Here is a 288,358-nt window from a genome sequence, read left to right as displayed (position 1 = left end):
CCCTATATTAGTGAGCTGATATAGACTGGTATTGGCCATTCTGAGTCAGACAGTCATATATGGTCTACTATGCTGGGAATGACAAACTGAAGAATGGCATCACATTCATCATCAAAAAGAACATTTCAAGATCTGTCCTGAAGTACAGCACTGTCAGTGATATGATAATATACATACATCTACAAGGAAGACTGTTTAATACGACTGTTATTCAAATTTATGCACCAACCACTAAGGCCAAAGATGAAGAAATTGAAGATTTTTAGCAGCTTCTGCAGTCTGAAATTGATCAAACATGCAGGCTGAATGGGTTGATAATTACTGGCAATTTGAATATGAAAGCTGGAAACAAAGAAGAAGGATTGGTAGCTGGAAAATATGGCCCTGGTGATAGAAATGATGCCTGAGATCACGTGATAGAGTTTTTCAAAACGTATGACTTGCAAATACCTTTTTTCAACAACATAAACAATGACTGTACATGTGGACTTTGCCAGATGGAATGCATAGGAATCAAATCAACTACATTGGAACGAGATGATGGAAAAGCTCAATATCATCAGTCAGAAGAAGGCCAGGGGCTGATTGTGGAACAGACCATCAATAGCTCACATGCAAGTTCCAATTGAAATAGAAGAAAATTAGAATAAGTCCACGAGTGCCAAAGTATGACCTTGACTATACCCCACCTGAATTTAGAGACCATCTTAAGAATAGATTTGATGTATTGAACACTATGACCTAAGATGAGATGAGTTGTGAAATGCTACTAAGAACATCATATAAAAAGAAAGCAAGAAGTCATTAAAAAGACAGGAAAGAAAAGACCAAACTTGATGTCAGAAGAGATTCTGAAAGTTGCTGAAGTGAAAGGAAGAAATGATGAAGTAAAAGAGCTGAACAGAAGATTTCAAGGGGTGGCTTGAGAAGACAAAGCTGAGTATTAAAAAGACCTGGAAATAGAAAAACAAAAGGGAAGAACACACTTGACATATTTCAAGCTGAAAGAACTGAAGAAAAAACTTAAGCCTCAAATTGTGATATTGAAGGATTCTGCAGGGAAAATACTAAATGAAGCAAGAAACATCAAAAGAACATGGAAGGAACACACAGAGTCACTGTACCAATAAGAATTGGTCAACATTCAACCATTTCAAGAAGTAGCATATGGTCAAGAACCAATGGTACTTGAAGAGGTCCAAGCTGCACTGAAAGCACTGGTGAAAAGCAACGCTCTGGGAATTGATGGAATACCAATTGAGATGTTTCAACAAATGGATACAAGACTGAAAGGGCTCACTCGTCTATGCCAAGAAATTTGGAAGACAAGTACCTGACCAGCCAACTGGAAGTGATCCGTATTTGTACCAAAGAATGGTGATCCAACTGAATGCAGAAATTATCGAACAGTATCATTAATATCACACACAAGTAAAATTTTGCTGAAGGTTATTCAAAAGTGGTTGCAGTAGTACATCAACAGGGAACTGCTAGAAATTCAAGCCAGTGTGCATCAGGGTTGTATCCTTTTATCATACTGATTCAATCTGTATGCTGAGCAAATAATCCAAGAAGCTGGGCTATGTGAAGAACAGGGCATCAGGATTGGAGGAAGAGTCATCAACAACCCACTGTATGTAGATGACACAGCCATGCTTGCTGAAAGTGAAGTGGACTTGAAGCAGTTACTAATGAGGGTCAAAGACTACATCCTTCAGTAGGAATTACACATCAACAAAAAGAAAACAAAAATCATCACAGCTAGGCCAATAAACAACATTATGGTAAACAAAAAAAAATACTGAAGTTTTAAAGGATTTCATTTTACTTGGATCCACAATCAATGCCTATGGAAGCAGCAGTCAAGAAATCAAAATTCACATTGCGTTGGGCAAATCTGCTGCAAAAGACCTCTTTAAAGTGTTAAAAAGCAAAGGTGTCACTTTGAGGACTAGTGCACCTGACCCAAGCCATGATGTTTTCAGTCACCTCATATGGAGGTGAAAACTGGACAATGAATAAAGAAGACTGAAGAAGAATGCCTTTGAATTATGGTGTTGTTGAAGAATATTGAATATACTATGGACTGCCAGAAGAATGAAAGAATCTGTCTTGGAAGAAGTACAGCCAGAGTGCTTCTTGGAAGCGAGGATGGTGAGACTTCATCTCACATACTTAGGATGTTATCAGGAGGGACCAGCCTCTGGAGAAGGATGACATGCTTGGTACAGTAGAGGATCAGTGAAAGAGAGGAAGACTGTTAATGAGATGGACTGACACAGTGACTGCAACAATGGGCTCAAGCATAGCAGGGATTGGGAGGATGGTGCAGGACCGAGCAGTGTTTCATTCTATTGTGCATAGGGTCGCTATGAGTCGGAACTGACTCGACAGCTCCTAATGACAACAGCAATACATGCATAAATTTTAAAATGACTTAGCACAGAACTCATTCAACTGGCAAAATAAAGCTATAATGTTATTAAGTGAAATAGTTACAAAAGTAGACCCACAGTGAGTAAGGTTGAGCCAAAGGTAGCAGGGTGAATAATGAAGGTAATTATTAATAGATAATGATTTTGGAAAAGTGAAATTATTTGTGTTTTGGGGTGATTGTGGAAATACACGTGAAGAGGAATAGATTGTCCATGAAATGACTTAGCTAATTGTGTATGTAGATTATTTTTAAGCAAATATTAAGAATTTTAAAATTAAAGAGAAAAATTAAATAAAAGGAATAAGAACTTAGGGTTTCCAATTGTACACTCATAGAGGAGGGGAAAGTAAGAGAATTCTGCTGCATCAAATATTTCAATCTAAGAAATTCAGTAGATTTGAAAATCCTGGAAAGAGTTACTTTGAGACTTGATAAATGCTAGTAGGCAGCAGTTTTGATATTACCCTGGAATGTGATATGCCATTAAAAAAGGCCGGTGGTATTTTGGGCTATATATGTCAATATTAAGAGTATAAAGGGGTCCTGGCGAAGAGTACTGAATATATCATGGACTACCAGAAGAACCAATAAACCTGCCTTGGAAGAAGTACAACCAGAATGCTCCTTAGAAGCAAGGATGGTTAGACTATGTCTCACATACTTTGGACATGTTATCAGGAGGGACCAGTTCCTGGAAGACAGTCATCATGCTTGGTAAAGTAGAGGGTCAGCGAAAAAGAGGAAAACCCTCAACGAGATGGATTGACACAGTAGCTACAACAGTGGACTCAAGCATAATAATTGTGAAGATGGCACAGGACCAGGCAGTGTTTTGGGTCATAACCAACTTGATGGCACCTAACAACAACAACAAAGGGGTTCTGAGACCATAAATTTATAACATGACGAGGATGAATTTGATATTATCAGAGTCTATGACGTATTAACCTCTGTTACACTGTAGACATTCATTAGTTGGAATTATAATAACGTAGGCAATTGAGTCCCTTGAAGTTATGCTGGATAGAGAAAATATTTTCTCACATGATACAAGTTAGCAAATCACCCAGGTGATTGTTAAATTGTGTGTCAACTTGGCTGGGCCATGATTCTCAGTGATTTGGAAGTCAGTCATATGATGTTGTGATCACTTCCATGATGAGATTTGATATAATATGATCAACTCCATGATGGGATCTCCTGTGAATAGCCAGTCAATTTGAAATGAGTTTCCTTGGGCTCTGGATCCTGCTCCTGGGTCCTGTTCGTTTGACCTCTGGTTTTTGGGCCTTGAGCTAGCAGTTTACCTTTAATCTTGCCTGTTGATCTTGGGATTTGTCAGTTTTCGCAGCCTGTGAAGAAGAGCCCTTCTCTCTGACCTGCCAATCTTGTGTTTGCCAGCCCCTGCAGCTACTTGAATCAGGACAAGCCTCTATCCTGACCCATGGGATTGGGACGTTTTGACCTCTACAACCGTGTGAGCCATTTCTTTGATATACACCTCTGTATACCTACATTTTTGACGATTTCCAATTTTCCTAGATTCATACTTCGTACGTTCCAGGTTCTGATTATTAATGGATGTTTGCAGCTATTTCTTCTCATTTTGAGTCCTGCCACATCAGCAAATGAAGGTCCCGAAAGGTTTACTCCATCCCAAATGAAGGTCCCGAAAGGTTTACTCCATCCACGTCATTAAGGTCGACTCTACTTGGAGGGGGCGGCTCTTCCCCAGTCATCTTTTGAGTGCCTTCCAACCTGGGGGGCTCATTCTCGAGCACTATATCAGACAATGTTCCGCTGCTATTCATAAGGTTTTCACTGGCTAATGCTTTTCAGAAGTAGACTTCCGAGTCCTTCTTCCTAGTCTGTCTTAGTCTGGAAGCTCAGCTGAAACCTGTCCTCCATGGGTGACCCTGCTGGTATCTGAATACCAGTGGCATAGCTTCCAACATCACAGCAACACACAAGCCCCCATACTACGACAAACTAGAACGCATAAACATCGATATCCTAGGCATTAGTGAGCTGAAATGGACTGGTATTGGCCATTTTGATTCAGACAATTGTATAGTCTACTACTGGGAATGACAACTCGAAGAGGAATGGTGTTGCATTCATCATCAAAAAGAACGTTTCAGGATCTATCCTGAAGTACAACGCTGTCAGTGATAGGATAATATCCATACACCTACAAGGAAGACCAGTTAATACAACTATTATTCAAATTTATGCACCAACCGCTAGGGCCAAAGATGAAGAAAAAGAAGATTTTTATCAGCTGCTGCAGTCTGAAATTGATCGAACATGCATCAAGATACATTGATAATTACTGACGATTGGAATGCGAAAGTTGGAATCAAAGAAGAAGGATCAGTAGTTGGAAAATATGGTCTTGGTGATAGAAACAATGCTGGAGATGGAATGATAGAATTTTGCAAGACCAGCGACTTCTTCATTGCAAATAGCTTCCTTTACCAACATAAACGGCGACTATACACATGGACCTCGCCAGATGGAACACACAGAAATCAAACTGACTACATCTGTGGAAAGAGACGATGGAAAAGCTCAGTATCATCAGTCAAAACATGGCCAGGGGCCAACTGTGGAACAGACCATCAATTGCTCATATGCAAGTTCAAGCTGAAACTGAAGAAAATCAGAGCAAGTCCACGAGAGCCTAAATATGACCTTGAGTATATCCCATCTGAATTTAGAAACCATCTCAAGAATAGATTTGATGCATCAAACATTAGTGACCAAAGACCAGACGAGTTGTGGAATGACATCAAGGAACATCATCCATGAAAGAAAGCAAGAGGTCACTGAAAAGATAGGAAAGAAAGAAAAGGCCAAGATGGATGTCAGAGGAGACTCTGAAACTTGCTCTTGAGCGTTGAGCAGCTAAAGCAAAAGAAAGAATTGATGAAGTAAAAGAACTGAACAGAAGAGTTCAAAGGGCCTCTCGAGAAGACAAAGTAAAGTATTATAATGACATGTGCAAAGAGCTGGAGATGGAAAACCAAAAGGGAAGAACATGCTCGGCATTTCTCAAGCTGAAAGAACTGAAGAAAAAATTCAAGCCTCGAGTTGCAATAGTGAAGGATTCCATGGGGAAAATATTAAATGATGCAAGAAGCATCAAAAGAAGATGGAAGGAATACACAGAGTATTACACCAAAAAGAATTAGTCGATGTTCAACCATTTCGAGAGGTGGCATATGATCAGGAACCGATGGTACTGAAGGAAGAAGTCCAAGCTGCTCCGAAGGCATTGGCGAAAAACAAGGCTCCAGGAATTGATGGAATATCAATTGAGATTTTTCAACAAACAGATGCAGCGCTGGAGGTGCTCATTCGTCTATGCCAAGAAATATGGAAGACAGCTTCCTGGCCAACTGACTGGAAGATATCCATGTTTATGCCTATTACCAAGAAAGATGATCCAACCGAATGTGGAAATTATAGAACAATATCATTAATATCACACACAAGCAAAATTTTGCTGAAGATCATTCAAAAACTGCTGCAGCAGTATATTGACAGGAAACTTCCAGAAATTCAGGCTGGTTTCAGAGGAGAGCGTGGAACCAGGGTTGTCATTGCTGATGTCAAATGGATCCTGGCTGAAAGCAGAGAATACCAAAGGATGTTTACCTTCGTTTTATTGACTATGCAAAGGCATTCGACTGTGTGGATCATAACAAATTATGGATAACATTCTGAAGAATGGGAATTCCAGAACACTTAATTGTGCTCATGAGGAAACTTTACGTAGATCAAGAGGCAGTTGTTCGGACAGAACAAGGGGATACTGATTGGTTTAAAGTTAGGAAAGGTGTGTGTCAATGTTGTATTCTTTCACCATACCTATTTAATCTGTATGCTGAACAAATAATACAAGAAGTTGGACTATATGAAGAAGAACGGGGCATGGGGATTGGAGGAAGACTCATTAACAACCTGCGTTATGCAGATGACACAACTTTGCTTGCTGAAAGTGAAGAGGACTTGAAGCACTTATTAATGAAGATCAAAGACCACAGCCTTCAGTATGGATTACACCTCAACATAAGGAAAACAAAAATCCTCACAACTGGACCGATGAGCAATATCGTGATAAACGAAGGAAAGATTGAAGTTGTCAAGGATTTCATTTTACTTGGATCCACAATCAACAGCCATGGAAGCAGCAGTCAAGAAATCAAAAGACGCATTGCATTGAGCAGATCTGCTGCCAAGGACCTCTTCAAAGTGTTGAAGAGCAAAGATGTCTCCTTGAAGATTAAGGAGCGCCTGACCCAAGCCATGGTATTTTCAATTACATCATATGCATGTGAAAGCTGGACAATGAATAAGGAAGACCTAAGAAGAGTTGACACCTTTGAATTGTGGTGTTGGTGGAGAATATTGAATATACCACGGACTGCCAAAAGAACGAACAAATCTGTCTTGGAAGAAGTGCGGTCAGAATGCTCCTTAGAGGCAAGGATGGCGAGACTGTGTCTTACATACTTTGGACATGTTGTCAGGAAGGATCAGTCTCCGGAGAAGGACATCATACTTGGCAGAGTACAGGGTCAGCGGAAAAGGGAAAGACCCTCAACGAGGTGGACTGACACAGTGGCAGCAACAGTGAGCTCAAGCATAACAACGATTGTAAGGATGGCGCAGGACCGGGCAGTGTTTCATTCTGTTGTTCATAGAGTCGCTATGAGTCGGAACGGACTCGACGGCACCTAAGAACAACAATACATATATTTACACGTTGTATTGGTTTTGCTTCTCTAGAAAACCCAGCCTAAGACAACCCACCACTATAATATGAATTATACATGTTCATTTATTTCAGTGAGTTCCAGTAAAAGTGCATACAAAATGTTGCAAAGCAAATGAGAAAACTGTAAATAATAAAAGATTCAATACTCTCATTGTTTGGACTTCCATCATCCCGCAACTGAACCAATTTGAGTTTTCTATTGGTCTGTTTCCAAACGCCCCCCGTTTAGAATCTGCCTTCCACATTGTCACTAGTAGCCTTGCTGACAAGCATGTCAAATCTCCATTGTCTAAAACCTAAAAGTGATGTCCTGGGGTAAAGCCCAATTTCTTTAAGATGGCTGGCCTCCACGAGCTGGCTAGGTTTATCTCTTATCCTGTGGCCTAGCTACCCTACCATTTGTCTTGCAGAACTAATTGCTTTTCTGAATATTCCAGGCTGCTCCTGTCTCCAGTCCTTTGCTACTACTCCCTTCTCTGCCTGAAAAACCTCTCCTTCCCCCAATATGATTAATTTCCTTTTTTTTTTTTTGCTATGGCTATGCCAGTATAGACTTCTGTCATAGTCCCAGGTACACTGTATTGTGCTTATTCCCATCTCCCGCTGCTATACTGTACCTTCTTTGCAATATGGTGCAGTCTATTGTCTCATGTGACAAGTATCATCACTACTGCCTAATTTAGTTTTGGAAATGTGTGTTTTTTTTTTAAATACTGTACTTTAAAGGATGTTTTTGAAAGTGCCATTTTTGTAAAAATATACTTAAGAAACATAAAATAATTATAGTGATTCTTTTATTTTTTTATTTGTATTCCAAAATCCTGTCATTAGGCACATATATACTATGGTTAAACAGTGATTCTGATTAAACAAGCAATCCTGAATATGTTTTTTTCCCCTTATTATTATCTTTAGCTGTTATGACTTGATTCAATATCTGAGAACTTGATTACTTCTCTTTTTATCACTGAGTCATGCTCTGGTTTTTACTTTAGTCGATTATCTAAGACTTATCAAAGTACTATCTTTGTTATAAAATTTAAAAATAGTTATTATAGGAAACAGAAAAGTATAAAAAAACACGAACCAAATCCATTGCTGTCAAGTCAATTCTGATTTATAGAAAAAAATATTCACAATACCACATTCTGCTATATTGTTTTTCCTACAAGAACAATAATAATATATTGCTTGGATCTCTGTTAGCACAGTGATTAAGAGCTTCGGCTGATGACAAAAAGCTTGGCAGTTCAAATCCACCAGGTGCTCCTTGGAAGCCCTGTGGGGCAGTTTTATTCTATCCTAAAAAAAAAAAAAAAATTTTTTTTTTTTAATAGGGTAGCTATGAATCAGAATTGACTTGATAGTAATGGTTTTTTTTTTTTTTAATATTTTCCTCTAAACCAAATTTTTATCAAGTCCAATTTATAAAATTTTTCTTTGACTGCTTGCACTTTTGTTATATTTAAAAAACCATTGTCTCATCTATAGTCATGAAGATTCACTCTTATTTTAAGGGTTTTATATAGGCATACTTTGGGGATATCGTGGGTTTGGCTCCAGACGACCGCAATAAAGTGAATATTGTAATAAAGTGAATCGTGAATTTTTTGGTTTCCCAGTGCATATAAAAGTTATGTTTATACTGTAGTTTATTAAGTGTGCAGTAGCATTATGTCTAAAAAAAAGTACATGCCTTAATTTAAAAATAACTTTATTGCTAAAAGATGCTAACCATTATCTGAGCTTTCAGCGATTCATAATCTTATTGCTGATGGTCTTGTCTTGATGTTGATGGTTGCTGACTGATCAGGTGGTGGTTGCTGAAGGTTGGGGTGGCTACGGCAATTTCTTAAAAAAAGACAACAATGAAGTTTGCTCCTGCGATTGACTCTTCCTTGCACAGAAGATTTCTCTGTAGCAGCAATGCCGTTTGATAGCATTTTATCCACAGTAGAACTTTCTTCAGAACTGGAGTCAATCCTCTGAAACCACTGCTTTATCAACTAAGTTTATGTAATACTGAAAGTCCTTTGTTGTAATTTCAGCAACATTGACAACATCTTCACTAGTAGTAGCTTCCATCTCAAGAAACCACTTCCTTTGCCCATCCGTAAGAAGCAACTCCTTCTCTGTTAAAGTTTCATCATGAGATTGTAGCAATTCAGTCACATCTTCAGGTTCTGCTTCTATTCCTCTTGCTATCTCTACCACATCTGCAGTTAACTTCCTCCACTGAAGTCTTGATCCCCTCAAAGTCATCCATGAGGGTTGGAATCGACTTCTTCCAAACTCCTGCTACGATATTTTGACCTCCTCCCATGAATCACAAATGTTCTTAATGGCATCTAGAATAATGAATCCTTTCTGGAAGGTTTTCAATTTATTTTGCCCAGATCCACCAGAGGAATCACTGTGTATGGCAGCTATCGCCTTACAAAATACATTTCTTAAATAATAAGACCTGAAAGTCGAAATTACTCCTTGATCCATTGGCTGCAGAATGGATGTTGTGGTAGCAGGCATGAAAACAACATTAAGCTCTCCATCAGAGCTCTTGGGTGACCAGGCACATTGTCAAGAGCAGTAATATTTTGAAAGGAGTCTTTTTTTGTGAGTAGTAGGTCACAATAGTGGGCTTAAAATATTCAGTAAACCACGTTATAAACAGATATGCAGTCATCCAGGCTTTGTTGTTCCATTTACAGTGCACAGGCAGAGTAGCTTTAGCTTAATTCTTAAGGGCCCTAGGATTTTCAGAGTGGTAAGTGAGCATTGGCTTCAGCTTAAAGTCACCAGCTGCATTAGCCCCTAACAAGAGAGTCAGCCTGTCCTTTGAAGCTTTAAAGCCAGAATTGACTTCTCTTCTCTTGCTATGAAAGCCTAGATGGCATATTCTTCCAATATAAGGCTGTTTCATCTACCTTGAAAATCTGTTGTTTAGTGGAGCCACCTTCATCATTTATCTTTACTAGATCTCCTGGCTTCTTTCCTTAAATCTCATGATCAGTCTCTGCTGGCTTCAAATTTTTCTTCCGAAGCTTCCTCACCTCTCTCAGCCTTCATAGAATTGGAGAGAGTTAGGACCTTCCTCTGGATTTAGGCTTTGGTTTAAGGGAATGTTGTGGCTGGTTTGATATTTGATCCAGACCACTAAAACCTTCTCCACATCAGCAATAAGCCTGTTTCACTGTCTTATCATTTGTGTGTTCACTGGATTAACACTTTTAATTTCCTTGAAGAACTTTTCCTCTGCATTCACAACTTGACTGTTTGGTAAAAGAGGCCTAGCTTTCGGCCTGTCTAGGCTTTCAACATGCCTTCCGCACTAAGCTTAATAATTTCTAGCATTTGATTTAAAGTGAGAGACATGTGACTCTTCCTTTCGCTTGAACACTCAGAGGCCATTGTAGGGTTATTAATTGGCGTAAATTCAATATTGTGTCTCAGGGAATAGGGAGGCCGAAGGAGAGGGGAATGGCCGGTCGGTGGAGCAGTCAGAACACACACATTTATTAAGTTCACTATCTTATATGGGCGCTGTTCGTGGTGCCCCAAAAGAATTACAATAATAACATCAAAGACTACTGATTACGGATCACCAAAACAGATATAATAATAACGAAAAAGTTGGAAATATTGCGAGAATTACCAAAATGTGACACATGCTGTTGTAAAAATAGTACCAGTTTTTTAGAGACTTGTTCAATACAGGGTTGCCACAAAACTAAAGTTTGTTAAAAAAAATGCAGTAAAGCGAAGTGCAATAAAACGAGGTATGCCTGTAGTTTTAACTCTTACATTTATGCCTGTGTTGCAACCATTTTGAGTTATTTTTTTTGTATGGTGTGATGTAGTGGTCCAAATTCTCCCTTTTTCATGTGAACTGCAATTTTCCCAGCACAGTTGTTGGAAAGATTATTCTTTCCCCATTGAATTATTTTGGAACCATTGTCAGAAATCAATTGACCATAATGTCCTATTAGCTTTTAAACAAAAACTGAAGAGGTCTAAATATTTGGTCACTAAAAAATTGAGACCTTCCAATAAATGATCAGTTTCACCATACTGTGCCTCTTACTGGAAAATATTCTGTGTTTTAGATTTTGATTTTTGTTAAAGCTGTTGTATCTTGAACTATTTAGCTTTGCACCTCTCACTTTTGGAAGATGGTATAGTTATCCCAATTATTTTATTAATTCAGCAATTAGTTATTGTGTAAAACACTTTGCGTGTCACAGTGAACAATGGAAAGATGGATGCTGTTCTCAAGGTGCTTACAGACTAAGACAGAAAACAAGACATATTCACCAGTAAAGGTGATCCGAGGTAGGAGTCGGTAAGCGATACAGGAGTTGCAGAAAAAACTCTTATGGGAATTTAAAGGAGGGAAAGATGACTTGCTGTTTGTTTTGAAGAAGTGGCAGTATATTAAAGAGTTAACTATGTATATGATGGCAAATTTGGCTCCGCATTAGCCTATAGAAGTAGCTAAGGGAATCAATTAAGAATAAGCAATAAGTATCTGATTGATTAATATACATGAAATATATGTAATTATTAAGCAGTAGGGCCCGTGATCAAAATAATTAGGAAGAATAATATTAACTGTACAAAACATGGCAGTCACCATTTTACTGCCTCTCAACTCCACGTTGCTTGGTACCTAGCCTGCAATGACAGATTGGGTTATTTAAACATCTCTCTTTTACAGTGAGCATGATGCTAAGCTTTGTCAGTAGAGGGCACTGGAAGGACATTGCAGGAAGAAGGAACTTCTCATCTGGCTTCAAGGATAATATTTTGATTTTTCTTGCAACTGTTGCATGGCCCATCATCGATGTGTGCATGTGTATGGTGACATTTGTTGTGTCCTTCCTCAGCCCCATACCCAGATGAAGCAGCCCCTTGGTGACGTCACAGCCCAGGCAAGGGCCCAGTGACCACCTTGCTGACACAGATGTCAAACATTCCAGGACTTGTGTCTCCAGTGGTGTCCTGCTCCTTCTGAATGCTCACCCACCAACCTTGGCTCACCTGTGCCCTAGAGTATTGTTCCTATTTGCCTGACAACTGTGGGCCAGCTCTGGGCTGACCACTCCAGTGAACTATTTTGCTGAGGTTTGATCCCCAGCAAACCCTTGGGAAGGGAAACCCTTCCATGTATGTTCATCTTTGGGTACTCTACCCTCTCAGCTGTAGGGTACCCTTTAGCCTTCTCTTACATCTCTGCTATCATAACCTAATATTCATTATATTAAACTTTTCCTCTTAAATTATTATGTGGTTTCTGTCTCCTGATTGGGCCCCAGACTGACACCTGTTTGCCAGATTTCTTTTGCCCAGTTAATGTTATTGATTTTCAAGCTCTTAAGTTTATAGGTGGTAAAGACTTAATTTCATGTTGCTACCTCTGAATACATCTGTCAGTTTGTTATACTGTAGTGGATAGTGTGTTGCTGTGATGCTGGAAGGTATGCCACTGGTATTTAGATACCCAGCAGGGTCACCCATGGGGACAGGTGTCAGTGGAGCTTTCAGACTAAGACTTGGAAGAAAGACCTGACAATTCTACTTCTGAAAATCAGCCAGTGAAAATTTTATGGATGACAGAATATTGTCCGATGTGGAAGACGGCACACGACCAGACAGTGTTTTCATTCTGTTATATGTAAGGTCGCCGTGAGTTGGAGCTAACTATCAACTGTCAGTGGCAACTATCAACAACAACATCTCCGAAAAAGAGTCAGACAGGAATGACTTATATCATGTCACTTAGGTTCATGAAAGATGAATTTTCTAACAAATATTGCATATAGTCTAGCATTCCCATTCAGACATCCATCAACCAAATGAAGTGGGGTTGATCCCATTGCCAGTTCAAACAGTTGTTTAATGTTGAGTTATCCATATGATAGATTTTCCAGAATTGCTTGTTTTAGGCCCAGAGTGCTAAGAACACTAAAAATATTACCTTAAAACCAAATGAGGTAAATTAAAAATTTTTTTTCATAGGTCATATGTATGATGATTATTTTCATATGAGTTTCAATAAAGCGTAAGAGGATATGCAGAAGTTTTAAGATAGTTATATGAAGGCTGTAGTTCACAAAATTATTGCTTAATTCTGACTTTGTTTTTATATCTATTGCCAGGGCTAAACAGATTTGATTTACATTCTGGCTTGGTAGTAGAGATGTTAAAAACTAAATTCAGTCCTCTCTTTTTAATCTTATGAGCCTGTAACAAAAAAATTCTGGATCAAATAGTTTTTGAAATTTTATACTTAATGGTTTTAACCCATAAATGGCAATTTTACCTCAAAGATTAAAGAAGAAACAACTGACAATAACAGCAAGGCTATGAGTTTTTAACTCTGGGACCTTTAAAAAGTGAAAATATTTACCATTTTCTAGAGAATGGACATTGAGTGGGCACCAGATACGCAGAAGGACTACATTAAGAACATTTCACGTTCTTTCTCCTATAGCAAAAATTCTAAAAAGTCGAATACAAGCTATTACCCTTAGAACTTAACTGAGGTTATTTGAAACATATCAGAAATAAACTGAGGAATTACTCATTTCTTTCTAGAAGTGCTCAGCCTTAAAGTGTTTTCTGTTATTTTTACTCCCTGAGGAAATTCTCTTAGGACCATGATGTTAATTGTTTCCTTTCTTACAAACAGCTCTGTGCTTTCTTACAAACAATACCCTGGCAAGACAAAGAGGCCACTTCGAAGATAAGGAAACTTTTCTGTTAAGAGCTGTTGGCCACGGAATGAATGTACTTTGAAGATTGCAAACATAAAATACAACTTAGTTTACATTTTTTTGTGTGCCATCTCTACAATGTCTACATGTACAATTCAGTGGCATTGATTACATTCTTCAAGTTGTACAGCGGTTGTTTTTTTTAATTGTGCTCTAAGTGAAAGTTTACAAATCAAGTCAGACTTTTATACAAAAATTTATATATACCTTGCTATGTACTCATAGTTGCTCTCCCGCTAATGAAACAGCACACTCCTTTCTACCCTGTATTCCCTGTGTCCATTCAGCCAGCTTCTGTCCCCCTCTGCCTTCTCATCTCCCCTCCAGATGGGAGCTGTCCACACACTCTCATGTGTCTACTTGAGCCGAGAAGGTTACTCCTCACCAGTATCATTTTTTATCTTATAGTCCAGTCCAATCCCTATCTGAAGATTTGGCTTTGGGAATGGTTCCTGTCTTGGGGTAACAGAAGGTCTGAGGACCATGACCTCAGGGGTCCTTCTGTTCTCTGTCAGACCATTAAGTCTGGTCTTTTTATGAGAATTTGAGGTCTGCATCCCACTACTCTCCTCCATCAGGGATTCTCTGTCGTGTTCCCTGTCAGGACAGTCATCAGTTGTAGCTGGGCACCATCTAGTCTTCTGGTCTCAGGCTGATGTAGTCTCTGATTTATGTGGCCCTTTCTCTCTCGGGCTCATAATTACCTTTTGTCTTTGGTGTTCTTCATTCTCCTTTGCTCCGGGGGGGTTGAGACCAATTGATGCATCTTAGATGGCCGCTTGCTAGCATTTAAGACCCCAGATGCCACTCTCCAAAGTGGGATGCAGAATGTTTTCTTAATAGGTTTTATTATGCCAATTTACCTAAATGTACCCTGAAACCATGGTCCCCAGACCCCCACCCCTGCTACTCTGGCCTTTAGCGTTTAGTTTATTCAGGAAACTTCTTTGCTTTTGGTTTAGTCTAGTTGTGATGACATTTCCTGTGTTGTGTGTTGTCTTTTCCTTCACCTAAAATAGTTGTCTACTATCTAATTAATGAGTGCCCCTCCCTCCCTCCCTCCCTCCCCGCCTCGTAACCATCAAAGAATATTTTCTTCTCTGTTTAAACTATTTTTCGAGTTCTTATAATAGTGGTCTCGTACAGTATTTGTCCTTCTGCAACTGACTAATTTCACTCAGCATAATGCCTTCCAGATTCCTCCATATTATGAAATGTTTCATGGATTCACCATTATTCTTTATTGGTATGTATTCCATTGTGTGAATATACCATAATTTATCCATTCATCGGTTGATGGGCACCTTGGTTGCTTCCATCGTTTTGCTATTGTGAACAGTGCTGCAGTGAACATTGGTTTGCATATATCTGTTCACGTAAAGGCTCTTATTTCTCTAGGATATATTCCAAGGGGCAGGATTGCTGGATCGTATGCTAGTTCTATTTGTAGCTTCTGAAGGAAGCACCAAATTGATTTCCAAAGTGGTTGTACCATTTTACATTCCCACCGGCAGTGTATAAGTGTTCCAGCCTTTCCACACCCTCTCCAACATTTATTATTTTGTGTTTTTTGCATTAATGCCAGCCTTGTTGGAGTGAGATAGTATCTCATTGTAGTTTTAATTTTCATTTCTCTAATGGCTAATGATTGTGAGCATTTCCTCATGTATCTCTTAGCTGCCTGAATGTCTTCTTTGGTGAAGTGCCTATTCATATCCTTTGCCCATTTTTTAGTTAGGTTATTTGTCTTTTGTACAATCATTCTTGCTATCCTTTTCCAAATCATTCCACCACCATTAATGCAAACTTAAGTCCCTCAAAGCAAAAATTCCCCCTTTCCTGCTCCTCCCACCCCTGGTGACCACCAATAATCTTTGGTTTCTATATATTTGCTTATTTCATGTCAGTGAGATCATGCAATGTTTGCTGTTTTGAAACTGACTTATTTCACTCAGCATGATGTTTTCAAGGTTCATCCATGTAGTGGTTACCCATTTAGCTGTTCTTGGACATTTCGGTTGTTTCCACCTTTTGGGTATTGTGAAAAGTGCTGCAGTAAACATTGGTGTATAATTTACTCTTAAGAGGCATTATTCTGAGGGGAAGAAATATAAAATGTTAAGGGGATATAGGTGCTATAGGTGCTAAATGTCCTCTGTAGCTCACTACACATTTCATAGATGAAGAAACAGTTCACCATTTTTTCTCCTTTTTACATAAACCTCCCAGTTTCTCCCCAATTCCATACCCACCTTCTTCTCAGGAACCTTGTTCCTCTACTTAGCTTTTTTTCCCCAGCATATAATAAGATGTCTTTCCCTTCTAAGTAAAACCTCCCTCTCCCTGTTGCTACAATGATACCTCTTTGTTCTATTCACAGTCAACCTTCTTCTTTTTCTTTGAATGTTTTATTGTGCTTTAGGTGACTTTTACACAGCAAATTGGTTCCCATTTAACAATTTTTGTACAAATTGTTCCATGACATTGGTTACAATTTTTGCAATGTATCAGCATTCTTTTTTTTTTTTTTTTTATCAGCATTCTTACTATTTCCATTCTGTTTGCTCTGTTCCCATTTATCCAGCTTTTCTGCCTCACCTTGCTTTCTGATGTTTGGTTTTAGGTACATGTTGACCATTTGGTCTCATACAGTTGATTGTTTAAGGGAGCATATTCCTCAAGGGCGTTGTAATGGATTGAATTATGTTTCCCCCAGAAATGTGTATATCAACTTGGTTAGGCCATGATTCCCAGTATTGTGTGGTTGTCCTCCATTTTGTGATTGTAATTTTATATTAAGAGGATTAGGGTGGGATTGTAACACCACCCTTACTCAGGTCACCTCCCTGATCCAAGGTAAAGAGAGTTTCCCTGGAGAGTGGCCTGTACCACCTTTTATCTCTCAAGAGATGAAAGGAAAGGGAAGCAAGCAGAGAGTTGGGGACCTCATACCACCAAGACAGCAGCACCAGGAGCAGAGTATGGGGTCCCTGCGCCTGAGAAGCTCCTCGACCAGGGGAAGATTGAGGACAAGGACCTTCCTCCAGAGACGACAGAGAGAGAAAGCCTTCCCCTGGAGCCAACGCCATGAATTTGGACTTGTAACTTACTAGACTGTGAGAAAATAAATTTCACTTTGTTAATGCCATCCACTTGTGGTATTTCTGCTATGGCAGCACTAGATAACTAAAACAGATGTATTGGTTATTTCATAAGCCAATCTATTATTTGGCTGAAAAGAGACCCCCCCCCCCCGCCCCTGCAGGAGTGGCTTCAGCTCCAAATTAAAAGGGTGTCTTAGAGTGGTAGTCTCAGGGGTTCCACTAATCTCTGTCAGTGCACTATGGCTGGACTTTTTGAGGAATCCGAGTTTTGTTCTACATTTTTTTCTCCCAAAACAGTCAGCCTTCTTGAACAGTCTCACTCAGTGTCTCTATTGGATTGCCCATCTATTTTTTAAACCGTAGCAATCATTTTTACATTTCTGGCACTCTATATTCACTAAGGTGACTAAGGACCAACATGTTGATAATTCAGTGGATTCTTTTCTGTTCTTATTTTACTAGATTACTGTAATATCAGACGATATTGATCATTATCTCTTTCTTACTGTCTTACCCAGTTGCCTCATCTAGAAAATAGAGGTTACTTTTATTTTCTACAGTGATTTTCAGTTGAGTTTTAAGAATGAAAACTTTCTCATTTGACTGTTCAGTTTTTTCATTTTCCTTAGGAAGTTAGAGCAAATCTGTTCATCTCTCTCCTCTTTCTTCTTTTCTCTATTATCTGTAAATACCACCAATAAAATTAAAGCTAACTAAATTGAGTTTTATTTCAAATCATTCATTCATTCCTTCATTTAGCAGATATTTATAGGGCGTCAGGCACTGTGCCACAATCAGAGGTACATATCCACTAAACATGATATGGTCTGTACTAGTTTTCTAGGATTGCTGTAACAAGTTGCCACAAACTGAGTAGCTTAAAACAACAGAAATTTATAGTGTCACAGTTCAGCAGGCCAGAACTCTGAAATCAAGTTGTCAGCAGAGTTGATTCCTCCTGGAGATTCTGAGGGAGAAACCCTTCCACTACTCTCTCCTAGCTTCTGGTAGTAACCAGCAACCCTTGGTGTCCCTTGGTTTGTCGCTGCATCACTCCAATCTCTGCCTCTGTCTTCACATGGTCTTCTTTCCTATGTGTGTCTTTACACGGCCTTCTTATGGGAACACCAGTCATTCTACTTAGGATCCAGCCCAATCCAATATGGCCTCATCTTAATGTAACTAATCACATCTGCAAAGACCCTAATTCCAAATGAAGTCACATTCTGAAGTTCCAGTGGACATGAATATTGGGGGAACACTATTCAAACCAGTACATAGTAGAAGGAATCTATGACTGGAGTCAATCAAATCAACGTTCGTATCCCAGCTGTAGCCCTTTGCATGCTGTATCCCTTTGATTAAGGTATTTTTTTTCCCTCAGCTATTGTTTTCGCATCTGTAAATTAGTGATAAACTCATAAACCCGTTGCTGTCGAGTCAATTCCAACTCATAGCCACCCTCTAGGACAAAGCAGAACTGCCCCATAGAGTCTCCAAGGAGTGGCTGGTGGATTCAGACTGCTGACCTTTTGGTTAGTAGCAGAGCTCTTAACCACAGCGTCGGCCACAAATTAATGATAATAATGTATATTTGCAGCTTTTATGGTAAAGTCTATAAAATTAATATTTGTCAAGTATGTAACGCAGTGTTTGGCACCGAGTAGATGCCTTTAAACACTATTTACATTGTGTTTTGATATTATTTCTAAGTGACCCAAAAATCATATTAATTTTTCATGCCTTATATGTCCTCGCCCTTTCCTTTGTCTTCCTGGCAAATTTCCTTTCATTTTATAAAACCCATTTCAGCTCTCGCCTACTTGGGAAGCTTCTCTTAGCAACATTTCTACCCCTCCCCCATCCTGAGAGAATTGATCTTATCCTCTTCTGGCCTCCTCTGTGTCTCACAGATAACTTACTCTTATATTCCCACAACATTATAATCTATTGATATTCAAATATGTCTCTCTTAATAGACTATCAGAACAGAACAGAAGCCTTGTCTTCACTTGGTTTGCAGGTCAATAATTATTATTTCTTAAACAGAATTGAACTACACCTTAAGGTACAAAAGGCTTGCATTATACACAAAATAGACAGCATCGGAAATTACTAAAAACTGTATTTGTGGAATGACATTTTCTCATTAGCTACATTATTTCTAAATAACAATGAGATTTATTTCTAGAGAATTTCTACATTATCTAATAATTCTGCATGTACTCAGAGAACAAAATCTGTTTCTTTAGTTCAGTAGCTTTGAATGCTAACATACGCGTCTTTCATTATGAGTGATAAATGTTTTACATACTTTTCCTAGAGATATCTAATTAAAATGTTCAAACTTCATCTTTAAATTACTAAAGATATACCCAGGTATAACATAGCTCTTCAGTCTTAAAGTGAGGTTTTGTTTTTTTTTTTTATATGCATTGATTGAGGTAAACACAATGAGATTATTTTATCATTTTTTATCCTTTTAAAAACTCAGATTTTTTAAATTTATGTCATTGTTTTAATTCTCATGCAATACTTTGTTAGCTTTGTATTGTTAGCTTTGAATAAGGTGAGGCAGATTAAGAATTGGTCAGCTAGATGGCTGTTTAGACAGGTAGTCATTCTCATTTTGGACATTAGCATAATTTTTTTTGTTATTTTGTTATTATTTCATGGAATATGCCAATATATAACTTTTGAAGCACCAAGAACCTAAAATATGGAGATGAAAAAGATGTTTGTTGGAAAATTGTTTTAATATTCAAATATACAAGTTTACTTATTGGCTCTTGTAACTGTAAGTGAAAACATAAAATAAGATTTATCTTTCATATAATGTTAATGAATAAAGACCTTAGAAATCCCACATTCATACTTCTAACTCAAAGGATATAATTCTCTAATATTAACCTCAGCACATACACACACATGTGTGTGTATACACACTGTTGTTGTTTTGTTAGTTGCCCTAAAGTCGAAAAGTTGGCTCTAGCTCATGGAGAATTTATGCACAACAGAAGGAATCATTGCCCAGTCCTATGCCATTGTCATGATCATTGGTATGTTTGACTCCATTGCTGTGGCTAATTTTGTCAATCCATGTATTTGAGGGATTCCTCATTTTTGCTGACCCTCTACTTTATCAAACATGATTCCTTTTCTGGTGAATGGTCTTACTTGATGATGTGTAAGTAAGTAATTATAATTACAAAGTAATTGAGCCAAAGTCTCACCATCTTCCCTTTTAAGGAGCTTCCTGGTTGTATTTCTTTTAAGACTGATTTGTTCATTTTTTTGGTAGTCCACAGTATATTCAGTATTTTTTGCTAACATCACAGTTGGAATGCATCAATTTTTTTCTGTCTTTTTCACTATCAGAGTTTCACATGCATATGAGGCTACTGAAAAACCATGGCTTGGGTTAGGTGCACCTTAGTCATGAAAGTGATATTTTGCTTCTTAAAACCTTAAAGAGGTCTTTTGAAGATTTGCCCAATGCAATATGTCCTTTGATTTCTTGACTGCTGCTTCCATGGACATTGATTGTTGATCTAAATAGAATGAACTCATTGGCAACTTCAATTTCTTCACCATTTATTATGATGTTGTTTATCAGTCAAATATATATATTTAAGTTGAATTTGTAGCTAAGTTGGAACAGGTACATAGGGTTTTTAGTTTGTCCATAGTATATATTTTACCTTTCTGTTCATATATATAAAGCACATAAAAACACTGCATAAACATTACAAAGTAGCACAGTGCTTTTGTTATTACAAACCATTGTATTTAACTCAAATTTTTAATACATTAGGATTTATGGCAGTCTATTTTTAAGTATGAGTTGTCCATAAGTCACCTGTTCTTAACCCAGGGATTTACACACACATACTTGGTTGCAAATTGTTGTAATTAAGCAGGAAAAAAATAACAATCCAGATAATGCAGATCACATACAAAAATTCAATACAATGAATCCCATTTATCAGGATATAAGTTTTCTAATACTCCAAGCCTCTAAACACAACCCCAAATCAAAAATTGAATATAAAGACTTTCGAGCATCCCAAATAGCTTTTCATATGCCTTGCTGTATATTGAAGTCTAGGTGATCTCACACATAGATTTTTTAATAGACTCCTTTTTAAAACAGTTCTCCACAGATGCCATTTATCTGATTTTTCAAACCATGGCAAATTAGGAAGAACAAATTAATACGGATTAGCAGATGAGGTGGAGATGGAGATTTCTAGAAGTAAGCATCCCTTCTAGGAAGAATAAAAGAATTTAAAAGTAGAAAAAAGTACACACAAAGTATAATTGCAGCATGTTTGTTAACTATTATATAAGAAGACAGAAAAAGTATTAAATATTTTTTAGAGATTTCTGTAATTAATGGTGAATACATAGAATAATTTAGTGTTAGTGGTAAACGGCATGAAGGTTTGGATTTGAGGGAACCTTGTCTTTGAGAAACGTATTAATGAAAGTAAGGCCCTTCATCTGATCTCAAAATCATGAAATATCTAAAAATTGAAAAAAGAAAATTAAACAACAAAAATCATACAGAAAAACCGGAATTGATAATCACCTAGGAGAGCACAGAATAAAAACTACTATGTCCTTATAAATAGAAGTTGCATCAGACCAATTTTGTGTGTGTGTCTGTGTGTGTGTGTGTGAGACAAAGTAAAAAGTCATGTTTATCAAGACAAAAAATGATAGATGTCACTTGCCTGTGCCTCAGTGAGGGTTTTGCATATCTATACAGATATGTTGTTAGTTACCGTGGAGTTGATTCCAACTCATGAGAACACCACTGTATGCAGAGGACAGGATTTTTTTTTTTTTTAATAATTTTTATTGTGCTTTAAGTGAAAGTTTAGAAATGAAGTCAGTCTCTCACACAAAAACCCATATACACCTTGCTACACCCTCCCAATTACTTTCTCCCTAATGAGACAGCCTGCTCTCTCCCTCCACTCTCTCTTTTCGTGTCCTTTTCACCAGCTTCTAGCCCCCTGCAACCTCTCATCTCCCCTCCAAGCAGGAGATGTCAACATAGTCTCAAGTGTCCACCTGATCCAAGAAGCTCACTCCTCACCAGCATCCCTCTCCAACCCATTGTCCAGTCCAATCCATGTCTGAAGAGTTGGCTTCGGGAATAGTTCCTGTCCTGGGCCAACAGAAGGTCTGGGGACCATGACCATTGGGGTCCTTCCAGTCTCAGACCATTAAGTCTGGTCTTATGAGAATTTGGAGTCTGCATCCCACTGCTCTCCTGCTCCCTCAGGGGTTCTCTGTTGTGTTCCCTGTAAGGGAGGTCATTGGTTGTAGCCGGGCACCATCTAGTTCTTCTGGTCTCAGGATGATGTAGTCACCGGTTCATGTGGCCCTTTCTGTCTCTTGGGCTAGTAATCACCTTGTGTCCTTGGCATTCTTCATTCTCCTTTGATCCAAGTGGGTTGAGACCAATTGATGCATCTTAGATGGCTGCTTGCTAGCGTTTAAGACCCCAGACACCACTCTTCAAAGTGGGATGCAGAATGTTTTGTTACTAGATTTTATTATGCCAGTTGACTTAGATGTCCCCTGAAACCATGGTCCCCAGACCCCTGCCTTCGAAACATTCAGTTTGTTTTGGAAACTGCTTTTGGTTTAGTCCAATTGTGCTGACCTCCCCTGTATTGTGTGCTGTCTTTCCCTTCACCTAAAGTAGTTCTTATCTACTATCTAATTAGTAAATACCCCTCTCCCACCCTCCCTCCCTCCCCTCTCTCGTAACCACAAAAGAATGTTTCCTTCTCAGTTTAGACTATTTCTCAAGTTCTTATAATAGTGGTCTGATACAATATTTAGAGGACAGGTTTTTAAGGCTGTAACCTTTCAGAAGCAGATTGCCAGACCTATCTTCCAGGGTGGCTCTGGGTGGGTTCAAACCACCAACCTTTTGGCTTAACTGTTTATGCCACCCTGACTCCTGTACGTGTGTGTGTGTATTCTTATAAAAAGATATGATCTTTTATCATTGATTCTCAACTCAGTGTCAAAAACATGAAGGACTGCTACATGAAAGAAGTTGAACTTTCAGTGTCTGTCATTGATGGTAAAAATACATACTGTCAGAAAAGCTTCTATGATGTCAGTGATTCTTTTAAAGTACTTTTATTTATTAATTTTTTAAATTCACTACTGTATCTCTGGAAACCCTGGTGGAGTAGTGGGTAAGAGCTATAGCTGCTAACCAAAAGTCAGCAGTTTGAATTCTCCAGGTGCTCCTTGGAAACCCTATGGGACAGTTCTACTCTGTCCTACAGGGTCACTATGAGTCGGCATCAACCTGATGGCAGCTAACAGCCACCGCAGAGTGACTAAGCAGATCCACAAAGACCCTTGCAAATCATCATCTAGTGTCTAAGTTATGGGGTTAAGAGATTGAAAATATTTCAGCTTGGAAAAGAGAAAGCTGAAAGAAGACTTAATAACTGCCTTTGAGTATTTGTCACCAAGAAGGTGTAAGATTGGATTTTTCATCTCTATGGAGACATAAAACAGTAGGGAAGGTCATAAACTGTAACGAGGGAGAACTTATTTATTTCATATCCTCTTCTGTGCCTCCTGTGTCTTATAGATAGCTTAGTCTTATGCTTCCGCAACATTATAATCTTTGAAATGAGCAATTCAGACCCTGGAGAACATCTGCCAGATAGAAGTTTTTGTGTAGCTGACACTAAGCTGTGCCAGAATATTAAATTGAGCCAAATTTACTTTCTACATAAAGTCACAGTTTCATACTTTATATCTTTTGGCAGATACAACGAATAACATTCAGAATGTTGCACTTCAAAATTCAAACAATCTTAGTATAAACAAGTAAGTGTAAAAATACTGCTTTAAATGTTTACAGGTAGATCTAAAGGCAGAATATAAATTGAATATAATAAAAAATGGCAGAAATTTCTATTCAATTGGCATATTGCTAGCGATTTCAGTCTCTAATAATTTAGTTGCTCGGTATATGGAATTCACAGAAATGATCATGAAATATCAATCAGTCACCAAAGAAACCATTAAGCCACAACAATACTCAATTACATGCTAGGAGATTGGGGTAGGACACTTTCAACCACTCAGCTCATTAAGGGACTCAGGGATTTAGTTTGCAGGTTTTTTTTTTTTTTTAAATGATCAAGGTATAGTAATAATGGTTGCCTTTTGTTTTTGTTTTTCCTGGCCAGACTCTTTAGCCATCCTTTATAATACAGAGCTCTGACATCCCAACTATGTACTGGTACAAGTGCTTAAAATTGTTTAAAGGTCTTTCTGGAGAATAATTTTGGCCTGTGTCATGGATTGAATTGTGTCCACAAAAGATATATGCATCAATTTGGCTACGCCATGGTTCTCAGTATCCTGTGATTGTCCACCATTTTGTCATCTGATGTGGTTTTCCTATATGTTGTAAGTCTTTTATCTCTATGATGTTAATGAGATGGGATTAGTGGCAGTTGTGTTAATGAGGCAGGACTCAATCTACAAGATTAGATTGTGTTTTAAGCCAATCTGTTTTTGAGATATAAAAGAGAGAAGCCAGCAGAGAGACATGGGGACCTCATACCACCAAGAAAGAAGCACTGGGAGCAGAGCGTGTTCTTTGGACCTGGCGTCCCCGCACAGAGAAGCTCCTAGTCCAGGGGAAGAGTGATGACAAGGATTTTCCTTCAGAGCCGACAGAGAGAGAAAGCCTTTTCCTGGAGCTAATGCTCTGAATTTGGACTTCTAGCCTACCAGACTGTGAGAGAATAAATTTCTGTTTGTTGAAGCCCTCCACTTGTGGTATTTTTGTTATAGCAGCACTAGATCACCAGGACAGCTTGTAAAGATTCTTTTAGTCCTCTTCTCTGAAGAAGTCAGATGGCTCAATTTCTCAGTGAAAAAACATGCCAGGATCATAAATGTTTCTAAGAAAATAACAGTCCTGCAGCCTGCGTTTCTAGTTTTAAAATAAGAGCTTTGAACTATAGAGCATTAGGCCCAGATTAACATTTCAAACTTCCTACAAACTATCTGACCAGGGTTAATAATTCCATCCTATGTGATATTAAACTTTGTTGAACTTCAGTTTTCTCCTCTATCAGTTACCAAAACCTTGTTGCCATCAAATAGATTCAGACCCATAGCGACCCTATCAATTAGGCAGTTAAAATTTTACACACCTGTTAAGTGCAAAGTGTTTTTATATTGTGTTCTTGTCAGGGAACAGTTGTTTTCGAGGAATAAAAACACATTCAAGCTGGTATATATGAAACAGGTTATTTATTGCAAGAGTACACTTACGTGGAAATCCCATAAGCCAGAACACAAAACCAAAAAACCCTTTGCTGTCAAGTCAGTTCTGACTCAGTGACTTTATAGGACAGAGTAGAACTGCCCCCATAAGGTTTCCAAGGAGGTGGATTTGAACTGCCAACCTTTAGGTTAGCAGCCATAGTTCTTAACCACTATACCACCAGGGAAAACATGGCTAAACTGTAAAGAGACTAGAACTGGAATTGAGAAATTAGAGACGAAATCAAAATAGATCACCCTCTTTTTCAGTTATGGTTATAAAACCCAAAAAAATGGGTACTCTTATTTCTGCTGTTTTGTTGTTTTAGCTGGCGCCTTCTCCTTGCTCATAGCTAGGCAGAGGTACCCCAACCTCAAATCTAGATCACTCAGTTTATTTTCCTACAACACTCTGACTCACTCAGTCTCACCCCAATTCACATGTTCCCAAAACGAGAACCCTTTTTTCTCAGCTAAGCTGATAGACTGGCTATGGCCATAGGAAAGGGGTGGGAGAGTCAAGTGGTACAAACGTAGTTGTCAAGGTTCATTTTTCAGCATGGGGGGATAATTTCAAAAGAGTAGTGAGGGCTAGGTAGGCACATAAAGTGTTTCTAAACATTTAGTTACCTTTTTTAGATGATGGAATTGAAGCTGAGGGAGGTCAAGAAACTCTTCTATTGTCATGATTTTATTAATGAACGGAACTGAATTTTGAACCCAGATATTCTCATGCTGTGTCCAGTGAATGATCTCACCATGAAGCTTCCATGGTTGACAAAGTAAATCACCAAATCAAAACTCATCCCTTTGAATGTTTAAATTAATCGGATCATGGATTCATCTGTAACTAACAAACCAATTCCTGAATGAATTGACTCAGTCCCTTTAAGCACCAAAAGCTTATTTTTGATATTTGTTAAGGACACTTTACCTAGTCCATTCCTCTGTATCAGTGTTTCTCAAAACTTGACCAGTTGTTCACAGACAAGCCCTACATCTTTCATCACCTGGACAGGTGGTTAAAATACAGATTCTGGGCCCAATCTCTGCTCTCTGAAACTCAATCTCTGGATGGAACCTTGGACTTTGTGTTCTCAAAAAGCTCCCCGGAGGATTCTTACGAATGTAAGCGTTTATATCCTCAAAGTTCAGTCTCTATTAGCTACAAAAAAAGCAATACGGTGCATTATTTTAGCTCTCAACAAAAATGCCTTCACTTAATTAAAATTTAATGTTACATTCTTGGCTTTCATAGAAGGGTACAATTGCTATCTGAATGAAGTCCTGAAAATTTTTATTATGGCCGTGTGTTCGAGTTGCCTTAGTTTGGTGGTAACATGGATGTGAGAATGAGATGGAGGAGAAGGACAGTGGCCTTGTCCTTCTTATGACCTGTGCCCAAACAGATGACTTAGGGTAAGTCAGTCATTATGAATTCATTCATTTATTCATTCTTTCCAAAAACATTTCCTGAGTACAGTTTGACACACATTTTTGATTCTTTAATATGTCAGATAGAGTGATAATGCTTATGTTTCTAGGAGAGTCAGGGAGGGGAGCGGAACAAAGGGATTTAGTTATTGTTGGATATTTGCCCTATTTGCCTTTTTCTCCAATGCTGAAGTTGTCTTTTCTGCCTTCCTCCTTGTGGAAAGGAAGAAAAAAAAAAAAAAATACCCACAAACAATTGAGCAGCAGCAAAAGAGGTCATGTTTTGCCTATGTAACCAGCAAGATTTATGAGTTTATGAAAATGTCCAGAGTGCTGAGTAATGCCTGCAAATGTAACAAGGCGGTCAGCCCCTTTTCTGCAGCTCGATTAATGCCTTCTACCAGTGTTATTTTATCCCTGATGCTTTTATAACCTTGTTTCTAAGCTCAAAAGGAACCTCAAGCTAAATAAAGCATGCAGTAAATTCACCAGTGTTTTCTTTATTCACATCAGTAGCCTCTAATTCTCTCTTGTAAGAACGCTCTGCCTTGGCGATTAGGTAGGGAAAAATATTTGAAGTGGTTCAACCTTTAGTTCCTGAAAATTGTTAAACAATTTCCTGAAGTAAATCCCTTTCTTGTGTCCATTGCTCAAAGGTTTTGAAGTTAGATTAGTTTTGTGAGTTTCCTACAGGAACCAGAAAAAAAAAAAAAAGGAAACCTCTTTTTGGTCTCAGCTGAGAGCAAGCAGTGTGGCTCTGGGAAGAGGTGGTTTTCTTTCCAGGCTCCCTACAGCACCCTCATACCGCAATAGTACATTGCTGCAAAGCGGACTGTTGTGTAACTTTCTCCATCCGTCAGTCAGCTGTTCGGCTCTCTTCCCTGTAAAAAATTACTTTTAGTGAGGAAGCAAAAACAAAACAAAAAAATAATGAAGGTTACTTCATGCTCTCCTCACATTTGTTTCACGCTGATTGTGGTGCTATAAAATGCTAGTGATTGAAATAGAATGTAATTGTGATTAGAATTAATTTCGGTAAATTGTGTTATTTTAAGAAATTAATCTTAGGAAAATCAAATTTAAAAGTGAGTTATTTGGTTAGGATTAGTAAATCACAATATTAGATATTGGAATTTAGAGTGTATAAGAGGATTTGGCTTTTAAATTCGAGCTTTTCAGCACTGTGCCACCAGGGCTCCAATATGAGTCTTAATTAACAATTATTTAACTAAACAAAAATTCTTGAGGACCTAATAAGTACATATCACTTTGCTGGGTGTTATGCAAGGTAGCTAAGATAACTAAGGTAAATGTATAATAGTTACATTTTATGATAAAATATCTGTCTCCGGCTCAATGAATGTTAAAGACAGTATAGGCTGTGGACTGTGGTGACTAGGGAAGACTCGGACTCTGTTTAAGAAGAGCTAAATGATGTCAAATTCCCATTCATCCTTTCACTTCTACTAGGAAGACATTGCATCACCTCTAGGATTGAAGGGAAAATATTATTGGTTTATCTTTCAAAAGTGTGTAGTTCTGTGACTCACACAAATGTTTAAGAGCACTTTTCCTCTGTCGTTATGGCTATTCAGTTGTAGCAGTTCCATCCTTAGCAGTCTGAATCACCTTAGCTTTCTTCTTCGTCGAGTTTGCATGTTTAGGGCCTGCTGTGTCAAGAGTGAAGTGGTAAAATCAATAAAGGAGGAAAGTTATTAGTGTGGAAAGATGCAGTCCCCAAAACGTCCAGGATTCTCTCACACAGACACTCTTATCAATGATCAAGTCAAGGAGAAATGATTATAGCATGTGAGGAAAACAAATATTTTCCATTCCAAGAGCTGTAGTTTTGGAACCTTCTATTTGAGATTTCTGTTAAAAATAGAAGTCAGTGTTATTAAAAATAGCATTGTTAACTAATAATGACATTGTGTGTTGTTATTTGCTGTCGAGTCGATTCAATTCATGGCAACCTGTTAGCAGCTCTGGGTGGGTTGGAACTTCTAACCTTTTGGCTCTTTGTTGAGCACTTAATCATTTGTGCCACCCAGGACTCCATAATGAAATTGGCTAACTTGATTTGTCCTATAATTTTATTTTTTGAAATTTTGTCGGGTGGAAACCCCAGGATGGCGCAACTCATTACAGCCAATAAACAAGAGGCCAGGGTAGGAGAGTAGAAAAGCGCCTTTATTTCGGGTAGGAGAGTAGAAAAGCGCCTTTATTTTGTCGCACGAAGAAAAACGCAGCAGTCGGGCTGCTGCCTCCAAGACTGCTTGCGAGCAACTTGAGGAGGTAGGCTTTTATAGAGCGCAGACAAAGAAATACAAATTCATCATGAATATTCAGGATTGACCTTCACACAGGTGCCCAGAAATTGGGGATGACTATGCATTCCCCTTCCCTTTCCTCCCCCTCATGGAGGAAAAGGTTGATTTTCCTTCATTAGCATGCTAAGTCTCCACCCAGAGGCAAAGTATTTACATGTATTTTGTTCTTAATGAGTTAAGAGGTCACTTAAAGTGTTAAGATGGCATAGAAAACCTGCTAAAACTGGTTGAGGCCAGCTGTGGGTCCCCTGTGGTCGTCTTGCCAAGGAATGTTTCTGGCCCCATTCTGTGATTAACTTGTCAAGGACAATTTCAGAAGAACGTGCAGCCTATTCTTCTTGGAGTAGGAGGATAAGCTGGAGCATATGTCTCCTAGAAGGACTGAGCTCTGAGGATGCCTGTCTTACTTCTTTCCACATATACCATTAACAGTTGCTTTAGTGATTTTTGGAGCCCTGGTGGCACAGAGGTTAAGAGCTTGGCTGCTAACCAAAAGGTCAGCAGTTCAAATCCACCAGCTGTTCTTTGGAAACCCAATGAGGCAGTTCTTCTGTCCTGTAGAGTTGCTGAGTTGGAATCGACTTGATGGCAAAGAGTTTGGTTTTTTACATAGTATTGTAACTAATCATTTAGTAGATTCAGATTCAGCAAGTTAAACATATATCCTAAGTAGCTTTGTCCGTCCATCCATCTGTCCATCTTTTCAACTAACATTTATTGTTTCTGTTGGGCCAGGAACTGTGCTGAGTGTTTTGACATAGAACTAGGAAATCATAGCTGTTTACTTGACTGCAGCAGTGGGCTTACTGCATTTTAAGAGGTTTATTGTATCTTCTAGGAAGCAGAAAGGCAGAGTTTTAAATGCTAAAAGAACTTCCAAATTTTGTCTGAGAATAACTGCTTCAGTTATACATTGAAGCTCATCAAAAATAATATTATCAGCAAGTTGTTGTAACAATAAGTAAATGTTATATATCTGTATATGGAGTGCCTGGGTGGTGCAGATGGTCAAGAGCCTATTAGCCAAAAGGTTGGCAGTTCAAATCCACCTGGAGGCGTCTTGGAAGATGGGCCTGGTGATCTGCTTCTGAAAGGTCACAGCCTTGAAAACCCTGTGGAGTGCAGGTGTGCTCCACACACATGGGGTTGCCATGAGTTCGAATTGACTAAATGGCAATTAACAGTAACGTGATCTCCCTAATCTATCAAACATGATACTGAGGAAGCCAAAGGTAGGGGGTTTGGTTTGCCCCATAGTAACAGACTAAATTCATAGCAACAGGCATTCATCTGATAAGGTGTGCGTTTGTCAGTGAAAAATGTATCTTCATTACCTGGTAAGACAACAAAAAACCCTTTTAACAGCTGTGCGGCCCACAGTCACATGACACACAAACACATACGCCATACACGTTGGCCCCTCTTATTAATGGAATCCTTTAATGGAAACCCTGGTGGCATAGCGGTTAAGAGTTATAGCTGCTAACCAAAAGGTCGGCAGTTCGAATCTACTGGGCGCTCCTTGGAAACCCTACAGGGCAGTTCTACTCTGTCCTACAGGGTCACTATGAGTCGAAAGTGACTTGACGACAATGGGTTTGGTTCTGTTTTTTTTTTTCTATAATAAATGAAAAATAGTTGTAATTATTTTTATTGACACCAGTAACAATAGTTACCTGCTCCCTAAAGACAATTATTCTCTTTTGAAAATTAAAATAAAAAGTGAATTACATTCTTTCACTCAATGTGATGTCTCCACCATTTGTGAGGGTCTGCTAAGCACTGATTTTAACTTTTACCACTACCTGCTATTGAAAAATAAAGCCCACCACTAATTCCCCTCATGAGTCAAGAATTGTCTGCAAGAAAAATTATAGAATTAGTGAGTTTTCTCTGGCACTACCACCTGATACTCTCTATCCTCATTCCACGTTTTTATACACTTTTTTCCCTGATGCCTTCATAATTTTATGAGAAAATCCATGCCCAAAGTACTTCATCCATAAGTATCCTTCCTTTCAAATTTACTATTCCCCAACTCAACTCCACACTCTATCTCTTCACACCAAAAAAGAACTCCTACACCCTTAGTCTAATTGACTGACCCAGTTCGATACTATGTGAATTAAACATTGAGAAGTAAGCAATCTCTTTAATTCTCACATTGATGCAAGAACGACTCACATTACTTCCCAGAGATACTTGCTTTCTAAAAGGGAATGCTTATTAACCAAACTGAAAATGTTAATTTCAGCGTGAAGAGAAGAATTTTTTAACAGAGAAGCTTCTTTCAGATTGAGGGCTGCCAGTTTTTGCAAATAAAAATACAAGAAGGCTCAGGTAAATTTGAATTTCAGGCAATGAATCATTTTTTAGTATAAGTATGCTCCAGATATTATACTAAAAAATTATCTATTATTTATCTAAAATTCATATTCTGCTAGGTATCATGTATTTTATCTTGTAACCGTATTTCACATTCTTTAAATCATAATGGTGGTTACTGGTATCCTCCATGGAATAAAGCCAGCTCTGGCTCTCCTACCTCCCATCCAGCAGCCCAGCTCCTGCTGATGACTTGACTCTTGGATACCAGGATGTTTTCCACGCCCAGAACTCTACCTGAGAAAGCAGAAGAGTTGTCACAGTAAATCTAAGCACTGTTCTAAACCGACTCTGTAACATTTAAAAAACTAAAACACTAATGCCTTGTCTAGCCCAAGGGACTTTGGGACTTTAGTCGGGGAGATGGAAGGTGGAAAACATTTGAAAATTTAAGCAGAAGGAAAAATAATTTGAAGGTAAGCTTTAGTTGAAGGCAACAATAGTATTTAAATTATTTACAAGGTTTTAACAAAACATATAATTGAACGAGTTCAGCTGCCACCTGCTACTAAGGATAACAAGGAGAATTTTTTCAGTACTTAAGAAACGTTAGAAAACATTGAGAGGAAGAACAGAAACGGGTCCAACAATCATGTGTTTTCTCTTCAGGAATTAACCGCATCTTTTTCCAGTTCTCTGCTGACACAGGAAAAAGAGGCATTGGCTCCACAAAAATGACAGCTGGAAAGGATGCACGGGACGTATTGAACTTTCTGTTTTGTCATCTCGCAAGTTTATTAACATTTAGTTTGATGTATCAAAAACACCTGTAAATGAGATGAGCATTAAAGTGTGCATCTAGAGTAGAGAAAGTTCCTCCAGCCTGGTGAGATACTATGAATATTGTTGGCACAGTGGTTGCCAACTTATTAAATGTGGTTTACTGAATGGTGTTGTACCTCACTGCCCTTACACACACACACACACACACACACAAACACACAAATACACAGAGACTTGTGGAGTTGAGAGAGATGTCCAGTTTTCAATATAAATGGTTCATTGTCCAATCTCCATTTCTCTCCCCTCTGGGACTCAAAAAATGAAACAGTTAAAATCAATCAGAAATACTTAAATCTCAAGTCTCAGTCCAAGTGGCATGAAGCCTAAATTCTGTGTCATAAAGCAGTTTACAAAAGAAATTCACATATTTTATAGGATGCCCAGTGTTATTTGGTTACATTTGCTGATTTTGTATTTTTCATAGCCTTGCCCAGTGCCTCGTACGTGGTATGCATTCAGTAAATATTTAAGGAATGAGCAAAATTGGTTGCACTGAGACAGGAATAGACGTGGATAAGGCTTTGCTGTGGCAGATGTGCTGGGCATCTGATAGCGTCCTGCTGTACAAATCTGGCAATAATCATTAGCTGGCAGACACTCAATCTGGATAAAACAGGAACATACCTAAAGGATCTCTTTAATCCAGACCACGATACCACAAAAGGAATATAGTGAGAATGACCAAATTCACATTACAGACTGAAAGATAAATGGCTAACTTAAGTAGAATTTTATATCATAAATGATAAATAACATATACAGAAAATTTAATACATCAGTAGTTTTTGAATCAGGAAATTATTTCTGCCTTTCATCTTTCAAGATTTTTTTCTGTAAGTTCTTTGAACTTAACCTGTACTATTATGGTTCTTCTTTGAATAAGAGCCCAAGATAATAATGGCAGATAATATTGAATATAGATCTATAACTGTTCACTGTTCAGACTGTATACATACAGAATCTCTATCAGGTGAGTTGTTGTAATCCTGATACCGCTGGTCTCAGTTTTCGGTAACTCAAGAGGTTCTCTTTGTCTTCAGATCTTTCTGAAAAGTGAGTGTCAAACACCACATACTCATTCCCCAAGCCCCACTCCATCTCTCTCTGTCTTTCTCCTGTAGTTCCATCCTTCATAGGTCTACCCTCTGCCTCTGTGTTCTCTCTGTATCTCTCCATATATCATCTGTGCTCCAAGTGGTTGTGCTTTGTGATGAGGTGATTTTGTACTAGTCCCTTTGAGCAGGAAGAGTAAGCTCAAATTGAGTTTATGCTAAAGAGGAGTCCCAGCAGAATTCCACACACCAGAACACTTCCTGCATGTCATCATTTAAACACCCTTCTGACCGCAGGAGCCCAAGGACTTCCTTTGAACCATTTCACACCCTCAGTTGTCCAGGTAACACGCAACACCCCAAGGGTGAAGGGTGAAAACCAAGGGGGAAAAAAGTAAGAGTTCTTAAGAGCACTAATACCTAGAAATTCAGTAAAGTGCTTACCAATGGGGTGTACTATATTTCTTTCAAGAACGGAGTCTAATCATGACAAGGCATGAATCCCAAAGGATTTGCATTCTGACTAAAAATACTGCATTATTTAACTGAAACTGTTACTCAGGATAGATATCTGAAAAGAGAAAAACATAACAATTTTTTTTCCAGCATATTTTGTTAAAATGCTACTGCTGGCTTTTTTTTTTTCCTTCAAAAGGAATTGTACCAAGAAAGCTTGATTTTTTTTTCCCCCTCTCATTATTGTCCCGCAGCAATAAAAGGGCAAATGCTGACTTTGGCACTTTTTCCCCTGGCACATAACTCCCACCTTTTCCAGCGCCATCGGCAAAAATGACCTGCATTGCCTGAAAGACAGCAGCAAGAATAATGGCATTCATTCTGCTTGTACCTTTGTGGGGTTTATATTAAATTACTGTCTAAAAGACAGTGATTTTCATATAAAATTTAATGGACTCCTGACATTTTGACAAAGGAGAGGGAGAGAGGGGTAGAGATGAGCAGTCAGAATGAGATGCCAAAACACATTGTCATTGAGTTTATTCTGACTCATGGTGACCTCGTGTTACATGGTACAGCCACTCCATAGGGTTTTCTTGACTGTAATCTTTATGGAAGCAGATGGCCAGGTGCTGCTGGGTGGGTTCGAACTGTCAACCTTTAGGTTAGGAGTTGAGCACAAACCATTTGCGTCACCCAGGGGACCTGGAGTGAGATGGGGGCTGAGGACAAGAAAGGAAATGGAGAACGAGGGAGAGTTAGAAGAGCAAAGAAGAGAAATGAGAAAGGAAGGGTGGGCAGATAAACAAGGCTGGCCGCTGCACTTTTCCTTTCCAGGTAAAGTTGGCTATGGCTTCCACCTTGCTCAAAACCTGCCACACACAACCTCATTCCCAGTTAAACAGGCCCCGGATGATCCACACTGGGCTTTTAGTGCCTGTCACTCCACTTGGCATCTCAAAATCTGCAACCCTACACACGGTCTACTCTGTATATCCTCCCAAATCTCTGTGACCAGCCTATTTATCCACCAAAATAAGATTATTTGTTTTCTAACATGTTTACTAAAAGAACTTCATTTAAGTAATTTGTTTATAATTAGGGTCATTACTATAATCTTAATGCAAACTAATCGCAGCTGTTAAAAAGAACTTCAGTATGATTGTGAAGAAGAGATTTTGAATTTCACAAGTTGGACAACCTGGCCTATCCACAGCCTTACTTTTTATGTCTGTTTTCTCTGTAAGGAAAAGGTCATCTGATGATAATTATGTTTTTCATAACAGAATTACAGGCAGAAGTTAGTACAAAAAAAAAAAAACCAAAAACCATTGCAGTCTAGTCAGCTCCTACACATACCGACCCTATGGGACAGAGTAGAACTGCCCCACAGGGTTTCTAAACCTGTAAATCTTTACAGAAGTAGATTGCAACATCTTTCTCCCTTGGAGTGGCTGGTGGGTTTGAACCACCAATCTTTTGGTTAGCGGCAAGCGCTTAACTGCTGCACCACCAGGGCTCATTTAATATAGCAAGTTTGAACCTCAGTCTAAAAACTGTGTGCAAGAGATACTTCTTGTTATGTACCACTGAGTCAATTCCAACTTATAGTGACTCAATGTGACAGAGTAGGACTGCCACATAGAGTTTCCTAGGCTATATTCTTTACAGGAGCAGATTTCTCAGTCTCTTCTCTTGCAGCCACTGGTTCCAGCCCCCCACCTTTTTACCAGCAGCCTAGGCTTAACCATTGCACCACCAGGTCTCCTATTCTTCTTTATTTTTTGTTTAATCAACTTAGCAGTATCTTTGGCCATTGGTGAGTAATTTACACTGACTTACTAGTTAACTTTGCTGTGTTAAACAACCCTGTAATCTCAGTGATTTACAAACGTGTAGTAGCCGGTTGTGGTGGCTCTGTTTCAAGTTTCTTCTTATTCCAGGACCCAGACTGAGAGAGCAGCCCCTATGTGAGGCATGCCATTCTCAGGGCAGAGGGAAAAGAACACGAGGACAAATGGAACCACAACATCGCATTTAAAACTTGGCTTGATTGAAGATTTTCTTTACCGGCTTCTATTCCTTTGGCCAAAGCAAGTCACATTGTGAAATTGAAAATGGGGCAAGGAAGAACATTCTGGGAACAGGAACGCCACCTACTGGGAGGCTCTGTAAGTCACGTAGCAATTGTTGGAGATGATAATCCCTTACCTAGAAAGAGCAAAGGGCTGGGAATCTATCACAGTGGAATATCACTGAGGTGCCCATTTCACCCCTTAAGTCCATGTGATCCGTTGCTCCTGTGTTGCTCTGAGTGTACAGGACTCTTTGGAAAGACTAGGATCTGCCGTGTCGAGATCTAGCCTCCCAGTGTCCCCTCTGAGATTTTGCCATCTGCCCAGAATACTGCCATCCTCTTACCTTTCTAGAGACTCTCCCTGCCCGCCTGTATAACTCTCTGCCTACCTCTTCTCTGTTCTGGGGCTTCTCATGTCATACCTATAATGCATTTCAGATTTTACAAAGCGATAAAAAAGAACACTGACTTCCAGAAGCTTCTGTTTTTAGCTCTGTAAAACTCTTGAGATACTAAAGACCTCATAGTTTGCTTGAAGTAACAGACGAAGGAAACTAGGTAAGCAGAATACAGGCAAATTTATATTTCAATAAACTATCCCACCACAAATGAATATTACGGTGACTAAGGCTCTCAGTCCATGTCCAGGACTTATACATTTCAGCCCTTAGTATTGTCAAAGTAACTCTCTGCGTGTTCAGGAATGCGTAAGTGCAAGATGTGCGTTGCATTGGTTTGTGGTTGAGTGGTTTCTGAAATCCAGAAAAACAGTTGATGGTGTAGTTAAAGACATAGTCTGGAGTAGTAATTGCTCCTAAAACTGGACCCGACAAGTTATTCTGGTAAATAAAATTTACCGTGGGGCAACGAAAAATATGAATAAGATAGGCGAATATCTATTAAAGCTATGTTTTGGTAGGAAAGTTCTCCGTGGTATGGGAACTGACTGAATGAGTCTATATAAAAAAAAAAAAAAAATCATATTCTTCATATACCGCCCCAAACATATTGCCAAACTGGCATTACATTGAATGTTAATGGCAACTGGTGAAATTGGAATATTAGATCCTGTTTTTATTTTCTAAGCATTGTATTTCATAATTATACAAAGTGAGGCAAAAGATGACCGATAATTGCACAATTTTATTAATAAAAATAGAAGTATGATATATTTCTTTATTCCAAACATGCCTAAGATGTAGTGTTTCATTTAATTCAACATACAGCAATTTTAATTGCACTGCTTGTATTAGCTGCATTAGCATCCAGAGTAAATACAGACCATCTACTTGACAGAACAGTAAATGATATGGTGAATTTGAACAAAGTAGTTTTTTGGTATTGAATCTATAAAATCACTAGTAAATTGATTGAATTTTATACTTCTTAGTTTATTATTCTGATGATGTCCTGAAAAACATCCTTGAAATTGGGTATGTAGACACGTTAGATATGTGACCTGATTCTGAATGTAATGCATATGGTGTGCAAATACAGGAGTGGATAATAAAGTTTTTAGAAAATGTAGATGTTTCAAGCTCATGGATGAAATACGTTGTTTTAGTTAATCCCAGTCGTAATATCAAAAACAGGTTTTATTAAAAACCAAATGAAATGAAGACTTTTGCTTTAAATATACCAAAACAAGTTATTTCTGCAAAAGAAATTTACAAAACAAAATTTCCTAAGCTTGAGAAATTCTATGTAAAAAGCAATTTCTTTGGTGTTAAAAAAGTTATGTGAGATCACAACTGTAAGAATAACATTTTACCTAGTTATTTTTATTATTATTGGCAGTAACGTTGTTTTGTAAAGTGGGTGGCAGGAACACCATAAAATGAACTGAAATATTTCCTCACGAATTGCTGTGCCCAGATGGTCTATAAGGATCTGGCAGTCATTTTGGCAGGAATCTATTTGGCTTTTTCTTAGCATTAACATCAAACCACTTAAGGGACAGAATGGCAGACATGGTTTTCCCCACATCAAATCATATAGTATAAGGCAGACAAGATACATAAATATTGTATAAGTATTTTGTAACTTTGGTGGTAGGGAACCTTTGTGGAGATTACAGGGAGGCAGAAGAAATATACATTACTGTTTAGGAAGATTACATAAAGTGATCTGCTTAGTTGATAACTAGAAATAACTAGGTTTAGCAAAGCAAAATTATAGAACTAAAATATAAACCGACTATGGATAGACTTCATCAGATTTTGTTGTTTTTGGTGTACCATCGAGTCAATTCTGACTCATAGTGACCCTATAGGACAGAGTAGAACTGCCCTATAAAGTTTCCTAGGCTGAAATCCTTACAGGAGCAGATCGCCAGGTCTTTTCTCCCACAGAGCTGCAGGATTTGAACCACCTACCTTTCAGTTAGCAGCTGATCACTTTAACCATTATGCCACTAGGGATCCATCCATTAGGTTTGAAACCTGTATAATATGATTTTTAAAATGGTCCCTAGGTGGCCCAAATGGTTTGCACTCCTCTGCTAACTTAAAGGTTGATGATTCAAACCTATCCAATGGTACCGGGGATGATAGGCCTGATGATGTACTTCCATTAAGATTACCCAAAAAAAAAAAAAAAACCCAAAACCCATTAAAATTATAGCCAAGAAAATCTTATGGTGCAGTTCTAGTCTGTAATACATGAGGTCACCATGAGTCGAAATTGATTCCAGAGAACTAACAACAGCATCACCTGTTTTGGTGTCTTCCATTTTTCAAATTTTTGAAGATAGTCTTCATTTCTACCAAAATGCTTTAATTACTAGATTTATTTTGGGTTTCTCTAAGGAATATAATTTCATTGAATGAATAATAATTTAACTTGGCTACTTGTATTGTACTTGCATACCTTTTAATTAAGTTTAAAATCATAAAAAATCAGATTGGAAGGCACTCAAAATACGACTGGAGAAGAGCTGCCTCCTCAAGGTAGAGTCAACTTTAATGATGGAGTCAAGCTTTCGGAACCTTCATTTGTTGCTGTGACACGACTCAATATGAGAAGAAACAGCTGCAAATATCAATTAAAATAATCGGAATGTGGTATGTACAACTATAAATCTAGGAAAACTGGAAGTTGTCAAAAATGAAATGAAATGCATAAACATTGATATCCTAGGCATTAATGAGCTGAAACGGACTAGTATTGGCCATTTTGAATCAGACAGTCAAATGGTCTACTATGTCAGGAATGGCAACGTGAAGAGGAATGGCATTGCATTCATTGTCAAAGAGAACATGTCAGGATCTATCCTGAAGTACAGTGCTGTCAGTGATAGGATAATATCCATATGCCTATAAGGAAAACCAGTTAATACGACGACTGTTGTTCAAATTTACACACCAACCACTAAGGCCAAAGATGAAGAAAGTGAAGATTTTTACGAATTTCTGCAGTCTGAAATTGATCAAACATGCAATCAAGATGCATTAATAATAACTGGAGATTGAAATTCAAAAGTTGGATACAAAGAAGAAGGATTGGTAGTTGAAAAATACGGTCTTGGTGATAGAAATGATGCCCGAGATTGCATGATAGAATTTTGCAAGACCAACAATTTCTTCATTGCAAATATCTTTTATCACCAACATAAACAGCGACTATACACATGGACCTTGCCAGATGGAATACACAGGAAGCATCAAATTGACTACACCTGTGGGAAGAGACAATGGAAAAGATCATCAGTCAGAACAAGGTCAGGGGCCGACTGTGGAAGAGATCATCAATTGCTTACATGTAAGTTCAAGTTGAAACTGAAGAAAATTAGAACAAGTTGACGAGAACCAAAGTACGATCTTGAGTATATCCCACCTGAATTTAGAGACCATCTCAAGAATAGATTTGGTGCATTGAACACTAATGACCGAAGACCAGACGAGGTGTGGAATGACATTGAGGACATCATACATGAAGAAAGCAAGAGATTGTTAAAAAGACAGGAAAGAAAGAAAAGACCAGAATGGATGTTAGAAGATACTTTGAAACTTGCTCTTCAATGTTGAGTACCTAAAGAAAAGGAAGAAAGGATGAAGTAAAAGAGTTGAACACAAGATTTCAAAGGGTGGCTCGAGAAGACAAAGTATTATAATGACATGTGCAAAGACCTAGAGATGGAGAGCAAAAGGGAAGAACACACTCTGCATTTCTCAGGCTGAAAGAACTGAAAAAAAAATTCAAGCCTCATGTTGTAATATTGAAGGATTCTATGGAGGAAATGAAAACCCTGGTGGCGTAGTAGTTAAGAGCTACAGCTGCTAAACAAAAGGTTGGTAGTTCGAATCCTCCAGGCGCTCCTTGGAAACTCTAGGAGCAGTTCTACTCTGTCCTATAGGGTTGCTATGAGTCGGAATCGACTTGACGGCAGGGGGTTTGGTTTTTGGCTTTTGGTATGGGGGAAATATTAAACGACTCAGGAGGCATCAAAAGAAGTTGCAAGGAATACCCAGAGTCACTCTACCAAAAAGAATCAGTTGACATTCAACCATTCCAGGAGGTACCATATGAGCAGGAACCAGTGGTACTGAAGGAAGGAGTCCAAGCTGCACTGAAGGCACTGGGGAAAAACACGGCTCCCGGAATTGATGGCATACGAATTGAAATGTTTTAACAAACCAGTGCAGTGCTGGTAGTACTCGCTTGTCTACGCCAAGAAATTTGGAAGACAGCAGCTACCTGGCCAACACACTAGAAGAGATCTATATTTATGACTATTCCCAAGAAAGGTGATCCCGCCAAATGTGGAAATTATCAAACAATATCATTAATATAACATGCAAGTAAAATTTTGCGGAAGATCTTTCAAAAGTGGTTGCAGCAGTATATCGACAGGGAACTGCCAGAAATTCAAGCCTGATTCAGAAGAGGAGGTGGAACCAGCGATATAATTCCTGATGTCACATGGATCCTGGGTGAAAGCCGAGAAGCACAGAAAAGATGTTTACCTGTGTTTTATCGACTATGCAAAGGCATTCAACTGTGTGGATCATAACAAATCATGGATAACACTGCAAAAAATGAGAATTCCAGAACACTTAATTGTGCTCATGAGGAACCTGTACATAGATCAAGAGGCAGTCATTCGAACAAAACAAGGGGATACTGCATGGTATAAAGTCAGGAAAGATGTGCGTCAGGGTTGTTATCTTTTCACCATACCTATTCAATCTGTATGCTGAGCAAATAAGCCAAGAAACTGAACTATATGAAGAACGGGGCATGGGGATTGGAGGAAGACTTATTAACAGCCTGCGTTATGCAGATGACACAACCTAGCTTGCTGAAAGTGAAGAGGACTTGAAGCAGTTACTGATGAAGATCAAAGACCACAGCCTTCAGTATGGATTACACCTCAACACAAAGAAAACAAAAATCCTCATAACTGGACCAATAAGCAACATCATGATAAATGGGGAAAAGACTGAAGTTGTCAAAGATTTCATTTTATAGGATCCACAATCAACACCCGTGGAAGCAGCAGTAAAGAAATCAAAAGAAAGATTGCATTGGGCAAATCTGCTGCAAAAGACTTCTTTAAAGTATTGAAAAGCAAAAATGTCACCTTGAAGACCAAGATGTGCCAGACCCAAGCCCGTAGCCTTGTCATTCATCTCATATGCCTGTGAAAGCTGGACGATGGATAAAGAAGATTTAAGAAGAATTGATGCCTTTGAATCATGTGTTGGTGAAGAATATTGAATATACCATGGACCGCCAAAACAACGAACAAAATCTGTCTTGGAAGAAGTACAACCAGAATGCTCCTTAGAAGCAAGGACGGCGATACTACATCTCACATACTTTGGACAGGTTGCCAGGAGGGATCAGTCCCTGGAGAAGGACACCATGCTTGGTAAAGTAGAGGGTCATTGAAAAAAAGGAAGACCCTCAATGAGATGGGTTGACACAGTGGCTGCAATAGTTGGCTTACACGTAACAATAGTGAGGATGGCACAGGACCAGCCAGTGTTTTGTTCTGTTGTACATGGGGTTGTTCTGAGTACTGGATGGCACCTAACAACAGACAACAACATATGTATGCAGAAAATGTATTGTGGATAAGGAAGACTGAAGAAGTATTGATGCTTTTAATTATGGCGTTGGGAAGAATATTGAATATACCATGGACTTCCAGAAGAATGAACCCATCTGTCTTGCAAGAAGTACAGCCAGAGTGCTCCTTGGAAGCCAGGATGGCAAGGCTTCATTTCAAGTACTTGGACATGCTATCGGGAAGGATCAGTCCCTATAGAAGGACATCATGCTTGGTAAGGTAGAAGGTCAGCAAAGAAGAAGAAGACCTTTGACAAGAGGGATTGACACAGTGCTTGCAACAATTGACTCAAACATAGCAACTTCCAAGGATGACTCAGGATCGGGCAGTGTTTCATTCTGTTATACACAGGATCACTATGAGTCAGAACTGACTCAATGACACCTAACAACAACAACAAACTCATAAGAGTACTTTAAAATTGTTTTATACCTGTTAGGAACTGCCATGCATTAGTTTGGTAGTTACAAGATAAGTTCTTATTGCAGTTCTACCATTAGCAATCTGTGTGACCCTGGACCAGGGTGGATTTCCAATAAGCAGTAAATATGTGGTCTGTCCAGGGCAGTGGGAAATTATTCAATAAGCAAGGTAAGCATGAGCTTACTTGTACTTACTTACTAAGCTCATGCTTACCTTGCTTATTGGATAATTTGCCCCTGCCCTGGACAGAACAGATACTTATTTTGGAAGTAGGAAGCACATAAATTCTAAACAAAGGTCAACATTTCTTTCATTCAGTTTGCTTTCAGTTAAATGAGAGGGGTGGATTACATGCTTTTTAGCTTTTTTTCAACTTTTCCCATTTCTTGATTTTATGACTTAACTTACATTTGATTCTCTTAAAATAACTTAATCTTGCAGCAGTTCAGAGGTTGAGGCAAACTAAATCTTTGCCTGAAAATCTGTCTTGTAGACTCTATTGATCTCTTCTACACCAGCATCAAAATACTACTACATTAAAGACTATTTATATACTCTTTTCTGTAAAGAAAAACATAAAGCTGCAACTTGAAAAAACATAAAACTGTATATTTAGTTCCCATAGCAATTGATCAATTAATTTTTTCCCTGTAAATCTCTTCCAGGGTCAGACAAGGCATAAAATAATAGTAATTATTCTAATAGATCACGAGTAGTAGCAATGGAAGCTTGGAGAAAATGAGGGAATTATCTAAACAAGCTGGGAGAGGGACAAGGGAATTAGTAGGGTAATTACTTTTAGGCTTTAAAAAACAACATGAAATTTTAGGATGTAGTTGAACTAAAAAAAATCTCATGAGAACTTATCTCTATTATACTGTTCTTCTCCTCAATCCACGATGGCATCAGAATGCAAAGCTGTGGATGTTAGGGGTCTTTGTGTGTTTGCGTGTGGGGAGAGGGGTTACCATTAAATAGCATCCTTCTTTCTTACACTGGTCTGGAACCCATAGAAAAATGAATCAGAGGATTAAGACAGAAGAGTAACAACGTATCACCTTTGTACTAAGCAGAGATTCCTTAGGAGGGTGTAGGTTTGAATGAAAGCCCAAGAGCCTGCTAACCAAATTCCGAAGTTAGGCAGGTCTACCCACCTAGGCCTGAATAGTCATGGACAGAGGTGCTCCCCAAAGGAAGAAGGGCAGAGCTGCATTGGACCTGCCTAGTTTTTCTTCCCAAATTTATCAATAACTATTCCATCGTTCCAGGAAAGATGAGTAAATAAGTGGAGAGAAGTCAGAAATGCTATAGAATGGAGATCCTTCTACCTGGAAGGAAAGATCAGAAGTGAGGAAAAGAATATTCTTCCAAATAATGAATAATTTTGGCGGGAAAATGAGTAAATACATTTCAGGTTTCAGGCATATTTAGTTATATCACTTAACACTGGATGTAATGTTGACAAAGATTGAAAAATTGGTCCTAAAGGCTATCATAGCCAACTTGTCTGATTTTGATACTGAAAACACTGGGGTTGTGAGTTAGTTTTGCTCACGAAGTAGTTTCGTTTAGCTTTTTTATTATTGTTGTTATTATTACAGCCAGGTTGCAACTTCTTGCACAGAATTATGGCAAGAAAATAATCAGATCTGTACCTTGAACCCATTTCCAAATTGTCTTTGTCCATGGTGGAAAACAAGATTGTGTGAGTTTGCATAGCTAATTGAGCCAATCTTTTCTCCAAACTAGCGGAGGGCTTCTTTCCAAGAGTTGTGCAAAACTTTCTATTGTTCATAGTGACAAAGAAAACATGTTACAGTGTTTGGAACAGAGGCCTATCTCTTTTCTCTGATATTCATTAAATGGGTTAATATGTTAAAGCACTTAGAACAGTGTCTGCATGTAATAAATGCTCATCGAAGATTTTATTAGTATCCATTTAACTTCCATATCATTCTTTTTCCCTTGAATTGACATGTTATATTTTTTTGTAACGCCACACTGGTTTTTGTATGCCGTTGATATCCGCAGCACAGTGGACAGACTCTAGGCTGTAAATTAACCTATCTGGGTTCTGTTCCCTTGCTCCAGCACTAATTCAGGTGCAAATTTGGACAAGTTGGGTATCCATTTTGCTTCTTTGTCTAGTGAAGGCATTGGCCTTTAATTTTGAGATCTCTGGTTATTATAATATCCTTTACTTTTAGAAGAACCTCTTTATTTTGAAACTAAAGTTTTTCTCTACCAAGTACAACATATTATTTCAGAGGAATTTTATATTCTTTGTTCTTCATTTTTAAAACAGAAATACTTTTATTTCTTATATGTTTAAAAAAAATTAAGCTGTTGTTTTAGGTTCTTTATTGTCTTTTTTTTTTTTTTTGTCAGTGGCCTTTAATAGAAAAAGAAGTAATGTTCCCTGAATTAAAATAACCTATTTATATTTTTATTTGAACAGTGATTAACTTATAAAAGACCAAATTTCTTCAAATACAAAATATTTCCAAGATTGCCTTCTTGTTTAAGACTTTTGTGTGAAATGCCACATTGAAAGTGAAATGCTTCATTCTGAGCTATTATAGATATTTCTATTTGGATGGAGAAATTCAGATGGCCAAAGAAGTCCGAACTTCGAGACTTTATGAGTTAAGATTACTTTAAATGCGGTTCCTCCATCCAAACTACAAAGGTAGCCACAACCATACGGTTTACTGGTCCTAGCCAGCTCACTGCACAAACCTTTTGGCAGGGATCAATGCTTACTGTCAAGTCCAATACAAGCATAATCTTCTGTGGGAAAGAGAAGATATAAAATGTCCAGAAGCAAAAACTTCATTCAATAGTGGAACATTTATTATAATAAGAAGAATATTATCATTATTTTCCTTCTGATTTTACAAAGCTCCCCACCTAAAGAATGTTTATTACTAAAATGTAATTTTAATGCTGTGAATTTATTTCACTTCTTTTCCTGTCAGTTGGATATCATCGAGGATGTATCATTTCTTTTCGTTTATTATTTTTACATTTTAATAATTTCCCCATGTATTCTTCATTAGTACACATTAACTAGTAGTGGTTATGCTGTTGTTACTACTTTACTGTTTCTTTCTACTCACAGATTCTATTTTGTTATCTTACAGCCTATTTTTCACTGTCTCTCTCTTCCACTTCATTTTCTTTTGGATTTTTTAAAAATCTCTTTTAGATTTTCTTATCTAATTGACTTCTATTTTTAATTTGTTTTGCTTCTTTTCCTAAAGAATCATTCTTTTTCCATTTTTCTATTGCCTGCATCACTATTTCCAACATTGTTTTTATTCATTCAGATTTGGTGTTAACATACATTTTCAGTTACTTTTTCTTCATAGCTACTGTTACTTAGATCTCTTTTTAATTAAGTCTAAATGTATATTCAAATTCACCAAGAAAAGTTGTCTTTTTGAAGTCTTTTCTGCCTGAGGAAGTTATGTTGTCTTACCTTTTTTGCAAGGAGCAAGGGCACCTCTGACAATTCAAAGACATATTTAAACGCTAGTTCTCCTGTAAAGAGAAAAGCTGTAAGATTATATGAGGTTCCTGCCCCACCATATCATCTAATAAGGTATAGTTCATAAATTAGGGCCAGCTAGAGTCTTCAGTTTTAAGTGTTTAGGATAAAGAAGTGAAATTACCTTCCCAGTTTAAATGAAAAACTTGTGAATTTTTTCTCTATTTGTTAGAGTATATGAAGATTACAATACCATAATATAGAATTTCTATATTTTTATTGGAAACTCTGGTGGCATAGTGGTTAAGTGCTACTGCTACTAACCAAGAGGTTGGTAGTTCGAATCCGCCAGGTGCTCCTTGGAAACTCTATCGGGTAGTTCTACTCTGTCCTATAGGGTCGCTATAAGTCGGAATCAACTCGACGGCAGTGGGTTTTTGGGTTTTATATTTTTATTATCAAAATATTGATCTTTAGTTGTGTTTGACAAGCTTTTTTTTATATTCTTTAAAGTAACCCGATGGGAGATGTTGTAATCAATAAAATGTTTTTTATTCTTATAATTAATGTAACACAAGGTATATTTTTAGGTGGTATTTAAATATGAGATCTACTTAGAGTTGAAAAAACACTTTGCGTAGCCTCACTATGATGTCATTATAATATGGATTATATTGTTCACACGTAACAGTAATTCCAGCATTTGAACTAGTTTGTATAATAACTGGGCTTGTAATACCTTTGAAGTGATCATATGCCTTGGTATAAATGATTGTCTTCTACCTTCCTGGTTGTTTACTTCTCCATTTGGCACTGACAGCCAATGACTAGGGAGATTTTCCTGCAGGCTTTTTCTCAAAGGGACTATTCCTGGGACTGTGGGAAAGCTTCTAGTAACTGTTCCTGGCCCACCCAAGCAGCTTCATGGATAATGAGCCCCAATGAGACACAGTCTTTGAAAGGCAGTGATCGGTTGCAATGTCCTATACATTTTAAATATACCTAAAATTAAATCTAAATGTATACATATTAAAGGAAGTACTTAAACAGTGAAATGGAAAGGTTGATACCATATGGATGGACAGAGACATATCAGATAAGTACAAGCAAGAACAAAGTAGGAGTTATATGATGTCAGACAAAATTGTCTACAGAGGAAAAGAAATTAAAGTGAAACAAAAAAGGGCTGTTTAAGGTAGTAAAGGTTTCAGTCCCCTCCAAAGATCTCCTCATAAACAATATCTAGATACCAAATAACACAGCATCAGAATTCATAGTACAAAAGTTATAGCAATTGCAAGAATAGACAAAATGAATTGATGATAGACTTTAATTTACCTCTCTCAACTTACAGCAGATCAAGTAGAACAAAAATATGTACAGATATGGAAGACCTAAATAAGAAAAATTATTTATTCTATAATTTTAAAATGAAAAAATGAGCTACTTTGCAGCATTCTTGGGAAAGTCATTAAAAAACAAACTTTATTAGGATAAAAAGGAAATAATAAATTCCAAGAAACACAATAATACAGACTATATTACCGGATCATAATTCTATTAAACGAAACATAAATATCTATATTAGGGGAAGAAAACCTCTATCATGGGAAATTTTAGGCACTGTCTCTTAAATAGCTTTTATATCAAAGAGAAAATTTTCTTTAAGGATTTTTCTGATTATTTTTGTTTGCTTAAACTTTGTATATGAAGCTACAAGTTTGTCTAGTTCTAAATACTTATTTTTATTTTTGTAGGAGCTAATTTATTAATTGATTGAGGGAGAGCTGATATATTTATGATATTGCATTTCTATCCAAGAAAAGGCTATGCCTTTCCATTTGTTTATTTTTCTTTTCAGGTTTAGTCAAAGCTTTTTTTTAGTTCTTGCTTAGTATTTAGGAAATTATCTTCCATTATATTCTTTAACTAGTTGTTGTTCATACAAAGGAAATATATTGCTTATATATGTTAATTTTGAACCTAGACACCTAATTTTCTTACTGCTTGTGGGAATTTTTCAGAAGTTCCTATTGAAGTTTCTAGGTATACAATCATATAATACGCAAATAAACTTAGTCTTACTTCATTGATATTTTTATATGGCATAATTATTTTTCATATCTAATTAGATTGGTTTGTAAATCCAGAAAAATGTTAAATAATTGTGTTGAGTTTTTTTCTTCACCTTAATGAAAATATATATAGGATAACTTTAAGTATGTTTCTGGCTTTTGGGTTCATATGAATTTTTATATATATATGTAATCATAATATTTTAATATACTACAAAACTGGCACTGTGTATTAGTGGGGAAAGTTAACTTATTCAGTGATTGGTGCTGAAACAACGAAGTAGCCACCAAAAAAAAAAATTGTATCTTTACTCCTTATAGAAAACAAATTTCAGGTAGATCAAATATTTAAATGTATATAGTTAAGCCATAAAATTGCTAGAAGAAAATATATTCCTCACCTCCTTACAGATTTCCTAAGCACGGTATAAAACTTAGAAGCCAAAAAAGTCAGATAAACACTTATTTTTTTTTAATTTTACTAAAAATGTTTTAAAATCTGAAGCAAAAAAAAAAAAAAAAGATTTTTTTAAAAAAGGAAACACAGCAGAATGAAATGGTTACCATGATACATAAACGTTGTTGTTGTTGTGTGCGTTGAGTGGATTCCGACTCATAGCGACCCAGTAGGACAGAGTAAAACTACCCCATAGGGTTTACTAGACTGTTTATAGGAGCAGGTTGCCAGGTCTTTAATCCTTTGGAGCACCTGCTGGGTTCCAACGGTAGCCAAGTGCTTTAACCATTTCACCAACAGGGCCCGTCATATATAAATAGATGCTATCAGTAGTGGGGCGGGGGGAACCCTCGTGGCCTAGAGGTTAAGAGCTATGGCTGCTAACCAAAAGGTTAGCGGTTCGAATTTCAGAAGCTCCTCGGAAACTCTATGGGACGACAGTTCTACCCTGTCCTATAGGGTCGCTATGAGTCAGAATTGACTTGACAGCAATGAGTTTGGGTTTGGATCAATAGTGGCTGCAACAATGGGCTCCAGCATAGCCACCGTTGTGTGGGTGGCACAGGACTGGGGCAGTGTGTCATTCTGTCGTACATAAGGTCACTATGAGTCAGAATCGACTCGACAGCACCTAACAACACAGACACATCAATTAAAAAGAAAAGCAAAATGAAAAACGAGTAGTTCTTTAAATAGGCAGTCACAGAAAAGGAAATAAAAAATAGCTCTTAAAAATATGGAAAAAATGCCCAACTTTTTATATGGTAATGCAAATACAAACTGAAACTATAATATGACCTAATTTTTTTCCATCCGGTTGGAAAGATTGAAATATAATAATACACTGTGTTGGTGAGGGTGTGGATAAAGAGGCACTGTCATATATTGCTGTCAGGAGAATAAATAGGTACCAAATCCACAGAGGGTAATATTTCAATATCTATCAAAATTAGAGATTTACTTATCCTTTGATACAGTCAAGTCCACCTTTAGAAATTAATCCTGTAGACATAGCTGTGTATATGGGAAATTATGTGTGTAAAACTATATTAATTGCAGCTTCATTTACAATACCAAAATATTAAAAACAACCTGAATACCATACCGGGAAATTGGCTCAATAAATTACGGTACATAGAAACAATAGAAAACCATGTTGCCATAAAAAGAATCACTTGAATCTATTAAAAAAGTTGAATCTCTAAACATTGAGATGGAATGAACTTTATATTTTTAAGTGGAAAAAGCAAGGAGCAGAACAATTTTATAGTAAGAAAGATACTGTTTGTGTGTGTGCATTTAAAACAGACAACATAGACCTATTTTGAATACACGAGAAAAATTAAAAAAAAAAAAACCATTGCCGTTGAATCAATTCTAACTCATATCAACTGTGCAGGACAGAGTATAACTGCCCCATAATTTTTCCAAGGCCTTAATCTTTTGGTGGGGGAGCCCTGGTGGTGCAGTGGTTAAGAGATACTACTGCTAATCAAAAGATCGGCAGTTCAAATCTACCAGCTGCTCCTTGGAAATCCTATAGGGCAGTTCTGCTCAATCCTATTGGGTCTCAATGAGTCAGAATCAACTCAGGGGCAGTGGATTACTTTAAACAGAATATTGTTGTTGTTAGATGCCATCAAGTCAGTTCCAACTCAATGACACTATGTGCAACAGAATGAAACATTTCCCAATCCTGCATCATTCTCAAATGCTATGCTTGAGCCCATCATCGCAACCACTGTGTCAACCCATCTCCTTGAGGGTCTTTCTCTCTTTCACTGACCCTCTATTTTACCCAGCATGATGTTCTTCTCCAGGAACTGATTCTTCCTGATAACATTTCAAAGTACCTGAGACGAAGTCTTGCCATTCTTGCCACTAAGGAGCATTCTGGTTGTACTTCTTCCAAGACAGGCTTGCTTTGTCTTCTGGCAGTGCATGGTATATTCAGTATTCTTCACCAGCACCATAATTCAAAGGCATGAATTCTTCTTCGGTCTTCCTTATTCATTGTCCAGCTTTTGCATGCATGTGAGGCGACTGAAAATACTTTAGTCCTCACAGTGATGTCTGCTTCTTAACACTTTAAATAGGTCTTTTGCAGCAAATTTGCCCAATGCAATGTGTTGTTTGATTTTTTGACTGCTGCTTCCATGGGAGCTGATTGCAGGTCCAGTAAAATGAAACCTTTGACAACTTCAGTCTTTTCTCCGTTTATCATCATGTTGCTTATTGATCCAGTTGTGAGGATTTTTGTTTTCTTTATGTTGAGGTGCGGTCCATACTGAAGGCTGCAGTCTTTGATCTTCATCAGTAAGTGCTTCAAGTTCTCTTCGTTTTCAGCAAGCAAGTTTATGTCATCTGTGTATCACAGGTTGTTAATGAGTCTCCCTCCTATTCTGATGTCATGTTCTTCTTCATGTAGTCCAGCTTCTCAAATTATTTGCTCAGCATACAGATTGAATTAAGTATGGTGAAAGGATACAACCCTGATGCATACCTTTCCTGATTTTAAACCACGCAGTATCCCTTGTTCTGTTAGAACTTTTGCTTCTTGGTCTATGTAGAAGTTCCTCATAAGCACAATTAAGTGTTCTGGAATTTGTTTTGATCCACAACATCAAATGCCTTAGCGTAATCAATAAAATACAGGTAAACATCTTTCTGGTATTCTCCGCTTTCAGCCAGGATCCATCTGACATCAGCAATAATATCCCTGGTTCCACACCCTCTTCTGAATCCGGCCTGAATTTCTGGCAGTTCCCTGTCGATATACTGCTGCAGCTGCTTGTGAATGATCTTCAGCAAAATTTTGCTTGCATGTGATACTAATGATATTGTTAGATAATTTCTGCATTCTATTGGATCCCCTCTCTTTAGAATGGGCACAAATAGGGATCTCATCCAGTTGGTTGGCCAGGTAGCTGTCTTCCAAATTTCTTGGCACAAATGAATGAGCCCTTCCAGCAGTGCATCTATTTGTTAAAACGTTTCAACTGATATTCCATGAATTCCTGGAGTCTTGTTTTTCTCCAGTGCCTTCAGTGCAGCTTGGACTTCTTCCTTCAGTACCACTGGTTCTTCATCATATGCTACCTCTGGAAATAGTTGAATCTTGACCAGTTCTTTTTGGTACAGTGGCTCTATGTATTCCTTCCCTCTTTTTTTCATGCTTACTGTATCGTTCAACATATTGCCCATAGAATCCTTCAAAATTGCAACTTAAGGCTTGAATTTTTTCTTCGGTTCTTGCAGCTTGAGAAATGCCAAGTGTGTTCCTCCCTTTTGGTTTTCTAACTCCAGATCTTTTCACATTTCATTATAATACTTAATGGTATAATAGGTAGCTTAGGCCTGTGAAAGTTTGGCTCAGTAATATCTGTGAAATTGAAGCACATATTAAATATGCTTTGAAATAGCACATTTGGGATTTGGCCCCCAACATCAGATCTGGTTGACTCTGCTGGAGTTGACAGTTTTGCCCCAGGTCCTCATAATATGTTTGGTGCTATAGGACAATAAAATCAGCAAGAATATCATTATTTTGTGAAGAAAAAAAACACACCTTGTTCCCATTGAGCTTCCTGTGTTCTTTCTGATGATTTTTCTTGAAATATGAGAATCCTAGTTCTCATGAACCTACAGCTTTCATCTCGTTATCCCGGAATGTACAGATCGTTTCCAACCTAACCTTTATCTCCTTCTTAGTCGCATAAGTGGCATTTGCTCAACCTTCGACCGTCTTCTTTATGTGCTCAAGTAAGCATACCCTTGCATGGCTATTCTAGTGAGCAAGTCACAGTTACAGTCATCTCAAATCTCAGAATAGATAAAACCCAGTCAGTACAGCCGTGAGTATTTGATTGATCATTAAGGTTGGCTACAGCAAATTCTTTTGACTAGCTTGTCCAGGAGCCACTTGTTAGGACTAGTTGTTGTTAGGCGTCGTCGAGTCGGTTCCAACTCATAGTTACCCTGTGCACAACAGAATGAAACATTGCCCAGTCCTGTGCCATCCTTACAGTCGTTGTTATGCATGAGCTCATTGTTGCAGCCACTGTGTCAGTCCACCTCGCTGAGGGTCTTCCTCTTTTCCACTGACCCTGTTCTTTGCCAAGCGTGATGTCCTTCTCCAGGGACTGATACCTCCTGACAACATGTTCAAAGCATGCAAGACACAGCCTCGCCATCCTTGCTTCTAAGGAGCATTCTGGCTGTACTTCTAAGACAGATTTGTTCATTCTTCTGGCAGTCAGTGGTATAATCAATATTCTTCGCCAACACCACAATTCAAAGACGTCAATTCTTCTTTGGTCTTCCTTATTCATTGTCCAGCTTTCACATGCATATGATGCAATTGAAAATACCATGGCTTGGTCCAGGCGCACCTTAGTCTTCAGGGTGACGTCTTTGCTCTTCAACACTTTAAAGAGGTCCTTTGCAGCAGATTTACCAAATGCAATGTGTCTTTTGATTTCTTGACTACTGCTTCCGTGGCTGTTGATTGTGGATCCAAGTAAAATGAAACCCTTGACAACTTCAATCTTATCTCTGTTTATCATGATGTTGCTCATTGGTCCAGTTGTGAGGATTTTTGTTTTCTTTATGTTGAGGTGCAATCCAAACTGAAGGCTGTGGTCTTTGATCTTCATTAGCAAGTGCTTCAGGTCCTCTTCACTTCCAGCAAGAAGGTTGTGTCATCTGTATAATGCAGGTTGTTAATGAGTCTTCCTCCAATCCTGATGCCCTGTTCTTCTTCATATAGTCCAGCTTCTCGGATTACTTTCTTGGCGTACAGACTGAATATGTATGGTGAAAGATCTATGCTGAAGTACAATGCTGTCAGTGATACAATAATATCCATGTGCCTACAAGGAAGACCAGTTAATATGACTATTATTCAAATTTACTCACCAACCACTAAAGGCCAAAGATGAAGAAATAGAGGATTTTTATCAGCTGCTGCAGTCTGAAATTGATCAAATATGCAATCAACATGCATTGATAATTATTGGTGATTGGAATGTGAAAGTTGGAAACAAAGGAGAAGGATCAGTAGTTGGAAAATATGGCCTTGGTGATAGAAACGATGCTGGAGATTGAAAGATAGAATTTTGCCAGACCAATGACTTCTTCATTGCAAAACCTTTTTCACCAACATAAACGGTGACTATACACATGGACCTCTCCAGAGAGAACACACAGAAATCAAATTGACTACATCTGTGGAAAGAGACAATGGAAAAGCTCAATATCATCAGTCAGAACAAGGCCGAGGGCTGACTGTGGAGCAGACCATCAATTGCTCATATGCAAGTTCAAGCTGAAACTGAAGAAAATCAGAGCAAGTCCACGAGAGCCAAAATATGACCTTGAGCATATCCCACCTGAATTTAGAGACCATCTGAAGAATAGATTTGACACATTGAGCACTAGTGACCGAAGACTAGACAAGTTGTGGAATGAGTTAAAGGACATCATACATGAAGAAAGCAAGAAGCCATTGAAAAGACAGGAAAGAAAGAAAAGACCAAGAAGGGTGTCAGAGAAGACTCTAAAACTTGCTCTCAAATGTGGAGCATCTAAAGCAAAAGGAAGAATTGCTGAAGTAAAAGAACTGAACAGAAGAGTTCAAAGGGCCTCTCGAGAAGACAAAGTAAAGTATTATAATGACATGTGCAAAGAGCTGGAGATGGAAAACCAAGAGAGGAGAACACGCTCGGCATTTCTCAAGCTGAAAGAACTGAAGAAAAAATTCAAGCCTCGAGTTGCAATAGTGAAGGATTCCATGGGGAAAATACTAAACAACACAGGAAGCATCAAAAGAAGATGGAAGAAATACACAGAGTCATTATACCAAAAAGAATTAGTCGATGTTCAACCATTTCAAGAGGTGGCATATGATCAGGAACTGATGGTACTGAAGGAAGAAGTCCAAGCTTCTCTGAAGGCACTGGCGAAAAACAAGGCTCCAGGAATTGATGGAATATCAATTGAGATGTTTCAACAAACAGATGCAGCGCTGGAGGTGCTCATTCGTCTATGCCAAGGAATATGGAAGACAGCTTCCTGGCCAACTGACTGGAAGAGATCCATATTTATGCCTATTCCCAAGAAAGGTGATCCAGCCGAATGTGGAAATTATAGAACAATATCATTAATATCACATGAAAGCAAAATTTTGCTGAAGATCATTCAAAAACAGCTGCAGCATAATATCGACAGGAACTGCCAGAAATTCAGGCCGGTTTCAGAAGAGGACGTGGAACCAGGGATATCATTGCTGATGTCAGATGGATCCTGGCTGAAAAGCAGAGAATATCAGAAGGATGTTTACCTGTGTTTTATTGATTATGCAAAGGCATTTGACTTTATGGATAACATTGTGAAGAATGGGAATTCCAGAACACTGAATTTTGCTCATGAGGAAACTTTACATAGATCAAGAGACAGTTGTTCGGATAGAACAGGGGGATACTGATTAAAGTCAGGAAAGGTGTGAGCCAGGGTTGTATTCTTTCACTATACCTATTCAGTTTGTTAGGCCTAGAGGCTTGAATTTTATATCCTCTCAGAGATAACTCCTTTTCCACTTCATCCTTGTTAACTGCGGTAATCTCTGCCTCTATGGATATGCAGTCATCTTCTGCTAGGTCACAGTATAAGCAGTCCATTAGTGGCATGATGTTAATCAGCCTGATGTACTTTAATTAAGACTATACTTCAGCCTCTCTTCTTAACTCACTGCATAGTTTCTCTTTGCAAAGCACAAGAACTGATAAACATGGGAAACTTAATAAAACCTAAGAGATAAAATATGTTCGTTGAAAGATGTAAAGAAGCTAAGTGCCCTTCAACAGATGTATGGATAAACAAACTTGGGTACATATACACAATGGAATACTACACAACAATAAAGAACAATGATGAATCTGCTAAACATCTCACAACATGGATGAACCTGGAGGGTATTATGCCAAATGAAAGAAGTCAATCGCAAAAGTACAAGTACTATATAACACCACTATTATAAAAACTCATGAAAAGGTTTACACACAGCGGAGGGGGGGCGGCGGGCGGGGAGAGAAAAACAGTAACGACAATAGATAAGTGGTAACTTTGGTGAAGGGTAAGACAGTAGACAATAATGGGGAAGTCAGCACAGCTTGACCAAAATAAAGTCATGGAAGCGTTATATACACATCCAAACTCCCATAAAAACTGGGTTACTGGGCTGAGGGCTGGGGGCCATGGTTTCAGGGGGACATCTAGCTCAATTGGCATCATATAGTTTGTAAAGAAGTTGTTCAACATCCTACTTTCGTGAGTAGTGTCTGGGGTCTTAAAAGGTTGGGAGTGGCCATCTAAGATATGTCTACTGGTCCCTCCCCATCTGGACCAAGGGAGAGTGAAGAAAACCAGAAACACAACGGAAAGATTAGTCCAAAGGACTAATGGATCACAAGTACTGCAGCCTCCACCAGACTGAGTCCAGCACAACTTGATGGTGCCCAGCTACCACCATTAATTGCTTTGACAGGGATCACAATAGAGGGTCCAGGGCAGAGCTGGAGAAAAATATGGAATAAAATTCAAAACTCATAAAAAAAGAAAAAAGACTTACAGGTTTGACAGAGACAGGAGGAATCCCAAGAGTGTGGTCCTTAGAAGCCCTTTCACCTCTGTACTGAAGTCACCTCTGAGGTTCACCCTTCAGCCAAAGATTAGACAGGCCCATAAAATACACAGTAATACCCATAGCTCAACTATGTATATGAGACTAAATGGGCACACCAGCCCAGGGGAAGGACAAGAAGGCAGGAGGAGGAAACTGGACGAATGGAATTGGGGAACCAAAGGTCGAGAAGGGGACAGTATTGACACATCACAGGGATGGCATCTGATGTCACAGAGCAATATGTGTATGAATTGTTCAATGAGAAATTAATTTGTTGTGTAAAACTTCATCTAAAGCACAATAAAACAAAAACACGTTTGTTAAAATTTTATATTTAGTAATTAGATTTAAATTTAAGGTAAAAACAAAAATCTAAATCCTCTACTTCATATTTCATAAAAAGAATTTATACATATTAAAATTTCTTAATCTCCTAAATATCTTTTAATTTGCTTTTTTTTTTTTCTTTTTTAGCACTTTTATATGCAGAGTAAATGGTAATTAAAATGTGCAGGATGACAAGATGGAGCAAACAGTACTTGTACCACCAGGACCTGACAGCTTCACCTTCTTCACCAGAGAATCTCTTGCGGCTATTGAAAGACGCATTGCAGAAGAAAAGGCTAAGAATCCCAAACCAGACAAGAAAGATGATGATGAAAATGGTCCAAAGCCAAATAGTGACTTGGAAGCTGGAAAGAACCTTCCATTTATTTATGGAGACATTCCTCCAGGGATGGTGTCAGAGCCCTTGGAGGACCTGGACCCATACTATATCAATAAAAAAGTGAGTGTTTTCTGTCAGGCATATTTTGCTGTTTATTGCCTACTGCATACCTTGGACTGTTACATCACTAACACATGGTGAATCAGTAGTCTTAAGTACTCATCTGTTTAAGAAGTGACACATATTTGCATATATTTCATGCATATATATGAGAAATAAATTGATTAAGCATAAGAGATTGAACTGCCCTGAACGTACCTGATACCAAAACCAAACCCATTGCCGACTCATGGTGACCATATAGGACAGAGTAGAATTGCCCCATAGAATTTCCAAGGAGCAGCTGGTGGATTTGAACTGCTGACCATTTGAAGAGCAGCTGAGCTCTTCAACTACTGCACCACCAGGTTTCCATCTACCTGATAGATACCTAAAAGATAAACGTAAATTGTAGGCAGCTAATTTAACAAATTAAAAAGTCCTCCCCCAAAATTATGGACTTTCTGCACTTGGAAATTCTGAAATCATCAAACTTATAAAGACTTCGTGAAATTTTGGTATTTCTCAGAGAATAAAATACAGTCCTATAGGGTTTTCAATTTCAAGTCACGTTGCAAATAATAAATCAGTTATTATCCTGAAGCACCTTTTTTCACTTGAAAAAGAACATTCCTATATGAAATACCATTTTTAGAAAAAATTCGCCTTTTGGTAGAAATGTATTGATATTGATAAGAATTTTAATTAAAAATGTCATTTAAAGAGCCCATAAATGATATTTGAGTGCATGCATTTTTCTCTATCCATGCTTAAAATTTAATGCCTTGTATAAACACTTAATCTTTCATTATAATAACTGTGATTTCACTAAATCAGAAAGAAAAGCATAGAAAAAGATAAAATGATTATTATACTGATTCCAGGTAAAATTTGATTTAATTTCAACATTTTATTGTTTCACCTGACACAGAACACGCTTTTTAGCTCTGGGTAGAAGTGTAAGGCACAAAATTTTTATTATATATGCATATACCCATTGCCGTCCAGTTGATTCCGACTCATAGAGACCCTATAGGATAGAGTAGAACTGCCCATAGAGTTTCCAAGGAGCACCTGATGGATTCGAACTGCCAATTTTTTGGTTAGCAGCCATAGTATTAACGACTATGCCACCAGGGTTTCCAAAATTGACCTTAAGCAATTGAAATTTTTTAGTTGGACATGGGCCTTAAATAACCTCAGAAACTTTTAGGGACTATTTTTGTAGAAAGTTAGTCCTCATCAAATATATAATTTTGGTAGTTTTAACAGAAAGCATTTGAGACCATTTTGTAAATCATATTCTCATTGGCTGCTGCCAGTCTCACAAAAGGATGAGCAGGACTATGTTCAAAAAATTTTCTTTTAACTTTTCAGGGTATAGCCAGTTTAAGTATAATCTACTTTCTCTTTTTAAAAACTGGCTTGTTCGTTTTACAGTAAAGAGATAAGACCAGTTTTCCATAAATTTCATTTTCTTTAATTTAACTTTTCTTTTTAGCACCCTGTTGTCAAATCCTAGTAGGAAAAAGAATAGCCATTTCATAACTGCCATTTAGGTTATGAGAAGTTATTTAATGCACTTTTTCATTAAATCAGTCCTTTGGAAATTAATGTGGTATCTGAAAAGCCAAAGCCCAAATCTGTTGAAGTAGACTACAAGAGTTTTATTTGTGTAAAGAAAGAAAAAGTGCATAAATTCCAATTCTTCAAGCATTTTAGCTTATTTAAAATTACTTTGTTATTGATGTGTTCCACACAGTAACTCATTCCCACCACTGAGGGTGTTAACTTTATTTAAAGCCATTGGACACATCCAGACAATTCAGTCTGCTCCCTCTATACACTTTTTTATATTTAACAACATATTTAATATTTACATTTATATATATATAATATTTAGCAATATCATGCAGGCATTTTTCTAAGTGCTTAACGCATATTAACTCATTTAATCCTTTCATTAGGCTGTTAGATAGATCCTGTTACACATTAGGCTATTAGACAGACCCTATTATCATTCCTGATTTCAGAGGAGGAAACTGGGGTATGAAGAGGTTTATTGACTTGTCTGAGGGCTGGGCTAGTGGGCTCCATCCTCAGAGACACTTCACTACCACCAGATATTAGCCCCCACCTCGCTCATGCAGTAACCACCATCTAGAAATGATTAAAGCCACCCCAGAGTCTACCCTTTCAACAAACAGGGATGCAATTTAGCATCCCAGCTCTTGTGCTGTGTCCTTGTTTGTAGAACAATAAATGAATGTTTTGAGAAGGACCAAATCAATGCATGTAGACAAGGACACTGATTCTTCACATAGAAACCAGCATTCAATCAATGTTTTCTTTTAAATTAAAGACCTTTCAGACTGATGAAAGTTATTGTCTTGAGAGATTGTCCCCAATTAAAACAATCCACAGTTGGTTTATAATGAGCGCCACGTAACAAAGACGATACAAAAGCAGTGAAAAATAAATTATATATACCCTTTCAAAATGTTAAAAGGAAGACCTTAAAACTGAGATTGAAAGACCAACTCTGCTGGAATGACTAACCAGCCAAATTCTTGTGCTGAAGTAAACCTTATATATTTTGCTAGGTTCATATCCAAACTTACCTTTAGCATCTTCTGTCCTTATCTTCAAATGCACATTGTGTGATGCAGGAGAAATGTTTTGGAAGAAGTCACAATGTGCAAGTAGAACAACCTGATAAGAGAAATATTTTGTTATTAGGAAGTTTTTTCCCAAGGTAAGGCACATCCTTCTCTTTGACATTGAGCTAACGTCAGACAAGTCTTCAAGTGTAAGTCACTCAACAGCAATTCAAATGAAACTTTTTATAGGACCGAAATACTTAAAAACGAATATGGCATGCTTAGAACACTACTACGTGCTTGCAGTTCCCTTCTTTTGTATTTTTATGTTAAAACTTTCTTCAAGTTCCATGTGGATTTTTTTCAATCTTAGTTTTCATTCAGAGTTGGATTATTTTGGTATTGAGTAATACCCTTAAATTGTGAATTAATTTGTTCTGACTGAAGTTGGGACATTTAGCAAATTCTCAGTCTTTTAAAAATAGTGAATATTTCTTCCAATTTTTTTTGATGAGTAATTTTCTTTTAGTGACTTCACTGTCTGAGATTGGCAGGGTGATCATAATTAAAACAATGCTGTAGACACACACAATACTCCCGGTGTAGCTAAAGGGTCTAGAATAGTGGAACTGTCACTTGTGGAAATGTTTCTTGGGATGAGACATCCCACTATGCTGATATGGGGGAGGGGGTGAATTTGTTTGGCGGAGTGAGTTAGAATATGTAGACATTAGTTAAACCAAGGTCTTTCCTAAAGTTTAACTCAAGTACAATAATTAATTTGTCATTTTAATCAATATACAAAGTCTCTAGTTTCTTAATAATACATAGAATTAAAAAAGTAGGCAGACTATAAAAATAGTTGCAGAATCGATCCTTTATATTGCGCTTTACAATAAAGTGTAGTGATATACATACAAGAAATTAGCATGAATAGAAACAACACAAAACCACACTGAAGCTCTCCTTGATCTTTTACAGAGACAATGTCAGTGAGCTTATGGAAATGTACATCACTGCTGATCATGGCATGTGCCCACCTATTTTTATCCTTTTTGACCCAGTTTAAAATGTGCAAATTATAGAATGTTCAAATATTCTATCTAGTAAAATTGTTAAAGTAGTTTAAGCTATGATCAATGATATTGTAGTAGTACCAAACCAAAATCCATTGCCGTCAAGTCAATTCTGACCCATAATGACCCTATAGGACAGACTAGAACTGCTGCCATAGGGTTTCCAAGGAGCAGCTGGTGGATTTGAACTGCCGACCTTTTGGTTAGCAGCCAAGCTCTTAACCACTGTTCCACCGGGGCTTGAAGAAATATTAGCAACCGCCTCATGAACATTCCTGGCACATGAAAGCATGAGAACATGATTCCAGGTTGCTTCCTTTTGTTTGTTTATTCTAGCTGTGTACCAAGGCACATTTTAGCTTGTGAACACACGTTTTTTTTCCGTTTGGGATTTTTTTTTTCACAGTTTCCTTTCATAGCTTGGTTTGATTTTGTACCATTTGACTATACATTCAGATTCTTCACCCACTCTTTGTTACAGAACACGTCCCCCTTCTCGTTCTTCTCAAAATTACAGATGTCTCATTAGTTTCCATGGAAGGAAATATCCTTTTGACAATGTTGCATTTTACTGGAAACAGGGTGAGGTATTTTAGGTCTGTAGTAGAAATAGGTAAGTCTATTAGCTATGAAATGTAAAAAATATTCATTACTTGATTGTCTCATGGACCATTTAAAAATGACTTATACCTTTGCATCAGCTGCTCTAAAGAGATGGTTATCCTCTCTTTAATTGGAATCCATGAGAATAATACATGAACTTGTGATTTCCAATTCATTCCTGGAATGCAATAGCTACAGAAATTTTTATAGTTGTTATATTGGGTAGAGAGAGTTGTTTGTTTTGCTTTTGATTGAGATTAGGGAATTTTTCTTACAAAAGTAATTTAATAAAAAATGGGAAAAGTAGATGATAGTTAAAAGCTTATGACTCCATAGATTGTCATATGGACAGTCCCCAGTTTACAAAGATTTTTCTTTCATGTCATTAGCTCTTCTAGAACTACCAGTTACCCAGGCTGATTCCATCTGAAGCACCAGAGTTTGCCTTCAGAATCTTTCTCCACGCCATACGGGTTCTATTATTACTTGATATTTCTTCCTTATGCCCTTTTCTCCCTCTTCACTACCATTCTCTGTCTCAGAAATGATCCCAAAAAGATGATGTTGGTGGTAAAATAATTGTTAGAATTTATCGAGTAGCTGCTCTATTGGTTTGAGATAATTCAATAGGAAGTGATGAAACCCCAACTGAAACTAGTTTTAGCAAAAAAAAAAAAAAAAATTGTGGGGCAAATTTGGTTTCAATATTGATGGATCCAATAATGTTGTCAAGATCCAGTCCTTTCTCATTTTTGGCTTAACTTTCTCCTTTGCTGGCTTCATTCTCATTCTTCATTCTCAGGCAGAGATAGCTCCCAATAGCACTAAGCAAGCATTCTGCAACCTAGTAACCTCAAGAGAAAGGGCTTGCTGCTTCTTCAAAAGTAAACAGCAACAACAGAAATAAAATAAATTATAAACATATATGTGTGTGTATAAGCCATTGCCCACTAGTCAATTCTAACCCATAGTGACCCTAGAGGACATAATAGAACTGCCCCATAGAATTTTAAAGGAGAGGCTAGTGGATTTGAACTACCAACCTTTTGGGTAGCAGCTGTACCACTTAACCACTGTGCCACCAGGGCTCCGAATATGTGTGTGTGGGTGTGTGGGTGTATTTGTTATTGTTAGATGCTATCAAATTGGTTCCAACTCATAGCGACCCTATGTACAACAGAACAAAACACTGCTCGGTCTCGTACCATCCTTCCAATCTTTGCTATGCTTGAGCCCATTTTTGCAGCCACTGGTCAGTCCATCTCATTGATGGTCTTCCTCTCTTTTGCTGACCCTCTACTCTACTAAACATGAAGTCCTTCTCCAGGAACTGGTCCCTCTTGATAACATGCCCTAAATATGTGAGACGAAGTCTTGCCATCCTTGCTTCTAATGAGCATTCTTGCTGTACTTCTTCCAAGACAGATTTGTTCCTCGTTCTGGCAGTTCATGGTATATTCAATATTCTTTGCCATAGTTCAAAGGCATGAATTCTTCAGTCTTCCTTATTCATAGTCCCCCTTCACATACATATGAGGCTATTGAAAATACCACGGCTTGAGTCAGGCACACCTTAGTTCTCAAAGTGCTTTTTAACACTTTAAAGAGGTCTTTTGCAGGAAATTTGCCCAATTCAACGTGTCATTTGATTTCTTGACTGTTGCTTCCATGGGTGTTGATTGTGGGCTCAAGTAAAGTGAAATCCTTGACCACTTCAGTATTTTCTCCATGAATCATGATGTTGCTTATTGGTCCAGTTGCAAGAATTTTTGTTTCCTTTATGTTGAGGTATAATCCATACTGAAGGCTGTAATATTTAATCTGCATCAGTGCTTCAAGTCCTCTTCCCTTTCAGCAAGCAATGATGTGTCATCTGCATATCGAAAGTTGTTAATGAATCCTCTTCCAATCCTGATGCCATGTTCTTCTTCATATAGTTCAGCTTCTCGGATTGAATAAGTAAGGTGAAAGGATGTAACCCGGATGCATACTTTTCCTGATTTTAAGCCATGCAGTATCCTCTTGCCTCTTGGTCTATGTACAGGTTCCACATGAGCACAATTAAGTGTTCTGGAATTCTCATTCTTCCCAATGTTATCCATAATTTGTTATGATCCCCACAGTCAAATGCCTTTGCATAGTCAATAAAACATACTAGACATCTTTCTGGTATTCTCTGTTTTCAGCCAAGATCCATGTGACGTCAGCAGTGATGTCCCTTGTTCCATGTCCTCTTCTGAATCCAGCTTGAAGTCTGGCATTTCCCAGTCAATGTACTGCTGCAACCATTTTTGAATGATTTTCAGCAAAATTTCACTTGTATGTGATATTAATGATATTGTTTAATAATTTCTGCATTCTGTTGGATCCCCCTTCTTTGGAATTGACACAAATGTGGATCTATTCCTGTCAGTTGGTCGGGTAGCTGTCTTCACAATTTCTTGGCATAGATGTGAACACCTCTAGTGCCGCATGATTTGTTCAAACATCTCAACTGATGTCCCATCAATTCTTGGAGCCTTATTTTTCTCCAGTGCCTTCAGTGAAGCTTGGGCTTCTTCCTTCAATATCATCGGTTCTTGATCATGTGCTACGTCCTGAAATGGCTGAACTTTGACCAAGTCTTTTTGGTACAGCGACTCTGTATACTCTTTCCATCTTCTTTTGATGTTTCCTGCGTCGTTCAGTATTTTGCCTATTAACACATTGCCATCGAGTCGATTCTGACTCATAGTGACCCTAAAGGACGGAGTAGTACTGCCATAGAGGCTTTCCAAGGAGTGGCTGGTGGATTCCAACTGCCGACCTTTTGGTTAGCAGCCAAGCTCTTAACCACTGCACCACCAGGGCTCCATTTTGCCCGTAGAATCATTCAAAACTGTAACACGAGGCTGGGATTTCTAATTCAGTTCTGTCAGCTTGAGAAATACCAAGCGTGTTCTTCCCTTTTGGTTTCCTAATTGCAGGTCTTTGCCCATTTCATTATAATACTTTCTTTATCTGAGGTATAGCCTTGGCTGATGAGAGCCCAGCTGGGTTCCTCCTTTGGGAATATCTCCTCCACTGTCTCTACTCCCACCATCCCCCCCCCGCCGCCTTTCACCCTGCTAAAGCCTATAGATACAAAGTACTGGCTTTCAAAGTTCGTTTTTTAATTCTTCTTTGAGCTTAAAGCAGAGATAAAAAACTGCGAGGCATTGAGCCCACACATAGTTTGTTTGATGTATGCAATGTTTAAATTTTTGATTTAGCTTCTGACACTTATAAATCAGGAGATCACACACACACACAGCCCACATCAGTGCAGACTTATGACTTCTCTTGAATGATCAGATCTGGCATCACTGACTCATATCCCAAAAATTGCCAGGTACCAAGCGACAGGCCTGGCTTTGGTGGGCATTTTAGTCTGTTATCTCTGACTTAACGGCCACACGTGTAAGGAGGTGAAGGCTGGGCCACAGGCAGATAAGTGTGCCAGGTTGTTCTTTAGGCTGCTTATACCTAGTCTAAGGGAAAGTAGAGTAAGATTTGGAGAAGAAACATTTTTTTATGTTGTGTGCTTACTTCAGAGTCAGAGAACCTGCAGAAAGGCTTTTCATCACTCAGTGAGCCAGAAATGGAGGGAAATGGACAGAATCCACAGGTTATAGCAAATGGAGAAGTAGGTGAGGCCATCTAGAGAGACCTGAGAAAAAAATGGAATATCTGCCATAGGACTGACCCAGAATAAGAAATGTCCTTAAAACCCACTGCTGTCAAGTTGATTCCAACTCATTATGACCCTAAAGGACAGGGTAGAACTACCCATAGGGTTTCCAAGGCTGTACATCTTTATGGAAGCAGACTGCCACATCTTTATCCCGGTGACCTTTTGTTTTGCAGCCCAGCACTTTAACCACTGCATCCCAAGGCTGTTAAATATGTCCCTAGAAGTGTGCAATAATAGGAATCTCTTGACCTTCTATGCAGTTTTTCACACTCACACCTTTGAAGCTTCTCTCCTGTTGTCTCATGGCTTTCATTCTATCCTTCCTCGCCCTTCCCAGTAGCTTGGAGCTGGAAAAGGTTGATCCTACTTCTGAATAGGACATAAACCAAACTTGTTACCAATGAGTTGATTCTGGCACATAGTGACCTCATAGGACAGAGTAGAATTGTCCCATAGGATTTCCAAATAGCACCTGGTGAATTCGAACTGCCAACCTTTTCATTAGCAGCTGAGCTCTTAACCACTGTGCCACCAGGGCTCCTAAATAAGATATAACAAAACCCAGTGCCGTCGAGTCGATTCCGACTCAAAGCGACCCTATAAAAAAAAAAAAAATAGGATATAGGGGCAGGAAATTTTCCTAGTCCTACTCTCTGGCCTACACCAAAAGGGGAGTTGTGGATCTGACAGCCCAACTTAGAACTCTGTTACCATTTTCATAGTGACACTTTCTTATACGTGGTGATAAAGTTCCACAGCACTATTAATACAGAAGTGTATTTCATTAAGTTACATAGGTTTATTTTGGATCTGGCTAGATGTAGATAAAGAGATATAACAATATAGTGATACAGAGATAGATACAACTCTTTCTGTGTGAAAATGTGTTCCATGTTCCAATAGTTAACTTCCACATACATTTTTGAAACACATCTCATGTATGAGTTGGAAATTACCTTTGTTTTAAACTTTAAGACAAAGGCATAAATTTTATCAACCAATACTATACACTACACTTTTTATGTTCATGTTCATTGCTAACCTTTGTGTATTACTTCTTACCTTTGACAGTAGATTTACTTTAAGAGCAGGCAAGTGCAGTAAACTCAGAATTTGTCCCGTTATTTGACAATTTTTTGATGTTTAGATGAAACACAAAGATAAGGTTTATGTTTAAATTATGTATTTCAAGGCACATGGTACCCAGGTTGAAATAAATTCAAAGGAAATGGCTACGTTTAGAAAAAGAATCTGGAAAGCTGTGGCTTTTTATATTCAGTGTTCATTTTGGGAAAAAATTATAAACAAATCACTTTCTATATAGATTTTTAAGTAGTAATTTCTACCAAAGTGTTGATAATAAAATTATTTCCTTATTGACTCTACAGAAAGGATTTTAATCCTTGTGTACAGCATGATCATTGATAGTTTGGTTAGCGTTTAAAATCACTAATAAAAAACAAGATTCACAGCCCTGCTATTGCAGAATCTTCTGAGATATTTATTAACAGTACAGATTTCTAGGCATCAGAATCTGACCTACAGAGTTGGAATCGTAATACCTCTATGAGCTAAGTGTATTTACTCTCTTTTTTCAAATGAGGCAATTGAGTCAAAAAAAAGTTAAATGTCTTGGCCAGGATCTCATAGCTAAAAGGCAGCAGAGCCAATTTTTGAACCCAGGAATCCAACTCCACAATATGCACTCTTAACAACTCCACAAGATGAAACAAATCCTACTTATATTTTCCTAATGCTGCTTTCCATATCATTAAGCTGTTGTTTCTATGTAACTATCTTCTTGGTTTGTCTTTAACCAGGAAATACTTTTACTTAGTAAGGGCTGTCGAGAGAGAGAGAGAGAATGACCTAGCTGAATAAAGAATGATTTAAATCTAGGTCTGGGTTATCCAATACAGTAGACATAAACTTATCTGGCTATGGTATTCATGAAATATGACAATTCCAGATTTCAAGAATTTAGACTTAGTATAATAAAAAGGACGTAAATATCATAATAATCGTTCATGTTGATTTCATCCTGAAATGATAATATTTTGGATATATTGGGTTAAAGGAAAAATAACTAAAACTAATTTCACCTGCTTTTTACTTTTTTAAAATATGGCTATTAGAAAATTTAAAATCGTATGTGTGGCTAAGATCTGTAGCTCACATCATGTATCTGATGGAGATTGCTGGTCCAGGTAAACCTGCACTAACCCTTCTAAATTTTCTTCTACTGGTATAGGTAGTTGACTGAACAGTTACTTGTTTCTAAGTTTCTTGGGGGTCATGACATACATCTTTGATTTCTCTACAGACTGTAGCACAGAGCTATGTAAATACTGTACCAAATATTTGATATATGCCTTTCAAATTGAAAATAACAATCGGACCTAGAACTAGGTCTACCCTGCTTTCCATGTGCCTGCAATGCACACATATATTTAAAAAGTATCATAAAGGCACTCAATGAATATTACTTAATACTGGTAACTATCTATGAAAAGGTAAGTGACAAGGTGGGCCAACACCTAATATATGAGGATTTACTTTCTTTGGTAAAGATATCTGTAAAGTGGTATTTCCTATATAGAATCTAGTCTCTGATTCAGTCACAATGCCATGTTGGAAATTTGTTCTGAGGCAAAAATTTCTTCCCATGTTAGAATTATTTCATGAATTTCTTACATTCTTTTGCACATTTGCACTTAAGGCATTTATTATTTGGCTCTGTAACAAATTAACTTATGGACAGATTTTAAGAATAATCATAGATGCGGCTGAATTCTACCAAAACACAAATTCTTGGCACTGGCAGTTGGAACCACTCATACCCTATGCATGTCCAGATCAACACTGGGCTGTCAAGAGTAGCCTATTTCAAACTGGATGCTACTTTATCAGCTGTATCTGCTCTACCATCAATTTTCAAGTTTTTGTTTTGTATTGAAGTGACTTAATACAATAAAAATTATCCCCAGGAGTAGGGTTAATCAAATTTTTGTTGAACTAATTAGATTTTCTTTTTTTTTTTTTTACTATAAACCCTGGTGGCGTAGTGGTTAAGTGCTATGGCTGAAAACCAAAGGGTCGGCAGTTGGAATCCGCCAGGCACTCTTTGGAAACTCTATGGCACAGTTCTACTCTGTCCTATGGGGTTGCTATGAGTCGGAATCGACTCAACGGCACTGGGTTTGTTTTTTTGTTTTTAAGATACTATAATAAGCCATCTAAAAGTTTTTTTTTAAGTCAAAACTGATTCTCAGTTGAACAGTTTATAAAATGTTATTTGCTTAAAGCTACATCATATTTAAGGAGCACTTGTCTGCTAACTGAAAAGTCTGCAATTCCAACCTACCAGCTGCTCTATGGAAGAAAGATGTGGCAATCTATTTCCATAAAGATTCCAAAAACCGAAGTCCATCGCCTTCAAGTCAGACACATCACGACCCTATAGGACAGAGTAGAACACCCCCACAGGGTTTCCAAAGCTGTAATCTTTCCTGTAGAGCAGCTGGTGGGTTCAAACTACAGACCTTTTGGTTAGCAGCTAAGCACTTAACCACTGCTCCACCAAGGCTCTTTTTGCATAAAGATGGTTGTTTTTGTTAGGTGCCATCAGTCAGTTCCAGCTCATAGAGACTTATGTACGACAGAAGGAAACGTCACCTGCTTTTGCATCATCCTCACAATTGTCGCTATGTTTGAGCCCATTGTGGCAGCCACTGTGTCAGTCCATCTTGTTGAGATCCATTGCCATTGAGTCGATTCCGACTCCCAGCGACCCGATAGAACAGAGTGGAACTTCCCCATACGGTTTCCAAGGAGCGCCTGGTGGATTTGAACTGCCGACCGTTTGGTTAGCACCCAAGCTCTTAACCACTGTGCCACCAGGGCTACTCATCTTGTTGACAGTCTTCCTTATTTTCAGCGACCCTTTACTTTACCAAGTATAATGTACTTCTCCACGGATTGTTCCCTCCTGATGACATGTTCAAGGTGAGACGAAGTCTCACCATCTTCTCTTCTAAGGAGCATCCTGGCTGGACCTCCTCCAGGACAGATTTGTTCTTTCTTCTGGCAGTCCATGGTATATTCAGTATTCTTCACCAACACCATAGTTCAAAGGCATCAGTTCTTCTTAGGTCTTCCTTATTCATTGTCCAGCTTTCACATGTGTATGAGGCAATTGAAAAAATTGTGGCTTGGATCTGGCATGCCTTCGTCCTCAAGGTGACATCTTTGCTTTTTAACACTGTAAAGAGGTCTTTTTAAGCAGATTTTCCAAGTGCAATACATCGTTTGATTTCTTGTCTGCTGCTTCCATGGGTGTTGATTGTGGATCCAGGTAAAATGAAATCCTTGACAACTTTGATAGTTTCTCCAGGTATCATGATGTTACTTATTGGTCCAGCTGCAAGGATTTTTGCTTTCTTTATGTTAAGGTATAATCCACATTGAGGGCTGTAGCTTTTGATCTTCATCAGTAAGTGCTTCAAGCCCTCTTCACTTTCAGCAAGCCAGATTGTGTCATCTTCATATCACAGGTTGCTGTGAGTCTTCCTCCAACCCTGTTGTTGCATTCTTCATATTGTCCAGCTCCTCGGGCTATTTGCCAAGCGTGTGGGTTGAATAAGTATGGTGAAAGAATTCAACCCTAATGCACGCCTCTTCAGATTTAAAGAAAAATATTTTTTTTTTCTGGGACAGTTCTACTCTGTCCTATAGGGCCACTATGTGTGGGAATCAATTCTCCCCGGTAACGGGTACATCATATTTGTTTATGCAGTTGAAGATGTATTAACATCTTGGCTAGTCTTCCCTTTTAAAGCCCTTTCTTTGCTTTAAAATGGGAAAGACAAATGTTTATGTTTGAAAATTCTGGAGTCACTTCACTATTTGTTGTAAGTAAACAGTGTTCCATTCTGACTCATCAATACTATCAATACTATTATTTGGTGAAACATGTATCTGAGTTTCCTTGGAACAGGTATCCTTTTATCAATTCTTAACAAATAAATTGAATATTTGGCTTCTTGGCTATGTAAGCAAATATAAGGAGGATGGGTACAGATAGATGAGGAAATAGGCACTAGATCAATTGCAAAATATAAATTTGAAGTTCCAAATGGGACTCATTCACTGACATAAAAACGGGAACATATTTAAGATTCTACATATTGGGTTACTATATAAAACTGGATACTTCTGCTTTATCGTAAGGCTGTTTAAAGTAAACTCACAAACTCTTTAAAGTGACATGTATGAAGTTTGTAGATAAACATGTATTCTTCAACTGGACAAAAGCAGAGCCCTCACAGAAGACGTTCTATGGAAATGGCCACCTGATGTTGGCCTTACAGCTGGCCCCTAGGCTAGCTCTCTAAGCAAGGATACCTTGCCCTTCTGTATGTCTTATGAAAAATTAAAGCAGAGCAAACATGGTTTCACAATAAAACCTCTTTAATTCCATTTCTAAATTGAAATTGCAAGCATTTCCACATCAGACACATGAATCCCATAAATATGAAGTTCAAAATATTGATCTTCAACGAATTTTTAGAATTTTTCAAATGAATAAAGGGAAAAAAAACTATAAATGAGTGAAGGGTACAATCTAAGGCTTGAACAGTTGAGAAGTATGTCCATTTGCCATAATTTTTGTCTCAAAGTATTTATTCCTCTATGTGAAAGGGAATTTTAGGCTAGAATTACTTAGGATTATCAGAGGATGCAGTGGTTTTTCATCAAAGTCACCTTGCTGAGTTCCAGCTCTTTGCACTCTTTCTTTGGGCCCCTATCTGTTCAGTTTCTGAATCTTGCGTCTTGTTCACTTTAGTCCTCAGAGCAGAATTTTCCTTCTTTCTCCCATCCCTTCTTTTGGCCTCCAATGCCTTGTTATTTGCTTTACCACCCCTTCCTTGATCTTTTCTATTGTCTTCTTCTTTTATTACCTCTGTTTCTGGTTTGGGCTGGAGGGGGACCCAAGGGGCCAGAACCACAGGTTGTCTTTTCTGAGTGTGGCCCAATCTCCTAAGGATGAGCCTATTTTCATTGTCCACTGTGCTACAGTCAGTATCGTATTGACCAGCCCCCACCCTACTTGCCCCTGAGCCATGATTAGGTCACCTATGGATTGGAACTTCTTTTTTCTCTTATCCATCTCAAAATTAGCTTGTAATCTTATTTGAAATGCTATGTTAGATTTTTACTGGCTGTCCCACCCCTTGCTGTTAGCATCAAGCTGATTTCGACTCAGTAATCCTAGCAGATTTTACTTAGCATATTTTTGAGGAAAGGAAGCAGTATGCAGTAGGTTTGAAAGGTGGGCCATATTCAGTCCTGTGTAAGCTCACTTTCACCTTTGTGCCCTTATGTGCTCATATACCCTAGGGCAAAGGTATTGGCGTTGCACAAGTTTCTTCACGTTTTGTGATGATCTCACAATGTCATTCAGGGACAGAAACACTGAATGAATCAGAGAAAAAGGGGGCTGAGTGCCCTAGACGTAGGTGATTGCTTCTCTCAGAAGCCCCTGTGAAAGTCCCCCTTCCTACAAATGGACTTGGTAGTTAAAAGTTTTCTTCATATTCTAGATTTCCCTGCCTTCAAAAGATGAAAAAGTAAATGTAGAGTTTTAGAGCAGTGTCTCTAAAACTCTCTGTAGAGAAGGTGAGGCCCCTATTCTTCCATAAAATGCAATTAAAATTAATTTCTAGAGGATTGTAATGACAAAGACACACAAAATACAATCTACCATCTTTTTATTATTATTAGATCCAACAGACATACAATCAGTTTGTCAGATTGCCATACAAGTTTCTCAGCTGTTCCCATCAGTACCTGTGCCTGTCACGTCACAGACCAAGAACAGCTTGCAGACCAGCACTGGTTGGAGGGCCACAGTTCTGCAGCACCGATTTAGGACACTCCTGCACATACCAAAAGATCGGAAGCGCTATTTTCAAATGGCAATGCAGTCAAAGTTTTTGGGTCATTACGTGAATTTAGAAAACCCTAAAGGTAGGAGGAAACCTCTTTAAAATGATCTGCAGCCTAAATGTAGAGAATAAATGCTTATCAAGGGTTCTTCATAGAAAATAAGCATAAAGTTAATACTTTCTGTGTCATAATGTGATCTAGGCAGATATGCATCCTACTGCCTAAAACGCAGAGCTTTTGAAGAATGGGTAAATATAAATTTAAAAAAGCTTTAAAATTCCCTTCCCCAAATATCAGAGAGTCCTTGATACACTGTTACGTGCTGCTGCTTTCTTTTTTTGTTTGTACACTGCCAATTGCTCTCAAGTAAGTCTAATTTTTGGAATGAAATTCCATTCCTAGTCACAGATTCTGGGTTCTTCAGGGGCTTTGAGCTTTTTTTCTATGCTAAGGAAGGATTACATGAGATAGGCAGTCAGTTGGGATTACGATTCAATGTGTCAGCTAACTCAGAAATCCCAATACAGAGTTTAGCACTCCTGGTCAACGGATACTCTCTGGGGAATTTGGCCTGCAGAAATCAATTCTTGGATCACATCCATCTAAACCAGGAGTGGGTTTGATGGTAACTGTTTTTATCTTCTATTACAGAGTTATAATGTATATTTTATAAGCATAGATGATGAAAGAATATTTATTTCAAAAATGGTATTAGTTTTATTGGATGATTTTGCATTTCATGGGATTAATTTTACAGACATTTGAATTAGGAAAGCTGAAATCAGGGAAAGGACTGTAGTAGCTTAAGATTTCTAGAATAAAATGAAATATACACCCATATAAGACTTTTTCTTTAAAATATTAAGAAAATAAATAAATTCTCTTGATCAAAATGTCTTATGTACAATAAAATCACAGGTAAGTAGCAGATAAAAGGTAAGTGATATTACTGAATTCCCCTTCTAGTTAAGAAGAAATCTAATTACAGTTTATCTTTAGGGTGCACATCAAAAGTTCTGATTGTGCTGGTTTCTCATGCAACATTGAAATAATTCATTATGGCAAATACAGAAAGTAGACAATAGAATTTAAATGGCGTATACTTTTATACTTCTATGTTGTGTTCCTATCTTACAGACTTTTATAGTATTGAATAAAGGGAAGGCCATCTTCCGGTTCAGTGCCACCTCTGCCCTGTACATTTTAACTCCCTTCAACCCTCTTAGGAAAATAGCTATTAAGATTTTGGTACATTCATATCCTTTTTCAAGTGGTTAATACTAGCTATTTGTTGATAATCTGTAAGTGCTCTGATGCTAAATGTAAAATTAGGTTCGGAAGTGTCCATATTTTATGGCTTTTATCACTTTTTTAAAATCTTTTTTTGTCACATAAACCTTAAAGTTGATTAATCACAAAAATGTCACAGAAACTTATGAAGTTGTTAACGATATATATACATGCCTATGTATGTATATACGTATATATGTCTGTATACTTGATATCTCCTAAAAACATTTGCATGTATTGAATTCTACAAAGCTAATGCAAGTTAGTTATTTTTATTTTTACCATGTTAGTACAAAGTTTGTGACTGTGTAGAATTTTACAGTGAATTATGATATAGTAACAAATAAGTTTACTTCCGGAGCTAAATTTAGACATATCTATGATATAAATATAAAAAACACTTTAATGCACCTTTGAGTAAACATTTAAGCATATTTTTTTATTGAAGGATATCAGATTTTAGCCTATACTTAGCTATTTCTTGAACTTTTCTAATGAAATCTATACTGAAATATTGGCCGAATTTCAAACTTAAGTCATTGAGTTATGACTGTGTCATGCAAAACTTACTGCGTCATAAAGACCCTGGAAGTAAATGAAGGAAGCTGAGATTTATTTCAAAATTGTCTGTAGGGATTTACTTTTGTGATTTCCGTTGGTGTTAAAAAGAGAACTCTACAACTAAATGCATCTATGTCATGTTATGTTCGTTAGTGAAAAACAGCTTCTTCATTTCTGACTGTATCTTATTTGGTGGCTTTGACAAAAATAAACATAAAAATATTATTGAAATTATCACAGCTCATACTACTTAATTTTTAAAAAGGAAGAATTCTATAAATGGGAAGGCCATTTAATTTTTAATCTGAAAACAAGAAATTCCTTAGGGGTATAAATAAACTAATGGTAAAAGATTTGAAACGTAAAAATGATGTGTTCGGAGTTTTTGCATTTGTATGGAAGTTTCCTTCTCCTGTTTTGTGTTCCTAGTGCCATCATGTGGTCATCTGATAAAAAAAATTTCTTTTTCACTTACAGAAAATTTTTGTTTTGGCAGTAAACTGTAGTGGAAAGAATATTGGATCTGAAGGCAGGAAACCTCTGTTTTGGTCCTTGGTCAAGCTACCTAAATTCTCTAGAGCTTCGTCCTTATTTACCTAATCTCTAAAACTTAGTAATTAAACTAGGTTCCTTTCAGCTCTACAATTTTGTTTTATTCATTTGTTTTAGCTAATGCTTAGATAATATTTAGTAATTCACAGGCACTCCTCCAGGCACTTCACATGTATTAACTCATTTAATCTTTACCTCAAATGGCAGAGGTCTTTACTTTATTAGTGCCATTGTATAGAAGTAAATTGAGACACACACTGTTTAAGTGACAGAGAGGCTGAGCGACTTGCCCAAGATTACTTCGCTATGTTGAATTTTTTATGTCTGTTTAAATCCTGGCCTTCAAGAATATTCATCTTTAATCTTACCTAGTGCTGTGGCATGAGTGCCTAAGCCCAGTCAAAATAGGGCAACCCAGTACTTAGCATCTTGCTGTACTTTAACTGCAAGTTATTTTCATTCACTGAACCAAATTGTATAATATCTATTTAAGAAATTACAGTATTGGAGGTATATGCCCTTCCTCAACAATTTACTATTTTAATCACCTGAATTTGTTCACGACAATGCTTTCTGTCCCAAAACTCTTAAAGTCCAAGTTGCACACAATTTTTTACACCGAAGTTGTCAGGGAGGTAAATATATTGATTTAATAAGAGTAGAAAGAGCATCAACGTTTACTGATGTAACACTTTCCCATAGGTTATCTCATACATACATTTTCACATACATTATCTCTTCTATACAATTAGTTACATTTTAAAGCTGCAGAAGCTAAAGTTTAAAGAGATTAAATAATGCCTTGCCCACAGTGTTTATGTCACAGAATCTGGCTGAACTGCAGTTCGCGCTTTTCAATGTTAGTTTTCTCTAATATAATACTTGGGTCTGGATTTTCTTTTGTGCATTCCTTAACAATAACCTACATTATTCAGCATGCTAATTATGTGCACTATTTTGACGAACTGCGTGTTTATGACAATGAGTAATCCTCCCGACTGGACAAAGAATGTAGAGTAAGTTTATGTTATTTTAAATTGCCTAATATACATATATAGACATACATAGATGTACTTGTTTGGGATCTTGAAACTGTGTCTGAATGCAGCCACTAAATAAAACCGAAGAGCATTTTTACTACAGCCGTTTTCTAGACACAATTACACGGTGGGAAGACAGTAGTCATTGCCCCTCAGGTCTGCTGATACCTCTCCTTCCCCTGTACCTGGTGGGGGGAAGAGTCTGTCATTCTTGGACACTCATCATCTTTCCTTTAGGACCCGTAGTGGCCAAAGCAAACACTATAAAAGAGCCAATATGGTGGACCTTGGTTTCTGAATCCAGTGAGTTAAGAATTAAAAAGGGCAGACCACAAATTCCATGAGAAGTCGATACTGAGTCACACAAAATTTTCATTTCCATCAGGCACATCCACTTCATTTCAGGCTGATACCAGCGTCAAGTGACGTCACCAAGGAATTGGTGGGGGAAAAATTTCAAAATTAGGGATTTTAGAACTCATAATTTCAGTAGACAGAGTATAAAACTAACTGACGTGAAAGTTAAGGTAGCATTTTCAGAAATTAGAAGCATTGCCAAATACTCTCAACTCTGGGTGTACCTTTGAGAGCAGAGGCCGGCTTCGTGCTGATCACTGCTGCAGCTGCTCTAATTGTGGTTGCTTCTGTTTTGGGGATCCCCTCTCTGCTCACATTGCCTATGATGTAATCCCTGTTACTCTAAGGTTGCAGACCCTTAAAACCACCACAGTGGGATTCCTCCAGAGCGCTTCCAGACACTTCTGGCTGGAGCCAGTCAGAAACAAAGATGCACAAGGAAATAATAAAATTAACATACAAAGAATTCCTAAGTATTGGCGTTAACATGTGAGGCCCTCTAGGTGTTCATTCCCCCTTCTGTGATTTTATGCAGTGCACTCCCCACTGCAGTTCTGAGTAAGCCAAAAACCTAACCCAGTGCCGATGAGTAGATTCCAACTTATAGTGACCCTATAAATTTTCTTTTTTTATAAGACAGAGTAGAACTGCCCCATAGAGTTTCCAAGGAGCACCTGGCAGATGCGAACTGCCGACCCTTTGGCTGGCAGCCATAGCTCTTAACCACTATGCAACCAGGGCTTCCTCCAGTTCTGAGTAGAACATTTAAACCGTGGAAACATCCAAGTTTCTGAATGAGCACGTTTTCCCCCTAAATTAAATTTCCGCTTTTTATGACCCTAAAATGAGCCACCTTGATTTTAATGAAGTCTTTTTTTCCAGGCAAGTTAACCTATGGTGTTAGAAAACTTGCTGATTTGTCAATGTTCTATCTTTCTTAAAACATAATTGAGACTGAATTGGATTTTTTTTCTTCTAAAAGAAGACCATTTTATGCTTCTGCAGTATTGTTGGTTGGCTGCCTCATCATGTGGATGGACTGGATGATTCTCAGGAGGCTCTGTTCATTTATATGTTATATACCAAGATATTTCCAGTAGTAGCTAGATAGACTATATTCAGCATGTATTTCTTATACTGCTGTTGGGACACCTTAAACAACTCTTCATTTGTTAAGGGGTTGAATTTAAGTTTAGGACCATGTCTTATTTCTATGAAAATAAACTCAAATGGCTTAAATTACTTTTTAGTATTCATCTATTCCACGGGTAGAGTGATAAAAAATTGATATGGTATGAAAGAAAAATATTACTTTATCAATTCCTTTGGATACTTATCTCCAGGTACACCTTCACAGGAATATATACATTTGAATCACTCATAAAAATTATTGCAAGGGGCTTCTGTTTAGAAGATTTTACTTTCCTTCGGGACCCATGGAACTGGCTCGATTTCACTGTCATTACATTTGCGTAAGTGCCTTTTCTGAAACATAATGTTTGTTTTTTGTAAGTGCTTATGCTTTTAAAGAATACTTTGGTATGAAATTTAAGCTCTGGATTTTAATTTAGCACGGCAGAGGTCAAAGTGGCTTTTCACTTTGGCATGGAGTTGTAGCAGTAGTTGAAATGATTTGTGCTAACTACATTTTTTCAGAAAATTTCGTACATATGTTTCCAACACACATACACCCTAATGTGAAAGAATGGGTATGTTCATAGTATGTCTGTGAAAATGGCTTTTAAAAACTATAGCCAAAACTATTCTGCTGGCCCCACAAATTTGCATTGACCTTACTTGTATTACTCACCCTCCCCAGCTTCTTTTGTTACTTTGGTAAAAAAAAAAAGAACAGAAGCATCTACTAGCATCAGACTACGCTTACAAAGAAACGAAAAGAAGGTAGAACAGAATGTATTCAATGCTTATTTCATCAACAAAATGATTTTTTAAGACATAAAAACACACTCTTTCTGCTCTATTTGTCCCCCGATCCCTTTTCTTACTTCCTTTCTTCTTTCTCTTTACCAATTTTTTCATCTCTTTCTTAAAGCTCCATATAAATAAACCTTCTTATCCTTATCTCTGGTCCAGATCCAAAAAACCAAAACCAAACCAGTTGCCATGGAGTCGATTCTGACTCATAGTGATCCCTTGTATACACAGTAGAACTGCACTCCACAAGGTTTTCAAAGCTGTGACCTTTTGGAAGCAGATCGCCAGGCCTTTCTTTAAGGCGCTTCTAGGTGGGTTCAAACTTCCAAACTTTCAGTGAGTAGTCCAGTGCTTAACTGTTTGTGTCTCTCAGAGACTCCTGCCTGTCTAGATACACTTAGCACAATTTCTGCAGACCAGAAAATTTCCTCAATGAAGAAGAGAGTCAGAAAACGAATGGGAGACCAGTTGGAAGTAGGTGAAAGTAGAATGTGGAAGAAGGTGGACCAATGCCACAAACTTTGTCCTTCCTACAGAAGAGATGACTTTCTTGGCTTCCTGCAGGTGGCAGACAGGAGGAAAAGTGGATGCCCTGATACATTCAGAGTTACAAGTGTTGCCAGGCTCTAAATTCCGTATCTGGTCAAGATGAGCCAATTTTTCACCACTCCCTCTGGCCACAACTCAAAAGAAGGCATATTGGGGCCTCTGTTCCTTGAGAATATACTAGCAGCAATGGCAGAGCAGCATTCCAAAGACCAAACCCACTGCTGTCCACTTGATTCTGATTCATAGCGACCCGATAGGACAGGGTAGAACTGCTCCATAGTGTTTCCAAGGCTGTCAATCCTTACTGAAGCAGACTGCCACATCTTTCTCCCAGGGAGTGGCTGGTGGGTTCGAACCGCCGACCTTTCGGTTTGCAGCCTAGCGCTTAACCACTGTACCACCAGGGCTCCTAGAGCAGCATTACCCAAATCCAAACCAAGTGCTGTCAAGTCGATTCCGACTCAGAGCGACCCTATGGGACGGAGTAGAACTGCCCCATAGAGTTTCCAAGGAGCAGCTGGCGGATTCGAACTGCTGACCCTTTGGTTGGCAGCCGTAGTACTTAACCACTATGCCACCAGGGTGTCCAGAGCAGCATTGGACCCCCCTAAAACATTGCTCTTAATATGACTAACTTTCACTCAAAAGTTACACTATGAAAAACTTAATATGTACAGAAAGGCTATTAAGCAATCTGCCTTTTTCCTGCCTAAATTTCTGTTAGGTGATTTCATGTATTTTTCTTCTAACTGAAACCACAGCCTAGATTTTTATTTTTTCTGTTTTTACTTAATTCTCCTAAGTAAATGCTGATGTTGATTATATTGCTTTCTAAAGTGGCAACAGGAATGCATACTCTATGAAGTTTACATCTAGATAACGGCTCTTCGCACTTTCAGAGTCTTGAGAGCTTTGAAAACTCTCTTTGTAATCCCAGGTAAGAAGTGATTAAAGCATAAGGTTCCTTGAACCTACAGCTCTTTCTTTGTAACCTGTTATTGTGTTTGTGTGTGAACTCCCTATTACAGATACGTGACAGAGTTTGTGGACCTGGGCAATGTCTCAGCCTTGAGAACGTTCAGAGTTCTCCGAGCGTTGAAAACCATTTCAGTCATTCCAGGTGAGAGCGAAGTTAAACACTGAGGCCGACCCTATGTCTTTTCACCACCAACATCTTTGCTTGACTTTCAGTATTACAGAAATTAGGGAATCATTACATAAAGTGTTATGAGAAACTGATCCTTACTGTCTGGACCTAGGTTTTTGTTCTTTCACATTTTTTCATCAGGCTTGGAGTTTAATAGTTTCTTGCATGAGACACTAATACACGGTCTGTTATCTGCACATAAAGATGCTGTGTTGTTGGGTTTTTTTTCTTTTTCTTCACTTCACTTGAACCAAGAATTTGTTCCCTGTTGAATATACCAATATATAACTTCTTATTTATTATAGGCATTGACAGCTATGTAAATCCTAATTTTGCTAACAAAAGATAATAAAGAGCGGCATGAAACTGAATGGAGGATCTGTTACCTTAAAGTGCAGCTATACATCAGACTGTCTCCAGTTTTAGAGCAAAATCTTTTCTACTTTAAATAGAAACTTTTAAATATATATTCAATTTGTTATAATACTGACAACTGACCCTAATGGAAGTGTGGGACAAATTTCATTAGCAAAAAGGAGAAACACAAGATCCTTATCTTAATATAGGCTCCCTGGAGATCATGAACCATTTCATTGTTTGAGGGATTGTTACATCTTTGTTCATCTCCATCAGCTCTTCAGCCTTCCATGAACTATTGCTCTTCCACTAGCGTTGCAATGATATTTGGACGTAGGCATGGATTCTATGCTTTCAAGAAAATTGTGTGATGCTTTTATTATTTCAGATATGTTAAAATTTCATTGTGATCTCCTTTCTTTCAGGCCTGAAGACCATTGTGGGGGCCCTGATCCAGTCAGTGAAGAAGCTCTCAGATGTCATGATCCTGACTGTGTTCTGTCTGAGTGTGTTTGCTCTAATTGGGCTGCAGCTATTCATGGGCAACCTGAGGAATAAATGTGTACAATGGCCTCCCACCAATGCTTCCCTGGAGGAACATAGTATAGAGAGGAATGTAACTGTGGATTACAACGGCACACTTGTAAATGAAACTGTTGTTGAGTTTGACTGGAAATCGTATATTCAAGATTCACGTAAGCATTGTTGTCGTTGTTAGTTGTCATCAGAATAGAACTACTCACTCCATAGTGTTTTCTTGACGGTAATCTTAATGGGAGCAGATCACCAGGACTTTTCTTCTGTAGTACTGCTGGGTGGGTTCAAACCACCAACCTTTAGATTAGCAGTCAAGTGCAAACTAAATTATTTAACGGAAATGTAAAAAAAAAAAAAAAAAAATGATCCCATAATAGGTTGTGGTCTATTAAAAAAAAATTACCTAATTAGTCTATTTTAAAGTATTTAAAATTACGTTTTTATTTCACCTTTCTTTCCCCTAGATTTTGAATAATAGAACATTTATATTTCTGCAACTAATTTTAGAGCTCTGATAATCACTTTATTGATGGTTTACACATACATTTAATTCTTTTATTGATAGCTATTCTAGTTTTGACTCTTAAATGCAACTTTCTGTTGTATCATCATGTAGGAGGCTGAAGAATTTAGCTAGAAAGAAATATTCTTAGGAACGTTGCTGAAAATTCTTCTCATGATGATTGAGACAATCAAATGAGATAAAATATGTGAAAGAGCTTTGGAAATTCTAAAGTGCTGTACAAATATAATCCATTAAATGATAATTACAGAATGCCTTTTATGTACCAAAATCGTACAAGATGCTGGGGGAGATAATGATGACAGCCCATGGCTTCATGATACTTTGAGTTTAGTGGATTATTGTTACTGTCATTTTAGAGAAGCCAAATGAGACCTGAAGATAAACATTATTCTTATAGTTGAAAAGTAGTACTATATCAAAAAAGGGAATTATAATTAATTAAGCTTTAGAAGAGAATAATAGAAAATATTTTAGTAGCTAATGCTATATAAAAAAAAAAAAAAGGCACCTTTTATTGTAAGCTGCCTGTAATATATCCGGGGAGTTGGTAGAATGTATAAGTAATTTTTTTTAAATGTATATAGTGTTAAAAAACAATAGAAGACCAGAAAAGATATAACCCTTTTGTTTTGAAATATGTCATTGTTTTGAGAAAGGCAAGAAGTCCCTCTCATTTTTATCTCTTTTTACAGAATGAAATTTTATATTTCTGAGGGTGGTGGAAAAACACTGACACCTTTCTAAAATATTATGTTAGTACCTGCGATTATCATTAATTTTACATTCATAGTGAAGAATTACTTTGTACTATTAAGTGTCTAATCCCCTTAATATAATATCTAGTATTTGGAAGGAGACAGGGAAAATTCTTATGTCTTTGAATGAATTATTTAATAAGTTTTAAAATTACTCAATGAATTCTACAATTAGGACCTAATCTTCCTGTTGTCCTTTTAGTATTTTCAGTAATGCAATATTCCTTGTATCACTTTATTTTTTTTCATACAGGGTATCATTATTTCTTGGAGGGTTTTTTAGATGCACTGCTGTGTGGAAACAGCTCTGATGCAGGGTAAGCCAATAATCTGTGTGTGTGTGTGCGTGTGTGTATACATAAATATGTGTGTTTTTTCCTCTTTTTTTAGCAACTGACAAAAATAGCCAATCAATTTTATTCACGCTAATTTTCTATAATTAAGATTACTTTTCAAGTGAGAGATTAATTAAATATTAGGCAAGTTTTTCTTTTTTATAAAAAAGCAGTACTTTTATCTATAATGCCTATTTCCTTTAGATAAAATATAACCAAAAACCTGTTGCTGTTGAGTCCATTCCAACTCATAGCGACCCTATAGGACAGAGTAGTACTGCCCCATAGGGCTTCCAAGGAGCCGCTGGTGGATTTGAACTGCTAACTGGTGGGTAACAGCCGAGCTGTTAACCATTGCACCACCAGGACTCCGAATCAGCTCTGGAAACTCCACAGTAAGGAAAATGAAATGGAGAGATATATGAAAATGCTAATTATCAATGGAAAATAGTTTTGTAAAGTATTATTAAAGGATTGCACCTTACAATATGAATGGTAAAATTGGCTAGTGGTTAGTAAAATTATATTAAGTCCAAAGTTGAGAAATGTATTATTATTCTTTGAAATAGCAAATCTTGGCAAGATGTTAAAAGTATAGCATGCCACCAGAATAAAAAGACATCAGAATACCTTGTAATACTTCCTTTTGCCCTGTTTACAGCCAATGTCCAGAAGGATACATGTGTGTGAAAGCTGGTAGAAACCCCAATTATGGCTATACAAGCTTCGATACTTTCAGTTGGGCTTTTTTGGCCCTGTTTCGACTGATGACTCAGGACTTCTGGGAAAATCTTTATCAACTGGTGAGAACCTGAATAGACACATACTGCATTTAAGTAGAAGTGTGCAAGAAAATCAATTTAGTTATGAAATCCAAACCACAGCATAATACAGTGGAAAGAAGAAAAACAAAACAAAACCCCCAAACCAAGCCTGTTGCCATTGAGTCAATTCCGGCTCAAAGAGACTCTATAGGACAGAGTAGAACTGCTCTGTAGGGTTCCCAAGGTGATAAATCTTTTTGAAAGCAGACTGCTGTATATCTTTCTCCCACAGAGTGGCTGGTGGGTTTGACCCACCGATCTTTCAGTTAGCAGCCCAGTGCTTAACCGCTGTGCCTCCAGGGCTTGAAATCAGGAGATTTGAGTTCCTCTATTTTATTAATTGGAACACATGTTTAGCATGGTGATGCCAGGGATAGAACTTCTCTCCCGTTTCACCTTTCCCACCCTTCATAGACATGTCCTCCCCTCAGTCTTATCCCTGGTTTCAAGTCCTATCACTCGAGTGGGAGATGATGAAAAATGAAGGCTCAGCTCTTTAATGGGGGTCTCCGTTGTGTTTTAATGACTCCACTTTATTCCTGGTGAATCAAAGAATGCCATTCTAGAGATGAGAATGTGAACGCATGAGTTAGGGGAGAAGTCAAAGGATGAGGTTAAAACAGTTCAAGGGTAGGAGGGCTGTGGCCAACATAATTATTATCTTATTGGAGTCCTGTAAGACACATAAGTAATTTGAAAGTTGAAGCCACCAGTTAGTGAAATAATATTGAAAAATATAATTCTGATATTCTTGTTTCCAGACATTACGTGCTGCTGGGAAAACATACATGATATTTTTTGTGCTGGTCATTTTCTTGGGCTCATTCTACCTAATAAATTTGATCCTGGCTGTGGTAGCCATGGCCTATGAGGAACAGAATCAGGCCACCTTGGAAGAGGCAGAGCAGAAAGAGGCCGAATTTCAGCAGATGCTCGAACAACTTAAAAAGCAACAGGATGCAGCTCAGGTAAATTTACCAAAGCAAATGTGCTCCCCTCACTGCATGATCCCTTTACTTCTTTCTTTTTGCTTATTACAAAAATTCTAAAAAGTAAGAGACAGGTATTTGTTTTAAAGTACCTACCAGAAGAGATTTTTTTTTTTTTTAACAGAAATTGGTAGAATCAGGATTTCTACATTTTAATTAAGTACCCGGCTACTAACCAGGAGATCAACAGTTCAAGTCCATCCAGTGGCTCCATGGGAGAAAGATCTAGTGACCTGCTTCTGTAAAGGATTATAGCCTATGGGGCAGTTCTACTCCATCACGTGGGGTCGCTATGAGTTGGAACTGACTCGACATCACACAACAATAGCAAGCCCTTTTAGTTTAATTATTCAAGACATGTATAATATTGACTATAATAGAACTGTCTTGTACCATTTTCGTTATCTTAAGAGTCTCAGAATGAAAGGAGAAATGTGATATTTGGGTCTTCTCAAGTGGGAAACTTTTTTTTTTTTTTTTGCCCTTTCTTATCTTTTTTTTTTTAATAATTTTTATTGTGCTTTTTTTTTTTTAAGTGAAAGTTTACAAATCAAGTCAGTCTGTCACATATAAGCTTATATACACCTTACTCCATACTCCCCCAAGTGGGAAACTTTTTAATGAATGAATATATTGGCAGTTGGAGAAAATCTTAACAAATCACCTTTTCTTAAAAAAATCTTACTGGCTATTACATAAAAAGATGTCCACCCAGTTCTCAGAAGATAGTCTCTTCCTTTCTTCAAATAAAAATATGCTGACTTTTAATGTAGTTGTCTAATTGCCTTTCTGACATAAACAAGGAGGCTATCAAATAGTATAATGTCCTCTGGTAACGGCAGTGTCCAGTAGGCATGTGAAAGTCACCAATCTTGCAGAAATCAGATAATATGAGAAGGATTACTTGTTCTTAAAGTGAGGTGTCAGTACTCACAGTACAATAAATTGTAAAATGCCTCTCCTATCACTCCCTTCTTCTTTGCTCTTTCTATTTAGCATATGAACAAACTTACTGTCTTTACTAAAGAAGAAAGTTGCTTTGGGAATATTAATTTATTTGCAAGAGTCCCTGTGTTGGGAGTTGTTGTTGTTGTGTGCCACGGAGTAGATTCTGACTCATAGCAACCCTGTAGGGCAGAGTAGAACTGCCCCATAGGGTTTCCTAGGCTTAATCTTTATGGGAGCAGATCACCAGGTCTTTTCTCCCGTGGAGCCAGCCTCTCCTAAGTTTGAACTAACAACCTTTCAGTTAGCAGCCAAACACTTAACCATTGTGCCACCAGGGCTACTTGTATTGAGAGTACTACAGGAAAAATGACACAAAAAGTGTCAAATTGTACCAGTACAAGATGTGATGAAAAGTGTTATCTTTATTCCATGCCCTTGTGGCCAGCAAGAAACAGTGGTGAGTTGAAGACAAATGGAGGTGGTTTTTGGAGAACTGATGAAAGTCTTATCTTGCTTAGCAGGAAACTTTTGACCCTTTGTGTTGTATTCTTCTGGACAGAGTATCATAGAGGAGTGAGAAAGGGATTTTATCATCTTTCACAAATTCAACTGATAACATTTCAAAGGTATTGAACAACCCAGTTTCAATAACTGGAGAGGGCATCTCTGATCTTTATCGTATTCCTCGTGCCTTTGTATATATGACCTCATGCAACTCATCTGATTTTCTTCCATGGTCCAGTTTCTTTTTCAGAGCAAAGAAAACAATGATAACTAAATACCAATTTTTAGAGTAAACTGTTTCTCAAAAAGTAATATGAATTTATGTCCTTGTTGATGCCTGATTGATCTCTTTTGATATGTGACCTGTGAAGCATAATACAGACAGTTATAAATGTTAACACACAGGAAACCAAATTATCTCTGAAAGCCTTCATTAAGTGGAAATAAAAACATCACCCTTCACTTTCAGAGCTGCTTCTACATGAAATCAGCTTCAGTCAGACAAATGTATTTTTTAAATACCATGCAAATACTTGAGCTATTTTTAACCAATTGTCTTTGAGTTGACTCCGACTCATGGAGACCCGCATATGTGTCAGAGTAGAAATGTGCCCCATAGGGTTTTCAGTGGCTGATTTTTCAGAAGTAGATAGCCAAACCTTTCTTCCAAGGGGCCTCTGGGTGGATTTGAGCTCACCACCTTTTAGTTAGCAGCTGAGTGCTGTTTGCACCATCCAGGGACTCCTTGAGCCGTTTTATAAAATTATAAAGTTTTCTCTAGTGCCATGTTGAAACCATTTCTCCACAATGTAGCAGGCAGCAGCTGTAACTGCCTCGGAGCATTCCAGAGAACCCAGTGCAGCAGGCGGCCTCTCTGACAGCTCATCCGAAGCCTCAAAATTGAGTTCCAAGAGTGCTAAGGAAAGAAGAAATCGGAGGAAGAAAAGAAAACAGAAAGAGCAGTCTGGCGGGGAAGAGAAAGATGAGGATGAATTTCAGAAATCCGAATCTGAAGACAGCATCAGGAGGAAAGGGTTTCGCTTCTCCATCGAAGGGAACCGACTGACGTATGAAAAGAGGTACTCCTCCCCACATCAGGTATGGCCCTCTTGAGTTAATTCATGCATGAATGAAAACTAGACCGCTGAAGGGAGGGGAAAGTTAAAATGGACTTTTAAATTTTCATCAGCTGAGTGACTGTTACTTTACTTGAATTTAAATCTGTCCTCTCTTCACATAGTTATGAGAAAGTTGTATTCCACGTGTATTTAAGTCTACAGCTTGGTACAGTTGCAACAACACTGAGTTGAAAGTCAGGAAACCTAAATTCTGATCCTGGTACTGTCTGCTCTTACCGTCTGTAACTAACTACTTTTTCATCTTTCTGGTTTCCAGCCTTCTTGAAGAAAAAAAAAAAATGTGGATTTTGGACTAACTTATAAGAAATGTCCCTTTGGTTATCTTACTATTTTATGTTTTTTATTCACTTAACCTCTTTATAAACCATCATATATCCTGAAAATATTACTTATGGTACAGTTCATTGAGAAGCATATCGCTTTGAATTTCAGAATTGAACTTCTAATTCCAACGACACTGTGCCTTATAGGAGAAACAAGAATAATAGTTAATTTAAAGGAATTTTACGAAGATGGAATAAAACAATTTAGAAAGTGTTGAAATTCCCTGAAAAAGCAACAAATGTGACCTTGTTAAGGTCATGCTGCCAATGTTGACTGAATGTTTACAATGTGCATTGCAATGTACTAAGAATGTTTTCTTTTGAACGTGAGAAATGGTGGGTCATGTTTGTTTTTGAAATATCTTTTGGTTGCGCTATATGTCCCCATTCTTTAATCCTAAGGACTAAAAGCCCCCTCCTGTAAAACTAATTTATTTTAATCTGAATGGATATAAAATGAGAACGTTAATTAAAAGGAATGAGTCACATTTTGTTATGAATACGGAAATCCCCTTCACTTACTTTTGCAGAATGAAAGCACATTCCAAAGGGTCATTTTAATATGATTCTCCTTTTTTTGTTGTTGTTCAAACTTTTAGTCTTTGTTGAGCATCCGTGGCTCTATATTTTCTCCAAGGCGAAATAGCAGAACAAGCCTTTTCAGCTTTAGAGGGCGAGCAAAAGATGTGGGATCTGAGAATGACTTTGCTGATGATGAGCACAGCACATTTGAGGATAATGAGAGCCAGAGAGATTCTCTGTTTGTGCCCCGGAGACATGGAGAGCGACGCAACAGTAATCTAAGTCAGACTAGTAGGTCGTCTCGGATGCTGGCAATGTTTCCAGTGAATGGGAAGATGCACAGCACTGTGGATTGCAACGGTGTGGTTTCTTTGGTTGGTGGACCTTCAGTTCCTACATCGCCTGTTGGACAGCTTCTGCCAGAGGTGATAATAGATAAGCCAGCTACTGATGACAATGTAAGGAAGTTTTAAATAGTTTAGGCATGGCTGGCTCAGTATTGCTGCACCGGCCAGTGTTTCTACAGAATGGAACCCTTTGAGAATGATTCCTGGTTGGTCAAGCTGTGAATGCACCTGCATCTTGTAATACCTTTAATAGACTAACCAACTAAAACTTAAAACCTCAACTCACTCCTGCATTAAACCTGAATGCATTTACTTATAAACCTGCTAAGGATAAATTAGACACAGTAATAAGCCATAGCCTCCAGTTGGAGGATTTGCTATATACCCATGCTGAGTTTAGATAGCAGAATGTCCTCTAAGGCCCTGTACAAAAATAAATCAGTGATTCCTATACTTAGTGTGAAGAGTATATAATAAACCTTTCCAACCAATTCTTCCTTATAACTCTAGTTTAGAAAATTTTTGAGAAGACTGCATAAACAGCTTCATTGTTACCTTGAAATTTCTAGTTTTCATATTTGTTTTCCAAAAAAAATGCTGATATAAGTCTTCTCAGATCTAATCTAAATGAAGAGACACAAATTATTCATTCAGGCAGTTAAAATAATTGTCTGTGTACAAAGGCTGTGTATGTTTTTGTGAGTGTACCACAGAGCAGGAATTTCTAATAGATGTTGCCTCTTTTTTAGACTGTTCAGTTACTTGGGAATATATCAGCATGCTGAGGCATGACTAGGTCAGAATTAGATGACATATTGCTTCGGTACCCTGGATGAAACTGTTATCCATACAGCATGTGTTTTTTTTTTTTAACATACAGTTTGTGTTGTCAATGACCTTCCATGTCTTGCATCCAGAAAATGAGATTGTAGCTATGTGTGTTGTAATGATTTGTATTTGTTTAAAAATAACTGGCTACCTTCTAAATACCAAGTACCTTGATCATTGATGTGACTTTTCATGTTACTAGTTTTTTACCACCAGTGCAGAAATAAGGGTAACTATAAATATGACTCTCCAGAGATTTATCAACTATATCAGAACTCTATCATGGCTCAAAAATATGTGAAATCAAAGGGTTAAGAAAACTCTTCTTGCTATATGACTAAATGGTTAACAGTTTGAATTCCAGGTTAATGATACAATAAGTCAGCACTATCTGCCATCACCAACTAAATATGGAAGTGCATGATGCATGTGTTTCATGAAATTTACTGTGTTACCTTTGGTTGTTAGCTTATCATCTTGCTCAAGATAATCATTTAAAAGATTAGCTTTTTTTTTTTTTTTTTTAAACAGGGAACAACCACTGAAACTGAAATGAGAAAGAGAAGGTCAAGTTCTTTCCATGTTTCAATGGACTTTCTAGAAGATCCTTCCCAAAGGCAGAGGGCAATGAGTATAGCCAGCATTTTAACAAACACAGTAGAAGGTGTGTAACAAATTCCACTGCTGTTTCTGTTATTTTCACTAAACTTCTCTTGTCTCATTTGAAATAAATATTCATGAGTGGAAAACAGTACATTCTAATGAGAAGACAATAGGTCTTATTTAAGAGATACTGCTTATTATATCTACTCACATAATCTGGAAAATTCAAAATATTTATTTAAACTCAATGATATTGAGACTGTTTTTTCTAATGTGTGTGTGGTAACTCTTTTTTAAAAATTCAGAATAAAGCATTCCTGTTAGGGGCTTCTAATTCCATTGGTCATGGTAACCCTCTCTGTTCTGTCCCACTTAGCTTAGATCTCCAGCAGCAATGCTGGCCCTTCTCTCCTCATAAAAAAATACTATCCATACACTGTAATATTATTCAGCCATAAAGAGAAATTAAGTACTCATACATGCTATAACATGTATAAACCTTGAAAACATTATGCTAAGTGAAATAAGTCAAACATAAAAAGATAAATATTGTATGATCTCAGTTACTTACCTATTGCCATTTAGTATTATTCATGTAATATCTAGAATAAGAAAACACGTAGAGACAAAAGTTTGTTAGTGGTTACCAGGGGCTGGCGGTAGAGGGAATGGAGAGTTATTGGTTAAAGGGTACTGAGTTTTGGGTGATAAAAATCTTTTGCAAATTGGTAGTGGCGACGGTTACCCAACATGGTGAATTTAAAGTCATTGAACGGTATACTTAAAAATTGTTAAAATGGAAATTTTTTTTGTTATATATATTTTGCCACAATAAAAAATTTTTTTAAGTAAAAGAATACTCTGAAGATTTAAAGAGGTGCGGAGAATAGGTCATCTTCACAAAATAAAAGTGAGGTAAAAAGATAATTCTTGGTTCTTAGAGATCCTTACTCCCATCACTTATAACTAAGTATGACATCATAGCCAGACATTAACATAAGGCCACACAAGCATCTACATTACCCCAAGCCATGTTCCTATTGGCACTTGATTTAAATGACCACTCATTTAACGAGGTCGAGTACCGAGCCACAATGTCAGTGCATGAGAGAAAAAAACAATTGTTACCTCTACTTTATTTGTATTTAAATAACTTTGAGAATATGAAGAGTAAACTCTATAGTTTTTTTTTTTTTTAATCAAGTACAAAAGAAGATTGAGTCTTTGTAGCAAATGAAAATGTGTTGATTTCTGAAAAGAAATCTAGTGGATTTGAAATAAATAAATATGGGTTTATAGAAAATGTATCTTTGAGTGGCTGTTCTTTTTTTAATCTAGAACTTGAAGAATCCAGGCAGAAATGCCCTCCCTGTTGGTATAAATTTTCCAACATATTCTTAATCTGGGACTGTTCGCCATATTGGTTAAAAGTGAAACATATTGTCAACCTGGTTGTGATGGACCCATTTGTTGACCTGGCCATTACCATCTGTATTGTCTTAAATACTCTTTTCATGGCCATGGAACACTATCCGATGACAAAACATTTCAATCATGTACTTACAGTAGGAAACTTGGTAAGCATATTGGAAGGTAAATGTGTTCAGTCTTCAAATTTTCTGTTTGAGAAACTGTTTATATTTAATAGCTTATAGTGGTCTTTTAACCACCCTTCCTATCTCCTGCCCCACATAAGATGGGAATGTTATCTAGCTGATTTGACCCTACCTTTTGCCAAAATAACAACCCTTAAAGCCAACGCAAAAACTGAGAAAGACAACAATAGGCATAGGCTTACTGTACTACCTGAAAAGTCCACAGTGATATTCACAACTTTTACAAGATGCAGAAATAGTTCATAGTTTAAGTACATAGTGTTTTTAATAATCTTATCACAGTTTCTTCAGCAGTAGAAGGTTAACATTAAGTTGTGGATTATTTTATCTTATTTAGTCATCATCATTGTAGGCAATAATTTAACAGCTCAAAAAATGTTTTCAGGAGCTAGGTAGAACATGTATTGTTTTATCCACCCATCTGTATCAAAACGATGAAATATTGAAAATCTTCAGTGCATTTTGTGTATTATATGATTCAATCAATCAATCTATTGCCTTCGAGTCAATTCTGACTCATAGCAACCCTATAGGGCAGAGTAGAACTGCCCCATAGAGTTTTGAAGGAGCGCCTGGTAGATTCAAACTGCTGACCTTTTGGTTATCAGCCACTACACCACCACTACACCACCAGGGTTTGTCAGTCGACTCAGTTTAGGAATATTTGTTTTTATTTGCTGAAATGCATGCAGTAATGTATGCATTTTCCATAGAATTTGTGCTGAAGTTTACATTGTTTTTAGAGTAAAAGGCAAAAACAAGTATAACATTTCTCAGTGATTTTAAACCTCTTCTATTTAAACTATGCGAGTAATTTTTTTTTCACGTGCATGGCAAATAATGACTAATTAAACCAAACCAAACCCGTTGTTGTCGAGTAGATTGTGACTCATAGCAACCCTATAGGACAGAGTAGAACTGCCCCATAGAGTTTCCAAGGAGTGCCTAGAGGATTTGAACTGCTAACCTTTTGGTTAGCAGCTGTAGCACTTAACCACTATGCCACCAGGGTTTTCAATAACTAATTATGCACGTATTATAAGAATAGATAATCATTTATAATGATAAGTACTTGATTTGAGGGAAATGGGAATATGACTATAGATAAATAAAACTGTTCATGGGCAAAATTTTGTAACTGGGCAGTGTGGAGAGTTTAATGTAATGAAGGAACACTAGAGAAAAATAGAAAATTTGCGTTCAAATCCTAGTCTTGGCAATTTTCTAGTTGTATGATTTTGGGCAAGTCATTTTACCCATCTGAAAACCTTCCTTTCTTATCTCTAAGGTAATTGTTGTAGTACTTGAATTGTCCACGGAATAGAGCTTCTGTGAAGATAAAATGAGATAATGTACATGAGAGCCTTTCTTCAACTATATATTACTATGCAAATAGAAGTTAGTAATAGACTTGCCATGAGGGAAAGTGACATAGACATTTTGTTCTAAAAACAAATGTTGTTCCACTTTATCATTAGCTAATTGAGTAATTTTGTTTCGATTTTAGGTCTTCACTGGAATCTTTACAGCAGAAATGTTTCTGAAAATTATTGCCATGGATCCTTACTATTATTTCCAAGAAGGTTGGAATATCTTTGATGGTTTCATTGTGACACTAAGCTTGGTAGAACTTGGCCTTGCCGATGTGGAAGGATTATCAGTTCTCCGTTCATTCAGATTGGTAAAACACAAAACAAAACAAAAACCTTTCCAACAATCAGAGTTCTTGCATAGTACTGTCATAGATTTTACCATATAACCATTAACTTTTTAACTTTTTGTGTAAAGTTGGCATTATCAAAAACTACCTAAGTGAAGAAATTATTCCTACTTAACTAGAAAAACCTTTATTGAAAAGAGTATAATCACGTAGATTAATATATTACTTGATTGCTATTTTGACTAATTATTATTTCTAGAGACTATTGCAGTTAATATTTCCAGATGTAAGTAAATATTTTTAGTGAAAATGCATAATCTTTTAATAGTTACTTAAAAATATCCACTGCCCTTTATAGTGGTGAATGCCAATTTAATACGAGATGTCCATTCAGAAATTTTTCCTAATTCTACCTCTGGAAGAAAATGCACCTTCACAAGGTCAAAAGAGCAATTCTTCAGGATTACAAGCATGCCCAGAAATTCATATATATGCCCTTGCAAGTCGGGAAAGAGTTAGAGTCATGGGAAGTAGTCCAGGTTTGTCAATGCAGAAGCATCTACCTATATCATTGCCCCCCAAAAGCATTAATGAACAGTAAGGATTTTTCTCCCATTATATCAGACTCAATATGATCTTATTTGGCCTCTTACTGGTAAATGGATCTCTTTCAGCAGAGGTTGTTGTGATTCAGATGTTAATATTATAGTGTCAGGCCTGATATGCCTTAGAACCACCTTCAAAAAACAAGAATGGATGTTCACCAGAGGAACATCAAAAATTCACTCCCAGGGAAAATGGTCTACATGGGTAAAATGTGCACAAACAGAGTCTTTCTAGGTGATACAGAGAATTAGCTATGAGCCCAAGAGGGTGCAAGGGCAAAGTAGACAGTGTTAGAATTTAATTTTAACCATCATTTCTTGGTAAACCTCAATATAGGTAAGGCTTTGAAAAATCATAATAATTCATATTCTTTATTTTCCAGCTCCGAGTATTCAAATTGGCAAAATCTTGGCCAACATTAAATATGCTAATAAAGATCATTGGTAATTCAGTGGGGGCTTTGGGAAATCTAACCCTGGTGTTGGCCATCATCGTCTTCATTTTTGCCGTGGTTGGCATGCAGCTCTTTGGTAAGAGCTACAAAGATTGTGTCTGCAAGATCTCCAGCGACTGTGAACTCCCACGCTGGCACATGAATGACTTCTTCCACTCCTTCCTGATTGTGTTCCGTGTGCTGTGTGGGGAGTGGATAGAGACCATGTGGGACTGTATGGAGGTCGCTGGCCAAGCCATGTGCCTTACTGTCTTCATGATGGTCATGGTCATTGGAAACCTGGTGGTATGTACCCACTTATGTATTTCAGGAATAGATTAAAAGCGTAATAGCATGGTGACAATTTTGTCAAAAATAAATCAGGATTATTCATTTAAAAAGTCTCTTACTTTGGGAATGCCTGTAGTCTCATTTAGACAGCACTGCACTATAGCAGTGACCCCACAATTTTTATACTCAATTGTATTGTGTCAGTCATTGCATGACATTTATTAAGTGATCTACAATAAAGTATCACTGATATTCCAATAGAGTATCTCCAGTACAGTATTGGTAGTAGGCTATGCTAGGAATTTTATGAATTCAGAAATAAGAAAGGGAAAATTCTGAAAATAAAAATTTAGGGTAAGTCTAAACTTATGATATAAGACTAAGAAGTGGTGTCTTTAAGTGTTCATAATGATTTTGCCATTTCCTTGCCACTTCTAGGCGTATTGCGTTCAGTCGCTCCATGTCACATGGCAGATACATTAGCCAGCCTGGGTTCACCAATTCTCTAGTGGCTCTCAATCAAAACAACAGATGGCTAATGAAGCCTGCAATTACCTTAATGGAGTAACTGATCAATCCTCTCTCTCTTGAACCTGAAACGTTACTGTTTATAGTGTAAAAATATATAATATATTCTGAAGAGTGTGTACATTATTGTACTAGTCTCATGGAAATATTATGGATCTTTAAAAATAGTTCTGATTACTTAGCAGTGGGGTATGAGAAATCCAACAGATTAAGAAAACAAGTGGCAATGTCTATGTTAAACCATCAATCCTCATACTGATTATTTTTAATAAATATCCAATTTAATATCTCCGTTTAACAAAAAAGAAACTATAGAAGGTATTTAAATGCATAATTACAAACATTAACACTTTTTTAACTTTAGAACTTTCTACAGTACATGTATAGATCTGTTTTCTTATAATTATACAGTTTTAAACTTAGTGAAACCTTAGACAAACTCATTCAGCTTCTTCATTTTACAAATGGAAGAACTTGAGACCAACAGAAATCATGTCTTTGCCCAAGTATGTTCCCATTGAGCAAGATCACAAATTCAGATCGCCCAGCTCCTAATCACTGTGTTATGATGTTTCCCTCTTTATAGTTTCCTCCTCATTTAGAGGAATAAGTGATCTCAATCTGTTCTGTATATTCGGGTGAAATTATAATCGTGTCTGTATTGTTTTTAAAGGTCCTGAACCTCTTTTTGGCCTTGCTTCTGAGCTCATTCAGTGCAGACAACCTTGCCGCCACGGACGATGATAACGAAATGAACAATCTCCAAATTGCTGTGGATAGGATGCACAAAGGAGTAGCTTATGTGAAAAGAAAAATATATGAATTTATTCAGCAGTCCTTTGTTAGGAAACAAAAGATTTTAGATGAGATTAAGCCACTTGATGATTTAAACAACAAGAAAGAGAGCTGTATGTCCAATCATACAGCAGAAATTGGGAAAGACCTCGACTATCTTAAAGATGTAAATGGAACTACAAGCGGCATAGGAACTGGCAGCAGTGTGGAAAAATACATTATCGATGAAAGTGATTACATGTCATTCATAAACAATCCCAGTCTTACTGTGACTGTACCAATTGCTGTTGGAGAGTCTGACTTTGAAAACTTAAACACGGAGGACTTCAGTAGTGAGTCAGACCTGGAAGAAAGCAAAGAGGTAGGATTCTATAGATGTGGGTAGATATAAATTTATATACCTATGTGTACGTATGTATGCATAGTATTACCTATACTTTTGATTTTATATTTTCAGTATAGAGTTTTCTTGCCATCACATAGAATTTTATTTCACTGAGGAACCAAACATTTAAACCCAAGGAGATAATTGATAAATTGAAGAATAATATGGTGTATATGTCAGTTTTCTCATCCTTAGAAATGCATTTTAATAAATGATATATGAATTAACGAGTGAGTAAAAAAATCATCTGATTTAATCCTTATAATAACCTAGAAAGGAATGCATTATCCTAATTTTTCAGATAAGAAAACTAACTTAGGTGACTTAAGGTCACAGGACTACTAAGAGGTGGAGCTAAGACTTGAATTTAGAGCCTTTGTCTACAAGTTCTGCCTGTCTTCCGTTACACTGGCTCTCTTACATGAAAGAGAATTTAACGGCAGCAACAACAACAAAAAGATGTAAGATGTTCTGGGTTCAGATAGTACCCACTGTAGCTCATCTAACAGGAAATAGTCTGTGTAGCTTCTCCAGTTAAAATTACATTGACCTACTTCATGCTCTGTGAGGTTTCATATCTTGGAACATTGCATTAATTGAAATTTTAAATGTTAGGTCAGTAGAAACTTTAGAGATAATTTAATGCAATGTTTCTCCAGTTGTGAATTGTGACACAGTAGGAGTCGAGAAACCACTTTATTGGACAAATATATATTTTTAATTTTAATCAAATATATTCTGTTTGATTATGTCAGATTATGCATAGGGATAAATGTTGGTTCATGAAGCTTTTTTTGCTGTGCTGAAATTTAATGCATTATTTATCTAATTAGACCACACTCACTAGGTACATGGGTACAATTCCTGTAGTCAGGAATTCTTAAGTTTAAGAAACTGTTTCATTTCTTGGAAGGTAGCGGTCACGAAGCCTTCCCCACCACAGGCAGAACAGATTGCTTACCCTGGGCTCATACATCTTACAAAGTACCGTACTATACTTTATAATAGCTACTGGTGGCTCAGTAGTTAAGAGCTAGTCAGCTAACCAAAAGGTGGGCAGTTTGAATCCACCAGCCACTCCTTGGAAACTCTATGGGGCAGTTCTACTCTGTCCTATAGGGTCGCTATGAGTTGGACTCGACTCAGCAGAAATGGGTTTGTTTTGGTTTACTTATATCATAAAATCTCTTTGAAGAAGACCCTCAGCAAGATGGATTGACACAGTGGCTGCAACAATGAGTTCAAACATAACAACAGTTGTGAGGATGATGCAGGACCCAGCAGTGTGGCAGTGTTTTGTTCTATTGTATATAGGGTAGCTATGAGTTGAAACTGATTCAATGGCACCTAACAACAAGAACGTGTCTCTCCTTTTATGTTGTGGCCTACTTATATGTATTTGGTACATACCTTGGCATTCATTACTGCCAGATGTCAATAATGCACAAAATAGTCGAATAGTAAATTTTTAACTATTGTCTTAAATGCAAAATGCCAGATAATGAGTCAGTCGATAAGTGAGGAGTGGGTGAATATCTCTTTTGGAATAACAACAATACATTACCAAAGTTCTTAGGGAAAAAATACTCGTTTTTGCTATCAGCGGGCCCCAGAATACAGAGTAAAATTGTCATGTGGGTCCATGTAATTTCGGTTATGTTAGTAACAGCTATCATTTGCTCAGTGCTCACCATAATCAAAACACTGTTTCAACTTTGCAGTCTTCACACTCGACATAGGTATTATTATTCTCGTCTTACAGATGAGGAAATTGCACATGAAGAGTTTAATAACTTGCCAAAGCCACACAAATACCAGGTGGTTGATTGTGGATTACAGTCCAATCCAGTCAGTCAGATAGGATCTAAACTCTTAACCACCACACTAAATCTCCTTAATGATATCTGGAAGTGTAGTTTCTTGGCACATCTTTGAAATAAACGATACTGTTATTTGCTAATTAATTATAGATACAAACCATAGAGCTAACATTATCTACCAATCCCTTCTCTTAAAGCCAGAGGTGTCTTGGAGTTCTCTGTCTCAGTCCTAGAAGTACACTTCCTCCTGCACTGGGCTACACTTAAGTCTGATGCTTCTGCACCCCACACCGGCCTGGGGAGGCAGGTCATTTCCTAACACGACAATCAATATTCTAACAGAGCACTTATTCTCCCAGACTCTGGTTACTCAAAGTTGTATTTAAGGAACATCGTTTTCTGAGTTTAGAGCTACCTGGAAGAGTCTTCCCATTACTTAGAAGCACTCCTAAGGTTGCATCATAATTTGGGAGGTCTTTTTTGAGGCCAGGGATAACAGTAACCATGTCTTGCCTTAAGTCTGCAGCATGTAACAAAATATTTATGGAATGAATGAATAAATGAGCAATGAATAATTATTTCTAGGTTCCCATTTATTTTCCCAATCATATTACCTGTGTGTGTACATGGTTTTTTTTTTTTTTAATTTACTTGCTGCCTTGCTGATGTTTTGCCATTTGATACTTTTATCCTTATTCAGTATGAGTTAAGCAGCATGTGACATTTTTCAACCTAGGCACATAATGCTGAATATTAGCAGACTAAATTTATGCTACCACAGAAGGCTCTAGAGTGAAGCCCTTACACAGGCAGTGCCAATTTAAAAATGTACTTGAGGGCAGGAATTATGTCAGTTTCACTTACCACAGTGCTATGAATTGTATTGTGTTCCCCCCAAATGTATATCAACTTGGCTAGGCCATGATTCCCAGTATTGTGTGGTTGTCCACCAATTCGTGATCTGATGTGATTATCAGAACCAAAACCAAAGTCGTTGCTGTCAAGTTGATTCCAACCCATAATGATCCTTTAGGACGGAGTAGAACCTACCCCATAGGGTTTCCAAGCAGGTCTGGTGGATTCGAACTGCAGACCTTTTAGTTAGCAGCCAAATGCGTAATCACTGCACTGCACCACCACTGTCTCCAGGTGATTATCCTATGTGATGTAAATCCTAACCTCTATGATGTTAATGAGGCAGGATTAGAGGCAGTTGTGTTAATGAGGCCAGACTCAATCTACAGGATTAGGTTGTATCTTGAGTCAATCTCTTTTGAGATATAAAAGAGAAACGAGCAGAGAGGAAAGGGGCCTCCTACCACCAAGAAGTAAGAGCTGGGAGCAGAGCACGGCCTTTGGACCCAGGGTCCATGTGCTGAAAAGCTCCCAGACCAGGGGAAGATTGATGACAAGGACCAGAGCCGACAGAGAGAGAAAGCTTTCCCCTATAGTTGGTACCCTAAATTTGGACTTCTAGTCTCCTAAACTGTGAGAAAATAGTTTTGTTTGTTAAAGCCCTTCACTTGTGGTATTTCTGTTATAGCAGCACTAGATAACTAAGACACACAGCATACCCAGAATTCAGCACAGTGCCCAGTAAATATATGTTAAATAAAAATGTAAGAATAAGAAGGCTCTGATTAATCTTGAATCAAAATAGATAAATACCAAGACTTCTGCAAATATCCAAATTCATGAACACCACAATAATATACAATTTTCCCCATAGTAAAACATTAGATAACATGCCTGGGGAAATTGGGTCTGAGAAATGGGTGTATATGCCTCCAGCTTTTCTTTTAGTACTTCCTCTTTCACAGCCTCAGGGTCAATGATCCATTAATTGTTGTCGGTCCTGTATTACCTTATCTCCTTCTTTCTAAGCATCTGTCAGAAGCTCTCATAGATGATCGAGATTTTCTAATCCTAAATGAAATAAAATAATAAAAATAGAAAATATTGTTCCTTTGACCTCAGCTCTTCCCCATTTCTTTCCTAATTGTTTCCTTGAATTAATTGCCAATCCTCTTTAATAGATAGTCTGTACTCACTGTCTCCCATTTTCCACTACTCAGATGCCTTGACATTTCTCTTACCTGGTTTTCATCTCTCTCAAAAATCACCAGTGTTCTCTTATTACCAAGTTTAGTGACCCTTTCCCAGTTGATCATCTGAAATATTTGCTAAGTCTCAAAACTCTATCATCTCTGGCTTCCAAAACTTCATCCTGCTCTCCTCATAGCCATCTGGTCTCCCTTCAGATAATAACTACGAGGAGCCTGAAACTCATTCTCAACTTCTCTCTTTTTATTGGAAGCCCTCTCATCTAATTCACTGCCAAGTCCTGTAGATTCTACCTCCTAAATCCATCTCCAATCTCCACCTCCACCTATCATCCAATATTTCACCAATGTCTTGAATACAGCTTTGCTTCTGGGGGTGGGAGGAGGGGGATGAAGGAGGAGAAAAGAAAACACGGAATTTTCGTATTGCTGCCTGACAACTGTTCAGGGAATGCTTTGTAGAGTCCCATCTGGGCCTCGACTGGGTTTGTCTTGATCAACCCCTGCCTATTTCCTTGTCTTGAGCTACAAGATGGCAGCTAGTGAATCCATAATAATGAGCATAATGAAATACATTTCTCACTTTCTGTTTCCTGTTTCTGTGAAGAGTGGTACCGTCTAACCAGTGCAAACCTCAGCTACCTCTCCCTGGCATCAATCTATTATCAGGTACTGCTATGTCTGCCTATCCTTGTCCACTTCTCTGTATCCCCTCTGACTCAATCCAATGTCAGACCCACATCTGCTCTCACTTTTACTGCTACACCTTCTAGTTGGGGGGTCCAACATTATTATTGCCCCCATTAATACAATTTGCTCACAATGATAAGTGCTCTTTCCAAAAGGCCAACCTGGTCATAGCTTGTTCCTCTTTCTGATCTTTCAGGAGCTCCTCAGTGCTCTGAGGATGAAGTCTATACTATTTAATGCAGCCTACAAGGCCATACAAAAAGTGGCCCCTATTCCCCGCTCCAGTTGGAATCCTGTTTTCCTCCACTCTGCTTCACCTGGCTCATAGCCGCAGAATTCATCCTTCTAGTCCCAAATGTCACTTTCCTCTACTTTGTCCTTCATACTGAGTTAGGTGGTGTCCCTCTGTGCTCTCAAGACACCCTATACTAACCCTATTATGTTGTGTTAAAAAAAAAAAAATGTATTAGGTGCCATTAAATTGATTTTGACTCATAGCAACCCCATGTGTCAGAGTAGAACTGCCCCATAAGTTTTTCTAGGCTGTAATCTTTACAGAAGCACATAGTCAGGTCTTTCTCCTGTGGAATTACTGGGTGGATTTGAACTGCCAACCTTTCGGTCAGCAGCCAACCATTTAACCATTTGTTTTGCCACCAGGGCCCTTAACTCTATCATAAAAGTGCAATTGTTTATTTATCTGTATGTTCCATCTGATCGTGAATTTCTGAGGGCAAGTATGTTGTCTGTTATATTCACTATTTTATTTTCAGGTACTAGTTAAGAGGTTTGGCATGCACTAATATATTTTTGTAGGTGAAAATGTCACACATCTGCAAATACATGTATTTCAGACTATTAAAACAAAACATTGCTGTCCAGTTGATTCCAACTCATAGCGACCCTATAGGACAGAGTAGAACTGCCCCATAGGGTTTCCAAGGAGCAGTTGGTGAGTTTGAGCTGCTGACCTTATGGTTAGCAGCTGAGCTCTTAACTACTGCTCCACCAGGGCTCCATTTCAAACTGTAGACTACTGTTATTAAAATGGTTACCATTTACCAAGTAAGCGCCATGCCAAGCATTTTTCCATGTTATTTCCTTCAATTCTTATAACAATCATGCCAAGTAGGACCATTGGTCACCCCATTTTACAACAGAGAAACCCGAAGTTTGAGGAGATTAAGTTACTTGCTTAAAGCCCACAAAAAAGAGTAATTGTGTTTCAAATGCAAGTTTGTCTGATTCTCAAACGAATACTCTTGATCCTTTTGTTACACATTTTCCTTACCTAATAGACACTTATTGATTTGTTAAATATATGAATAAAAGTTATCATTTAATATTAAAAATTAATGTCAGGAGAATATCAGAGAGACTGTGCTCAATTCAAAAAAATGAATTTAGCAATGGAAATTACTCTTTTGATTAACAGTTTTGGTTTCTGGCTTGGGTCTGTATTTGCAATTTTGCAGAATGTTTTTCTTTCCATTCTAACTTACCTGCATTACAGTAATCTTCTATTGGCCCAATATATGGTGAAATATTATATATATATTTTTTTTACATCAAATCGCTGGTACAAAAGCTCATGCTTGACATACTTTAAGGAGAATTTAGAGTATATTAAGGCTATATTTTTTCAGACTCCACTCCTAACCTGGGCAAGTGTTTCACTAACATTTGATATTGAAATTAATAGGAACAATTTCATATTTGGTAAATATAAAGACTGCCCTTCCAACATATAGGTCATAAAAAATCACCTGGAGTCTAGGAATGATGTGCAGAGTAACGAGGTAATACTTGAGTTTTCTAGAAGCACTGTGGAAATCCTAACTCTCAGTACTCCCATCCTTTCCTTTGATACTATATCGCTGCTTTGCTGAGATTCTTTAATAGAGGTCATTTTAATTTTTAATATGCACAGTGTACACCAGAAATATTTACTAGTGCAAAATGTACACAATGAAATATTAATACTAGTATTTTTGAGGTTGTAGAGCATCTCATTTATGTATGATTTAAGATTATATATATGAAAATTTTTACGATGGTAAAATACACAACGTTAAAAGAATATATGCCTAGCTCTTAAAATAAATAATTGGGATAATAGTCTTCATTATTTATTACACTAAAAAAAGAAAACACGTGCACACATAGCCTTTATCATTTTGACCCTTAAATTACACAGATTTATTTTTGTATATGTTTATATTATTTATTATATATTGAACTCCTGTTATAGCCTATTAATAAGCTGTGTGTAACAAACAGAGTCTAAAATAAAAGCTTAAGCATCCTAAGATCAGGACATAGAGCAAGAAAAAAACTGTTCAATTATTTACTCTTAATGAAATATTGTAGAATATTTGCTTTACTTTGTTATCTTCACCTTCAAGGTCAAAATCCATTGCTATAGTAGGTAACATTTTTTAAAAGCAAGAAATATTGCATAAATCTGAGGAGGAAAAATGCTCTTACCAACAGGGTTATAGTTTTTAAGTGGTTATTGAATGCCCTGGTGTACAAGGCAAAGTGATTGCCTTAGATACAATGTGGTCTTTGTAGTCTATCAGCTCACATGTTAAGTCAACCTGCCAAAAATACATGCACAATGGCTTTCAGTGTACAATTTAGCAATTGACAGCATGTGTGAAAATATACATATTTTCAAATGGACTACCATCTGGAAGTTGGTAAAATAAAGGTTGATTAATAGCTTAATAAACTTTAAAGTGGATTTTAAAAATATTCTATTGATCTCAAAAATAGTGAGAACTAAGTGCTTTATTAGGCGAATAGTGAATTTGAAAATAAAATTAAATTTCAATTTAAGTGCTAAAAAGAAAAAATTCATTGGCCTTACTGGTTTTTAACTCAATAAAAGCACTTATTTGAGAATGCTTTTCTTTCCTATTTTCCAATTTCTGTAGTATTTTATCTGAATCCATATCTCATGCTAAGTATAGATGCATGATTTCCATATATCTAAAAATCTTTTCCATCCTCTTTTGAGTAATAGTGTTATTATCTCAATTAAATAAAGAACTTAGAGCCACTTCATCTTTGGTGTCAACAATGGAAATATAAGAATATATTGACAAAAATATACTAATTTTGAGGGTTTCGACAGAACTCTTTCAGCCTGTGATCTAACATAAAAAATATTAAGGACAGTGAAAGTCCAAATAATGTAATTAACAAAAGTAAATACACTATGAATGAATATCATTTCAAAAATTATATAATTACTTTCAGGTGTCAATGTGATGTCTATATAAACTAAGCATATACGGGATCACAAAGAAAACCTCAATAAATTCAAAATAGCAGACATTGTATAAGGTTGTTTCCTGATTGCAATGAAGTAAAACTAGAAAATGATAATAAAATAATAAAAATCATCCAACCTCTTGAAAATTAAGTAAGTTTCTTCCACACAAATATTCAGTTAAGGAGCAAATCAAATATGTAAATAACTATTTCAAAAATAAGAACATTTTATGTCAAAATTTATGTAATGGGACCAAGCAGTGGTGAATGGCTTAATATTTACCAAGGGTGATCAAGAAAGGACAAAAGAACACGGCAAAGTACTTAATTTGCGAAATTAGAAAAGCAGACACGATTGAATTATTAAATTAGCTATTAGTATAGCAGGTGGTTCTTTGAAAAAAAAAACTGATAAAACACACAAACTTTGATGTGGTAGGCAGAATTTTAAGATGCCCCCTAATGACCTTCATTCTTGTATAATCCTCGCTTCTTTGAGAGTAGATGGAACATATAACTATAATAGAATATCGCTCTTATGATTATGTTCTGTCTCATGCCAAAAGGAGATTATCATGAGTGGACCTGACCTAACGTGGTTTCTCTGGCTGGTCACATAAGACGAAGTCAGATAGATACTCCTTAGCTGTAATAGAAGAGAGCAGACAGCTCTATCATAAACTGCTTATGGGGGCCACGAGGCTGGAAACTGTGAATGACCTCTGTTTGCTAAGAACGGCCCACAGCTAAAAGCTAGTAGGAAAATGGAGACCCCAGTCTTAGAACCGTAAAGGCATGAGCTCTGCCAACAACCAGTCAGCTTGTTGGAGGCCCACAATAAGAACTGCGGCCCCTGCAGACACAGCTTGATTTCATCTCAGTGAGACCCTAAGCAAAGAATCCAGCCCTGTTGTTGTTGTTAGGTGCCATCGAGTCAGTTCCAACCCATAGGGACTCTTTGTACAACAGAATGAAACCCTGCCTGGTTGTACGGCACCTTCACAATCATTTCTGTGTTTGAGCCCATTGTTGCAGCCTCTGTCAGTCCTCCTCTTTTTCACTGACCATCTACTTAAGCACGATGTCCTTTTCCAGGGAATGATCCCTCCTGATAACATATCCAAAGTAGGTAAGATGAAGTCTCACCATCCTCACTTCTAAGGAGCATTCTGGCTGTACTTCCAAAACAGATTTGTTCGTTCTTTTGGCAGTTCGTAGTATATTCAATATTCTTCACCAGCACCACAATTCAAAGACATAAATTTTTCTTCAGTCTTCCTTATTCATTGTCCAGCTTTTGCATGCATATGAGGTGATCGAAAGTACCACGGTCAGGAGCACTTTAGCTCTGAAAGTGGCATCTTTGCTTTTTAACACTTGGAGCAGATTTGCCCAGTGCAATATAGCATTTGATTTCTTGGCTGCTGCTTCCATTGGTAGTGATTGTGGATCCAAGTAAAATGAAATCCTTGACAACTTCAGACTTTTCTCCATTTGTCATGATATTGCTTTTTGGTCCTTTTACTTTGAGGAGGCAGCTGTTCCCTAGTCATATTTTAAGCGCCTTCCAACCTGAGGGCCTCGTCTTCTGGCCCTCTATCAGACACAGTTCCACTGCTATTCAAAAGGTTTTCAGTGGCCCATTTTTTTAGAAGTAGATCACCAGGTCCTTCTTCCTAACCTGTCTTAACCTGGAAACTCCACCGAAACCTGTCCACCATGGGTGACCCAACTGGTGTTTTTAATACTGGTGGCATAGCTTTCAGCATCGAAGCAACGTGCAAGCCTCCACAGTATGACAAACTGACAAACTGGCCATGCCATCCCTAAATTTCTTACCCACAGAAACTGAGATAATAAATTTATGTCATTTTAAGCTGCAAAGCTTGTAGTAATTTGTTACATAGAAATAGAAAACTGATACATTTGGTAAATAATAATTTATTTAAAAAATTCAAATGATATTATCATATGTATAGAGAGCAGTTCCCCCATGGGTCTGTCAGTTTGTCATACTGTGGGGGCTTGTGTGTTGCTGTGATGCTAGAAGCTATGCCACCGGTATTCAGATACCAGCAGGGTCACCCATGGAGGACAGTTTTCAGCTGAGCTTCCAGACTAAGACAGACTAGGAAGAAGGAACCGGCAGTCTACTTCTGAAAAGCATTGGCCGGTGAAAACCTTATGAATAGCAGCGGAACATCGTCTGATATAGTGCTGGAAGACGAGCCCCCCACGTTGGAAGGCACTCAAAAGATGACTGGGGAAGAGCTGTCTCCTCAAAGTAGAGTCAACCTTAATGACGTGGATGGAGAAAAGCTTTCGGGACCTTCATTTGCTCATGTGGCATGACTCAAAATGAGAAGAAACAGCTGCAGACATCCATTAATAATTGGAACCTGGAATGTTCCGTCTATGCCAAGAAATATGGAAGACAGCTTTCTGGCCAACTGACTGGAAGAGATCCATATTTATGCCTATTCCCAAGAGATGTGATCCAACCTAATGTGAAAATTATAGAACAATATCATTAATATCACACGCAAGCAAAATTTTGCTGAAGATCATTCAAAAACGGCTGCAGCAGTATACCGACAGGGAACGGCCAGAAATTCAGGCTGGTTTCAGAAGAGGACGTGGAACCAGGGATATCATTGCTGATGTCAGATGGATCCTGGCTGAAAGCAGAGGATGCCAGAAGGATGTTTACCTGTGTTTTATTGACTATGCAAAGGCATTCAACTGTGTGGATCATAACAAATTATGGATAACACTGCAAAGAATGGGAATTCCAAAACACTTAATTGTGCTCATGAGGAACCTTTGCATAGGTCAAGAGGCAGTTGTTCGGACAGAACAAGGGGATACTGATTGGTTTAAAGTCAGGAAAGGTACGTGTCAGGGTTGTATTCTTTCACCATACCTATTTAATCTGTATGCTGAACAAATAATCCAAGAAGCTGGACTATATGAAGAAGAGCGGGGCATCGGAATTGGAAGAAGACTCATTAACAGCCAGCATTATGCAGATGACACAAACGTGCTTGCTGAAAGTGAAGAGGACTTGAAGCACTTGCTATTGAAGATCAAAGACCACAGCCTTCAGTATGGATTACACCTCAACATAAAACAAAAATCCTCACAACTGGACCAATGAGCAACATCATGATAAATGGAGAAAAGATTGAAGTTGTCAAGGATTTCATTTTACTTGGATCCACAATCAACAGCCATGGAAGGAGCAGTCAAGAAATCAAAAGACACATTTCACTGGGCAAATCTGCTGCAAAGGACCTCTTCAAAGTGTTGAAGAGCAAAGATGTCACCCTGAAGACTAAGGTGTGCCTGACCCAAGCCATGGTATTTTCAATCACATCATATGCATGTGAAAGCTGGACAATGAATAAGGAAGACAGAAGAAGAGTTGACGCCTTTGAATTGTGGTGTTGGCGAAGAATATTGAATATACCATGGACTGCCAAAAGAACAAACAAGTCTGTCTTGGAAGAAGTGCGGCCGGAATGCTCCTTAGAGGCAAGGATGGCGAGACTGTGTCTTGCATACTTTGGACATGTTGTCAGGAGGGATCAGTCCCTGGAGAAGGACATCATGCTTCGCAGAGTACAGGGTCAGCGGAAAAGAGGAAGACCCTCAATAAGGTGGATTGACACAGTGGCTGCAACAAAAAGCTCAAGCATAACAATGATTGTAAGGATGGCGCAGGATGGGGCAGAGTTTTGTTCTGTTGTGCATAGGGTTGCTATGAGTCGGAACCGACTTGACAGCACCTAACAACAACAACAACAACAACATGGAGAGCAGTTAAAATCTATTAAGAATACTAACACTCCAGTAGAAAAATAGGTGGAAGGGAAAATTTATAGAGAAAAAATATGTAATTGGACCATAAACCCTAGAAAGTATTAACCCTCATTGTAGCAAGTAAATTAATATTAAAATAATCATAACGTAATTTCATTTTCTAAATTGGTCAATAAATAATGAAAAAAGAAAAAATGCACATAATAATGCTTCATGCTGATGAAGGGGATCCATGAGGCAGATACTTAGCACAAATCTTGGGATATAGCATCTCCCAGTAAATACAAAATGGGTGGTCAAGTAAGTATTGCACATAGAACTACTAAATTAAATTGAAAGCCCACTTACGTACGGATGCTTTGTTTCTAAGCTGGAGGTTGCTATTTCTTTTGCTTCTCTTCTACTTGGCCAGAGAGAATCACAGAATTTTCTAGCCAAAGAACCAGTACATGTTACTCATCTTTTGCAGACTTAGCATCCAGATCCACCTCGAGCTTTTTCATTGCCTTTTCTCTTCCTGAATCCAGGTCTGTTCTCTGCAGAAGTCCTTATTAGTATCACATCTCTCTTAAGATGCCAAATGTTTCATTTTCAACCCCAAAAGACTGTGGAGTTGTAGAACCTTAGAACTGGGACTTTAGAGATCATCCTTTCATTTTACGTATAAGAAAACTCTGACCCAGAGAAAGAATTATTTGGGCAACGCTGCAGAGAATGTGAGAAGCAGAATCAGTAGGCTCTGGGGAAGGAGAAGGCGCGAAGATGAGGTTTTTGGTGACCTGCAGGTGACAAGCCTAAAAAAGTAGATAGGTACATAGGTACCACAGAGATGATGGGGAGCCTTTGCAGATATTAGTAGGAAGGTGCTTTGTTTTAGAAGATCACAGCAGCTTCTGGTGGCAGATGGCTTGAAGAAAGGCGCCGCTGTCATAAAAAGTTCTTGGAAGAATCAGTTGAGAAATACTAAGAGAGTGACAGATGTGGCTTTGTTACGTAAACTAACTTACATCATCTGTTTGGTCTGTGGAGCCCTGGTGGTGCAGTGGTTAAGAGCTCAGGCTGCTGACGAAAATGTCGACAGTTCAGATCTACTCTGCCCTGTAGAGTCACTATGAGTCGGAGTCAACTCAGTGGCAACACGTTTGGCTTTTTTTTTTAGTTTGATCTATATATGAGTTACCTTATGGCGTGATAACAATTATGCATATTTTCTTTATATATGCAAATGAAATAAATGATATGCATAATCATTCCAATGATGTGTGATAATGAAATATACATAGAGGCAACTTGCTATATTAAAAGAGCTTTAAAGTTAGAACCCTAGGTTATTATTAACTGTATGTTTTTTTTTGCCAGATCAGCTATACTCTCCAGGTCTAGTTTTCTAATCTGAAATACGAGGCCCTGTAAGGTCACTTTTAAGGAGCCCTGTGGCACAGTGGTTAAAAGCTCGGCTGCTAACTGAAAAGCTGTTGGTTCCAGGTTTGAACCCACCAGCTGCTTCGCAGAGAAGGGCATGGCAGCCTGCTTCCATAAAGACTTAGGGCCTCAGAAATTCTATGGGACAGTTCTACTCTGTCCTACAGGGTCGCCATGAATCGCAGTCGACTCAAGGGCAACGAGTTTGCTTTAGTTTGTTTGTTTTAAGGTCACTTTCAATTCTAATGCTTTCTAAGTTCTAGTAAAAAGAAGTAAGAATAATTTTTAAAATGTATTTGATTGCACGTGTAAGTTCTTCACATAGTGCAGCCTTTACTTTTTTGCTGCTCATGTAAACACAGTTATCGCCACTTGGCATAAAGAAGTTAGAACTACAGATTCCTTTTTTTCCCTTGAGAAAAGAAAGGAAAAATTGAGCATTTTCCTAAAATTGTTCAGTGGATTGGAAAATAAGAAAACTAAGGCTAGCTCAGAGATATTCAAATATCTCTGGGATTCAAAATAGGATTAAGAAAGCGTCTATGGCAATTTCTTCTAGAAAATTTAATTATTTGAGTTCTCATTTTAATAAAAAAATTTTAATAGAAGGAATAAAAACACTTTCCTTAAGTTCTGTATCATTGCTGTAGTGTGAACCACATCTGTAATCCATCACCCATGATTCCAGTTTAGTTTCTTCAAAGGGGACAAAGAACTTGAAATTTGTAAAGCTAACTGAATTCAACATCTTTCTAGAAATTTACATCACCACTCCTTATTTTTTATAACTATCTCATCCATACTGAATTTTACAATTTTTTTTTTATGTGTAGGTCTGTGAAGGGTGAAAAAGTTGCTTTTATTAAGTTTATTGAGTGATTTCAACTTAGTTTTTATGGATGCAACAGGCATCTTTATTTTCATGCTCATTTTATCAAATTATGCAAGATTACGTTAAATTACATAATACAATTAAAAAAAGCTGGCATAAACAGATTAAAAATCAACACAACTTATTTTTTATTTTCTTAAAAACTGGTGGGTGTAACTTATTCTTGATAAGCACACAGCCCACCTAATGGAAGTAGAAATGCACACATACAATAGAGAGTAGCCAACCACCTGAGCAACTTCCACCCATCAAGGGCATCATCAGTGTTTTTTACAGAGATAATGCAAAATATGGTTAATTTGGTAAGTCAGTTAGGATGGAGTTAGATTACAATAAAAAGCAAACAGGTTTAGATGAGACAGCAATTATTTTTCTTCCACTATGAGCAAAAGCAAATAACATTAAGAAATTCGCCTTCACAAAAGTGTTGCTTCCATAAAATATAAATTGGGGAAATCTGGCTGGAAAACTAAGACGGGAAACAAAAGCTTTATCTGACAGTAATGTCTTAAACAGGTATCCATTCATTCATTCATTCACCAGACATTTATTGGGCATCTAGCATAGGCCATGCCCATGTGCACACTGTGGTCTAGAGTTAGGTGAGCCTAAGAGTGACTGTTATTATTTATAGCTCTCCAGAGGAGAGGTGACAAGAGTGAACTAAAAGTCATAGGAATTTGGAGGATGAGGCTGAAAGAAGAGCTATTTCAGGTAGAATTAAGTAAATTTGAATTACTGTCAATATTTGAAATAAACAAGAGTGAAAAAGGAGATTTAGAGGCTGGGTGCTGAAAGAATGCTACTGCAAATAAGCAGAATCAGGAACTTGGTTAAAGGAGTAGGTTTAGGACAGGAAAAAAGTCATTACTTTGAGAGCATGTTGAGTTTGAGCGCCATCAGGCACACTTCTACTTTCTTACAGTAGTTCATACAGACTTAAATTTCGTCATACATGTTTGAAAATTTGTAAACATCTAGAGAATCACTTGTCTACCTAGAAACTTTCCAAGAGCAGATATTCCACTGAAATACCAATAATGGGGATGTAATATGAGGTTTTTTTTAAATATGAGTTGGAAATGACTTGATGGCAATGGGCTTGTATTTTGGTTTTAGTCATCTTTTAAATCATCTTTAAAAAACCACTTGCCTTCGAGTCAGCTCCGACTCCTGGAGGTCCCATGGGTGTCAGAGACCTGTGCCCCACAAGGTTTTCAATGGCAGATTTTTCGGAAGTAGATCACCAGGCCTTTCTTCCAGGGCTGGAACTGCCACGTTAACCGTTTGCACCACCCAGGGACTCAGACTTCTAAAATGTAGATTGACTCGCAACTGTATATATTGAAGGGAAGGTATGCTCAATTCAACAGCAACTAACAACAACCATACTGAGAACTATAGACAGTAACTGGTAACATAAAGTTAGGTTTTAAAACCAGAACAAATAATTTTAAAGAATGTTATTAAGGGCAAAGTTGGATGTATTGGCAATAGCACTCTCACCTAGTGAAAGTCAGACCCAATAAGACCTGGAGTAACTTTGCACATTAAAAAAATGTAGTAATTTATTTTACAATCATCAAGGACAGACGCATCAGGGGAGGATATTTAGTGAGGCAATGGGTTGGCATGAAATAAAATTAATTTTATGTTATCTTCAGTTCACATCTTTTTACCTTGGGGCTCAAAGTTGATGATTAGAAAACTGGAATCTAGGTGATTAATAATTATATTTCGTGATGGAAACAAAGTTTGATATGATGCCTATTTGTATTGAGGCAAAATGCACAGTGTGAAGAACTATGCTGAGCAAAAACTGCATTTGTGCAAAAATGTTAAAGGCTTTGCAATTAGTATTTTTAAAAATTTCCCTGTGAGTTAAAGTACTACCATACCAAAGGGTTTTATTGTTGCTTGCCCTTAAGTTACTATTATGACATTTACTTTATAACAAGCATATAATTAGGTTGGCAGAATTACTGTAAACAAAACTTAAATAGAATGTATATCTACAGCTAACAAAAACTGAGCTCTTTGTAGCTGAGGAAATAATTTCTGTGAGGATACAATTTCTATCATATAAAATTTGATTACCAGTTTATCGTTATCAATGTGTGATTTGTTGTTTTCTCACTTCAAGGGTGAATTGTAGATGCTGTACTTTGTTAGGTCCATCATATTTGCTCCATGGAAACTTTTAAGTTGGTAAAGGAGTTACAAGTTTGTAATCCCACTGTTTCTTTTGTTTCCAAAAAAAACTGTTATTTTGTGAGTCTTAACCACTGTGCCACAGTGGTTAAGAGCTTGGCCCCTAACCAAAAGGTCAGGAGTTCAAATCTACCAGCTGCTCCTTGGAAACCCTATGGGGCAGTTCTACTCTGACCTATAGGGTCGATATGAGTTGGATTTGACTCGACGGCAATGGCTTGTTGTTGTTGTTGTTGTTGTTGTTGTTGTTAATGTAGACTAGAAAGCATATGTGGGGATCAGATCTAACAGATAACAGCTATGTGTATAGCAAAGATTTGCCGTTGAAATTAACTTGTTTCATCTGAATGCCACTCCACACATACGTTTATTCAAAGAAAACAGCATGCCTTCCAGTTCTTGTTTAGTGGTGAGAATGGTTAAACTTCTCCAGTTCCATTCACTGATTGTGATGTACGAGATTGCTTTTCTTCTGAAGAACACTGGGTGACTGACGACAAAATACGGCAAACATGGCTTTTATAAAATAGTGGATGAATTGTTTTCATGACACTTACAATGCCAATAAAGGTCATTTCTATAATTTTAAGTTCTTTGTTGAAGTGATACGTCTTACTTTAAATCTATCACGGTAGGGCCAAATGCTAAATCTCTATTTTTAATATTGAGGTAAGATATCAGAATTTCTTCAGAAGAACAGATTGTTTTATGAATGGTGTGGTTGAGATGTGACTCAAGCTCAACATTTGGTGGTTGTCTTTATTTGTCGGAGGAAGAAGCCAGTGTCTTCTTACTGGACATGTTTTTAATTCAGTACAAATGCTGGAATAGAACATAAAGATTTTCAGAGCTGAATGCAACCAAAAAGTAGATTAAAATTCTATTTGCTCCTCTATCCCATGTTGAACATTGAACCTTCCAGCTTTTGAGTGTGGTTGTTGCTGTCGTTAGGTGCCATTGAGTTGGTTCTGACTCATAGCGACCCTGTGTAGAACAGGAGGAAACACTGCCTGGTCCTGCACTATCCTCACAGTCGGTGCTGTGTTTGAGCCCATTGGTGCAGCCACTCTGTAAAAGTGTGTTATGCAGGCCAGTGAAATATTCGTTGGACTGTTGAAATTAGTCTTCAGTGAGAAATCACTTATGTAATTTCTGTAATCATCTCTAATGTATTCAGAAATATGACAGAGCTGCTGTATCGTTAAAGGTACCGATGACTTGAAACTGTGAGTTAAAATATTTCTATTTTACAAGAAATGAAAAATAAAAGAAGAAAGCGACTGAATATGCACCCAGACCTATGAGCTATCCTTCTTTGAACAAATAATTTGGTAAAATTTTCCCTCCCAAATCAGCTTTCTCATAAATATGAAATTCTCATTAGTAACTTTAATGTGTTTTTTTTTATTATTTAAAATATTGTAATAACAGGCTTAATTTTTGGTTAGTGTGTGTTTTTAAATACCTGTTGGATGATCTACATAAGCCTAAAGTTTGAGAAACACTGTACTAGATTTGAAAGCCCCATGAAGGCAAGGACCACAGATGTTTTATTCACCAATACTCAAAATTTAGTACATAGGTGGTATTCAATAAATACTACTTTAAAATTAATGAATGAATGAATTGCCAAAAATTTAAAAACCTATGCTGATTTCCAAAGGGTCGGTAGTTCGAATCTGCCAGGCGCTCCTTGGAAACTCTACGGGGCAGTTCTACTCTGTCCTATAGGGTCGTTATGAGTCAGAATCGACTCGACGGCACTGGGTATGCTGATTTTCAGGGAGAACATTCAGTGGGCATATCAATAATTCTATTACGTCTGCCACATATGTTTTAAACTCTAGGAAAAGAAATATGTGTCTCAATAATACTGTAAAAATACAAAAGAAAGTATCATTTTAACTAGATTTCTTCTTTCGTTCTTCATATAGCACATTAATATAACCACTATTTGTCAGGGAAACTGAATTTTCCTACACATTATTTATCTCAGCTTATAATACTTTAGGATCTAAAGTATTAGCCGGAAATTGAAAGAGTTAATTTAATGTATCTGAGGTCCTTTGTTTATTGATGTATTTTCACCTATTGCGTTTTTGTAACAATTTCTCCCCAAGGTATGCAAGGGATATACGTACACCAACACATTTATAATAAATACTTCTGAACACCCTAACCATGAAAATCAGTCATGTGAGTGAAAATAACAGGTAGTGTTTGCTTAGAAGTAAGAGATTGTTAAATAAATATATAAAACCAAACATTAAAATGCAGAATAAACTAAGGACATTATTTTCTTCTAAGGTAGGATTCTAGGGATCCCCTCTTTCTTTTTCTCTCCCTCTCTCTCATGCTTCCGTAATTCACAGGACAATGGTTCGCTTAATATATGTTGCTCATAGACATTTTTAACTTTATAACACAACCATCTGATTTTTTGGTCAATTATGGTGAAGAAGTTAACATAGACAATGATTTCCTCATTTCCTCTTCAATTCTTCTTTTGTTTCACACTTAAAAATCTCTTTACTTCAAGAAGAATTCAAAATAAGTTCATGGTACGAATTCTTTCTTATTAGGCCACTTCTTAGCTACCAAATAGCAGTGATTTCCTTTTTATGTCCATCTCATGTACAGAAACTTAATGAAAGCAGTAGCTCGTCGGAAGGCAGCACCGTAGACATCGGTGCGCCTGCAGAAGAACAGCCTGTAGTGGAACCTGAAGAAACCCTTGAGCCTGAAGCCTGTTTCACTGAAGGTAAAGAAAATGACCTTAGGTTAATTTTCCATTTGTGCATATTTTTAAACCACTGATCACTCAGCATGGATCACCCCAGAACAGAGCAGAACTTTGTAGTAGATCTATTTCCATTACCCCTAAGATGTTAACAGACAAAAAGAATTTCAAATCTAGGTTATTTTTTCATTATCTTTGCCTGTCACATGGAAGGGGTCATGAACAATGAGGAGAAAATTGTTTTAAGGTAATCAAAACTGACATAATTTTTAAAAATAATTTTTAATATATAAACTTAGAATTTTGAAAAATTAGTGATTTCACAATAAGTTGGCATATGATAAGCTACTCAGAATAGTCTCTCATGCACAGAATTTGCCTTAAAAATAACTACTAAAACTAAATGAATTACAAATGCTAAACCCTTTTTTTTAAAGTAAAAATATCTTTTTCCAGTACTTGTTGAATGGAACAGGAAATAAGCACTGACCTTGACGCCTGATGCCTTAACAGTGTCTAGTCAAGACTGACGCAACATGGGCAACAGATGGAAGAGATAGGTTTTCCCATGACTGGAATTTCTCATGATTTGATTTTCTTGGGGATTTGAGTTTTGTAGATACGAATGTATTTGCAAATTATCTGTTTTGTGGTCTTTTCCTCATAGGCTTAAATCATACACGTTCAAAGTCCTTCTCAAAACTACCTTCAACTGACGATAGCGTAAAAGAGCTTATTCCTCTGAACACCTGTAACAAATACATTCATATAATTCATTTAATAATTAGTCATACATTGTTGTTGTTAGTTGCCGATGGCATGGCAAATTTATGAAAACTCTTTCACCTTTGAATTGTTATATGTATATTTACTGTCTTCCTTGTTTCCTCTTCCTTTTCCTCCTTCCTTGCCTTTCTTCTTCCCTCTTTCCCTTCCTTCCCTTTTTCTTCCTCCTCTTTTCTTCCAGCATGCCTGCTTTTTTTTTTTTTTTTTTCCCTTTTGAGGATAGGTTGAGGGTGTGGAGGACCCACTTTCCTGTTCTTATATATATATTTTGAAAACCAGAATGTAAAGTCCCTAGTTGTAATGTACATGTTCTCTACATTATCATTATTAATACTTTTTATCCTCTATGGTGCTTACAATGGTACTCACAAATACTTGTTGGTGTAATTATGATGTCAGAGTGCATGAAAGCAGTATGAGGAAGTCAATGACAAACAAGAACAGGGCCAGGAAAATCCCATTTTAGTGCGCTGAATTAATTTTGGAAATGACTTAGTCTCTTTTAGGAACACCCCAAGAAAACCTGAACAGTAACAAATCCAACATGGGTGGGAGATTCTATATCCTCTTTTAAAAGAAAGTTTTCTGTTTATTAGTATTAATTCAGATTTCAAAGACCTTAACAGGAGTGAATTCAGCTGAGTGCAATAGGATGATATAATACAGGACAAAAATACTTTACATTTATTTGTGCTTTACTCTTTACAAAGTTCTTTCTTGGACAACAACACTGTGAAGTAGAAAAAGTAGGTATTAGTATCAGGGAACCATTTAAAGAAGTTGAATAATTTTCAAAACTTCATACAGCTAATGAATTGTGTCCTTACTATTCCAGGCTTATATCCCCTATCCTTTAGCAAGGTAGAGACACCCGTAGTAATAAAAAGACAAATCAGGGACATGCCAAAGGATATTACTGAAGCAGTAGAAGTAATTTTATCTACTCCTATAAAAATATCATTCTTGCAGGCTGTGTGCAAAGATTCAAATGTTGTCAAATCAGTGTGGAAGAAGGGAGAGGAAAACAATGGTGGAACCTGAGAAGAACATGTTTCCGAATTGTTGAACATAACTGGTTTGAGACCTTCATTGTTTTCATGATTCTCCTTAGTAGTGGAGCTCTGGTGAGTGAATATTAAGCAAAAATGCTACAATATCGATTTTTAAAATCTTATAATACTGGTGACCTATTAATCATTTCTACTGCACTGTCCTAGTATCCAATGAGTTTTTAATTATTCTACCTCATATCTTCCATACTATAGACTTAATATATAAAATGTGTAAGTATACATTTCTGGATTTACTTTTATTATACATATGTATATTTCTAAAAAGCTGTTCATTAATGCTTGCTTATTAGTGGAAACCCTGGTGGCGTAGTGGTTAAGAGCTGCATCTGCTAACCAAAGGGTCGGCAGTTCAAATCTACCAGGCACTCCTTGGAAACTCAATGGGGCAGTTCTACTCTGTCCTATAGGGTCACTATCAGTTGGAATCGACTTGACAGCAATAGGTTTGGTTTCTTTTTTTATTATTAAGTAGCCTGTAAAATTTGGCCTTTCACCTTATTCATTATAACCCAAAGAATATGAATGTTCAGTTACTCATATGTAATAAGAAAATAAGCATGGCAACCACATGGTAGTTAATGGAAGTTCTGTGATTGGGAATATGTATGTTCTGAGTTTTGCTAAATTTTGTTTCTGAATTATTATCTCATTGAGACAGTCAGTTAGTCCTGGGGGATCATTTTTCTGTCTCTTTCTTATTGTGTTCATTATTCTCTTGCTGGCCCAGGAAACAATGAATGTTGGTAACTATAAATATTGGGCAACAATGCCTACGTGATTCATTTAAGGACTGGTTTCTCTTTATAAGAAGGTGTTCATTTCAGCAGAATCAATTTATATTTATAGGAAAAATCATTTATAAAAATATAAAGTATAAGACATAGACAGCATTTCTAAAAATACTAAGAAATAGAATACTTTAGCAATTAGATAGATGATAGATAGGTACATAGATAGATGATTAGATAGATAGATGGATGATAGGTAGGTAGATAGGTAGATAGACAGACAGACAGAAGGATGGAAGGAAGGGAAGGAGGAAGAATTTGCTTACTTTGAAACACAATTACCCACAAGTTTCTTTCACTTAAGTTTATAATTCTAACACAGGCTGATGTCTTCCTAGGTATTTCTCTGATGAAATAAATTTTCTCTACAAGTCACTTGAGACAAGAAATGCATTTTCACTATTGAAAGGAATGTATACTTAGATGTAAAATATCAGAGAGAGCTTAATATTAGAAGAATGCATATTATGGACTAGATGAGAAGTAATTTTATTTAACCATTGCTATCACGCCATATCTCTGTGGAGAAATGTAAGCTATGAACCAAGTAAAGAAGGAGAAATGTAAGCTATGAACCAAGTAAAGAAACAAGAAAGAGGCAGATGAACCTAAATATTTAGCAAAATTGGGCAATGCGATGATCAGTTGCAGTTTTTGCTTTATGAAATATGGGCATTCACTTTTTATTTCTTTATGCTCTCTTCTGTAGCCAAAAAAACCAACAGAATAAAGCAAAAGAAATGAAACAAAGGAACAAATAACTTCAAATTAGGGTGGCAACATAAGATTTGACATCAAGAACTATTTCTTGAGCGAGTCAAATTAATTCATTGGAATTATGCTCCTTTCTTCTTGCAGTTTAGTCATTAATAATTAAAAGATCTTTAAGAGGATCTAATTCCAATGAAATTAGATAGGTAGCTGCAGTAAAACCTGCAAAAGCCAGAACCTGTGAAAAGAGGAAACCTGTTAGAGAAGGAAAACACACTGGGTATTTATGAAGTAAGAGTCTTAACAGAGAGAGATAGAAAAAGTGGAAGACACCCTATCAAAGAGGAAAACTTGTGAGACGCAGAAAAACAAGGCAGCATTGCCAATTCCTGCTCTCATAGGTTTCACTGTAGATAGATACGTAAGAAAATATAGCTTGTAGACTGTAATAGCATTCGAAAACTGAAACGTGTAATTTTTTCTTTATAGGCATTTGAAGACATATATATTGATCAGCGAAAGACAATTAAGACTATGTTGGAATATGCTGACAAGGTTTTCACTTATATTTTCATTCTGGAAATGCTTCTAAAATGGGTAGCATATGGCTATCAAACGTATTTCACCAATGCTTGGTGTTGGCTCGACTTCTTAATTGTTGATGTAGGTATCCTCCATATCTTTGTATTCCATTCAATGTAGTTCGTCTTGTTTCTATGCCAATTCTAAAATAGTGAATCTCTAACCACTAGGTTGTTTTCACAGGCATACCACTTGATAGACACTAAATTCACTCACTGAGTCATAGTGTAGGTTTTGGAAGAAATGGGCTACATTAGTACTGATTTAAAATAAGGTTGGGGGGAAGAGATTTATGGCAGGTTATCTAGAATAAAAAGTTTAAAAACAAACAGCCGCAACTTCTAAGAGAAATGATAAAACAGGGAACTTGAAGGGTATGTTGCTTAAATTAGATAACCAGTATAACAGCTGGGTTTGGCAATCAGACCCATATTTGAATCCCAACCCTACCATTTATTGGTTGTATGCCACTGAGTAAGTTATTTGGCCCTCACCCTGTGAAAATGGTGATAATAATACACTACTGAAGGCTCTCAATAAGCAGTGATACTAGGGAAGGGGGGTGGTCTATTGTCATTTAAAAAAATTCTATTTGATCTACTAAAACATTTTAAAGGATAAATAACTCCATTATGGAATCCCCGGATAGTGAGAACAGTTAATGGGTTTGGCAGCTAATCAAAAGTTGGAGGTTCGAGTCCACCCAGAGACAACTTGAAAGAAAGCCCTGGTGATCTACTTTTCAAAAATCAGCCATTGAAAACTCTATGGAGCACAGTTCTACTCTAACATACATAGGGTTGCCGTGAGTCAAAATTGACTATTCAGCAACTAGGACTGGTTTTAACTCCATTATAGGAAGCAAGGTGTATCAGAGTAAAAAGAAAGACATCTCTATGTCTTGCAGTAGTGTGGGGTTTACCTAGACTATAGACTAGGATTATAAAAAAAAAAGATAAAAATTAGTGCCATCGATATAGCAAGCCCATAATACAGTAAGACCCTGAGTTACGATTTCCAGCTTACAGACAACTCGAACTTGCCCTTTAAAAACATTTTCCCTCACCTTGAAATGATTCAACCAGCCCCTACTTTCAACAAGTTCTTCATCACAATCACCTTTAGCTGCTGCACGTGCAGTTTTCTAATCATTGAAAAAGCTTCGAGTTTTTCTTGGAATAAACACGAACCCAACCAAACCTGTTGCTGTCCAGTCGATTGACTCATAGCGACCCTATAGGACAGAGTAGAACTGCCCATAGGATTTCCAAGGAGCAGTTGGTAGTTTCAAACTGCTGACCTTTTGGTTAGCAGCCTGAGCTCTTAACCACTGCGCCACCAGGGCTCCTTCTTGCACTAACCAAAAAAAAAATGAAACCCAGTGCCTTCGAGCCAATTCTGACTCATAGCAACCCTATAGGCCAGAGTAGAACTGCCCCATAGAGTTTCCAAGGAGCGCCTGGCAGATTCAACCTGCCGACCCTTTGGTTAGCAGCGGTAGCACTTAACCACTATGCCACCAGGGTTTCCTCTTGTACTATAGTAAGGCAAAATAAGAACCATATGCACCTGTTCCGACGTAAAGACATACTCAGGAATGGATTTCTCATTCCTAACCCAGGGACGGCCTGCATACCAAATAGCCATCCATAGAATTTGTAACCCAGTGGCTAACACTTCATTTGCCCTAAAGTGGGTCCTTAAGGCTTATTAAAGTTAAACATCGTGTTTCATGTTATCAATCTGGCATGCCTTCAACTTTGGAAAAAATATGTCCAGAATATCAGAAATGTATAGATAACAGTTCTATTCTAAAAGTTTAATAATACAGCAGGACTATGCAGTTTCTTATGGAAAATATTTCTAGCGCTAACAGTGACACATATTTTATAACTCTGTGATTCTGAACAAAGGCAAAGCTGAAGCTATTTGAGAGGCTTAATATTGTTACCATGAAATGAATGGATGAGAAAACTTTGAAAGAATAATTTCTTCATCATTATCATAAAAAAGTATGAGGTTTCATGTATCGGAACTTATATAATATTTCAATTCCTCGTGATTTTTTACAGTAGATTTTAAATCTAAATATAACTTAACCCTTTTAAAACTTTTGAGCTTTGCGCATATTGACGTCCCTGAGTGGTGCAGAGTTAGCGCTCAACTTTAACTGAAAGATTAGCAATTCGAACTCACCCAGAGGCAACTCAGAAGATAGGCCTGGTGATCTGCCTCCCAAAGGTTAAACCCAGAAAACCCAGTGCAAAAGATTAGAGCCTTGAAAACCCTGTGAAACAGTTCTACTCTACACACATGGAGTCACCATGAGTTGGAATCAATTCAACAGTAACTAACAACAGCAGTTATGCTTATTACACATCTGAGCTTTTTATTGGAAAAAGGAATTTATTTTCAAATGCGGTTTTTTAATAGCCATTTCTAAAACTTTTAATGAAAATAATTCTGTAGATAATTTTATAGTTTTCCAATAATACTTTTATTTTTCAATGTTTTGTTTTAATTATTTTATGAGGGTTAATACAGTGGTCTAAAAGAGAAAAAAGCAATTGTAACACACCACAAATAATGTAAAAAATATGTAAAATTTAAAGTAACTTAAATGCACTTCAAAATAGAAAATTTTACAAGATGTATAGTGTATGTGAAAATGTCCGATACTACAAAAAAAAAAAAAAAAATCATTGCTATCAAGTCAATTCCAACTCATAATGACCTTACAGGACACAGCAGAACTTTCCCACAGGGTTTCCAAGGAGCGACTGGTGGATTTGAACTGCCGACCTTTTGCTTAGCAGCCAAGCTCTCAACCACTGCCACCAGGATTTCCTACCCAATACTAGTCACTTTCAAACCAAAGAAATTGTAACCCTGCTTGGATATAGAGTTTTGACAAATTCTGCATTTAGAGAATGAGATACCTAATATATTTTTTCCTCAGTCATATGTATTTCATACAAATTAAAAAAATCCGGTCATTAATTTATTTGGTAAATATTTGTTGACATGCCATTTTGGGCTGGATTCTGGGGCAGAAGCTATAAATTAGTATAGAAAAATTTGAGGAAGTTTTATGATAGAATTACATTTTAAGTTATTTATATAGAAATAAACTTTAAACAACTTGAAAGATAATATATTAGCTTTCAAATTAATTCAGCACATCAATTTCTGAGACTATCATTTATAATGCTGAATATACAGATTCAGGATAAAGATTTTTTGCTTTTTCAGGTTTACTGGAAGTTTTTTGCATTTCATAAACTAGCCATATGGCAAAGCCTTAAATTCAACAGCAACTTAATAAAGTAAAAAAAAGATAACCAATGGCATTTTCTTCCACCTGGATTTCTTCCTTCCTGTTATTAATTTTTTGGTTTCATCTTTCTAACTAATTGCTCCACTAGTATATTTTAAAAAAAGAAAAAGTCCAAACCCCTTGGCGTCGAGTCTATTCCAACTCACGACAACCCTGTAGGACAAAGTAAAACTGCACCATGGGGTTTCCAAGGAGCACCTGGTGGTTTTGAACTGCTGACCTTTTGGTTAGCCGTTGAAGCTCTTAACCACTGTGCCACCAGGGTTTCCCACTAATGTATTAGTGGATAAGTAGTATATTACATGATATTTAAAATTTTTTATCCATCTACCTTTTAATTAATGTCTTAAAAACTACTTGGTTTATTTCAAACTGAAAATGTTTTCTTAGATTTATAAATGGTTTCCTGAAAATGTCTAACCATTCATCTTCTGAGTTATCACAAGCAAAGATTTTATTTGTTATATTACATACCAGCTGCCATTGAGTCAGTTCCAGCTGATGGTGATCCCGTGTATTTCGGAGTAGAGCTGCCCTCCATAGCGTTTTCATGGCTGTGACCTTTTGGAAGCAGATCGCCAAATCTTTATTCTGAGGCACCTCTGGGTGGGTTCCAGTGGCCAACCTTTTAGTTAGTAGCCCAGTGTTTAACAGTTTTCTCCACCCAAGGACTCCACGGTATATTACATAATGACTACAAATTGAATGACAAAAATTCCTCTTTATTGTTTTGTGCAGGTTTCATTGGTCAGTTTAACAGCAAATGCCTTGGGCTACTCAGAACTTGGTGCCATCAAATCTCTCAGGACACTAAGAGCTCTGAGGCCTCTAAGAGCCTTATCACGGTTTGAAGGGATGAGGGTAAGAAAAAATGAAAGAACTTGTAATATTGCATATAGCCAAAATTAAATTAAATTTTTAAAATATAAAATCCATGCATGCAAAAGGAATGGCAGATCCTTGCAAAATTGCTACTTTATTCTTTTATCTGTTGCATATTTACTTCTAGGAGATATGCAAGAGAACATAGGCCCCCTCCTCCCTTGAAATGATATTATATCATTTATCCCTGCTGTGCTTATTAAAATGACTTGATTTCCTATTCCTTCTTGGGAGTTTCCTTACAAATCTGTATACAAAAAGCAGGTGCACTTTTTTTTTTTTTTTGTGCTTATTAAAATGACTTGATTTCCTATTCCTTCTTGGGAGTTTCCTTACAAATCTGTATACAAAAAGCAGGTGCACTAGTAAAGTACTGTGTATAATGATAAAATAATAATCAATGAAAGTGAATTCTAAGTTATGTACTTATATGTGATGACCTAACTGTACTTAATGAGTTTTATTGAAAATAATATGAATTACATGTCTGCCTAAGTGTAAAAGAAAAAAAAATAAAAGGAGTTGTCAAAATTTTTGTCTGTACAATGCCAAATTTTGATTTATTTGAATATATTCAAGGATTCTTTATAATGCTGAAGTTTGTGTTATTTGAATATATTCAAAGGAGATATAAAATGTTGACTGAATTTTAAACTTTTTAAAAAGTTTTATTTTATATAGCCTCAATTTGTGACTGCATTAGTCTCCTTAACATATATACAGTAATAACACTAACGAGATTATATACAAATCAGAATTTTATATTCTTCCTTTTAAGGACACATTAAATCATTGCCTGTGATTCATAACAGACTATAAATATTTCCATTATTTCCTTGTTATTTTCTAAAACTTTTTTAAAAGTATGAAACAATAACTTATATAAGATATACAGTATAAAAAATTCATTCTGTTTTAAGAAAATCAAACTTTCACCTAAACAAAGTTGCTCAGTGAAGTATGATTCCAGTAGACAACATTGGTCTTTTGCTAATTAAGGTGTAGTTATGTTTATGGAAATTAAGCTATATTGTAGATTTTCCTTTGCAATTTCTAGGTCACTCATAACATTAATCTGATATTTTCTTCTAAAATAAAATTCATCATAAATGCCACTACTGAAGAACATAAGACTTGTCTTCAGTTTCCTTAACATATATGAAAATATTTCCCTTATGAGAAACAATTTAAGACAAGAAATATAAACAGTCTGATTTTATTTCTCAAAGAAATCCTCACATTTTCACTATAATTTTATTGGAAATTCTTTCCAGAGGTATCTGAAACTTAAGTTAATTGGAAACTTACGTTTCCAATTAAAACGTTACCTTTGGGGGTTTTTTTGTTGTTCGTTTGTTTTTTGAGACTGGCAGTTTCAGTTCTGAAGATAGATATTATTTTGATATATTCTATTTGAAATCATGTTGCCTGAATGAATACAGTGCATTTTAAAGGGCTTCTGAAATCTGAACAAGGCTAAATATTTGAAGCCAGGGAGTGTCAGGGGGATTCAAACCACCAGTCTTTAGGTTAGCAGCTTAGTGCTTAACCACTTCACCCCCAGGACTGCTTGAAGCTCTTACAAACAATATAAATTTGGCCTTTTGGAAGTTTATTAAATCATGAGTTAAATAGCCCGATATCCCCCTATATAACAGTTCGTTTCCATAAAAAAGTTGACCTTGTGGGTCTAATTGTAATTTTCACAGAAATAACCTTACCCCTAATTGTTAATCAATGATGCTTTTTATATTATGAGGAGAGGTGAGTTTTTGAAACCTGGAGTTTTAAAAACATAAACTCCTTACAGATGCTGGTTGATGCTGAAACTAATTATTTTAAGCATCACATTTATGAATATGCCTCCTTGCCTCATAATGGCAGCATAGACAGAGCACTGGTCACTTCTAAATCTGTTTGGCATGGTAGAGACAAAATAACCTTATGATTGGTTCTATTTTTTTTTCCCTAGGTTTGGATTTTTTAACTTTGTAAAAATATTATTGTAGTTTTATGATGGTGAGGATGGATATGATAATGTTGACTATAATTGGCAATTGCGATTTGAACATATTCAGAAACTCTCATTTCTTTTCCCTAGCAGCATTAAATTGCAATAGCTGTGTTAAAGCAAAAATCAGGCACTCATTTTATTTTTGTTATTATGTCACTTTTTCAAAGCATGTGCTTTTATGCACCTTAACCAAAAAAAGCATGTTGTACAGTGCTTGATAGGAAGTTAGAAAGTAATAAATAGATTATCCTTAAGTTGCACTTTGTGTTTTTGCATGTTTTATGCACATTTTTGGCTGACAGCTTTGAAACATTTATTATATTTCAAATTTCCAGTCCAAATTTTTCAACTTGTAAAACCTGAACTGAGTGAACTGATGTCGTGACTACGTAGAATAAAATACACTATGTATTTAAATGTGTATTTTTAATTTCCTAATCTAGGAAATCTTAAATATCGTCTATTTCAAAAGAACTCAAGTCTTCATTGATAGGGAAATAGACAGAGAGCATCATATACAAAAAGTAACACCAAATGTTGTCATACCAGATTTCTAACTAATAACAAACTATATATTTCTATTTCATATAGGATAATCTTGCTCCAACTTGGATGGGGTGGAGCGCTGTTTCCTCCCCTCAGCCCTTTATTATGGGTACTGTATTACCCCTTTTGCTACCTTTAATCCTTTCACTGTGACTTATGTATAGTGGGGTGAGGGAGGGAGTGGGAGAGAGATTATTATACCATAGTAGGGATAATACAGTGTTGACATTCTAATCCCATTTTTTAAAGGTCTTAAATTTTCTTTGAAAACATACCTTTGTGAATTTACTCTCTGTGGACTTTAGTTCCTATGGTTCATTTCCTTATTAAGTTTTACTGGAATTGATTCAGTTATGTATAGATTGAGTTATCCATTTATGGGAGATTGTTTGATGTTATTGGCGAGGGTGGGAAACCCCTTGTGTAGAATGACTGTAAAAATTTTAACTTGTCAATCTGATGATACCGTTTGGGGCATATGACATTTACCTTTTTAGCACGTTGGTCTGGGTCCTGAAAATTGCCCTCCTGGTACCAGCAGTTGATTCCTTGCCTTGTCGATGTGTGTGAACAGATGCTAAGGGGCAATACTCCAGGCTTTGTAAGACTGGTATTGATTATGTGACCATTCTAATTTTTTATTAAGTGTAAGTTTCTAGTGGTTATTTTGGAAATGTAATAACGCAAAAAAAAAATATATTAAGAAGAGTTGAATGAGCACAAGCGATTTGTTTTTTAAAATGGGAAAAAATAATATAAAAGTACCCACTTCTTTGAATTATACAGAATAGAACACCCCTGTAGAAATAAAAACATCTTATCATGAGTATCTTATTATGAGTAGTAAGATAGGACCTAATGCATAAATTCACTTCTTAGAATAAGTGATGCCTAACTAACTTCTTAAAGGAGCCCTGGTGGCACAATGGTTAAAGTGCTCGCTCGCTTGCTAATGGAAGTTCAGTGGTTCAGAATCACCCACTTGGCTCCGTGGGAGAAAAGACTGGTGATCTGCTCTCATAAAGATTCAACCCATAAAGATTACAGCCTAGGAAATCCTATGGGACAGTTCTACTGTGTCATATAGGGTCGCTATGAATCAGGATCAACTTGATGGCACACACAACTAACTTCTTAAGATCTTAAAAAGATATCGTAGTGAAAACATAGAAAAAAATAGAACTGTTGTTCAAGAAGGAGAGTTTTTATTTTTGAGGGGGAGAAGATATTCAAATTTTTATTTGGATAATTGATATATCTTTCCAAAATAATTACCTTAATTAAACCCTTCAATACAAATGTAATCTTGAAATATGAAAAAGGTATTATTACTCTACTCCCTGCTCAAAAAGGTCCCTAGTTTGCTTTCTTTTGATTTTTATTCACACATTTTTTCTGTATTTCTGCTAGAAAAGCATTAGAATCCAGGAGTAGTATTAATTTCAAAATATTTCAAAAATAGTTTATTCAGACAGAAGACATGTATGCTTATATTAACATTCCTAACATTAATTTTAATATTTAATTATCAGTCCCTCATTTAAGCATTGAATAGATTTTTTCTAAAAAGACCATGAACCAGACAGAGTTTCTACAAGAACTGTGAGATCTGAATAAGTGCTAAATTTGGGAAATTCTATTGGATGGCATTTTGAAAAAAGTTTGTGAGAAGAAGCAATGTCTGGTATTAAGTCACTAAGATAGTTCCTTTCTTGGACTTCTCCTTTTATGCAGCCTGAAACCTTAATCTATTCTTTTCAGTTTATTCAGGCCAATTCTGCCTAGTGACCTCGCCCCATGGGAACCAATTACTTCAATTTCCTAGGGACTGAAAAGAGTTAATAAACCTCCCTCTCTGCTGAAGGAAGGAATGGCTTGGAGCTCTTGGGAAAAGACAATTCTTTCTATGATTTTTTGTTGTCTGCTGTAATGAAATCTTAAATATGAATGTACTTTTGTATAGTAAATTCTCCAATAATATGCCAGATGTTTTCCAAGATAAAGTTCCTTTATCTTAGTAAAAATAAAACTTCTCTCTGGACCAAATGAGTGCCAATGTTGCAAATCCTATCAAAAAATGCACTGATGCAAAGGGCTTGCTTGAATCGTGAATTTCATAGTCAGAGCTGATTTTAAGGCGAAACAACCCCCAATTCCAAAGTAAACATCTCAGATTTACTTAATCCCAAACTTTTCCTTATATTCAGCTCTTTTAATTATTTTCTTCCTATATCCAGAAATTAGAAAAAAAAAAATCCCAAACCCATTGCCATCAAGTTGATTCCAACTCACAGAGACCCTATAGGACAGAATAGAACTGTCCCATAGAATTTCCAAGGATCGGCTGGTAGATTTGAACTGCCAACCTTCTGGTTACTTCTGGTTAGCAGCCAAGCTCTTAACCACTGCATCTCTAGGGCTCCATATCCAGATATAACACCCTTTAAATGTTTTGACTAATAAATACTAATAAGCTAGTTACATTAATCTCATTCATTCATTCATCTAGTCATTTTTATATCACTGGGTTGGGTATTCAAAGCACTCTGTTATATTCCTATATTCAGAGCACGCAAGGCCTTGGAAAATTCAGAAATATATTTTTTATCTTAATTTTTTTTAAAAAGATTATATCAGGATTACAGGAATACAGTTAACTCAAATATAGACCAATATAGATACCATCCATACACCTGGGAGCAACTCTAGGGAGAAGCAAAGAGGTAGAATGGTTAAGAGCACTAGATGCTCTTTCTAGCTTACTTTCTCAACTTAACCTGTTTTAGACTAATTTTTCTCATTTGCCAAATGAGAACACAATACTAATCTCATGGTCTTGTCCAGCCCTAGAATTCTAATTCTTGAATTCCAAGGAGGAAAGGCTCATCTTTATCTCAGAGACTAAATTGAGGGGTGAGGTAGGCTCCACATAAGAAGTGCTGTTTGAACTAGAACATTTCATAAGAGAGAGTATTTCAGAAGGGGAGATATTGGGCAAGGAATTTCAAAGGTAATGGCTGTTCAGTTCTATCGAACAGAATGTTTAGCACTTCACAATTATATTAGGTGGACTGGCATGATGGATAGGTGGCCAAGGAAATTAAAAGTAGAAATCTTGATTGTGGAGTGATTTGGATATAAAGTTAAGAAAAATATTTTATAATCAGTGGGGATCCACTAAATAATTGTAAAGCAGGAATATGATAGTCTCCAAGTGGTATTTGTGGAATATTAATTCATTTTAAATGGATTGAAGGGAGAAAATGAGAGCCTCTGACCATGGTGCAGGCATAAAGTAACAAGGATAGTGATGGCGGGAATGGAAAAGAAGGGATAGAGGTGAAAAACATTTTGAAAAAATAAGTGTGAAGCCTAAAGATGGTTGTGAAAGGAAATTCAAGAAGCAGGTTTAGGTTACCAATGTTCTGCTCACACTCTAAATTGAGTTTTGTAGTAAAGCATGCATTTTAACATGGATGTGCATTTATAAACAGTAGACATAGCTTTTTAACATGAATGGTAGCCAGAATGTTCTGAAAAGAAGTGAAATAAATAATAACTTCAGTTTTCACATCTTGAATCCAAAAGAAATATAATTGTATGCCTACATTAACAATGAAGTATCAAAAAAGAGCTTATTGGGTCAATTTTATTAATGCAGACAGCCAAATGAGATATGATAAGGCGCCATGTGCCAGCTTGGTAGACTATATAGACCACATCATCTGGTTCTGCCTGGGTAATTCAACCTAGTTTCCTTTTTTCATGCTCATTTCCCCATCTTTGTCATTAGTGGTTTTATTATTTCCCTTGGCCTATTTCTCACACTGTTTTGTAACTTCAGAAATCCTAGAGTTCTTTACAGATTTTTAAACAGGGCTCAGAAACACAAGGACTTGACTTTTGTATATATGTTGTTTCAGATAAGCCATCAAAAAAACTTTAGTCTGAAATACACAGACATCAAATGGCAGGCATAATATAGATCTTTTGATGCCTGCTGTTCAGATCTTATAGAAGAATAGAAGTATATCAGTGAGGGTAAAACTTAGCTACTAATGTCAAGTCAGCTACCCCTTATAAACATTCTAGGGTCTGTTCCTTTATCTTCACTCTTAGCTACTCGATGTGGAGCTCCAATGAGAACTGTGGGGGGAGGAAGCAAGGACAGCCATCCCTACAAATACGACAAATATGAAAACTCAAATTTTAAATTTGGGGCCCAGAAAATAATAATAGGAGGAATATGCTTCTGTAGGAGAATAATAATAATTTAGCACAGAAATTGATGTAATCATATCAGATTTGGGAATTATGTATGGCATCCCTCCTTTTTCTGAGAAACTGACTTCTATTATGTTTCATTTAAAATAACTTTATTGAATTAAACTCAGAAAATGAAACAACCGACATGACTGGAGCTTGAAATAAACGATGTGATGATCTAATGAAATACATAATGCTAAATTGTCTTGCTTCTTATGCAAAAATTATTAGTCATAGCAATGCATGAATAATTAAGGGCAAAATTATATTAGGTATTTATTAAGATCTTTCTATTTATACACCTGAATATTTTATTTATTTTAGAAGTATATTGGTCAGATCAACTGATGTCCACATGTTCCAGCTTTTGTTTTTTAATATGTTGCCTTTTTTTTTTTAATGAGTTAATCATCTGCATTAGGATTTCCTACTTTTTTCTAATAAACAACACACATTCTGACTTTATTGGGCAGCAAGTTTTTCTGCTTTTGCTTTTCCTTTAACCTTTCAGTACTCTTACCTCCCTTTTTTGTTGTTCTTTCTTTGTTATATTGCCTATAATTGTTTCCCTAAATGCACTGCTTAAGAAAAAGGTCATTTTAAGATTTTCTTTACTTTGCTTTTAATATCCTAAAATAAATAGTCTTGATAGGAAAAAAAAAAAAAGATTTAGAAAGACTAAGAATTACTAGGGGAATGTCTTTTTTTCTTTTTTTTTAACCAGTAAGAATTCTGACTTTTGTTTTTTTCCGTTTGTGTGTTAGGTGGTTGTGAATGCCCTTTTAGGAGCAATTCCATCCATCATGAATGTGCTTCTGGTTTGTCTCATATTCTGGCTAATTTTCAGCATCATGGGCGTAAATTTGTTTGCTGGCAAATTCTACAACTGTGTTAACACCACAACTGGTGAAATGTTTGACATCTCCGAAGTGAATAATCATTCTGATTGCCTAAAACTCATAGAGAGAAATGAAACTGCCCGATGGAAAAACGTGAAAGTAAACTTTGATAATGTAGGATTTGGGTATCTCTCTTTGCTCCAAGTTGTAAGTGAACAGTCTTTTCTCTGAATTTTTTTTTTTAATTGTTTGGAATAGTAAAAAAGCAATAATCATACATCTATCATTTAGTGACTAAGAAGAAAGTTTATAAGTCTTTTTAAAATTTTTTTGCTAACTTTGATTAATTAGCACAAATTTATAAGCATAGATCAATGGAAACCTCATTACATTTAAGCAGTGCAGACAGTCAATATTGGCCAGGTATTTCAGTTTTATCCAAAGATCTTTTTCTCTTTCTTCCCATCTTACTTGCTCTTTGCATATGAACACATTGATTAATAAATCAACAACTTCCCTGTTACTCTTTATATTGAAATTTGAAACCTTGTTTTATTGGGGTCCACCTCTAAAATACACACACTTAACATGCCTCATTTGATTGTAATAATTAGTAGGAATTAATTGCTCCTGAGAAATTTATTATTACTGATATTGTTCGATAATTTCTGCATTCTATCGGATCCCCTTTCTTTGGAATGGGCACAAATATAGATCTCTTACAGTCGGTTGGCTAGGTAGCTGTCTTCCAAATTTCTTGGCAGAGACGAGCAAGCACCTCCAGCACTGCATTTCTTTGTTGAAACATCTCAATCAGTATTCTCTCAATTCCTGGAGCCTTGTTTTTTGCCAATGCCTTCAGTGCAGCTTGGATTCTTCCTTCAATACCATCGGTTCTTGATCATATGCTACCTCCTGAAATGATTGAACATAGACCAAATTCTTTTTAGTGCAGTGACTGTGCGTATTCCTTCCATCTTCTTTCAGTGCTTCTCGTGTTCAATATTTTGCCCATAGAAACCTTCAAAATTGCTACTTGAGGTCTGAATTTTTTCTTCAGTTCATTCAGCTAGAGAAATGCCGAGTGTATTCTTCCCTTTTGATTTTCTATCTCCAGGTCTTTGCCCGTTTCTTTGTAATACTTTGTCTTCTCTAGTCGCCCTTTGAAATCTTCTGTTCCTTTCTTTTACTTCATCATTTCTTCATTTTGCTTTAGCTGCTCTACGTCCGAGAGCAAGTTTCAGAGTCTATTCCGACATCCATTTTGGTCTTTTCTTTCTTTCCTGTCTTTTTAATGGCCTTTTGCTTTCTCATGTACGATGTCCTTGATGTCATTCCACAACTTGTGTGATCTTTGGTTATCAGTGTTCAGTGTGTCCGATTGTTCCTGAGATGGTCTTCAAATTCAGGTGGAATATACTCAAGGCTGTATTTTGGTTCTTGTGAACTTGTTTTAATTTTCTTCAGCTTCGACTTAAACTTGCATATGAGCAATTGATGATCTGTTCCACAGTCAGTCTCTGTCCTTTTTCCGACTGATGATATTGAGCTTTTCCATCGTCTCTTTCCACAAATGTAGTCTATTTGATTCTTGTGTTTTCCATCCAGTGAGGTCCACGTGTATAGTCACCGTTTATGTTATTGAAAAAAGCTATTTGCAATAAAGAAGTCACTGGCCTAGCAAAATTCTATCATTCGATCTCCAGCATCATTTCTCTCACCAAAGCCATATTTTCCAACTACAGATCCTTCTTCTTTGTTTCCAACTTTCACATTCCAATGACCAGTAATTATCAGTGCATCTTGATTGCAGGTTTGATCAATCTCAGGCTGCAGAAGTTGGTAAAAGTCTTCTGTTTTCTCATCTTTGGCCTTAATGCTTGGTGTGTAAATTTGAATAGTAGTCGTATTAGCTGGTCTTCCTTGTAGGTGTATGAATATTATCCTATCACTGACGGCATTGTACTTCAGGATGGATCTTGAAATATTCTTTTGGTTGATGAACGCAACACCATTTCTCTTCTATTTGTCATCCCCAGCATAGTAGACCATATGATCGTCCAATTCAAAATGGCCAATACCAGTCCATTTCAGCTCACTGATGCCTAGGATATTGATCTTTATGTGTTTCACTTCATTTTTGATGATTTCCAATTTTCCTAGATTCATACTTCATACATTCCACGTTCCTATTGTTAATGGATGTTTGTAGCCGTTTCTTCTCATTTTGAGTCACACCATGTCAGCAAATGAGGGTCCCAAAAGCTTTACTACATCCACCTCATTAAGGTCAATTCACTTTGAGGCAGCAGCTCTTCCTCAGTTATATTTTGAGTGCCTTCCAACCTAAGGGGTTCATCTTCCAGCACTATATCAGACAACGTTCTGCTGCTATTCGAATGGTTTTCACCGGCCAATTTTTTCAGAGGTAAACCACCAGGTCCTTCTTCCAAGTCTGTCTTAGTCTGGAAGCACCACTGAAACTTGCCCACCATAGGTGAGCCTGCTGGTATTTGAAATACCAGTGGTGTAGCTTCCAACATCACAGCATCACGCAAGCCACCACAGTATGACAAGTTGACAGACGTGTGGTGGGGTTTGATACTTAGATTGGGAAATAATATTTTGATTTTATGATTAGATCCTGATAGTGAAATGGAAATAATACCTGGAAGCACCTGAACACAGAAATGAAATACAGACAACTGTTGTCTCATCTCAAATGGCATTTCGCCAATGTTGCTTATGCTTATATCTACCCATTGCTTTCGAGCCAATTCCAACTCATAGCAACCCTATAGGACAGAGTAGAACTGCTCTATAGGGTTTCCAAGGAGCGGCTGGTGGATTCGAACTGCCAGCCTTTTGGTTAGCATCCACAGCACTTAACCACTATGCCACCAGGGCTTGCTACTTACGTCTACTTAATCCTAAATATTAATGTTTTCACTACCCGGAATCCAAGACTGATTTACACAGAAGAAAGAGTCTACAAGTTATAGAATTGTGGCAGATAGAAGCCCTTTGAACATTTTTATTTGATGCTGCTTTCAGGTGCAGTTGCAGTGCAGCAAAGCAGTGGATAAAACAGAATCCAGATTGTTTGAAAATTGTAGTAAAAAATACTGCCCTATTTTGGCCGCTGAAACTCGGCTTAAAAATAAATTAATAAGTAAAAGGTGCTTAATTTCTTTCCTATTGTTCTGCAGGTTCTTTCGGGCAGAACTCTTTCTGTTCATCAGCCTTGTATTTTCAATTATTTACCCAGGAGACTAAACAAGCAAACAAAACTAAGCTGGTCAAACTGTCTTGCTGCTCTTTCAGAGGTGTCTGGACTATGATTCTTTTATAAGTCCTTGCCACCTTCTTACTGGAAATTCTTACTTCTCTTCTGGATGTTTCTAACTTACTCAGAATGTTTTTGTAATTAAAATACGGATTTAAAAAATCTGGCAAACATGATCTCTTTAAATATTATTGTAGACACATTATATTTCCTTGGGCATTTATCCTAATATTTCATTAATGATCACATTTGTATTTATCATTAAAGCATGTTACTTCCTCCGTAAAACCGAGAAGAAAAAAACTAAAAACTTTAAGCAGTCCATTCAAATCTTAAACGATTCTGAAAATACAGGACAGAAGTCCTGTGTGAGGACATTAAAGAAATGCTCTTACTAGAATAAACTTCAGTACTGTATTCTTTGGCTTTATACACCTTTCAGAATCACCTTTCTGTTGATTAGCAACTCATTTAAATGGTTCTTTGAATCACCTTTCCTGTTCCTGTACCAAGTGTATAAATGGACATGTTCTATCATCATTGCCTCAAGCCACTGACACATTCATCAGTTCCCTGTTTGATGTACAAAAGAACTTCTATTTCCTAGTTAAGAATCATTACTTTCTCTTCACTGCCATCACACGCACGTAGTAGGTTTTCTTCTCATTATATCCACCACTATACAGATATCAGTGTCGTAAAAACAAAGACATGTCGTGATACAGATACAGAAGCTTTCCTAGGCTCACTCATCAGCTAAGGAACAAGCCTCTTGGGCCCACAGGGCTCAAAATTCATGTCCTTAGACAAATAACAAATTACTCTCAGTTATTAGACTTGGGATCCTTCTGGAGTCTGTGAATTTCAAGTGGTACGGTACAATTTTCCACTTTTTCTTACCTGTGTTAACTCACTGTCATCAAGAATTATAATGAAAAAAGTAGAATACAGGATTATATCTGACGATATACTGCAAAATTCTTAAAAGGATAGTTGCAGCTCTGACTATGTATATCTGTATGATTCTTAGATTGTTACAATCAAGAGATATCTTAAATTTTCAGTCACTTTGTTCACTTTGCAGATAGATTTCAGGGCATGATCATCAGATCTAAGAAACAATCATACTGCTGCTGCAGATATTACCAAATGTGTTGGCATTTATAAAGCTTTCTAAAAATATTCCACCAAATTTTAGCAGCCTTTAAACTACATAATTCTATTAATGATGAAGAATTGACAAGTATTTGTGAGTTGGTTATCAAGCAGGAGGATGTATCAATGAATATTTTGCTCATTATGTGTTCTGGAAATACTAAATATTGTTTTGGTCCAAAATCCATGTAAGATTTGTTTTGAAATTCTTTAAAAAGGGTCTGTTTTTAAAAACATGTATTAGTAAGAGTATTTACAAAACACCAGGTCTGAATTATTTTTACTTCAGAGTAAAACACGCGTGTTCTTTCTAATAGGCCACATTTAAGGGATGGATGGATATAATGTACGCAGCTGTTGATTCCAGAGATGTAAGTATTTCTTATATTCTGAGTCCTTTTACAGCCTCAGTTAGGGGGCTAAATTAACCCAAAGCTCAAGCAGACCAATGAAATGATTCTACGCTGGTTAAAAAATATGACTCAAATTAATATTCAAGTAAAGCAATATTTATCACGAAGATCTTAGTAAAACCCGTCAAATCATGATTGTGAGACTCAAACTAAAGAAATACATTTATATATTTAATAACTAAGAAATTATCTGTTAAATATTTTTCTACTTTGTTCCATTTTTATCTACAAAGTATATAATCAGCAGTAATTTTGGGGTGGAGGAGCAAATGCGAAGAAATACATGATTACCATCATGACTTGAAATGTTTCATTACTCTGCATACTAGACGGCATGAAGGCCATGGATGCTGTCCAGGCAGCCTTCAAGTTCTGTAATATTCTCTTTCAGATCTATACTTTTATATGATTTTTAGCATCCATAAATTTACTGAAGGCTTTTACCAATGTTGTTATCACTCCTACAGCCGACAAGTTTCTTTAAGTTTACACCATCCAAGTAATGACGTTCTTTATTTGATTCTTCCCACAACAGTCACTTTCAGGTTTTAAAAAGCTAAAATCCATGCTCATTCCAACTCTGCCCTTCAAAACTCTGAAAAATTTAGTGTTTTCTATCAGCCTTCATTTTTCCATGCTGAAGTCCTATCTGTTTAATCTGTCATCATAAAGAATGACTTCTCTCCCTGTAAACTGTCCCCATAGAGCTCAGCTTTATCTTGAAATGCAACTCCTACAATAAGTGGCTTTAGTATTATGTTTAGTACCTTCTTGATAACTTCCAGAATTTTCTTACTTCATCTTACTGTTTTTTGTTTCGTTTTGTTTTGTGTTTGGTTGGTTTTAACTCTGCCTTTAGAAGGACATCACTATATTAGGGAACTATGTATAGTTTTCCTAATTCATTTTCAATAGGTCAAAGTCTATTACAAATACAATATAGGGATTGCACAGTAATTCTCATTTGAAGATTTAAAATATGGAGTATACAGTTACATCTACTTAATCTGAAAATTTCAATTAATGTTGTAATATTAAGGTTATGATGCCAGATGCCTAAATGAATAACTCAGTGCTTGTTTGTTAAGCAAATTCATATGTACATGAACAGCTATTTCTAAACATAGCTTATACATATTTACTGGGGTAAATTTTTTTCGTTAATAAATTTTAAATTATAAAAATTCAGTGCCTTGAAAATTTGCCGAGTTTGGTACATTGCTGTCCAAATAGCAAAATATTAATTGTATTTATAGTAACAAAGAAGGAGCCCTGGCGGCGCAATGGTTAAAGTGCTTGGCTGCTAACCGAAAAGTTGGTGATTCGAACCTACCAGCCCCTCTGCAGGAGAAAGATATGGCAAACTGCTACCCTGAGGATTAGAGCCTTGTACACCCCATGTGGCAGTTCTGCTCTGTCCTATAGGGCCACTATGAGTCGAAATCAACTCGATGGCAATGGGATTGGTTTTTTTTTTTTTTTTTTTGGTATAGTTAAAAAAAATAGATGTTAGAATGTCATAATAACCATATTTTTCACATGAAACATCGCTCAAGCTAATCTCAGAGACTTTTTAGAGATAGTTGAATCCAGGAAAAAAACAACTGCTGAAGTGTTCGAGAAATACTTTTCTATTCTTATATGAAAATATACCGATTACGTTTCCAACATCATAATGTATTGTAATATTTTGCAAAATATTCTCCTTTGGTAGGTGGAACTCCAGCCTAAGTATGAGGAAAGTCTGTACATGTACCTTTACTTTGTTATTTTCATCATCTTTGGATCCTTCTTCACCTTGAACCTGTTTATTGGTGTCATCATAGATAATTTCAACCAGCAAAAAAAGAAGATAAGTATTTCTAATGTTTTATCTCCCACTAAGATGGAAAAAAAAAAATTTTTTTTTTTTTTTTTAGACAGAAAAATGATCGGAAGTCTTTTCTCCACAAATGAGCACTTTAACTTAGAAGTCAAATGGGGTATATATTACATGTATTTTTGCTTCTGCACTCCTGTGCACAAGCTCACGAAATCGTTCCCCCACTTTTCTTTTTAAATCAAGGATGACATATTCTCTTTTGGAAGAGAATTACTTAGAAAAGAGACCAGGAATATACACTTCTCAAAGGCATGTTTGCTTGTTTTTTATCTCTACAATTCCTCCCCCCCTTAAAATGTGCCTTGCGCCTAAAACCTTTATGATCTTGGTAAAAAATAAGGCACCCGATGTAAACTTCTTCTAGTATTTCTTTTCACACTTTTACTTCATTGGTTTCTTTTATATATATTCTCATTTCTTCCTCCTTAATATTTAATTATAAGCTATCCTCTCCATTCTAGAATTTGACAGCTCTTCATTTTATTAGTTATTATAATTTATAAAGTTTATTATCCACATATATATGTGCATTATAGAAAATATGGAAAGCAATATCACTTGGGAGTAGCCATTATTCACGTTGTATTTATTTCTGTCCAAAATTTTTTCTATGCATATTCTTATTGCTGAAATTGTTTTATATATAATTACAAATTCTCCTTTTGGCATTATATTTTCCCATTTTGTTAGAAGTCTTTATATATATATATATGCAGTGAAACCTGTGAGAGCTGAAACTCTCCTTGTTTCGCCAGACCTCACAAGTTCCACCTTTGATAGGGTACAGTCTTACCACTTTTCTGTTGCTCATTTTAGCAAAAATATTTGAGTTTTTCTTCTCTGATAGGTTTCTGCCTTACACAGGTTCCAGTTTTCCCAGGTTTATATATATATATACAGAGAGAGAGAGTATGTATGTGTGTGTATATATATATATACACACACATATATAATTATAATTTATTTAATTTAGGTTGTTTCTCATCTGTATTAATTTAAATAACTCCTTAACTAAAATCTTTGCATTAAAAAAATTGAGACCTTAGAATAAATTTCCCGAGTGAAATAATTTGCTTCCCCAAAGTCATATGCCAGTTCCTACTTCCAGTAAGTGTGTATGAGTGTATCTCTGGCACCCTCCTCTCACTGGCATCAGACATTCTCTTTGTTTTTTAATATTTCATGTTTAATTGATTAAAATTATATTTAATTTAATATTTATATATGTTATTACTAGTAGCTTTGAACATGTTTTCAAGTGCTTATTAATCATTTGTATTTCTTCCTTTGTGCACTGGCCCTTCATCTCATTTGCCTACTACGTTTTCTTGTCAATACAATGAATGTTTTTGTTGTATGAAATGCTATAAAACATTTCTGCCCCCTCCCCTTTTCTTATTACTCATATTATTCTGTGTTCAGTAACTTATTATTGTGTAGTTCTAAATGGTTAACTTATTAGTCTGAGTCCCAATCCTCTCTGCCTGCTGGCCTACCGTATACCTGCCACATTTTTACAACCTCTGATTAATCTCCAAACTCTTCTATCAGTTAGTCCAATTTTCTTTCCATCTCTTTTACTCCAATTCCTGGCAAAGTAAAAGTGGCTTTTTATTACAAACCTTCATCCACTTTATAGTATATGTACTATTCACTTTTTAATTAAAAATTTTTTAACTCTTTAACTTTAATTAAATTTTGAGTTTTCTCTTTAATTTTTCAAATTCAAAATGTCAAGCCCTATCATGCTATTTAATTGGATTTTGTGTTTCTTTTTTTAAATGTCCATTTCCTATTTTAGGAGCCCTGGTGGTTCAGTGGTTAAGAGCTCGGCTGCTAACCAAAAGATCGACAGTTCAAATCCACCAGCCGCTCCTTGAAAATCCTATGGGGTGGTTCTACTCCATCCTGTAGGGTTGCTATCAGTCGGAATCAACTCGATGGCAAGGGTTTTTTTATGTGGTTTTCTACTTGAAGTTTAATATTGGAAAAAAAATGTGTAAAAGGGCACAGTTTTAACCAGTTTTTATTTTTTTCTTCTATACTTTGGAGGTCAAGACATCTTTATGACAGAAGAACAGAAGAAATACTATAATGCAATGAAAAAATTGGGATCAAAAAAGCCACAAAAGCCGATACCTCGACCAGGAGTAAGAAATACTAAAGGATTTGGGGAAAAAAAACAAAAACACAAACTTACACTTGTGTTTTCACAGAGGAGATAGCAGCTAACATTTGCAGCAGCAAAGATTCTTCTCACTTTTAGAGCATCATTAACTCATACCGTTTTTGATAATGGTAAAATGTTAAAAAGAATAAAATACCAAAAAGTAAAAGAAGAAGCAGAAAATGCATCCTTGTCTTAAAGGGATTTATAACTACACAACTAGAGCCCAAATTAAATGACAAAAGAACACATACGCAATGTGATGTGCACAAGAAGAAGCTGATCACTGACTAATAGTAGTGGACTAGTCAGTTAGAAGAGAGGAACAAAAAAACTTCTGGGAAAGTGGAAAGACATTATCCCTAAAGGGAATGATTTTCATGATGAGGGTCTGTGAGGTAAAAATAATCCCTGGAGTGCATCAGGAAAAAATGCTAATGAACTTTTAGAAATCATTCAAATTGTGCTAGCCAGCAGTTGGCTTTCTTGAAAATAAAAAGCATATATAATCTCCTCAGTTAAGACTACTGCCTTCCCATTGGAAGTAGAAATGAATTAACTGTTTTACATAAGTACAAGATGTGTAGAAAAATGTAACAGAGAAGATAACCTCAGAGTTGCTCAGTTGCCCAGATAAATAAGCCAGGCAATGACTTATAGAGACTGACAACAGCAAAACTAGGGACAAGGGACATGAATAGCTTAAAATCAAAACATGAGGAATGCTATTCTGGTCTGATGATCCCTGTGTGAGACTGAGCATTCTGTGTCTGACAATATCAGAAAAGGCTCTTTGGTAGAAGCACATCCATAGTGCCATATGTGGGATTGTAAACACATAATGTTATAGGTGTGCCCTGCAAATCCAAAGTTCCCTTTAATAGTTCCCAGGAGAGGAAGACACATGGGATGTTAATAGATATATTTTGAAAGAGCTTCATGATTCAAATGGTTATGGAACATTCTGATTAAACAGGTTTCTTCACTTCTCATACTCTTCATATGCTGATATTTGCTGTGTACCTGACAGAAGTGTATAGTATGGAGTGTTTCTGATTGGGCATCCTCTTTGGACCAGAGATTGTTTTTCTGAGGGATACACATTGAGAAGTATCAATGTAGATTTTTAAAAATTTTAATTAATACATTATGAACCATCTTTTGCAAAATCAGGGCCAATGGCTACTATATGTAATAGTAGAAAGTCAATAAATGCATAGAGTAGTTATGTAGATACTAATATGCACAAGAAAACTTTCTGTTGTTAAAACCATTTTTTCTTCCTTTGTAGAACAAATTTCAAGGAATGGTCTTTGACTTTGTAACCAGACAAGTTTTTGACATAAGCATCATGATTCTAATCTGTCTCAACATGGTCACTATGATGGTAGAAACAGATGACCAGAGTGAAGAAATGACTAATATTTTGTCACGCATCAACCTGGTATTCATCATCCTGTTCACTGGAGAGTGTGTGCTGAAGCTCATCTCCCTCCGCCATTATTACTTTACCATAGGCTGGAATATTTTTGATTTTGTGGTTGTAATTCTCTCCATTGTAGGTAAGAAACATTTAAGATCTCTTAGGTTTAACCTAGTACAAATAAAGCTTGGAGAAATCAAATTGAGATTACAGGTCATCCCACCTCTCAGAGATAACCACTATGAATATTTTAATGTGTTTCACCTAGGTGAGTTTTTTTGTTGTTTTTACAATATGAGGCTCCTGCTATATGTACAGTTTTACATCCTATTCTGTCCATTTTAAACATTAAATATAATATTTGCCAATACAGTGAAACCTCATTCATTTGAACTAGATATGTGCTATCAGCTAAGTTAAAGATTGTTTGAACATGTTGAGATTGAAGATCTATTAAAAAATCTAGATGACTTGGTTGAGAAGAGAACTGGAAATTTAGCCTGGTACTCATGAGTGACAGTTCTATTAGAGATACAGATATGGAGTCATCAGCATGTAGACGTTAGTGGGAGTTGAACAACATGAGGAAAAGCATATATTGAAAAGAAAACAAAGATAAGGACAGAACCTTAGCAAATGCACATGGTAGGCTCTTTAAGGCTGTCAGAGATTTTCTGGATTACCTTCGAGATAGGTTTACAGCAGTGTGTGCAGGAAGTAAGGTGACCTGGGATCTCATTTCTCAGCCATGCACTCAAAGCCTTGAATGTACAATAGACCTGGTGAGCACTGGCTCATCCCGCTAAAGACACGGTCAAGCTCCAGTGAAGTGAAGCAGTCTCTGTGGGCCTGAAGTATTCATCCTTCCTAAACAAGAGGACCTAATAGGGTCAATTTTTTACCATCCAATATTGGGTACGTGTATCAGGCAGATTTTCACGCCATATCCTCTCTGAAGAAGTTGGTCTTATACCCAACTCGTTTGATTCTTGCATTAATCTATAGTATAATCAATTATGGATAGGGTGTTGGTTGTTGTTAGGTGCTATCAAGTCGGTTCCTATACACTGACCCTATGTACAACAGAACAAAATGCTGCCTGGTCCTGAACCATCCTCACACTTGTTGCTATGCTCGAGCCCATTGTTGCAGGCACTGTATCAGTCAATCTTGTTGAGGATCTTCCTTTTTTTCACTGACCTCTTACTTTACCAAGCATCATGTCTTTCTCCAGGGACTGGTTCCTCCTGATAACATGTCCAAAGTACATGAGATGATGCTTCTAAGGAACATTCTGGCTGTATTTCTTCCAAGGCAGATTTGCTTGTTCTTCTAGCAGTCCATGGTATATTCAGTATTTTTCACCAACACTGTAATTCAAATGCATCAGTTCTTCTTCAGTCTTCCTTTTTCATTGTCCAGCTTTCGCATGCACGTGAGACAATAGGACATACCACGGCTTGGGTCAGGCCCACCTCAGTCCTGAATAGGGTACCAAAGTTGTATTTTCTCTGTCTCAATCTCTCTCTGTCTCATACACACACACACACACACACACACACACACACACACACCCCTTCTTAGGGTTACTCATTGCAGAATGAGGCAGTATAACTCATTGGCACTTAAGTTTCTTGGGCCACTCTTGAGTATAGTCTTTATTTAAGAGGCAAATCGAAAAAGAAGCTTCAAAGAGGATCGAGAGACCAATGTGAGAGGCACAGGAAGCAAACAAAGATCATCAGCCTTGGATCCTTTTAGAAATGCATCAGAGCTTATATAAATAGATACGTAAGACTATTATAGGGAAGCATCAAGTTCAGGGAGAAATGAAAATAGCATCAAAAACTGCAGATGCTTTTAGATGGATGGGGACTGAGAAGAGGAAATGAGATTTGGCAATTTCAAAATAATAATTTGTACTTACACTGTTGGCCACTGCTGTTCAGCCAGACTTGTCCATTTTAAGCTTATTTTTTAGGTTTTGATTTGGAATTTTATATAAGCTAAAAATAGCCTACAAACAACCCTCAAAAACAAAAAGTACTGTGATTGTTTCAGATGGTGAATTTTTTGTGTGGAGTGTCATAGTGAGTATTTATTTATAATATGTGCATATTTATATGTGTATAACCTTTTAGATTATGTAACTCAATTTCAGCACTCTAAACTTTACCTTGGAGCTGTAACAGAAATTAAAGAATTATTTTAATGGATAACTTGGTTGCTATTCTAATGGTTGGCATTCTCATTGTTTATCCATAGGTATGTTTCTGGCTGAGCTGATAGAAAAATACTTTGTGTCCCCTACCCTGTTCCGAGTGATCCGTCTTGCCAGGATTGGCCGAATCCTGCGTCTGATCAAAGGAGCAAAGGGGATCCGCACTCTGCTCTTTGCTTTGATGATGTCCCTCCCTGCATTGTTTAACATTGGCCTCCTGCTCTTCCTGGTCATGTTCATCTACGCCATCTTTGGAATGTCCAACTTTGCTTATGTTAAGAAAGAAGTTGGAATTGATGACATGTTCAACTTTGAAACATTTGGCAATAGCATGATCTGCCTGTTCCAGATTACCACCTCTGCTGGTTGGGATGGATTGTTGGCACCTATTCTTAATAGTGGACCACCTGACTGTGACCCTAATAAAGTTAATCCTGGAAGCTCAGTTAGGGGAGACTGTGGTAACCCATCTGTGGGGATTTTCTTCTTTGTCAGCTACATCATCATATCATTCCTGGTTGTGGTGAACATGTACATCGCTGTCATCCTGGAGAACTTCAGTGTTGCTACTGAAGAAAGTGCAGAGCCCCTGAGTGAGGATGACTTTGAGATGTTCTACGAGGTTTGGGAGAAGTTTGATCCTGATGCCACCCAGTTCATGGAATTTGAAAAACTGTCTCAGTTTGCAGCTGCTCTTGACCCCCCTCTCAATTTGCCACAGCCAAACAAACTCCAGCTCATTGCCATGGACTTACCCATGGTCAGTGGTGATCGAATCCACTGTCTTGACATCTTATTTGCTTTTACAAAGCGGGTTCTAGGGGAGAGTGGAGAGATGGATGCTCTCCGAATACAGATGGAAGAACGATTCATGGCTTCTAATCCTTCCAAGGTCTCCTATCAGCCAATTACCACCACTTTAAAACGAAAACAAGAGGAGGTATCTGCTGTTATTATTCAGCGTGCTTACAGGCGCCACCTTTTGAAGCGAACTGTAAAACAAGCTTCATTTACTTACAATAAAAATAAAATCAAAGGTGGGGCTAATCTTCTTGTAAAAGAAGACATGATAATTGACAGAATAAATGAAAACTCTATTACAGAGAAAACTGATCTGACCATGTCCACAGCTGCTTGTCCACCCTCTTATGACCGGGTAACAAAGCCAATCATAGAAAAACATGAGCAAGAAGGCAAAGATGAAAAAGCCAAAGGGAAATAAAAATAATTGAGTGACAAATTGTTTACAGCCTCTGAAGGTTGATGTATTTTTGTCAATAGGACTTCTTTAGGAGGTCAATGCCAAACTGACTGTTTTTACACAAATCTACTTAAGGTCAGTGCCTACACTAAGACAGTGACCCCTTGTTGGCAAACTGTGACTCTGGGTAAAGGGGAGACAACCTTGACAGGAGGTTACTGTTCTCACTACCAGCTGACACTGCTGAAGACAAGAGACAAAATGGCTACTCAGACTGTAGGGACCATCAAAAAAAAAAAAAAAAAAGGGTGCAAACCTATAATCTGGGAGTTGTTTCACACGAAACACTGTAGTGTAGTAATTGTATCCACACTTTGCATTTTGACTGCCACGTTTGTCACATTTTTACAAAATCTGTTAGTGGAGTCATCTTTTTTTTAATCCATTATATGTGACTATTTTTCTAAACGGGGTTTCTGTTGGGAACTAGACTAAAGGACCTCTTTAACAGGTACGCCCCCCAGAGGTTTTGGCAACCATAAAACCCTCCCTCCCATCTACACAAAGACATGGTTTGCATGAGGGCATGCTGCACTCAAAGATCATGCATGAGAAAAAGTCACTAGGAAAACAACCAGTTCTTAAATTTCATCCGTGTTACTGGGAGGAGGAATTGGGTAATCTTTGGAGGTGCTTTGCTGATCTTCTTTTCTCAAATTCAGCCCCTAGAACAAGTAGATCATGTTTAGGTAGGTCATTAAATCTTAGCAGGTACAAACTTCCTTCAAATGTCTGGAGTCATAAATGTTCGATTTCTGTTATTATTCTAAGAAAAACTGAATAGCGAATATCACCCACCCCCGAAAGACTGAACTGAACCAAAAGAACCCTTGATCCATTTCTGTTTAATCCTGCACTTTGTTCAGCCATCTTCAGCTCTCAGCAAGGTTGACACTGTATATGTTAATGAAATGCTATTTATTATGTAAATAGTCATTTTACCTGGTGGTGCACGTTTGAGCAAATAATGACCCAAGCACAGTATTTATTGTATCAAATATGTACCACACAAAATGTAGAGTGCAAGCTTTATACAGGTAATATAACGTATTCTGTACCACTGTAGCTAGTTTGTTTGGTTGCTATCAGTGCATGTTTATATTACCATGCTGTGTCTGGTTTCTCCCACTGCACAGAATCTCATTCATGAGAAACCATATGCCAGTGGGTAGCATCAAGGAAATTGCTCAACAGATCTCATTCCTTTAAGTCATTAAGCAATAGTTTGCAGCACTTTAACAACTTTTTTGGTTATTTTTAAATTTTAAATAGATAATGTATGGTGTACAGCCAGATTGTACAGACATGTTTAAAAAAACAAAACAACACTGCTTAACCTGTTAAAAATGTGTTTAGAATTTTATAATCAAATATAAATACTGTACAAAGTCATTTTGTTTTATTTTTCAGCATTATGTACATAAATAAGAAAAGGAAAATTATCTTCAGGTTGATACCACAATCACTTTTCTTACTTTCTGTCCATAACACTTTTTCATGGAAGAAATTTGCTAAATAAGAAATGAAAAACAAGACTGGGTAGTTATAGATTTCTGCTGTTTTATTACATCTGCTAATTTTAGATTATTTCATAGTTTTAAGGGGCAAAATAGGTTCACGACTCACATCCAAATTATGCTTTGCAAATGGGGAAGGGTATAACATATTATTTACATTTCTGGTAGTGCCTGCACTAACTGAGTTAAGGTAGTGCTGCTTATTTTCCTTTCTTTCTTTCTTTTCCCTTATTTTTTCTAACCTCTTTATGTTTTGTTTTGTTTTTGACTCATGCTGATCTAGATTGTTTTAAATATAAGTGGGTTTCACATTTTTTTTCCTACAAGAACAGAGAGTAGCGAGCTTATATAATCAACTACATCACGACATTTTGTGTTTCTTACAGAAGCAAACTGTAGGTTCCTCTTTTTCTGAAAATTATTTAGATAAATTGTATTCGTGAACTGCATGCTGAAAAATGCTACTATTACCCTAAACGATGCTAACCAACATTAAAAATGTGCAAAACTAATAAAGATCACATTTTTTATTTTATTGTTTGTCCAGTTACCTTTTTTTGACAATATTTTACAACAAGATGAAGATATTTTTACTCTATAAATTGTTGGAGAAAGGAAGCTAAAGACACGCACACATACATGGGCCTAACTAGGCTGACAACAAGGAAACCTAGGGTAGGAATGAGACTGGGGGAAAGGACCTGCCAGAGGTGCAAGCAGATGTAATCTCTGTAAGGAGAAGAACTTTTAGAGGGTATCAGAACATATACCGGTGGCTCCAAACAGAAAAAAAGCATAGGAGCTAGTGCAATGGTGGTTGGCCACTTGAACCCATAAATCTTCATTCAAAAATATTAAAACTGGTGCAGTGGTTAAGAGATCGGCTGCTAACCCAAAAAGTTGGCAGTTCGGATCCACCAGCCGCTCCTTGGAAAGACTATGAGGCAGTTCGACTCGGTCCTATAGAGTTGCTATGAGTTGGAATCAACTGAATGGCAACAGGTTTGGTTTTTGGTATGTGAGTAAGAGATTTTGTTTGCTCCCCCAGAAGCACTCTTCATAGTTCTCTATCCTGCTCTGCCTCAATAGGGTGACCTTTCGTCTTTGCATCAATGGCCTCCTTTGCTCTCTAGCTCCTCCTTGTTGTGGCCAGTGGGAAGCACCAGTAGGAAAGCATCAGTAAGAGAAGAGTGAAATTAAGGTATTTATTCCCCAGTTCCTTCCTTTCTTGGTTGCCATGGGATGGCAATGGCTGCCTTCCTCAACTGAAAGTCACACTGCAAGTTAGCCAGCCCCTTCCTACAACAAGAGCTACTTTCTCAGGAGTCCGGTAATCGCTCCTCCTCTTGTTTTTTTAGGTCTGCTGCTGGGCTTGAGGTGTTTCCCTATTCCTTTTAGTTTTCCTCTAACCCTGTTCACACCTTTGTAAATGGCCCCTTCAAGAAAATCTTCCCTATTGCGTCATTTCGTTGTGCCATTTGTTTCCCGTCTGGCTGATACAAAGTGATTAAATAGTCTATGAAAGTTGGCAAAAATTTGCCTTGGGTTAGCTTGGAGGCCTAATCTAACTGGCTTTGGCAGATAAATAAGCAGTAATCGAGGGAGCCACAAAGAGTTTTAGTGCAGAATTCACAAAGACTGTGAAAAAGTTACTGGAGTAACCCAGATGGTAAAATTGACAGTCTGAATAAATTTATCTAAATTTCTGAGGAAAGAGAAGCCCTCATTTGCAGTCAGGGTTGCACAGTTTCAGTCAGGAACACTGAATGCTTGGCAGACTATATAGAGAGGAAAGGAGCAGCCATGAGCAGTGCTGCTTTCACCCTTGTTCAACTTACAGACCTCATCTCTTCATAACGTCATGGCCCTAAAGCAACACAATGGTTAATTCCAATGTATATTAGTATATCAGAGTAAATATAGGAAAAAACCTTGTTAGTTGCCATGGAATCTGTTCTGACTCATGGCAACCTTATGTACAACAGAACAAAACATTGCCTGGACCTGCACCATCCTGAGAATCATTGTTATATTTGAGTCCATTGTTGCAGCCAAGGAAGAGAAACCCTACAGGTTTTATATACTAGCCATGGCCTTTTCAATTGCTTCATATGCATGCAAAAGCTGGACAATGAAAAAAGAAGACAAAAAAGAACTGATGCATTTGGATTGTGGTATTGGCAAAGAATAATGAATATATCATTGACTTCCAGGAGAAAGAAAAAATCTGTCCTAGAAGAAATACAACCAAACTGCTTCTATGAAGGGAGAATGGCAAAACTTCAGCTCATTTATTTTGGGCACATCATCAGGAAAGGCCAATTGCTAGAAAAGAACATCATGTTTGGTTGGTAAAAATGATGGTAACCCTTAATTAGGTGGATTGATACAATAGTGACAACAATTGACTCAAACATGCCAATGATCATGAAGATGGCACACGATCAGGCAAAGTTTCATTCTATTATACATTAGGTTGCTATGAGTCAGAGTTGCCTCCATGGTAACCAACAACAACATCCACAACAGTACTGACAGGTACATATTCAAACGTTAAGAGAAAAACTGGTAAAATATAATCATATAAATTACTATATATACATTTTATGTCATTTTGCATAATATTTGTTGTGCACAAAAGTGAAGAATGCTTAAGGAACGTTGGGGTCTTGTCAACAAGGCACAGGAGTCAATTGACCAAATCTGGGACAATTTGAGCATCAAAATAAGTAATGAGGGTAATAGAACAAGAATCTATGAGTACATACTGATAAAAATAAATAGTGAAAAGGAAAAATCTCTTCTTTGCAGTAGAATGTCAACTAAAAGAGAAATAAGAAATAATCAAGGTAGAATATCACCATTTGGCCATTATCATAGTGACAACTGATTCATGTAAAACTCATCAATGAATGCTAAAGCTAATGGATGACAATTTGATAAGGAACACAATATCTACGTTGTCTCAAAGTATCTCTTTCGTATTAATTAAATGTAGAAAAAGAAAATACATAGTGGAGAAAAGATTCCACAAGTAAATTACTGGAACTAATAGAAAGATTCAGTAGAGTAGTAGGATACAAGATCAACATACAAAAAATCAGTTGGATTCCCATACACCAAAATGAGAACTTGAAAAGGTAATCAGGAATATAATATGATTTATAATAACCCCTAAAAAGATAAAATACTTAGGAATAAATCCAGCCAGGATGTAAAAGACCTATACAAAGAAAACTACAAAACGTTATTGCAAGAAACCAAAAGAGACCTACATAAATGGAAAAATACACCATGCTCATGGATAGGTAGACTCAACATTGTGAAAATGTCAATCCTACCCAAAGCGATCTACAGATATAATGCAATCCCAACACAAGTACCAACAGCATTCTTTAATGAGATGGAAAAACTAATCACCAACTTTGTATGAAAAGGAAAGAGGCCCCGGATAAGCAAAGTATTATTGAAGAAAAAGAACAGAGTAGGAGGCATCATACTATCTGATTTCAGAGTCTATCATATAGCCTGAGTAGTCAGAACTGCTTGATACATTGAGAGACCAATGGAACAGAATCGAGAACCCAGACGTAAATACATCCACCTATGGTCAACTGATCTTTGATGAAGAACCAAAGTCCATTAAATAGGGAAAAGACAGGTTTTTCAACAATTAGTGCTGGCAAAAATAGATGTCCATTTGTAAAAAAAAATGAAGAAGGACCCATGCCTCACACTATACACAAAAACTAACTCAAAATGGGTCAAAGACCTAAATATAAGATCTAAAACAATAAAGATCGTGGAAGAAAAAATATGGGCAATGCTGGGGGCCCTAACATGTGTCATAAATTCTATGTAAACCATAACAATGAACAAACACTAGAAGAGAAACTAGATAACTAGAAGCTTTCAAAAATTAAACACTTATACTCATCAAAAGACTTCACCAAAAGAGAACTGCAGATTGGGAAAAAAATTGGGCTATAACATATCCAACAAGGGTCTAATCTCTAAAATCTACAGAATGCTTCAACACCTCAATAACAAAAATACAAATAATCTAATCAAAAAAATGGGCAAAGGATATGAGCAGACACCTCACCAAAGACATTCAGGCAGCTAACAGACACATGAAGAAATACAGTCATTGGCCATTAAAGAAATGCAAATCAAAACTACAATGAGATACCATCTCAAGCGAAGTTACTGGCACTAATCAAAAAAACAGAAAATAACAAATGTTGGAGAGGTTGCAGGGAGATTAGAGCTCTTATGTACTGCTGGTGGGAATAGAAAATGGTACAGCCACTTTGGAAAACAATATGGCACTTCCTTAAAAAGGTAGAAATACAAATATTATATGATTCAGCAATCCCACACCTAGGAATATATTCTAGAGAAATAAAAGCCATCACATGAATGGACATATGCACACCCATGTTCATTGCAACATTATTCACAGTAGCAAAAAGACAAGAACAACCTAAGTGCCCATCAACAGATGAATGGATAAACAAATTATTGTACATGCACACTATGGAATACTATATGACAATAAACAACGATGAATCCATGAAACAACTCACAATATGGATGAACCTGGAGAGCATTATACTGAGTGAAATAAGTCAATCACAAAAGGACAAATATTGTATGAGACTACTATTATAAAAACCCAAGGAAAGGTTTACACACAGAAAAAAAAAATCTTTGATGGTTAAGAGGGAGGAGAGTGGTTGGAAGGAGAAATCACTAACTAGATAATATAAAAGTGCTAACGCTGGAGAAAGGAAAATCAACACACAATATAGGGGAAATTAGCACAACTTGATCAAGGTAAAGAGATAGAAGCTTCCTAGACACATCCAAAGACCTTGAAGGACCAACTTACTGGGGCTGAGGGCTGGGAACTACGGTCTCAGGGGACATCTAGGTCAATTGGCATAACATAGTTCGTAAAGAAAATGTTCTGTATCCTACTTTGGTGAGTAGCATCTGGGGTCTTAAAAGCTTGCAAGTGGCCATCTAAAATACATCTACCAGTTCCATCATATTTGGAGCACAGGAGAATGAAGAAAACCAAAGATACAAAGAAAATATGAGACCAAAGAACTAGCGGACCACGTGAATCACATCCTCTAGCAGCCTGAGCCCAAAAGAACTAGATGGTGCCCAGCTTCTGCCACTGACCCCTCTAACAGAGCTCACAATGGAGGGTTCCGGACAGAGCAGGAGAAAAATGAAGAACAAAATTCAAATTCACAGAAAAAAGACTATACTTACTGGTTTGACAGAGACTGGAGGAAACCCCAAGACTATGGCCCCCTGATACCTGCTAACTGAAGTCACTCCCAAAGTCCACCTTCAGCCAAAAATTAAACCAAAACCAAACTCATTGCGGTGGAATCTTTTCAAAGCCAAAGATGAGACAGATCTGTGAAATAAACAATAACACATGTTAGGAATGTGCTTCCTTGTTCAATCAAGCATAAGAGACCAAATGGGCAACACTCACCCAAAAGCAAAGATGAGGAGACAGAAAGGGACAGGAAACCTAGATGAAATGAACACAGGGAACCCAGGATATAAAAGGAAAGGAGGAGAGTGCTGAAAAATTTCAGGGATTGCAACAAATGTCACAAAACATTTTGCATACATTTTTGAATGGGAAACTAATTTACACTGTAAACTTTCACCTAAAACACAATAAAAAATTTTAAAAAAGTTACAGTGAAGAAACCTACCAGACATTGCCTTTAAAGATAACATCACCAATTATGGGACCAACTGATACTGTGTGCTTCCTGATAGGATACACTGGAAAAAAAAAAAAAACACTACCTTTGGGTATTCAGTCAAATTTGCACAATTATGGACAGTAGTCTTCTTTACTTAATGTCAATTAATTGTAAATGCTAATAACATCTAAATGCCTCCATAGCAACATCTAGTGTTTGGCCAAATAACTGGGCACCAGAACCTAGCCAAGGTGATGCATAAAATTAACAATCGCGCCCAGTGCCCCTTTATTTCATTCCTTTTGGAGACTACTTTCTGAAATCTGGGTGCTACACTGACCATCTAGACTCTTGGTTAGAATTAAATGAATCATAGGTCCCAGTGATATTTATGAGAAAACTTGGCAGTTAATAATGTTGTTGATGTAACTACTTTGAGTTTTCCAAATGCTATGCTAGCTATTATTTTTCTCAAAAACATGGGGAAAGGGCTGGAAAATACTTACAATAGGCGAGCTAGGGAAAAAATTACTCATGTGGAGCAAAGTGGTACATGCTCTGTTTCTGTGAATTGCATCTCCTGTATTCCATATTTTCTTAGATGAGCAGGACGTTCACAGAGCCGTTTAATTGTTGATTGCAGCATTTTTTTAATTACTCTCTCAGGAATGTAACCTTTATGTATGAAGAATATGGCGACCAGTAAGTTCTTAAATTATATTTTTAAGAATAAATTAACGGTGGAAAATTTTATTGGTTAAAATTATATTGTTCTACTCAGCCAGAAAGGAAAAAGAAGTCCTGATACCTGCTACAACATGGACGGACCTTGAAGACATTATGTGGAGTGAAATAAGTCAATTACAAATATTGTATGATTCCAGTTATATAAAATTACAAGAATAGATAAATAGAGACCAAAACTTATTAGCAGTTATGGGGGCTGGGGAGTCACTGGGAAGCAGTGAGTTTCTGTTTATGGTGATGGGAAATTCAGCATCATTTAAGGGTAATGGTTGCACAACCGATTAATGTAATTGATATCACTAAGCTGCACAGCTGAAAAATGTTGAATTAGCAAATATTGTGTTATATGCACGATTATAAAAAGAAAAGGACAGCTGTTGAGGCCATTTTGCACTACCAGACCCCTCTCAGGATTTGTTTTCTTGGTTCAGTGGTTTAGAGTCATGATTTAGATATTGTTTCTCAGCACTTCTGTTCTACCTCCTGGTTCGTTGCATAGTGACTGGGGCCTTAAAAGCCAACAATCGGCCATTCAAGGAGTAACCATTCACCTGAAGCCAGAGAGGAAGGAGAGTCAGGAATCAGAGGGGGAAATAGAATACATTTCTGGTTGCCTCCATGAACAACTGCCTCCTCTGCCATGAGACCAAAAGAAATGGATGGTACCCAGCTACCACTTCTGAATAGAATTTCAAATTCTCAATGGAATTCAGATTTTCTGGAGCTGTTGAGGTTGAATAAGCCTCTAAAAATATTGCCCTGACTCAACTACAAAAAGACAAATAACCCAATTAAAAAATGGGCATAGGATAGTAATGGGCACTTCACTAAAGAAGGCACTCAGGTAGCTAACAGATACATGAGGAAATGCTCATGACAATTAGCCATTACAGAAATGCAAATCAAAACTACAAAGAGATTCTATCTCACTCCAACAAGGCTGGCGTTAATCCCAAAAACACAAATTAATAAATGTTGGAGAGGTTGTGGAGAGACTGGAACACTTATACACTGCTGATGGGAATGTAAAATGATACAACTGCTTTGGAAATCAATTTGGCACTTCCTTAAAAAGCTAGAAATAGAACTACCATACGATCCAGCAATCCCACTCCTTGGAATATATCCTAGAGAAATAAGAGCCTTTACACAAACAGATATATGCACACCCGTGTTCGCTGCAGCACTATTTACAATAGTAAAAAGATGGAAGCAACCAAGGTGCCCATCAACGGATGAAAGGATAAATAAATTATGGCATATTCACACGATGGAATACTACACATCAATAAAGAACAATGATGAATCTGTGAAACGTTTCATAACATGCAGGAATCTGGAAGGCATCATGCTGAGTGAAATCAGTCAGTTGCAAAAGGACAAATATTGTGTAAGACCACTATTATAAGAACTCGAAAAATAGTTTAAACAGAGAAGAAAATATTCTTTGATGGTTACAAGAGTGGGGAGGGAGGGAGGGAGAGGGGTATTCAGTAATTAAATAGTAGACAAGAACTATTTTAGGAGACGGGAAAGACAACACACAATACAGAAGAGGTCAGCACAACTGGACTAAACCAAAAGCAAAGCAGTTTCCTGAATAAACTGAATGCTTCGAAGGCCAGTGCAGCAGCGCCAGGGGTTTGGAGACCATGGTTTCAGGTGACATCTAGGTCAATTGGAATAATAAAATCTTTTAAGAAAACATTCTGCATCCTACTTTGGAGCGTGGTGTCTGGGGTCTTAAACCTTAGCAAACAGCCATCTAAGATGCGTCAATTGGTCTCAACCCACCTGGAGCAAAGGAGAATGAAGAACATCAAAGACACAAGGTAATCATGAACCCAAAAGACAGAAAGGGCCACAAAAACCAGAGACTACATGAGCCTGAGACCAGAAGAGCTAGTTGGTACCCAGCTACAACTGATGACTGCCCTGAGAAGGAACACAACAGAGAATCCCTGATGGAGCAGGAGAGCAGTGGGATGCAGACCTCAAATTCTCGTAAAAAGACCAGACTTAATGGTCTGACTGAGAGTAGAAGGACCTTGGAGGCCATGGTCCCCAGACCTTCTGTTACCCCAAAACAGGAACCATTCCCAAAGCCAACTCTTCAGACAGGGATTGGAATGGACAATGGGATAGAAAATGATACTGGTGAAGAGTGAGCTTCTTGGATCAAGTAAACACACGAGACTATGTTGGCATCTCCTATCTGGAGGGGAGATGCAAGGGCAGAGGGGGTCAGAAGCTGGCTGAATGGACACAAAAATAGAGAGTGGAGAGAAGGAGTGTGCTTTCTCATTAGAGGGAGAGCAATTAGGAGTATATAGCAAGGTGTGTATAAATTTTATATGGAGGCTGACTTGATTTGTAAACTTTCACTTAAAGCACAAAAAAAATTAAAAAAAGAAAAAAAATTGCCCTGAGATAATATTTAATCTTTAAACCTTAAACCAAAACTATTCCAAGTCTTTTTTGAACCAAAAAATAGCTTATTTTAATTAGTAAAGTATGCCTGCTTTGAGCATTGTGCTCTTTTAAAGAATTATCTGCCTGAAATCAAATTGACAATGGCATCTTGAAAGGTTGGATGAGAAGCTTAGGGGGCAGTCAGTTTAAGATAATGGTGGTGGAATAATGTGGGAAAGGATAGCAAGAAAGGGGGTACAACTTGAAGAAGATAACCAGTGGCACTGAATTGTACATGTAGAAATTGTTAGAATGGTGAAATGGTGTATCTTTGCCTGTATATACTTTCACCAAAATTTCAAAAAAGAAATTTTTTTTTTATATAGGCAAAGGACTTGAAATGACATATCACCAAAGAGGATGTTCAAATTGCCGTCAAGCATATGAAAAGATGTTCAGCATCGTTAGTCATTAGGGAGATGCAAATGAAAACCATAATGTGATACCCCCTCGCTTCCATTAGAAGGGCAATGACCTAAAAAAAAAAAAAAGGAAAACAACAGGTGTTGGCGAAGTTGTGGAGAAACTAACATCTCTTCCACTGCTGATGGAAATATGAAATGCTTCCGTCACTGTTGAAAACAGTTTGGTGGTTCCTCAACAATTTATACATGGAACTACCATATGACCCAGTAATCCCAATCCTAGGTGTGTACCCAAGGAAAGTGCAAGTAAGAATGCAAACAGAAACCTTTATAGTAAAGTTCATTGCAGCATTTTTCACAATAGCCAAAAGGTGGCAACAACCAAAATATTCATCAACAGATGAATGGATAGGCATACAATGGAATATTACTCAACCATAAAGAGAAATGAAGTTCTGATGTATGTCACAACATGGATGAACCTCGAAAACAGTATGTTGAGTGAAATAAGGTCCAAAAGGACAAATACTGTAGAATCTCACTTACATGAAATAAGCAATATATAGAAATGAGAGCTTATTAGTGGTTACCTGGCTTGAAGGGAAGAGGAAAGGTGAAGCTATTGCTTAAGGAGCATTAAGTTTATGTTAATGGTGCTAAAATAATTTGGAAAAAAGATAGCGATAATGGCGGTACAACATGAAGAATATAATCAATGTCAATGAATTATACGTGCAGAAATTGTGAAATTGGAAATATTTTGTTGTGTATATTTTCACCACAATAAAAAATTATATCGTTATAGAAAATTGAATTTGCTCACTAAGCTATTAATTCGCCAACTTGCGTTAATTAAACTTGTCATGTTGAGTGTGAGTGTGTGTGAGTGCGCATGTGAGTGTGCATGTGTGTCTTAGTTGGCTAGGGCTGCCACAACGAAATATACAAAGTTGTTGGCTTTAAAGAACAGAAATTTATTTTCTAACAGTTCTTGAGGCTAAACGTCCGAATTCAGGGATTCAGCAGGGCTCTGCTCTCTCTCAGGAGCTCTGGTGGCACTGTGGTTATAGCACTTGGCTATTAACTGAAAGGTTGCCAGTTTGAACCCAACAACTGCTCCATGAGAGAAAGATGTGGCAGATAAGTTTGGCAGTCTGCTTCTGTAAAGAATACAGCCTTGGAAACCCTATGGGGCAGCTCAATTCAGTGGCAATGGTTTTGGTTTTTGATGCTCTCTCTTTCTCTGTTGGCTCTAGGGGAAAATCCTTCCTTGTCACTTTCAGTTCCTAGTAGCCCTGGGTGTTTCTGTGTCTTTTCTCCTCTCGTATAAGACACCAGCCAGAAAGATTAGGATCAGGATCCACCCTACTCCATATGACCTCCTTTGACTTAACTGATAATGAAAGAAAAACCGTATTTCCAAACAAAGTTATAAGCACAAGTACAGGGGTTAAGACTTCAGCATATCTTTTCAGGGGAAAATTCAATGAATAACACTTTGTGTGTGTGTGTGTTGTGTTCTGTTAGAAAGCATCAAGATATAGCTTTTATCTTTATCTTTTAGACTATTTGAAATAAGTTGTGACTCTAACAAATTAAAATACCAAACCAATGCTGAATCTTACTCTTCCAAAAGAACTTTTCCTCTCTCTTTAATGCTGTCAAATCTGGCTCTTACTCCCGCCAGACGGTAGTTAACCAAATCCAATGGTATTTTCCAGTGTTGGTAATACCTATTAGATTTTTAGAATTTGACAGTGTCGATCTCCACTATCTCCTACTTTGGAGGCCTGGTGGTGCAGTGGTTAAGAGCTCAGGCTGTTATTCAAAAGGTTGGCAGTTGGAATCCACCAGGCACTGCTTGAAAACCCTGTTGGGCAGTTCTCTGTCCTATAGGGTGACTATGAGTCAGAATTGACTTGACGGCACACAACAACAACAACATCTACTTTAAACTGCGTTTTCCTTTGGCTTCGATAAAACTAGGCTTCTCTGAGTCTTTTCTACATCTTTGATTCCTTGTCTTTCTCTTTCATTAATTTTCCTCTTTTCAGATTTATACTGCATCATCAGCCCTTTTGCTGAACTAGAGCTACAATGCTAACTGTCTGCTAGCCTTGTAGTCTCCCAGATTTTTATTCTGTGGTGACTTGAGTGTTGCTATGATGCTGGATACTCTGCTACCAGTATTTCAAATGCCAGCAGCAGGGACACTCAGTGGAGCTTCTAGACTGAGACAGACTAGGAAAAGAGGTCTGCTCATCTACTTCCAAAAATTAGCCAATGAAAACACTATTAATTGTAAGTTATACAACTGTAAAAAGTTGAATTGGCAAGAATTGTGTGATAGATACATTTAGAACAATAATAATAATAATAAAAGCATAGCTGCTGAGGCTGCTTATGTACAACCAAACATCTCATGGGATTTGGTTCCTTGGCTTGGAGGTTTAGGTTCATAGTTTTTGGGACATCCCAGCTATTAATTGGCCTAACAACATGTTTAGTGCTTCTGTTCTACCTTCTAGCTCAGTGCATAGTACCTGGGGTCCTAAAAGCTTGCAAGCGGACATTCAAGGCACAATAAATGGTCTCTAGTCACCTGGAGAAACAGAGGAAAAAGGAGAGTCAGGAATAGGAGGAGGACATGGAATGTGTGGCTGATTGCATCCAGGAACAGCTGCTTCCTTTGCCACAGGACCAGAACTGGATAGTGTCTGGTCACCATTACTGAACATTTTGATCAAAGATTTTATAGAAGAATCCTGATCAAAAGGGTGAAAATACAGAACAGAATTTAAAATTCACATGGAATCCAGACATTCTGGAGCTGTAGAGGCTGGATTAATCCCCAAAACTATTGCCCTGAGATAACCTTTAAAGCATAAACCAAAAATATACCCTGAAGTCTTCTTAAAACCAAACAATAATTTAGTTTAACTAGAAAAGAATGTCTGCCTTGAGCATTATGCTCATTTAAGATATATCTATATGGGATCAAACTGACAACAGCAACTTGAAAGATTACATAGGAAACTTAGGGGGCAGTGAGTTTATGTTAATGGGGAAGAAACAACTCAGAAAAAGAGGATGAGAACGGTTACACAATTCGAAGAATGTTAAAAATGTCATTGAATTGAACGTACAGAAACTATTGAATTGGTGTATGTTTTGCTGTGTATATTCTCAACAACAAAAAATAATAAAATGAGTTATATATAAAAATACCCTATGAATCACAACAGAATATTGTGTGATATAGTGCTGGAAGATGAGCCCTGTAGGTTGGAAGGCTCTCAAAATACACAGTGGCCACAACAATGGACTTGAGCATACCAACTATTGTAAAGGTGGAGCAGGAAGGACTGGGCAACATTCTGTTCTGTTGTATATGGGATGGCCTAGTTGGAGCTGACTTGACAGCAACTAACAACAGCTAGTCTTTTATACTTGTATTCTCAGCTATCATCTTCAACTTGATAGATGTAAAACTGATCTCTTCAGATTCTATCCCTCTCAGCTACCAACAAAACTAACTAGAAGTCAACCTACCTCTCAATGTCTGTTATTGTTAGGGTCATCTTTCTAGGCCAGCCAAAGAAGTAAATATAAATTATAGAGTATATAGATGATTAACTGTAGAAGATAAATACAGGAAAAGTTATAACAGGGTAACTTCTCTGCTGCCACAAGAACACACACGCCACATAGTGCCTGATAGGGAGAGACTGGGACATAAATATTTTTGTATTCTCTAGAGTGCTCACTTGGCTGCATGCTGAAAGGTTGGAGGTTTGAGTCCACCCAGGGGCATGTTGGAAGAAAGCCATGGTGATTTACTTTTGAAAAACCAGCCATTGAAAACTCCATGCGGGCACAGGTTTACTCTGACTCACATGCGGTGTGTCAAAACAAAACAAAAACTTCTTTTGTTTGTTTCTTTTTTAGAGTGCTTTATACACACACAGTATTTGTACTTGGCAGGTATTTAGTAAAGAGCCCTGGTGGCGCCAACGGTTAAGCACTTGGCTGCTAACTAAAGGTTAGCTGTTTGACTCCCCCGTGACTTCGTGGGAGAAAGACCTGGCGATCTGTTCCCATAAAGATTACAGCCAAAAAAAAACCCTATGGGGCGGTTTAGTCTGTCACATCGGGTCACTGTGAGTCAAATTAGAGTCAACCATACTTAACAATAACAACAGGTATTTAGTAAACGAGATTATTTTTTAGCATTGCTTTCAATAGGCTTTTAAAAAAAAAAACCTTTTTAGTTATTTTCCCTCATAAAACCTTTTCCCTTTACTTATATTACTGGCGTAGATTGAATTGTGTCCCCCTAAAATTAAGTATGTCAACTTGGCTGATCCATAATTCCCAGTGTCGTGTGATTGTCCACCATTTTGTCATCTAATGTGGTTTTCCTGTGTGTTGTAAATTCTATCTCTAAGATGTTATTGAGGTGGGATTAGCGGCAGTTATGTTAATGAGGCAGGAATCAATCTACTAGACCAATCTCTTTTGAGATATAAAAGAGAGAAGTGAACAGAGAAACACGGGGACCTCATAACACCAAGAAAGTAGTGCCAGGAGCAGAGTGCGTCCTTTGGACCCGGGGTTCCTGCTCTGTGAAGTTCCTAGACCAGGGGAAGATTGATGACAAGGACCTTCCTCCAGAGCCAACAGAAAGAGAAAGGCTTCCCCTGGAGCTGGTGCCCTGAAATCAGACTTGTAACCTAATAGACTGTGGGAGAATAAATTTCTCTTTGTTAAAGCCATCCACTTGTGATATTAGTTATAGCAGCACTAGATAACTAAGACAATTACCATATAAGAAGGCAGTCATAATATACATGATACATAAAGTAATAAAACCCTACAAAGAAAATTCACCTTGGTCCTTTATAGCAATATTAAATATACATAGTAAGTATTTAAATGGACATATTTTACATGAGTAAGAGCACATATACTACCTCTATTCCCTATCAACAGACATAGATATAAATGCAGCTGTAGGTATAGATATACTACAGATTAATATTTCTAAGGTATAAGAGTCCATAAATGGACTTTTTAACTCTTTAGATCTTAGGGGTTATGTAATACCTTATTCTCTACTACGGTGGAACTATTGAACTTGCCGTTTTATAGGGCTTCTGAGCCTTGCTTTCTCTTCAACATTACTTAGCTTGATTCTTATCTGCATTATTAATGTCCATCTTTCAACAAAGATGGTGAAGAAATGTCTTGTTCAGCAGTATTTCTTGCAGTCATAATAAACACAAATTTCCTCTAAAGGCAAACAGATGGAGGCTTTGATCACCCTCAGCTGCAGGTGCAGCCATTTGCCCTACCTTAGGGACAATGTCTACTGAGTTATACTGACTGGTACCCTGCAACAGGTGAAATGCTCCAGCAAAATATGGTAACTATAAGTTTGTGAATCTATAAATCTACGAAGAGATGAATAATAGAATTCATAAGTAATGGTTAAAGTATCTAGAAATATTTCTCCCAGAGGAGAGGACAGTGAGGAATGATTTGATTCAAAATCAGCAAAGGTTGTCATGTTTGTGATATGTCATGATTTGCTAAAATAAGTTTTTAGGCAGTTACATGAAGTTTAGCATGACTCTAACCAAGTATTTCTTACAATTTTATGACACTCCCTTTTTCCTATGCCGAAATCTAAATGCTTTCGCTGCATTCTCTCTGGACCATAACATCTAAAATGTCCAAGTCAATTTAAAGAGTGGGCTTAGGTGTTTCTCCCTGAAAGCAGGGGTCATAGAATACTCTTTACTTTCTTATCTTCCAACATTTCTTCTTAAATAATTCTATAACTAAAAGATCTCTGAGGGCAGGCACTGCGTCCACCTTTATATCATTATATTCCCATGATGTAGAACAGTGCCTAGTCTTGTCCTTTTTAAAAAGTTAAATGAGTAAACAACTTAGCAGCTTGAATAGAAATTGCAAACTGCACTGAAAGCATCCTTCACAATATCCTGAATTTAGTAAACCAAAAACATAACGTCAATAACGCATTTTATATCAGTGAACCCAACATAAAGCAACACCTAAAAACAGTGCCATCTTTCAGATGGAGGGAAGCAGCACGAATGCATTATCACTCTAAAAATTAACTGGCTTAAGAATGAAAATGAAAACATACATTAAGCTGAAGAGTTACAGCAAATACTAGCATATTTGGTCCTACTCAATACTCACATATGTTATGAGCTGATAAATAAGGAGCTTAATTTAAATTAAGTACCTATAAATATTATACTTAAAATAGGTGGATCTTTTTTTTTCTTTACCTACAAATATTATACTTAAAATAGGTGAATCTCATTCAGTGATACAGTTTTTATTTTAAACCACTGTAAAGGATTTTTTTTTTTTTAAAGGATTACGACAGATATTTCTAGAATAGAAATGGTCTACTTTTCATTACAATATTAAAACATGATTGTTGCAACAAAATTAGGAATACAAAATTTAAAAAGTAGAAAATGAGAATTGAATCCTGTGGCCCCCAAAGAAACACTGTTTAAGGTTGTTTCATATTTTTTCAGGTTTGTTAGTACAGGTAAACAACTTGATCAAAAACATTCACTCAATAGTTCAAAACTTCTAGCTACTGTTTCATACTCTTCCAGAAGGCTAGAAATACAGAAAGAGTTTTCAAGGCTCGTTCTAGTTTCAAAACCCTTTTTTTTTTTTTCTGAGAATAAGCCCAATGTCTTGTGGCATAAGCTACCATAATTAAAATGGTAAATCAAGTAAACATTATAATAGCTTTACAGACCTTTGAGACAATATACAAAGGATTTCTTCTGGGTAGTGGTGGTTGCTAACTACACACTGATTCTGGTATAGCAACTCTCTGGAGAGAAAAGATAGCAACGTTACAGAAGGTTGCCCAGTTCTTAGTAACTGAGGAACCTGGTTTTCTTTCTGCTTTGCTTCTTCCCTTTCTTCTGTTCTGGGAGGTTTGATTTCACCTGGGGGCTCACTTCTCAGGCACTAATCCAACTCTAAATTACCTCTGACAAATCTAGTTTCCTTTATATAATCTGAATTAAAAATTGGAAAATGAATTATTGAATTTTAGGACCAGTCAAATTCAGGTATACATCTTGAGAGCTTTTCTTATACCAATAGAGCTTGGGGACTAAGTCCTGTCTAGACCTAAGCCAATTAGTGCAGGAAAGTGTTAAAATTTTGGTCTTAAGCTGTGTCCCATCCATTGTACACCTTCTGTTCAACCACATAGAAACTATGACTTTTCACAATGCTCTTACTAACTCTCTTGATACACACCCAGAAAGGGGGGTAGTTCTATGACTATACCTAAGCTTCTTGTGTTAGACAAAGGCAAGCCATTAGTACAGCATCCAGATTAATCTGTGTAGCCATGTAACACACTTACGATGAAGCAAGTTTATTCAATTAATAGCCTTAATACTACATTTAAATTTTTTTACTAGAGCAGTGGTTCTCAAATTATGGTCCCCAGACTAGCATCATCAGCACCACTTGGGAACTTGTTAGAAATTTATATCCTGGGGCCCTACCTTAGACTGACTGCAGGTGGAGTGAGAAATCTGTGTTTTAACAAGCCCTCCAGGTGATTCTGGTTTATGACTAGGTTTGAAAACCAGGACTCAAAACTATTCCTTGTCTTATGCATAGGACAATAATGTCCCCCAGTGGCCAAAAACATGTACACTAGTTTTTAAAAAATAAATGTACCCAAACCAAAACCCATTGGGGTAGAGTCTATTCTGACTCATAGCGACCTTATAGGAGAGAGTAGAACTGTCCCATAGGTTTCCAAGAAGGTGATGGATTTGAACTGCCTACCTTTTGGTCACCACCACCAGGGCTCCAATATTTGTACATTATATTTAAAAATGATTCCCAAAGATGATTTTCACTTTTTTTTTTAGTGGACATGAAACTCAGTTTCCAAATTCAGGTGTGTAAGAAATTTTGTATTTCTTGTTTTTTAAAATAAATAAATCCAAAGCTGAGTGTTAGTCCCACTGGATTGGTAGGAAATTAATTCTTAATATCATGGCACTCTTCTCTCCCTGGACTCAAGCAGAAACTGGGAGGATTTTACAGTGATCAGAAAGTGGGAGAAGTTTTTTGACCAAATGATGTCCTTATCGTCCATACGAAAATGGATCCTTGAGGTCTGTACCCTACACTCTGTTCCCCCGGGCACACCATGAAGCCGTATCTTTGAGGCTGCCGCTCCTTCTGGGTGCACAGCCACAGGTCAGGGGGTAGATCTCTCACAATTAGAGGAATCTTTTGGCTTTGGTCCCTATCCCAGCTTCTGAAAACTACTACTTCCTCTCTTTGCCTCACAGGCACTTCTCTGGCTCATCCTGCCCAACAAGGTACCCACACTTATTTATTTAATAAACTTCAAAAAACCCAACCCGCTGCCAACTAGTCAATTGCAACTCATAGCGACCATATAGGAAGAGTAGAACTGTCCCATAGGGTTTCCAAGGAGTGGCTGGTGGATTCGAACTGCTGACCTTTTGGTTAGCAGCCAAGCTCTTAACCATTGTGCCACCAGGGCTCCTTAATAAACAGGTTTTTAAAAAAGATCCTAAATGTTTCGGAAATGCTATCTAATAAAATTTTCCGAGATGATGGACATCTATATCTGTGATGTTCCATTCTGTAGCCGCTGGCCACACATGGCTACTGAACATTCAAAATATGGCTAGTACAACTGATGAATTTGATTTTTAACTTCATTTAATTTTAATTAAGTGTAAATTTAAATAGCCTCATGAGGATAGTGTCTACCTTGTTAGATAAAGCAGTTCTAAAGTATTGTGTTTCTATCCAGCTACAAAAATAACAATAGCCTAGTGTCTTAGTCATCCAGTGCTGCTATAACAGAAATACCACAAGTGGATGGCTTCAACAAAGAGAATTTTATTCTCTCACAGTCTGGTAGGTTACAAGTCCAAATTCAGGGTGTCTGTCGGCTGGAGGGGACAGCTTTCTCTCTCTGTAGGCTCTGGAAGAAGGGTCCTTGTCCTCAATCTTTCCCTGGTTGAGCAGCTTCTCAGGCACAGGGACCCCAGGTTCAAAGGACACGCTCTACTCCCAGCACTGCTTTCTTGGTGGAATGAGGTCCCCCTGTCTCTCTGCTTCCTTCTATCTTTTATATCTCAAGAGATTGCCTCAAGACACAGCCTAATCCTATAGGTTGAGTCCTGCCTCACTAACACAACTGCCCCCCATCCTCCCTCATTAACATCATAGAGGCAGGATTTACAACATACAGGAAAATCACACAATACCAGGAATCAGGGCCCAGCTCAACTGATAAACACATTTGGGGGGGGGGTGGGCATAATTCAATCCATGAAACCTAGCTATGTACTCAAAGCAAGAAAAATGAGAAGTAAAGAGAGCAATACAAAATACTATCTTTAGTAAGTCCTATGGTTTCAAGTGTAGGGGTATTCATTGCACACTTCTTCAATTATTCTGTATGTTTGAAAATGTTAAAAAAATAATACTGTGGGGAGAAAACATATACTGCCACAAATTAACATCCAGTTATAAATCCAGGAGTTCCAGGGTATGAGCCTGAGCTGTTCTCATTTGGACAAGTGGTAGAGCTGGTGAGAGGAGTCCTACCAGTTAACCAGCTGTTGTTGAGTTGGTTCCTACTCATGGCAATCCCAAGAGTATCAAAGTGGGACTGTGCTCCATAGAGTTTCTGCTGGCTTTTTCGGAAGTAGATCTCCCAGCCTTTCTTCCAAGACACCAAACCTCTAATCTTAGGGTTAACAGCCCAGTATGCTAAACTTTCCCACCACCCAGGGACCCTAGCACATGTGAAACCAGGAGTTGTATGTGAAGAGAGAAAGCTTTTGGATGAGAAACAAAATCCCCTCAGCTGTTAGGGGTAACCTAACCTCTGAATAAAGAGCCCTGGTGGCACAATGGCTAAGTGCTTGACTCCTAATGAAGAGGTCAGCAGTTCTAACCCACTCATTGGCTCTGTGGGAGAAAGACCTGGAGATCTGCTCCGTTAAGATCACATCCTAGAAAACTTTATGGGGCAGTTCTTCTCTGTCATATGGGGTCACTATGAGTCATAATTGACTCGATGGCACCCAACAGCACAACAACCCCTCAATGGGAAGGTTCTCTTCCTGAAGTGATATAGAGCCTTGATGCCATCACTAGGGTGAAGGGAGTGCTGCTTGCATCAGTGTGAGTTTGTACTGTGTGGAATTTCTGGCCTAATTCCTTATAAAGGAAAAAGGCAAACTGGCGGCATGAGAGTTATTTATTTTTGCAGACTCACCTTTCTACATTGGAGTGTATTGCCTCTGAGAAACCTTAGCGACTACTTGAAAGCACTGCGATAAACAAAGTTACCAAGAATCAGATCCTAGAAAACTAAGGCCTAAGTTTTCGCAACCTTAACATGAAAATTTGAATGGAGTTTCAGTTACTTCACATCCAGAAATAATACAGTGTCTAGGAAGATGTGTAATGTCAGTTTGACATTGGGTAATGTTTTTTCAGATGTGAACTTGCATCTATTGAGTAAAATAAAAAATAATGTACTATTTTAATGTCACACCAGGCAGAGAAGGATTTAATACTAGTCTTCTTATTCTTATAAACCACCAGTGGATTATTTAAAGAAATGAAAGGAAAAACAGATAACATCTTATGTAAAAATATTCTGTGTTATCAGAGCTGTAAACATTTATCACATGTCTGCCAGTTTATCTAACTGTGGTGGCTTGCGTGATGCTGTGATGCTGGAAGCTATGACACCAGTATTTCAAATATCAGCAGGATCACCCTTAGTAGACAAATTTCAGCAGAGCTTCCACATTAAGACTAGGAAAAAGGAGCTGGAGGTCTACTTGTGAAAAAATTGGCCAGTGAAAGCCTTATGAATAGCAGCAGAACATTGTCTGATATAATGCCTGGAAGATGAGCCCCTCAGGTTAGAAGGCGCTCAAAATACAGCTGGGGAAGAGCTGTCTCCTCCAAGTAGACTCAATCATAATGACATGGATGGAGTCAAGCTTTCAAGACCTTCATTTGCTGATGTGGCACAACTCAAAATGAGAAGAAACAGCTATAAACATCCATTAATAATAAACATCCATTAATAATCGGAACCTGGAATGTACGAAGTATGAATCTAGGAAAATTGGAAATTGTCAAAAATGAAATGGAACACATAAACATCGATATCCTAGGCATTAGTGAGCTGAAATGGACTGGCATTCGCCATTTTGAATCAGACAATTATATGGTCTACTATGCCGGGAAAGACAAATTAAAGAGGAATGTCATTGTATTCATCGTCAAAAAGAACATTTCAAGATCTAATCTGAAGTACAGCACTATCAGTGATAAGATAATATCCATATACCTATAAGAAGTTTATAAGAAGACCACTTAATATGACTATTATTCAAATTTATGCACCAACCACTAATGCCAAAGATGAGGAAATTGAAGATTTTTATCAGCTTCTGCAGTCTGAAATTGATCATACATGCAATCAGGATTCATTGATAACTACTGGTGAATGGAATTCGAAAGATGGAAACAAAGAAGAAGGATTGGTAGTTGGAAAATACGGCCTTAATGACAGTAACGATGCTGGAGATCGAATGATAGAATTTTGCAAGACCAATGACTTATTTATCACAAATAGTTTTTTTCAGCAATGTAAATGATGACTATACACTTGGACCTCACTGGATGAAAACACATGAATCAAATCGAGTACATCTGTGCAAAAAGATGATGGAAAAGCTCAATATCATTGGTCAGAACAAGGCCAGAGGCTGACTGCGGAACAGACCATCAATTGCTCATATGTTGAAGCTGAAGAAAATTATAACGGGTCCACAACAGCCAAAGTACGACCTTGAGTATATCCCACCTGAGTTTAGAGGCCATCTCAAGAACGGATTTGACACATTGGACACTAATGACCAAAGACCAGACGAGTTGTAGAATGACATCAAGAACATTATACACGAAGAAAGCAAAAAGTCATTAAAAAGACAAGAAAGAAAAGACCAAAAAGATTGTCAGAAGAGACACTGAAACTTGCTCCTGAATGTAGAGTAGCTAAAGCGAATGGAAGAAATGATGAAATAAAAGAGCTGAACAGAAGATTTCAAAGGGTGGCTCAAAAAGACAAAATATAATGAAATGTGCACATATTTGGAGTTAGAAAACCAAAAGGCAAGCACATGCTTGGCATTTCTCAAGCTGAAGAAACAATTCAAGCCTTGAGTTGCGATATTGAAGGATTCTACTGCGAAAATATTAAATGACATAGGAAGCATCAAAAGAAGATGAAAACACATATAGAGACACTATACCAAAAAGAACCGGTAGATGTCCAACCATTTCCGGAGGTAGCATATGATCAAGAACAAATGGTACTTGTCATGGATTGAATTATATCCCCCCAAAAATGTGTGTATCAATTTGGCTGTGCCATGATTCTCAATATTGGGTGATTGTCCTCCATTTTGTGATTGTAATTTTATGTTAAAGAGGATTAGGGTGGAATTGTAACACCCTTACTAAGGTCACATCCCTGATCCAATATAAAGGGAGCTTCCCTAGGGTCTGGCCTGCCACCTTTTATCTCCCGAGAGATAAAAGGAAACAAAAGCAAGCAGAGAGTTGAGGCCTCATACCCCAAGAAAGCAACACCTGGAGCAGAGCGCAGCCTTTGTACCTGAGGTTCCTGCGCTGAGATGCTCCCAGACCAAGGGAAGATTGATGACAAGGATCTTCCTCCAGAGCCGACAGAGAGAGAAAGCCTTCCCCTGGAGCTGATGCCCTAAATTTGGACTTGTAGCCTACTAGAATGTGAGAGAATAAATTTCTCTTTGTTAAAGCCATCCACTTGTGGTATTTCTGTTACAGCAGCACTAGATGACTAAGACAGTACTGAAGGGAGAAGTCTCAGCTACACTGAAGCATTGGCGAAAAACAAGGCTCCAGAAATTGACAGAATACCAACTGAGATGTTTCAACAAACGGATGCGAGACCTGAGGTGCTCACTCATCTAAGCCAAGAAATTTGGAAGACAGCTACCTAGCCAATCAATGAATCCATATTTGTATTCATTCCAAAGAAAGGGGATCCAACAGAATGCAAAAATTATCGAACAATATCATTAATATCACACCCAAGTAAAATTTTGCTGAAGATCGTTCAAAAGCGATTGCAGCATTACATCGGCAGGGAACTCCCAAAAATTCAAGCCAGATTCAGAAGATGACATGGAACAAGGGATATCATTGCTGAAGTCAGAAGAATCTTGGCTGAAAGCAGAGAATACCAGAAAGATGTTTACCTGTGTTTTATTAACTATGCCAAAGCATTTGATCATGTGTTAAAAAAAAAAAAAATTTTTTTTTTTTTTTAACATAACACATTATGGATAACATTGTGAAGACTGGGAATCCCAGAACACTTAATTGCTCTCATGAGGCAGATCAAGAGGCAGTCGTTTGAACAGAAAAAGGGAATACTGCACGGTTTAAAGTCAAGAAAGATGTGTCAGGGTTGTATCCTTTCACCATACTTATTCAATCTGTTTGCTGAGCAAATAATCTGAGAAGCTGGACTATACGAAGAAGAACGCAGCATCAGGATTGGAGGAAGACTCGTTAACAACCTGCAATATGCAGATCACACAACCTTGTTTGCTGAAAGTGAAGAGGACTTGAAATACTTCCTGATGAAGATCAAAGACTACAGCCTTTAGTATAGATTACGCCTCAAGGAAAAGAAAAAACAATCCTCACAATTGGACCAATAAGCAACATCATGATACATGGATAAAAGACTGAAGTTGTCAAGTATTTCGTTTTACTTGGATCCACAATCAACGCCCATGGAAGCAGCAGTCGAGAAATCAAATAACACATTGCAATGGCCAAACCTGCTGCAAAAGACTCCTTTAAAGTGTTGAAAAACAAAGATGTCACCTTGAAGACTAAGGTGTGCCTGACCCAAACCATGGTGTTTTCATTTGCTTCATGTGCATGTGAAAGCTGGAAAACGAATAAGGAAGACAGAAGAAGAATTGAAGCCTTTGAATTTGGTGTTGGCATAGAATATTGAATACACCATGGACTGCCAGAAGAATGAACAAATCTGTCTTGGAAGAACTACAGCCAGAATGGTCCTTAGAAGTAAGGACGGCAAGACTTCATCTCACATACTTTGGACATGTTATCAGGAGGGACCAGTCCCTGGAGAAGGATGTCACACTTGGTAGATGGTCAGCAAAAAAGAGGAAGACCCTCAACAAGATGCATTGACACAGTGGCTGCAACAATGGGCTCAAGCATAACAATGATTGGGAGGATGGTGCAGGACTGGGCACTATTTTGTTCTGTTGTATGTAGGGTCACTGTGAGTTGGAACCAACTCGATGGCACCTAATAACAACAACAAACATTTAAATAATTCATTCTTTCTATTTCAAAATACTAGACTCTTTATAAGTGCATTTTTCTGTGTCCCCTTCCTACTTTTGCATAAATGAAATGTCAAGATCTAGCCAAGAAAACCAAGAAAAATAACTCTCTTGGTGCGTCTCGTCACGTTATTTGAGTAAAAACATTATTACATCTGATAGTTCAGGTGTGCAGAAAGTAAACTGACTGATGTCATAAATTCTGGGCCATCAGATATCTGAATGGCTGGGCTATTTTTTAAAGAAAAACAAAGTATCATATGGCAGTCCAAAGGAAGTCATTGTAATTGAGTTTAGAGTTTAAAGAACTCAGAGAAGTGAGCTCCTTAAGCCAACATCTACAGATCTTTTTTTCCAGATGAACTTTTCACTGGAACCAAAATCGTGCAATTCAAGATTATACACTTTGATGAGCACCTTGAACTGTTGTAATTTTCTGCTGCATAGTGAGTGCAGATTAATCCACGTTTTGAAAATCAGACCAGCAGCTATTACTGGTTGTCTACCACCACAAACTTTAGCTTGACTGTGAATGTTGGAAGGAGCCCTGGTGATACATTGGTTAAGCGCTCAACTGCTAACCAAAAGGTTGGCAGTAGGAACCCACTTGCAGAAGACAGACTTCCGTAAAGATTACAGCTACAAAAATCCTATGGGGCAGTTCTACTGTCACGTGTGGTCACTTGCCATCAGTAGAAAAGCCACTGGACAGCACCTAACAACAACAGTATGAATGTTGGAAACAGAGTAACAGTTTTCATGAAAATAATATGTGCCTCTTTGGGTTGCATTGAAACCCTGGTGGCATAGTGGTTAAGAGCTACGGCTGCTAACCAAAAGGTTGGCAGTTCGAATCTACCAGGTGCTCCTTGGAAACTCTATGTGGCAGTTCTACTCTGTCCTATAGGGTCGCTATGAGTCAGAATGGACTCGATGGCAGTAGGTTTTGGTTTGGGTTGAATGCACTTTAAAAGGAAGTTGGTGAAAAAATATTGCTTTGCCTTGGAGCCTGGGTTATAGCCACACTGCTCCTTAAGACTGTCATTGATTCCGACTCATGGCAACCCCATGTATACCAGAGTAGAACTGTGCTCCACAGGGTATATAACCTAAGCCTGTAAAAACATGTTGCTGTTTAGTTGATTCTGACTCATGACAATCCATGTGTTGCAGAGTAGAACTGCTCCATGTTTTTTTCTTGGCTCTGATGTAGTGGTTAAGAGTTCGGCTGCTAACCAAAACGTCACAGTTGGAATCCACACCAGGCGATCCTTGGAAACCCTACGGGGCAGTTCTGCCCTGTCCTACAGGGTCGCGATTAGCCCGAATTCACTCCACTGCAATGAGCTTGGTTTGGCTTTTGGTTGATCTTTACAGCAGCAGACCACCAGACCTTTCCTCCATGGCACCATTGGGTAGGTTCAAACCACCAACTTTTAGGTTAGCAGTCCAGCATAAACTGTTTGCGCCACCCAGGGACCTTGCACATAACCTACCAGCATAAAAAAAGTTAATGTTTATTGAGTCCTGAAGAAACTTAAAATCTGGTCAAAATAACTTAGGATCTTGTCAACTAAAGTGTGATAAATTAACACTAGGATCAGAATTTGGAATTCATGTAAAGGATTCTACAAAGACCACTTAAATCTCAAATCTCCACTGTTTTTGAAATCTCCTTAAGCAGAAATAGGAAATCTCTAGTCCATCATCCCAGTTTAATTATCTGAACAACTGAACATATCTTTGTGCAACTGACAGCTGCCTGATGGGTTCAAACATGAACGTTTGCATAGGGATTAGTTTTATTCTCAGCTTAAAATCAATAGTACAAAAATACACAAAGACCCACTAAGACTCTGTTTACCTCATTTGTCCCCTTCATTATCACGACTGGTAAAAATGAACTAATTTAATATGCATTTTAACAACAAACAGGATTGCAAAAATGCCGGCAAAGATGGGCCCAAGAAGCTCAACCCATTTCTGTTAAGAACTTGTGATATTTCTGCGCCACCTTGTGGCCACAACGCAACGATTACACGTGAAAGTTAAAGCATTTTCTATGCGCTGGTCAAGCCTTCAGATAACCGCATTGCGGGAATCTGCCTCAACACAAATGAACAGAAAATGGTGTCTTTCTTTCTAGTCCGTGATGGGGAACAGATCTGCCCTTTTCCCACTTCCTCCTTCACTTCCTTTATTCCTTAGCCTTGTGCCCGCCCACCCACTCTCCCCCAGGGCTATTCCTCGTCGGATGTCCTCTCCCACTCCCCCCATCCCTTAGCACCCCTCCCTCAGCCCCTGCCCTCCCCAGGTCACCCCCGCAGCCCGCCCTCCGGATCCCCCTTCCCAGGTCGCCCCTCCTCGGCGCCTCCCGCAATCCCTGCAGCAAGGGCCCGCCCCCTCCCGCTGGCGGCCAATGGCAGCGCGTCCCTCCCCGCCCCTGGCGCCGCGTCCGGGAGGGCGAGGCGGATTTGGGCCTCGGCGCGGCGTCCTGCGGCTCCGGCTCTTCCTCTGGGCAGCGGGGGACCCACGCCCACGGGCCCTGCGCGCCAGTGTCGGGGAGCCATGGACTCGCTGGGGCTGAAGGTGAGGCGGCGGGCGGCCACTGGCGGCCTGGACTTGGTCTGTTTGGGGGAGTGGCGCTGCGATGGGGGCGTGGAGAGAGCGCGGTGAGGTCCGCGAGGCGGTCGTTAGTCTGGCGGGATTTCGGTGCCCTGAGTCCGGGTGCCACCCGCTGGCGTGGGCCTGCAGCCCACGTTACCTTGTCTGCTCTCCAGGGCCCTTCTGCGGACTAGAGGTCCCGGCAGCTCACTCGGGGCGCTGCCTTTTAAAGGCCGTTGGTGAGCTGGTCCTCCAGTTGGTTGTGTTTACTTTGACTTCTGTGTCGTGTTTGCGGAAAGCCCGATTACCACATGCCACTCACTGCACCTCGGGCTGCGATTTCTAAGGACTTAAAGCAAACTAACGTTCTCTTCCCATTCCATAGGGAAAGGAACACGGAAAGCATATGTGAAAACAAAGACATGAGGCTTGAAAAGGGAGGAGTCTTTATTCTAGTGTGATAGTTTTTTTTCATATTATCAGTGATACATCCATTCAGCAAATTCTTAATAAGGGCCCACTTAATAACTGAGCATATGGAAACAGACACGAGACTGGAAAACATAAGCGGTTTCTTTAGGATGATGGTCTCGTTTGTTCACTGATTTCACCCATTCAGCAAATATTTACCGAGGACTCTGTCCACTACGACCTGGAGATCCAGTGATGAGCAGAACCTCACAGCTTCTGCCTTCACAGAGTTTGTAGCCTCATGCCTGTGAAAAGCCTCAGGTAAATAATATTTGACAGTAATGTTAACAAGTTTGTTGTTACAGAGTGAGTATTAAAAAGACTTTTTTTTTTTTTAAAGAAACCTAGAGTCTACTAACGGGAACTTCTTGTCCTTTTTTTTTAAACCCTTTTTTTTGTTTATTTTCCTGTTTTCTAAAATTGTTAAGAAAAGGTGGGCAAAGAGGTGAAAAGTGGCTCGATTTAAGGAAACTTAAAAGAATCACATGAGCTTTATTCAGGATTTTAGATTAATCTGCTTCTAAAAGTGTATCAGGCCACCAGAATCTTTTTTTTTTTTTTAATTTTTAGTCCTTATTTCCTTTTAGGCTTTGATTAATTACTATTGTCAAGAGAGATATTTCCATCATGTGCTAATGGTTGCCAGTGAAGGAATTAAGAGATACGGCAGTGACCCAGTCTTCAGGTTTTATCATGCCTATGGTACATTAATGGAAGGTGTGTGGTAATTATTAAGCATGCTCCAAAAATTTTAATTTCTGGCTTTGCACTATGAACTGTTTTTCACATCATAATCTTTTTGATTTTCAGGTAAAATTCAAGAAGCTCTTCGAGAATTTGAGGCTATTAAAAATAAACAAGATGTATCACTTTGCTCTCTAATTGCACTGATATATGCCCATAAAATGAGTCCTAATCCAGGTATAGTATTTAAGTACAACACTTAGGCAGCTTGCCCTACTCAGTTCATTTTGATTTTTTTTCAATTATTTTAACATTCAGTCTGATCGTGCTGTATTATATGTTGTCTAGGAACTTGGTAGGTTCATCAAACACAGGGAATACCTGTCTTTAAACTACTTTCATATTCCTTATGTCCTGTGGCACAGGTTTTATTAGTGCATAGGGATTATGTGAGTTAACCTAAAGATGAATATGTATTAGCAATTGTTATGCAAAAAAGGCCAGCTGAAAAATAGATGTACACAGAAATCACTCTGTAGGAGCCAACTTTATCACTTACTATGTGGAAACATTTCTGTGTACAGGTTATCTCTTTTACTATATTTTAAGCTTCTTGAAAGTCTTTACATCCCCCATGTGAATTAGCTCTTGGAAGGTACTCTCCAGATTTTTGTCCAGTAATTGGCTGAGAAATATGACCAGGTTATGGAAGGAATGTTATACATAAGCAAGCAATTAATTAAGGTTGCATGACTGTCTTAGTTTATTGGCTGAGGCAGAATATCCAAATTATAGATAAAAGAGTAGAGTTATATTCTCCCATATATATTTATTAATAGCTAGTAGGATTGTAAATATAGAACCTGTTTCAAATGACTAAGATTATAACCAATTGTTATAGAATGGTTTAGGAAAATTTAGAAACTATTTTTTTCCTAAGCAGAGTATTACATATCTCCTTCACCCCACATACATATGTATAAACCCATAAAAAATTATATAAGACAGTATGTTTAGCAAGTAAACAAATATGACAATTAGTGCAGTGGCAGGTGTAGTTGAAAGATACAAAAAAATTATAAGAAGTAATCCATTACCTCAGGCTTATAATCTAGTTGAGCAAAATATAAAAACCTAAAAGATTAAATTTCAGTGTTACTATTAAATCATAAGAAGTGAAACAAATGAATCCATAATTAGTTGGAAATGGTATGTAGTATTAATCCATAGGAGTAAGCTGGGAAGCCTTTGTGAAAAATGGGGACGTAATCTGATCTTTGAAGGACAGATAGGATTTGAATATGAAGAGTATTTGCTAGACAAGAGAAAATAACCTGGGTAGACACATGGAAGTGGTTCAGGATTAGGCTGTTTAGGATTAGATCCCCTTTCACTGTGCTTTACCGGAGCGTGTGTTTAGCTGGAGCAGAGAATTTGTAGTTGAGAGCGATACTAAGTCTAGAAAAAGAAATTAGTACAAAATATTTCCTTCTTGGTATGTTCATTTAATTATTAAGACTTATGTATTGGTTCTGTTGGGTAAAGTGGTTTCTAAGCCCCTAAAAAGACGGAGGCAGAAATATTGGCTAGAGACACCTGAGCACTGACTCTGCTTTCCACTGTAGATGATCCTGAATGGGTTTGAGCTCCAGGAAGGTCCCACATGTCTGTAAATACTGCTTAGTTAAGGGCTAGGTTGTCGCATATGTTCTTCCTGAATGCTGATGTAAGTCCTGGTTATAAATGGACTGTGAAGAGTAATAACTTGAACTAAGATCTGGCAAGAGCCAATTTTGTGTGGAGAGTGCCGCACAAAATTGGAGACTTGGAGGAAATCTGGGCTGAGAAGTGCAATACCTGTTCCTGCCCTGATGAGTTCTTTGTGTTTCTGTGTCCTGACTATAAAAACTGTGAGGTGTGTGAGGACAGGTGAAGAAGAGGTGTCTTCCTATCAAGAAATCCATAGCCCTACAAAAACTATTTTGTTTTTCTAAACTCCTGGAGTTGTATCTTGGAAATTGTACAATTTAAATTTAAATTTATGCCACTGGAGTTAACAAGGAAGAGCCGTGTAACTTTCCTTGATAGCCATTTGCAGAAAAGTAGAGCCATTAGAGTCACAGCCCAAAACTTTGGTATTTTGTCCTGCTTATTACATAGCTGATCCTGGTTCTGATCAGATCCAGGATTTGGGTATGATGGACATTGGAAGTTTGTGTCCTAATCAGGTATATACATGTAAAATGTGTGTGTGTGTGTGTGTGTGTGTGTGTGTGTGTATGCGTATATAGAAGATTTAATGGAAGTGATTAGGGAGCAGTAGTACAATCAGTATTGAACTATCTAAGTAAATGGTAAGTACACTAACCTTTGACAGGTCGTGAGCGAAGCCTGGCATGTTCACACATTTTAGAATTGAATTTGGAAGTTATGTCGTTTGAGTACCGGTTCTAGACATACTCCTTGTAGCTGCATCATTTTAGAATCATTACGAATTTTTCAAGTCTTAATTATTAAAAATCATTTGCTTATATATAGCCCTTAGGTTCTGAGAGAGGCTTGAACTGTAGTTGTTACTGTGGTCGTTAGCCACATGTGGCTTTTGAACACTTGAGACATGGCTAGTTTGACTGATTAACTGAATTTTAAATTTTATTCATTCACACATATTTAAATTTAAAGTTGATGTTCACTTATGTAAAAACTTTTACGTCTGTTTGGAACAGCTTGACTATGCAAATCTCCTTTTTCAACTGTCAGTATTATGCCATCTAAGTACAAAGCAAGTATTTTTGATGAAAATTTAGTATGTGAATGAGATGGGCTGTAAGTGTAAAATACAAACCAGATTTCAAAGACTTAGTAAGAAAAAAAAGCAAATCATTTCCTCAATTTTTATGTTAATATATGTTGAAATGATATAGTATCTTAGATATTTTGGGTTAAATAAAATATTGAAATTAATTTCACCTGTTTCTTTTTACTTTCTTAAATGTGACTATTAGAAAATTTTTAATTACGTAGGTTGTATTTTATTTCTCTTAGTGCTGCTGTAGAGAAAAGGACTAAATTCTCTGCCCTGATATTCGTCTAACCTGTTATACACGTAGTGACTATATGGTTGCTATTGAGTCAGAATCAACTCGATGGCAACGGGTGTTATAAACATTGGTCTAGATTTAATTTTTATTTCATGCCATTTTCTCCTCCCAGATAGAGAAGCTATTTTGGAATCAGATGCCAGAGTGAAGGAGCAACGGAAAGGAGCCGGACAGAAAGCTTTGTACCATGCAGGCTTATTTTTATGGCACATTGGTCGTCATGATAAGGCCAGAGAATATATTGACAGAATGATCAAAATGTCGAATGGTAGTAAAGAGGTAACTGGTTTTCTTAATCTGAAATAGTAACATAGTAACACTAAAGGAAGTTGATATTATTTATATCTTCAGTAGTATCTGCTATTTCTTTGTTATTACTCATTGTAGTGTCATTTTATAAATAGCAACTTTATTTTAATATTTCCTTATATTGAAAATTGTGGTCTCTAAGCTTATTTATTAAAATCGACTTGATGGCAACAGGTTTGGTTTTTGGTTTTGGAAGGTTGTTTATTTTTATGCTATTTATTAACTCTTGAAAAGATCCCTTCCTCATTCTATTCCTCCTTTCCTTGCTTTTTTTCCCTCCATTTCCCCTTATTGACCAGCTCTCGGTACAAGGCACTATTATTTGTACTGTTAATAATAAAAAGATAGGGAATACATAAACTCTACTTTTGCAAATGAATACTCTAGTAGTGGCATAGAGCACATATCTAGCTACTATTGTAATGAAAAAATTATAAATGGTATGAGAGAGGTGTGATTAAAGTGTTTGAGAAAATAATAACTAATGTTTATTCCTCTCTTGCTTGGCTCTGTTTTAAGTACTTAAGAAGAGATCACATCTGTAAGCGTTAGGAAGATGATGAAGAGTTTCTTGAAGGAAGTAGCATTTGAGCTAAGACCTGAAAGATGAATATAGTTTCAATAGGCAGAGATTATGGAAAAGAGAAATAGATACCCCTAAGGTGGGAAATAATAGATGGAAATGAGAAAAACAGATATGTTGGTTCTAAGGTGAGAACCTCAAATTTGAGTAGAACGCAGGGGATATAGATGAAGAGAGTGGAAGAAAAGCTTGGAGAGATGGGTCGGGGCAAAATGGAAGGAACTTGACTGCTAAGTACAACTGTGTGTATCTAATTTGATAGGCAATGAATACTGATCTACTGGCTTAGTATCGGTTTTGGCACTAATGGAATATGTGACATGCATCTTAATGAATATTGACCAAAGAAATCATCTTTAGGCTGAAATTCATAAGACTTCAGGCTGGCAAGGGTTCAAAACGTGTTTCACTGCATAGAATTTTGTTATTCAAAATTTGATAGAGTACTTTTTGTTACTAGTTATAAAAAAATGACATTAGGTTTATCTCTTTTGTAAACATCTACTTTTTCATTAAAAAAATGGAACTGTGAATAGAAATACTCATTTTTACAGGGACAGGTTTTGAGAGCATGGCTTGATATTACAAGAGGAAAAGAACCTTATACTAAAAAAGCACTAAGGTATTTCGAAGAGGGATTACAAGATGGAATTGATATTTTTGCTCTTCTGGGTAAGGTAAGTTGGAGTTAGGGTAAAAAAAATCATGTTTTGAAATTTATTCATAGTATATTTGAGACTCATCAAAACTAAGTAGCTCAGAGAAGATAATTTTCATGTTACTGTTGTTAGCTCTCAACTGAATAGGGAACTTGCATTTGTGTAGGGCAAGAATAAACTAGAGAAATTTATTCTCTGCCAGAATAGCTCCTAATCCTGGATCAGTTTTGTCTTTTTCTTTTTTTGGTGCGTTCATTCGTTCCTCAACAAATATTTATCATGTGCCTTATGTGCTTAGGCTCCAGGGATACCCTGAAAAAAAAAACCAAACCCCTTGCCTTTACAGAGCTAGAATTCTGGTGGTGGAGACAGACAATAAATAAAATAAGCTAACTATGTTAGAAGCTGATAAGTGCAGCGGAAAAATGAAGCAGGGAAAGGAGAAGGATGAGTGCTGAGTGTCAACTTGCAATTTTTAATGAGGTGGTCAGAAAAAGTGACATTTGAGCAAAGATTTACGGGCAATGTAGACATCTGAGGAAACCATTGCAGGTAGAAGAAATAACAAGGATGAGCGCTGTAAGGCATGTTCAGGGGATAGCAAGGGAGCCAGGACTCTGAAGTGGAATGAGTGAGGACAAGAGCAGAAATGGAGGCTATAGGGAGAGAAGGCATGTGTGGTGGCAAGTGGGTATGGGGAGGTGAGGAAAAGCTGGGCTGATTCTGTAAGGCCTTTGGATTTTATTTTGAATGGGATAGGGAGTCACTGAAAAGTTTCAAGCAAAGAAATGGCATGATCTGACTTACGTTGTGAGAGATGAGCAGTTGACAAAGTCATTAGAAATCATTGGTGGTGGAAATATTTAATTCAGACTCTAGAGTCCTTACTACTTGCCTTCTGATTGCCTTAAGTATGTTTATTTTTGATTTTGACTCACCAAGAAGAAATGAAATTTTTATGTTAAGAAGAACAGCCTATTAGATAAGCACTGATCTGGGAGGGGAGAAATAGAAAAAGAGGAGAGTATTAGTGTCTTGGCTGTTGTTAATGTCCCCACATCACTCTGCTTGTCACCTTCTGTTGATAGGTTATTCCTAGTTTTGCCATAAGTATGACTGGCATTCAGGCCGGTATTCAGGTAAAACTCAAGTTTTACCTAATGGCATTGCTGTAGGAATTGGGCATTTGACAAGTTTTGATTTTTTAAGAAGTTTTTCTTGATCACTTGTCCTTCTCTTTATTTCTTAGAGAAAAGCTAGTTGATAATTGTCTAGGGTGGGGCTATTTCAGGTGCTAATATAAGCAGCTTAGGAGGGAATGACCTTTTTCCTCCAAGAATTGGTTTAAATTGTTTTTCTGATAGAACCCATTCCAAATGTGTATTCTAATTTATTTTTCAGTTAATTCAAGAGGAGGGCTGCGTAAGCTTCAGTCCAACCTAACAAATTTAGTTCAGTGTGATCTGGTTCTGTGAATACATATGGGAGATGACAGTCTGAGGAGGAGTATTAGATGTGGACACACTTCAGGTCTTTGCAACACGGCTTTCCTATTTTGCAGTACCAACTATTTACACATGTTCCAAGGGCAAATGTAATTTTAAAGAATTAGCTGCATTAATCTCTTTTCTATTATTGCCAACTATTTAGAAACTTAAATAGTAATAATTTACTTTCACATACTCGGCATCTTTGGATTATTATTCTCATACTTTAATTCTATGAGAATATAATCTGAAACCAATTTTAGGAATATATTGTAGTTTTACCATAAATCTGTTGAGACCAGATGCTTGTTTTTCACCAAGATATATATACCAGGACCGAATTTATTCCTAAAAGAAATTCAGAAACAAATTTTCAGAAATCCAATATGTGATAAATATGCCTTACTATTTGTCTGGAAAGCACTACTGATAATTTATAACTCATTTTTTTCTTATTGTGAAAGTAATAACGTAGAAATTGTAAAACAAAAAAATTTCAGAAAATAACGGTAACGTCTGAATGAGAAAATAAATACCACTGCCCAGAGATAACCAGATATAGCATCTCTTCATGTCAGTAAATATAGATCTACAAATATACATAATCACTTTTAACGGCTACATAAAATTAAATAGATAAGCTGTAATATAATGAATCCTTTATGCTCATTAGGGTTATTTTGTTGTCTATTATAAATGAACAATCCTGTCGTAAATATCATCAGAATACTTTTTTGTGGTCTTGTCCAGTTATTTCCTTAAGGTAAATTGCTAGAAGTGAAATTGTTGAGGTAGAGAAAGTTTGAACTTTATTTTGAATGTTCTGTAAAATCATATCTTCTTTAACCGGGATATAATTAAAAAATTAAAAAAAGATGCAAAATCCTTTAGTTTCAGGTGCTTCTTACAGATGCCCTAGAAATATTTTATTCTAAAAAGATCAGAGTAGAAAAAAATTTTGTCATATTTCTAAAAATATTTTCTTACATTTTACCCTGGATTCATATTTCTCAGTTATTTAGAAGTGGGTTTTTAAATGCAATTGTTTATATAAAATATTTTTATGGCTCTTTAATGTTTAAAATTTTTTTTTAGTGAAAACTTACTTAATATAAAAGTGGCAACTGTTCCTTACAGAAAATCAGAAAACAAAAACATAGGCAGTATTAGACACCAGTCATTCTACCTAGTGAGGGATAACTGTCTTAAGACCTTGGTGTATGTGATCACAATTTTGATGTCACTTCTTTTTTTTCCCTCTATAGGCACAATGCCTTCACATGCGTCAGAATTATTCAGGTGCTTTGGAGGCTGTTAACCAGATAATTGTCAGCTTTCCAAGCTTCCTTCCTGCTTTTGTAAAGAAAATGAAATTACAACTTGCCTTGCAGGATTGGGACCAGACAGTTGAGACAGCACAAAGGTTAAGTTTAAAAAAAGATGACATTAATATCGTTGGATCTACTTACAACTTCAAGAAAAAAGAATATCTATGTGTGTTTTTTTGTTTGTAAATTTAATTTTTCAAAGCAGTATACAACTGAGGACTAACTCTTAACACTGGATTGCATTTAAGAAGTGAATTTATTGATTTACATAAATATGCAAATACCTATTATAAGGCAGACACTGTTTTAGGCAAAGAGACAAATACCCTTGCCCTCATGAAGCTTATATTGAAGTGAGAGGAAACCATACAGGAAGCAACACAAATAGGTAAATTATGTGGTATGCTAGAAAGTTATGAGTGCTGTGGAGAAAAGATAAAGCAGAGAGTAAAATAGGGAGTTCAGAGGTTCAATTTTATTGATAGTTAGGGAAGGCCACAATGAGAAGATGACATTTGAGCAAAGATCGGAAGAAGGTAAGTGGTAAGCCGTGCAGAAATCTGGGAGAAGACTTTGCAAAAAGAAGAAAAAGCAAGCATAAAGACCTTGAGGCAGGAGTATGTGCCAAAGCAAGGAATGGAAGGGGGTAAGACATGAGCGGGCGGTGAGATCAGAGAGAAAGGGTGGGAGGGAGAGAAGGTTCCAGGTCGTGAAGTATCTTATTGGCCATTGTAAGGATTTTGGTTTTCCTTCTGAAAGGGGAGGTCATTGGAGGAATCTCAGCAGAGGAGTGGCATGACTTATATTTAAAAAAAATCACTCTGCTGTGTTGAGAACAGGCTGTGTGGAAGGGGACAGTGGCAGAAGCAGGGAGACAGTTTTGGAAGCTGTGGCAGTACTCTAAATGAGAAATGTTAGTGGCAGGGATCAGGATGGTTGTGGTGAGGATTTGAGAAGTTGAAATCTGGGTATGTTTTGATTAGGAGAGTGAGAGGAAGAGAAGAGTTGGGGGTACTTCCAAGGTTTTTGGCCTGGACCAACTAAAATACCAACAATTCTGCTCAAACAATAATAATGATGAACTGTGGTGAAGTTCTGAGAACAGTGCCTGGCACATACCCAATACCTATTGCTGTCAAGTGAATTCTGACTCAACAGCAACCTATAGGACAGAGGAGAACTGCCTCACAGGGTTTCTAAGGCTGCAAATCTTTACGGAAGCAGACTGCCTTACCTTTCTGGGTTCAAGCCCCCGGCTTTTCAGTTATCAGCTGAGCACATAACCACTGTGCCACCAGGGTTCTTCCTGGCACATAGGAAGTGCTATTTATCCTGATGACAGTCCTAAGAGGCAGGTATTATTAGTATCTCCATTTTATAGATGAATAGACTAAGGCACAGAGAGGTCAAGAAGTTTATCCAAAAGTCACACAGCTAGTTAATGGTGGAGTCAGGATTCAAATCCAAAGTACTTTGGCCCCAAATCTGTGCCCATAAGCATTACACTATTCTAGAAGGATAGGGTTGCCTTTGAATAGGGAGGGAGACTGGAAGGGGAAGGTTTTGGAGGGCAGGTCGGGAATTTATTTTGAACACACTAAGTTTGAGATACCTATTAGAAATCAAAGTAGAGATGGATTTATGAGTAAGCAGTTGGATGTTTGAATCTGGAATTCTGGAAAGAGGTCTGGGCTGGCGATAAATATTTGGGAGTTGCCGACACAGAGATGCCATGTAAAGCCATGAGACTGAGACTAAATCTGTTAAGAGTCATACATTGATACTTTAACAAATGAATTCAAGTCACTTAATAACTGAATTATAGAAAAAGTAGATTTCACAGGTGATAACAATAATCTTTTTTAAAAACAGGATGTCTCAATAGAACTTAACGCAAAAATCAGGCAGGGTCTTTTCAAGATACAGACTAAGCATAAATTACATAGAAAGCCAGCTTTACTTCATAGGTGGTGGTGTGTTCTTTGTAACGCGGCTCATAATGCCTAGTTGTCTTTTACCTGTGTGTAATGTTAGCAGCTATTCATGTTCATTTCCTGGATGCCTGGTTGATGAGGGTACAGCGTGGTTATATTTGAATTCTGTCATTCTTTATTCATTTCTTAGCTGGAATACTTGTATAGAGAAAACTTCTCATCTACTGGTTGCTTACCTAATGGAATAATTCATATGAGAAAAGCAGTATAAAGTCTTTTTCTTTATTTTCCATGTTAAAAAAAAAATTACTAGCGTCCTTCTTTGGTGACTGATGAGTGGTTTGGGTTGATTTGTTTGTTTACGTGACATGGATTTAAACTTCGGTGTTTAAAGTCATTTCAGTTATTTTAATTGCTTAAATTGTCTCATCCCTGGCTGTTAGCAACCTCTTCAAGTTAGTGCCAAGTCCTTTTGACATGATCCCTGTAGTTTTTGATAGTTCCCTTGCTATTTGGTATGACAAGAGTAAAAGACTCATCTATGTGCCAGCAACTCCCATTTGTCCCTGGCAGTCCAATCCCTTTTGGTGGGAAATGATTTTTGGATGTCACAATTTGGGCACTAGTAACTTTTTGTTGTTTATATCTTTCCAGGTATTTTTCATGGCACTGTGTGTGGCGTATGTTTATAATGTATAAATAATACATATAGATTTTGGGGGGGTGTTTTTAAAATAAAAAATGGACTCGTATAGTTTAAACTTGCCCTACTTCTAACTTGTTAAATTTCATGAATATCCTTGTATATCCATTCACACAGATATACCTAATTATTTTTAACACTTAAATAGCACGCTATAAAGTGAGCAAATGCTTCATTTAATTTTTCCCTATTGGTGGGTATTTTGGTTGTCTCAGTTTTTTCACTGTTGTGTATAATGCAGTGAGTTCACATGCACACACAAACGCTTTTGTAGGGTGGTTCCCCAAACAGGGATTATTGAGTCAAAGGGTATTATATTTGTTAGGGTAGACTGGGCAGCTATGAAGATTAGGTATAAGTGTTTAATGGTTCAGCACAATAGAATTTTTTCCCCATGTGGCATTTTTGTGTGATTATGTGGTTATCCCAATTTAATCTATTTTAATATTGTAAATTGGATTAATAGATTTTTAGAAATCTATTCAGTCTATCCTTGCATTGCTGGAATTCCTGTATTAAATCTGCCTTGTCAAGGTGAATTATTCTTTTAATATACTATTGTGAATGGTTAGCTATGAGGATTGCCATAGGATTTAGTGAGATTGTTGGTTTAATCTATTTATATCTTTTTAAACATTAATAATTAAGATAGAGACTTTTTCAGTGTAAATAGTAAGGTTGATCATTTTCATGAAGCAGAGGTCATTTTACTAATTTAAAATCATTTATTTGAACAATGGAATTATGGTTAGACCAATGAATCAACTTTTCAAGGCCTCTAATTTTACCCTTTTGTTACCAAATTTTTATTTTATTTAAAAAATTTTTTTTGAAGGTGTGTGTTTTCAGTACTGTGTTTCAGTACTAATCGAGTGTGTTTAAATTTTTGTTGGTAATACGAATTTTGAGAAATATGATCTGGTACTCTAAGTCACCAATAAGACAAGTGGCACTCTGGTGGCACTAATCTGTTGTGTGACAGTATACCAATAAGAAGTAAATAGAGAATTTATTGGAGACACCTTTCCATTAGGTTACGTGGGAAACCTCTAGTTTTCCAAATATAACACAGAAAAACGGAAACAAACCCATCAGGGCTCCCTATCACTATAGGAAAGCCATAATTATGCTTGCGAGCCTTATCCTACAAAAATAAAGGGAGGAAAAGCAGAAGTTTATAAAAGTTTACAAAACTAACACATCCAGGAGTCTTCCCCAAATAGAATGCTCAACCTCTACAACAATGAGGCTCCAACTTCTGTCCACTTAGTGTCATGCATTTCAAAAGGGATCCATTTTGATGCTAAATGCATTAGAATTGGAATAGTGTACTACCTGTGAGTCCTGAGGCATAAAAAGTAGCATTAAAAAAAAAAAAAAGATACGTTTACTTCCACACTAACTGTGATGTTTTCCTACAGGTTAATGCTACAGGATAATAAAAATGTAGAGGCATTAAGAATGCTGGCACTTTACTATTTGTGTAGGGAAGGGGATATAGAGAAGGTAAGTTGTATTATTACTATTTAAGTTCCCTAATTAAAAACATACTTAGTCGCACACGCATATTAGAGCCTCGAAATGCTCTTTTAGAATGTATATATGGGTAGTTTTTAATTGACTAGTAGAAATGTTCCTTAACAAAGAGGATAGCTTCTTAAATCAAGTAGTAAAGGGAAAATATACTTCTAAAATTACCACTGAACATCACTTAAGTCATCAATTACTTTATACATGGTTCTCTCTATAAAACTCCTATGCTGTGATATATGTAATTAATGTAAGCCGTGATATCGGGTATGAAAGAGTACATATGTAAAATATAATTTGTTATATTTTTACATTCCTGGTGAATTTTCGTATGTTAAATAAGCTTAGGATGAGATCCATTTTTCCTCATATAATAAGGTATATTTGTTTCTCTGGTAGTGAAACGTATTGACTGTATACCGGATTATAGAGTGCCAAAGCCCAATCTGTAGTAAATGGTCTTATAGCAATAGTGGATTGTGTTTAGTGTGGTTACATTGGTTAATATGATAGTGCCTCTTTTAATAAGTACTTCAGTAAATATTAGAAGAATCTAAATAGGGACAGATATTCAGTAAATTTTCAGGCATTGAAATTAATAATGCTAAGTATCTTTTTGTTTCCACTGGAGAAAATGATTTATTTGAATGTTTTTGCAGATTTCAGCATTTTAATAATATGCATAATTTAAAAGTATATAAGAAAAAGAAATCCATTTTTGAAGAGCCATTGTCCAATTACTGATATTTTGATTAACTGTTGATAAACAACCCTATAGAACTTTAAATCTTTTTTTTTAAAGCATTACAGGCCTTTATAATTATCTGAGTTTATAAATTTCTCTAAACAGTACATTTACTTGTCAATCCATGAAGCTTAGAAGAATGCTTTTAAATTTTTGAAGTTTTCATTAAAGCGAGCTTTTATGATATTAAGTAAGTGTTCTCTTAGAATCACAGATTTTGAAGGTAGAGGTGACCTACTTTTTCCTTTTATAAATATGGAAACGGAAGCCCAGGAAAGGCTAAGTGTCTGGGCCTAGGTTGTAGAATTAGTGGCCGACTCAGGCCTAGGTCTTCGTCTTCAAACTTCAAGAGCGTTTTTCACTGCTCTACCCCTGCTGCCCTCTTTGAAGATCGCTAGACAAAAGCATATATAGTGCCTACCCTAGCAGGTACACCTAAACAGATGTGCCTCATGTTTTAAACAGATGTTTCCTAAAACAATGAATTCGGTTTTGGGGAGTCAAATCAAACTGCAAATTTTAGGCATGCTTTCTATTTTATAGGAAGTCTGAAGTGAAGCTCTTCTCTTTTATGATGTCTCCTGTAAAATAATTGCCAATTTATTTGTTTCAGAAGCTGTATTGTGTATGGGCAGCAGCAAGGCACACCTATAACGTGAAGATACGTTAAGATCCTCTTTTAAAATATGAGATAGGGTCAATAGAAAGTAATTTCCAAAACTCTACATAGGAGCTTTGCCAAAAGAAAAGCAAGGAGACACCTTAGGCTTTTCATGCCTTTGGCAGCACATAATTTATTCTTGTGCTGTGCCAGAAGGTTCACTTTGACAAGGTAGAGATCAGAAAAAAGATAACGATGCAAAGACAGATTTCAGCTCTCAAATAAGATGGTTTCTGTTTTTGTTTTGTTTTCTCACAATGATGTATATTTTAGTTTCTAAATTGTACAGTTTGTACAAAAGGTTGGATGCTAGACATCATAGCAGATATTTGAAAGGAACCAGCCCACTTGATTTTTAAATCTGTAATTCATCAGTCAATGCTAAGTCTTAATGATTTTTCTGTTCTAGAAAGTATTGTTAACTATAAACTAGGCGATATAGTCTTTACAAAGGCTGATCTCATATAATGGTAATGTTTGAAAGATACGTTGTCATTCATATCTCATTTGTGTTGTGAATTAATTATTGGGGAAGAAGGTTGACATGTACAATTAATATTATAGTTATCTTTACCCACTCAAAGGTTTCCGTTTAATAACAGATGTTAAAGAAACACATTCTAAAACTCAAGAATTATTTACATATTTAATGAGCTTTTTAGAAAAGAATTTTTTTTTAATTAACTTTTATTAAGCTTCAAGTGAACATTTACAAATCCAATCAGTCTGTCACATGTAAGTGTACATACATCTTACTCCCTTCTCCCACTTGCTCTCCCCCTATGGAGTCAGCCCTTTCAGTCTCTCGTTTCGTGACAATTTTGCCAGCTTCCCTCTCTCTCTATCTTCCCATCCCCCCTCCAGTCAAGAGTTGCCAACACAATCTCAAGTGTCCACCTGATTTAATTAGCTCGCTCTTCATCAGCATCTCTCTCCCCACCGCTGACCAGTCCCTTTCATGTCTGATGAGTTGTCTTCGGGGATGGTTCCTGTCCTATGCCAACAGAAGGTCTGGGGAGCATGGCCGCCGGGATTCCTCTAGTCGCAGTCAGACCATTAAGTATGGTCTTTTTATGAGAATTTGGGGTCTGCATCCCACTGATCTCCTGCTCCCTTAGGAGTTCTTTGTTGTGCTCCCTGACAGGGCAGTCATCGATTGTGGCCGGGCACCAACTAGTTCTTCTGGTCTCAGGATGATGTAGGTCTCTGGTTCATGTGGCCCTTTCTGTCTCTTGGGTTCTTAGTTGTCATGTGACCTTGGTGTTCTTCATTTCCTTTGCTCCAGGTGGGTTGAGACCAATTGATGCATCTTAGATGGCCGCTTGTTAGCATTTAAGACCCCAGATGCCACATTTCAAAGTGGGATGCAGAATGTTTTCATAATAGAATTATTTTGCCAATTGACTTAGAAGTCCCCTCAAACCATGTTCCCCAGACCCCCGCCCCTGCTCCGCTGACTTTTGAAGCATTCATTTTATCCCGGAAACCTCTTTGCTTTTAGTCCAGTCCAACTGGGCTGACCTTCCATGTATTGAGTGTTGTCTTTCCCTTCACCCAAAGCAGTTCTTATCTACTGATTGATCAATAAAAAACCCTCTCCCTCCCTCCCTCCCTCCCCCCTTCGTAACCACAAAAGTATGTGTTCTTCTCAGTTTTTACTATTTCTCAAGATCTTATAATAGTGGTCTTATACAATATTTGTCCTTTTGCCTCGGACTCATTTCGCTCAGCATAATGCCTTCCAGATTGCTCCATGTTATGAAATGTTTCAGAGATTCGTCACTGTTCTTTATCAATGCATAGTATTCCATTGTGATACCACAATTTATTTACCCATTCATCCGTTGACGGACACCTTGGTTGCTTCCAGCTTTTTGCTATTGTAAACAGAGCTGCAATAAACATGGGTGTGCATATATCTGTTTGTATGAAGGCTCTTGTATCTCTAGGGTATATTCCGAGGAGTGGGATTTCTGGGTTGTATGGTAGTTCTATTTCTAACTGTTTAAGATAACGCCAGATGGATTTCCAAAGTGGTTGTACCATTTTACAATCCCACCAGCAGTGTATGAGAGTTCCAATCTCTCCGCAGCCTCTCCAACATTTATTATTTTGTGTTTTTTGGATTAATGCCAGCCTAGTTGGTGTGAGATGGAATCTCATCGTAGTTTTAATTTGCATTTCTCTAATGGCTAATGATCGTGAGCATTTTCTCATGTATCTGTTGGCTGCCTGAATATCTTCTTTAGTGAAATGTGTGTTCATATCCTTTGCCCACTTTTTGATTGGGTTGTTTGTCTTTTTGTGGTTGAGTTTTGACAGAATCATGTAGATTTTAGAGATCAGGCACTGGTCTGAGATGTCAAAGCTGAAAATTCTTTCCCAGTCTGTAGGTGGTCTTTTTACTCTTTTGGTGAAGTCTTTAGATGAGCATAGGTGTTTGATTTTTAGGAGCTCCCAGTTATCTGGTTTCTCTTCATCATTTTTGGTAATGTTTTGTATTCTGTTTATGCCCTGTATTAGGGCTCCTAGGGTTGTCCCTATTTTTTCTTCCATGATCTTTATCGTTTTAGTCTTTATGTTTAGGTCTTTGATCCACTGGGAGTTAGTTTTTGTGCATGGTGTGAGGTATGGGTCCTGTTTCATTTTTTTGCAAATGGATATCCAGATATGCCAGCACCATTTGTTAAAAAGACTATCTTTTCCCCAATTAACTGACACTCGTCCTTTGTCAAATATCAGCTGCTCATACATGGATGGATTTATATCTGGATTCTCAATTCTGTTCCATTGGTCTATGTGCCTGTTGTTGTACCAGTACCAGGCTCTGAAATCAGGTAGAGTGAGGCCTCCCACTTTCTTCTTCTTTTTCAGTAATGCTTTGCTTATCCGGGGGTTCTTTCCCTTCCATATGAAATTGGTGATTTGTTTCTCTATCCCCTTAAAATATGACATTGGAATTTGGATCGGAAGTGCGTTAAATGTATAGATGGCTTTTGGTAGAATAGACATTTTTACTATGTTAAGTCTTCCTATCCATGAGCAGGGTATGTTTTTCCACTTAAGTATGTCCTTTTGAATTTCTTGTAGTAGAGCTTTGTAGTTTTCTTTGTATAGGTCTTTTACATCCTTGGTAAGATTTATTCCTAAGTATTTAGAAAAGAATTTTTAATACATTTGCAGCATATAAGATTTCTGTGGAAGAAAGGAGATTTATAAAAGCAAAGATCTTTTTATATAGAAATAATAGTAAGTCATGTGTAGCCATGTATGTTTTATTAGTGTGTATGTACATGTGTTCCTTTCTTCTTAGTACATTTAAAAACTAACACTGATGATGTATGTTTTAGGCTACGGCCAAGCTGGAAAACTTAGGAAATGCACTGGAAGCCGTGGAACCACAGAATGCTCACCTTTTTTATAAGATCACAATAGCCTTCAGCAGAACTGTAAGAGTGCCTACTGTGTCCCAGAGCTGTGTGACCTGTAGTAAGGGATATAAAATCAGTCAGAAAGGTCGAGGCACCAAAGGCTGTATGACCTAGAGTGAAAATACAACATGTACATAAATAAGTGATATATTCTTAAGAAAGTTAACTCAGAGGAGAGATGGTTTCCAAGTGTAAGAGGCTGATATGGAGGCTTCATGGAGGAAATGGCGCTTGTTGAGCCTTAGAAGATAGGGAAGTGCGTTCCAGGCAAAGGGAATAGGAAGTGGTTTACTTCAGTCAGAACGTAGAATGTATGACTAGAGTTGTCTCTGTTTTTTGTTGTTTTGCTTTTAAACTGTTTGAAAAAAAATAATTTGAAAGTGGGTAATAGACTGCTTTGGTGGGAGACGTAATTGGGATTTTATTTTTATATGATAGTAATGTTTTTATTATAAGTCTATGTTGTGTTATAACCTAATACAAGAAAAGCTATCAGAAATGGAACAAAAAAGTAATAGTAGAAGCTCAAAATCAATAAAGGCAGTAAAAGGATTGAAAATTCCTTAATTAAACTAGCAAAAATTAAGGAAATATTATACATAACTTTTAATTAAAAGCTATTTAAACCAGCAAAAAATAAGGAAAAAGTAAAATAACTAGCAAACAAAATTGTAAGAAAGAAATCAAGAATATTACTTGTTAAGAGGGGAGAAGGAAGCAACATGTTGTGGGATCCTAGGCCAGGGCTGACAGGGTGGGATGGAGATGACCTTGGAGCAGCCTTTGGAGAATCTGTCTGTTGTTGGAGTTCTGTGCACAGACTTACAGGAACTTAACCTGGGCTACCGTGACACGCTGTCAGATGAGCATCCTGGGGTGATACCTGTTCTAGCCCAGCAGTCAGCTAAGCTAAGCTCTGATCTCACTGATATTCCAGTGGTGTGTCTGGAATCAGGTAACGAGACCATTGTGATCCAGAAACACAACAGCGTCAAGTGGCAGTGCACAAAATGGCCTCTTGACATCCCATATCAGTTCTCCAGCCTACCACAGGGACTCGAGCCTGTCATGTTTATTATCTCACAGAACTATTAAAGTTCCGGTAGTTAGGGCATTCATTTAATGTGCACTGGGTATTTTTCTATTTATTTTAGAGTAAGCTGCTTTTTGGCACTCTATGGGTTAACTTTCAAAATATTGGTAAGAAAGCATCATGTTTTAAAGCAGCGTGTCCAGGTTACTTTGTATATAAAATTTTGTTGTATTCAATATATATGGTTGCAAGAAAAAAAAGAAACACATTGTTAAATGACATGAATAAACTCAAAATTCTTATTTAGAAATATAGTCAGATTTTGTGATATTTAGAAAAAAAGTCCCTGCAATTAAAAATATTTTGAGATAAGGAGAGTATTTACCTTTTTTATTTATCTTATTGCCACACACATAATTCTGATTAGTTTTTTAAATAAGCTTACAAAAATTCAAATATATAAATATTTTACTTTTAAAAGTTGTCATCTTCAAAAATTATATACTTATTCTAATAACATCCTAGTTTTTGATTCAATAAAATGTATTTTCTTGTATGATTTGTAAAACATTCATGAGGAAGTTTGAAAAAGGAATTCTAAAAAAATGTTTGTATAGCATTATTATTAGAAAAACCAAATCCGTTGCCATCAAGTTGATTTCAGCTCATAGTGGTGACTACAGGATAAAGTAGAACTGCCCCATAGAGTGTCCAAGGAACGGCTGGTAGATGCGAACTGCTGAACTCTGGGTTAGCAGCTGAGCTCTTAACCACTGTGCCACTAGGCTTCTAGTATTATTAGAAGTATACTTTTCAAGATAGCTATTTTGTAAAAGCAGTACTACTTAGAATGTTTAAGTTCAGATAGCATATAAACTGTCATGATGTAGTAATTTCCTTTTTCTTTGTTGTCCTTCTGTAAAGTACTAATAAAATATATACTTAGGAAAAAAAATCCTTTAGCCTGAGTGGAAGTGTTTGACATTAATCTTAATTTTTTTTTTTTTTTCCAGTGTGGACGTAATCAGCTCATTCTTCAAAAGATTCAAACATTATTAGAAAAAGCTTTTAGCTTATCCCCTCATCTTTCAGAATTTGCTACAGAACTTGGATACCAAATGATTTTACAAGGAAAAGTTAAAGAGGCGTTAACGTGGTATAAGACTGCAATGACGCTCGATGAGACTAGTGTTTCTGCACTAATTGGTACGGCAGATATTTCAGCACACAGTCCTCATACAGATGCAAGTAGTAATTGCTTTCAGTATACGTCAGTGAAGTAAAATAGGCTTTTAACTCTAAGGACATGTCGTTAGGTGCCGTCGAGTCAGTTCCGACTCAAAACGACCCTGTGCACAACAGAACGAAACACTGCCCGGTCCTGCGCCATCCTTACAATCATTGTTATGCTTGAGCTTGTTGTTGCAGCCACTAAGGACATATTACATTGGTCATAAATAAATGCTTTAAATAAAGGAAACTGTTCTCTGCTGTCCACAGTAGAGGAAGTTATAATCTTTAAAAATAAAATTTTTACTTCTTAAATACTATCTTAAGGGAATATATTCTTACGAGGTAATGTCTATAAATTATGAGTAGTGTCTAATATATATGGGTCCAAGGCTACCCATTTTACTTTCTTTCATATTTTTCTTCTTTAAATCTAAAATTTTGGTTTGTTTTGATGTTTTTATAAATGTTGTTTGTGTTAGCTTAAAGTGTACATTCCTGAATTAATGTTAACTTTGACTGTTTTTGTCCTGTTTGGTTTTAGGATTTATTCGATGTCAGTTAATGGAAGGGCAGTTACAGGAGGCAGATCAGCAGCTAGAATTTCTTAGTGAAATTCAGCAGTCCATTGGAAAATCGGCGGTACAGTATCTTAGGAGGATATTCCTAGCTACTGTTTATAAAATATAAGAATTTAAATCGGCCTTACTATGTCGTAATGGCTTTAAAGGACTAGCGCACACTAATTTTAACGTTAAGTTACACTTGCTACTTTCCCTTCATGTAAAATTAGATTTTAAATATTCTGCTAAATGATTCTAAGTTTATACCAAGTTTGAAAAAACAATTGCACATAAATTGCACTTCATAAATTTGCTATCTGAATAGAAAAACAAATAGCTTTAAAATTGAACGGATTAATTTATGAAAGCTGCTTGTTTTCCAGGAATTAACCTATTTACATGCAGTTCTAGCAATGAAGAAAAATAAGCGACAAGAAGAAGTTATTGGTTTGTTAAATGATGCCCTGGACACTCATTTTTCACACTTGGAAGATTTACCACTTGGCATACAGTATTTCGAGACATTAAATCCCGATTTCTTACTAGAAATTATTACAAAATATCTGAATTTCTGTCCAGTGCAGGTAATTCTGGGCCTTATTTTCAGGAATGCATTTACCTGATGCTTCACACGTGATACTAATGGATTTTCTTGCACCTCTTAGCCTGTACAGGCATCTTAGAATGGCAGTAGTTGTGTCCATTTTAGTTGAAATAGTTTTGAATCAATATTTATAGTGATGATTGTTCTCAACTAAAAAAATATATTGGGTTACAAACCTTTGTGATTCATAAAATCCTAAAATCTTCTGTTTAGAGGAACTGTTAAAAGTCATCTAATTCCTGCACACACCTTGTATTTGAATCTACTGAATAACATCCCCACCAAGTGCCCATCCAATCTGTGGACACACTCAGAGTATGAAGTTCTTGTTATAAACTTACTGTAAGGTTATTAAACTGCATTTCCTATATTCAGTCAAACTCTGCTTTGTGCTTAAAAAAAAATCACCCATTTACTGTTCCTTCTTCTGCTCACTGGTAGAACAGAGCGAGTCCGGTTAGTTAGTCAAAGCAAGGATCATTCCTTATTCATAAAACAGACCGGCAGATTTTGGATGTTAACTTTCACGTTCCCCTAAAGCTTTTCTTCTGGCTGAACAATTCCAGGCTTTCAACTTTTTTTTTTTTTAATGACATGGCTTTGAGAACCCTGATTGTGAGCCTCAGGATAGTCTTTATTTCGTACACGTCTCTCATTAAGCCCACTACTCCTAATACGGGTTTGACCTGCAAAACATAGACTAAAACCTTTCCTCCCTTATTCTGGTTTTCCATCCAGCTTTATTTTAAAGAATCACACCCTGTTATTGACCTCTATCCAATTAACCGTTAACTGAAGTCCTTAAATTTGTTACTTGTATGTTTAGACTCTAAGTGTAGGATTCTACGTACATCCCTATGAAATTTTATCTCCTAGAATCCATCCCATAAATTCCAAACAATCATATTCCTTTTGAATCCTGTTTGTCATATATCTAATTTTGATCCTGATAGTCATCTTGTCATCTGCCTTACCTAGCTCTGAGACAGTCGCAAGGCCTCATCGGAACATTATGATTTTTTTACTAGAACTGAGGACAGACCTGTGTGGTATACTACCAGAGAGCTCTTTCCAAATGATGCAGATCCATTAATCAGCATACCTGTATTACCGAGAGTAAACAGATATAAACCACCTAACTTCAGTATAAAAAAAATATATATATATATATTTTTTAACTTCAGTATACTCAACTCACGTTTCAACATAGAGATATCATGAGGGATGCTCTCAAATACTTCATTGCTAAAATCAAGACTTTAGAATTCTCCCTGATCTACAGTTAATAATTGTATCGACAGGGGAATAGAGAAAATTACCTCTCCTTAGGGAACTAAGGCTGCCTTTTTAATGATCATCACTTTTGTTAACAGGCCTTCATTACCCTTTTTTTTAGCTCACCCCTTCTAGGATCAACCTAGGATTGCTCTTAGATTCCCTAGTCATGATCTGTCTGAAGTTGCCTGGATATTGGAATGCAATTTTTCAGTATTCATTTAATGCTCAGTATTCAATTAACAAATGTTTGAAGAGTACCCACCCACCACGGTATGGACATATAAAGACCCTTAGTCCTGTAAAAGAAGCAAAACTAAATGCGAAACTGTTCTGTTACAGAGCTGAGTGCGATATCATGTAATGCTAAATTTGAGTACACAGATTATAAGTGCTAAAGAAATTTAGAGAAGTTAAAGTATTCTAGGCAACAGTGGTCATAGTCCAGATGTTTTTTTGAGGACAGATTTTTTTCTGTCTCAGCATAGTTGAGGAGAACTGACACTTTCTTGTCAGTAATAATGGATTGTTATAGGATTGATTGTCAGAAGGCCACAATCCAGTTGAGAATCTGTGTATGTAGCAGGGAGGAGAGGGGTTTCCTTCACATAAAGGAAACAGCCTTAGTAAGACAGTGCAGTGGGAATGAACATCTGATATTTAAATTCTAATATCATGTTTCTTAGTTACGATTAGATGACAGTCAGATAAAGGTTGGTTGGCTGGACAGCCATTGTAAAAATAATAAAAATCCAAAAGAGCAAGGAAATGCCCTAGTACTGCTTTACTGGTCATGTTCATTATTAATGAAAAGAAAAAAACAAAAAACCGGGGTTTACATATCAGACTGAAAAGTGTAGAATGTGAAGTTACATGACATTAGGTGTAATATACATGCATGTATTGTACCTTCTGATCTCTACGAGATAAAAAAATCTGAATTCTTTAAAACTGACCTTACAGTTCTGCAGGAATAGTGAGTTACTGAATTGAGTAAATCACAAGGCAGATCTAGAATTAGAACTCAGATTGTCTTGACTCTATCAATTTTAGCAAGAAACTCTACCTCTCAATTATCTTTCCTTTGAACAGATGTTTCCTTGATAAGTTTTTAAACAGATAAGTTCCTTCCTTATGTTATCAGATTAGTACAAGTTTCCCCAGCTATCTGAAAGTAGAGTGTTCCTATGAAACCAAATGGTGTTAAAACAAAGAAGCAATTACCGTTAATTTGTAGAGGGAAAAATTTTGAGCGTTCCCAGACTGAACAATTAACCTACCAAGTCATATGAAATAACACATAAATCCTAAAATAACCCTAGCATATAGTAGAAGCTGAAATACTGAGTGTTGTTGAAGGAGCTTGGTGACGATATTCTTGCTGCTAGGGCTGCGCACTGCCTCTTCGACAGCTTGCTACAAAACAAACGCTGAAGGCTGTTTTCACTTTTTGCCTTTTTTTTTTGTAAAAGCGAAAACCCTATGGACTTCTTTTGGGTTAGTAAAAGCAGGTGCTAATGTAGGTCTTTTGTAGAGGTGAAGTGGCGTAAAGCAAACTTTGAAAAGCAGGGGATACCAGTAATTGTACAATAATTTTATAATAATTTTGCTAAACAAACACCACTGTTTATAATATAGTTTTTTCATAAAACTCAAAAATAAATTAACATTAGTCCAATCATAGTAAAAATATTAAGCAATAAATGGAATAAAAGAAATTTTAGAAAATGAACTAAAATGAACATGCACTTCTTGATATGAGTACTGTTACAAATTTATCATATAATGATTTGCTAATTTGTTTTGTTCAGCCTTTAAGTCCTGGGCAGCCTCTTTCACCATTTCTTAGACGTTGTGCCTCAGTCCTTGAGACTATTGTAAGAAGTGTACCAGGTCTTCTGCAAGCCGTCTTTCTAATAGCAAAAGTGAAATATTTATCAGGTAGAGTATACCTTTAAGTTTTTAAATAACTTTTAAATAAAACATGTATAAATAAACTAAGTGCTTCATATTTATGGAGAATAGTCATATAAAATGTATATTTTATGTGTCCATAAATATTTAATTTTAATTCAAAATAAAACTCTATAACTTACTATATAGTTTAATTTTTTTTTTAATTACTATAGACAATTGTGGTTCGAATGAATGAAGCTAAGTCCTTCAGATGGTACTGAGACTGGCATTAAGAATTTGTAATCTTTAATCCATAGTAGTAAATTTGTTGGCATCACCAAATGTAGTATTTGCCAGATTTCAGGCAAACATGAAATGCATTGATTAATTCCTATTTAGTTTCTCTGATTGGCTACTTACAGCTAAAAATAAAATAACCCCAGTGTTAACTTTTTAGGACACGGACAAATGTTTGACTTTAAACATAAAAATAGACCATCGTTATCATGCTTATGTATATTTTTATCTGTTGAATGCTGTGCCAAGTAAATTTGCAAAGGCTGAGGGCGGAGACAAACATAAAGGCGTTCTTATAAACAGTTACTTGATACATTTAATGGAAAGAGACTGGGCTGAGAGTTTGTTGATCTGGGTTTTATTTACTGAATTTACTGCTTTTTTGGGTCTCGGTTTTAACTGTTTTTAAAGAGAGAGAGAGAACTAGATGATCTGAGGAGCTTGTTTCATCTCTAAGATACTCTAGTTGTAAGAAGTAACTCTGTAATACCTTCTTCTAATTGAGTCCTGGTCTTGAGCCACATTACGTTTCTACTTTCCTCCTAATTGGAGTGGGTGTCACCTATTAGTTGATAAAACTGGGACTTTGATTTCTGTGGTTAACTTATTAGATATTATTATGAGAATTGATATCAATCAATCACAGTGTAGTAGTGATTATCAAAGTATCTAGAAACTGAAGTCATGAGTATTGACGCCATTTTTATAAATTATTTAAAATTGTGCTAGCATGTGTCCAAATAGCAGTATTCCTGCTAAATTGCCCACAAGGACAGATATGTGGGACAGACATGTCTTCCATTTTTCTCTCAAGGGAAATTTGGGCTGTTCCTACTTAAGAATGTGATGTTGGTCTTTATGTGGTCTATTTTCCCCAACAGTGGTGACCCCTTTCTCCTTTATAAATACTTAATGATCTTCTAAATGCCAGTACTACATCTCTTCCCCTTCACCCATAAAAGAAACAAAAAAGATTCTGATGTGTTATTCAGCAGTCTTTATTTTCTCTAGTGCCCTATTTTCAAACCCTGATTCGCTTTCTGTGTACTTCTCCCTCCTAGTAATACCCTTTTAGAGTTAGCTCCTTCATTTTCCTCCTTCTTAAAAGAACTCGTGGTGGAAATTTGCACTCTAAAATTTATTATGCCTAACCTTCCATATCTTTCCCTTTTTTGCCTGCCGGGTTCTTAGTGTTAGATTGCATCGCAATAACGAAGAATCTGGTATTAATTATTATACTTGATGGGCACTTGAAAAACTTTGATACCGTACTTAATAAGTTCCTATGGTACCGTAGCCAATTATTTTCCGTTAAGACCTCCACCTCTAAGAAAAACGCTTTCTGTTTAAATGGATTTCTGTTTTCAGAAGACTGGAAAGTTGAGCCTTTTGGAAACTAGGAAGCCCTGGACTTTAAGTTTAAACACCAAAAATATTCATAAAATAGGAGGTGAATCATCTCTGACCTCTCTCAGATCTCTAACTCTTAACATTTCTTTTTAATTGAACTTTAGATGAAAGTTTACAGAACAAACCAGCTTCTCATCAAACAGTACACACATTTTTGTGTGACATTGGTTAACAACCCCATGACATGTCAATACTCTTCCTTCTCAACCCTGGGTTCCCTATTACCAACTTTCCTACCTTCCAGTCCCTGCCCCAGGGCTGGTGAGCCCCGTTAGTCTTGTTTTGTTCCTTGGGCCCGTTCAATCTTTGGCTGAAGGGTAAACCTCAGGACTGGCCTCATTACTGAGCTGAAAGTGTGTCCGGGGTCCATACTCTCAGGGTTTCCCAGTCTCTGTCAGGCCAGCAAGTCTGGTCTTTCTTTTTGAGTTAGGATTTTGTTCTACATTTTTCTCTAGCTCTGTCTGGGACCCTCTATTGTGATCCCTGTCAGAGCAGTCAGTGGTGGTAGCTGGGCACCATCTAGCTGTACTGGACTCAGTCTGGTGGAGCCCATGGTAGATTGGTCCATTAGTCCTTTGGACTAATCTTTCCCTTTTGTCTTTAGTTTTCTTCATTCTTCCTTGCTCCCGAAGGGGTGAGACCAGTGGAGTATCCTAGATGGCGCTCACGGGCTTTTAAGACCCCAGATGCTACTCACCAAAGTGGAATGTAGAACAATTTCTTTATAAACTGTGTTATGCCAATTGAGCTAGATATTCCCTGAGACCATGGTCCCCACAGCCCTCAGCCCAGCAGCTTAGTCCTTTAGGGAGTTTGGATGTGTCTATGGAGCTACCATAGCCTTACCTTGTACGGGTTGTGCTGACTTCCCCAGTATTGTGTTCTGTCTTACCCTTCACCAAAGTTACCACTTGTCTATTAAGTGTTTTTCCATCCCTATCCCTCTTCTCTCTCATAACAATCAAATATTGTTTCTTTTTGTATGGAAACCTTTTCATGAGTTTTTACAGTAGTGGTCTTATACAATATTTGTCCTTTTATGATTGACTTATTTCACTCAGCATAATGTCCTCCAGATGCATCCATGTTATGAGATGCTTCACAGAATCATCATTGTTCTTTAGCGTTGCATGTTACTCCACAGTTTGTTTATCCATTCATCTGTTGATGGGCATCTAAGCTGTCTCCATCTTTTGCTATTGTGAACAAGGCTGCAAGTGAACATGAGCATACATATATCTATTCATGTGACGACTCATTTCTTTACGATATATTCCTAGGAGTGGGATTGCTGGATCATGTGGTATTTCTATTTCTAGCTTTCTAAGGAAGCACCATATTGTTTTCCAAAATGGTTGTATCATTTTGCATTCCCATCAGTGGTACATAAGAGTTCCGATTTCCCCTCAGCCTCTCCAACATTTGTTATTTTCTGTTTTATTGATTTGTGCCAATAATGCTGGGGTGAGATGGTATCTCATTGTGGTTTTAATTTGCATTTCTCTGATGGCTGGAGATCATGAGCATTTCCTCATGTGTCTGTTGGCTGCTTGAATGTCTTCTTTGGTGAAGCGTCTGTTCCTTTTGTTTGCCCATTTTTTACTTGGATTATTTGTCTTTTTGTTGTGGAGGTGTTGGATTTTCTTGTAGATTTTAGAGATTAGACCATTGTCTGATTTGTAATAGACAAAAATTTTTTCCCAGTCTGTAGGTTCTCTTTTTACTGTTTTGGTGAAGTGTTTTGATGAGCATAAGTGTTTAGTTTTTAGAAGATCCCAGTTATCTAGCTTATCTTCTGGAGTTTGTGTGTTGCTGGTTGTGGTTTGTACCTTGTAACATGCTGTGTATTACGGCCTGTAGCATTGATCCTGTTTTTCTTCTATGAACTTCATAGTTTTTGCCTTTATATTTAGGTCTTTGATCCATTCTGAGTTACTTTTTGTATATGGTGTGAGGTATGGATCCTATTTCATTTTTTTGCAGATGGACATCCAGTTTTGCCAGCACCATTTTGTCTTTTCCCCATTTGATGGACTTTGGGCCCACATCGAAGATAGGTGACCATAGGTGGATGGATTTACATTTGGGTTCTCAATTCTGTTCCATTGGTCAATGTATCTGTTGTTGTACCAGTACCAAGCTGTTTTGACTACTGTAGCTGTGTAGTAGGTTCCAACTCTTTACATTTTGAATTGTAATAGTGTTCGTTTCCCATATTAGGTGATATTGAAGCAGCTTATAATAACCTGCAGCATTGCCTAGAACACAATTCCTCTTATGCGGATGCTCATCTCCTGATGGCTCAAGTTTATTTGTCTCAAGAAAAATTCAGATTGTGTTCTCAGTCTCTTGAACTTTGTCTGAGCCATAATTTTAAGGTGAGTACTCCAGACTGAAAGGAGCCCTTGTGGCGCAGTGGTTAAGCTCTCAGCTGCTAAACAAAAGGATGGTGATTAGAACCCACCAGCCCCTCCATGGGAGAAAGATGTGGCGGTCTGCTTCTGTAAAGATGACAGCCTTAGAAGCACTATGGGGCAGTTCTGCTCTGTCCTGTAGGGTCAGTGTGAGCCGGAATTGATTGGACAGCAACAGGTACTCTAGACTGAAGTGGTAAGACATACCGCTCTTCTTAAACCAATATCAGATGTTTACATATTCAATCATTTGGATTTTAGGTTATGATATTTTGCTAATAAATGTATTTTTTAATGGAAAAAAGTTTTGAACTCATAAGCAGTAGGAGAAAAAATGGAGGCAACAGTGGTGCAGTTAAAAAACTGCTTGGAGTTGGGGATAAAAGACGTGGTTTCAACACCTGGCCTTTCTTCTTATTTTTCTCTGAGCCTCAGTTTTCTTTTCTCTAAAATTCACGTGATAATGTCCTACAGTTATAGTGAGAATTAAATGGAACAATGAATGTGTGTAAAAATAATTGCAAAGTATAAATATATATTTTTAAAAATATATAAATATTTAAAAATATAAGGAAAATATATTTTACTGACTTTTTCTTTCTTGGACTTTGGTTTTTCATTTATCATCAAAGAATGTCTAGTCATTTGGAAAATCATGTGTTTCAAGGGCACACTAGATTTTTATTCGTGATATTTTATGTGATACATCTAGTATCTGCTCACCATTAGGGAAAATCCTAGATCCAGGAATTAACTACCTAGAGTCATGGAGAGGCTCTCCAGACATTTGCTTTGGTTGACAGAGTCTTGAGCCCTGTTACAGGAGAACCCTTGAATGAACTGGGGAATTGAAGCTTAGGCAAGATTTGCAGAAGGTATTGCCTGCTTCTTAGGATGGTAGTTCTCAAGACTGGTGGTGTATCCTAACTCCAGTGTCGGTACCTCACCCGAATGAATCCGAATATTTGAGGGAATGGTATGCGCATTAGTATTGACACACAGCTCCATAAATAAATGTGATGCTTAGCTAAGGTTGAGAAAAGCAGCTTTAGGAGGACTGCAGACTTCTTAAACTATAGATGGCTCCACCTCACCTCATGTCAAATAGTCTCCTTTCCTTTGACTTCTTTACCCTTGCTTATTTTGTGTCATTCTCTTAGAAAATGTCTGTGTGTCTTCAATATACTCTGTTGATAGCCAATATAAACACAAAAACATGATTTCTACATGTTTAGGAATAGTATAAAAAGGTAAAGCCAGTGTTTGATTAAAGTGTCCTGAAATTTTTAAACCTAAAAGTGAAAAAAATAAAGGAAAGCGAAAAAACAAAATTGTTTTTAGAAATCTAATAACTTTATATCGGTATTAGAAGTTCAAGAAATTCCTTTCCTGAAAATTCAAATAACTCTTGTGAATGTATTTGGTAATCTTCAAAATTTTGTTTTCATTTTCTCATACGTCATTGTAAACCAGACAAAGCAAACCCATCAAGTTGATTCTGACTCATAGTGACCCTAGCTAATCAACCTCTTCTGTCATCTAGGAATATCCTAGTTAGTGGCAGTTGCCCTGAATCTTACTTAATATGACAGATGATTCCAAATTTAATAAGAAGACAGATAAACCAATGTGTAAAATCATAGACTGTCCCCAAAGATCCTATTCATCTTAATGTTTGCTTGGATTGTACAGTATATGTTGATGTTCTAAATACTAAATACTCTTTTTTCAGGTGAGAGAATATCCTTTATATCATTTGGTAAAAGCTCAGTCACAAAAGAAAATGGGAGAAATAGCAGAAGCAGTTAAAACTCTCCATATGGCAATGAGTTTACCAGGAATGAGGAGAATTGGAGCTTCCTCAAAATCTAAATCCCGAAAAACTGAAATTGATGCAAGCCATCGTTTATCAATCTTCCTTGAGTTGGTAGAGGTTCACCGCTTAAATGGAGAACAGGTAGGTCAAATTTTAATTCAATGGCTTATATTTGAACTTTGCTAAAGTATATATAGTAGTAGAAGATGAAAAAGCTAAAATTATTCCCTTGACTAAGTGATAAAGTTTAGAAAATTTATTTCTCATTACTTTAAGCTAAAACATGTGCTTTCTGCAAACTTCTGAAAGTTAAATTGTGCCCTGGATGACTTTAAATATCAGTGTGACTACCTTGGCTACTATGAACAATACAATATTGTATAATTCTGTGAATTCTTAAAAGGAATACCACACATACGCACAGACACACACTTAAGCACACACATGTATTATTGGAATAAAATGAAAGCTCTAACCTGAAACTCTTAAGAGTTAGGAAAACAAAAGAAATACTTGATGAATACAGCTATGGTAAATTCATAGGAACATAACAAACCCAGATTAAGTTGTGTATACATGTGTATATACAGATAGAGAATGTGATTGTGAGAGAAGAGTTAAAACCTTGTGGAAAACAAGGAACCTAAACACATTTATGTCAGATTTTTAGTTTATAGCATTTGTTAATCAGTTATTTTCATATTTTAACGGAAATTGAGAAGGCCATCTTTCTGTATAGTTGTCAAATCCAGCAGAATTTCAATTTCATTAATAAATTAATACAAAATACATTTAATAAGTAGGCTCAGAGTACCATATATAATTGATTCCAAGGTGCACTTTTTTCCCCCACATTTTAACATATCTGGAGTCAGAATGTCTTAATAATATCTAAAGTTGAAATAAATCTTAAGATAAATGGCATTTTAGATTTGGAAATGATGTATAACAAAAATGCCATCACTTGTCTCTCTGTTTGTCATACTGTAGTGGCTTGTATGTTGCTGATGCTGGAAGCTATGTCACCTATATTTCAAATACCAGCAGGATCGCTCGTGGTGGACACGTTTCAGTGGAGCCTCCAGACTAAGGCAGACTAGGAAGAAGGTCCTGGCGATCTACTTCTAAAAAAATTGGCCAATGAAAACCTTACAAATAGCAGTGTAATATCGTCTAATATAGTACCAGAAGATGAGCCCCTCAGGTTGTAAGGCACTCAAAATATGACTGGGGAAGAGTTACCTTCTCAAAATAGAGTCGACCTTAATGGTATGGATGGAGTAAAACTTTTGGGACCTTCATTTTCTGATGTGGCATGACTCAAAATGAGAAGAAACAACTGCATACATTCATTAATAATCAGAACATGGAATGTACGAAGTATGAATCTAGGAAAATTGGAAGTCATCAAAAATGAAATGGATGGCAATAAAGATCAATATCTTAGGCATTAATGAGCTGAAATGAACTGGTATTGGCCATTTTGAATTGGACAATCCTATGGTCTGCTATACCGGGAATGACAGATTGAAGAATGACATCGCATTCACTGTCAAAAAGAACATTTCAGGGTCTGTTCTGAAGTGCGGCACTGCCACTGATAGGATATATCCCTGTGGCTATAAGGAAGACCAGTTAATCTATTATTCAAATTTACGAAACAACCACTGAGGCCAAAGATGAAGAAATTGAAGATTTTTACCAACTTCTGCAGTCTGAAATTGATCAAAGATGCAATCAAGATGCATTGATAATTACTGGTGATTGGAATGTGCAAGTTGGAAACAAGGATTGGTAGTTGAAAAATATGGCCTTGATGATAGAAATGGTGCTGGAGGTAGCATGATAGAATTTTGCAAGACCGATGACTTAGTCATTGCAGATACCTTTTTCCAGCAACATAAATGGCAGCTGTACATGTGGACCTCACCAGAATATATAGGAATCAAATCAACTACATCTGTGGAAAAAGATGTTGGAGAAGCTCAGTATCATCAGCCAGAACAGGGCCAGGGGCTGACTTTGGAACAGATCATCAGTTCATATGCAAGTTCAAGTTGAAGCTGAAGAAAAAACAAGTCCGTGAGAGCTAAAGCATGACTGTGAGTGTATCCTGCCTGAATTCAGGGACCATCTTAAGACTAGAATTGATGCATTGAACTCCAATGACCAAAGACCAAATGACTTGTGGGATGATATCAAGGATATCATACCTGAAGAAAGGAAAAGGTCATTAAAAAGACAGGAAAGAGACAATAGACCAAAATGGATGGCAGAATTGACTCTGAAACTTGCTCTTGACCGTAGAGTAGCTAAAGCGAACGGAAGAGATGATGAAGTACAAAGCTGAACAGAACACTTCAAAGGGTGACTTGAAAAGACAAAGTATTATGCTGAAATGTGTAAAGGCCTGGAGTTAGAAAACCAAAAGGGAAGAACACACTTTGGGTTCCTCAAGCTGTGAGTACTAAAGAAAAAATATAAGCCTCAAGTTTAATATTGAAGGGTTCTATAAACAAAATGTTGAACGATGCAGGAGGTATTAAAAGATGGAAGGAGTACACAGAGTCATTGTACCAAAAAGAATTGGTCAGTGTTCAGCCATTTCAAGAGGCAGCATAGAACCAATGCTAATGAAGAAAGAAGTCCAAGCTGCACTGAGGACGTTGGCAAAAAACAAGGCTCCAGGAATTGATGGAATACCAGTTTAGATGTTTCACCCTAGGGTTGCAATGCTGGAAGTGTTCACTCGTCTGTGTCAACAAATTTGGAAGACAGCTACCTGGCCAACCAACTGGAAGAGATCCATATTTGTGCCCATTCCAAAGAAAAATGATACAACAGAATGTGGAAATTATCAAGCATACCATTAATATCTCATGCAAGTAAAATTTTGCAGAAGATCATTCAAAAACATTTGCAGCAATACCTTGACAGAGAACTGCCAGAAATTCAAGATGGATTCAGAAGAGGACATGGAACAAGGGATGTCATTGCTGATGTCAGAGGAATCTTGTCTGAAAGCAGAGAATACCAGAAAGACATTTACCTGTGTTTTGTTGAGTATGCCATGCCAAGGCATTCAACTGTGTGGGTCATAACAAATTATGGATAACATTGCAAAGTGTGGGAATTCCAGAGCACTTAATTGTGCTCATGCGAAAGCTGTACATAGACCAAGAGGCAGTTATTTGAACAGAAAAACGGGATACTGTGTGGTTTAAAATGAGGAAAGGTGTGTGTCAGGGTCTTATCCTTCACTGTACTTATTCTATCTGTATGCTGAGCAAGTAATCCGAGAAGATGGACTATATGAAGAACACAGCATCAGGATGGGAGGAAGAGTCATTAACAACCTGCCATATGCAGATGACACAGCCTTGCTTGCTGAAAGCAAAGACGGACGTGAAGCACTTACTGATGATCCAAGACTACAGCCTTCAATGTGGGATTACCCCTCAACATGAAACAAAAATCCTCAGCTGGACCAATAAGCAACATCATGGTAAATGGAGAAAATATTAAAGTTGTCAAGGGTTTCATTTTACTTGGATCCACAATCAATGCCCATGGAAGCAACAGTCAAGAAATCAAACAACATACTACATTGGGCAAATTTGCTGCAAAAGACCTAAGTGTTTAAAAGCCAAGATGTCACTTTGAGGACTAAAGTGTACCTGAGCCAAGCCATGGTATTTTTAGTTGCCTCATTTTTCATATGCATGTGAAAGCTGGACTATAAGAAAGACTGAAGAAGAATCCATGTCTTTGAATAATGGTATTTGCAAATGTTTAATATACCATGGACTGCCAGAAGAACGAACAAATCTGTCTTAGAAGAAGTATGGACAGAATGCTCCTTTGAAGTGAAGGTGGCGAGACTTCATCTCGTGTAATTTGGACATGTTATCAAGAGGGACATGTTATCAAGAGGGACCTGTCCTTGGAGAAGGACATCATGCTTAGTAAAGTAGATGGTCGGGGAGAAAGAGGAAGACCTTCAACTGGATGGAATGAATCAGTGCCTGCAACAATGGGCTCAAACATAGCAGCGATTGTGAAGATGGCACAGGTCCGGGCAGTGTTTCATTCTGTTGCTCTGAGTCAGAACAGACTTGATTGCATCTAACAATAATAACCAAACGATTTTCTGGTGGCAGGAATAATTTATTTGATGAAGAACCAGTGGGTCTAGCGAGCTAATATGTACTAAAAGTACTAGATCCCATCAAGGGGAGCAGTGATGAACATGCCTAAGAATGTGGGCTTTGGAGTCCGGCTGCCTGAGTTAGACCACTAGTTCTGTCATTTGTTAACTTTTTAACTCTCAAAATCTCAATTTCTTTACCACAAGATGGGGGTAATGTTAACTACATTAGGGTTGTGAGAATTAAGTGGGCTAGTACAATTCCAGGTATAAAGGAAATACTTTGCAAATTATAGTAGCAATGACTCCTATGTAACAACTGTTTTTTGGCTAACAAATATTTATAGCCTCACCTGAAGTCAGCCTCTGGTTTTGATTTTTAATATTTGTACTTTTCAAAATTCTGTCCATTTGTTTTATTTATAACTATTCTAGTTTTTATTGTTAATTCTGTGTTACTAGAAAATCCCACTTCCTAGGGTAATTTATTGAATGTTTTGAAAAAACGATATTTTAATTTCATCTTTACAGCATGAAGCAGCAAAAGTTTTACAAGATGCCATCCATGAATTTTCTGGAACCTCGGAAGAATTGCGTGTTACTATTGCTAACGCAGACCTAGCTCTGGCCCAAGGAGATGTTGAGAGGGCCTTAAGCATGCTTCGAAATGTGACATCTGAACAGCCTTATTTTATAGAAGCCAAAGAAAAAATGGCAGATATTTATCTCAAGTACAGAAAAGAGAAAATGTTATATATCACTTGTTATAGGTAAATGGTTATTTTAGCTCGTTATATTCTGACATATTTTACCTCCTTACGTTAATTCCTGAATTTATTTTTTGTCTTTCTGTTAACTGCTTTACAGATACTTTACAAGTCTTCGGCTTCTGTGTTCTTGCTTCTTTCTCCTACCACCAACCAAATCACTCCAGCCAAGTTATTCACTCTTTGTAAAACATAATTATAATTATTTCAACCTGTGGTTTATTCTTAGTTCTCCTCATCAAATGTTATTTCTAAACCCCAAGTATCTTTGCTTCATCTTCCTTCTTGGGCTCGACTATATTATGTGAATACCAAGGTTCAGAAGGCTGCTCAGGTTCTTTGTAGATGCTGAGTGATTCAGCGCAGCTGAGCAGCACCCCAGCCCACGTGTAGATGAATGACTGGAGTTCCCGGATGACATTTTCTGTGATGTTTCCACAAGATCAACACTAACTGACATCTCTCTAATGATATGAAACTATTTTAAGACAGGGTTGGTTGGTTTTTGACACACTACCATGTAATCGTTAAAAACATATGTTTTTGTTTCAGGCAGGTCTGAAAACTTAGAGCTGAGACTTAAACTCAGCCTCATCTTTAAAATTGGAATATGATTGTCGTAAGAGTTTTTGGACCAATTAAATGAGATACTGCATGTGAAAGACTTAGTACTACATTATTATTTGAGTAGCTTTAGTATCTTGACCTGAGGAAGAGCTTTAGAAGTCTAAAATTTGCAGGTAAAAAACAAACAGCAAATACTAAGTAAAAGGCTTTCTGTTTTTTATGGTAACTCATTTTGGAATATGATCTATTACATGAATAATGAAGCTCAAAATGGAGGGACAATACATTTTTATTTCCCCTATTTTTTAGAACCTTCACTACCGTTTCATTTCAGTGTCAAAACTAGCGAAACATATTTCTGGATAATCAGAATTTGTATTTTTACAACCTGTACTCTGTTACCTTCATTTCAGAAAATGGAACTATAGCATGAAAAAAATATTAATCTTGCATAAACAACCTGTGGGTATGGGTATGAGTGAGATTTTTTTTATAATGTTATACTGTTAGATATGCAGAAGATGCTCTGAAAAGGCTATTGGTTGATTGAAATAAGTGAGTTTACCTTTATTGGTTTAGAAGAAAATACTTGTATTTAATGTACTAAGTAGAGTCGATCTGATTTCCAGAGAGGTTGCTGAGAGAATGCCCTGCCCTCGTTCCTTTCTTCTCCTTGGTGATGCGTACATGAATATCCAGGAGGTAAAGTTTCTGATGCTACTGAACTTAGAATATTTTTGAAAACTCCATGATTAGTGTGATTCGTATAACATTCTGTTAAAAGGAGTTTATTTTTTTATGTTTATTTAGTATTTGAAGATTCAGTCATCACAGTAAAAGAGAGGCAGCTTTCAATAAAAAAATTTCATTTTTTTTCTCAAGTTGAGATCCAGTAATTCAGCCATATGATTATATGAGATAGAGATGATACCAAAAGCATACTGGGAGTCTCTTTTAAACAGACGTTAGAGCTACTGGCTAAGATTTTTTTTTTTACTGGAAGCAGTCCTCTGACTATATCTGGCTTTTATAATAGCTGCTAGAAATTTAGAATCAAGTTGTCTGTGAAGACTAGGGCATGGTTAACATGGTTGGGGATTATGCTGTTGAGTTACACCACCCACCTTAGTCACTGTGACCTCTCTGAAATTGTTGAGGTTCCTGGACTTAAATATGTACCTAATTAGTCTTATTAGGTATGCCAAATGTAGAGCTTAATTGTGGAAATGTTGCCACTTAATGAGATCCAGTTAAGCTGTTTAATTATTGCTTATTCATGTGCCTGCCAATATTAGCCTGAAGAAGCCATAGTAGCGTATGAGCAAGCACTAAATCAGAACCCAAAAGATGGAACTTTGGCAAGCAAAATTGGGAAAGCCCTAGTCAAAACTCACAACTATTCAAAGGTAAGAAATTTATAGTTTGAAGTGTATGTACTGGATCAAATTTGTCAGACTTTTCTCTGTGAGAAGTCTTCAGCAAGAGTTTGCATCCTTGATCTTTGTAAACTCCAAATTTGTACACACAGACTTGAGTTTGTGTTAAAGTCTTTCTCAGTGTCTAATTCTTCATTGCTGCTTTTTGTGAAGACCGTTTGGACCCTGCAGTTTACTTTAGGCTTTATATTGCACCTAAATTCTTGGCACCAAACCAGTTACAATAATGTTGCTTTTCTTACATTTGTTTCATTATATGAGGAAGCTTAATAGATGTCCTTTCTGATGAAACAATTTTAGTAAGCCATGTGCTTTGGAAGTAATTTTTCCTAGTAGGAATAGTGGATTTTCCTTTAGCGTTATGTTTTTGCCCTGTTTCTGGTGACTTTTACATTCAGTGAGGCTCACTGACCTCTGTAACAAAACCTGTAAACTTGACTTTCCAAGCATTGTTCTTCAGCCAGTTATTGTAAGAAATGTTAGTTACCTTGTATGATAACTGATTCTCTAAGAAAAATGAGATACTTCACTGATAGTGCAGGTACATACCTAAAATTTTCTTAGTTTATTTCTAACTGTGTATATGCTTTAAGTCTAATGTATAAAATATCTATTCCTGAATGCCATTATCATTGCCTTTTTTTCCTAATTGAAATGGGTTTTGTTTAGGCCATCACTTACTATGAAGCTGCCCTGAAGAGTGGACAACAGAATTATCTTTGCTATGACCTGGCTGAACTTTTATTAAAATTGAAATGGTATGACAAAGCAGAAAAAGTTCTTCAACACGCTTTGGCTCATGAACCGGGTATGAAAGTCTTTCTGATTTGCAAAAAAGCATACCTGATAAAAGTGACTTACTTCTTTTTTATAGTATATAAATATACCTACTCCTCACTGAGAAGCCCTGGTGGCATAGTGGTTGAGAGCTCAGCTGCTAAGCGAAAGGTTGGCAGTTCAGATCCACCAGCCACTCCTTGGAAACCCTATGGGACAGCTCTACCCTGTCCTGTAGGGTCGCTATGAGTCTAAGCCCACTCGATGATGCGTAACAACTACTCCTCCTCAGTCAACTCTCGTAATCTATTTTGCACATTAGCGAGACAGCGGACACAGTGGCAATAGCCGTGGAATGTCCCGTTCCTCATGGAGGGTCTCCAGGTGGCATCTGGGAAGCTGGGCTGTGATGCCCGACACCGTCTGCTTCCTCCTCCTGGCGGGGGTGGGTACCACGACCAGCTGCAGCTTCCGTGGCCACAGCCCCTGGGCAGACACGCAGGCAGCACCTAGCCAGCCGGTACCTGTTCTGGGTTCCCAGGTCCTATGCAGCCTGAGACTCTGCTGGTTAAAATTTCTGTGGGGTGGGAAGAGAGGAAAGAAAGGCATCGGAGAGGATGTTTGGAAGAAATGAGTGTGAGTTTAATGACATCCTAAAACGAGCTGAACTGGACCTGAAGCCTCTGCCTTGGTGCACAGCCAGACTCTTAGCACCCTCGTAGGAAGCCCTGAAAGTTGGTGAATCACCAGGCCTGGAGGGCAGAGCAGGTTCTAGAATTGTCAATGCAGGGCTCACCAGGGTGGGAGTGGAGTCCCAGAGGCGGCTCCGCGAGGGAGGGAAGCTCTGACCCAGCAAAGGGGGGTGAAGTTGTTAAGCCGCGAGCTCTCTAGTCACACAGTCTGGCTTTATCCAGCTTTGTCTCCTCCAAGCTTCCTTCTCCAAAGACGAATAATCCGTAACTGGACTTATCACAATAATGAACGCATCAGTAAATCTTGGCTGTTACTGTTTCTATGATCATATTTTCAAATAAAATCAGTTAAATGAATAGTCTGAAAACAAGCAAAAAAGGTCTTCCATTCACAAAAAGTAGATTTTCTAATAGTGACCTGGTTCTTTGGAACCTACTCATGTCAGTAAGTGAGGAATTAGGTGTATGTATTTGTATTCTCAGTATTTTATATGCATGGATGTGTGGTTAGTTTTATATAATACATATATTTCATTTATCAGAATGTAAAATATATATTTGAAAATCTGTTACAGAAAGATACTTTGCAAAATGATGTAGAACAAACTTCCTTTAAATTACTACTACCTCTGGTATTTACACAAATAAACATTTTTAGTCTTTCCTTTTTTTTTTTAAAGACATGATTATTTAAAAAAAATAAAATAAAACACTATAAAAGAATAAATGTATGTCTGTTGTTCCTGCCATGAATTCCACTTGCCCTGTTCTCAAGCTGGTTCCGCAGAGGTAACTCTTTTTGTGTTTTGGTGTATCTGGTGTGTGTCTGTGTGTAAACATTAAAAAAAAAAAACAAGTGCTGTTGAGACGATTCCAACTCATAGCGACCCTATACGACAGAGTAGAACTGCCCCATAGAGTTTCCAAGGAGCACCTGGCGGATTTGAACTGCTGACCCTTTGGTTAGCAGCTGTAGCACTTAACCACTACACCACCAGTGTTGCCAATATGCATGATTTTCCTTTTCAAAATTTAATCGTTCTTCCTCTTCTGAAATTTTTTCTACATATACCATGTCCCAGATAGAGTTTGATATCATTATCTTCATTATCATTCGATATAATGTCATGCTAATATTCTATAAGTTGTTTAACTCTTCTCCCATTATTGGACATTTAGTTTGTTTTCCATTGCTTTGGTATTATAAACCATGCTTAAGTGAATATCCTTGTAACTCAGTGCTTGATATAAACTTGGTATTTTTTGAAAGCAAGGTCTTGAATCCAAGGGTATGCGTGTTTAAAATTTAATTGGATACTATCACGTTGCCTTCTTACAAGTTTGTACACATTTATGTATTTTAAGATCTTTATTTTAAAATAAACTTAGTACTTGTTCATCGCCAGAATTGAGAAGTTACATATTCAGAATCCTACTAGGGTTCACTATTTCCACTACTGTTGCCTTTGTCCAAGCTGCCATCGTCTCAGCTGAATTGCTGTAGTAGTCTCCTCATTGGTCTCCCTGCTTTCATCTTCCGCTCCCATGTCCCTGCCATAACCTTTCTCAATACAGCAGCAGTGTTGAGTGTTGAGCCTTTTAAACAATGTGAGTGATATCCTGTCACTACTCTGCTGAAGCTCTTCCTTGTCTCCCGTTTCCCTCAGTTAAGCCAGAGTCTTTGCAGTGGCTTAGGTGGCCCTTCACATCTGTGTTCTGTTGCTTCTCTGACCACTTCTTCCGCTACCAGCTCACCCACTCTGTTATGGCCTCTCTGTTGTTAAAATAAGTATAACAAATTCTCAGGTTGAGATTTTAAAGGAATAATGTATATAAACCACTTTTAACATAATTTGGCATGGACTTGGCACTCAATAAATAGAAGAAATTTATTTTTGTTAATTATTTAGGGTTCTTTTACTGCTCTTAGATCACAAAATAATAATATCAGATATTTAAATAGCCCTGTCTATCAGACTTTATTTTAAATGGTTTACATATGTTAACTTTTTTAATAACCTACACAACTCTTTGAGGTAGGTATTATCGTTTTCCCTATTTTAAAGGCGAAAGGCAGACACAGAAAGCTTAAGTACCTTCCTTAAAGTTAAATGGCTCGTGTGTGGTGAAACCTAGGTTTGAAACCAGCCTGAGTGGCATCCACATCAGTGTTCTTTCCCACTATGCTATACCGCTTATCAGCGTCTATTTTTTTAAAAAAGCAGTGTCTTTTTGATTGCATCTAGCAACAACTGCCCGTTGTTATTCTACCCTTTAAATTTTCTCCCAGCCAATTTTTATTCTAAATCTTATTTTTAATTTGGCCAGTCTTCATTTAACTTAAAATTTTAAATTTTATTTACTATTTTTCAACATTGTTTTCTCGAAAGAACGGTTTTCAAAATTATAGAAAAAATGTAAACATTTCTTTAAAATGTATCCCATTCTTTCACAGTAAGTGAACTGTCAGCTCTCATGGAGGATGGACGTTCTCAGGTTCTTTTAGCAAAAGTGTACAGTAAAATGGAAAGACCTGGCGATGCAGTCGCTTCCCTACAGCAGGTAGACGCTTCTGTGTGTGAGCGTGGCTGTGAGGCGGGAGACGTGGCGGGGGACTGTGCCACGTGAAAGGTCTCCTTGTTACTGTCTTACTGAGATAATATGCCATTCTGAGAGGCCTGGTAAAGTGTTTTGATGTGATTGTAGATTTCTTTCTCCTTTTAGTCTTATATAATTTTTGCTTCATTTATTTAGAAGCTGTATTATGAGCTGCATTCACATTTAGAATTTTGATATCTTACTGATTAATTAAAATCTTTATAATTATAAAATGGTCTTTATTTCTAGTAATACTTCTTGCTTTAAATTTTTCTTTGTCTGATATTAATATAGCTACTCCTGCCTTCTTTTGGTTAGTGTTTTCATGATATATGTATTTTTATCCTTTTACTTTCAACCTTTCTGTGTCCTTTCATTGAAGATCTTTCTTATGTAAGCACTACATAATTTTTTAAAAATTTATCTGTTCTAACAATTTTAATCTTTTTATTATAATATGTTTATATTTAATATAATTATAGATTATATTTGGGTTTTTATCTGCCATTTTACAATTTGTATTCAAATTTCCTATTCTTCTAAGTTATTTTATTAGTATCTTCCCAAGAGTGTAACAACTAAGTTAAACAGCCTGGTTAGTTTTATTGAGTTGGTATGTTTTCTTAGGGTGCTCCCCAGAAAGATTGTTGTTGTTGCTGTTAGGTGCTGTTGAGTCAATTCCGACTCACGGTGACCACACGTGATAGAAAAAAACTGCCTCATAGGGTTTCCTAGCCTGTAATCTTTACGAGAGCAGATCACCAGGTCTTTTTCCCGTGGAACCACTGGGTAGGTTAAAACTGCCAGCCTTTCAGTTAGCAATAGAGTGCTTAACTTTTGTGCCACCAGGGCTTCTCCCAGAAAGAGTGGGCTAATTCGTATGCCATCAACAATACATGCATGGACGTATTACCTGAAACTTGCCAGTATTAGATTTAATAATTGTTAAATACATGGTATTTCTTAATTAGTGTGATAAATATTAAATTTTTTATTTATTTAATTACAACATCTGAATATCTTTTCCAAATTTTTTTTTCATGGTTGCAGTTCCCTTTTAGTGAACTTCCTCTGTATTTTCTTGTAACAGTGGAAAAAGTCTAATTTTACAGCACCTCAGTCCTGATGGTGCAGTGGTTAAGTGCTTAGCTTCTAACTGAAAGGTTGGCAGTTCAAATCCACCAGCTCCTCTGTGGGAGAAAGATGTAGCAGGCTGCTTCCCTAAAGATTATAGCCTTGAAAACCCTGTGGGGCAGCTCTACCAGTTGTACTCTGTCCTATAGGTTCGCTATGAATCAGAATTGACTCGATGGCAGTGTTTTTTTTTTTTTTTTCCAGTTGGAAAGATGTGTGCGTGCTGGCTTGATGGAAACAAGTGCATGTTTGAGAGCTCAAAAAGCCACTTTCTTTCGATTAGGCTTTGTTAGATACAGGTTCAATAATACTTAAATAAATCTTAAGTAAAATCATGCCATGTGTGAGCTATTGAGACTTGTTTAATTTTTCTTTTTTTCCTTTCTCTTCCTTTTTGATCTTTATTTTTTTCCTAGGCTCGAGAATTACAGGCTCGAGTACTGAAACGTGTTCAGATGGAGCAGCCAGATGCAGTCCCTGCACAAAAACATTTAGCAGCTGAAATTTGTGCAGAGATTGCAAAACATTCTGTTGCTCAGAGAGACTATGAAAAAGCAATTAAGTTTTATAAAGAGGCTCTTGTTCATTGTGAAACAGATAATAAGGTCAGTACCTTTATAAAATTTTAAATACCTTTTATTCCAGATGTCAGCTCAATTCCCCGAATGTAAGATTCTCACCAGTTTATTTTTAAGGAATATTTGAAAAGAAATGTAACAGAAATGCAGTTTAAAAAATTAATATTGTTTTCAGAAAACCTTTAAAATACTTTATGGCCTGAATTGAAAATGCTAGGGTGTGAAAATTTTAAATTAAATCTGCAATCTCTTTGTTTTTTAATATTTATCTTGTGTTTTAATAGTCATTTTTAAACAATTTTTATTAATCCCACATAAATATATGGATCTAGATGATTCAAATTAGTTTATTAAACAACTATTGTACACCTCTGTATTTCAATTACTGTTAGGTGCTGAGGATTCAAAAGTGACTAGCTGGAATCTCTGATCCCAGGTGGCACAGTATGGGAATAGATTACAGACCATATTGATGTAAAAAAGTTATTTATATATTGGCTGATTATATACACTAAAATATTATTCTTTCGTATATCTTGATAGATGGTTATGTTTGTAAAGTATTCTAATAAATGGATAAATACTTAGATAAGTGATACAGAAGGAGAAGAACTAAAGATGACCATAGTCTAGAATTTAAAGCTTAAGATTGACCAGTTTTTAGTCAATACATCTCTTTCAGATATAAGATATAAATAATCTTTGGTAGAACATAACCAAGCAGGTACCTTTTTCAATGATGACAAAAAGAGTTAGAATCCCAGTTTTAAATCTGAAGCATACCTTAGATATTACCTGCTTCATGCTTTTTATTTTAGAAATGAGAAAACAGGTTCAGAAAGATAAAAATGACCCAGCCTCATCAAGAAGAAGCTGGGACTAGAATCCAATCTTCTGATTTTACAACCAGTATTCTTTTAACAATGTCTCATGTCTGCATTTCAAGCTAGTTAACCACCTGGTTTTCCTTTTACTTACTATTTTTGTTGTTGTTATTTTTTCACAGTATGAGAGAAAATAGAGATGGGCATGCCTTTTTACTTTTCCCACCTATAATACTTGATAATTTTAGCTTAATAACCTTTAGTTAACTAATGTTTCGTCTGTGTCCAGACATTTTCCCTGTTCACTTGTTATTCCAAATGGTTTCTGCATTAACCTTGCCTTTTTCTCTCTAGATAATGTTGGAATTGGCCCGATTATACCTGGCACAAGATGACCCTGATGCCTGCCTGCGACACTGTGCACTGCTTATCCAGAGTGACCAGGACAATGAAGCTGCTACCATGGTTAGTCCAAGAGATGTCAGTGCTATAAAGGCAGTTGTGCTCTCTGTTCCATATAGAAGTTTAAAACTTTACGTGATGGAGAGGCATGGCTAATGGTTGGCTTTTAGAATATTATCACATTTTTAACATTCGTATATTTTACCAATAAGAACCAGGAATTATTAGCATTATAAGGATGAAACAAACTCAGCACAGGCCTTTGTTTGCCTTTTGGGGCCTCGTTAAATTTTCTTTATGCCTGACGGGATAGCTGGTCAGGTCGAGTTCATGTGGTAGAGCTATAATTTTCTAAAGATCAGCTTTTAAGTACTTACTCAGACATGTTAGACCTATTTAAGAGTTTCAGTGGGGCTTTTGGATACAGAAAAAAAATTTCACTTGTCATTCTAGAAAGTGTGTTTTAAATAAAATTGAGTTCTAGCATTTCTTTCTTATTTTTACTTAGGTGGAGAGGCATTTGTTACCTTTTCAGATGGGTACGAATAACATTTTGTGAGGTTCATTCGAAGTTAGTATTACAACTGAAAAGAGAAATAAGTCTTTTTTTAAAAATACAAAATAAGAAAATCTCAGTAAATCTTGCTCATTTTAAATTCATTTGCAGTGTTTAGCATTCAAGAGTTTGTGTTTTTAATCTCAGTGTCAGTCTTAGCTAAGTCCAGCAAGGCATGTTTTTTATGATACCATGTAAGAGTGTGCAGTTCACTCAAATTCCTCTTTGTAAAACGACCGTTTCAGTCATATGTTTTGCTAAAAATACAGTTTGCAAGCAGTGTGATATGTATCACATCTTTGATTATCTTCGTTACACCGATCTCAGATCGAATCACCTCACGGTGTGCGTGAACTTCAACGTTTACAAAACCTTGCCCCACTTCATGTTTTTCATATATATTTTCATAGTGCTAAGTCCTCATAGGAAGATACGCCTTTAAAAATGTATGGCGATATTTTTAAAACCCACTTTGCCTTTATAGATGATGGCTGATCTCATGTTCAGAAAACAGGACTATGAACAAGCAGTGTTTCACTTACAGCAGCTTTTAGAACGCAAACCAGGTAAATATTCACTGTTTATATTTTTCTAATGTACTCAACCCCCTTTCTTCTTTGTTTGGCTGTTACACTCCTTGGAAAAAACCTAATCTTAGTTGGGGCCAACTGTCCGTTTACTGGACACCTGCACTTGAGCAGCTGAAATGGCTGTAAGGAAAATGACACTCTTGACCAATCTTACTATAAATTATGACCGTAAACCTCCAGTGGGCCCTCAGGAGTAGCCTGGCAATCCTGATTTCTCTAATGAATTCACACACTCCAACCGCTTTTCACACTTTCTTTCTCCTCTCTCCTCAACTTCCAATACCCTTTCCTTCTCAGCTAAAAACCTGGCCATTTACTTCACTGAGAAAATAGGAGCAACTGGAAGAGAACTTCTCCATCCTCCTGTCACAAAATCTACCTGGTCCCCAGCCTTTGCACCCTGAAAGTCTGCAATCCCATTTGCAACCAGCGTCTCCCCGTGCGCGCTGTATACGACTCGCTTACCTGGTGAGGGGCTTTGCTACTACAGTTATTCTCTCATTCCTGCTTCATTTTTTCCTTAATCATCATGCAGATGCTGTGATAGCTCCTCACTTTAAGTAAATCAGTCATTAAAAACTGGCTCTTAACTCTCCATCCCCTTCCAGTTACTGTTCCGTTCCTCTGTTCTCCTTACAGCAAACGTCCTCTGTAGAATTCCAATGAGTACTGCCTTCACTTTGCCTCTTCCACTCCAGGCAGGCTCTACCCTGTGCTCCAGGGAAGTTGCTTCTGCAGTGTGGCCAGTGACCTCCATGTTGCCAGATTTTTGGTTTCTAGCTCTGCTTACTTGGCCTGTCAACTTTATTTGACACAGTTTATTTTCCCCTTCCATCACGGAAGACTTTCTTCACTTGTCTTCTGGGATGCTAGACTCACCTGATTTTTCTTCTCCCCAGCTGCCCACTTTGTTTCAGACTCCTTTGCTAGATTTATCTTTTATGACCTCTAAAAACTGGAATGCTGTAGGCCTCAGTTCCTCCTCTTTTTATACATTCACCCCTAAGTGACTTTATCCAGGCTTTGTGTCCCATGAATATGCTGTTGTCAGCGAAGCTTAGACCTCCAGTCCTGATTCATACACAACACTACCTACTTGCATTTCCACTCAGAAGTCCAGGATCTCAGACTTACCGTATCCATAATAGAATGCTTGATCTTTTTATTCTCTCTTGCCTTTATGTGTCATCTCAGTAAACGGCACCGTCATTCACTCGTTTACTCAAACCCCAAACCTTAGTGTACCTTTGCTTCATCTTTCCCTCATACACCACATCCTACTGTCGACAAATCTTTGTTCACTCTGCCTACAGATATTATCTAGAATCCCATCACTTTTTTTCCCTTGCACTGTGAGCACCTGGTCTAAGCCATCGTCATCTTTCTCCTAGATTATTGTAACATTTCCCATAATTCATCTCTGCTTCTATTCCTTGCCTGTAGATCATTTGGAAATGCTTTCACCTGAAAGTAACAGAGACCCCCAAAGTCCCAGTGGCTTAAAAAGTTAGGGCTTTTAATTTTGTCTTATGTAAAATAAATCTAAACGTAGACCACAGGGATGGTGTGGAGATTCCACGGTACCATCAGAAAACTTGAGCACTTCTGTCTTTCTGCTTTACTATCATTAGCCTAACTTGCATTCTGGATACCACCTCACGGTCGAAGAAGACTGCTGTTTCTTTAGCCCCTGTGACCATATGCCAGGGCCTAGGTGGGGAAGATGGGGTAGAGGTGGGCAAAAGGGCATACCTCCCAGGTGAATCATCTCTTTTTCTTTAAAGAAAAAAAAAAAAAAAAGAAAATTTTTAGAAGCACCTATGTGCATGCAAAAGAGGGTGGCAAATGTCATTTTCTAGTTGAAAGTGTAGAATAAAAAGACAGTTCTGATTATAAAGAAGAAAGGGAAAGCACACGTTAAGTAGGCAACAGCCCAAGGAGCTTATACTGCCATGAGACTTTAATTTACTCTTCTCTCTTCCTGGCATATGTTCCTCCCACATTCATATGGTTGCTACTTCATTTCATTTAGTTCTCTGCTCCGTTGTCCCTTCCTTAGTCCCTGACCTTTCTATATAAAGTAACACCTCATAGTACTCCCCCTGTTATTTGTTGTTTATATCTATAAAAACAGTATCATACACACACACACACTTATAAAACCCTTGTAGAAAAAAAACCCAAGACTGTAAATAGTAGAACATAAGCATCAAGTGACCAGAAACTTTATCTTCACTGCTGTTTCCTGGACTTGGAACACTCTCTGATCAAGTTGGATAGAAAGAAATGTAGGAGGAGAAAAGGAAGGAGGGAGGGAGAACAGGGAAGGAGAAAAGAGGAGAAGGGAAGGGAAGGAGGGAGCTTTTCAAATTACTGATGAATATATGTCACTTATATGTATCCCTAAAAAGGGTTTGAAATTGCTGGGGAAGTACTAGAGCTATGTTCCTATTCTTCTCAATCCTAATGCCTTCATCTCAGGATGATACCACAGGCATCACAGCTGCCTGCTTTAGGGCACTGTGGACACAGGTGGCTTTACTTCAAGCAGTACAACTCAGAGAACCAGATGTCCTCTGTGTACTGTATTTACCGATGTTTTTAATAAAAAATACGTTTGAATATAGAGACTAGCACTTTCTACTCAGATATAAAATACCCCTAGTTAGGACAATGAAAAGAAAAAAATCCTGTTTTTATAGTAACATCAACATTTAAATTTTTTTTATTACATTTTTTAATTTTCTCCCAACTTCAGATTGCCTGAGGCCATTTCATTGTTGCCTGCCCATTCAGTTCCAGCTTATACATACAAAGATGTTATTTAAATGAGTGCCATTAATTGCCATCTTACTTCTTCTACTCGGAGTCCAAAATGAGGGCCTATTTCCCCACCCCACCTTGCCCAAACTTACTCTTCTTTTTTTAAATAATATTGAGTTTTTCGTGTAAGTTTAGATTCTCGTTTGACAATTTCCACACAGGTTGTTCAGTGACATTAGTTACATTTATCACAGTGTGTCAACATTCTCTTTAATCGTGTTCTATTTGTTTCCTTTGCAGTACTCTAGGTTTCCTGCCCCCTTGTCGTCTCATCTTTCCTTTTGAATAATTGCTCACTTTTTGGTCTCATACTGATGGCTTTTAAGTTGGGCAGCAATCTTACAGTTACTGTATTTTGTTTGCCACTCTGCTATTTCACCAAAAGGTGATCTCAGGGGATAGGCTTGGTTCTAGATTTATGGAGTGTCTCAGGGTGTTAGTCTCAAGGAGTCCTCTATTCTCTCCCAGTTTGTGTGACCTTTTTTTTTAAAATAACAATTTAAATTCTGCTTCACATTTTTCTCCCATTCTATCTGGGACCATCTATTGTGACCCCAGTCAAAACAGCCAGTGGTGGTAGCCGGGTACCATCTAATTCTTCTTGTCTCAGGGTAGATGAAGTTGTGGCTTGTGTAGACTTGTTTCTTCTGTGAGCTCCAAACCTGCTCTTAACTTTGCTCAGGCCTAAGTCATTTTTCTGTGCCATTTCTACCTTTAGTTCCAGACTATCCTTTTTCTTCTCTGAACTGCCATTTAAAGGTGATATAATATTTTCATTCTATCTCATGCTCTCGTTTCATGGCTTTTCCCTCTGAGTGAACGATTGAGACTGGTTTCTTAAAAAAGACATTTTTTCTTATATATATTTTTAAACCGATGCCAATATTGCCCTCACACATTATAGTTCATAAGATTTGAAGAAACCCTGGTATCTCACGCGAATTTTGTTTCTCCCATGTTTCTGTTACTTGGTATATACATTTTTTTTCAAATAGGCATTAGTAAAGTTTTCTTAGTAAACTGGCTACTTTGGACTGCCTGTCAACAAAATATAAATTATTTGTAAATTCAGTATGATGACCTTCTACTCCAGTAAAACCAAATTACCTACACCACCTCCAAGTCTTTGTGCTTTTTGGCCTGTAATACACTTTCCCTTCCTCATCCTTCCTCTATGCCTTTCCCAACACAAAGTCCAAAATATCCACCCCCTTAAAATGAACAAAATAATAAAAAGCTTTAACCCCACTGCTGCCACCTACTGTATAAGCCCTGATGGTATAGTGGTTAAGAGCTACGGCCGCTAACCAAAAGGTCGGCAGTTTGAATTCACCAGGCACTCCTTAGGAACCCTATAGGACAGTTCTGGTCGGTCCTTTAGGGTTGCTATGAGTTGGAATTGACTGGGCAGCAGTGGGTTTGGTTTTTTTTTAATGCGATTCCAGTACAGTGACTAACCATTCTGGTTTGTCTGGAACTAAAGGGTTGTCTAGGATGTGGGACCTTCAGTACTAAAAGTAAGTCTCAGGGAAACTGGGATGAGTTGGTCACACTGATCCTGGGTCATTTCATGGATACCCCTTTACCATTTATAATATCTTGTGTATGTATTTTTCTTCTCCATGTCTTAGTTATCTACTGCTGCCATAACAGCAATATCACAAGTGGATGGCTTTAACAAAGAGAAATTTATTTTCTCACAGATTAGGAGGCTAGAAGTCCATATTCAGGGTACCAGTTCCAGAGGAAGGCTTTCTCTCTCTGTTGGTTCTTGGGGAAGGTCCTTGTCATCAGTCTTCGCGTGCTCTAGGAGCTTCTCTCGTCAGGAACCCCAGGTCCAAAGGACGTGCTCCTTTCCCGGTGCTACTTTCTTGGCGGTATGAGGTCCCCCTGTCTCTTCTGCTTGCTTCACTTTTTTATATCTCAAAAAAGGTTGACTTTAAGATAGAACCTGATCTTGTAGATTGAGTCCTGCATCATTTACATAACTGCCTCTAATCCTGCCTTACTGACATCATGGAGGTAGCACTTACAACACATGGGAAAATCACATCAGATGACAAAATTGTGGACAGTCACACAATACTGGGAATCATGGCCTACCCAAGTTGACAGGCGTTTCTGGGTGACACCATTTAATCCATAACACTCCATTAAACTGCAGACTTCTCACATTCAAGGATCATATCGTATTCATCTTATGTCCTCAACATCAGACACAAGGATCATATCATATTCATCTTATGTCCTCAGCATCAGACATCAGCATGTAGCTGGTACAAAGTAAATGTTTGGTTGGATGGATCAGTGAATGATTGTGAAATACCAAATTCTTTAAAAAATACAAGATTTCAAGTAAATTTTTATTATCTATGTGTCTTAGTTACCTAGTGCTGCTATAACAGACATACCACAAGTGGATGGCTTTAACAATCAGAAACTTATTTCCTCACAGTAAAGTAGGCTAAAAGTCCAAATTCAGGGTATCAGCTCCAGGGGAAGGCTTTTTCTTTCTTTTGGCCTTCTCATCAATCTTCCCCTGGACTAAGAGCTTCTCTGTGCAGGGACCCTGGGTCCAAGGGACTCACTTTGCTCCTGGCACAGCTTTCTTGGTGGTATGAGGTACCCCCTTTCTCCCCTTTCCCTTTCCTTTTTATCTCTTGAGAGGTAAAAGGTGGTGCAGGCCACATCCCAGGGAAACTTCTTTTACATGGATCAGGGATGTGACCTTAGTAAGGGTGTTACAATCCCACCCTAATCCTCTGTAACAAAAAATTACAATCACAAAGTGGAGGACGACCACACAATACTGGCAGTCATGGCCTAACCAAATTGACACGTATTTTTGGTGGACACAATTCAATCCATGATACTATGTGATATTTTATGTCTTTAATCTTGCTTTATGCTTCATTCCTAGTAGGACTTTCACACTTATCCATAGATCTATTTTATTGGAGTTATTCCAAAACATATGCCTCTGCACTTATTTTATGTGTGTTACCGGTTGTCCTCAGTAGCACATCTTACACTTCAGATTAAGCCTCTGTTTTAGCTTACTTCAAAGATGGGCTATCCAATTTAATTTAGCCTAGCTAGTTGAAAGATCCTCCTTATAAATTTAATTACTGCTCTTGACAAATTAAGCCCCTTCACCCTCAAAATTTACAAATCATCTTCAGTGTTTCCCTTCTGCCATGCTAATTGGTTAATACATCCCATCAGCTCTGTCTGCTGAACAGCTGACTCACATTCACTCCGTCTTCCCTTAGCCCACAGCTTTCATTTAGGCCCTTATCATCTCTCCTCTAGTTTCCTGACCAGTCATCTGGCTTCTGGGCTCTTGCTGCTCCAGGCCATCATGAGACTGTCATATTGATTCTAAAAATCAACAAGTATTCCTTTGCTTAAAAATTTAGGATGGCTCCTTAAGATAAAGCCTAAAATCGTAGCATTATTTTAATAATAATATGTCCCCAAATTATCCTTTCATTAGTGTTTCTTATCCTTCTTTCCCCACTGTAATTTCCAGTCATATCAAACTCATCAACACCCCACTGGTGCTCTTCCCTACCTCTGTGTTTCCATGTGCCATCTGGTACTTGGAATACCTTTGTGTGTCTAGTAAGGTCTTCCTCCTCTCCTCAGACTGCTACGAGGTCAGCTCCTCTGTGAAACCTCTCCGACTTCACCAGGCAAACTTAGGACCACTTCATTCATGTCCTGTCACACCACACAATAATTGTGTTTGTTTATCTTCTCACTATCCATCAATAAATGTGGATCAAACATTTTGGTTTAATCAGATTCCTTAAGTGTAGAAATTCTCATTCTGTCAAATTTCATAGTTAACCTAAAAAAAAGGAAATACAATTTAATCTACCAGTGGTAATTACAACTTGGACTAATGAATACATTTTAGTATTTTTGTAAGATAATAATTATTTAAGAGGTTGACCTCCCAAAGTTGGTTGTAGGTGATAATAGCAATATTATACATCATAGGGAAAATTTGGGGTCGGAAATTTTAGTCTTTAGTTCGTGCCTAATCAATACAGCTTTCAGGTTCTGCGACTTTATTAGAGGGTAGTCGTCCTGTTTCTTATAGAAAGTTTTGGAGTTGTAAGTATTACCAGTGGCATTTATAGTTTCTTAAGCTCTTCCGTGATTCGATTTTCCATAGCACTCTGCGGGTCAGTATTATAATCTTAATTTAAGAAAATAAGTAATCCTAGACTCAGAATTTGGATAGTTTGTTTGAATTCGCATAGCTAAAGGATGAGACCAGTATTGAGCCCTCTTTTCCGAAACCGTGTTTTTATCATGCTCTGCTTTTTTAATGTTGCCGAAAGGCAAATAGAACAAGATGTAGAGACCCGAGATTGTTTGGCAGGGAAAGCAAATAATGATACTATCTGCCTGGATTATTTTGGCATCGTGTGATAGAGTCAGCACAAAGCCTCCAACGACTCTTAAATCTACTTCAGTATATTTTGTTTCCTCGGTAATGCTATGTGTGTTACTGTCTGGATTTAAAAACATTCTGCTGAGAAGAGATCCATGGGCTTCACCAGACTCCTAGAGAAGTCCTAGTACACAAAAATGGTTGAGAAGGCTGCTAAGTTACTGCTGTCACTTTTCATCCTAACTTCAAGATATTTTACGTTCAATATGTATCTCCTCTTGGAAAATAGAATAGAGAATAAATAGCTTTAAAAAGTGTGTGTGTGTGTGTGTATGTTGTTTATAAAAATTGACCCTAAGAAAGCTTATTAAAGATTTAAGAATCTTTAATAAGCTTTCTTAGTTCTGTGCTAACTGAAAGTTGAGAGCTCAAACGCCTAACAACACTATAAGAATAAATAATAATAACCGAAGTGTGCAATTATAGAGAAATAAAATGTGAATCATCAACGTAATAGATCATTGTGCAGCAACTAAAATCATGTTTTTGAAGACCATTTTATGACTTTTGGAAAATGTTTACTGTGTAATGTTGGATCAAAGGTAGCAGCCCCAGTGTGACATTGACTTTGTATATAAATACATTTGCTTACATTTATATATTTCTACATTGATTTTCATTTCTAATTGTGTAAAAGGAAGTACACCAAAATATGGTTATCCCTAGCTGATAGGAATATGAGTGATCTTTTTGTTATCTTCTATGTACTTTTCTATATTTTTCAAAATTTTCTACATTGTACATGCATTATTTTTAACAATCTTAAAAAAAGATGTACTGAATTATTCTAAAAACTTGGTCCGTTATAAGTGATAAGAGAAAACTCAGTAGTGTTGGGAGAAAAGACTTTCTAGGAACATGACATGAAATTATACCTGAGACCAAAAAACTTATTTCTCCTTTTAAGAAAGTAAAATAGGTTTGAAATACTGGGACTAATATATCAGGGATATAGTTTGATAAGCTGGTATCATTGTGTTAGCTACATATGCATATTAAAGAAAGCCTGGAGTAAAATTTCTGATTGCCTACCCTAAACATTATTGTCGAAATGCTCTGTTCCCACCCTCTTCCTAGCTGCAGTAAATGGAAAAGGGAGTCCCAGAAGTAGATAGTGACTTGCCTTACGCAATCCAGTCCTGGATTTTACAGTTAGAACCTAGATTACCTAAGCAGAGACTGTTTCTAGGTTTTGATCCCAGGAATAGTTGAAAAAATAAGTCATAACAAAGATATATTTTTATAGATTTGTCCGTTTAGACCTTCTTCACTGTGACCAGCCCAGCCCGACCTATATCATTAGACAGATCATCCAGTTAGGATACAGACTCTTGGGGATTTATAGCCCCGTGAGTCATTCTTTTGCTTATATTTTAATTTCATTTGAAGTAAATTATACTTTAATGAAGTAGGATGATGGCCATCAAAATAAAAGTTATAAAATGTCCGTATCTGACATATTCTTTTTCTAGATAATTACATGACATTATCTCGTTTAATTGATCTCCTAAGAAGATGTGGAAAACTTGAAGATGTTCCAAGATTTTTCTTAATGGCTGAGAAGCGTAACTCTAGAGCAAAATTTGAGCCAGGATTTCACTACTGTAAAGGACTGTATCTCTGGTAAATGTATTGGCAAATAAATCCTGCATAATGAATAAAGTAGAATAAACATTTTTTGTATTCAAAAAATCTACCTTTTAAATACGTTAATAGTTTTAGTTACCATATAGATTATGAACTACTCCAAGTTTATAGTCAGTGATTGAAATAAGTGATTTTTGTACTTTTATTTTTTGACATCTAATTAGGTATACTGGAGAACCAAACGATGCCCTTCGGCATTTTAATAAAGCTCGGAAAGATAGTGACTGGGGCCAAAATGCCCTTTATAACATGATAGAAATCTGTTTGAATCCAGATAATGAAACTGTTGGAGGTGAAGTATTTGAAAATCTGGATGGAGACCTGGGGTGAGTAGTGCTAAATGCAATTAGCCTTGTTTTCTGTGTTTGTTTCAAAAACTTGTTTGGGATAATAAGCAGGAATACTTTACAAAAGAACTGAATTCTAGGATAACATTAATGGAAGGTCAGATGAATTAATCATAGCCAGCATAACAGTTCTCTGAAACTGATACGAAATGCTTTTAGAAGATTTCCTAAATCACAATAGACATTTTATGAAGACTCAAAAACCCACTGAAGTCGAGTCAGTTCTAACTCAAAGCTGCTGTACAGGATTGAGTAGAACTGCCCCACAGGGTTTCCAAGGCTGTATATCTTTATGGAAGCAGACTGCTACTCCTTTTTCCTGCAGAGTGGCTAGTGGGTTCAAACAGCCAGACTTTTGGTGAGCAGCTGAGCACTTAACCACCTTGCCACTAGGTTTTCTTATTTTTTAAAGACAGTCCCTTAAGTACTGTATAAAAAATAGGATAAGTCGTAGAATTTGATTACTTTGACAAATATTGTCCGCACAAGAATAGTAACTGCTTAACAAGTGGTAGTTATATACCAATGCCTGTGGCATGTATTGTATGCAGTATCTCAGTTATTCCCTACAACAGTATTGTGAAATAAACATTCCTATTATCCCCATCCATTTGTAAAAATAAGAAAATTGATATTGAATACTCAAATTGTTACTGTATTTGAAATTTATAACTTTTCGACAGATACGTGGTTTCTTTGCAGAGAGGCAGCATAATGGGAATAGACTTTGTATGTCTGACAAACCTAGGTTTAAAATCCAGGTTTTTCACTTAGGAGCTGTGTGAGCTTTGGCAAATTATTTAACCTGTTTAAGCCTCAGTTTCCTCATGTAGAATGGGTTTGACATGGATTAAATGAAATGATAGAGTGTTTGGCACATAGTAGGTGCTACAGCAGGGTTAGTGTCCTTTCTCTTCTGACATTGTTTGATAATGTCTGTGATTTAACTTAACAAATCATACAGTGAATTCTAATTTTATATTAATGAAATTAACACATTACCATATGTAGATCTTGTCTGATTTTTGTCTTCATGCTGAATTGTGTTTTATCAAGACTGCATTTTGTTTGAAAAATGCATTGTAACGGCACTTCACTTTATATTAAAAAAAATTAGGAGAGAATAAATGACACTTTTCAAAAAGGATTACTTTTAAGTTAGCGATGGAAGTGAGAAAGCCATGTCTGTTAAAGCTCTAATTCTAATATCAATGGATTTTACTTCTGAGTAATAGACGTAAGAGATTTATTTTTAATTGTTTACAGCAGCTCAACTGAGAAGCAAGAGTCTGTGCAATTAGCAGTGAGAACAGCAGAAAAGCTCCTGAAAGAACTAAAACCTCAGACCGTTCAGGGTCATGTCCAACTTCGCATACTGGAGAACTATTGCCTGGTGGCTACCAAACAGAAGTCTAATGTTGAGCAAGCATTAAATACCTTCACTGAAATAGCAACATCTGAGGTTAGTAGATTTTCTTTTCAACTTAGTATTGTCTTTCCTTGGTAGTATAGAAATATGTATTTTGATTAGCTGTGTATTTTCTAAAAATTGTGTTAATTACATATTATTATTAAAAATTATATACATGGTTTGGCATAGTTTTACACAATGTACTTTTGTTTCCAGAAGACAGTGTTATTCTTTTGATGCATTTTTGACACATTTATCTCTGTTGGAATGTTGGATTCTTGAGAAAGGGAATTCTTCAGAAAGGTGTAAAGTTAACTCTCAAGGGAACTACTTGATCCTCTGGAGAATTTCTGTGTTGTAGATATAGCCTGGGTTAACTTACTAAGTCAGAAACCTGGCTCTCTTACTATCTCACCTTTTCACTTATGTCAACTTGGAATTTTTCCAACTCTAGGCTAAATGAGATCAGTGCTGACAAACTTACAATTCAGGCATACTAATAATGATATTGTTATTTAACAACACTAAAATAACCCCTTGAATCTAAAATGAAAACTTATTATCCTTTTTTATCATTATTCTTATGAGAATCTTACTCCTCTCTTCACCCCACTCACATCCACCTCCCTTTTTGTTCTCTGGGTGTTAGGTTTTTCCATCCCCACACAGTGTAGTATTTCCTTAATTACATGATATTAAGAAAGAACTTCCAGGTAGCTACTCCATCAGCGGTTGGCAGTAGCTTGTTCTGAGTATGCTCATCGGGTTTTGTATTTGTTCTTCCACTCTACAATGTCTTAGGCCACTGAAAACTCAAATCATTTTATGTTTCTCAGAGAATACACAGAATTTTGCTGTGTTTTCTTGTGGTTCTAAGGTCACAGTTATAGCAAACTACTACAGCCCTCCTACAGTAACCCTCTCTTTCCCTGAAAGGGAGGCCCAGACCCTGGAGGAGATTCAGATGCTGAAGAAGTTGGGAGACTACAACTCCTATTGCCATTTGGGTGCGAGTATATAGGTGGCAGCTTTATTATCACTGAGCCTCCCCTAGTAATAAACAGCAAAGTAACATCACCAGCAGTAACGTCAGAGCACAGTCCTTCTACAGACACTGGAGCAGTGTTCTCAGGTGTGTGCTCTGCTGAACTGGTTGTGTAGAAGATGGATGACAGCTGCTGAATGAGCAGAGAGCAGCAGTAGGACAAGCATATATGTCTAAGAAAATGTAAGAACATAAAGCACAATTTCAAGTCAAGTGTCACAGCTGCTGAATATTGTGAAGTGGCATTCTGTCATATAACAATGAGCAAGGTTATTTTGAGCAAACCTATTGTTTCAACTGTGAAATTTGAGAGAGAAAGCCAGAAGCAGTGAGTTACATTACAACTGTTGCCTAGAAAAACTACACCGGTTTTCTATGTTGATGGGACTGCATTTTTTTTTTTCCATTCTTACATTTGTGACTGGTAATAATACTATCCTGAAATCCGTTCTACTAACCAGCTTATTTGTTATCCAAAAACTGGTGCATGAGCTGAAATTTTATAAAAACTGAATTTTATCTTGTGTGTGTTTTTTTTTTCTTTTAACTTATGTTTGTTGTTGTTAGGTGCCATTGAGTCGATCGTGACTCATAGCAACAACTGAACGAGGCACTGCCCGCTCCTGGGCCAGCATCATGATCATTATGCTTGAGTCTGTTGTTGCAGCCACTATGTCAGTTCATCTCATTGAGGGTCTTCCTCTCTTTCATGACCCTCTACCAAGCATGATCTCCTTCTCTAGGGACTGGTCCCTCCTGATAACATGTCCATAATATGTGAGACAAAGTCTCGTCATCCTCATTTCTAAGAAGCATTCTGGGTGTACTTCTTCTAATCCACATTTTTTCGTTTTTCTAGCAATCAGTGGTATATTCAGTATTCTTCGCCAGCACTGTAATTCAAAGGTGTCAGTTCTTCTTTGGTCTTATTCACTGTCCAGGTTTCACGTGCTTATGAAGCAATTGAAAATATCATGGTTTGGATCAGGTGCACTGTAGTTGTCAAAGTGACATCTTTGCTTTTTAATACTTTAAAGAGGTCTTTTGCACCAGATTTGCTCAGTGCAACACGTTGTTTGGTTTCTTGACTGGTGCTTCCGTGGGTGTTGATCGTGGATTCAAGTAAAGTGAAATCCTTGACAACTTCAATATTTTCTGATTATCATAGTGTTACTTATTGTTCCAGTTGTGAGAATTTATTGTTATCTTTCTGTTGAGGTGTAATCGATACTGAAAGCTGTAGACTTTGATTTTCATCAGTAAGTACTTCAAGTCCTCTTCACTTTCAACAAGCAAGGTTGTGTCATCTGCATATCGCAGGTTGTTAATGAGTCTTTCTCCAATCCTGATGCCACATGCTTCTTCATACAGTCCTGCTTCTCGGATTATTTGCTCAGCATACAGACTTAATAAGTATGGTGGAAAGATAAAACCTGGATGCACACCTTTCCTCGTTTTACATCATGCAGTGTCCCCTTGTCCTGTCTGAATGATTGCCTCTTGGTCTATATATAGGTTCCACATGAACACAGTTAAGTGTCTGTAACCCCCATCCTTTGTAATGTTATCCATAATATGTTATGATCCACACAGTCGAATGCCTTTTTAGGTTGCCTATATTCAGTATAATGAATATTTATTGAGCAGTGTGTACGGAGCACAGTGGGAATCACAAAGATAGACAATGTATAGTCCCTTTCTTCAAATTTTTCATAGCCTCAGGAAGATGAGACAAGCATGCTGCTGTAATACAAAGCAAAATACATTGCATTCTATCCTAAAGTTGCAAATAGAAGTGCTGTAGGAGACAATATAAGGAGAGTAGATAGACCCTTTTGTAGAGAAAGTATCATTTAAGAAGAACCAGGGTAAACAGTTTTCACAGGGAAAGATGGAGGAAGCTCACTCTAGGTAAAGGGGGAAATGTGAAAGGCAGGCAGGGAGGCAGGAAAGCAGAGGGTATATTCATAGTGCTATGAGAGATTCAGATTGATTGAAAAAGAGGCATATGGCAGGAGGTCTTGGGAGGAAATCGTGAAAGATACACAAAGCCTAAACTAAAGTGTTTCTACTCGTTTCATCACATCACCTTGAACCATGAAAGTATATTGTTTATGGTGCACGTATATTGTCCACATCTAAATCTTGTCTTTTGTGGTCTAAAATGATTGCAGTTTAGAGTAATGGAGAATGAAAGACAGAGAATAGCTGGCTGAACGTTTTAGGATGCCTACGCTAGAAAAGACATCATGGGTCTAATGTGCAGAGGTTAGAACTCAGGGTTGCAAATTTTAGAAACTGTTCTTTTAGTTCACTCAGGAGTCATCAAGCTATGAGGAATTGATTTATTCTAATCAAACTCAAGGTATGTGATTTTAAATTTAGAGAGCTTGTTTTTTTTAATGTATAGTGTTAGGTGTTTTTACTATGTGAATAAATGTGAGACATTTTCAAAGAACTCTTGTTAGGCCATCGTGGGACTTGGCTGACAATTACTTAAGAAGCCTCTATTTTCTTTCCCCTTCTAGCACTATGGTGGGCATGTTTTTAAAATTCTCAACACAGTGCTCCTGATAGCTGCTACCAGTTGATTGGATTTGAAACTCAAATGGAACCTTTTTACCATACCTTACTTAGGAAAACAAATTGTACATTAGAAGATTACTGATGAGCATATAGTTGGAGCCAAGGAAATTTTATATTCCTAAAAGCTGTTTTCGTCAAGCACTAATAAATTGTCCCTCTTTATTCTAGAGTTTTTTTTTTTTTTTTTGTATTTTAAACAATGCTTCCTCTTTATAAAAACATCCCAAACCCTCTGCTAAACTTTAAGAAGTACCCCAGCTTTATCAGGTCCATACACGTTATTGCCTAGTTAAGTTAGTTTTCTTGATAGGTAGCAAGAGCCCCTATTTTATACCAGCTCTTGTTAGCTTGTTGTGACATTTTCTGACCTTAAACTCTGTTCTAAAAGAATATCATGTTTTACAGACACTATCAGGAAGTTGCAGACTCCAAATCTAAAGGCATATTTTAAGGCACGAGCTTATTTCATATGATTTCCAAGTGGTTAAATTAATTACATGCCTTATAACGTTTCATTAGTCAAACTTCATTGGGAGGAGAGGCCTTTTGAATAAAAAGAAAAGAAAGTGATAGAAATCAATGTGGATAAGGAATATCATCATCATTTGGGGGTGAATAATTCTTTTTGTTATTATTCCTGATTGCAGGTGGAAGAACTAAGGAACCAGAATGACTCTTAAACACAAACTAGTCAATAAGAATTATTTTGAAATAAAATTTTGTTTATTTTTGTCTGTTTTTGCACAAAATCATATTAGCCACTCAATCTCATTAATAACTGGTTCAGACTAATTGTCTGGAATTGTATGGTTATGATATCTGTGTAGTTATTGGATTATCTCTACCATACCGTAGTCACAGTACTCTGGACCATAGTTTCACAGGACGAGAGTCACAGTCATCTGTGATGGAACCAGAAATCGCATTCCTCGGCCAGCACTTACATCATGTAGTGCCTGCTACTGTCCACACGTTTTTCCTTTCAAACAGAACAGTTAAATGTTTGTGTATCTGGGAGTATGAAGTTTTGTTTTCTTACAGAAAGATCATATTCCAGCACTTCTGGGAATGGCAACAGCTTATATGATCTTGAAACAGACTCCAAGAGCCAGAAACCAGCTAAAGCGGATTGCAAAAATGAGTTGGAATCCTATTGATGCTGAGGAGTTTGAGAAGAGCTGGCTGCTACTTGCTGATATTTATATTCAATCAGCAAAATACGACATGGCTGAGGAGCTATTAAAACGGTGCCTGCGTCATAATAGGGTAGGTTGATTGAAGGGTGAAAGATAATTTTTAGATTTTGTTGTATAGGCTTTTTATAATAGATTATTGTAGAGCATTGATTCATTTCCAAGGATTCCTGTTTGTTTTTGAAATTAAATGATTTCTGTTACACAATCAGGAGATAAACATTAATAATGAGAAAGAAGCCATTTGCCCATGACAGTAAAGGAAAAATGATTTATGCAGGTTTCAAGTTTCAGCTGTGGTGATGCCCTACTTACCGGAAGTGTTTTTGGAATGTTAAGCGTTTGCCTGTGATTATCCATCTCATTCCAGAACTAATGAAAATTGCAGAAGAACATTAATTGCAGACGTCTGTCCCTCTTTTTAGAAAATACTCTTGATGACTTTACTGCAGCTGCATGTCACTTCCACATTGTAGAATACACTGTGCATAATATTTTGTGGAGGAAAAAATATTTTTAGCTTTCAATTTGATTGATTTAATAAAAAGTCCTTCTCTTTAGGTAAAAAAGAAAGCCCTGAGAAATAAAGGGTTTTTTACTGAACACTGCATTTTGGTGTTTCAATTACAAAAAAAAGTATGGCTTCTTAAAATAATAATTTTTTAAGTTAAGAATTTGTGTTGTCATTTACGGAGAAATAATTTACTTGAAAACTTGAGAATATTTATCTTTACAGATTAATATCAGTTACTTCAAAATCTTAATCATATTATACCTGTATATTATTATCTTGGAGTAAATTAGATTACAAATGGATCATTTGTTTTTCTAAAAGATGAGTTATGATCATCCGATACTATTAAGCTACTTTCTTAGGAACCTTAAAAACCTAAAACATCAAACCATTTGTGAATTTATATTCTAAATGATCAATCACATGCAATTTTAAGTTAAATTGGCCTTAAGAAACAGAGGAGGCTCATTAATAGACTTTGAAAAATCTAAACTGCCAAAGAATAGCTGACCCATACATGCTTGGTCTAAGCTTAAGCAAGATTGCAAATGAAATTAAGGTTGTGGAAATTAAATTAAGAATTTCAGTTTGCTGGAATGCTGACATTACATGGTTGAATATGATGGCTACTTCAGAGATTTCAGTCCTGCTGATAAGACATGTAGATACTGGAAGCACAAGATCCAGAAACTAGAGCTTAGAAACCTTGAAGTATGGAGTTAAAAAATAAAGAAGTGACCGAACCGGACCTGGAGCAGGAAAGATAGATGACACTAGACTGTCTTGTCATACCAGATGGTAAGGAACTATGATTATAGTCCCGTGAAGGACTCAGGAACCAATCTGAAGACACTTCCGCTAGCCAGAGTTGGAACAGTTTAAATAAGAATAATAACTACAATGGACTAAAATACATCAAATACATTTAAATCTGTTAGTTCACAAAGATCCAAAATAGAAAAAAGAATTCTGTTTCATCACCACAATTATGCTTATGGATTTACTGTTATTTCTAACTCTGGCAAATAAAGGGTAAAATTAAGCATTTATCTTGCCTTTCCTGCCTGAACTGTACTACTGCATAACCAAATAGAGAAGAAGTTTCTCATTATAAGTGCTTTCTAGATAATAAACAATGAATGATAAGAGTATCACCATTTTTCTACCCTGATGAATTAATGACTTTGTGATAGCTTCATAGAGAAAGAATCAGACATTATGTACCTCCTGATACTTACAAGGGTCCTGGACTGCAGTGAGGTGAGGAAAGTACTTGCTTTAGTTTCAAAATTTAAGGGCGCACCAAAAAACTCAGTGATCAAAAAAAAAAAAAAAAGATAATGTTTTAATGCAGTTTTTTAAAAAATTAAAAAGAAATTCATGATGAACAAAGTATTAAAATGTTCAATAAATAAAGAGGATTTGACAGTGCTGTGCCGAACCATATTGGAGCCTGAAGCAAAAGGCAGAATGTGTGCCCCAATATCCATTTCTTTTTTTATAATAATTTTTATTGTGCTTTAAGTTTACAAATCAAGTCAGTCTCTCACATCTAAACTTATATACACCTTACTATATGCTCCCATTTACTCTCCCCCTAATGAGTCAGCCCACTCCCTCCTTCCAGTCTCTCCTTTTCGTGACCATTTGGCCAGTTTCTAACCCTCTCTACCCTCCCATTTCCCCTCCAGACAGGAGATGCCAACATAGTCTCAAGTGTCCACCTGATGCAAGTAGCTCACTCCTCATCAGCATCTCTCTCCAGCCCATTGTCCAGTCCAATCCATGTCTGATGAGTTGGCTTCAGGAATGTTTCCTGTCTTGGGTCAACAGAAGGTTTGGGGACCCTGACCGCCAGGGTCCTTCTAGTCTTAGACCATTAAGTTTGGTCTTTTTATGAGAATTTGGGGTCTGCATCCCACTGCTCTCCTGCTCCCTCAGGGGTTCTCTGTTGTGTTCCCTGCCAGGGCAGTCATTGGTTGCGGCCGGGCACCATCTAGTTCTTCTGGTTTCAGGATGATGTAATCTCTAGTTCACATGGCCCTTTCTGTCTCATAATTACCTTGTGAGCTTGGTGTCCTTCATTCTCCTTTGATCCAGGTGGGTTGAGACTCATTGATGCACCTTAGATGGCCGCTTGCTAGTGTTTAAGACCCCAGACGCCACACTTCAAAGTGGGATGCAGAATGTTTTCTTAATAGATTTTATTTTGCCAATTGACTTAGATGTCCCCTGAAGCCATAGTCCCTAAACCCCTGCCCCTGCTTTGCTGACCTTCAAAGCATTCAGTTTATTCAGGAAACTTCTTTGCTTTTGGTTTAGTCCAGTTGTGCTGACCTCCCTGTATGGAGTGTTGTCCTTCCCTTCACCTAAAGTAGTTCTTACCTACTATCTAATCAGTAAATAACCCTCTTCCACCCTCCCTCCCTCCCCCATCTCGTAACCGCATCTCGTAACTGCAAAAGAACCAATATCCATTTCTTAATGGGACGGGAAAGAAAAATTACAATAAATTTAATTTGGGGTGTAAATAAAATATTTAATTTTAAAACATTTCATAAGTTTTAATATACCTACTTTTCATTTTTTTTGATATTCTTAATTGTTCTAGAAAAAGTGAGCAATTAAGAAAATACATAAATGTGTATAGAGAGGTAAACATTTTCCTTTTACCCCAGACTCCAGTGTGGCTCTGCATGCACTGATCTATAGTTCCTCCCTTCTTCTCCCAAATCAAAATCACCTAATTACAATTTCTAGGAAATATCAACAAAATAGGAACATACTATGTAACACCACTGGGATGCAGTCAACTAGATCTAGGCAAGCATTCTGATTTCTGTTAACAAATAATTTGTAAAAAAAAAAAAGATGGCGAGGAAACCTTTAGACTAAAAGAGACTGGAATTTTAAAATGCGTAAAGGACTTGAAAAAGAATTTCTTCAAAGAAGATATACAAATGGCCGATAAGCACATGAAAAGATTCTGAACACCACTAGTCATGAGGGAAATGCAAATCAAAACCACAATGAGGTACCACTTCATACCTACTAGGATTGCTGCTACCAAAAAATGGGAAAATAAGTACTGAGGAGGATTTGGAGAAATTCAAGTCCTTGTCCATTGCTGGCGGGTATGTAAAATGTTGAACCTCTGTGAAAAACAGTTTGGTGGTTCCTTAAAAAGTTGAACATAGAATTACCATGTGACCCAGCAATTCCCCACTCCTAGGTATATACCCAAAATAATTGAAAGCAGGGACTCAGAGATATTTGTACCCCAATGTTCATTGCAGTATTATTCACAATAGCCAAAAGGTGGAAGCAACTCAAGTGCCTATCAGCAGATGAATGGATAAACAAAATGTTGCATATACATACAATGGAAAGAGAGACTTGAGAAGCATTCCAGCCAACCACAAAGTGTGGACCTATACGGATCATTATTCTAACAAACTGTAAAAAAAAATATGCTATTGAGAAAATTCAGAATTTGAATACTGGCTGGATATTTGGTGATACTAAGGATAAATTGTGATTATGTTTAAAGAAAGAGTCCTTATTTTTTGGAAATGCACACGAAAATATTTTTGGATGAGTTGATACAAAAATGAAGATTTTCTGATAATACATAAAGGCAGAAGTGGAAGGGAAACCAATGTAACAGGATTAGTCATGAGTGAATTGTTGATGCTAAGTTATGGGTTCATGGATTTCATTTATACTGTTACCCCTATAGTTGTATGTATTTGAAATTATTCATAATAAAAAATATGTGTGTCATGGGTTGTGTTGTGTCCCCCCAAAATATGTATATCAGTTTGTCTAGGCCATGATTCCCAGTATTGTGTGATTGTCTACCATTTTGGCATCTGATGTGATTTTCCTGTGTTGTAAATCCTACCTCTATGATGTTACCCAAAAGCCCAGTGCCGTCATCTAAGTGGCAGTTGTGTTAGTGAGGGAGAACTCAACTGTAAGATTGGATTGTGTCTTGAGACAACCTCTTCTGAGATATAAAAGAAAGAAGTGAGCAGAGAGACAGGGAACTCATGCCACCAAAAAAGCAGTGCCGGGAACAGAGCTCATCCTTTGGACCCAGGATTCCTAGACAGAGAAGCTTCTAGTCTAGGGGAAGACAGAGAGAGTAAACTTCTGTTTGTTAAAGCCAACCACTTGTGGTATTCCTGTTACAGCAGCACTAGATGACTGAGACAGTGGTGGTGTTGTTAGGTGCCGTCGAGTTGGTTCCAACTCATAGGGAACCCGTGCACAACAGAAGGAAACACTGCCTGGTTCTGTGCCATCCTTAAACAATTGTTATATAGCCTGAGCTCATTGTTGGAGCCACTGTGTCAGTCCATCTTATTGAGGGTCTTCCTCTTTTCCACTGATGCTGCACTTTGCCAAGCATGATGTCCTCCACTGATCCCTCCTGACAACACGTCCAAAGTATGTAAGACGCAGTCTCACTATCCTTGCTTCTAAGGAGCATTCTGGTTGTACTTCTTCCAAGACAGATTTGTTCATTCTTTTGGCAGTCCATGGTATAGTCAATATTCTTTGCCAACACACAATTCAAAGGCGTCAATTCTTCTTCGGTCTTTCTTATTCATTGTCCAGCTTTCACGTGCATATGATGCGACCAGAAATACCATGGCTTGGGTCAGGCACCCCTTAGTCTTCAAGGTGATATCTTTGCTTTTCAACACTTTAAAGAGGTGCTTTGCAGCAGATTTACCCAATGCAATGTGTCGTTTGATTTCCTGACTGCTGCTTCCATGGCTGTTGTTTATAGATCCAAGTATTACTTGGATCCACTTGGACTGAGACAACACAGACACACACGTACACACTGTGGGTGTAAAATACACATGTCCTCGCCTCTTTCCCTGGTAAATCCTGATTCTTTAGGCTTGCGATGTAGCTTAGCATCGGAATCTTTTATTAATTTTACGATGTTGCATAGATGATTTGATTGCTCGGTCAAGGTAGAAAACCATTGTTTTATGTGCCATTTAAATAGGTTGATATGGTTGATCTCTATAGTCATAAATATCCCATAAAATCTTAGTGGTATTGAGTTTAATCTATTCATATATTTTCCATTTTTCAGTCTTGCTGCAAAGCTTATGAATATATGGGATACATTATGGAGAAAGAACAAGCATATTCAGATGCTGCCTTAAACTATGAGATGGCTTGGAAACATGGCAATCAGACAAATCCAGCAGTAGGTGAGTAACAGATTAGACACTTTCACAACAAACTTGCATTTTATTTATAAATCTTTAACTGTATTTAATTGATTTCAAAACTAAATATACAGTAAAAGTAACTTTTGTGAACCTTTCTGGAAAGAAACATCTGACTTAGAAACATCTGACTTACGGACAACTCATGCTTGAGAACAGACTGCCATAAAGTCTATTATATTAAAAATTTGAACTAAATACAATGGTTCATAATAATGGTCGCGTGTACTACTTTGTGACGTTCCTGAAAACATCGAGCGGATTGAAAGTATTTAAGTGTTTCACATGCATAAAAAGGTAAAATATATACTGTATACAAAGACAAACATTTGACTAACTGATGCAAAATAAGAACCATATGTACATACTCCGACTTACGTATACATTTAACTTAAAGACAGATTTAGAAATGGATCTCCTTCATGACCTGGGGACTTTCTGTAATAGATTCTTAGCTGCTGGTAGTTATTAAGTATAACTTCCTGAAGTTCAACCATGTGCTCAGTCACCTTAGAGTATGTCTAGACTAATTCTACCCCTCTCTTTCCCTTTCCTCTATGCTGTTTCCAAAATGGTAGTATGGAAAAAAGTGTTCCATTGTCAGTCATGTAGGAAAAGATTGTGTTAAATCAAGTTATACAAGTGTCTGTACTCTAGGACTTCTCAGACCCTTTAAACACTAATGTATATTGTGACCATGGAACATTTTTCCTCCTGTAAGTCTAGAAGCATCTTCTAGTTTGAGTGTTTGTGGAACATTAGTTTGAGAAATGCTAGTCTGTCAATTTGTCGTACTGTGGGAGGTTGCATCTTGCTGTGATGCTGAAAGCTATTGTCACAGGTATTCAAATAACAGTATCACTCATGGCGGACAGGTTTCAGGTGAGCTTAGTCTGGAAGACTAAGACAGACTAGGAAGAAAGACCTAGCAGTCTACTTCCGAAAAGAATTAGTCAGTGAAAACCTAATGAATTACTATGGAACATTGCCTGATATAGTGCCAGAAGATGAACCCCTCAGGTTGGAAGGCACTCAAAAGACGTCTGGGGAAGAGCCTCTTCCTCAAAGTAGAGTCGACCTTAATGACGTGGATGTAGTCAAGCTTTCGAGACCTTCATTTGCTGATGTGGCATGACTCAAAATGAGAACAGCTGCAAACATCTGTTAATAATCGAAACGTGGAATGTATAAAGTATGAATCTAGGAAAATTGGAAGTTGTCAGAAATGAAATGGAACACACAAACATTCATATCCTAGGCATTAGTGAGCTGAAATGGACTAGTATTGGCCATTTTGAATTAGATAGTCATGTGGTTTACTACACCAGGAATGACAACTTGAAGAGGGATGGCATTGCGTTCATCGTCATAAAGAACATTTTAAAATCTGTCCTGAAGTACAACACTGTCGGTGATAGGATAATATTTATACACCTACAAGGGAGACCAGTTAATACAACTATTATTGAAAGTTATGCACCAACCACTAAGGCCAAAGATGAGGAAATTGAAGATTTTTACCAACTTATGCAGTCTGAGGTTAATTGAACGTGCAGTTAAGATGCATTGATAATTACTGGTGTTTGGAACGCAGAAGTTGGAAACAAAGAAGGCTCAATAGTTGGAAAATATGGCCTTGGTGATAGAAACGATGCCAGAGAGCTCATGGTGGAACTTTGCTAGACCAACCACTTTGTCATTGCAAATACCTTTTTTCAACAACATAAACGATGTCTGTACTATGGACTTCACCAGATGGAATACGCAGGAATCACATCAAGTACATCTGTGGAAAGAGATTATGGAAAAACTCGATATCATCAGTCAGAACAAGGCTAGGGACTGATATGCAAGTTCAAGTTGAAACTGAAGAAAATTAGAACAAATTCCAGAGAGCTAAAATAGGACCTTGAGTGTATCCTACCTGAATTTAGAGACCATCTCAAAAATAGATTTGATATGTTCAACATTAATGATAGAAGACCAAAGGAGTTGTGGAATGACATCAAGGACATCATAAATGAAGAAAACAAGAAGTCATTAGAAAGACAGGAAAGAAAGAAAAGACCAAAATGGATATCAGAAGAGACCCTGAAACGTGCTCTTGAATGTCAGGTTGCTAAAGCAAATGGAAGAAATGATGAAGTAAAAGAGCTGAACAGATGATTTCAGAGGGTGGCTCGAGGAAGACAAAGTAAAGTATTATAATGACATATACAAAGACCTGGAGATAGAAAACTAAAAGGGAAGAACATGCTCTGCATTTCTCAAGCTGAAAGAACTGAAGAAAAAACAAGCCTTGAGTTGCAGTGTTGAATACTTCTATGGGGAAAATACTAAACCATCCAGGAAGTATCAAAAGATGGAAGGAATACACAGAGTCACTATACCAAAAAGAATTGGTCAATGTTCAACCATTTCAAGAGGTAGCATATGATCAGGAACTGATGGTACTGAAGGAAGAGGTCCAAGCTGCACTGAAGGCATTGGTGAAAAACAAGGCTCCAGGAATGGATGGAATACCAGTTGAGATGTTTCAACAAACAGGTGCAGCACTGGAAGACCTCACTCATCTACGTCAAGAAGTTTGGAAGACAGCTACCTGGCCAACCAACTGGAAGAGATCCATATTTATGCTTATTCCAAAGAAAAGTGACCCAACTGAATGTGGAAATTATCGAAAAATATCAAATGCAAGTAAAATTTTGCTGAAGATATTCAAAAGTGGCTGCAGCAGGACATTGACATGGAACTGCCAGAAATTCAAGCCAGATTTAGAAGAGGACGTGGAACCAGGGATATCATTGCGGATGTCAGATGAATCCTGGCTGAAAGCAGAGAATACAGAAAGGTATGTTTTATTGACTATGCAAAGGCATTTTACTGTATGGATCATCACAAATTATGGATAACATTGCAAAGAATGGAAATTACAGAACACCTAATTGTGCACATGAGGAACCTGTCCATAGGTCAGGAGGTAGTCATTTGAACAGAACAAAGAAATACTGTGTGGTTTAAAGTCAGGAAAGGTGTGTGTCAAGGTTGTATCCTTTCACCATACCCATTCAGTCTGTACTCTGAGCCGATAATCTGAGGAGCTGGACCGTACGAAGAAGAATGTGACATCAGGATTGGAGGAAAACTCATTACGAACCTAGGCTATGCAGATGACACAGCCTTGCTTGCTGAAAGTGAAGAGGCCTTGAGACGCGTACTGTTAAAGATCAAAGACCCCACAGCCTTCAGTATAGATTATACCTCAACTTAAAACAAAAATCCTCACAACTGGACCAATGAGCAACATCATGATCAATGGAGAAAAGATTGAAGTTGTCAGGGGTTTCATTTTACTGGGATCCAAAATCAACACCCATGGAAGCAGCAGTCAAGAAATCAAATGACGTGTTGCCCTGGGCAAATCTGCTGCAAAAGACCTCTTTAAAGTGTTAAAAAGCCAGGATGTCAGCTTGAAGACTAAGGCACACCTGACCTAAGCCCTGGTGTTTTCAGTCGCTTCATATGCATGTGAAAGCTGGACAACGATAAAGAAGAGGAAGAATTGACACCATTGAATGGTGGTGTTGATGAAGAATATTGAGTATACCATGGATTGCCAAAAGGATGAGCAAATCTGTCTTGGAAGATGTATAACCAGAATGCTCCTTAGAAGCAAGAATGGCGAGACTATGTCTCACATACTTTGGACTTTATCAGGAGAGATCAGTACCTGGAGAAGGACATCATGCTTGGTAAAGTAGAGGGTCAGTGAAAAAGAAGACGACAACCTTCAAAGAGATGGATTGACATAGTGGCTAAAATAATGAGCTTAAGCCTAATAAGGATTGTGAGGATGTCCCAGGACGGGGCAGTGTTTTGTTCTGTTGTACATAGGATCGCTATGAGTAGGAATCAACTCGATGGCACTTAACAACAGCAACAGTCTACAAAGTCCCTAACAAATGGACATCTGGAATTGTGAGAGTGCTCATGTCATGCTCTTCTTGTGTTTCTTCATATTGAGCTGAAATAGGCTTCATGGAAACCACCTAGGTCTGTTTTTGGAGCAACCCACACTACCCTTTCCTTCTTACAGATGGAAACCAAAAAAAAACCAAACCCATTACCACCGAGTCAGTTCCAACTCATAGTGACTCTATAGGACAGAGCAGAACTGCCCCATAGGGTTTCCAAGGAAGCAGACTGCCACATCTTTCTCCTGCAGAATGGCTGGTAGGTTCAACCCACTGACCTTTCAGTTAGCAACCGAGCAATTAGCCACCACTCCACCAGACCTCCTTTCTTACAGATAATGGTCTGTTTATCGCAGATGTGTCTCATGTGTCTCCTAAAGCCTCTCTTCTTCAAGATCAGCCTTAATTGCTTGTGCAGCCTCCATAAGACATGGTTCCAAGTCTTTCACCTTCGTCATTGTTGTCTCCTGGAATCTCTAAAGTAGTGTTTCGCAAACCGTGTTTTGGAATACTTAAAGAGATATTAATAGTTATTGTTAAAAAAAAGAAACAATCTGGGTGTAGGGTGTTGAATTTTACAGCCAAAGAAGTTTTGAAAATGCTGTTCTATTTGTCCATGTACCCCTTGACCTGTTGTAACCAGAAATAAACAAGTTCTTACATACGATTTGGCTAATTGTAGGTGTAATCAATCTTTATTTTTGATTAAGTAGTTTCTAGTTGTTAATTCAGCCTGAGATGGTTTTTAGCAGCCATGTCACAGTTTGGGCTCAGATCTAATTTGCAGTCAGCTGGGTCACCTTCACTTTAATTGCAATCAGTTCAGTTCTTCCCCGCATCTAATGTTGTTCCAGGACCCGTTATTTTACTGGACAGGTACAGAGCAAAGGAGTTCACATGTGCTGATGGTGTTCTTCATTCCCAGGAATTCAGGTTACATAGAAAATGGGGCCTAAAATCAACTTGTTAAAATAAAAATAGCTTAAATACCATTAAAATATATGTAGTTTTGACACTACTGCACAGAAGGATTGCATTTAGAAGTTAAAAAATGTAAATGCTGTGTTTCTTGGAAGACTTCAGCAAATTTACAGATCCAGCTCACAAATGGTTTCATTGCGTCGTCTTTGGTTTTTATAGATGGTTTTATCAGTTCCTCCAGCTTTTTGTTAGTAAGCATTTCTTTGAGACCCTTAGTGAATTATTTTGTTTCTTCCTTAAGGTAGCCAATGCCTGGCCAAATTAACAATGCATTTCACTTTTTCATTTGACAGAAAACTCTTAAAATCATGGTCGTGTTCTATAGAATTCAGGCTTGGTGGTTTCAGGCTTAACTGTTTTCACTGTGAAAGGCACCAGGAAATGAGGTCCCTGCTTCTCCCTTCATGCTTGTTCTCGGGTAGAGGACAAGTGGTAGACTACCTTATTTGTTTTCTTTCTCTCTTTCTGTTTCTCTCTTCTCCCCCTCATCCCACATAATTGAATTCTTAAAAGTTTGACAGGTACACTGCAGCTGTAACGTAAATTTCTTGCCTTTTCTAGCCCTTTTGTTCTCTCTCAAATATTTTGAGCTAGATGATCTATCAAAATTCTTCCACTATTAAAATTCTGTAATTCTAATTCAGTGTTAAACAGGGAAAAAAAAAAAAAAAGTCATTGCTGATATTTGTGTGGTGCTCTGAAGTTGTTAAAATCATTTCACAAGAGGTATATGTCATTTGATTTTTAAAATTATACTAAAAAAAGGAGGAGTATTTCCATTTTATAAATGAGGAAACAAATTGACAGGCGAAGTGACTTGCCTAAGGTCCCAATACTAAATGGGAAGCTAGAAACTAAAACTAAGTCCAGGTTTTTTGTTCTAGTTCCCATGTCAGCAATATTTAAATGACACTTCAGTTGTTTTCCTTTTTTTAAATGTCACAACTCTATTAATTTATTTTAGAATTCCATGGTGATGACATTGAATTTCCTTCTCCGAAACTTACTCTCTTCATCTTGGGTAGTTCTACATGCATGCATATGTGTATAAAAGCAAATATTGTAAATTTTAGATAATTCTTATTTCTTACATTTTGTGGTGACTCTTACCATCTGATTATATTATCTAGTAGTTATTTTCAAGCATTTGATTGAAATTTTAATAACTTGTTTTGGTACAAAGAATAGCTTTCAAAGTTCTTTACTTCATAAGAGATAAGGTGAACTATTTATTAGTTACCTATTACTTTGTATTGTGTTACAGCGTATTGATGGAGCACACTGACACTGTTACTTATCTCTTCCTTAGTTTGCTTACTCTTTTACTAAACAACGATCATTTAGGAAAATCTTAAAACTTCTAAATTGTCAATATTTGAAATATGACATCTCTGTATCAGTAATTGTGATAATTCTTACTAGTAATTGATCGGAATGTTTCCGAGCCTTCCAGAAGTTATTATATTTATTGGATGTTTGCTTACCGTGTCCTATCTTTTTGTTTTGTTTTGATATGCCCAGATAGGCTGGGCGTATGAACTACTTTGGTTATTGATGTCTTTGAAGCTTTCATGTCCTGTCACCAGGTGGTTAGAGCTGCTACCAGGTGTGTGAGCCCAGGAGTCCATTTCCTTTTCTTGTGTGGATTCAGTTCAGGTATCTGGGTCTTCAGCCACTGACTGTGTGGTGCAGGTTTTTGCCTACAGTCCTAGAGCGACAGGGCTATGTAGGGGTGATTGGAGTAGGCACAGGTATCTGGCTGCAGTAGCGGGCTATGTGCTGAGCAAGGTAGGGGGCTGATGGCTGCCCCTGAGTGCTAGGTGAAAGGCCTGTCCCAGTCACCTGGAGTGCATAGGTGGGTGAGTTTTGCAGCAGGACACTGGGCATCCAGTGCTGTTGGCTGTAAGGACTGGGAGGCACCACTTATCCTTGGACCCCTGTCCTTAGTCGCTAGGTGAAATGGGTGAAGCCGCCAGGCCTCAGGCCCCTGATATGAGTGGGTGAGGACCCTACTTAATGAGCAAGGCAGTGTCAAATGTCATGAATCCCACCCCCACCCCCAACTCCCCGCTCTGGAGGCTCTTGCAGACTCTCCACTGCCCGGTCCCTCCCGATGCGGTGAAACACACCCTGAGTGCCCCTGCTTGCCTCAGCCCTCCTGTGCCAGCCCATCTAGCCCGCCGGGTGCCAGCTAGCTCAAGTCTGGTACTTCTTCACTGCTTCTGAACTGAATCTCCCTGCCATTGCTGCTCAGTCCGAATCCTCAACTTTGTCTTTGATGTTCAGGGCTCCTAGGTCTCATATATAATCGATTCACTTGTTTTTTCTGGTCATTGTTTTAAAAGGGACTGCAGGAATTGTCTGACTCTTCTGCTATCTCGGCCCCGCCTCTGATACAGAATTTCTGAAGACTGACCCACTGCTCTGTGCCACCCTTCCACCTGCTCCACCCTCTCACCATATATTTTAGGTTCTTTTGGTTCATTATATATCCTCCCACTGGCACTGGCCTTTACATGGGCAGTTCCCTGTTCCTGAACATGTCCTTGCTTCCCATCCCTTTGGCCTGGTTTATGCCTCATCCTTCAGATCTCAAACATCCCCTGACACCCACTTCCTCCCCAACCAGGTTCCTTAGTACAGCTCTCTTGGGTTGTATCTTTCATTCATAGCATTTATCTCAGTTTTGAAATGAAATGTTTACTTACGTAATTGTTTAAATATTGTCTTTCTCCTAGAGGGGCACAACAGCCCAGGGGCAAGAACTAGAAGGCAGGAGAGGACAGGAAAGCTGGTAATAGGGAAGCCAAGGTTCAAGAACGGGAGAGTGTTGTTGGCATGTCGTGGGATTGGTTCAAGAATGTTACAAAAACAATATGCATACTAATTGTTTAATGAGAAACTAGTTTGTTCTGTAAACCTTTCATCTACAGTACAATAGTAATAATAAAAAAATACAAAATAAACAATGTTTTTGTCTACTAATAAATTGTAAACCTCATGACTGGAGGAACCAGTTTGCCTGACATGTTAGGTATTGAAATCTTCACTGTGTAATTGAATAGCTGTGTTGTCATTTACTGCCCTATGATGAGTTTTTACTATAATCTAAAATAAATGAGACTTCTAGTAGGTCATAGACAGTTATGGCAGTCTTCTAACCCTACAATGTGTCCATGGCCATCCTTTGTTCCAACTCCATTTACTTTTCTATTTGTTCTGCTTTTATGCCAGTCCACCTTATATTGTCACATCGCTTCTCTCTACCACAGTTCAGTCACCAACCTCTCTTAAGAGTCCTCTAATGAGTAAGCAAACTAAGGAAGAGGGCATAAAAAGGTATACTGGGAATGTGCTCTGTAAAATTTTATTATGATTTTTTTTTTTTTGTCTTAACAGGGTACAAACTGGCATTTAATTATTTAAAAGGGAAAAAATATGTGGATGCAATTGATGTATGTCACCAGGTAAATACTTAAATTTAGATTTCTTCAGAATTTTCAGATGCACAATTTTCTACTTTTAGTTAATCTTAAGATGAACTTTGCCTATGGTAAACATATCATAAGTATATCGTTTATCCATAGGTGGAAAACCGAAACCAAATCCGTTGCTGTCAATTCCAACTCATAGTGACACTATAGGACAGAGAAGAACTAACTGCCCCATAGGGTTTCCAAGGATCGGCTGGTGGATTTGAACTGCCGACCTTTTGCTTAGCAGCCAGACACTTAACCACTGCACCACCAGGGCTTCTCCATAGGTAGAGGATGTAGTATTTCAGCTAAATGACTGATCAGATACATCCTGGAGAGATTAGCTATTTTAAAAATTTAGAAAATAATAACATTTACGTAAATCAAACGTGTTTTTAATTTGAGCTAAAATAACAATATTTTTATGTGTATTTAAAGAAAAATAAAACTTAATCTTCGAGTCAGAAAGTATTTGAAGATTACATATATTCTCTATGTCATTGTTCTTGTGAATATGTGTGAGTCTGATAATTGGAGAATTCCGATTTATAAATTAGAGATAAAAGGTATTTCTGTAATTCAGAAGTCAGTCAATTACATTTCTTGATCGCTTCCTAAAATGGCAAATATTTAAGTTGCAGTGTTAGCAATGACAGAATTTCTTTATATGTACATCGTATCACTGATACAAGGCATTATACTAAATGTTGAGAGGAACTCCAAGCATGTATAAAAGAATTATGTAATGGCCCTTGTCCCAGATAGCTGTGGGATCATTATAAGCATCATTATAGTAAATGCTTGTCCTTAGTGATAGCTATTGATTATTGAGGCTTTTTGTAAGTCAATATTTCTCATTAAGGTTAAGGTTATACGTTAATGTAAGGTTATATAATAGAATCATTTACGGAGTTTTTTTTTATTTTTTAAATGTGCCTCTTCCCACCCCTGATTTCAGTTGTTGTTATTGTTGTTAGGTGCCACTGAGTTGGTTCCAACTCACAGCGACCCTGTAAGATAGAGTAGAACTGCCCCATAGGGTTTCCAAGGAGCAGCTGGTGGATTTGAACTGCCAACGTTTTGGTTAGCAGCCAAGCTCTTAACCATTATACCACCAGGACTCCCTGATTTCAGTAGGCCTGGAAATTTGTATGTTTCAAAATTGTTATAGGTAAATCTGATGTGTGCTGCTGGTTAAAAATCATTCTCTAAGGGTTTATTAAATATAATTCATAAATAACTAAATTATAAAAATGTTTTAAATTATTGATACATAATTATTTTCTGCAATTGATATATTAAAGAAATAATGTATTTGTTGTATTTTCCACATGATATTCTTATTTTACTGTTATTGCCTAATTACTATTAATATGAATGAGTTATTTCATAGCTTATATCACTTTTAAAAAGTGTTATTGTAATCGTCATAGTATTAGTACAATGAAGTCTCTGCTATGATGCTCATTTCTAGTAAGTTTTGTAGCTCCCTAGGACTTGATAATTAATTACAAGTTCTTGTTTGTTTTATTTTTTTTAAATCTTGCAGGTTCTTGAAGCACATCCAACTTATCCAAAAATCAGAAAGGATATACTTGATAAGGCCCGTGCGTCTTTGAGACCTTGAATACTATCTTAATTTATTGATTAAACAGGAAATGAAGGGAATCTGGTTTTTAGCTCTTCCAGTTCAAAATAAGTTTTTTTAGTGTGTTGTAATAAAAGCATACTTTCCTTTCTCCAGCAGAGGTTGCTGTTGTACATGAAGAGCTGTGCCAAATTGATGTTTTATCATGAAGAAGTTGAATGAGGGCAGGTCTATTTGATTGACTCTCTTGTGGTTAGGTACAGACTTGGCTCTCCAAGGTAGAGGTTATAACCCATTCAATAGAGTATTTTGTTAAAATCTAATTAATTAAATATAACCCTATATCTTTCTTTTATGGAGTATTAGTTATTTCAGGAAATATATTTAAAACTTTATTGTTCTCTGTTAAAATTTTTGTAATGTTTTATCTTGTTTCAAAGATTTGAGCAAATTTTATTGTAAATTATGAAAAGGAAATATATATTTTAATAAAGATTTTATGAATTCATGGCTTGTATAGTTTTGCAACATCTGCATAAGCTACCCGTGTAATTGCAGAAAATGTGACTTCCTTAAAAAAAAAAATTTTTTTTTTTTTTTTTTAAGAATATTTATAGAGAGTGTGCATTTCCCTTTTGTTGATCTCGCTCTTCTTGCTCTCAGTGACAATGTGGTCTTAAGAAATAATCAGTGTCTGTAATCAGTTTAAATAGGTAAACCCTTATAGCAATATTTATCCTTATCCCAGAAGACTGGGCCTTTTGGTGTAATTTGAGACACTGTAGTATCTGCTAGAAGGGGACAGGGTGACGAAATGTTTTTGGTAATCAGGGAGTCACAGAGCACACCATGTGAAGAAGCGACTGCTTACCCTACTATGCCTCGCAGCACCCCGGCCAGAGCAGCTTCACCCTTCATACTGAATTTAACCTAATCTTATAATCAGTAACATTATTTTTAATTTTTAATTTATGGTCTGCATTTTTTCATTTTGTCTACAAAAAATCCAAAAACAGTCTTCAATTTTATTTGCATTTGCAATAAACAAAAGGTATCTTTAAAAGTCATTTGCTGCTTTTTAAAATTATTCTGTTTCTTTCTCCTAAACAACATTCTCTTATTTCTAATCAGTTCTCCAATTTTCCAAAGTCCTTTTAATGCCAATTATATGTTATAAAATTTTAATCATTTTTCTCTTTCACGTACCTTTTGTCTATGGCATGTCACAAAAAATGTTTACTAATAGCAATTTGGAGCATTTCATACCTGCTAAAACACTTTTCTAGGACTCATTGCATTTGATCCTCACAAACTTACATTATAGTGTTATTATCCCTGTTTTACAGATTGAAGCTGTGACAAATTATCTCTTTGTCTTTAATTCAAAAGAAAAAAAAAAAATCAGCCCGAATGGACATTGTTCAGGACTCCTATAACAGAGTGTCTTTAGTAGTTCTAGTTAACTTGCATCACGAGGTGCTAGAATCATGGAAATTGGATAGAGAAAGGAGAGCATCTGTTCTGCCAGTAAGACTTTTCCAAATCAGCTTTCCTATCTGTATAATGAGGATTCTGTTTTTTCTTAAGCAACCATTTACTTTGCACTTGCTGTTTATTAGATGCAATTCCTAGGGACTTCCCTTATATTATGTCTTAATTCTCACCCAACTCACCAGAAAATACTAGTTTCAGATGAAGCAAATGAGACTCAGGCTTAATGAAAGGTCACATACTAAGTGTCAGAACCTGGATTCCATACTGGTCCAGCTGACTCCAAAGCCTATATGCACTATTTGCTATATTAAGATGCCTTCTAGAGGTCATGTCTCTAGACAAAAATTGTCTTGTCTGCATCTGGCTAGCATATGGAACTAGTAAGTGCTCTTGCCTGAAATTCTATAGCAGAGCTAAGTAATTGAACAAGACCTGAACAAGATGAACTAAGTGGACTGGACAGTTCTTAGCAGTGTGGAAACTACTAAAGAGAGGTCTACGTGAGGAGCAGTGCAGTGCAGCAGTTAAGAACATCGATTTGAACTCAGACTGGCTGGATTTAAATTACTAAATGTTTCATCTTTGTGAAGTTACGTAGGCTCTCTGAGTTTCAGTTTTCTCATTCGTAAGCATATAAGGATAATACCTGCCACAGGTTATCGTGGGCCTTAAACGAGAGATTGTAATACGATAATGAATCTGACTCAGGCCCTTAAAAAAATTGTAGCTTTATGAATTTATTATAAATGGAGCAGCGCCAAGTAGTAATTGCAACTGAGGAAAAGAACTTTCACAGAGGAAAAGAGAAAAGGCGGTCCAAAGAGAGATGAAAAGTTTAAGTAAGTTGCCCTAGAAACTTGTCATTCTCGTTCATTCTCCACCCACTCTCCAACTGCCCCCCAAGCATTAAGCTAGATTCCTGACAGGCCTTACCTCATTTAGTCCATCTTGAACAACACACTGTTGCCCTACCCTCCTCTGCCTGGAATTCTCCATTTCTCTCCCTCCTCTCCTCTCCCATCTCACCTGCTTCCCTGTCTCTAAGCTGCTTTTCCTAGACTTGCTCTTCCTTTTCGTTCAGGTATCAGTTTATCGTCACCTAAGTGTGCCAGGTCTACAACCTGAAGTAGCCATATTGTCACTCTATCATCTTTTTTTTTTTCCATATCCTTTTTAAGGTTTCTAGGTAGCACTTACTACTTCTTGATGTTTTTCCTGTTCACTTGTATATTTCTATCACACTAGAATATAAACTCTCTGAAGGCAGGAATTACTGTACTCTCTATACCTAGCAAAGTGCCTGGTATAGAAAATAGATGCTCAATATTTATTGAATTAATGAATCCTCATAATAACCTTCTGATATATTTGCTACTAGAATTCCCACCTTACAGATGTAGAAACTAAGGCTTGGTTGAAGTGATGTCTGTCCTAGGTCACACATCTGGGAAGGCTGGAACTCAAATTAGGCAGTCTAATTCTAGACCATTCTGAACCGCTGCTTGAAGGAATCAGTGCCCAGAACATGTTAACTGAGAGTTTGGGGTCGACACTCGGGATGAAGAGGGAGAGACACAACAGGAATGAAAATTTTCTGTAGACCTGGGACCTGGATAACTCCCTCTTAACAACTACAGGAGGCAATTGCAAATTTAATGTACTTCTGACCTGAAGCTAGCTAGTACGGTGAACTGGGTCTCAAGAGGAAATTGTCTTCTTTCCCAGGGTTCAGGAACCTGGAACAATTCTGGAAGGGTTTTATGCACATGCAGCTGAGCGAGTTTGGTTGAACTTCAGGGTGCAAGTAGATACTGAACTCGTTATGGAAACCAAAAGACTAACTGGGAATCTGACAGGAGCCATCGTGTTGTAGGGTTAGAGAGGACAATTGAATAACTTTAAAACAGGATGATGGTCTGACAGTGCTAGTGCCAGTAAGTTAACTTTTTTTTTTTAAAGAGTTGGCAAGGGACAAGGAAACCACATTCATCCACTGCTTGCAGAGGTGCAGAGAAGCCTTTCTGAAGGGCAGTTCGGGAGTGTACATCGAGAGCCTTACGATTGTGGGTAGCCTCTGACTTAGAGAAATTTATCGTAGGAAATACTCAGAAATGTTCTCAACACTCTGCAGTTAAAAAAAAAAAATTGTAATACCAAAAAACTGGAATAACTTGAGTATTCAGCATAAGGGGAGTGGTCAAATGTATTAAAGTTTAATAATGGAGTTCTGTGTAGTTACCAAATACTCTATTTTCAAAGACTTTAAAAAACTTTTTTCACTGATTTTTAATTGTTAAAATTCTCGCAGAGTAGTAAGTAAAAAAGAAGGAAACAGCTAGACATGTAATATCTTAAAATTTTCAAAAAAATATGCATATATACATGACTAGAGGCAAATAAACCAAATTGACAACAATAATTATATTTGGTGAAATATCAGAAAATTTTTATTTCCCATTTTTCAATCTAACTGTAATGAACATATATTCCACATTAGAGAAAATATATACTTTTTAGAGAAAACCCTTTCAAAGTTGCTTTTCGCCAACTGTTCAAAGCTGTTTTGCAGAGCAAAAATGAGTAAAAACACAAAAGTTGCCATGTTTTCAACTCCATATCCACATTTTACTGCTAATTGTTCACACAATGTAATCTGGTTTACTTCAATTTCTGGGGGAAAGGCTCAGGAAGTGAAAGAGTCAAAGACTACTCTAGAAAATGGCAGCAGTGGTAACAGACTATAGGAGCTCCTAAGGAGAGGGAGCCCTGATGGCGCAATGGTTAAGCGCTCAGTTGCTAACCCAAAGGTCAGCGATTCAAACTCACTTGCCCCTCTGGAAAAGACCTGGTGATCTGCTCCTGCAAAGATTACAGTCCAGGAAATCCTATGGGGCAGTTCTAAATCTGTCATACAAACCAAAAAAAGAAAAAAAATCCATTGCTGTCGATTCCAACTCATAGCAACCCTATAGGACAGAGTAGAACTGCCCCCCAAGATTTCCAAGGAGTGCTGGTAGGTTCGAACTGCCGACGTTTTGGTTAGCAGCGGAGCTCTTAACCACTGTGTCAGCAGGACTCACTGTGTCATACAGGGTTGCTATAATCAAATTTGGAGCCCTGGTACCATAGTGGTTAAGAGCTTGTCTGCTAACCAAGAGGTCGGCAATTCGAATTCACCGGCTGCTCCTTGAAACCCTAGGGAAGCCCCTGGGTAGTGTAAATAATAGTTAATGCACTTGGATGCGAACCAAAAGGTTAGAGGTTCAAGTTCACCCAGATGCACCTCGGGAGAAAGGCCTGGTGATCTACTTCCGAAAAATCAGCAAGTGGAAACTCTAGGGAGTGAATACTCCCTACTTCATTCTATGAAGCAAACATAACCCTGATACCAAAACCAGGCAAAGAAAACACAAGAAAAGTACAGGCCAGTATCTCTTATAACTATAGATGAAAAAGATCTTCAACAAAATACTAGCGAAGAAAATCTAATGGCATATTAAAAGTCATACACCATGACTAAGTGGGATTTATTCCAGCAATGCAGTGATGGTTCAACATCAGAAAATCAATGTAACATATCACATAAATAGAACAAAGAAAAAGAACCACATGATTATGGATGCACAAAAAGCATTTAATAAAATCCAACATCCTTCCTTGATGAAAACTCTAAAGAGATTGGAATAGAAGGCAAATTCCTCAATATGATTCAGGACATATATGAAAAGCCAACAGCCAACGTTATACTTAATGGAGAAAGACTCAGAGATTTCCCCTTAAAATCGGGAATAAGACGACAGTGCCTGCTTGTTCTTTTCGATATCATATTGAAAAGTCTTAGCCAGAGCAATAAGACAAAGAGTACCCACATTGGAAAATAAATTATCTCAATTTGCGGCTGATATGATTTTTTTTTTTTTTTTTATGATGCTGTCTGTAGAAAATCCCAAAGAGTCTGCAAGAAAACTTCCAGAGCTAATAGAAGAATTTAGTAAAGTTGCAAGGTACAAGGTAAGTGAAAAAAAAAAAAAAAAAAAAATCAGTGGGGTTTCTATATACCAGCAATGGGAAACCTGAAAGTGAAATTAGGGAAACAGTTCTGTATACAAAGCATCTAAGAGAATAAGAATAAATTTAACCAGGGATGTGAAGAATTTATTCAATGAAAATTATAAAAACGCTGCTGAAAGAGATTAATGAAGACTTAAATAAATGGAAAGATGTTCAAAGACTTAATATTGAGCTTCTTGGATCAAGTAGACACTTGAGACTATGTTGGCATCTCCTATCTGGAGGGGAGATAAGAGGGCAGAGAGGGTCAGAAGCTGGCAGAATGGACACAAAAAGAGTGGAGGGAAGGAGTGTGATGTTTAATTAGAGGGAGAGCAATTAGGAGTATGTAGCATGGTGTATATAAATTTTTGTATGAGAGACTGCCTTGATTTGTAAACTTTCACTTAAAGCACAATAAAAATTAAAAAAAAAAAATACAATATTATTAAGACGTCAATACTACCCAAAGCGATCTGTAGATTCAACACAATTCCAATCAAAATTCCAACAGCCTTCTTTACAGAAATCAAAAAACCAGTCCTCAGGTTTATGTGGAATGGCAAGAGGCCCCCAAATAGTTAAAGCAATGTTGAAAGAGAAGAACAAAGTAGGAGGACTCCCACTTCCTGATTTTGAAACATATTATACAGCTACAATAATCAGAACAGCCTGTTCATTGCAGCACTATTCGCAATAGCCACTGAAGTATATGTATATATATACATAGAGAGAGAGCGTATATGTATACATATGTATATATGTTTAAGCTTCATAAGTTTTGCTTCTCTCTGGAGAACTCAGCTTAAGACAATATATTTACAACAAGGACAAAAATAAAAGTGTAGCTGCTGAGGTTGCTTATGTACACTGAAAAACCTCATGAGATGTGGATCCATGGTTTGGTGGTTTGGGGTCATGGTTTCATTGGTTTCATGGGACATGCCAGTTAATTGTCCTAATACCGTGTTTAGTGTATGTGTTTTACCTCCTAGTTTGTAGGTCCTTGTGTAGCATTTTGGGTCTTAAAAGCTTGCAAGTGGCTATCCAAGGTACAACAATTAGTCTGTATTTGCCTGGAACAACAGAGGAAGAAGGAGAGTAAGGAATAGGAGGAGGATATAGAATGTGTGGCTAATTGCCTGCATGAACAACTGCCTCCTTTGCCACAAGACCCGAAGAACTGAATGATAGTTGGCTACAGTTACGGAATATTTTGATCAGATTCTATAGAAGAGTCCTGGTCAAAAGAGAAAAAATGAACAGAATTTTAAATTCTCATGGACTCCAGACTTTGTGGAACCATGGACGCTGGATGAACTCCTGAAACTGTTATTGCCCTGAGATAATCTTTAAGCCTTAAACCAAAAATATCCCCTGAAGTATTCCTAGAACCAAACAATAGTCTAGCTTAACTGGTAAAAAAACATTTGCCTTGAGAAGTACGTTCTTTTAAAAGCCGTCTATATGGGATCAAAGTGACAACAACAACTTGAAAGATTAGGTAGAAACCTTAGGGGACAATCAGTTTATATTAACCAGGGAGGAACAACTCCAAAAAATACGATGAGAATGGTTATGCCTTATAATCAATGTCACTGAATTGTGCGTGTAGAAATGGTTGAATTGTTGTGTTTTGCTGTGTATAGTCTTAACATCAACAACAAAAGATAAAAGAAGACCCTAAGGAGCACTGTTCTACTCTGAGACACATAGCATCGCTATGAGTTGGGGTCGACTGAAAATGAGTCCACTGTCTAGTGACAGAGTTTTAATGATGAACCTACCAAATTTAAATAAATAAGAGCCCAGTGGAAATAACAAATTGCGAAGGGCCCAAGTATGCAGTTGTGGAGTTGACAGGGAACAGAGGGTGCTGAAATACAATACTCCAAGTGTTGCTAGCTGGAGCTACATCCCCTTGGAGGAAGAGGGCCTCTTTCCTAATTTGAGCAAAGCTTTTTTGTAGGCTAGCGGTAGCCTGTGAATGAGAGTTGAGGAACTGGAGAAATACAGAAAATTTTTTACAAGGAGAGCTGAGGGTAAGACAGCCATAGAGTGATGACTACAGAGGGATATTGGAAGGTGGGGTTTTGGTTGGTTTTTGTTTGTATGTGCCTTTGTTTTTTTAATGTAGGAGCTACTTGAGTATCTTAAAATCTTTAATGGGATAAAGCCAGTAGATACTGAAGGTATGAGAGAGATGAGGTAGGCAAAAAGGGAAACCTGTATAGGAAAAGGGTGGAGTCCAGGGGACTTTTAGAAGGATTGGAGTTAGCAGGAGGGATGTGTGATATTTGTTAAGGGGGTGAAGGGAAAAACAGTAACTGCAGAAATAGGTACTGCATATAAAGGTGGCATCGAGAGTCCTTATGCTAAATGGCTTTAACCGTTTTATAATAAATAAATAGGCTTTGACCCAAAGGGCAGTACCACTTCTTCCTATTCTTGGAATCTTCGTCCTCTGTTTTCCTTGGACTCCGAACTAGTTTTCATTTTTTTCCGGGTTCCTGGTTGTGGTTGCTGGAAGTCGGCCTGCCAGATTAGAGGGGGGTTACTGTAACATAATAAATAATAATTATGAGCAAAAAAGTGCTACCCACATTCTAATACTCTTCTTAAGAACCAGATGTTTTTTAGAAAAGTGCTTCACTCTACAATCTGCCATACAGTGCACATCAATGAATCTGGCACAATGCCTATGAAAGCAATTTGATCCCGTAAGCGAGGAAAGCTAAGTAATGAGCAGGTTCCAAATGTCTTCCTTCTGAGGGGCATAACCTCAGAATCTGTGGCAATCCTTAAACCAGACTGTTTTCAAATAGGATATATGTTATTTTTATTTTCCTTCAAATTCTTTTGGCAAACTAAAAGAGGCTTTTTGAAAAACAAAGAAACATCAATTCATTTTAAGAAGGTAATTACTATTTCAGTTTCCTCCAAAGGAAACCTAGTTTTATTTTTAATGGATAAATGATGTAAGAACCTTAAAAAACACTTGAAACATGAAGAACAGAGCTGTGAAATATTCTGTAGTATCCCCAGTTATAATGGGTCAGAGTAACAGGTTCTATTTCATAGTTGGAATTTAAAATTTCTTTGAAAAACACACTAAGCTTAAGAAATTTGAAGGAAAAAAATGCTGTTACATAAATACTCTTCATAGAGTTAAAATAATACTTGAAATTGCTCTAGTCAATGAATGACAGACAACTTCTCCCTGACATATAATTCCTTGAAAAATTCCTGGCCAAATTTTTATGTTGCCTTAAGTCACTACCTGCAGAGGAATGATTTGTTTTTTGGGCGGGAGGGGGGATTATAGGGGGAGGAGCAAATTCAGGATATTGAGAAAACCCAAAACCAAAGTTAAAATGATTGTGCATACCCCACACAAAGAGGCAAGGGAAGAAATCGGAAAAATCAGATGTGTCTGGATTCTGATGTTACTTCTCCGTGTCAAACACAGAAACCTATTGCCTCTTACAACATGTGGCCGTTGAGTCAATGCCGACTCACAGTCACCCTTTAGGACAGGGGAGAATTGCCCCATAGGGTTTCCAAGGCTGCAATTTTTACAGAAGCAGACTGCCACATCTTTCTCCCGCAGAGCTACCTGTGGGTTTGAACCTCTGACCTTTCGAGGGTTAGCAGCCCAGCACTTAACCACTGTACCACCAAGGCTCCTATCTCTTATAAAGGGTAGTGTCACTTTGTGTGTGTTGGGTTTCTGCAGTTATTGTTTTTCATAGATTACTTAAAATGTCAAACTTTAGTTCCAGTGAAAATTGTTTTGTTTCTACCAAAAAAAAAAAAAATTCCATTTTGGGTTGAATTTTTTAACTTTTCATTTGGAAATAATTTTACACTTAAAGAAAAGTTGCAAGGATAAGAATACAAAGAACACACATAAACCTTTTTGCCTAGATAGATATTATTGTTAATATTTTACCCCATTTTGCTTTCTGTGCTGTCTTTCTGTGTGTTCATATACCACATATACGCACATTTTATATATTCTTACATACGTGTTGTTAGGTACTGTCAAGTCAATTGCGACTCATAGCGAACCCATGTGTAACAGAACAAAACATCCTCACGATTGTTGCTGTGTTTGAGTCCATTGTTGAAGTCACAGTGTCTATCTGTCTTGTTGAGGGTCTTCTTCTTTTTCATTGACCCTCTACTTTAACTGGCATGATGTTCTCCAGGGACTGGTCCCTTCTGATAACCTACATATGTGTGTGTGTGTTTTTTTTCTAAATAATTTGAGAGTAAATTGTATACATCATACATGGATGGCCCTTTATTCCTACATACTTCAGTGATTATTTCCTAAGAATAGGATAGTTTCCTGCACAATCACAGCACAGTTATCAACTTCAGTGAATTTAACATGGATGCAATACTTTACCATCCTTTTTGAATTTATCAATTGATCTGTTAATGTCCTTTGTATCACTTTTTTCTTCCAGTCAGGACCTGCTCTGGGATCAGGTATTACATTTAGTTGGTATGTTTTTTTAGTCTTGTTTAATCTATTTTTCCACAGTCTTTCTTCATCATTTATACCATTTTTTAGTAGAATGCTCCTCATTTTGGGTTTGTCTGATTCTTCCTCATAATTTAAGTTATACATTCCTGGCCTTAATACTACATAAATGATACTGTGTCCTTCTCAGGGTATCACATCTGGAAGTACAAGATGTCTGTCTGCCCCTCATGGGTGAAATTAATTCTGATTACTCAGTCAAGATGTTGTTTGAGTTGTTTTCTCCTTGCAACAGTGAGGAGACACTTCAAAATCATGCAAATATCCTGCTCCTGTTTAAAAATTCTCCTAGATGTATCATCTGTTGAAGGTTTTTGCCTGTTCCAATCTTTATCATGACAGTTCTGAGGACGGGATTCTAACTCCCAAAAAAGAGCCTTGGTAGCATCATGATTAAGCGCTTCGTTGCTAACCAAAAGGTTGGCAGTTTGAACTCACCTAGGGATTCCACAGGAAAAAGACCTGGTGACTTGCTTCTGTAAAGACTACAGCCAAGAAGGCTTATGGGACATTTCTGCCCTGTCACACGGGTCGTGAGTCAGAATAACTCGACGGCACTCAACAACAACATTCTAACTCTGGCACTTCCTCCACACATACCAGAGGGCCCTCGGCATTTTACGGTGAACAGAAGTCTTCTCTCTAATTATTGAATTTGTTTTTACTTTTTGATTTTTAAATTTATCTATCTATTTAATATCATATATTAATTCCTATTTTTCAGGAGTTCATAATCATTAATGTTCCAATCATTTCGAAGTTCAAATTGTCTCAGATTTGACCAGCAGTAGTCCCTTCAACTGGCTCCTGTGACCTTGTGACATGGCCCCATCATTCATTTTTTGAGTATTTCCTACTTTCTGGCATAATACGATGTTCCAGGCTCAACTTGTGAGCATGGTGCCCCAGCCCTGGAATCAGCCACTTCTCTGAGGAGCCCTGGTTCCATTCAGTGGAGGAATAGTGTTACAAATTAAGATCTGAGTGCGAAGTGTGCTCATTGCTATTAAGGTATCACTGGCTCTAGGCTTAGCGGATAGGAAATATATGTATGTGTATATACACATGCATACATATATGTGTACACACATGGGCACACACACTTGTGCACACTTACACACACTGGTGCGTTTTAGAAATCACACCAATTCCTCCAATTCCAGTATATCCTTACAGGGTTCTTTCTTACCTTCCTCCAGTTTTTATTTGTATGTTTCTTCTCCAACAGTGAGAACTCTAGAACCCAACAATTTTAACATATTTGCTCATTTCTTCAATTCAATAATCCATCTAAAATAGTTTCAGAATTGCTTCACCTGAGATACTATAAAAAACAAACCTAAAAAGAGGTCAGGATTTGTTTGCAGCTCTCCTCTTGTCACCACCAATCTTGAATGAATGTTGATATACTTAACAGCCTATCTTAAAATTGTTACCATAACTATGTCCAAATGATAAGAGATATTTTAAAAATCAAACTAATTTATTGCTGACAAGAGTCCTTGCTCTCCTCCATAGGCCAGCTTTGCTGTTTCCTTCCAAATATTCAACCACTCGCAAAATAAACACCACCCTTTCCTGCACCAACCATTGTCGTATTAATGATGCAGGGGCAAGAAGAAAAATAGGAGGGTCAGGAGCTAAAGCAAAACACTGGGTACTGAGAACTGAGGGTTCAGCGTTTTGTTATATGTCTATATCTATTTTAAGCAGATACGTTTTTTGTTTGCCCTTAAGTATTTTCAGACCCTTCCTGTGGTAGTGTACATGGCAGTTATAAACTAAATTTAAAAGCATAGTGAGGAAAATTCTCTTCCAACAGTATTTTAAATACAAGGTTCTGGTTCATAGAGGCTAGCACCATTTTTCCCCTCAACCTTGCTCTCTCAAACTGCTGCTTTTTTTATTGAGTAAATCCTGGCCTTTGCTTGAAAAAGATTTATTTCCTCTATTCTTTATTATTATATTTACATTTTATGTCTATTTTATTGAGTCCTGCTGCCTCGTAAAAATGGTTTTGAATAGGAGAGCTGCAGAGATGATGGGGAGGTCAGCTATGTTAATTTCAAAGCACCCCAGTCTTCAGTGTGAGGTTGCCTAGCAACCCATCTCTCTGGCCTCCTTTGTAGGAGAGAGAAGAGGAAGCGATTCTTCTACACACTCTGAAGCAGAGATGGCTTTATAATACGAAAACCCTTTCGTAGAGGACCCCACACAACTCCTGTTTCTCTTCTTCTGCCCACTTTGTGCACTTCACACATGATGAGAGAAATATTTCACCCTTTGATGCCTTAGATCTGAGACAGGTATAAAACGGAGCTAAACAAGATATGGTCCAACAGTGAAAATGACCTGTATGCCTGTGTTAAATTGAGGCACATTAATTAAACTGTTCCTCTTTTCCTTTCTTTTACATGAAAGCATACTTTCCCCTCAAGTTCTAAAAGCCAGTTATGTTAAATGAAACTGCAACTGCCTGCTGAGCATCAGTTACCATAGCGACGTGAGCCAGGAGTGGTGTTTTTCTCCTCAGGCACAGGATGGCTGAAATGTGTTCAACCAGGGGCCTCAAGCAGCATGCTGACTAAAAATCAGACATCTGGGAAGAGCTTGCTCTATTCCTTTTACTTCACACTAACTTGAAAAAATAACTAAGCCTCTGTTATTCCCCCAAAGCTATTACCTTTTTAGAACTGAACTTCAGTGGGTGGCAGAAATGCCCCACTTTAGACACATAGGAGAAAGGGGGTGCAATGATAAACCTGCCAGTAAAACCCACATGAACAGCTGAGAGGGGCAGAGAAAAGTGCTATGGAGGATATGCTGCCTTTCAAACATCTCTAAAGTAAAAATAACAGCTAGAAATTCATGTATTTCCATATTGTAAAAATACCGATGTATAGTTTTTAAACCATTTATAATCCCCAAACATTCATTTCCCCCCTAACATTAGTATTTCCACCACCCATCTGTCAGTTTGTTGTACTGCGGTGGTTTGCATATTGCTGTAATGCTAGAAGCTGTGCCAACAGGGCTACGCGTGGTGGACAGGTTTCAGCAGAGCTTCCACACTAAGACAGCTGGGAATAAAGGCCTAGCGATCTACTTCGAATATGGTTGTTGTTAGTTGCTGTCAAGTCGATTCTGACTCATGGTGACCCAATGTGTTGCTGAGTAGAATTTCTCTATATGGTTTTCTTGGCTGTAATATTAATGGAAGCAGAACTCTAGGCCATTTCTTCCTCGGTGCTGCTGGGTGGGCTCAAACCACCAACCTTTAGGTTAGTAGTCAAGCTCAAGCCGTTTGTGCAGCCTCCATTGAAAATCTTATGGATCGCAACAGAACATTGTCTGACTTGCATGCTTTGACATGTCATCATGATAGATCAATCGTTGGAAAAAGACACCATGGGTGATGAAACAGAGGCCCAGGGAGGGTGAGGAAGACCTTTGGTGACATGTTTTGGCACAATAGCCACAATGATGAATTCGAACATGCCAGTGATAGTGAGGATGATGCAGGACCGGGCAATGTTTTGTTCTGTTGTACATAAGGTCGTTATGAGTTGGAGTTGACTCAGTGGCAGTTACCTATCTAACATTGTTTTCTAGCAGATGATGCTATTCAAGAGAACATTACTGTTTGGCTTAACACAGTTTTATGGAGGGTCTTTATAATTACTAGTTAAAACAGGTATAAGGCAAAATGCTCTGTGCCATTCTCACTTGCCTCCAATTATGCCTGAGAAGAGAAGAAGCAGTATAGCATAGTGGGCTTGGAGTCAGACAACCTGCTTGTGCATTCTCTGCCACTTACTAGCATTGTGATTTGGGGCAAGTTTCTTAACGTCTCAGAGTCTCAGCTTACTAACATTTTAAGATAGGGTTAAAATGAGGGTTGCTGACAGTTTGAAATAAGAAAACATATGCAAAGAACCTGGCAATAGTAAGGTTCAAACTTTGATAGCTGCTACTGTGAATTTTGCATAATCAATCACCCAGTGCTTATTGAATCCCTGGTACACACCCAGCATTGTGCTTGATGTAGGGAGGAATATAGAGGTATAAGACATGGGTTCCATTAAAAAAGAGGGCAACCAAGTTTGGGCACTACTGCTGCAGGTTTTCTACCTTTCTGACACTTAAATTTGGTATGTCATCCTTGCCAATGTTCTGTCCCCACTGACGTGGCATTCCCTGTGAGTCTGCCCCCTGGCACTTCACAGGGAAAAGTCTCACCATTACTTACAGCTATGCCTTGCTTTTTTACCCAATCTAGTGTCACCAGCACCCTGTCACCACGTCCATCAGACTGGAGTTCTACTTCCATGGAGGGAGTCAAAATAATGTGCAACCACCTCTGAATAAAATTCCCAAAGGAGCTGCTGAGCCGTTGTCAGCAAGGAAACAACACGATAAGTGTACGAATCCCCAACGTGGAGTGAAATCCTCAGGAGAAGCAGAGGACAAGTAGAGCAAACTCAGCCCCCAGGGGCAGGAGATGCTCACTTGGATAAAAGTTAGGACTTCCCTAGTGGAAACTCTGCTTCTAAGAGGCCACTGGCAGCAGAACCAGATCTTGCTGGCACACACGTAGGGCAAGAATATCATCGTAAGGTTGCTCATGTTGCCATCTGCTTAGATGTAACTATCTCCCCTCACTCCCCTACTCATATACACGTGGTCATTTCTTCTCTCTTCTCTTGCCCATGCCCACGGGAGAACCCCTTTCTAGCCCGAAGTTTGGCTCCCCTTGTTTCTGTGTAAGATACTTTGTTGAACATACAAATTCTCTTACACTGGCTTCTAGTCAAGGCATTTTGTCCTCTTTCTTATACCTAATCTAAAAAAGAAAAAAAAAAATCTGCATTCAGCTTTTTAAAATAAAAAACCTTGATGGCCCATCAGACACAAATATGTAATCCACAAGAACAAAAATGTCTATTTTTGCTTAAAGGCAGGGGGAGCTTGAACTCCAAACCATTCCAGCGCAGCAAGGAAAGAGAAGAAAAACAGAACAGTGGGTTCCCTATTAAAATAATAGGAATGTTCATCTCCTGCCACAATTCAAAAACTATGACTGAAGGAATCCGAAAAGCAAAAAATTGTGCTTGTATAAAGACTGCCTGAATTGTACTAGCCTTACTTCATTAATGATTTCTCTCCTTTCATGTAGATGGGCTCAGTCTGTCCTGCACATCCGTCATCACGAGAACATGACCATCTGGAGTCAGTACAGATCTTCAGTCCGTCAACATACACACAAGTTCTTTTGAAATTTTTTTTAAAAACATCATACAATGAAGAAATCTTCATTAACTTCCTCTGGCGATTCTGCCTGATTTCCATTAGGGATCCATGGCAATTCAGGGTTATGTGAGTGACGCCATGACACCTTAGGGGTCTGTACTAGTTTCCTCTTGCTGCTATAACAAATCACCCTGAACTTCTTCTTGTTGTTAGCTGCCATCAAGTTGGCCCCCAACTCATTGCAATCCCATGTGTTACAGAGTAGAACTGCTCCATAAGGTTTTCTTGGCTATAGTCTTTAAGGAAGCAGATTTCTAGGTCTTTCATTCTGTGAGGCTGCTCGGTGGGTGTGAACAGCCAACCTTTAGGTTAGCAGCCTATCGCTAACTGCTTGTACCATCTAGGTTCCCTTACCCTAAACTTAGTGGCATAAAACAATGCAAATTTATTATCTTAAAGTTCTAGAAGTCAGAAGCTAAAATGGGTCTTAAGGGACTAAAATTAAGATGTCAGCAGAGCTGTATTCCTTCTGGAGGCTCTAGGGGAGAATTCATTTCTTGCCTTTTCCAGATCTAGAGGTTGCCTCTATTCCTTGGCTCATGGGTGCATCACTCTGACTTCTGCTTCTGTCTTCACATCACCTTTTCTTACTCTCCCACTTCCCTCTGTCTTATTTGGACCCTTGTGATTACATTGGGCCCACCTGGATAATCCAGTCTAGTCTTCCCATGGGAAGACTCTTAGTCATATCTGCAAATACCTTTTTGCCATATTCACAGGTCCTGGGGATTAGTATGTGAACATCTTTCAGAGGGCATTATTCTGCCTATCACAGGGTCTGATATAGTCAAAATCCTACTTCCTTGAAATAAGAGAACATAGAACCCAGTCAATGATTAGGAATTTCAACCAAAAGACTGCATGAGGATTATTGGCATCTGGGTTTTACCTTTGGTTTATTGACCGTAGCCCCAAGTTCAGGCCCTAGCCTATAAAAAAAAAAAAAAAGGATGCTATGATGAGGAGCACTGGCTTTAAGTCATTCTAACCTGTGTTCTCATCTCTGCCTCTTAGGAACTCTGAGACCTTGGGCAAGTTTCTCAGCCTCTCTGACCCTCAATTTTCACCTCTAGTATGAGGATAAGGAACCCTGCTAGCACAGTGGTTAAGCGCTCAGCTGCTAAACAGAAGGTCAGCAGTTTTAACCCACCACTTCATGGAAGAAGGATGTGACAATCTGCTTCCCTAGAGATTGTATTTGCTGTTAGGTGCTGTCAAGTTGGTTCCAACTCATAGTGACTCTGTGTACAACAAACAAAACACTGCCTAGTCCTGTGCCATCCTTACAATTGTTGTTATGTTTGAGCCCATTGTTGCAGCCACTGTGTCAATCCATCTCCTTGAGGGTCTTCCTCTTTTTTGCTGTCTTCCTTACTAAGTGCCATGGATTGAATTGTGTCCACCCAAAATATCTGTCAATTTGCCTAGGTCATGATTCCCAGTGTTGTATGATTATCTACCATTTTGTCATCTGATGTGATTTCCCTATGTGTTGTAAATCCTACCACTATGATGTAAGAAGATGGATTAATGGCAGTTATATTGATGAGATCTACAAGATTAGATAGTGTCTTAAGCCAATCTCTTTTGAGATATAAAAGAGAGAAGTGAGCAGAGAGACATGGGGACCTCATACCACCAAGAAAGCAGCACCAGAAGCAGAGTTGTGTCCTTTGGACCTGAGGTTCCTGCACTGAAATACTCCCAGACCAAGGAAAGATTGATGACAAGGACCTTCCTCCAGAGCCAACAGAGAGACAAAGCCTCCCCCTGGAGCTAATGCCCTGAATTTGGACTTGCAGCTGACTAGACTGTGAGAGAATAAATTTCTCTTTTAAGGTCATCTGCTTGTAGTATTTGTGGTATAGCAGCTCTAGATGACTAAGACACTAAGCATGATGTCCTTCTCCAGGGACCTCTCTCCTGATAACATGTCCAAAGTATGTGAGACAAAGTCTTGCTATCCTTGCTTCTAAGGACCATTCTGGCTATATTTCTTCCAAGACAGATTTGTTCATTCTTTTTTACCAACACCATAATTCAAAGGCTTCAATTCTTCTTCAGTTTTCCTTATTCATTGTCCAGCTTTCTCATGCATATGAGGAGATTGAAAATACCATGGCTTGGTTCAAGCGCACCTTAGTCCTTAAAGTGACATTTTTTGCTTTTTAACACTTTAAGGAGATCTTTTGCAGCAGATTTGACTACTGCTTCCATGGGTGTTGATTGTGGATCCAAGTCAAATGAAATCCTTGACAACTTCCATCTTTTCTCTTGATCATGATGTTGTTTATTGGTCCAGTTGTGAGGATTTTTGCTTTCTTTATGTTGAGGTACAATCTGTACTGAAAGCTATAGTCTTTGATCTTCAAGTCCTCTTCACTTTCAGCAAGCAAGGTTGTGTCATCTGCATAACGCAGGTCGTTAATGAGTCTTCTTCCAATCCTGATGCTGTGTTCTTCTTCACATAGTCCAGGTTCTCAGATTATTTGCTCAGAATACAAATTGAATAAGCATGTTGAGAGGATACAACTCTGACACATGCCTTTCCCTCAAGGTTACAACTTTGGAAACCTTATGGGGCAGTTCTACTCTGTCCTATGGGGTCACTGTGAGTCAGAATTGACTTCACAGTAACTGGTTTGTTTTTCTGGAGTACGAGTATGTCTTAGAGGGAAGAGACCTAAGACAGAGACTTGCATAGAGGAGTGTTCTAAGGAAAAACATCAATAAGGCAACAAAGGAAGCAGGACTGGACTGTGATGAAGTCACAAGAAAGGCCTCAGGTGATCCTACCAGGAAGTCTGGAGTTGGGATGGCCCTTCAGCATTATTCCCCTTTAAGGCAAGGCCAGGCATTTGTACTCCCTGAGTCCACCTGCCAGGGCTGGAATTAGGGTAAATTGAGTAGGGCAGTCACCTCACGGGCCTATATTCTACAACAACAACAATCCATTGCTGTCAAGTCAATTCTGACTCATGGTGACCCTGTAGGGCGGAGTAGAACTGCCCCATCGGGTTTCCAAGGAGCACCTGGTGGGTTCGAACTGCTGACCTTTTGGTTAGCAGTCATAGCACTTAACCACTATGCCACCAGGGTTTCCGGGGGCATGTATTAAGGGCCCCTAAAAAACTCAGTAATCAAGATAAATAATATTTTAATGCAACATTTTAAAATCTCAAAATCAATGCAAAAAATCCATGATGAACAAAAAATTAAAAAATTTAAGTAAAGATGGGGATCATTAAGAGTGCTGTGCAGAGACATCTCCCATCCTCAGAAGAAAGGAAAAATCAATCATACTGATCCTGTTTTTATTTAAAATTTTGGTATTTTTATCATCCTGGATTTTTTAAAATTTTTTAGTTTTAAAAATATTCCATTAAAATTTTGCTTGGGGTTCTCTAGAGAATCAGAACCAAAGAACCAGTAAGATATACAGAGGGAGAGAGAGACTCAGGTGATTGTGGGGAGCGGACAACAGGCTGGAGATTCCTGCAGGCTTGTGTCCCAGAATCTGCAGGTCAGGTGATAGGAAGAATGCAGAGTAAGGGAGTTCTGGCAAAATGTCTGTTTATAGTCTAGAGGCAGAACCCCCCCCCCCGCCTTTTTTTTGTTGTTGTTGTTAGCTTCACAAAGGTAGATCGTTTCTCTTTCACACGGCAGTCCCAGGTGAGTGCTCTGAGGTTGGTGGAGCCACTCTGCCATCCCCAAGATGTGGTTTCCAGATGCTCCAGGGGCTGCAATGGGAAACCCCCTTTTTGTTCTTAAGGTCTTTGGCTGATTTGTTGAGGCCCAATTTCATCTTATGACAGGTAATCAGCTTTACTTAAGACCCTCTGACTTAATGACATGTAACTACTTCGTAACAGCATAAAATAGTTGTTGTGTGTTGTCCAGTCGATTCTAACTCATAGTGACCATATAGGTCAGAGTAGAACTGCCCCAGATGGTTTCCTAGGCAGTAGTTTTTACTGGAGCAAACCACTAGTCACCAGGTCTTTTTTCTCATGGAGCCGCTGGTGGGTTTGAACCACCGACATTTCAGTTAGTAGCCCAGAGCTTAACCATTGCGCCACCAGGACCCCTTACACATAAAATTGGCTATCACAAATATTACTGCATTTTTTGGTACTCCCATGAATTTTGCTTCTAAGGCCGGTTCCTCACTTGCCTTACCCTGGTGCCTGCCCTGATTTGTATATAGATCCTCCAGCCCCATAGTGGGAGAACAATTTGTGGAACTGGGCTCAGGTGTGAGTCATCAGCAGCCAACACTCCGGGCATCTGGAGGAATGATTGTCTTAATTCTGAATGGGGGTGGTGGGTGTGGAGGGCCCACCGCAGCATCCACTGGATTACAATGCCTACTTAAAATAAGATTGTTTTATTATATGTAAGTATTCACCCATTAGGATGAAAAGATAGTCATGAAGCACTTAAAGATGCATGTGGCTGCTAAAGCTAATTGTTTCAGGTGAATATAGTGACAGCCAAGGCTAGGAATGGCCTTTTTCTTCCATCTTTCTGACAGCTAGAACATCTGACCAAAAGGCTGAGACAATTCACTTAGACCTGAGGCTGTCATTAATATTACTGTCAATAAATTGCTTTGATCTGTGGTTTATTAACTTTGGTTAGAGAGCTAAACAAATAAGCCAAAGTGGAACTTCATTCTGCTCCACAGACTGTCTAGACCCTTAACCTCAGACAACCTTCTTATGCCAATGATCACAAGTAAGCTAGTGGATTGGCACAAATCTTTCAGTGCTACAGGAAAAAAAAAAAAAAAATCTAAGCACAAGTCCTACCAAATATGAGTTAGTGGATGCCCTTGCTGCACCTAGCATATACACTTCATGTTCTAGAAGCTTGCAAATCTGGCATTAAACAATGTAAATTCCTTGTCTTCACTGAAAGATTGGTGATTCTCAAAAGGGGAGGGGCTTACAACCCCTGGGAGCCATATCAGAATGACTGGAAGAAGATGCTTAACTATGTAGGCCTCCTTCAACTTCCTGCTGGAGAGAGATTCTGACACTTTAACATCGTCACCTACAAAAGGTTTTATGATTACAGTAGGGAGTCACTGTTACTGATGGGAGAATAAAATTTACATCAAGTATATTGAGGCATAAAAGGAAGAGAACCATTGTTATAAGATAAAATCGTTGACTCAGATGCACACAGTGGCCAGGCATCTTTACAATTAACTGACATGCAGAGTGACATTTTGCCACATGAAAAATATAACTCCAGCTTTTTCATGAGTCCAATACAAATAACAGGTATTGAATGGTGTTTAGACAGTAGAAACAATCCTTTTTTTCAGGAACATTGGGTAGCTTAACTTTCATATTCTGACTGAAAGGAAAGACATGGCCTTTTTGTATTTCAATAAACCCCCTCTTCATTGGGAAATGAACGTTGCTGACGCTCCATTTTGCTTCTTGGCTTGCTACCAGTTCTCCAGCTTGTTTTTTTTCCTTGTACTTCTGCTTCTTCTTTTTTTTTTTTTTTAAATAACTGCATGAGCTTTACTAATGCAAATCTGACATGGATCTTGATGAAAGAAGCAACTGAATTTCTGGACACTGTGTATTCTTCAGATAATGCACCTCAACCATGAATCAGTTTCTCTTTCTAATTTAGCAGATTATTGAGCAAAGTGTTCATCCTAAAATTATTTGTGTAAATATTTTTTCATGTGTTAGCTCATTACACATGCTTTGGAAATTTTCTCTGTGGTTTTAACATCTTTTGGAGTGAGTGGTGGCATTTAATGTTTATTTATTTATTTTACTCTTGTTGTTGTTGTTGTTGTTAGGTGCCATCGAGCCGGTTTCTACTCATAGCGACCTTGTGTACAACAGAATGAAACATTGCCCTGTGCCATCTTCACAATTGTCGTTATACTTGAGCCCATTGTTGCAGCCACTGTGTTAATCCATCTCACTGAGGGTCTTCCGCTTTTCCGCTGACCCTGTACTCTGCCAAGCATGATGTCCTTCTCCAGGGACTCTTCCCTCCTGATAACATGTCCAAAGTATGTGAGACGCAGTCTCACCATCCTTGCTTCTAAGGAGCATTCTGGTTGTACTTCTTCCAAAACAGATTTGTTCATTCTTTTGGCAGTCCATGGTATATTCAATATTCTTCTCCAATACCACAATTCAAAGGCATCAATTCTTCTTCAGTCAAAGAACAAGGAAAAAGGAAAATTTTACACTTATTGCCTTTTAAATTCAGCAGTCACTTTGCCTTCCTTGTGATAATCATTTTTTTTTTTTTTACCATCTGAAAGCACTTTGCGTTTTTTTCCTCTGTAATTCTAGTTAATCATACAGTATCTTCATTGTTGCTCAGTGCTAAGTTTTCAAGGTTTCAGCTGCAGAGTACAAATCATGATGCGCTTGAGTCGTGGCCACCGAAGGAACCTGGGACTTTCAGCCAGTCCCTTGAACCACCTTATTGACTGCCTAAATAATAATGCTGGTGGACAGCTGTGCATCTAGATGATCTAAGGGAGGCTGCACTTCACAGTCACTCAGAGTGCCAAAGATTTCTTTTCCTCTTTCATTAAGGAGGAAAGAAAGTATCAAATGAACTGGTTGAAGAGTCTGACTGACAATTATCTTTTTGTGTTTTCTCCCATTGCCTCCCGGATTTAATCCAAGACAGAGTATAACTGAATGCCTGCTCGCCTTTCATGTGCATTTTCTTTTAAAAGCAACTCTTCCTATACGTTGAGGAAAAAATATTCATATTTTCAGAAACCTGGGAAGAATCTGCCTTTTAGTCCTGGAAGATCCTAGAAATGGAAGGTGCGTAAGTTTATCTTGTAAGTATACTATAAATTCTGAGATAAATTATAAAATAAATTATTATTACGTCAATTCTTGCTGATCTTTAGAGTGTGTTGATGTTCTTCTTGAATTTTATGAGTTGTGTATGTTTTATTGTTGCTGTGTTATGCTTTAAAAGTGCCTTTCCACTTTTAAAGTAAAAATTACATTAACTTGTTAATTACCATTATTTTCCTTTTAATTTATATGTGTATAATCAGAGGGTTGCTATGAGTCAGAATTGACTCCACGGCACTGGGTTTTTTTTTTTTTTGGTTATGAGACGAAAAATGGTCTACTTATACATACATTCATTTTTATATTAGCCTCTATTGACAGCAGCACTGGTGGCGCAGTGGTTAAGAGCTCAGCTGCTAACCAAAAAGTCAGCAATTCAAATCCACCCGCCACTCCTTGGAAACCCTATGGGACAGTTCTACCGTCCTCTAGGGTCGCTAGGAGTCAGAATCGACTTGACAGCAGCGGGTTTTTGGTTTTATGGAAAAGTTTTTATAGCGTCACAAAACGCATCAGTATGGCAAATGGATGTAATTATTTTCTTCGTTGAAAACTGTCATCTGTCAGTTCTTGGTGATCTCGGTCTGAATGTTACTGCTCAGGAGTATGCCTAACTGCTTTGTCACTTTTAAAGGACGGCGTTCTTTCTTTGGGGAATATCCACTCTGTGGAAAATTGTGATATAACTGTATTTGTGGCTTGCGAATTGCCAATGAAGATGCAATGAAGAGGCTAGATTTACAGAGAACTATTGCTTCAGAATGACATCAGGGTTGACTGCACAACCCTATTTACTAATGTTAAAGACATGAAAGTAGGCATTAGAGGATAATTTTCTACGTTCATTCCTTTCAAGAAAATAACCCGTGAGACCTTGAAAAAGTATTCGGTTAGTACTGGTTTAAGACATTGTTGGATTGTAGTGTGATCCTAGGGGCCCAGCATACTGCAGTTCATGCTTTTTAGACCTTTTAAATGTTTCTATCCATGTGTACCCTCTGACTGTGCTTACCTATTGAGAGTAATTCACATAGACATTCAGTTATCCTCACCCTGTTCTGATGGCCATGTGTTTGAATTGACGGTAATCACATGGTACAGAGCCCAGACCACCCAAACTTAAAAGAACTCTAACTATTGTACTTCTGCAAAGAGGAATGGCAGTTGACGCTGAAGGGAGACTAAGTTGGGAGAATTCAGATCAATTTAGAAATACTTTTGCCGTAAAGCTTGTGTGACCAGCCGTAGTAGTCATGTATATCTGATTTCATAGTGACCAAGTGGAGCCAAGTGGTTATTATTTTTTCTTTTATTCTTAAAAATGAGATAAAAATATTTACCAGTCAAGACTATTTTTAGGATCAAGGGAAAGGAAATAGTGTTCTACTATTTATAGAGTACCTACTATGAATAGGGCCCTGTTTTTGGTGTTTGAAGAGCTTATGCTTGCAGGTTGCAGTTCAGGTACAGTTGGTCACGCTAATAGCCCAAAGGTAGAGGACTTTCGATGAAAAGCTGGTCATCGCAGTTTTATTACAATCCTGCTGTTAAATGTGTTGACATAGCCTCATTCATGAGGCTTACTTTATGTATCTGGAGAGTTGTATTCTAATGAGAATAAAGCCTGGGAGATTTTATTAGTAACTCTTCAGATGAAGTAATGTTTGTTCCTTCCGATGCTAAATTTTACTATTGCTATAACTAGAACCAAATAAGATCCAGATTTTGTTAGCCTTTGAAAGTTTTGAAGTTAGCAAAGGAAAGAAAAAAAAAAAAAAGATTTTGAACTCCCTAGTAAAATTCAGGAGCTGCAAAATAAAATAGGTATTATTTAAATTCTGTCTGGTGCTCTTGGTTAACCACTTTGTAGAGTGAAATGATCTATGAACTCTGATATATCTATGAGCAGACAGGAAAATCCTTGCCAGTTTGATTTAAGATAATTTTGAACAGACAAGATTTCCTACCCTGGTTACCACTAAGCTTTTAGAATTTCCCTTGGATATTTATTTGGGTTGGATACGCAAACCCTGAAGTAAGAAGAAAATAACTTCTTTACAAGGTTGTCACAAAGCCAGTGTACTTTTTTCTTCATAGGAAAAGATGTGATTTGTATAGGCATGAGGACAGCTAAAGGCAAGTGGAACAGCAGTTGAATTAAGGCAGAATGAAGTGACAGAGGACAGAGAGGAAGATACAGTAAGAAACAGAATGGGTTTATAAGCGTGTGGAAGGTCAGGCCGATCTGTATAATGTCAAGCCCTCACCCTCCCATGGCCTTTGCAGATATTATTGTGTTGCAGCAAGCACAGTAGAATAGTTGATGGCTACATGGAGGTTCCGTGTATAGTTAACTTCTATTTACTGCACAATGAGAAAATTCTACTGTAAGTGGTTAGATTAAAAAAAAATTGGTACACCATCTCAAAATTTTCTGTATGTACAGTTCGGTGACATTTATTGCATTCTTTGAGTTGGACAACCATCTCACTATCCTTGTCCAAATCATTCCAATGTTGATGTTTGGTTTTTGAACGTAGGCCTATATGACTCCAAATCTGTGCTCTTCGCTGCCATGCCGTACTCCTTCCTTATTTAATAAAAAGAACTGAGAGTTAGCGTTTATTAGACCCTTATCACGCACCAGGTACTGAGCTAAGCGTGTATACAAGATAGGTTTATTATGCCCATTTTACAGATGAGTAAGCTGAGGCTCAAAGGCAGTCCCTTGCCCAAAACTACATAGCTTATAAGTGGCATCTGAACTCAGTTGTGTCTGACTTCAAAGGCTCTGGTATTAACCACTAAGTTATATAGAGTGCATGGTGAGCACTACGTGATTGTCATAATACAGTGAGTTATCAGATATCTCATTTGGCTCTAAATTTTTCCCTTCCTGCTCCTGGGCTGTGCAAACCAGGGTCCACCTTAGCTCAGTCGTCTCCTCTAACCCCTCTCCAGACAGCAACAAAGAGTGCCAGGCCTTTATCTGCAACTGTGACTGCAATGGTGCCATGTGCTTTTCAAAGGCCCCATACAACCAGAAGCACAAGAATCTGGACACCAAAAAGTACTGTCACAGCTGAGTGTTGTCTCTTAAAAGAACCTTGTTGCCTTTACTTATACTGTGCCCTCCATTAAACCACCTTGTTGAAAGGCCCCCACTCTCTCAAAAAAAATTGGTAACTAAAAAATGGTAGTCATCAGGTTAAGTGATGAATTACTTATATAAAACACCTCATTTATCCCCTCTGAAGTGTAGGTAAATAATATAATTTTTTAAATTTATTTTTTTTGTTGTTGTTGAGAGTGTGCACAGCAGAACGTATACCAACTTCAACAATTTCTACATGTAGAATTCAGTGACATTGATTACATTCTTCAAGTTGTGTGCCATTCTCAGCTTCCTTTTCCAATTTTTTCCTCCCCTACTAACATAAGCTCACTGTTCCCCTTAAGGTTCCTATCTAATCTTTAGAGTTGCTGTTCTCAATTTTATCACATATGTGTAGTTCTTAAAAGAGCACAATGCTCAAGGCAGACTTTCTTTGCTAATTAAGCTAAACTATTCTTTGGCTTAAAGAAGACTTCAGGAGATATTTTTGGTTTAAGGTTTCAGTTTTTTTGGTAAAATCTTCCTGATCTTAAAACATATTATACAGCTACAACAATCAAAACAGCCTGACACTGGTATAATAATAGACACATAGACCAGTGGAATGGAATTGAGAGTCCAGAAATAAACGCACACAAAAATCAGCTGATTTTTGGTAAGGGTGATAAGTCCATTCAGTGGGGGAAAGAAGACTCTTTAATAAATGGCGTTGGGAAAACTGGACTTCCAAATGCGGGATCTATGCTTAAACACCATACACAAAAAGAAATTCAAAATGAATTAAGGACCTAAATTTGAAAACTAAAACCATAAAGTTCTTAGAAGAAAATGTAGGAGCAAGGCTGTCAGGCCTAGCTTTTCACAATGGATTAGCTAACATAATAACCAAAGCACAAACAGCAAAAGACACAATAAATAACTGGGACCTCATAAAAATTAAAAACCTTAATTCCTCAAAAGACTTTACCAAAACAATGAAATAATTTTTAATTCATCTTATTTTTTTTTTCTTTCTTTCATCTATCTGGTACTTATCAAAATAAGTAAACATTTTCAGCCAAACTGTAACACTTAATGTGGGACATACGTCCTCAAATTCACAGCCAAGAGAAGGACATGTATCCTGTATTTTCTGTTTTGCTTCATTAAAACCAAAAACCCAGTGCCACTGAGTCGATTTTGACTCATAGTGACCCTATAGGACAGAGTAGAACTGCCCCCTAGAGTTTCCAAGGAGTGCCCGGCGGATTCCAACTGCTGACCCTTTGGTTAGCAGCCGTAGCACTTAACCACTACACCATCAGGGTTTTTGCTTCATTAGTTAGGCTTTATTTGTTCATTCATTCATTCCTTTATAATTTTCTAACTTCCTAAGTGAATTCTGAAGTCCCTTGGTGGTGCAAAATGATAACATACTCCACTGATAATCAAAAGGTTGGAGGTTCAAGTCCACTCAGAGGCTTCTTAAAAGAAAGACCTGGCAATCTACTTCTGAAAAATCAGTCATTGATAACCCTGTGGAGCACAGTTCTACTCTGACACATACAGAGTCGCTATGAGCCAGAATTCACTTGAAGGCAACTGGTGCAAGCGAGCTCGAAAAAACTGGACGGTATGTATGTTCTGGATCCATTTCTAAACAATGTCAAATGCGTGTGATTTTTGGAGAAGAAATGTATCAGCTGTTCCAAGTAATTTCTTCCTTGTGAAATCAGATCGATCATCCTATAGAACAATTGCATTGGTATGTTCTGCCTTGTCGGGCAAGGTGTCCACGTGGTCCCACAGCGTTTGGTTGGGCAGTTTATGAGAGGGATGTACAGTGGAGCTGAGACTGAAAGACTCTTTGCGTTGTTTGTACCTAGAGAAGCAATCTACCCCAAGATTGCTCTGCTCAAATGGAATGATTTAGCCCAACGGATTCTCTTCCATTAGGACAAGGCTAATGCACACGTCCTAACACCTTGCCAAAACATTCGTCATCGAGTTTTCTCCAAGCACAAATCTGAGAAATTAACCGATTTATTTTTAGAAAAAAATTTCCTCCATTCCCCTCAGGATTTGAGAGTGCATTTTCCTCACCTGGCTCATCTTTCCAATAAAGATTAGATACCCAAAGATGTCAGCATGAGCTCTTTGGCGAATAGCAATAGAACTTCACAATATTTCAAATTGTTTTTTAGGGGAACTCAAGTGGTGAGAAATGAGCTAATCACACTCTTTATTTCAAAATGCATAATCATTACCAGCTTAGGCAAGGCCCCTCTTGTTTTCCTTCGTATGCCTTTTCTTTCAATTCATTCCTGACCCTACATTTCCACTTTCCCCTCTCCCATGGGCAGCCATTCTAATGGATTTGATATATGGCTTAGAATATGTAGTTATCTTTGAAAAATATGTAACTTGTATGTGCATGCATATTTTAATTTACACATGTGCTATTGTGCAATAGATCTTGTTCTTTCTCATACTTCTCATTCACTCAATACTGTATATTTAAGATGTTGCTATACAAAAAATCCATTGCTGTCAAGTCAATTCCAACTCCTAGAGACCCTACAGGACAGAGTAGAACTGTCCCATAGGGTTTCCAAGGAGCGGCTGGTGGATTCAAATTACCAATCTTTTGGTTAGCCGCTGACCTCTTAACCACTGCGCCACCTGGGTTTGTACTTCTAATTCACTGCTTCTCGCTGCTGCTTGTTGTTTCGTAGTGTGCATCCAGCATCCAGCATATTTTACTTATCCATTCGCCTAATAATAGATCTAGGCTGCCACCAGCTCCGAGCTCCTACAAACTGGGGAGTAGACCCTAGTGCTAAGTCTAGGGTATTTAAAAAAAAAAAAATTAAACCCATTGCGATGGAGTGAATTCTGACTCATAGCAACCCTATAAGACAGAGCAGAACTGCCCCACAGGGTTTCCAAGGAACGACTGGTGGATTTGAACTGCTGACCTTCTGATAGCAGCCAAGTTCTTTCAGCACTGGGCCACCAGGGCTCCGAGTCTAGAGTATATACATACTAAATTTCCCCAAATTTTCAAACTACTCTCACCAGTTCTAGACACCCACTCACCTTGTGAGAAAGTCCCCAGGTCTCACAGTCTCACCAGCAGTTGGTATTATTGAAATTTCCAATTATATCAATTCAGTAGGTATAAAGTACTATCTAGTTTTAATCTGCATTTGTCTAATTACTGTGAGGATGACCATTCTGTCAAATACTTGTTAGCTATTGGAGTTGTTCCCTCCTGTGAATTGCCTTTTCACATATTTTCCCAGTTTTAAAAAGTTTGTTTCACTCCATAGCATATTTACTGTGTTTTGAATAGAAAATGGTTGGAGTAAATCAGGATGGAAACTAACTGTTGTCTATCTAGTGTCCCTGGGCTTTAAAATATGGCACTAAATTTAGAAATTAGGTTGTTTGGGGCAATTGCAAGATAGTGAGGGTTGTTAAATACAAGTGTGACTCACAGTGCCACAACTTCATTACTGAGTGACTTGGATGGAGCAAAGTACTTTTTCTCTCTGTGTCTCTACATATGTGTGTGTGTATGTGTGTGCATGTACAATGGGAGAGAATAATACTTGGGGTTTATTGTGAGAATTAAATAAGATTGCTTATGTTAACTATGCAATATAGTACATGCTTCATTTTTTTTTTCTCATAAATATCAGTTTCTTCCTACTCTGACATATATGACCAAAAACCAAATCCGTTGTGTGTCGAGTCAATTCTGACTCATAGTGACCTTACACTACAGAGTAGAACTGCTCCATATGTTTTCAAGGAGCGGCTGGTGGATTTGAACTGCCAAACTTTTGGCTAGCAGCTGAATGCTTAACCACCGTACCACCAGGGCTCCAACATATATAAGGAACTCAATAAATAGAAGCTCATAATATCCACGTCATCATCCTCATTGTCATATGTTTCAAAGAGATTAGGAAAAGCCTTACCTAAAGGCAAGACCTGTTCCAGTCCTATATGTTTATAGAACTCACCTGTGCAAAATTGCCTACACCTTAATGGTGATGTGTTGTCAGATTTCTTGTGTTCTCTCGTAGTCCCGATAAATACCTAATATTTCTCGTTTTCTTAAAATCTTATACTTTCTTTGGGTTGCTATATTGATTTCAAAATCACCAAATTAATCCTAAAAGAAAAATATCCTGAAACTTTAACTGAAGCTATATTTATACCTTTCTTTTTTTTTTTTTCTTTTTCCTTTCTTTCATTTGAGGGTGTGGGTGCTAGCTATTTTGATAGCTTCTTTATAATCTAACACCTTATATTAGTTATATCTTGCTGTGTAACCAACCCCCATCAACTTAGCAGCTTAAAACAACATAAATTTATTATCTCATGATTTCTGTGGATCAGGAGTTTGGGCTCAGTTTAGCTGGGTCTTCTGCTCAGGTTCTCACAAGGTGGCACGCAGGCTGTTGACCGGGCCGTGTACTCATTTGGAAAGAGTCTGCTTCCAGGCTTACTCAAGTTGTTGGCAGAATTCATTCCCTAGTAGTTGTAGGACTCAGAACTTTGGCCTCTTGCTGGCTGAAAGCTGGAGGCTGCCCACAGCTCCTAGGGGCCACATGCTGTTCTTTTCACATGAGCTTTCCCAATAGAGCTACTGACTTCAAGAAGTCAGCAAGGAGAATCTCTAAAGAGCCTGCTAGCAAGACAAAGCCTTATATAACAAAAGGTAGTCACAAGGGTGACGTCTCATTAGAAGCAAGCCATAGGCTTGCTCACATTCAAGGGGAGGTAATTACACAAAGGCAAGAACAGCAGGAGGAAGAAATCATGGTGGGTACCTTACAGTGTGTCTGCCACATGCTTCAAATGCTAGTCAATACATATAGGAACATACTAGTAAATACACATGTAAAAGCAAAGACAGGGAACTCTTCTGACTCATGTTATGCTCTGTCATATTAAGGAAACTTAAAACTTGGCAAATTAGTTTTCTTTACATTTATTTCCACTTCTAACTCTTGTTCCTCAACACACATTTCCCATCCCATTTTTCATCCTCATTTCTATGTGAGTTTCTTCCTCCCTTTCTGCTTCCTTCCTTCTGCACAAACGATTAAGCATTCAACTACTAACCAAAAGGTTGGGGGTTTGAGTCCACCCAGAGGTGCCTCAAAAGAAAGGCCTAGAGATCTACTTCCAAAAGGTCAAAGAAAACGAAACGTGTTGCTGTTGAGTTGCTTCTGACTCATGGAGACCCCATTTGTTACAGAGTAAAACTTCTCCATAGGGCTTTCTTGGCTGTCACCAGGCCTTTCTTCTGCTGCTCTGCTGGGTGGGTTTGAACTACCAACTACCTTTAGGTTAGTAGCTGAGAGCAAACCATTTGTGCCACCCAGGGACCTATTCAGCCATTGAAAACCCTGTGGAGCACAATTCTACTTTGACACACCTGGGGTGTCCAGGAGTCGGAATCAACTCAAAGGCAGCTGGTTTGGGTTTTTTGTTGTAGTTCCAAACACTTTTTTAAGCACTGGGAATACAATGGTGAAAAGAAATGCCGTCTTCATCTTCATAGAACTTGCAGGTTACTAAAAGGAACAGAAAATTCTATAGATAATTGCAATATAACCTCACAAACATTATCCTGAGAGAAAGGCCAAGGTGAAGGGCAAGCACATAGGAGGGGCATGTAAACCATTCTGGAGGGAAAATGGAATGCTTCCCAGAGGAAGTGACCACAGCATTATATTTAAAAGCCTAGAACAGTAGTTACACCTCAATAAGTAAGTACATAACAGAGAAAGTATTAGTGGGATGTTAGTAAAAAATGGATTCTATGAACACACTTGGAGGCCTGGTGGTGCAGCGGTTAAGAGCTCAGCTGCTACCAAAAGGTCAGCAGTTCAAATCCATCAGCTGCTCCTTAGAAACCCTAAGGAGACTCTGTCCTATGGGGTCGCTATGAGTAGGAATCTACTCGATGGCAACGGGTTTACGAACAAACTCACAAAGTATGAATTTATATTATAACATTAAAAAAAAAGTTTTTTTTTTAAATGTTATAATGTTACTATTAGCTGTTTAAACTTGGGCAAAACTCTTTACTTTTCTATTCCTCAATTCTCATATTATGTTAACACGACAGGAAGAGCCTTCTGTTAAGATCCAAACTCGGGTCTCTCAGTCAGTCCAGGAAAGACCTTTGTGCGAATTATCAAAAGGCGCCCCCTCCTGGCGGACACATTATAGAAAGGTGTCCTTTCTTCAAGGCACTAGAGCTTTTCAAAAACAGTGGGAATGGATTTCAAGCCCCTAGATGCTCTGGTACAGAGCGAAAAAGTAGGTAATGGCCCTGAGCCCAAAGTTATTTCTGATCCAGTTTTGACCATTCAAGGCTCCAGCTTCACAAGAAACCGGAAATGTCCTGGAAGAGGAGTAGGCGGTTTGTCCACTGTTACTACCCACCTCACATATATGAATATTTCTGATAAACACTCCAGGAAATGAGGAGATCTTGGATCTTTTATAAGAATGGTATTTACCTGGGCCCCTAACATTTTTCAAGGCAGAATTGTGTATTTACACAAAAACAAATCCATCTAATTCTTTCCCTTACCCAGTCTTTTGCTCTGGTGTAATTACCCTTAAAGTGTGTGAGGAATGGCAAAATTACCAGAATTATGAGGTGAAGGCCACTATCAAGGTAGATTTACCGTTTGTGCCTTCTGGGAGAGGGCTCCTGTGGCAATCCCTCATCTGCCCCAGAACCATCAGCATTTCCTCTGGGACCCCAGACACTGCCTGCGGCTCCTCCCTGGGACTCGCTCCCCTGCCGCACCCTGTGATTCATCTCCCCAGAGTGGCTGTGTCACTGGTTGCCTGGTGGCTGATCAGGAATCATTATGCCCGTTTAAATCCCCACTGGTCTCAAAGGCTCAGAGGAGGCAGGTCCCACCCAACAAGCATTTCTCCTTCCAACAAAGTTCATTTAGGTTCCCAAGTGCCCCAGAAATAAACAAATGTCTTCTTCGCTGCCTCACCAGTTGACTGGTGATGGACTGTGCTTCTTGTTTTTTTTTTTTTTTGGCCCTGAACTGAATAGTCAAGAGCTGGTCAAATCCTGGAAGGAACCAACTTGAATCCAACAGTCCTCCCAGAGTATAGCACCCACATCCACCATATAACATAGTCCAAGTGGGATCTTTAAAATGAAAGTATAAAATGGGTAATATTATATATATTGGGAATAAGAAATCACTTCTCTTACAATAGCAGTTTATTGAAATTGAGCTCAGAGAGATGGTCTACTTAATCATCATTTTCATCAATATTATAGTAAAATAAACCATTTGCTGTAGAGCTGACTTGGACTCATGGCAACCCCATGTGTTGCAGAGTAGAACTGTGCTCCATAGGGTTTTCAATGGCTATGATCTTCCAGAAGTAGATTGCCAGGCCTCTCCTCCAAGATACCCCTGGGTGGATTCAAACTGCCAACGTTTTGGTTAGTAGCTAAGCATATAACTGTTTGACCCACCCAAGACTTCTATATCATAGTGGCTCATATTCAGTTATTGATCATTCACCACGTGCCAGACTTTTTTCCTAAACACTTTTCTACGTTATCTAATGAAATCCTCCGAATGCTGAGAAGTCAGTGCCTACTATTATTTTATTTTGAGGGCAGTTTCTTTTGTTTTACTTTAACAGTCTCACAATACTTAATTAGTAAAAAATATTTAAAGACTTCCGAGAAGGGGTTAAAAAGTGAGATAGATGGATCAACCTGGAAAGACGTTCAGAGATATTTTAAGTTGGAAAACAAAACAAAATAAGACAAAAAAGCTGTTGCAAGAGAGTTTCTTTCCAGTAATTTTCAACTTCCTGCAAAAATGATGCCATTTTTTTGATAAAGAGAAAAAATATGTCTATACAATGGTTTGAAAAAAAAGAATACTTATAAGGAAGGAGACATTAAATTAGTAATATAGTTCTATAGTACCGTCATACTTAGGAGATATTGTAGGTTCAGTTCCAGGCCATCTCAAAGAAGCGAATAGCACAATAATGCAGGTCACATGAATTTTTTGGTTTCTCTGCATATAAAAGTTATATTTACATTATACTGTAGTCTATTAGGAAACCCTGGTGGCGTACTGGTTAAGCGCTATGGCTGCTAACCAAAAAAGGACGGCAGTTCGAATCCACCAGGTGCTCCTTGGAAACTCTACGGGGCAGTTCTACTCTGTCCTATAAGGTCACTATGAGTCAGAATTCACTCGACAGCAATGGGTTTGGTAGTCTAGTGTGCAACAGCATTATGTCTAAAAAAAATGTACATACCTTAATTAAAAATAGTTTATTACCAAAAAATGCTAACCATCATCTGTGCCTTCAGCGAGTTGTAATCTTTTTGCTGGTGGAGGGCCTTGCCTCAATGTTGATGGCTCCTGACTGATCAGGGTGTTGGTTGCTGAGCACTGGGGTGGCTGTGGTAATTTCTTAAAATAAGGCAACAATGAAGTTTGCCAAATCGATTGACTCTTCCTTTCATGAAAGATTTCTCTGTAGCATGCGATGCTATTTGATAGCATTTTACCCACAGGAGAATGTCTTTCAAAATTGGAGTCAGTCCTCTCAAAGCATGCTGCTGCTTTGTCAACTAAGTTTACATAATATTCTAAATCCTTTGATATCATTTCAACAGTGTTCACAGCATCTTCACCAGGAGTAGATGCCATCTCAAGAAACCACTTTCTTTGCTCATCCGTAAGAAGCAACTCCTCATCTGTTAATGATTTATCATAAGATTGCAGCAATTCAGCCACATCTTCAGCCTCCACTTCTAATTCTAGTTCCCTCACAGTTTCTACCACATCTGCATTTACTTCCTCCACTGAAGTCTTGAACCCCTCAAGTCATCTATGAGCATTGGAATCAACTTCTTCCAAACTCTTGTTAATATTGATATTTTGACCTCCTCCCATGAATCACGAATGTTCTTAATGGCACCTAGAATGGTGAATCCTTTCCTGAAGGCTTTCAATTTACTTTGACCAGATCCATCAGAGGAATCACTAACTATGGCAGCCATGCTCTTAGAAAATTATTTCTTAAATAATAAGACTTGAAAGTCAAAATTACTCCTTGATCCATGGGCTTCAGAATGGATGTTGTATTTGCAGGCATGAAAACAACATTAATGTCTTTGTACATCTCCATCAGAGCTCTTGGGTACCAGGTGCCCTGACAATGAGCAGTAATATTTTGATTGTCAAGGTGGTAAATGAGCATTAGCTTCAACTTAAAGTCATCAGCTGCATTAACCCCTACCAAGAGAGTCAGCTTGTCGTTTGAAGCTTTGAAGTCAGAATTGACTTCTCTTTTCTAGCTCTGAAAGTCCTAGGTGGCATCTTCTTCCAATAGAAGGGTGTCTTGTTTACACTGAAAATCTGCTGTTCAGTGTCACCACCTTCATCAGTTACCTTAGCCAGATCTCCTGGATGATTTGCCGCAGCGTCTACATCTGCACTTGTTGCTTCACCTCGCACTTTTACGTTATGGAGACGGCTTCTTTCCTGAAACCTCCTGAACCAACCTCTGCCAGCTTCAAACTTTCCTTCTATAGCTTCCTCACCTCTCTCAGCCTTCCTAGAGTTGAAGAGAGTTACGGTCTTGCTCTGGATTAGGCTTTGGCCTAAGGGAATGTTGTGACTGATTTGATCTTCTATCCAGACCACGGAAACTTTCTGCATATCAACTATAAGGCTGTTTCATTTTCTTATCATTTGTGTGTTCACTGGAGTAGCACTTTGAATTTCCTTCAAGAACTTTCCCTTTGCATTCACAACTTGGCTAATTGTTTGGTACAAGAGGTCTAGCTTTCAGCCTATCTCCACTTTCAATACTAAGCTTAAACATTTCTAGCTCTTAAAGTGAGAGACGTGAGACTCTTCCTTTCACTTCAACACTTAGAGGCTATTATAGGGTTATTAATTGGCCTAATTTCAATATTATCATGTCTCAGGGAATTTTTTTTTTTTTTTCAGGGAATAGAGAGGACTGAGGAGAGGGAGAGAGATGCAGGAATGGCCGATTGGTGGAGCAGTCAGAACACACACATTTATTGATCAGGCTTGCTGTCTTATGTGGGTGCGGTTTGTGGCGCCATGAAACAATTACAATAATAATGTCAAAGATCACTCATCACAGATCACCATAACAGATATAATAATAATGAAAAAGTTTGAAATATTGCAAGAATTAACAAAATGTGTCACAGAGACATTAAGTGAGCACATGCTGTTGGAAAAATGACGCTGATAGACTTGCTTGATGCAGGCTTGCCAAAAACCTTCAATTTGTAAAAAACACAGTATTTGTGAAGTGCAATAAAATGAGGTACACCTGTAATATGTTGTTGTGTGCTCTTGAGTTAATTCCAACTCATAGCAATACCATGTGACAGAGTACAACTGCTCCATTGGTTTTTCTTGGCTGTAAACCTTTACAGAAGCAAATTGCTAGGTCTTTCTCCCTTGGAGTTGCTGGGTGGGTTCGAACTGCCAACCTTTCGGTTAGCAGCCAAGCACTTAACCATTTTGCCACCAGGGCTGCTTATATAGTCATATAGTTAATTCTAAAGAATGGGTATGGGGGAGGGTGGTGAACTCTCTTCTTTTACTTTACTCGTGTCTTTATGATTGTAATTTAGTTTAACTACAAACACTATATTGATGTTTCTAATAGAGAATCACAAAAGAGAATTGTAAAAGTAAATGAATAAAAGATGTCCTAGCCTTATCAGGTTCTAAGAAGTTTCTTTATACTACCCAAATGAGTATTTCAGCTAAGCTTTAAAGCATCAATACAATGACAAGCAGCCTATAAACATTTAATTGACTAAAGCTAAGTAAACCTAAGAAAAGTAAAAATCTGTATCTATGTTTTAATTGATATAAATAGAGTTAAGTACAGTATGCTGAGAGCTAATTCCTTGTAATAATTTAATGATGATGTTGATACTTACAGCCAACCTTTATATAGGAATTTACAGATTAAAAAAGTGTATTCACTTATATTTCCATTTAACCCTTACAGTGACCATTTTAAGGAGCTATTTTATGCTAATAATAATAGTGATAAATTGAGCACTTACATTCACTCGTGTCTAGTACTATGCCTAGTACTGTACATAAACTGCTCTATTTAATCCTCCAATTAGCCCGATGTATTGGCTATGGATTAGCTTCAGCAACAAGCTATAGAAAATTAACAAAATAATGGCTCAAACAAAATAGAAATGCTTTTCTTGCTTCCTTAAAAGCTCAGGTAGATGATCTATGGCTTTTCTGATGATTCCATGATTATAAGGGATCTGCACTCCTGCTGTCATGTTGTTCTGCTGTCCTCAGCACACAGTTTATGTTCTCATGGTTCAAGATGACTGCTCCAGTTTCACCCACCGTGTCTGCATCGCAGCTAGCAGGAAGGAGGAAATGGAAGCACAGAAGGCACCTTCACTTCTCCTTTATGGACACTTCCTAGAAGTTGCAGACACTTCCTCTATTTTTACCCTTTTGGCCGGAAAGTAATAACATCTAGCTGAAAGAAAGCCTGGAAATATGGACTTTATTCTAGGTATTGATGTGTTTAGCTAACTTACTGATGAAGAAGGAGAGAATGGATGTTGGTGCAAAATTAGCATTCTCAGTCATAGTATGGTATCATTCTCATCCTATAAATGAGGAAACTGAAGTACAGTGAAGGTGATAAATACGCCCATTGTTTCATAAGTAGTAAATAGTAAAGTCAAGCTTATTTGACTCTGAAATGCACACTCTTTCCACCACGGTACACTCTGTTTTGTACTCTCAGCTAACCTATTTCTCAAGATAGTTAGAATTCAACTATTCAGATCAAAAACACTTTTTAACCAAAAGGCCAACTACCAAATTATATTAAATTATATAATCAATAGTTTCACTTCTTATTATTCTATTTAATTCTTGCCACATCATTCATCATTAAAACTTTTCAAAATATAATCTCATCATCCTGTTATCATTTCATAGGATTTTGGTAGCATTTATTCATTCATTTATTCCATAAACATTTATTGAGCACCTACCATGTGCCAGGCAAAATCCAGTTCTTGTTCTTTGGGGCTTGCTGTATCACTCTTACTAGATAAAATATACAAATGCATACAAATTATACTCCCAATGGTATGAAAATGTTAGGGCTGTACAGTAGATTTAAAAGCTACTCGTGATTTAAACACACCTCTAAAAGCTTAGGTCTTAGAGACAGATTGGCCAGATTGGGTGGGAAAGTCAGCCTGGTCAGTTCAAGTCATTTCTGACCAGAAACTTGTATTGACAGGTTTTTCTGTCTTCAGTGATTTGGATCCCTCAATGATTAATGCTTCTGAATTATGTTAGGATACATGCCAAATGTCTTTATCAAAGGAGGAGAGTAAGGCTTCAAGTCTCTCGGTGAAATTGTTCTTCTTTCTGGCCTGGAGTTTTCTATAAAGTTCTGACTTCAAAGATTGGTTTAATTTCAGGCCAATGTCAGAAAGAATAACCAGATCATGTGTTATAAAAAAAGTTATTACTGAGTCGACTCTGACTCATGGCGACCCCGTGTGTGTCAGCATAGAACTGTTTCATAGAGTTTTCAATGGCTGAAGTAGATCTCTAAGGCTTTTTCCAAGGTGCATCTGGGTGGATTCAAACTTCCAACCTTTTCCTTAGTAGCCAAGTGGTTAACCATTTATACAACCCAGGGACTTCTCATGTGATATAAGGGTGCTAAATATGTTTAATGTACTGAATTTCATCCTAAAGCTTTTATTAAGCTTCTTTACCATTCTTCCACAGCAAGATTAAAGAAAAAAAACCAAACCCATTGCCGTTGAGTTGATTTCAACTCACAGCAACTCTATAGAAGATTGTTGTTGTTGTTAAGGTGCCCTCGAGTTGGTTACAACTCATAGTGACATTATGTACAACAGAACAAAGCACTGCTTGGTCCTGTGCCGTTGTCCCAGTTCTTGCTATGCTTGAGCCCATTGTTGCAGCTACTGTGTCAGTCCATCTCATCGAGGGTCTTCTTCTTTTTTGCTGACCCTCTACTTTACCAAGCATCATGTCCAGGGACTGGTTCCTCCTGATAACGTGCTCAAAGTATGTGAGACAAAGCCTCACCATCTTCGCTTCCAAGAAGCATCCTGGCTGTACTTCTTCTAAGACAGATCTGTTCGTTCTTCTGGCAGTCCACGGTTTATTCAATATTCTTCACCAACACCATAATTCAAAAGCATCAATTATTCTTTGGTCTTCCTTATTCATTGTCCAGCTTTCTCATGCATAGGAGGCAGGTACACCTAGTCCTCAAAGTGACATCTTTGCTTTTTAACACTTTAAAGGGTTCTTTTGCAGTAGACTTGCCCAATTCAATATGTCGTTTGATTTTCTGACTACCGCTTCCGTGGATGTTGATTGTGGATCCAAGTAAAATGAAATCCTTGACAACTTCAATTTTTTCTCCATTCATCATTATGTTATATCATTATGGCTTATTGGTCCAGTTGCGAGGATTTTTATTTTATGTTGAGGTATAATCCATATTGAAAACTGTGGTCTTTGATCTTCATCAGTAAGTGCTTCAGGTCCTCTTTGCTTTCAGCAAGCAAAGTTGTGTTATCTGCATATTGCAGGTTGTTAATGAGACGTCCTCCAATCCTGATGCCTCATCCTTCTTCATATAGTCCAGCTTCTTGGATTATTTGCTCACCATACAGATTGAATAAGTGTGGTGGAACAATACAACACTGACACATGCCTTTCCTGACTTTAAACCACACAGTGTCCCCTTGTTCTTTTTGAATGACTGCTTCTTGGTCTATGTATAGGTTCCTCATGAGCACAATTAAGTGTTCTGGCATACCCATTCTTCACAATGTTATCCACAATTTGTTATGATCCACACAACTGAATACCTTTGCATAGTCAATAAAACACAAGGTAAACATCTTTCTGGTATTCTCTGCTTTCAGCCATGATCCATCTGACATCAACCATGATATCGCTCATTCGACAGCCTCTTCTGAATCCGACTTGAATTTCTTGCAGTTCCCTGTTGATGTGCTGCTACAACTGCTTTTGAATGATTTTCAGCATAATTTTACTTGTGTGTGATATTAATGATATTATTTGATAATTTCCACATTCTGTTGGATCATCTTTCTTTGGAATGGGCACAAATATGGATCTCTTCCAGTTGGTAGGCCAGGCAGCTGTCCTCCAAATTTCTTGGCAAGATTATAAGAGAACAAAATGTCTTTAGTCCTCCTTGATTTTTACCCCTACTTTTGACAGGAAACAAGAAAGGAAAAAGTAATGAGGAAGACTGGGCCGCTCTTAGCTGGCTCTCTTCATGTTGGCAAGGAAGGGATTTCCTAAGAGTTGGAACAGCTCCTTGTAGGTGAGTGAAGAATAGAGGCATTTTTCTGGTAATCTAAGTTGAAGTGCCCTTAAATTTTGGCTGGCTTGCTCAAAGCCTTTAGCCCTTCAATTGAATGTGGTTTTGTTACAAGAAGTGACTCAACTGTGAACCATCTATAAATCAAAGATGTCTGGTTTTCTGATATGCCAGTGAGACCACTTCACTCCATCCCTTCCTGCTAGGCCCCTTGCCTTGACAGATTGCTCTCACTAGTAATACAGGTAATTGTCCCCATCTATGCTTAATGTTTTTAGCT

General features: G+C 37.5%; 2 protein-coding genes, 1 long non-coding RNA gene and 1 pseudogene across 10 annotated transcripts; all 4 read left to right on the top strand.

The window, feature by feature from the left end:
- The first annotated feature begins 56,664 nt into the window (after window positions 1–56,664).
- On the top strand, window positions 56,665–143,683 carry LOC126078436 (sodium channel protein type 1 subunit alpha). 8 transcript variants are annotated; one of them, XM_049888976.1, is made up of 26 exons: window positions 56,665–56,928; window positions 72,984–73,102; window positions 75,176–75,265; window positions 76,990–77,118; window positions 79,159–79,250; window positions 80,060–80,309; window positions 81,704–81,769; window positions 82,449–82,590; window positions 83,373–83,579; window positions 85,869–86,150; window positions 87,114–87,461; window positions 88,743–88,875; window positions 90,153–90,391; window positions 91,938–92,111; window positions 93,079–93,435; window positions 94,622–95,104; window positions 113,968–114,088; window positions 115,823–115,977; window positions 117,915–118,088; window positions 122,083–122,205; window positions 129,817–130,098; window positions 134,650–134,703; window positions 136,460–136,597; window positions 138,673–138,777; window positions 140,086–140,356; window positions 142,483–143,683. In XM_049888976.1, exons 1-26 carry the CDS (start codon window positions 56,665–56,667, stop codon window positions 143,658–143,660), a joined length of 5,976 nt encoding a protein of 1,991 aa, XP_049744933.1. In that variant the 3' UTR covers window positions 143,661–143,683. The 8 variants fall into 8 exon arrangements, with proteins under 8 accessions (XP_049744933.1, XP_049744932.1, XP_049744937.1 ...); XM_049888975.1 differs by having other exon boundaries at window positions 87,114–87,494; XM_049888980.1 differs by having other exon boundaries at window positions 80,060–80,329; window positions 81,706–81,769; window positions 87,114–87,312; window positions 88,741–88,875.
- A 27,833-nt stretch (window positions 143,684–171,516) lies between these two features.
- On the top strand, window positions 171,517–248,723 carry TTC21B (tetratricopeptide repeat domain 21B). Its single transcript, XM_049887349.1, has 29 exons — window positions 171,517–171,670; window positions 172,744–172,873; window positions 172,967–173,077; window positions 176,054–176,220; window positions 177,388–177,510; window positions 180,245–180,402; window positions 184,366–184,450; window positions 189,231–189,329; window positions 191,358–191,550; window positions 192,119–192,216; window positions 192,521–192,721; window positions 195,828–195,957; window positions 199,840–199,997; window positions 201,766–201,990; window positions 206,528–206,766; window positions 207,960–208,032; window positions 208,626–208,736; window positions 209,436–209,574; window positions 212,691–212,797; window positions 214,384–214,572; window positions 215,724–215,834; window positions 216,812–216,893; window positions 225,678–225,828; window positions 226,017–226,178; window positions 227,466–227,661; window positions 232,283–232,507; window positions 238,065–238,185; window positions 246,558–246,625; window positions 248,184–248,723. The coding sequence occupies exons 1-29, from the start codon at window positions 171,650–171,652 to the stop codon at window positions 248,259–248,261; spliced, it is 3,951 nt and encodes a 1,316-aa protein (XP_049743306.1). The 5' UTR covers window positions 171,517–171,649; the 3' UTR covers window positions 248,262–248,723.
- On the top strand, window positions 189,436–191,347 carry LOC126077743 (ragulator complex protein LAMTOR5-like; annotated as a pseudogene).
- Window positions 248,724–252,269: 3,546 nt separating the features above from the next.
- LOC126077741 (uncharacterized) lies at window positions 252,270–265,844 on the top strand. The gene is made up of 3 exons (XR_007517841.1): window positions 252,270–253,727; window positions 262,598–262,739; window positions 263,495–265,844. It is a non-coding gene; the product is annotated as an uncharacterized LOC126077741 (long non-coding RNA).
- The last annotated feature ends 22,514 nt before the right edge of the window (window positions 265,845–288,358 follow it).

This window comes from Elephas maximus, chromosome 6, assembly GCF_024166365.1.
Source record: "Elephas maximus indicus isolate mEleMax1 chromosome 6, mEleMax1 primary haplotype, whole genome shotgun sequence".
Lineage (NCBI taxonomy): Eukaryota > Metazoa > Chordata > Mammalia > Proboscidea > Elephantidae > Elephas > Elephas maximus.
This window is presented reverse-complemented; position numbering and strand designations above follow the sequence as displayed.

Bases quoted from the DNA above. Each gene is read 5' to 3' on its own strand.
- LOC126078436 (XM_049888972.1), top strand. From the start codon at position 56,665: ATGGAGCAAACAGTACTTGTACCACCAGGACCTGACAGCTTCACCTTC. The intron at 80,330-81,705 runs GTAAGCATTGTT...TTTTTCATACAG, and splicing joins ATCGTATATTCAAGATTCAC to GGTATCATTATTTCTTGGAG. The intron at 130,099-134,649 runs GTAAGTGAACAG...TCTTTCTAATAG, and splicing joins ATCTCTCTTTGCTCCAAGTT to GCCACATTTAAGGGATGGAT.
- TTC21B (XM_049887349.1), top strand. From the start codon at position 171,650: ATGGACTCGCTGGGGCTGAAG. The intron at 171,671-172,743 runs GTGAGGCGGCGG...ATTTCCTTTTAG, and splicing joins TGGACTCGCTGGGGCTGAAG to GCTTTGATTAATTACTATTG. The intron at 199,998-201,765 runs GTGAGTACTCCA...CTCTTTTTTCAG, and splicing joins GTCTGAGCCATAATTTTAAG to GTGAGAGAATATCCTTTATA.